General features: G+C 39.4%; 1 protein-coding gene across 1 annotated transcript; it reads right to left on the reverse strand.

Annotated features, from left to right (window-relative positions):
- Window positions 1-29452: 29452 nt before the first annotated feature.
- On the reverse strand, window positions 29453-162154 carry Pect (phosphoethanolamine cytidylyltransferase). Its single transcript, XM_067136991.2, has 8 exons — window positions 161965-162154; window positions 151939-152076; window positions 143807-143919; window positions 119904-119970; window positions 94557-94782; window positions 64245-64445; window positions 53603-53823; window positions 29453-30442 (listed from the first exon to the last, which is right to left on the reverse strand). The coding sequence occupies exons 1-8, from the start codon at window positions 162006-162008 to the stop codon at window positions 30349-30351; spliced, it is 1104 nt and encodes a 367-aa protein (XP_066993092.1). The 5' UTR covers window positions 162009-162154; the 3' UTR covers window positions 29453-30348.
- Window positions 162155-288358: the final 126204 nt, after the last annotated feature.

Consider the following 288358-nt stretch of genomic DNA (forward strand, 5'->3'; position numbering starts at 1 on the left):
TTGGCTATAGCCCATTTCATAATTTGTCCACTAGCCACCATTAATTTACAAGCATTGAGTTGACATAACAAAAATAATGAACTAGAAGAATTTAATATTTTCATAACCAGACTTGCTCTACACTCATTGTACATTATATGCATCTGTCTTATTCAATATGTTAATTTTGAATTCATTATTAGTTGGCTAATTAGAGTTCAATTATTTTTGTTTTTTAACTTCATTACTTGGAAATATTTGGACAATAATATTGACAAGTAACTGTTTTGTTAACCACATTGGTAGGTGATGGTATGGGGAAGTATCTGGATACTCCTTGGTGACATCAGAAGGTTCAAGTGAATCTTGATGATTTTATGGTTGTGATTGTTCCATACTATTGTACATATTATTGTTTCAACATCTGTTACTCTATCTATTAAAGCTAACCACAAGGGATAGGTAACAGGTGTAGGATCCAAAGTAGCATATTAAGTATATTTACTTTTAGTAACATCCATAGTAACAATGTCTTCAACTTTAATATATTAACTAAATATTATAGCTATTTACATCCAAAAATGGAATTTATGGCAGTATTATTTGGTCTAAATGATTAATAACATTTAAGATTCATTAATTTTTTGTTAGAAACATGAAAAGGAATATCTAATAGGATAAACACAAAACATATCCAAATGGGTAGAGTGTGTAGCAGAAAGAAGAGACAAGGGGAGTCTCCAAGGTTAGGTGAAGGTTGCAAAATTGGGGAGAATTTAAATGTAATTAAATACTTGTCTACATTATTACCAAATTACTACAGAGAAATGTTATAAACAATTAAATATTTATAGCATTGTTTTAAGACAGTTCCTCAATGAGTTATGCATGCCTTCCTGATGAAGCTGGGAAGCAAGAACAAACTTGCTGGGGGTGAGAAAATAATGTATGTAGAAGAACTGGGATTTATGAGGAATAGAATCGATCTCTTTCAAAATAGCTTGTATATGGAAATGTCCTTGTCCTTTTGTGTTTTCACGTTAGCCCTAGTCTCCTCTTTCTGTTACTCCCTCTTCCCATACTGACCTGTTATTGTGTTTATCTCATGTGTTCCTATCTTTTGATATAGGACTTTACATTAAAAAAACTATTTTGGCTTTTGGCCATGTTCAGCCCTGGAACCAGCTTCAATTTTTTTTTTAATACTTGTTAATGAAAGTCATTTTTCATTTTTCACTTACCCATACATAATTTTCTTTTAATTGTGAAATGACAGGATGAAATGAACTTATACATTTGGGTCGAACATAAATACCGAGTTCCTCGGTCAGAAGAATTAACTACGAGCTGTTAAAATTCCTGACCTGGCCAGGAATCAAAACCAAGTTACAAAATCAAGTTACAAAGCCCATATGTAGTTTCATTTCATGATGTCCAATTCATTTTAAAAAACATTTTTTGAAATTCATGAAAATGTCTACCCTTAGGGTGAAACTGAAAAATATAAACAGTTTTTCTGTAGCAAAATAGTTGCATATCAGTGTTACTGGTTGTCAGATTTAAAATTAGAAACAAGATAGGTGATTCCTTTATGCAGTTCCTGTCTGACCAGCTAGCTTTATTCACATTACCATATCCACGAATATTGATTTTAAGACATCCAAAACTTAGTAATACTCACACTTCATAACTCCCATTCTCATATTGTGTAAGCAGTGCTTCTTCACATTGGTATGAATATATATGACAAACTGAATTAATTGAGTAGTATTGTTCCTTACTCAAGAAATTTATGTTCCTAAATTAAAGTAAACCTGCTGGTATGTTAGAAACATTCCCAAACATTTCACTAATAGAAAATAAATAAGTCGAATATTTAACAACATGTAAAATATTTCACAAATATACCGTTTTCTATAATACTGAAATTAAAATAGCAATAAATGAAGCCAAATTATGTCACCTAGAAGGCAGAGTCCCTAACAATTGTTTACCTAGTATTTTCTAAAATGATTTCAAAGAACTTGGTAATTTAACAAATGACTAGATGACCTCCTGCGTAATTCACAGACAAGATGGGAATGTGCGTATGAAGAATGCAGCTCCCAGACATGCACCGAGTATGTGAAGTGTCGAGTAGGACTCTGTGTGCAATGTTCTATCAAGTTCCATGTTCACAAGCAGCAGTGCTCACTGCCTAATTGTGGGTATTTCAGAATGATGTCTCCATTCCTTGTAATATATTAGTATGTTAGAATAGAATTGGTAAGTTTCAACATAAGATTGATTTTGTGTGTTTTGAAAACAATTATTTGTTTGTAGTAAATTTATTCAATTTATTATAACTCAAGATAATAATAATAATAATAATAATAATAATAATAATAATAATAATAAATACCACACTTTCTACTTATAAATACACTCATGTTCATAAAAACCAGAATAGCTTGAAAGACTAGAGATAGGAAGTTCATATTCACAGGATATGTGCATTAGTATGTTCTGAAGAAATGTTTAGCATTTGAACCAAGTCGGCCCTTAGGTTCAAGGTCCACATCGATATCTCGGCACACAACCACTGACTGGTAAAATGTGCCTGCAGCTGTCGTTGTCATTATAAACCAAAGGTAATAGATCAGTGTGACTTGAGCAGACATGCGGGATTCCTCGCAGATGTATGCGAGAACTGTACTGCCAAATGAGTGAGTTTGAAAGAGGGTGCATTACTGGCATGAGAGAACATGGTGCATCCATCCGGGGAGCTGCTGCTTGTGTGGGACGAAGTGTGTCATCAGTGTGTACTGAACGGTTCAATGCCATCACGCATGGAACAAATTATCAGTGCCCATGGAGGATCCAGTGCCTACTAGACAACAGAACACATGCTTACCTAGGTGACTGAAATGCTAATTGCCTGCAGAACATACTAATGAACATGTCCTGTAAATATGAACTTCCTATCTGTAATCTTTCACGGGGTTCTGCTTTTTATGAACATGAGTGTATAATGCACTAAGTCAGGGATGGCGAACCTATGCCATGCGTGTCACTAGATGACATGCAAACACGATTTTGGTGGCACACCGCATGCACACATTAATATTTTTATATACATCTTGTATTATAGACTATACATATCTCATGCATCGTACAGTCATAGTGTTTCAGGTTTAAGAAATATCAAAAATCTAAATTCTAGTTCCATTCGGAAGTGCATTATGGCATTATGTGCTTGCCCACATCAGTCAATTAGTGAACTTTGGCTTGTGTGTGGTTTCCAGCAGCAGTAATTATTCTTAGTAAGTAACTATTCATTGTTTTGAATTTTGTAAGACAAATAGTTGCCCAGAGTTTATTCCAATTTCGAGATTTGGAGAAACTATCGTACTTTATTTCAAAACCTCATATTGCACAAATGAGTGATATTAAGGTCAATTTTTTTTATGCGTAGCTAGAAATTGACAGTTCACCAATGAAGCTGACTTAATATAAAGAAAGCAGTATATAGGTGAACAAATTTGTACATTGGTTAAAATCGAGTAATGGTGTATACTCTGTCCAGAAGCCGGAGAACTCAATATTTGAACAGTGGAACAGCCTGCTACAAAAATGTTTTCAGCCATGAAGAAACTTGCTACAGCGCTACTTACTTTGTTTGGGTCATCGTACGCCTGCGAGCAGATCTTTTCCACAATGAACATTGTGAAGTTAACAGTTAGAAACCGTCTTGGTTCAGACCTAAGTGCTTCTTGTGTGTTATTGAAGACAAGAAGTTATGAACCTAACATAAATGACATGGCTACTAAGATTCAGCAACAAGTTTCACATTAAAGTTGAGAACGATATTCCACTTAAAGCCCTTTTGCAATATTACTATTTTTGATTTCTATATCTATTAATACTTAATGATGAAGGGTATTACAATGGACGCTTTTAAAAAAAAAAAGTTGGGTATTCTTAAAACTTACATATTTAAAAATATATTTTTGTGGATTGGCAAAATACGACCACGGAACTTGCAATTAAATGTATTATTTTACTTTATATATATAATGACGTATTATGTAGCATAATTCGGAAATAAGGATAGAAGTCGGGGATGGGCAGACGGGAGGATGGGGGTTTGCAACCATTCCAAAGAAAATAACAAGTGGCACAGTAGACAGTTGAGAATAATAAACCACACTTAAAAAATGGCACACTAGTTGGAAAAGGTTCATCATCCCTGCACTAAGTAAATGCCAGCTAAGTTCTTCCAATACTGCAACAGCTGAAGGAGCATCTGATATAGATGTTGATTTCCATAGGGAACCTGAAATATTATTACAGGAGCACCCATCGGTGCCGTATTGCACCTGCCTGTTTCTCGCAAATAGGGGTGCCGTGCGATGCAAAATTGAAAATTTAATTTTTAGGTATAAACATAAACACAAGAAATAACTTTGCAGAAGAAAAAAATTCAGGCATTCAAAGGTTAAGGTGTAAAAATGGGAAACCATGTAAAACAATCTTCAGGGCTGGCAACAGAGGGTTCAACCCACTATCTCTTAAGTGATAACTGATAGCTACATGACTCAATCCATGCAGCCACTTGCTTGGTAGTTACAGTATTTTGTACATGGCACAGTATTCAAATTTTGTTAAAACAGTATCTTTGTTAATCATAAGTGAATATTTTTAAAGTCTGAATCATATTGGTTTAGATTGGATTCAATGTCGCATATTTAAGAATATTTAAGGAATTATCATAGAGTAATGTCCAAAATGAAGAGGAAAAAATTAATAAACATTAGACGGAAATATATAAAGCAGTATAACACAAGCAGCAATCACAAATGCTTGTAGCAAGTTATTGAAATCAAATTTACAAGTTTTACTTATAATAATCTCCTGCTCACACCCTGTTCATTTGTATGTACTGGCAGCAGTAAAGGCCTAAAAGACCATTAAGGTCTTGATTACAGATCTCAATGATATATATTCATTATGAATTTAGCCAGCCTGAACTGGAAATATGTTACAAAAAAGAAACCAACAATATATTTGAATTTCTAGGAATTAAACTAAGGACCTTTTACTTTGTATCATGGTGTGTTACTATAAGTGGAAAATGCTCTAATGTATAACATTTGCAGTTCAATATTTTATGTCTGTATGGTATCTAAAGTATGTTTTTGTTCTTAAAACTGAGAATAAAGTGTAGGCACCTGTTTGTAGTGTCAACAAAATGTCACATAGAAACTACAAAGGTATTCTCATTCTAGAACAAACTGTTTTTGAATTACTATACACAAATACTGTAAGATGTACTGCACAATAAATTATTATTTTCTACTAATATTTGTACTTTCTTTACAACAACATTGGGAAAACTATTTGATTAATATTACAATATGCTCACTTTATGGCAAGTTTCACAAATGCTAAGGACAAAGAAAGCTGACACGATTTAAATGTTTGGAGGAAAATTAGAGACAAGGTGATAACTAAAGCCATGCTGAAATTCTTCACATCCAAGATCTTCCCCAACCAGCTGTTTTTCTTCATTTCAATGGTCCATTTCAGTTGACTGATTACTGTGTTTATTGGATTCTTGTTTCTCTTCATGTCCTCACCAACTTTCTGTTTCCAGATATCTATTTGTATATTTTTGTAATCTCCTTCCATTATCTTGTCCTCATACACTTTGTCTTGTCTTTTACCATCTGCATTAACCTTTTAACTTTTTCTTATTTCTTGTCTTATTTCTAACCTCTCATGAAGACTTACAATTTCACTCAAGAACAGACACCTCAATAACTGTTGATTCCCATTCCCCTGATGAAGCTGAGCAGGAATGATCTTCTCAGAAACAGAGAAGTAAATCAAGATTCCCTGAGACAAAGAATTTTTTTTTTTACTATTTGCTTTACGTCGCACTGGAACGGTTAGGTCTTATTGCGACGATGGGGTAGAAAAGTGCTAGGAGTGGGAAGGAAGCAACCGTGGCCTTAATTAAGGTATAGCCTGAACATTTGCCTGGTGTAAAAATAGAAAACCACGGAAAACCATTTTCAAGGCTATCGACAGTGGGGTTCAAGCCCATCATTTTACACATGCAAGGTGAAAGCTAAGTGATCCATACCGAACAGCCACTCGCTTGGTATGATTCCAGTCTTATATATTGTATATATAGGGTGTATCCGTGATGATGTTACAAAATTTCAGGGATGATGGAGGATGGCAAATGGATATATTTAAGATAAGGAACTGTAGTCCAGGAACGTTTGAGTCAAAAGTTATTAATAATCCAAGTTGCTTGACGTCCATCTGTTCTTAACAGGTGCCGTGGTGCTTCTTACCGCCATGTTCACCTGATCTCACCCCATTTGATTTCTTCTTCTGGGGCCATGTGAAAAGCCTTGTGTATGAGATCCCTGTTGAGACTGAAGAGGATCTCTTGGCAAGAATTCTCGCTGCCTGTAATGCTTGTTCAAACAATACCGCGAATATTCAAACGGGTATGACAGAACTTTGTGTGATAATGCCATGCCTGCATTAATGCAGGGGGACGCCATTTCGAACATTTGTTGTAAATGGAACAGCTTGTGACACTTGTGCAGGTAAACAAACTTAAATGAGTAGGATTTTGCTTAACTTTTGATCTGATCGTTTCCGGAATATGGTTCCTTATCTCAAATTAATCCATTTTCCGTCCTCCACCATCCCCGATAGTTTGTAACATCATCACGGATACACTCTGCATATACATGGCAGAGCTGAGAAAAGAATCTGGAGGTCCCTAGGCCCCAACAATGGACTACTGGAAATGCTTGAACCAATCTATGCAAGAACTACCCGGTTAACATCACAATTAGTGCAGAACTGTTCACCTCTTTAGACAGTTTCATAACAGCAAAAGGAATAAGTAAGTACTGATTGGGCTTCACCTAAGAGTGGGACAGTAAATGATCTGACCAGTTTGGTTAAAGCATATAAGCACTACATGTCATTTTACACACTGCTGCATTCACCATGAGTCAATAGCTACCAGAGAAATGTTTGTTTGAAGATGACATTTCTGTGGTAAGCTATATCAAATCTTGTCAAATGGATTCCTGAATTTTTAAAATTTTGTGTGTAGAAATGGATTCAACACAAATGACTACCTTTGCACACACAAATTAGACTGTTGTCATGGGGACAAGTCTAATTTTGCTCAAAAAGTTGCTAGAATTAACTGTTAGTAAATAATAATAATAATGTTTTATTTTATATTTGATAGCCTACATTGTACCACTCTAGTCAATTATACAAAGGATTTCTTGATTTCCTATCAGCCCAATATTTTTTCATTATGAGAGATGCTGCCTTCCTTTGTTCTGTTGAAAATACCCTCCCATTAGACCTTTTATTGATCTTGGTCTGTAGCCTGATATGTGTGTTGAAGTATTTTAATTTTTTCTGTTTTGTTTTTGAGATCGTCTATTGTTTTTGTAGTTCTTTAATATCCTCCTTAATTTCTGTGGATCTTGGTCTTGCTATTCCATAATTTTTCAATTATTCTTCTGCTAATTCTGGTGTCAGATGTTCAGATAAGATGTCCAAAGAATGATGTACATTTTTCCTAATCATGTTCAATACTGGTTCAATTTCCTTATAAACTGTTTTATTTTATGCTATTCTCCATTGTCCATTAACTTGGATACTGTTTATTTATGCATGTTCTAATTATTCTTCTTTCTGTCTCAAGTATTTTGTCTGTTTCAGCTGTATGAGTGGTTTTAAAAATAGTTTCACTAGCATAAATTATGTTAAATAATTGATTACAGGTATAATAATCAACATGTAGGGCTACACCATGCCTAATAAAAATGCTAAATGAACATTAAATTAATGAAATGGCATATGGCTTTTAGTGCCGGGAGTGTCCGAGGACATGTTCAGCTCGCCACGTGCAGGTCTTTTGGTTTGATTCCCGTAGGTGACCTGCGTGTCGTGATGAGGATGAAATGATGATCAAGACGGCACATACACCCAGCCCTCGTGCCACCGAAATTAACCAATGATAGCTAAAATTCCCCACCCTGCCAGGAATCGAACCTGGGATCCCTGTGACCAAAGGCCAGGCAATTTAGCCATGGAGCTGGACATTAAATTAATAAACTATCCCTAAATAAGGAATAACGAGTGATAGGATTACTGTATTAAACCAACATTAAAAATGATAATAAACCAGATTTAATTAATTTTGAAGATAATAAGACATTTCCAATTAATTCACATGGATTAAACATTAAAAACTGAATTCTAATGAGATTATACATGTAAATAGCAGACTGATGTACATAAATATTGAATAGAATGAAATGTGGAATATCTTTGAATCACATGGTCAGTCAGTGAATTAAGCAATTTAAGAGATAGTCAATTATTCTCAGTATTTTAATTAACGTTTAACCAGAAATGAGAAGATTTTAAGGTCATTTAAACTCCACAAAGTAGATATTTAAGTCAATTTAACTTTTTTAATGGCTTTTGTGTCACGATAGGACAGATTTAATTTTGTTGTGAGATTATTTCCAATATTGAAATTAATGAGTTATTTGTGGTTAACCACAAAAGAAGAAACCCATGGTTTATATTAAAATGAGCTGATTATTTTGCAAAAAGGTCACAGAAGTGAAATTTATAATTTTGTAGTGAATTCAAGCCAGACAGAACTGCAAGAAGAAAGATGTTTTGTTATTGATTTTTTCAATAAAAGTCCACCATTGTTTTGTAATTTTTATATGATTTTGCCACAAGCCTACCCAGTCACAATATCCTTTATTATAAATTTTAATTAAATGCCTCAATAAAGTAGTCAGCCACACGAACGTTCCACGCTGCGGTACCTTGTGTTCACTGGCTGAGCAGCCCCGGAAAAGGGGGCAGTAAAACACATGAACTGTTGATGTGCAGTTTTCCTTCACCTTCTTCTGATAACTAGGCATTCGCTCAACTATGCCCAGAAATACACTATGAGAAAATGTATGATTTAACACCTTTCATCTTGTCGTAGGTAAAGGAAAAATGAATATGTGGCAGCTTCTGAGAGACAATATTATTATCCTAATGTGACATTAAACCAAATGGGACTGAGCAAGTACACTGAGGGTTCCAATTCTGGGCCGTTTCTTCCTGATTAATGTTGGTCTCTTCTGGCATCTCCGATGAGCTTCAGGTTGTTGGCCATCATAAGTTTGCGAGTTGCATGAAGAGTTGTTGTCAAGTCTGGTAATTTTAACACTTTTATATTTGAGGCTTGTTTTGGTTTTGAAAGCAATGAACTCATCAACTCTGATCAGCTGGCTTGCTAGGCCTAACACTGTAGAGGATTTTCTGTCAGGGTTATCTCCCTTAGCAAGGCAGCAGCATTTTGGTGAGTTTGAGTGTCATTTCCTACATAAAGGCTTCGTCAAGCCTTCTAAGAAAGAACTCCTCTGCCCTTAACTATTGGTTCTCCCTTAGCTTGTCGGATTCGGTACTGGCCGCCCAACCCTTGGCCAGACAGTGCAGGTTGTACTGTCTACTGTCACACATGATAGCAGGTGTTCCTGACCTGAAATTGGAAGTCAGCAAGAGGAATGTCAAGTGGAAGGACAGAGGAACAGAAACTATACTTTGGCAGGAAGAAGTGGCAAGTGCTTGTAAACAACACCCAGAAAATGGTATCTGGAAAATGATGATGATGATGATGGGACTGAGCGTGCTGGCTGTTAGACTATGGAATGTCCAATGTGTCATACCTTCAGAATAATCCCATGTCCACGATTTATGTTGTGTAAAATAACACATTCATATGCCGAAGTACCTAATTATGACGTGAATACTCCATAATATTGTACGGAATTATTTCCATTATCACCATAATGTCAGTAAACACAAACACTGGTCAAAGGGATATTGAATGTGGGGTCTGATGAATTATGGGTGATTACAGTGTATACTACAGCAGGCCTAGCCATCTGTTTCTGTACTTCTACTCATTCATATACTTACTACTGCATACAATGCCAGAATGCGTATCCTTTATAATTATGTTATAACTACTGCATCAATAATAAACATCAGTAGAAATAAATGGCCTAGTCGCTTGCCGACACATTTATGGAAGGGAGAAGGCATGTGTTTAACTATTTGCATACTTGGCACAAACAACACTCAGCTCTGCTCACCTGTAGGTCTACGATACATTACTTGCTGCACAATGCAGGATATAAAGCTCTCGAGATGTCTCAACATTTCTGGTGAGAAACAGGTGCTTACGCTAGTCCCGAGAAATTGAGAGACCCCGTTTCAGACTGCCTAGCATTATCGCAAAGCAAGCATTCTGAAATATTTTTTTTTCGCTATTTGCTTTACGTCGCACCGACACAGATAGGTCTTATAGCGACGATGGGATAGGACAGGGCTAGGAGTGGGAAGGAAGCGTCCGTGGCCTTAATTAAGGTACAGCCCCATCATTTGCCTGGTGTGAAAATGGGAAACCACGGAAAACCATCTTCAAGGCTGCCGACAGTGGGGTTCGAACCCACTATCTCCCGAATACTGGATACTGGCCGCACTTAAGCGACTGCAGCTATCGAGCATTCTGAAAAGTAATCCCTGTTATATCAATATACAATGTCCCTCACTCTGTACATTATGAGTTCAAAATACAACTGCAATTGGCCGTGTCAGGAGTTACTATTTGTTTACGTTCAGTTCTCTGTCACCAGGAACACAAGCGACTTAAATGTATGACTGCTCAGATACTCAGTCCTTGGTGATACAGTGGTTTCTGTCATGCTAAAATTGCTAGCCCTGGATTGTTTAACACACATTCCATCCTGAATTTGTTGTATTCTTTTTGTATTTGTAGCACTCACAGATTCTTCTCTAAAACTATTCTGCACTGGCACAGATAGGCCATCTGGCGACGATGGGACAGGAAAGGGCTAGGAGTGGGAATGAATTGACCGTGGCTTTACGGTACAGCCCCAGCATTTACCTCGTTTGAAAATTGGAAACCATGGAAAGCCATCTTCAGGGCTGCCAACAATGATGTTCGAACCTGCTATCTCCCAAATGCAAGATGACAGCTATTTCTCTTAAATTCAACTTGTCCTGTCAGTAACACAAGAATCGTGATGACTGTACTCGTATCCACTGATGTGCCTGCTGTCATCAAACAACTGTGATAAACAGAACATTAGCTCTACCTTGCCAACATGCAATCACATTTTGAATGTGTAATAAATGGATAATGATGGCATATGCAAGATCTGTTGTGTTTTACTCTGCTGAAACCTGGACGCTCAATACGACATCAAGAGGCTGTAAGCTTTCAAGATGTGGTGTTTGCACCAAATTCAGAAGTTGGACAAGAATGATCACCAATGCTGAGGTGCTGTACAATGTACAAGAGAAGAGCCAGCTGCCGAGTCAGATTAGGATGCGACACCTCATGTGGCAAGGCCATAGGCTTTGGCGTAGCAGTTTGATGACTGGAGTGATTGGAAGTAAAATATCATTGAAACTGCCCTCAAGGAAGAACAAAAACAAGCCCTTCATGAAGACATTCCTTAAGAATACAGGACTCCAAAGCTACAAAGAGGCAAAATGTGCTGTTCTAGACTAAGTCAAATAGAAAAATACACTATGTGATCAAAAGTATCTGGACACCCCCAAAACCATATGTTTTTCATCTCAGGTGCATTGTGCTGCCACCTACTGCCAGGTACTCCATAGCAGCGACCTCAGTAGTCATTAGACATCGTGAGAGAGCAGAATAGGGCACTCCGCAGAACTCACGGACTTTGAACGTGGTCAGGTGATTGGGTGTCACTTGTGTCAAAAGTCTGTACGCAAGATTTCCACACTCCTAAACATCCCTAGGTCCACTGTTTATGATGTGATAGTGAAGTGGACACGTGAAGGGACACATACAGCATGAAAGCGTACAGGCCAACCTCATCTATTGACTGACAGAGAATGCCGACAGTTGAAGAGGGTCGTAAAGTGTAATACGCAGGCATCTATCCAGACCATCACACAGGAATTTCAAACTGCATCAGGATCCACTTCAAGTACTATGACAGTTCGGTGGGAGGTGAGAAAACTTGGACTTCATGGTCGAACGGCTGCCCATAAGCCACACATCACGCAGGTCAGTGCAAAACGACGCCTCTCTTGGTGTAAGGAGCATAAACATTGGACGATTGAACAGTGGAAAAACGTTGTGTGGAGTGATGAATCACAGTACACAATGTGGCGATCTGATGGCAGGGTGTGGGTATGGTGAATGCCTGGTGAACGTCATCTGCCAGTGTGTGTAGTGCCAACAGTAAAATTCGGAGGCGGTGGTGTTATGGTGTGGTTGTGCTTTTCATGGATGGGGCTTGCACCCCTTGTTGTTTTGCATGGCACTATCACAGCACAGGCCTACATTGATGTTTTAAGCACCTTCTTGCTTCCCACTGTTGAAGAGAACTTCAGGGATGGCAATTGCATCTTTCAACACGATCGAACACATGTTCGTAATGCACGGCCTGTGGCAGAGTGGTAATACGACAATAACATCCCTGTCATGGACTGGCCTGCACAGAGTTCCGACCTGAATACTACTGAACACCTTTAGGATGTTTTGGAACGCCGACTTTGTGCCAGGCCTCACCGACCGACATCGCTACCTCTCCTCAGTGCAGCGCTCCATGAAGAATGGGCTGCCATTCCCCAAGAAACCTTTCAGCACCTGATTGAACGTATGCCTGCGAGAGTAGAAGCTGTCATCAAGGCTAAGGGTGGGCCAACACCATATTGAATTCCAGCATTACCGATGGAGGGCACCACAAACTTGTACGTCATGTTCAGCCAGGTGTCCGGATACTTTTGATCACACAGTGTACTTACAAGGGCAAACCAGTTGCATGACTGAATACCCCACGATGACTGTGGTTGTGATTGTCATCTGGTAAAGGTATGGCAATAAGGGAGAATTGTGATAGAAATGAGTTTTATAATTTCATTACTTTGGAACTTTACTCAGACATGTTTGGTGTGCTTTCAAAAAGCGAGAATATTAAGCTAATTCCATAAAATCTTATTATTCGTAAGACAAACGTACCAGTGTTATATCCTACTCAAATACATTAAATTAAAGAAAATGACAGCTGTATAAACCAAGGGTTGTATAGGTATACAAAATCTGCTAGTGATGAAAGTTAGGTGAATGGTCTTTTTATAATACTGTATTTTGACCATGCTAGTTAACCTGCATCAGAATGAAAGCTAAACATTTTAAATCATGTCAGTAAAAATCTAAAAGGCTGTTCCAATTAGATGGTTAGGCAAAGTAAAAAATCAATCCATATGTGATTAAGTACAACCAGTAGGTATGTACGGAGTCTGATACAATTAAGAAATTAACTTCACTGTGATTTTCAAATACCGACATCCAGAAATATTTGGCCTATTAAAAAAATTAAATTATGAAAATATTCCATGTATTACTATGATATATTACAGAGACTTTCACACTTCTTTCTTTTAGCATGCTAAGTATGCTAACTTGCATAGAAAATCTCTACATAACATCTCACATCGCCTTGGTCTCTTCTGCGCCTCTTGGGAAGCTTGACTTTAACATATAAACATAGAGAGAACAACCCTGATATAAATGGCACAAGGGACCTTAAAGCAGAGAGAGATGACTGGTTGAATCAACTTGGCATTGAAGCGACTGACCTAATCATCAAGAGTCGCGCTCAATTTATTAGGAAGGTTTGTCCTGAATTGCAAGAATGTGAATCTATGCACTGGAGTAAATTGCCTCATAAGGGTAAGGATGCCATGCTATTTAAGGAACACACACCAACTAATAAGTGGATATCTGATCACCATGGTATGTCATGTTCAGAATGGCGGGAAACAATCAAAATGACAGCTAACATTGTTGCAGTTCACTCCCTACCGGGCAGGTCTCAAGACAGCTCCCCCTGTCGGCGTTGCCACAGACAGCACAAAAATGCCCATGTCCAGGGTGCTTGTCCGTTCAGAGATTTTTTAAGGAATACTAGACGCGACAAGATTTGACACATGATGGCCAGCGCCTTCAAGGGATGAGGCTATAATTGTCTACAAGGAAGTGTCTGGATTGGCAGCAAATGGAAGCACCATATGAATAAGTATCATAGCCTTTAAACTAGAAAGCAATAACAGAATGACCATTGACCCAACTATGTGATTTGAACCGCATTCTGGTCAACCGGAAGAAGTGGATATACAGAAGAAAAGTATTTATGACCATACAGTTTCATTTTATAGAGAAAAATGTGGATTGCAAAATATATCAGTTATAGGGTTAATGGTGGGAACCCAGGGGACAATTCCTAAATTCTTATCGCAATTTTGGACTTCATTAGGTATAGAAAAACACGCTGACAAACATAGTGGTAGCTGCCATCTGCAGTTCAATATTAATTTTGAGAAACCATTTGTACAGTCAATAGCATCATGTACCTTTTTTTACTGTAGGTGAAAGACCTTGCATATTCCATGCTAATACGAATAATTTATTACATAGGTATGCTTTGTCCTAGCGGCAACCCTATAATTAGGGAAGTTATAAAATAAAATATGGATATCTTGCCTGTAAGTCACAATGTAAAGCAAGTGTTCAAAGATTTTCAGTTAATCTTCAATCAAATATCTCCACTTATCAAGGAGTTGGATACATGCATTCAAGGTTGTCTCTGAAGTGAAGAAACTGTTCATATCCCAGACTAGAAAATTAAATTATATATCAATCAACAAAATAGCCATATTTATTAAAAATCTTTTAAATTATACAGATTATTTTATGTTCTTCACAAAACATTTACATCTGACAACAAATGGATCTTTTTGTGAATAGCAAAAATAAGATCTTATACAGGAAACAATATGTATATGTATAACAAATAATAAAAACATTTTTCCAGCATTTAAAATATCTTGAATAATTGAGTAGTACATACTATAATTTGACTAGCCACAGTATCTTTATAAGAGTAATTTAATCAAAGTTTAATATTCTCTAAGACCAGTAGTAATGGTCATATTCCCTGTCATTGGTAATAAAGTGTGTTCAATATCCCTATCAAAGTGAGCTTTTTTTTAACATTGACTATTATGCTCTCCAAATGAGAGACTCTAAATAAGGTTTCTCACAATTAATTTGAACACATTCTTTTTCACTGGCATGAATAAGAATAAAAGATAAGAATAAAAGAGATTACACTAATCTATTCCCACCAAACGTGCATCATGTTAATGTCTAATGAGACTAGAACATTCAAATAATATTTAAACAATTTTTTGTAACTCAAAAATTGTTTACAAGTTAAAAAAAAATAGATATTCTATTCTTTGCCAAGAAAATAAGAAAGTCTACCTTCCTTAATTTAGGAACAGCGATCTGTTTTTAACTCCTGAGATAATCTTTAAAACCCATTGTTTATGCAATTTATTTTAGGATTATAATCACAGTTTTCTATATTTTCCATTCCTTTTGATCAATGTGATCATATAAAATCTTATTATTCATAAGACAAACATACCAGTGTTATATCCTACTAAAATACATTATATACATTCCATAGTTTTTAAAATAGCAATCATAGAGACTTATGATAAGGGATTATTTTTAATGTTAAACATATACTGGAATGTTACAGTATAAAACCAGGAACACTGTTATAGGTTTGCAGAGGAATTACTTATTTCCAGATCATGAAAGTCAAGATGAAGAATGGCTTAACATTAAATCTTATCTGCTTGGAAGTTAAAAGTTGATGAAAACTGATAACTTTATTATCCAAATGTCTGCAAAAACTGAGGGCTACCTCCCAGTGTAAGTCAAAATAAGATGAACGAAATACAAATTGTGATAGCTATGGAGAACATGTAATTAAATCACCACTTGATACAGAAGTTTAAAAAGTTCTGTTCCAATGAAATTTACTATAGGCCTACATGGTTTTTAGTAGACTATTAAAGAATACATAAGAGAGCTAACCAATATTGATTAATATGGAATTTTTAAAACCCAGGAAAGTCATCAGTAGGAAAAGAGAATATCATACAGAAGGGTGAAATATAATTCATCACAATCTCGCATTAGGTTCGAAATCTGAAATTCTCCACCTACTAATATTTTTTACTTAGCATACTCTTAATGTGACAGATTTTCACTAAAGATGAGATCCAAAATATATTGCTAGGAATGAAGTGTATATATTTCTCTGTCTACCTTTAAATCTTTCAAAGAGCCATATACCATAACTGCCCAGCCTAATGCAATAAAGTTAAGCCATCAAACTCAAAAAGACACACTTTGGTCACATAATTATACTGATGTGCACTGCTCTGTTGGATCAAAAACATGGTGAAGTTAATTGATTTAGGAACGGGGGACAATACAGTTCTCAAACGTGTGTGTTTTATTAAGGTGATTCTATCAAAGCATTTAATGATACTGAGACTAAGAACTACACTGAATTCAAGCATTTTCATTCAGTGAGTGTGAAGTATGTTAAGTACAAGGATTAGGATTGCAAGCCATCAAATAATACAAGTTAGTCACACTTACAATTTAAGCAACACCAGCAGGCCACATAACAATGTATTATTTATAGTTAATATTCCTCTGGAGAAAAACAAAGCCTAGCAAATTATTTACCACTACTTAGTTTATAGTCTACTGACATCAAGATCATCATTCCTATGGACTTGAAATTTTATACCTGATACTGGAAAAGATTCCCCATCTACAGAAATAATGTTCTACCCTAGTATTTGTATTGAAAGTGGGAAGGGCATTTATCATGAGAATCCTTTTCTTTTGGGCAGGATGCAGTGTCACAGAAATTCTGAAACATGAAGTTTCCTGGACCAACTAGTAGGAAGCAGCAAGTGAAGTATAAAATACTTTAATGGTGAGAGTTTCTTTGTTGGTCTTACTTTTACCAAGGCATTTGCTATAATATTTAACTGTATTAGACACATTCTTCACTCTCCTGTAGCCAGTTGGCATTGAATTTTCTTAACTGACTGCAAGCCAGCTATCTTGACAATTTTTTTTTTTTTTTGCTAGCTAGTACGTTCAAATTTGAATTTTGTGCATTAGTGAAACTCATAATTAATGAAAAGTCTCCATATTCTCGAAACATGAAAAATATATGTTTCTTTCTCATAAGTACTGTATAGGCATGCATACTAGTAATTAACCAGAAGTATACTCAATTCTGCCTGGCATTACAAAACTTTTTCTCCCGAACTACAAAATTAATTTAACATAAGAAACTTCATCTTGATTTATCCGTATTGAACTGAGATTATAAATACTTATAAAATTTTACAGGTTCCACCTTTTTCAATATAAAAACAATGTTGTCCGATGTTTTACAACATATCTTTACTAGTTTCGGCACTAATTACGGCGCCATCGTCAGCTGCGTGACAGTAAAGAGAAACTTGGCAATACACATAAAATATACATGTTCAAGCAAATAACTCCTTAATATCTTGTAGTAACCTGGGGTAATTTTTAAGTTAACAACTTGTAGTAACCTGCCAAGTTCCTCTTTACTGTCACGCAGCTGATGATGGCGCCGTAATTAGCACCAAAACTAGTACTGAAATTGAAGATATGTTGTAAAACATCTGACAACATTGTTTTTTGTATTGAAAAAGGTGGAACCTGTAAGATTTTATAAGTATTTGTACAAAATTATTATTAAAATAATCCATACTAGGATTTTTCCAACGGTTCTTATTTATGTTGTCTATTATGATGGTTCTCAGGGTTTAGTTTAGAAACAAAAGGAAAGTAACTGCAATTTGAGAACGGCATTTACAGGAAACAAAGAAATTAAAATTAATAAACTGATAATGACTTTCTTGAAGAAATACATAACTGATTACAAAATTTGTGCTCACCAGAGAGAGTTTTCAGTGCATACATGTTCTGGAGAACAGACAGAACAAATCTTCATAAAATGTCATCTAGCTTATTTCATAATGTTGATACAGAATTAAGTACATTAATTAAGGAGCATGAAGGATCCTTTCCAAATCAAAGCAGTCAAAATTTTCTAGTGATTACGACCACCTCAGCATTCAATCTGAATACACATCATTCCATAATGACTAATTTAACAAAACATAAATAGGAGAGACAGATTCATCTCTCAAATACACAAGAGGAATTAACATTAATGAATCTGGTGTTCTACAACACAAACAATAGCAAGTAACACTTAAACATCAGTTGCACTATTTTTCTATATTTTTGTTAAAGGGATTGTCTGACTTGTCACTTTCCATTCCAAAGTGACATTATTATTATATAAAAATTAAGAAATCAAGCAAGTTGGTCATGCAGTTAGTGTTGCGTAGCTGTGAGCTTGCATTTGGGAGAGAGCAGGTTCAAATCCCACTGTTAGCAGCCCTGAAAATGGTTTTCCATTTTCACAGCAGGCAAATGGTGGGGCTGCACCTTAATTACGGCCACGGCGCTTCCTTCCCAATCTAGCCTTTCCCCATCCTTGCGTCGCCAAAAATCTTCGATGTGTCAGTGCAAAGTTAAACCACTAGCAAAGAAAATAAAATAAAAGATAAACGTGTGGTTTCATTTTCATTTTGCCATGACACAAGTTTGTAAATAGTATTTTAAAATTTTCTCATGAGCAATTTTCGTGTAAAAGCAACTGTAAAAGGGATGCATCAAGTTTTATGTATTAGGCCCCATCTCCTATACAGAATAAAAACCAATATCAGGTTAATATTCACATAGGCATACGATTTATACAAAACTGATCTGTATATCCAATTCATTCCTCCAACGATCATATCAGATAAAATATGTTAAAAAAGAAAATTAGACAATTGAAGTGCTACATATCTTAATCTCAGTTTTTCAAGTGATTGCATATGTTTCTTCTTTTGAAAGTGGTTTAAGATCTAACACATAAAAGGTTTTTGTTGACACAAGGAGGGAAATGCCTAGGATTGGGAATGTAGCAGCTGAGGCCTTAAGGTACAACCCCAGTCTCAAATGTTTAATGAGCTCTAACTAGTATTTCTTTCATTACTGAACCCAGGTAACAAGTAGAACATTTGTTTCATAATGGCCACAATATTTTAAAATATTTTATACTACAGGTCACCGATTTAAATATTTGTTCCAAATATGGAAGAAATCTACATTACAATTAAACTCATAATAAACCCTCCTCCAGTGGAAAATATGAATAATTCCTTGGTGACCATCATGTTTCTGTTCACCTTAATCTATGCATGTTCATTAAAGACACATGCCTATTCCAAAAAAATAGTCCACACAGGAACCTCTCTCAGAACAAACCATGTTGATAGCTATAAGATGTAAGAAATGCTCTCAATGCTGTGCTGGAACCATAAGATAACTTAATTAATTTATAAGGATTCTCTATAAATTCTGACCTTTCAGAAACATTATTCCTGATAAATTCAGTCCAGTCTGTCAAATCACAAAGATATATTATTCTTCATGTTCTCAGATTCCACACACAAGATCTATTTTGCTTCTCTGTAAAGCTTTACAAGGGATTCCTTACACACCAAATTGTTCACACATACACACACATTCCAAATTGGTCAATATACTGTATTAATATAACTAAATTTCATTAAAAAATGCATTATTTGTATATCCAATTATGCTTCCTAAATCACATCAGAAAAATGAATTAAAAAACTAGAAAATTAAAGAGCTGAATATAAAATTCCATGAACTACTTGGGTGAACGGATGACTGATAAAAAGTGTGCAAATTTCAATAGGAGAGTAGTTTGGTCTGACCAACCTGTTTGGTGGGGGTATACAGGAGTTAACTGTAAACTGTTATTTTGCAGCTAGGATCACATGCTCCATGAAAAATGATCTTTCTAGCTTGCAAATGATCTGAAGAACGCATGTTGTCCTAACAATGTTTATCAAATCCATTATTAACACAAATAATCTGAATAGCCCTTTTTCCTTTAAAATATAACAAAAATGTGGGATATGGAGGTTACTCCAGACAAGTTCGATGATGCAGTACCTTGAGGTCAGTCTTAGATCTGACAGTAATCTCCTTCCATATGCATATATCATACTTCTCCCTGTACTTTCAAGGACATAAAATCATCAGCAACTAGCAACAGGAGAACATTACTAACCATTTTTATGTTTTTAAAAAATCCCTTTATCCTATATAAAGTGCAGGTTCATGTTTCATCTCACCTGGAAATTATTTCTGCAAACACACTATCGTTTCTGCAACAGTGAATTTACAAAAAGCGCAATTTCTATGTCAATATATTTCACTATATTAAGCTCAAATTAGTATGAAAAACATGTGTTCATATTCATTCTTCATTTACATTACTCTTGTACTATTTCTAAGCAATCTATTTCTAATTTGCTTTTCCTTATATTTCACGTTCATTGAAAATAATAATAATAGTTCTGTATGGCTATTTCTAGCCTGGTGCAGCCCTTGTAATGCAGACCCTCCAATAAAAGGGGGCGGCAACTGCTGTGAATGGTAAATAGTGTGTTAGTGTGGTGGAGTAATAGTGTTGTGTTAGTTGCAGGAATCCTGGGGACGGCACAAACACCCGTCCCAAAGTCAAGGAAATTAACCATTAAAGGTTAGTATCCTTTGATCCAGTCATGAATCAAACCCAGGGTGTCGAGGATCAAAGGCCACGACACTGACCACTCAGATATGCAGCTGGATTCCATTCAAAATAGTAAGAACTTAATGGATGTCAAATTACGACTTTTATTCATATTGGAAAATATAATTTTAGATAGGCTGTTATACGAGTATACTGAGTTGAAAGCTGATCACTGATTATATTTATTTCTAGTAAGGGTGTAGTGGTATTATGAGTAGACTGTGTGGGCAACAAGCTCTCTTCAAATATTGTGGCTTTCCCAACCCATCATTACATTAGCATAATTTGTTTAATGTGTAATTAATGCATTTTCTAATGCTATCTTTGAGAAGTAGTTCTATTAATAAAGATGCACAGCATATACTGAATACAATAATGACACACACGCAGAGGGGATAAAGCTACTCAGGGGTTAACACCTCCCTTCCCCTCAAAAAAAAAAAAAATCAAATTATGTTCAAATAATAATGTTTAAGAACACACAACAAAACCCTTTCAAGTTGTTCTGCTAAAACAGTCTAACTGAAAGAGCCGTCCACCATATGGAACATCATTTTCTGCTTCCGATGTGTTCCACTCCTTGAGATCTCTAGAAGTTACTCAAGTAGCTTATAACAATGTTCTCCTGGTTACTCAGACAGCATTTGTATTAATGTTTTATGTTCAGTAAATCAACTTACAGTATCCATGTATAACATTTTTGGTATACCAGTACTTCATGTACCATTTATTGATTAATATTTTTCACAAAGTAATAAAAGTTCTAGGGTAAAATTATTATCAAAACTTCAGGTTGGTTTACAAAACTCCTTTTAAAAATTACTGAGCCTAGGAACCAGTCATGAACCTGAAAGTAAACAGCAATAGAAACAGTTGCAGTGGAACTAGCCTATAGTTTATTGAGTAATAACTAATAACAAGGAAAGTATTTCCAACATGAGCGAACAAAGTTAATTATTAAATGAAGTCAGAGACCAATACAATCCATACAGTACCACTAATTTTGCTGATGAGCAAACAAATAGCAAGCAAAAATATCTTTAAAAGTTCTTTGTCACCACCAGAAAACTTTACTTATCCATCATGACTAACACCACTGGTGCATAGCAAACAATGCTTGGTGTCTATAGTATTGATTCTACAATGCCAAATATGGACAAAAACTTTTTTGCAGTTTGTACCACCTTAAAATGTTGCTGTTGCACTTATCGACTGTCCTCATTGAATCAATAATGTTCAACATGGCTTCTGCACAATATCAAAACAGTGGATTTCTACAACGGATAAGAATCACCCCCTCGTGTGCCCAAACTTAGCTCACAGGTCACCAGGAGAAATATCTGTCGAAGTTGTATTAGGATATCAGTAGATTGATAGAATTAATTCAAAATCTACCATTAGAAAACAACACCAACACATTGTTCAGGGCTTTTGAAATAAATCTGAGGAACCTAAACAACATCAAGTGGCAAATTTAACAGTATACAGGCCCATGTACATACAGTCCTTTTTGCAAATACTTTCATCAATATTACTTAACTTTATCTCTAACTTGTTCTTGTAAAGATTCTTAAATTAAAAACTGTTTGCAAAATTATGACATTTTTTACATTTCGATGGGACAGTTATAATGAAGTATGTTTGGAAGTAGAAATTAATTATATCTACAAAAGAATAAGTAGAAGCTGCATAGCAGATGAACTGTGAATTAAAAAATGCAGACAGTTAGGGACCTATATGTTACACCAATTTTTTATATTGGCTGCAGCAACAAAGAAATACTGATTTCAGAAAAGGCATGTGATATTCTGAAGATACAGTGGTACAGAAAGGTCACTGAAAATATTAACTTAAGAGTTCATTCAATTTTTAAGCACTAGAACCAAACCTGAAAAATTTGATTTACTAATGAACAGATTAAAAGTTTACAAGACTTCTTTTTGAAATTAATGGACCTAGGAATCAGTCGTAAACCTGAAGGTAAGTAGCAAACCTATAGTTTATTGGGTAACAAATTATCACAAGGAAAGTATTTCTAAAGAGAGTGAAAAACTGAAGAACAACGAACTGGAAAATAAGATAACTACAAGCACAGCTGAAGTTTTGACACAGAGCCATTGCCAGACCGATAGATGACTACTTACAAAGTATGCATTAAGAAAGAGCTCTAACAAAATTATGAAGAAATAATGTTACAAAATATTACAAAACTGCAATACTGATTAGCAGTAATACTTGTGCCTACTGTTGAAAATGAAAAGTCTTTATCCAGATTGCGTAAGTCACAGACAAAACAGTTTTAACAAAGTATACATATGAGACGAGGTTGCGAGGGTTGCGGCATAAGTCATGGCAACTACTTTTTTCCTCATATTAGCACAATGCTACCACACAATGGTCATATGTCCTGCAAAATACCATACTCATACTACATGGACATAGCACAAGATGGTAGTGTGTTGGACGGGACCAGACACAGGGCGATGGACTGCAGTAGTGAGTCAGGCTCCGTGCAGAATGGATGTAACGAGGTATGAATAGGGTGCGTACATCAAACGGGCCATCTACTGGGGTCGCGATATATATATGTATGAATAATAATAATAATAATAATAATAATAATAATAATAATAATAATAATAATAATAATAATAATAATAATAATAATTCATACATTCCACAGCATCTTAAGCCCCCACTCCCATCTGTATATTTCCATCTGTCTGATAGACCCCACACTTGTGCCATGACTTATGCCCCCACCACTTCATAGCTGACTCCACTTTATAGAAAGAAAACACCAACAAATATATATTATTGTAGCTTGAAATGAGATGGTATAAACCAGTATGTTTTTAAAATTTAGTAAGCATATGCATATTATAAAACTGGAACTTGTGCTATAATTGTAGGCAAAGCTCATATCTGATCATAAAGGTAATAGATAACCAGTAAGTACAAGAGAGATGATACTGAAAATTTCATTTTCGTATTTTCATGTAATATTAGGAGAGTTAGGAAATACCGTTACCTGCATCCTCCAGAAAAAAGTCTAGCTAATAAGGGAGGAGGAAGGAAAAACAATATTGTGTATTTTGTTCCAAAGTTCTCAAACCATCCTTCCTACAAGATCTCTGTAATGTGGAGAAAACAAATATATACAATAGATAATAAAACAGATGGGTAAAAAGAAGTCTTCTGGCATAGATGGTTGTTCAAACTACCTTATTAAATGGGGTGCTGTTACCACTACATAATTAAGCCTCTCTGTTATTTGATAAATTTGTCACTAACCACTGGTAAATTTCCAGACAAATTTAAGGTAACCAAAGTTGTTCCGATACATAAAAAGGGTAGTGAAGAAGATGTTGGTAACTATAGACCTGTCTGCCTCTCATCTGTATTCTCTGAAACACCAGAAAGAATTATGTACGATAGACTATTACCATTCTTAGAGAAGCATAATATATTAGCTGGTTGCCAAAATGGCTATCGTAAAAAATAAATCAACTACCACAGCATTCATCAAATTCATTGAACTGATATATAAGCCACTAGATGGGAAGGGTACATGTTTAGGTATTTTCTTACACTTAACAAAAGCTTCTGATATACAGTAATTGACCACAGCTTACTTTTAGAAAAGTTGTACATGTATGGAGTTACATGTAACTATTCTCATGAATTTGCTATAATTTGCATACAAATTTGTATTTTTTTTTTCTATTCCACCTTTTCAATACAATTGAAGGTAGAATAGAAAAAAATGATTCAATACTATTGAAAAGGTGGAATAGAAAAATGAAAAATACAAATTTGTATGCAAAAAACATGTATGGAGTTTGGGGAATGGCCTATAATCATTTATAGGAGATAGAAAACAGATTGTTGAAATATCATATACCGGTACTGATTTGAGCAGAAATTAAATTAAGAATGTGTATTCCTGTGCCAGAAACATAGATCATGGTGTTCCACAGCAGTCAGTTTAAGGACCATAATTATTTTTAGTATTTATCAATGATATAGTCCAAATTGTCAATGATATGCAAGGAGTGCAATTAACTTTGTTTGCAGAATCATTTACTGGGGGAATTCACGATATAGAGAAGTCATCTTTAAGTTACAAAATAAAATAATTAGAGGAATGGCCAGTGTCAGCAGGAGGACAAGCTGCAAGAAATATTTTAACCTTTAATTACTCGCGCAGGGTCTTTGAGGCCCCACTCCCTTTTTAAATTGTCATATTTTCCCGAAGTGACTACGTGTGACCTTGACACATGCAATAGCTTCATGTAGTGGGAAGGGGAGCTCAGTTCAGTAGTTGGCTCATTGTTGCCAAGTAAGTTACTCAGTGGAGAGCACTGCCCAGGCCTGGAAGACCCCACGCGAGTAATTACGTATGAAAATAAAATAAGGTAACTCTTTTCATATTCTTGCATATATTGCATATAACTAATTGTTTATTTAGTTTTGATGATGTGAACGTGTCATACACATATTTTGGCCGGCATCTGAACCTCTTGTGATGTCTGGGAATTGTTTACATACAAAGGTAAGCCTATAACCTATAAGGCGCTTCTACTTTGACATGAGATACAGTGCAGCAAATAGAGCAATTTTATCTCATATTTCCAGGTTACTTCTATTTGTATTTCGCTTTCAGATGAATACGGCTGGAAGGCACATTCGTCAAGTACAGGATACTGAACAGTGGCTTTTAGAAGAAGAAGAAGAAGAAGAAGAAGAAGAAGAAGAAGAAGAAGAAGAAGAAGAAGAAGAAGAAGCTGATGTTGACGATGACGATGATGTCCCAGTTGCTTCTGATTCAGACTGTGAAATATTCAGCAATCATAAAGCGGTAATACTGATCTCCAGCATGCATCATGATAGCTATTGAAGAGGCTGAGAAGAAGAAATCGGAAATAGTTCTGTTTTATAACAGCACAAAAGGTGGTGTAGACACAAATGACAAGTTATGCCAAACTTACAATGCAGCACGACGAACCAACAGATGGACACTCGTCTTCTATAATATCTTCAATGTGGTTGGTATCAACGCTTTCGTTGTATGGAAATTCAATTCCAGCCATGAGAAAAACATGCCAAGGAGAGTATTTTTGAAAGAGCTGGCGAAAGAACTCGTGAAACCATGGTTGTTGGCGCGTGCTGCTATACCTAGCCAGCCTAGAAATCTCAAGAAAAGACTACGTACAGATAATGGTGACGGAAGATATAGAGGAGCCAGACAATTCAAGAAAGAGATGCGTGATTTGCCCTAGGTCAAAGGACAGGAAAATAAAAACTAGATGTGAAAAATGCAAAGGAACATGTCTGTGGAGAGCACATGAAGAAAATATGTGAGAATTGTGTGTAATGTGAAAAGAAAGAACACTGTCATGAACTTAATGATACTTAATGTGTACTGATTTCTTGTAAACATACTTTTTAATGTGGTGCAGTGTTTGCAGTAAAATAAGGTGCAATTGTATTGTAATTAGGGTATTTTTTCAATGCATACTGTCCTGGAGGCCTTAAAGACCCCACGCGAGTAATAAAGGGGGAAAACTGAGCGCGAGTATCTAAAGGTTAACTTTGTTTTATTTTACCATCGCCTAGCCTTTATATCTTCCAAACACTTGTATATATGAAAGAGAATGTAATCAGTTTCACCATAAACTCAGATGTACATAGGTATAATACTAGAAATAGACACAGTCTGCACATAGAACCACACAAAACTAAGCTTTATGAATCAAGTTTGAGTTATGCAGGAGTAATTTGTTTAATAAATTGCCAGAAAGAGTTATTCCAATTTGTTTCTAACTATTGTTTTTATTCTACTGAAGAACACTTAGCTCTTGAAAATTAACTTATGTATTGTCTTTTTTTTTCTTTTTCATCTGTGATTCTTTACTACATTTTATATTTCTCTTTATTTCTCATGGCATGTATATTACTGTTTTATCCTTTGTTACTGTAAATATACTTATTGATGTGTCCCATATCACTGTATGATCAGTTGGATGAAATACAATACAATACAATACAATACAATACAATAATTTAAGGGTACTGGCTGCTATGGTCGGCGTCTACTCAAGTCCTAAGTGGCTCCTTTGATGTTATACCGGTAATCAACTGAGAAATTGGGGAAAATCATCTTCTGTGTGTGAACACTTCCCCTCTTGCGCCCTCCCAATCTTGGTTCTCATTCTGAACCTGGCAGGTAATGTAAGTGGTGTTTATAACATATTTCACATCAAAGGAACCGCCTAGGACTTGAGTTGACTCCGGGTAGAGATCAAAACATTCAACATATACCATATGACACAAGCAATTGCAAACATTCTTGAAATTAAGATCAGCTAATCCAACTGTGATCTTTTTCAATTTGTGAATATCAATTTGAAGAATTACAATACCTGGTTTTACTCCTGAAAAGAACACACATACATGTTATATTACTCCTATATATAATTTTAAAAATTCAACACTTTAAAAAGGCATATCTGTGGTAGAAACAACCACTTACAAAATATTCTAATTTCTACAACTACTGATCTTTGGTTTAGCATTGGTATAAACATAATCTTGGTTTCTACAACCCCAGCTCCATAAGCAGTAACTCATCTATGGAGAGACATAATGAAAAGCTTTATTACAAGCATGTCAGATACACTAAAAAGGAAGCAAATATTTTGGAAAGGCCTTGAATTATTGATTAACTGCAATCAATTTAAAGCTCTAAAGCCAAAAACTTATCCTTTTAAATAAAAGAATAAATAAGACATTATTTAACCAGTAAATTTGAGAATTAAATACATACCTGAGTAATGGGTTTACAAAGATGGGCCAACAACATAACAATATGTAAGTAATGCATGCTACAGACAACAAGCATAATTCCAAAGTAAATAAAGTAAATTAAGAAACTACTTCATAAAAGTACATAATTAATTTTCAGTACGAGACTATTCATTATCTGTTGTGACTGGCTCACCTATTACAGAATAATATAAATGCATTTAAAAAAGCACAGTCACTCAAAAGAAGAATGAGGGAATGGTTCTGTACATTCCTCACATTTAATATTTTATCAGACTTAATTTTAATCATTATCAGAATATAATTCACCTTCCATGTAGACACAAACTCTATGGGTACCCACAATAATAAATTGTTTCTGAGAAATGTGTACCTGTGAAGAACTTTTACAATAACATGCACTCAATCTTTCTGAGTGACTGTACATTTTGGGAAAGTCAGATGAAACAAAATGCATAGCATGAAACCTTTATGCTATATTGGTCATTCTGGTGTATGGTAAAGTGAACCCTATGAAGTGGTGTGAATGTGAGGTGGCATTTGCCATGTCTGTTTGTCTTAATTTTCGTTGTCTTATTTATCAGAGCACTTCTTGCTGTGCTTGTAAAGTTATTGCCATGGTAACCACAAACTGTCTTTGACAATTATTGAGTTTACTACAAAAACCCTGTAACCCTGGTTAGGGGATTTTTCAGTTTCCTTGATCATTGATTTCATCTGATCCCCTACAATTTGTGTACAAAATCATTATAGCAGCTGATCATTTAGGGGGTTATTGCATGCAGCTGGTTAGAATCAGTGGCTAGTGAGACAAGAGCATGTTTACAGTACGAGTCTGTTCATAAAATATTATCCGAAGTAGATTGGAACCATTTTATTTAATATCTTTTAAATGTATTAAAAATAAATTTGTTAGTAAAATATTAGCTGAAGTAGCTTGGAACTATTTTATTTAATTTCTTTTAAATATCAAAATAATTGTTGAATCCGAGAAGTCATGGGAAGATTTTGGTAATAAGTTGGAAAGGAAGCAAACCTGTCTGGAGAGTAATAATCTTAGAAAGGGATGGGATTTTTTCCTAGTGGTTTAACATCACGCTGACACATTGAAAGTATGGAACGAAATAAGGCTACAGAGCTAGGTATAAATATAGGATTGTGGAGGCTTTTAATAAATTTACAGAGGCTTGCAGACTGAATGCTGAAAGACATACCAGTCTATAATGAGATGTATGCATGTATAAGCATGTAGATATTAGAGTTTGTAAAATATTAATTGAATTAGTATGGAACATTTATTCCATTTCTTTAAGCATTAAATGTAAGAAATATTTTTATTACATCTTTTAATTAACTTCTACGTCCAGTAAACCTAAAATGAAAAAAATATGGAATGATTAATTGAATTACACAGATGTCTATGCAAGAACCCCTAACTCTTCCACCATAATTCTGTTGGTGTCTTTTAGAACTACAAATGTAATTTTCTACTCTGTTACTTTGTTTATGTTTGTTACTACCTCTTAATACTGTAACTTACTTTTGTATCTGAAAACTCAACCATCAATATCTCTATTTCATGTTTTTGGGGTTAGAGGGTTATTGCAGAGAATCCCTCTATTACAGATCAATGAGTTTGAGTTACACACCAGATTTAGAAAGTTTTCAACCTTGATGACATAACCATTCATGATCAGGAAGTCAGAGAGACCCCAATATTTCATCACAGATGTGACTACTTTCCAATCTTGTTTCATCTCTCTCTTTGTTTTTTTTTTTTTTTTTATTTTTTTTCCCTGCCAACTGAAAGGGAAAACACTACATGGTAAATAATCTATTTTTAAAGCTTCAGGCACCTTTGAAAGTATATTTGATTTAGAAGCAAGAGTTAAACATTCATTTTAGAAAATACTTTAATTTTTCAATCAAATACTTCACAAAGTTCTTTCTTTGGTTATTTTATGGTGAGCAAGAGAGTCAGCCATACATAATAATTTTTAAAAGTGAGGCCTATATTTACAGCTGCATATTTGCTGTAATTGTGATCAAAGAAAACTGCTCTCCAAGAATAAATGTATATAAAAATGCAGCAACATCCAGTATTCTTACACAAAGTCAACACTTCTTGACATAATTCATTAGATTTCATAAATACTGTGAACTATATATTACCAAAAAATAAGTGATATTGAGACAAAATGACTAAAAGAGTTTAAAAACACAGACCAGATTATTTAGAGACTAATAAAAGAAAATTAAATAACAGATATAAACTATTAACATAAAAACTTCAATGTATGATTCCTGTTCAAGTTTGTGAAGAAAAATTCATCAACATAAACAAACAAGTTCTTTTACACACACTTAAAATATAACATTATCTGTGAAAGAGTTACATTAATAAGAAATGTATAATAGCTGAGTCAATAAAATGGACATATTTTTCCATTCAAATTAAAATATAACATGTGACCATTTTAACATACCAGGGCAAGAGTGAGGTACATGTACATTTTATGCATCATATTAAAATGATGTGAATACCATGACACTTTTTGATAATTCAGTAGTTATTAGAGGCAGAGATGTTTTAAAAAGCTGTAGGTGGTATGTTCAACAGTAATATACTGTACTTTCACTGGTTCTGACCAGCTGTTTCCAGTATTTAACACAACTGCTCAGTGAATAATATTCACACCAAATTAAAATAAAAATCAACAATAAAATATTATTTTAACAATGGTTTTCATTGTTCCCATTTGAAGTTACTTCTTAGCACATCTTTGTACGGCTACATCATTTCTTCTCCTTTGGCTTTGGTGTATGCTTCATAGGCAGCCAACTCCTTCTTTTCTTTCTTCAGATTACGGGCTTCATACTCCCACCTAAGAGAGTAAAAGGCAAGGAGTTAATATAGCAATTATATTTTCTTTTGAGGTTGTAGCTTATGCCATACCCGGTCTAGCACTTTTTTTAAAAATTTTTTAATTTTATTTTATAGAATTTCAGCTGTGAGGCTTTCGATGTCACAGCCGCCGCCGCCTCCACCATCACTGCTATCACTTTTAGCTGTAGTAGGCACTTTGCACATTCCCAAATATATACCTACATCAGGGGAAGAAGTCCCACCAACTAATGAACTATATTTATTTGCATATCACCTACAATTACAAGAGATGTTTTCAGAGGATTTTTTCCCTCTTTGAAAAATACAGGGAGTTTTTAAGCTTCCATATATTAATTTGAAACATTTTAATCATAATTATGAAAGATGACAAATTTCTCTTTACAGGCAACAGAAAAGGAGACTACAGTTGAAGCTCCCATAGTTGGTAAAATTACTATTATGTTCACAGTCCGAGTTGGACGGCGTCGTTCTATGTACATTATGTATAGGTTGTGAGATGTTTCTAAAGCATTACAGTATTTTTTTTTTTTGCTATTTGTTTTACGTCGCACCGACACAGATAGGTCTTATGGCGATGAACAGAATTCTTTATCAAGGCATGTTACATACCTCTACTACATCTGAGGGAAGACTACCTAGGCAGCTACAATCAATATCAGTTGTCCTGATACAGAATACTGTCATGTAGTCAAGATGTTGGCAACCTATAAATAATGTATGAACATCAAAAGGAACACATAATAGGATAAACACAATAACAGGATAGTGTGGGAAAAGGGAGAAACAGATGGAAAATTCTTAAGGACAAGGACACATTGCACATCTTCGTACATTGTCATCTTCAAATAGACTGGCTCTCTCCTTATCAATTCCGGTTCTTTTACATCTACTTGAAGAAGGCAATGTATAAAGATGAGGAGATTGGAGATTGTCCTTGTCCTTTCACATTTTATTTCTATTTCTCTCTCTTCATGCTTCATGGTATTGTGTGTTCCTTTTGTTGTTTGCATCTTTCTAAATGTGACTTAATTTGTGCTTGTTTGTTTCTATTACTTATACACTGACTGAGCAAATGCCACGGGATAGCGGAGCATTGATGTGCAGGTGTGTTGTCTGCGCAGCACACACCCCCTGTGCCAGTGGCAGTTGTATAGGAGACCTTGTGAGCAGTGGCTGTGCATGTGACAGGTATAAAGTGGAACGTTGTCGTGAGCTGACACCGTTCGAACGGGGTATGGTGGTCGGTGCCCGACGGATGGGAAGTGCGATTTCGGGAAGTGGTGCGGGAATTTGGCTTCACACGATCAACCATGTCCAGGGTGTATCGTGAATGGCTGAAAGCGAGTGTCACCGTCCACAACAGACGAACGACCGGCCGTCCAGCCACCCTCGATGACCATGACCGCGACATCTGAGATCAATTGTCAATAGTGACAGATGGGCAACCGTGCAACAAATCACGGCTCAATTCAACACAGGCCATGCTAGACACGGCTCCCAGTGGACAATCCGTAGGAACATGGGTTCTATGGGGTATGGGAGCCGGCACCACACATGGGTACCACTGTTAACCCAACGTCATCAGGCACAATGACGCGCATTTGTCGCCAATCACCAGGAATGGACACTGGAACAATGGCGTAATGTGATATGGTCGTACAAATCACGATTTTAACTGCACCATGCCGATGGGAGGCACCGTGTATGGCGCAGACCACATGAAGCGATGGATCTTGCCTGCCTCGAAGGTGTGGTCCAGGGCACTGGTGTCTCTGTTATGGTCTGGGGTGCATTTGGTAAGGAATGTGCCCCCTAGTTGTTCTGGAAGAAGAGACTTTGAATGGTACGTGGACGTTGAGCAGCTCGGAGACCATCTCCACCCATTTTCGGCCTTCCAGCGCCCAGACGGTTCTGCGGTGTTTCAAGATGATAACGTGCCACCACATCGCTCCCACATCACCCGGAAATGGTTCCAGGAACATGCAGCGGAGGTCCAACGACTGCCATGGCCACCCAGGAGCCCAGATATGAACCCTATCGAGAATATCTGGGATGTCCTGGAACGCAGGCTCCGTGCCATGGATCCTGCACCCACGAACAGACCAGCATTGGCGGCTGCTCTGCAAACAATTTGGTGTCAGCTGCATCCAGATGACTACCAGGGACTTGTCGACTCAATTCCATGGCGTCTCACTGCAGTTAGCAGAGCCAGAGGAGACCCCACATGCTATTAGGTGACTATTCCATGACATTTGCTAAGTCAGTGTACATAACGTACATAGAACGATGAAATGGTCCAACCCGGATGAAGAACGAAACAGTAAAAAGGAGACTATTGGAACAATGACAGCATACAAATCAGACTAGCTTTAAAGAATGTTGAGCTTATTCTATTTCCTTACACAAGGACATAAACATTACTGCCAGTGAGCTAGCATCAGCTTTTCACACTATAAAACACAGCATTAGTTTTAGAACAGGAATTCTCAAACTTTTTAAAAACTGTACTCCTAAGTCATGAATAGTTTTCTATTGTACCCCCACCATAGTTTTTTCCAAATTAGGGTTGAAAGTTAGTGACATAAATAATAATAATATTACAAATGTGACAAAGTATTTATGTTTAAATAATTTAAATGTTGCAGTTTAACATAATGTGTTTTAGTATCGTTAAGATCAATTAAAAAAAAGTTTTATCATTTAAGTTTTAGAGTCCACTAGACTAGGTGAGACTTTCAAGCGGAGGTCTGGCTCTATACTTAGCCTATTGTGGTACTTATTTTCAGGTACACCATGGATGAAAAGGCACTCTCACGTATGTATGTTGTTGAGAAAGGCATCATTAAGATAACAGCATAGCAAGCGGTTAGGAAATTCAACTTGTCTCTGCAACCAGAAGTTTGTCAAAGATGTTTTCCTGAAACTGCACTTGATTGTTTCATCGTAAGACAGTTCAATGATTTCTTCCTTTTCTTTTCTTAAAAAGTAATCTGGTAGCCTGAAGTCTCTCACTGCGGAAAAAGGGTCACAGATCCTGAACTTGCTGTCTATATTTTCAGGAAAGTATTCGTCAAAATTTTTAATCAAACCCGAACAATGTTCTTTTACGTTGCTCACAACGGAATCATGAAGCTCAATTTCATTTTCATCTACAAAATTTTCTAAGAATGGAAAGAATGAAAGTTTTCTATTCACAACTTCTTTAAAGGCAAACTGAAGTTTCTTCTTTTCAGAGCTTTTATTTTGTGCTGAACCACGAAGACTGTTGTGTATTTACCCTGGAGTCCTATATTCAACCCAATGAGCTACTGGAAGATATCAGCTAAGAAAGCTAGTCTGCATAGCCACTGTTCATGTGTAAGCTTATCACTAAACTCACACTTACTACCAAGAAGAAAAACTTGGACTTCTTGTCTTCATTCAAACAAACGTGCAAGAGAGTTCCCTTGGAAAGCCACCTTATCTTAGTACAGAAGAAAATATGCTTATGTTCACTACCCATTTCTTCACATAAGATTGCAAATAATCTGGAAATGGCTGTTTATTATTTTATGAAATGAACTATTTTCACTGCTTCTGTCAATACTATTTTCATTCGATTTGGACACTTCTTTGCAACCAGAGCCTCTCTGTGAAGACTACAGTGAACGAATTTGCCAGAGGAGCAACCTTCTTACCAGGCGAGTTGGCCGTGCGCGTAGAGGCGCGCGGCTGTGAGCTTGCATCCAGGAGATAGTAGGTTCGAATCCCACTATCGGCAGCCCTGAAGATGGTTTTCCGTGGTTTCCCATTTTCACACCAGGCAAATGCTGGGGCTGTACCTTAATTAAGGCCACGGCTGCTTCCTTCCAACTCCTAGCCCTATCCTATCCCATCCCATCGTCGCCATAAGACCTATCTGTGTCGGTGCGACGTAAAGCCCCTAGCAAAAAAAAAAAAAAAAAAAAAAAAAAAAGCAACCTTCTTGATCTGGGAAATCATACCAGTAAGTTTCCTAGTCATTGCTCTTGCACACAAATACACTTTTCCCAGTCAACACCATACTGCCTTAGAAAACCATCAAGAGTGTCAAATAAGTTTTGTGTTATTGTGTTATTGTTCGTTCTGAAAGCTCCTTGCAGAAAAGCATATCTTCTGCCATTGCAGGAGTAGAATCAATGTATCTAACAAATGCTATCAATTGCACCATATTTGTGCAATCTGTACACACATCCAGCTGTATAGCAAAGTATTTTGTGGACTTGAGGTTTGTTACAATATGATCTTTAAAAAAAATTAGCCATATTTGAGATACTGAAAGAAACAGTGTCCTTGGACAAGGGAATAACACCCAGCTGATTTGCCTGTTTTTCACCAATAACACTAGACACCATGCCTTTAGCTGCGGGTAGTAAATATGACTCGTTATCAGTATGTGGTCTTCCGGCCCTACCTATTCTTCTGAATGATGATTCAAGACCCTTCAAATAAAGATGGCTTCATTGAATTGTTGCAAAGGGTCTCCGGGCAAACAACACAAAGGGGTTGTGGTTTCAACTCACTTCGTCCATGAGTAAATCCTTACGACAAGTACGCGGGATCATACCTTCTGACCTTATGTCAAGATTTCTGTTCAGAATACAAAGCCTTGTGAGAAAAGGATTCAGCTTCCGCTGGCTCTGCAACTTTTTCACAATCTTAATCAAAAGTAGCCTGACTTTCTGTTTTGAGTCTTTGTTTTTTAACAGGTTGTGCCATTAACCGTTTCTTCATCTTGGTTAATGTGAGAAACATACGCAAACAAATACACAAAGTATAATTCTAAACTCACAGCTATATTTTCAACCACTCGATTAACAAACTATGGCTAGACTGCTTCGATTTGTGAGTGAGGAAATAAAATAATGTCATATATTACACTATTTAAAATTAAGAATTTCATTCTTCAGGTTCCGTATTGAATCAAGATTCACAACAGAGAAATGGGAAAATTAATATCCACCTTTTCAATACAATATATTACGTGAAGGTTTACATTTAAAACATCACGTTTATTTACATTTGGTACCGGTTTCGACAATGTTTATATTCAATACTATTAATGTAATATTACTGTAAGAGTCACGATTAATGTAATATATCTTTGTGTAGTTGTCCTGGCTGATGATGACATCAAACATTGTTGAAACCGGTACCAAATGTAAATAAACATGATGTTTTAAATGTAAACCTTCACGTAATATATTGTACTGAAAAGGTGGATATTCATTTTCCCATTTCTCTATTGTATATATTACACTGTTGTGTTCTTACAAACATTAGACAGGAAATATTAAAAATAATAAATCTATTACCTATTTAAAATGGATTGAAGCAGTTGGAAAGCAACTGGAAATGAATTTCATTTTGGTTCCGTATTGACGAATTCTGTTATATAAATTAAGAAATTAGTATAGTTGTTCCACCTAGTCAATACATTCAAATTTATTCACAATTCAAGATTGCAAAAACATCAGATTAAAAGTAACAGTACATGTTTCGGCCTCAATAGGCCATCTTCAGCTACATAGAAATACTGTAACATTGGCTTAGAATTTAATGTATTGAAGTTACAAAACATGAATAGAATTTACATTCACAAGATATACTTTAAGAATAATAGATGCTTGCTAAAACATCATTAGCTGTGTGTGTCGCCCAATGTGGTTTAATGTGGCATAATGAAGAATGAATGGGTCTGAAAATGATCAGTTATAGGTGATGTATGACAATGTTATTATAATTTTAAAAAATTCTTGCTCCTTAAAATTTTCTTCCAGGTAAAGTGTTGACAGATTAAAATCTAATTAATTAGAATTGTAGTTCCACTTAATGTGAAAACATCTAGAATGTTTGAATTTACATATGTAGAGAAGTTAAAAGTAATGCCAGGCAGACAGTAGTGTGGAAAATGAACTTCTATCAAGTTGTCCTGGGAGATGTGAAATCTAGAAGGAAACGATAAAACTAAAATGTATATTACGATGAGGGAAGAAAGATGCAGGGAAAAGACCCATTCATACTTCATTATACCACATCTGATAACTCTCTCATCTAATGGTGTTTTAGCACTCATCTATTTTATCTCGAAGTATATCTTATGAACGTAAATTCTATTCATATCGTGTAATTTCAATACATTAAATTCTAAGTCGATGTTATTTCTATGCAGCTGAAGATGGCCTAATGAGGCTGAAACATGTACTGTTACTTTTAATCTGATATTTTTGCAATCTTGAATTTGAATATTGAACATACTGACTAGGCAGAACAATTATACTAGTTCTTAAAATGTATATAATTCTTAGCAAATGTATATTTTGTTGCATTTATATCCAGCAAAATTAAAATTGTAATTAGTATTCATTGATACTGAAAAGATTAATAAGGAAAGAAATAATATGTTAAGTTGAACAAGAATGAATGTCGCAAAATTAACAGTCGCATATGGATTATGGTTGGTTTCTTGAACTCAGAAATAATCGTAATCTTTCATCGTTTAGAATGACTTGCATAGTCATGTTTTAAGGCAAAAATGCATAATCCCCCAATGCAACAAAGTTGATGGTAAACCTGTAGCAGTGTGGTAGAAATACAGTACTACTGTAGTGCTGCATCAGATAATCAGATATTAGTATGTTCCTCAGATGATCAAAGAACGAGGTTCATATTGTATACCTTGAATACCGATCGCGACGTTTGGTTCTTTAGTCATTTTGTCAATTTCTCAATAATAATCGTTACCATACTCCTGGAAAATGTGTGCGCTTTAGAAGCTTGTACTGTACCAATAAATTATCAAGGGACATTATCTATGACTCAAATATGGCCAAGTAGATTTTATGTAGTTGAAAAAATGCAGAAGCAATTGTCAAAAGTGTTCAGTCTCCAAGAAAAGTCAGGACTTTTAATGATGTTTTATCCTTCAGAACCAGCAACTCTTTATCATTTACAACTGAAGTCTCAAACCATAAAAACTGGAAGCTTGAAAGTTTGAGAATCCTAGTTGGTGCGCTAAATGAACCACCTGGTCGAACCATGGTTCCATCTGGTGGGATATCGGTTACAAGAACTTGTTTAACATACTTCAAGAACACACTTTCCAGCTCGGGAAACTGACCTTGACACACAAGTTTTCTTTTGCCACTTGCTCTTCCTTCACAAGCACATCCAATTTCTTTCCTTTTGTTTAGCAGTGTGGATGAACAAATATTCAATTTCTATGCAATATCCATATGCTTCACGTGAGGATTGTGATCTGCTTCTTGATGAACGTCAGCTTTTCATAATTAGTTATGAACTTTACTTGTAATAATAATGTTATTTGCTTTACATCCCACTAACTACTTTTTACAGTCTTCGGAGATGCCGAGGTGCCGGAATTTAGTCCCGCAGGAATTCTTTTATGTGCCAGTAAATCTACCGACACGAGGCTGTCGTATTTGAACACCTTCAAATACCACCGGACTGAGCCAGGATCGAACCTGCCAAGTTGGGGTTAGAAGGCCAGCGCCTTAACCGTCTAAGCCACTCAGCCCGGCAACTTTAGTTGTGAACTTTGGATGCTGAATGAACTAGCAAACACAACACGTGTCAAGTGAAACAATGAAACAATCTCAAGCTGCTCTCTGTAGGAGGAAGAGAGAATGATAGAAAGAGAAGGAATTACTTTAATTTCTTGATCAAGGACAGAGCCCATACGCTGTAAAAAAAAACAATGGAAGAATTTTACACCATAGAAGATGCAACTAAATTTTTAACTTTGTCATAAAAAATGTGGAAAATAACTTTTAGTCAAACAGCGCTTTTAAAATTTGAGTGTCTTAACCCCTCAGCGCCGACCTCTATACGTGGTATAGACCCTCTTTTCTTCCGTAGCCGCCGACCTCTATACGTGGTATAGACCCATACATGGTTTCGCATTTACGGCTATAGCGCCAAGAGTTTTGGTGTTATGGATACGCAAATTGTTTTGTTTCCAAGAAGACATTTTCGGGTTTATCAGTGTTCTAAATAAGAATTGAAAATCGTTAAAGTGTAGTTGCTTTTGCAAGGATAATTATTTGTCAATTATGTCTGAGCACCAATCCCTGCTTTTTTTAATAGTCCGTTTGCTTCATTCTTTCCCACAGAATAAAATAAAGAAATGACGATCTGAGAAGTCTTTTCGTGTGATGTTCTTTGCTCTAATTTTGTATTAAGTGTGCGGTTTATTTATTATATTTTTCTTTATTTCTCAGCTTGTAGTCTTTTCGTAACTCTCCACGAGTGCTCTGTGTAGGCATCAGTTAGTGCTGCTTTCTGTCATACGACACGAGAAGCAGTTGTGCATGGTATATATCTCGTTGGAAAGACGATGTATTGACCTTTTAATATGAAATATGTATCGAGATGGTTTGATTCGTCATAAATGTTATTCCCCTCATTCAGTTTCGTCCTGCCGCTTTCGGTCCCGCTGCAGCTTCATCAGCTTGTGTGACGCACCGCGCTCAATGGCTAGCTCCTGCTGAGAGTAACGTGCTTGAAATATTGTATAATTCAAATGAAAGTTTAGTCGGAAGTAGTAGTGGCAGTATTAGCAGTAGTGATAATGAAATAGATGATGTGGCTGTGACCGATGCAGTGGTAAATGATGAGAGTGACGATGAGGAGGAACCAGTACTTGGAAATTTCGTGCAGGAGAATATAGATAAGCATACAGGTCAAAGGGAAGTTTTCACGAGTGAATTACGATTCCTAGATTCTACAATAATATTTAGACAAGTCACAGGGACAAACATTGAGCAGTTATCTTATCAGTTTCAGCTAATGGAAGGTTTGTTTACGAAGTACAAAATTCGCTTCTCGGGCGGGAAACGAAATATTCAAGGCCGGCGCGCATCAGATAATACAGTTCCAAGGTTTCAGGAAATATGTTTTATCAGGAAATTAGCACCCAAGAGTGAGAAATTCAAACCTCAGGGACGTTGTATCGCGTGTTCAAAACACGGTGAAAAGAAGACATCGGTGTACTGCTGCCAGGAGTGTGCCTTGGGTCTCTGTCTCGAAGAGTGCTTCGAACTCTATCACACGGAACTAAATTACTAAGGAAATGTGAAACAATTATGTAATTATCTTCATGTACATAGTTCTACTATAAGGAATTCCAAATTTCGTGAATATCGGGCTACTCTTATACTAGTAGTAACGCTTTAAGTGAATCAATGCATTTCAGTCGCGCGTAGTTGAAATCTCATCCGGCCGCGGGGTAGGAAGCTCTTTAAACGGCTGCGACGCTGAGGGGTTAAGCATCAGAAAGGGAAAAATGTGTTAACTGATATTTAATAGCATTACAACTGGGATTGCTGAAAATCGGTGTATTAAAGTGGGAAAACGTGCTAATGGAGAAGGTACTAACCAGATTTCACTATATATATATATATATACATACATACAGATGTTTGGATACCTTGTATACTACAAGAGGACAAAGAAAGCAATGCTAACTGATTCAAATCCAATCAATGGTGATGTTTTGCAAAGCTATTGTGCTTTGCTCTGAATTTTTCCACACTTACTCCAGGAAAGTGGTCATATAATTCTTTTCTTTACTGCATCATCATTTTAAATTCAGTCAATTTACCTGAATTCATGACAAGTATCTTTTCCAAATTTTCCTTTTGAAAGATGTGACTCATTTTAAAATTGTAGACTAAGACATACTGTTAAACTTAGTTATGGTTAATGTTTATATGTTGTACTATCTAACCACAGATTACTGATAACAATAGTCATAGAAACAGCTGAAAACTGTAGCCAATTGAAATATGGTAAAAAAAACAGTCTAATGAATTAGTTTAAACTCTCAGTTTGGTTACCATACCAGAACTGAAAAGGTAGCAGGAGTAACAAGGCATTTACTGTGTTACCATTCAGAGCTATGGAATCACTCCATCATTATCACTGTACAGTTCAGTTTCCTGGGTACTCTTAATGAGCCTCTTCCACTTCTTCCTGTCCATATACAACTTGTCATAGAGAACATCATCGACTATCCATCCTCTGGTAACTAGATCAACCTTGATCATATCCATCCATCAGGTTTCAGGTCTTCCTGCAGGTCTTTTCCCCTCCACCTGTCTTTCCAAATTTATTCTGGCTGTTCTTGTAGGCTCCATCCTCATCACATGCCTGTACCACCATAGTCTGAATGTACCGGTTCAGTCTAATAGGGATGGCTTTATTCCGGCTTCTTTCCTCACCTCCTCATTTCTTAACTTGTCCATCGTGGTCTTCTGGATGGTGGATCTAAAAAATTTCATCTCTGATGCTTGCAGTCTTGATGAAACTCTTTTTGTGAGGGTGCACGCTTCAATACTATAGGTCAATATTGGCACAAAATAGCTGTTAAACATCATCAGTTTGGCTGGTTTTGGAATTATGTCATCCCATAAAAGTGTTCTTACTTGTTGGTAGAATTCTGATCCCTTTTGCACTCTGTAATTTCCTTTCTGACCAAATTATCACTGAAGATTACACTTCTAAGGTATGGAAAACTATCCATACACTCTAGCTGGTGGTCTCATAGTTTTACACTTGCTGGATGCCCATCCCTGTTGACTGCCATCAACATTGTTTTGGTCTCGCTGATGTTGAGGTTATATTCGTGGAACTGGGATTTCCATACGTTGAATCTGGTCAGGCACTCCCAGATCTTACCTTTTATAACAATATCACAGGCCTTTCCAATATCCAGGAATACAATGACCAGGTTCTTGTCTTTTTCCCAATACTTTTCCATCAGCATGCAGGTGCTAAAAATTAGATCCATTGTTGACCTGTTACTTCTGAATCCATATTGCTCCTCCTCTAACTGTGGTTCAATGGTGGTTTTCAATCTCCTTTCTATGATCTCTAGAATTTTTAGTGCATGAGATAGCAGGGTTATTCCTCTATAGTTGGTGGGTTTCCATCTGCTGCCTTTCTTAAACAGAGGAATTATAATGCCCTTGCTGCAATCTGCAGGTATTCCGTTGTCTGTCCATATGGCATTTAGTACTCTGTGCAGCCACTGTATGCTCTGGATGCCTGCTGCCTTTATCATGTCTGCATTCACTTCATCTGCACCTGAAGATTTTCCTTTAAGCATAGATTTTAAGGTTGTCTCAGTTTCTGTCCAGGTGATGGGAGGTTCCTCATTGTAGGCTTGCATTTCCAGTTCTGTATTTTGTTCTTGAACTGGTCTATTCAGTAGGTGGTCAAAATGGTTCTTCAGGACTTCTGACATGTCACTTTCTGTCCTATCACTCCTTGAGAAATTTGGTATAATAAAATCTGATTAAAAAATCTGTGGTCTTGATTTTGCTGAAAGACATGGTTCTATGACTGCAGTTACTAACTAGTTCACTTTCCTCTTTCACCTTGCCTGATCAACCTTTCTTGGTTAACATCTGCTCTCTTCCAAGGAGACCTAGACCTTTTATTCCCTTTTCCAATACCCTCCTCCTTCAAGCGATCAGAATGCTTCCTCTTTTTCCTAAGTGGGATGTTAATTTATTTATTGAAAAAATTGCGCACAATGTGCATCAGTGTTTACCATAAGTACACAATGATTTTTTTCTCTTTTTGCAAAACTGCAAGTGATATCTGTGACAACTTTCAGCACACAGTTCGCATACACGTGAGTCACAAGGGTCATGGAATCTCTTATTAGTGCAGACTACATGATGGAAACCATGACAAGCATACCAGGTCACCACATGTCTTAACTCGTAGTTACACTGTGTCAGCGCCTTGTCCGTCATGGCATCAGTGGCATAAAACTCGCACCAAATGTCAGTTCGTTTTTGTTCTCGCTTTCTTAATGCATTCTGGAGGGCAATCGTTAATGGTAGTTGCATAGTATTTCTGATTTCTTGAATTACACTAGATAGTCTTCTTTCGTTAGGACATATACAAGTCTCGATTGAGTGAATTGTGAAACACCAAGTGTTCTCTTAAGAAATGAAGCCTTCACTTTTTCTATAGTTTCCAGATCACGTACTTTTAAATGGTTCCATATAATTTCTATTCCATATGTCAAAATTGGAATTATTTTTGCTTGAAAAAGTTTCACTGCTATGGGCAGAGACAATTTTTCTGGGTTTGGAATGTCTCTCTTGGCTCTAATCACTGCTGTTGCTTTTTCTTAAACATGTAAAGAGAAGGTGGTCCAAGTCGTCTGGAGACAAATGCCCAGGTATTTGAATTGGTTCAGAATTGGTAATTTGTTTCCTTCTAGGTACAGTTGCTCTTTTATTGCATTCTTTCCTCCTTTCCGAAGAGTCATTTGAACTGTCTTCTTAGTATTAATTGAGAATTTATTTTCAATTACCCATTCCGAGAGTCTATTGAGTGTATCTTGGACATTTTGTAAAATTGGCCCTCCTATGACAATGTCATCGGCATACACGTACATCACGACGTCCTTATCCATCCCATGGGTGATTCTTGTTACATCAGATGTTACGATATTGAATAAGATGGGACTCATGGGGTCCCCTTAAGTACACCATTTATTTGCTTTATGGTACTGGATGTAGCAACGCCATCATCTATTATCACTTTTGTGTCAGATAGAATATTTCTGATTATTACGGTGAGGTAGTTTTCCCATCCTAAGTCTAAGTTGCATAATTTATCATTCACAGCTATGAGATAGACAGTCTTCATATAGAAGTAAAACTTCAAATATGTGCCGTCTGTATGCTGCCATTTTGAAATTTTAACAGCTATTAAGAGATTTAACATAGAGCTGATGTCATGTTAATTTAACACAAATCTTAACAGTTTGTTAAATTTTGTTAAATTATGTGATAAGTCTACTTAACAGAAGTGTTAACACTTAACATTCATTGAAGAAACGGGCATTACTGCGTCTGGAGCGTGGCGAGGTGCACGTGACATGCTGGCAGCAAGGTACATATAGGGAAGACCTACAGGCTTGCTGTTAGTTCTGTCTCTGGCATCAGTATGGGAAAAGCAAGCCATTTCTTGAGTTTGATGGCACAGCATCTTGGTACCAGCATATCTGGAGCGGTGCAGCTTGTTCGCTGTTTTCATGCCACTGTTGTGAACATGTATTGAAAGTGGTACAAAAATGGGTAAATGACATATCGTCTAGCCATGAGTCCATAGCGTCCCAGAGGTACAACGATGGTGACCAGGACTATGTTTTGCAACACACGTTTCTGTGAAAACTGCTGTGCATGGGACTGCAGAGGTGAAGACCCAGCCTTACTCCAAGTCTGACTACACTCCACTGACAGCAGCGTGTGAGGTGGGCACAATATCACTGACACTGGACTGTGGATGAAAGTGTAAGGCCACTTGGTCCGATGAAACCAGATTGCTGGTTCATCACATCAGTGGATGAGTGCTTGAACACCATTTACTATTGGAGGGTATGACACCTAGTTGCACCATTGGGTGGAGAGAGTCCGGTAGCGAAGGTGTGATAGTTTGGGCAATGTTTTCATGGGATACACTGGGTCCAATAATTCTGGTACACTAATCCCTGACAAGTGGTGGTGGTTATTGTTTTAAGAGGAAGTACAACTAGGCAATCATCCTTTATTAACACTAAACAGAGAGAGAAAAAGCTGAAGGGGTCCGACACTTCGAAAATGAAGGCATTGACCGAAGAAAGACTAGTGCCATGAAGGGCATGAAAATGAAAAACTCCTATGCCTCGCATGCTGTAAAACCATCGGGGTCAGAAAAGAACAAGAGTTGACCAAGGGAAGTCAGATAGGATAGATGAAAGTGAGGAGCCTGGCACGAGTAAGTGGAAGCATTGCCAGGCCTCAGCTAAGGTCCCTGTGGTCGCCAACCCACACTCCGAAGTTAAGAGTCCTGGGACTCCTTTTAGTCACCTCTTAAGACAGGCATGGGATACTGTGGGTGTTATTCTACTGTCCCCACCCACAGGGCCAATAATAATCCCTGACAGCTGTCCAGAACTTGGGCATTATTGGGAACAAGTTTATTAGTTCATGTCAACAGTGTTCCCTGCTTGTGTTGCCTATTCTACAAGTCAGGATGGTGAAGGCTGGTCTGATAGTCCTGATATGAACCCAAATTACTGTTTATTGTTCAACTTCGAGAAGCGGGTTCATACTACATAACCACTGCCCCATGGTATACATCAGCTGGAAGATACGCTGCTGAGCTTGTGGTATGACATACCCCACGACACATTACGCCACCTTATTGAATTGATGTCTCACCGAGTGGTCATGGTTCTATTGGCTAAAGGTGGTCCTACACAGTATTAGGTACGGGATAATAATATAATGGCTCATCAGTGTAAAGATTATTGCATAATTCTGGCTCACGTTTAACAATAACTATGGTGAACATAATGATTCACTACCAGTCGGAAAAATACTTCAACGGTAGTCAAAAATCTTACTGTGTTTACACTGCTCCATTTACGTGGGGACTGAAAATCAATATAAGTACACTTACTGTACTGAATACAATCCCCGTTTACATGTACAGTAGAACCTCGATGCAACGTTCCCAGAACTATCGTTTTCCCGTATCCATCATTCAATATATTCAGTCCCAAAAATGTTCCATATACACCAATGTTAAATTCCTCCGCATCTATCGTTCCTTGAACAATCGTTTTATCGCATCGATCGCCAAAAAAATTAGTCCTCCACCACAATTTTTCCGCATGGATCGATCGTATGTAAGAAAAATATACGCAAAAGTTTTTTGAATTTAAAGAGACAGCTGAATACTCCAGCATATAATAGCGGCAACCTGTTACGCGAGAATGTACAAGCGATTACGAGTTTCTAGTCTTGAGCAAGGATCTCATGGCTGGAGTGCTGTGCGCAGGTTATTCATGCGCAACATCACTACGGGCCTCCTGGCGCCAACGTTTCTCCTCAACCCACTAACCGGCCCCTAGAAGTATTCTTATTTACAAGAATTAAAGCGGAGGCACTATAAAACTCAAATTTGCCACCATTTTCTGTGTTGCTACTGGCTGGCTAGGGCTACCAGCTTTGTTGAAAATGAGGAAATCGTGCAGTTTAAAATAGTCATGCCATGTGCCAGGTATGTTTTAATTAGTCACAGGGTTATTAATCGTGCCGTACCTTCTGATGTGTGTGAGATGCTAGAGGTCTGTCGACCACTTTGTTGCCCACTGCCCAGTTGTTTTGCTACAAGCCGGACCAATAATCTTTCCACTAGCCTGATCTTGAAACTAGTTTGAAAGTTGGCAGCATTAATTAGCCCGCTGTGACATTGTCCGCGGCACGCTATGTTGAATTTCTAACCTCTGTGACATCGTCCGAGTCGCGCCATGTGGGGTCTCTAACCTATTATTCGCGAAGGGTCTACGGAATCTTCATCAAGAGAACTGACCTTGAAGGTTTTCCAATTACTATGAGATATAAGGAAAAGTGAAATGAAACGGCGTAAATGTAGCACTTTTTATTTTCATCGCGTATATCACGATTGCAATATTTTGATACCGTTATGTACAGTATGAGCATGGCTAAATGATTAGCACGTGTTGGCCTTCAGTTCAAGGGGTCACGATCGGGTCGGGGATTTTAACTTTAGTTGGTTAATCCCGACAGTTTGGTGGACGTGTGTGTGCGCCGACTTACGCATTAGGATTCATCTTAGGTAAGAGCCACATTTGGTAAGCATGTAGATCGCCTATCACGCAACAACTCGAAAGATCTGCACCCGGCTTCGGAGGCCACATGCCATTATTATTATATTTACATGACAAAAAATGCCCAAATACAGTATCCGTATTTTATTATTTTGCTTTCCCCCTATTTTATGTAACTTGCATTTATAGTTTTCCAGCATCCATCGTCATTTTCTCCATTGCCCTTCTGGTGTGTTGTGAAAAATAAATGTTCATTAAAATATGGCACAACAATTTTAAATAGTCCAATTGTTGTGAGTCTAGATGCCAAATACGCACTGCATTATTACAAAATATTATTACAAATTGTAGTGCAACGATTATAAAATCCACTTGTGAGTCATCATCATCATCATCGGTTTGCCCTTCCAGCGAGCCGGGTAGGGTGTTTGAAAACGAGCGTCTTCCAAAGTTGCCTATTCAAAAAGATTTCGTTGTCCAAGACAGATTCCTAATTCCATCCTCTTCTCTCCACGTCTTCTCTCAGTTGGTCCATCCATCTTCTTCTTGGTCTTCCAGCTGGTCTTCTACCTGTTATTCTCTTTTCCAAATAAGCACATGGTAACCTTGTGCTATTCATTCGCTTAACATGTCCAAACCATTTGAGTCTAGATGACCTAAGTCTTTCCTCCATTGATTCATTTAGACCTAGGTTAGATCGGATCTCATCATTTTTCACATGATCAAGTCGGGTCTTTTGGAGGGCAGTTCTAAGAAATTTCATTTCACAGGCTTGAATCCTACTACAATCCTTTGATGTTAGTGTGCAGGTTTCCAGAGAATATGTAAGGATGGGAAAGAAATATGACTTGTACAGGGTCATTTTTGTTCTTCGTGGGACCTTCTCATCCCATAGTAGGTGTCTAACGATACTGTAAAAGTTAGAGCCTTTGGTTACTCTGTTTGTTATTTCTATCTCAGCTCTGTTATTACTGGCCATTACGCTTCCTAAATAACTGAATTGGTGTATTACTTCAACTTGGTGGTCGTGTATTTTTATGTTGCATTCTGTATTGTGTCTGCTGATTTTCAATGCTACTGTTTTTGATGGGTTCAATTTCATTCCATAATCATCAAACTTCTTACACCATGCATTCCGATTATTTTGCACTCCCTCCTCTATTTCATCCCATATTGCCACATTGTCTGCAAACACCAGAGCCTGAAGATCTTTATTACCTTTTCCTTTTAGTTCCTTTAAAATGGTATACATAACTGCTATGAATATAAGAGGTGATAAGGCACTTCCCTGTTGTACTCCTTTGGTTGTATGGAACCATTCAGAGTGACCATCTCCAATTTTGACACAGCTTTTACAATTACTATATAGCATTTGGATCTTCCTAATAAGGTACTCCGGTACACCAAGTTTTCTAAGACTTTTCCAAATAGTTAGTCTAGGAACATTATCATACGCCTTTTCAAGGTCCATAAACACAATAATTAGGTCTTTTCCTCTTTTCCAGTGTTTCTCTGCCAACATCCTGAAAGAAAATATCAGATCGGTTGTGCTTCTTCCAGTCCTAAAGCCATGTTCCTCTTCTAAGGTAGGCTCTAGTATATCCCTTACTCTGGCTTCAATGATCTTCTCCATAATCTTAAGGCCGTGTGATAAGAGGGTAATGCCTCTGTAATTTTCACTTTTCCTTCTACTCCCTTTCTTAAAGATAGGAACTATCACCCCTTTTGTCCAATCTTCAGGTATTTTGTTATATTTCCATATTGTTTTGAGAACTCTATACAGCCACTGTATTCCTGGCAGACCAGCAGCTTTAATCATGTCAGCTGTAATTTCATCAGCTCCTGCTGACTTACCACTTCTCATCCTATGGAGAGCTTGCTCTACTTCTGTCCATGTAATTGGGATATCTTCCTCTATTGTTTTCTGTCCTACATCCTCAACAGAGATCTCTTTAGGGCCATATAGGAGCTTGTCAAAATACTGCCCCATTGTATCCGTGATATCTTTCATATTGCGAATTATATTCCCATCTGCTGTCTCCAGGGCTGTAATTGCTTCTTTATCTGATCTTTTACTTTTCCATATATCATTTTCATATTCCCTTTACTGTCTTCTTCCAGTTTAGTTGTAAATTCTTTCCAACTTTTCTCTTTTTCTTCCCGTACAATTCTCTTGACTTCCAACTTTCTGTATCTATATTCCTTTGCCATCTCTTCCAATTTATTGTTGTCTATTTGGTTACTGTTGATTCTTCTGTCAGACTTAGCCACATCAAGAAGTTTTTTTGCTTTATTCCTTTTCAATATAGCTTCTTTCACTTTATCATTCCACCAAGATGTTCTTTTCTCTCTCACTCTTCTGCTTGTTCTTCCACATATTTTATCTGCACTACCAACCAGACTTGCCTTAAAATCATTCCATTCTTCATTACCTTTCTTTGTGTCTGTTATTGGTATTTTAGCTCTGATTTCCTCTTGAAACTGCTGTTTGACTTCCACATCTTTCAATTTCCAGTCCTTAATTGGTGGTTTTTTCTTCTTGTTTACTTTAATAATAGGTTTGGTGACTTTTAGGTCTGCAATGAGGAGTCTATGGTCACTATCAAGGCTCTCACTAGGTACCACTTTTACATCATGCACCTTTTCTCCACTTGACCTATCTGTGATGATAAGGTCTATCACTGATCTACATTGACCATCCCAGCTGCAGCTCGTTATCTTGTGGCTATCCCGTTTCTGAAACCACGAGTTCTTCATCAGAAGTTGGTTTTGTGTACATAGATCAAGTAGAAGTTCACCCTCCTCTTTTGTATTACCAAATCCATATGGACCAATAATGCCTTCATAACCTGACCTATCAGTTCCTACCTGGGCATTAAAATTCCCAATTATCATTATGTTCTCTTCATCAATGATGTCCTCTAGTTTTTCTAGGAAGCTTGCTTTTTGGTCATCGCTACAACCCTGCTGGGGAGCATAAACTTGGATTACAGTTTGAGTTTCTCCATTTAGGCATATTTTAGCTTTGATTAATCTCTCATTGATGAAGGAGACATCTGTTACACTATCAATGTCTTTATGGAGTATAAGACCAACTCCATTCCTCGCCACTGCAGGATTACCACTCCAATATCATTTATATCCGTCCTCCAACATTCTTGTGTTGCAACCTTCCCATTTGGTTTCACTTAGCCCTAAGGATGTGAATATGTCTACGGTTCATTAAATCCGTGATTTCATTGCATTTTCCTGTTGGAGTCATAACGTTTAAGGTTCCAATCCGAAGCTTGTTTCTATGATTGGTTCTTGTCGTGCATCTTGAATGAACATCGGACATGACGTCATTAGTTCCAAGAGTACTTGAAGTATTGTCGACATTCAGAATATGTTTCTTTCCGAGGCTCGTTTTTGTTTTGAAAGCAACTGCATTGTACTCCTGTACTGACTTGCTAGGCCTAACGTACTAGAGGATTTTCTTTCAGGGTGGTCTCTCTTAGCCTTTGGCAGTCCCCTGCCTCACTGCATGGCAGCAGCTGATGAATTTATGTATTATTTCCCACACAAAGGTCTCATCTTATCCAACTTTCTAAGGGAAAACTCCTCTGCTCGCAGCTAATGGTTTTCCCTTAGTTTGCCTGTTGTTACATATGTAGAAATAAAATCATCTTGTTACATTCTTAATATCATGTTAAAAGAAATTATTGTTTTGTTGATGATATAGACCGATATGTGAGTTAATTATGGGAATTCCTCGTTTCATCTGTAGTGGACTTATATTTAACACAGAATGGAGCTTATATAGTAGTGTGTCAAATACGGAAAAATCGTCAATTCAGACTGACTCGTTTTTATTGTCTGTAGGAGTCTTAATTTAAAAGAAAGAAAACATTTCATAAATTAATGCGAAAACAGAGGGTAAACAGGGTAAACAGGAAATAACAAAAATTAGTACTTACTCCCCGTCCTTCAGTCCCTCTAAGCGGGCTCCGTCCTGTATGCACTATCACATCGTGTTGACGCTGGACTGATCGCTTACAGGCAAAGAGGGTGGGCTGCTGTTATTTAGAGGAGGGGAAGGGAGGCTAGTGGGAGAAGGTAGATGTGAAGGTGAAAGAACAGCAATCAGTTGCCCATGAGGTGTAATGGATGTTTTGTTTGTTCTAGAATTTGACGTGAAGTTGATGCAAGTGTAATAGACTGATATAACTTGAAAACAATGTTCTTTAACCCATAGGTAAATAACGCAAGTATTGAGCTCGAATCATTATTATTATTATTATTATTATTATTATTATTATTAATATTATTATTATTATTATTATTATTATTATTATGACTTGTGAGGTATGGCTATGAAGTATTTACATCCATTTATTAGTATTATTATTTACGTAGTTAGGTACGATCATATTATTTGTGAGGTTATGACATGAAACATGTGCTCTATATATATTAATATGAGTTTAGTAATGTAAGAATCCGTAATTAAATAGTACATAATTTATTATATATATGATGTACCACTACAATATTGTGCAACACACCGTAATATCTGAATGTACAACGAGAACCATGTAGAACCTTCCTTACATTGTAACTATGCTATTGAACACTCTAGAATTTACGAGATGATAGGTTGTGACATATCCTTCTGGAAGCCTGGCCAGGCAACATATACATGGTGGTGGTCTTGATGGTGGAGTTGTTTTTGTGAGCTCGTGGTGTGATTCTGACAGTAACAGTCAAATGTTTTTCAAGATGGCAGTCACATCCTTCTTATTATCCGCAGTTTGGTTTTGTTTATGATGGCAGTTGATTAGGTTATGTGTGTATAATGTGAAATAAGTTGTAAATAAATAAGTGTACACAACTGACAGCATTTTGTGTGAGTCTTTGTGGATACATCAAAGTTCATGAATTCATTGATGAGGACATTGATCCTTTCTGAAATTTCACTTGATATTGAATTTGACTGAACCTTTGATCAAACTGTATGTAGATATTGAAACGGGAATGTCACAGCGACATTCATTATTAAAGTATTTCTGGTGCATGCGAGCGAAACTCGTAACAACAGCTGTACGAGAGGTTTGAAAAGACCACTGTGCGCACAGGTGACTGATATAGCAGCTATGCACACATCCTGCTCGCTGATGGATAGCCAGCCAAGGACACATGATATAGCCATCGAACATTCAATTCCTTCCATCTCATGATTTCCAGAACCGAATGTGATACAAAAATTTCAATTACATCATCGTGTAGCCAATAACAACAGAAGAATATCAAATTTCATTAAAATCGGCGGTGGGATAACCGAGAAATTGAAGATAGAAGATTGATGAATCAGAAGCCACAATGCCCGTACTATGGGTATAGAAGGAGCTTGTTGAGTTAGCTTAAATCAGTATCTGTGTGTATTCCCAACTGCCACGGTGTGTGGGCCAGATGTGGAAGATATCGGTCAGAGATCGTTACTTTTTTCGGCAGATTGCCAATGGTAGTTGTGTTTACGGAAAGTACAAGTGTTCACGTCTCTGGACATACACATTTCTAAGTGTTGACGGTGGAAACTTTGAACTCTATTTTTATGCGAGATAGGAAGTGATATAATATTTTGAGTCATCAACAGCTGATAGACTTGTGTATTAAAACTTGTACAGTTTGAGTAATTAACATTCTTGAGAATGGAACTAAATTCTCCGAGCGAATAATCATAAATTATTATCAAATTGCATAAAATGGGCGGACTCGCCACATAATAGTTTACTGTTAATAAACTTAACCATGATAGGTTAATATTGTGTCTGGTCCGTATTGACTAGCCTGAATGTATAATATAACTATTTAAAACAGTTTATTTGAATCCGCCTTGATCAATACACTCATTAAATGAAAGAAAAACTATTTATTAGACCAAACAGTGTTCAGATAAATGGTTGAGACTTCCTGAAACATGTTTGGTTTAATAAATAGTTTTTCTTTCATTTAATGAGTGTATTGATCAAGGCGGATTCAAATAAACTATTTTAAATAGTTATATTATACATAATAGTTTATCGTAGTGTTATTGTACATATTCAAGGAAGTGATAGTTCAGTTACAAACGAGACCATTTGACTCGTGTCAGTCTTTCGCAACGAACTGTATCATATTATTTTCATGAGACTGTGCCTTAGTGACAGAATAGACCAGATTTTTGAACTGTGTTTGCTAAGTAGGCTTGGTGCACTAGAACAGTGCACTAAACGACAATCATTTCATTTGTGTTGAACTGTGTAAATCTTCTTCTTTCATTATGAACTGTGCGTGATATTCTATTAACTTGAGTTACGTCGACAAGTGGATTGAATGACAATCATTTCATTTATGTTGAACTGTGTTAATCTTCTTATTTCGTTTTGAACTGTGGAACTTGTAAATTTTACAATCTGTGTTGAGTAGTAATATTCAGTGAAGGTACTAATTTGCAAAATGTGCAGTGCAGTAAAGAAATGTCATACCAGATCTCACAGACATTCTGTGCGATGCCTATACACTTCTTTACTCCCTTCAATAATCCCACAATGCACGTAATCGATCATTAGGTGTCAGACTTTCGGGTTCGATTCCGATCCTCATCGGACCTTCAAGACCTATCAACCGCCGTGGGATAATGTGGTGGCATGGTGCTGAGAGATCCATGGTGAGGGGGAAGGAGTCCAGCAATGCAGGATATCGCCGGCACCAAGAGACAGCGTCACTTCCAACCACTCTTTGGACTTTCTCAAAGCCATCCTTTACATCTGTAAAAGGTGATATATTTCTTGTGTAACTTGAATAAACAAAGACTTAAATTTCAAAAGAACTTATTTGAATACCCTTCTCTCTGTGGTTCCTAGCATGGACCGTACATGCCGATAAAGCTAAAGTAAGGGCGTTCCTGTTACAATATTCATATATATTAAGCAACATGCCCTTGTCAGCTGTCTGTAAAATTTTTAAATACTGCTTTATGGATGTAAAAGAGTGATTGAAATCATTCATCTATTGTGTTTTGCAGCATTTACATGTTCTTTGTATTGAGTTAAAAAACCTCAAGATGTTTATGGTTGCAATCTTCGTCGCTAGTTGTCCACTTTTCACAGTTCCCTCAGGACAGGAACACCAGGAACTATGTGTTGCTCTTGGGGGGTGCCCTAACCGTTTCTGAGGCTTCGACTCACTCTCAATCATTTTATATGCTATTAGTACAATGGGCTCGCCACGCCCAAAGGCTACCATGCGAATAAATATGAATGATAAATTATTAAAACAATCTCCATTTCCATATTCCGTTCATGGAAATGACAATATGTTACCAAATAATACAGTACACAGTTCTACTTGAACACTGGAGAATTTCTCTCTCTTTCACTAACGCTATGGAAATGAGTATACTTACACCCGATGCCTCCAAAAAAATGAATGTAGTCTCACCTGTGCACTATTATTCTCTCCACTAACTTCTCAGTTGTCATGGTGTTAAAGGAATCTAAGAGCTTGAACTTGCCCAGTCTTTTGGGTTCTGCGTAAGGGTCAATTACACCCTCAACTGGATGTACAGGTGTCTGGCCATGACACACAATATCTACTTTGAAGTGGTCCATCAGTTCTTTGGTTACAGGTAAAGGAGCACCAATCACTACTTCAGAAACATACTGTGAACAATACAGGAAGTCTTTATTACAATATAAGATTTCCACCAACACAAGCAAATTAGAATATCACATCCCTATATTTCATATCTAAAAATATCCGTACTGAAAAATCTGTACTTAAATTACAAATTATTTAAAGCAATCTTTTCCGTCAATAGATAGTTACGTTTCACTAATCTAGACAAGAGAAATGACAGAAAACCATGGCATGGGAAAAGATGTTGGCCAAACTGAGGGATTATGCGATCAGGGATACAGAATGTTATCACAGTAAAGACATTTATGAGTATGCTGACTATCGGGTTGCAGTCAGAATTGGTGATAAATGAGTTCTTGGTTTAAAGTAGATTCAGAGATGAGACAAGGATGTAACCTTTCACCTTTGTTGTTTATAGTCCATTGTTCTGTTACTGAAAGATATGTGGCAGAGAGTGATTCAGCTGGGTGGAAATATAATCTTTCTTTATTCGAATCAGAAGTACAATTATAAGTTAAAAACTTCATTTTCCCGTATTGAACTGAGATTCACAATTAGAATTAAAGGAAGGTTCAACCTTTTCAATACAAAATGTGTTGTACAGGTGTTCACAACATATTATTTATTATATTATTAGTACCGGTTTCGACGGTTATTGCGTCATCATCGGCTAACAAATCACAAGTGGGCAAAGTACATATCACAAAAGTTGTATAAATAATTCTTGCATGGCAAACTACAAATGATAGACTGCTTTTCTCCTTCAAGGATAAAAGAAAAATGAGTAAAATATGATGATATAATGTGACACATAAAAGCGTTATAGTCTAATGAAATAGGCGAGTATTGTGCAATAAAATTGGTCTGATGATTGAACATAAAAATCTGAATGTGATAATAAAACAATGTAGAAAATTGTCCACTCTTCTGTTGTTGTTCAATGGAGACACATAAGTCCGGGTCCGATGTTATGTGAGGTTGGCAAGACCATCAAAAGGTTTTTTTGTCTAAGGCTGGGACACCTGATGTTAAGCGATTGAATAAGGTTGATCTTTAAAGTTGTCTCAGCTCAACAAGGGTGGTGAATCTTAAAAGAAAGGAAAGAAAAACTAAGTTAGTGAAATGGAAATCTAAAATAGGATCGCGGCCAAGGATGATAGAATATGAGACTCACCTTGTTCAGCGTGCTGTGTGTGTAGTGTGAGAAGAGTTGTGGACAAGTGAGATGGGTGTAACCAAGTTGAATGAGTGCGAAGGTAGAGTGAGACTTCACGCAGGCCCTAAAACACGTGATACATAAGAACTATTTCGCATTTGACAAATGTATTTACCAACAAGATGGACTGGCTATGGGGTCGCCAGCCTCAGGAATTTTGGCTGAGATATACATAGATTTCCTCGAAGACACTGCAATTAATACCAATAACATTTTCTCAAATATACTCTTCTGGTCTGGATATGTCGATGACACTCTGGTTATTCTAGATGACAGAATGGTTAATGCAGCTACCACCCTTAACAACTTAAACAAGATAGATTCTAATATAAAATTCATATTAGAATCAGAGTCCAATAACTCAATTAACTTTTTAGACCTTACAATTAAGAGACTTCCTTCTTCTTTAGAATACAATATCTACAGAAAACCAACCCAAACAGCGACTACTATCAGAAGAGACTCAACACACCCACACGCACATAAATGCGCCACTTACTATAGTATGGTAGACCGTGCACTAAAAATACCGTTATCCAAGGAAAACCTAAAGAAGGAAATGAACACCATTCGTGCCATCGCTAAATACAACGGTTATAACACCTCATTCATAGAACGCATTATCAACAAATGTAAACATAGACTAAAGACAACATTAACCTAAGAAAGACCTAACTCTGCCCTATTCGCCACCTTTACCTTTAACGAAAACATCCACAGTGTAACTAACGTCTTCAAGAAACATAATATTAAAATTTCGTACAGAACCAGCAATAGAAACATAGATATGATTCACAATTCCAAGTCAATAAACAGATCCGACATTCACGCAAAGTCAGGTGTTTACCGTTTTCAATGAAATAACTGTTTTTCCTCATACATCGGACAGACCGGGCGAAGCTTCAAAGTTAGATACTTAGAACACGTCAACGCCATCAGATATAATAGATTTTCTGCAATAGGCCAACACATACATGACTTAAAGCATAATTTTACTACTATAGAACAAGACCTAGAAATTCCCAAAAACATAAACAAAGGCCCTTTACTCGACGTTACGGAGAACTGTTTCATTCACCTAGACCAATTTTTTAATCCTAATCTAAACCTTAACGAAATTTCAGAAAAATCCTATATCCTTTTCGACTTCCTAATCAAAGTCTTTAGAGGTATCAAAATCACGGGAGGAGAATCGATCTTTCACGCTCTCCACAGCACTCTTCTACGTCCCACACCACTACCACTCCGCCCTCCTGACCCGCCTTGAACTCCGCCTCCCTACCCTTTCCTCTCCCCTACCTCCCCCCACCTTTCCACCCCCTCTCACTCTACCTTCGCACTCATTCAACTTAGTCACACCCATCTCACTTGTCCACAACTCTTCTCACACTACACACACAGCACGCTGAACAAGGTGAGTCTCATATTCTATCATCCTTGGCCGCGATCCTATTTTAGATTTCCATTTCACTAACTTGCCGGCCCCGCGGTGTAGGGGTAGCGTGCCTGCCTCTCACCCGGAGGCCCCGGGTTCGATTCCCGGCCAGGTCAGGGATTTTTACCTGGACCTGAGGGCTGGTTCGAGGTCCACTCAGCCTACGTGATTAGAATTGAGGAGCTATCTGACGGTGAGATGGCGGCCCCGGTCTAGAAAGCCAAGAATAACGGCCGAGAGGAAGCGTCGTGCTGACCACACGACACCTCGTAATCTGCAGGCCTTCGGGCTGAGCAGCGGTCGCTTGGTAGGCCAAGGCCCTCCAAGGGCTGTAGTGCCATGGGGTTTGGTTTGGTTTGGTTTGGTATTTCACTAACTTAGTTTTTCTTTCCTTTCTTTTAAGATTCACCACCCTTGTTGAGCTGAGACAACTTTAAAGATCAACCTTATTCAATCGCTTAACATCAGGTGTCCCAGCCTTAGACAAAAAACCTTTTGATGGTCTTGCCAACCTCACATAACATCGGACCCGGACTTATGTGTCTCCACTGAACAACAACAGAAGAGTGGACAATTTTACTACATCGTTTTATTATCACATTCAGATTTTTATGTTCAATCATCAGACCAATTTTATTGCACAATACTCACCTATTTCATTAGATTATAACGCTTTTATGTGTCACATTATATCATCATATTTTACTCATTTTTCTTTTATCCTTTAAGGAGAAAAGCAGTCTATCATTTGTAGTTTGCCATGCAAGAATTATTTATACAACTTTTGTGATACGTACTTTGGCCACTTGTGATTTGTTAGCTGATGATGACGCAATAACCGTAGAAACCGGTACTAATAATATAATAAATAATATGTTGTGAACACCCTGTACAACACATTTTGTATTGAAAAGGTAGAACCTTCCTTTAATTCTAATTGTGAATCAGAAGTACAATACAATAATACTACATTTAAAAGAAACAAACTATATACACAGATATATACAAGTAAAAGGTCTTCAACAATATATGCCATACAGATGTCACACCGATTCGGCCCAAAATTTGGCCACTTCAAGTTGGATTGGCCAGCACCAAGTCTTCCACTGTGCAATTTGATGAACACAGGGGGCAGCATAGCAGGTGTTCGGTTGTCTGAAGTTCTCCACAGTCACAAAAAATGTATCAATGGGGAAGTTCCATTTTTGTTTGGCTTAATACTGATGACTTGGTCTCAATGGTAGGCTGTACAGAAAGCTTGCAACCTAATATCTTGGAGTTTGAAAAGAAGTGTAGGATGATATGAAAATGACCTTTACCAAATATAAAGTGATGTCATATGGGAAGAGGACTGAATATCAGGAAGGGAATAGAAACTGGAACAGGTTCCTCAGACCCTTGAAGAAATAGGACGCCAGAGTATGAAAGATGAAAACTGAAAACAAACTACATCCTACGCCTTGACCCAATATCCTTGAGGTCAGAAAACATACAAATCGTTCAGGAATATCACGTTGGCCAAACCGAGCGATTATGTGATCAGGGATAGAGAAATCAGTATATACAGCTCGTTGGAGTCAAATGTGCCCTTTAAAACATACACAAACATGGAATTATACTGGCACAAAATGAAATCTCAACACCAAGATGACATTAGTTTAGAGAAATGCAATTTAGGTTAAACAATTGTTTAAGTAACACATTTATCTGATTAAAGTTTACAGGTCACGGGTTCAAATATGCACGAGAAGACGTGGCATGGTAGTAATTAATACCCGCTGTAGTCACCACAAGTTTGAATGCAAGCATGCATGTACTGTGTCATACAGGTACCGTATGTTATTTTGTGGAATGGAGTTCCACGCCTGTTGCACTTGGTCAGTCAAATCAGCGACGGTTAATGCTAGTACTGGATGACCCTGCTGAATTTGTAATCCCCATAATTTCCCACATGTGCTGAATGGATGAAAGATCTTGTGATCTCGCAGGCCAAGGCAACTGGTCTACACACTGTAGAGCACATTGGGTGACAGCAGTGGTATGAGGATGAGCGTTATCCTGTGGAAAACACCCCCTTGAATACTGTGAATGAATGGCAGCACAACCGGTTCACTCACCAGTCTGATGTACAAATCCGCTGCCAACCCCTCAGCGCCGACCTTTATACGTCATATAGACCCATACATGGCTTCGCATTTCTGGTTGTAGCGTGAAGAGTTTTGGAGTTATTGAAATGCAAATGGTTTTGATTTCAAGAAGAAATGTTGGGGCTTATCAGTGTTGTAAAATAAGAATTGTAATTCATTAAAATATAGTTTCTGTGCAAGGATAAAAAATGTCAAGCAAGTCTGAGGAATAATCTCTCGTTTTTTAAAAGTTTGTTTGTTTCATTCTTTCCCACAGAATAAAATAAAGAAATTTTGATCTGAGAAGTTTGTCTTTTCACATGATGTTCTTTGCTCTATTTGTACATTGAGAGTGTGTTTTATTTATTGTGTTTATCTATTTTCCTTGGGGCTTGAATGTTTTCGTAACTCTCCACAGGCGCTCTGTGTAGGTTATCAGTTAGTGCTGCTTTCTGTCATATGATATGAGAACCAGTTGTGTATGGTATACATATCGTTTGAAAGACGATGTCCCAACTTTTTATCTGAAATATATATCAATTTGGTTTGTTTTGTCATATTCCCCTCATTGAGTTTCGTACTGCTGCTTGTGGTTGTGTTGCAACTGCATCAGTCAGTGTGACACGCCGCACATAATAGCAAGCTCCAGCCATGATTTGACTGACAGTAACATGTTTGAAATATTGTATAATTCAGGCAAAAGTTTAGCTGGAAGTACAGTAGTAGTGATAGTATTAGCAGCAGTAATAATGAAATAGATGAAGTGGCTGTGGCAGATGCAGTGATAAATTATCAGAGTGCCAATGAGGAGGAACAAGCACTTGGAAATTTTGTGTGGGAGACAGGTCAAAGGGAAGTTTTCAACAGTGAATTCGGACCAAGAGGTGGTGCAGAAAATATCAGTTAAATAGTTGAATGTTTTGAAAAGTTTTTTGATAGTAGCGTAGTGAAGTTGATTGTGGAAGAAACAAATAAGTATGTGGAGCAATATGAAAATGCTTGGGGAAATCTGTTTTTGTTTTGGTCACTCATTCGATTCTGGACACCTGTCACAGTAAATGAAATTTATACTATGTTAGGTTTATTTCTGCTGATGGGTACTGTACAAAAGCCAACAGCCCGATCGTATTTTTCGAAGAGCAGGGTTATATCAACATCTGGGTTTTTAGATGTCATTAGTAGGGACAGGTTTGAAATGATTTGCAGGTTTTTGCATTTTATAGAAAATACCATCTTGCATATATATTAAAGGCCTCCAAAACTGATCAAAATATATCTTGTTCTGTGTTATTTGAATATCAAATTTCAGTCCCTGTATTTACCACAGCAAAATATTGCTACTGATGAAAGTTTGACGTTGCGGAAAGGGCGCCTCTCATTTCAGCAATACTTGCCACTAAAGGCCTCAAAATTTGGTATAAAAATATTCGAGTTGTCTGAGTCAAGAGCTGGTTATTTGTGGTGTTTTCTTTTGTACACAAGGAAAGGAACTGTCATTGAATCAACTCTTATCAACCCAGAAACCCCCAAAACTGCAGCAATTGTCTTAAAATTGTTAGAACCTTGCTTAGGCCAAATACTTTAATACACCAATACCGGACAGCTGTATCTCAACAGCATTGAGTGGAGTGCGAACAGCAATGGTGGTGACATCTAGCATGTTGGTGTGAACTGCATACTTGTCTGTGCTACAGCTGAGAGGAATGCACTACACTCATTGGAAATATTTTTGTTAAAATAATTGAATAACCATAGTAATTAAGAATGAAATTTTAAAATATGAAATTCCTCCTCCATAAACCTCTAAACGAGCATTATGTTAGCCGTGCCTTTCGCTATGTCTTAAAAATTATAAAGCAGAATTTGTCTGAGGATCCACCCAGCCTCTGGGGAAATATTTAATAACTACACTCTCCTCTTCTTTCTAATCTTTTCTCAATTACCTAGCGCAGGATTTTGTATGGACTTAGCCTAGTTTTCCGGCCGGATGCCTTTCATAACAGCAATCATATTTGGAGGGATATATACCGTACTCACTAGTGTTTTTGTGGTTGTTTTTTGCATGATGTGTTGTATATACTTGAAGATGCGTATGAATACGAACACAAACCCGTAGCCCTCGATCTACAGGAATTAACAGACGCGATTAAAATCTCCAACTTAGCCGGGAATCGTACCAGGGCCCTCTGAACCGAAGGTCATTACGCTGACCATTCCGTGGTGGTGATTATTTTAAAAGGAAGTACAACTGGCCAGCCATCCCCTATTAACACTAATCAAAAGGGAAATGGGCCGGCCCCGTGGTGTAGGGGTAGCGTGTCTGCCTCTTACGCGCAGGCCCCGGGTTCGATTCCCGGCCAGGTCAGGGATTTTTACCTGGACCCGAGGGCTGGTTCGAGGTCCACTCAGCCTACGTGATTAGAACTGAGGAGCTATCTGACGGTGAGATAGTGGCCCCGGTCTAGAAAGCCAAGAATAACGGCCGAGAGGATTCGTCGTGCTGACCACACGACACCTCGTAATCTGCAGGCTTTCGGGCTGAGCAACGGTCGCTTGGTAGGCCAAGGCCCTTCAAGGGCTGTAGTGCCAAGGGGCTTGGTTTTAGAAGGGTAATGGAAGAAGAAGTCCAACACTCCATCCATGATTTATTAAGATTTTGGGAAAGAAAAGAAGCTGTAATTAAGAAACAGTAGTTTGGTCCATTATGTTGACTTCTTCTTCTTCTTCTTCTTCTCGGTACGGCCGATCTTCCCGAACTCTACAGAGCAACTCAACCTCACGCTGCTATCTCGCTTTTGCCGTTCTTTGAATTTTCTGTTTTACCTCTGAAGACAAAGATACATAATATATAACACATATTGGGGTTACGTGAGTGAACTACGATGTTCCTGACAAAGATGAAGGTTCCAGAATTTCCTAAAGTCTCTTTCACAAATTAATGCATGAAGAATTACCATATACATGTATTAAATTAATTGGACTGGTGCTCAAGCCTATGCCAATAATGCACTGAAATAATTTTCTTACGCCGGGCTGAGTGGCTCAGACGGTTGATGCGATGGCCTTCTGATCCAATTTGGTAGGTTCGATCCTGGCTCAGTCCGGTGGTATTTGAAGGTGCTCAAATACGTCAGCCTCGTGTAGGTAGATTTACTGGCATGTAAAACAATTCCTGCGGGATTATATTCCGGCACCTCGGCGTCTCCGAAAACCGTAAAAGTACATAGTGGGACGTAAAGAAAATTATTATTATTTTCTTACAGTAAAAGAAAAGGTGACTGGATTCGAAACTCATGGGTTTGAATTTTCAATTTCAAGACTACCCGATAACCATTACGCTACAGACCCACAAGTTTTCGATTGTGAAATTTATGGCACTGTTTAACAATATGGACCCTCAAGCTTGAGTATACTAGATTTGCATATTTGTTAATATTATTGGTTTTACGTCCTACTAACATTTCAGTAGGGTATTTGATTGAATTTCTTAATATAAGGAGCATAGAATGTAACCTCAACACAGATGCGAGGTCATTACTTTTTGTAATACTTGCGGTCCTTATCATTTCTCACGCCCATTATCTTGCTGGGTAATTTTTTCAGCGCATAACACTTTTCTTGGAATATAACTGCAATGTAAGATTATTTAGTGACAAACACTGATACATTATAAACAACACGGCAGTGCGCCAAGAATCATGCAGATGTCAATATGTTTTTGAAGAGTTGATCACACCAAGCCATGTAGGTAGCAGCACTATCGGCTTTCTCGCTGAAAACAGCAAGCTGTCCGGTATTATCGTGTTAAAGTATTTGCTTAGGCCACACGGATACACATTGATGGACAATTATTTCAACAGTCCAGAGTTAGCGGGGATTCTAAAACAGATTGTGTTGGGACACAGAAACTGAACAGAAAAAACGTTCCTAATGAAGTAAAAGAAAAAAACTTAAGAAGGGGGAAATAATAGCTAGGCATTCTGGTCCAGTCACTGTGCTAAAATGGTGTGACAAAAAAAAAAAGTTACATTCATGTCTACATATCACAATGCAGAAACAAAAAGTGTTACTAAGAGGGGAAAATAATGGTAAAGCCTTTGTGTGCGATAGATTACAACCATAGCATGGGGAGCATTGATCTCAAGGACTACATGTTTTTAGTCAAAAAAACCCCGACTAAATGGTATATAAAGCTGCTCAAAAGACTCTTGAATGCAACTGTCCTAAATTCTCTAACAATATTTAGACAAGCAACAGGGACAAACATTGAGTAGTTATCTTATTGGGTTGAGCTGGTGGAAGGTTTGTTTGAAAAATACGCTCCCTTGGGCATAGAACGAAGTATTCAAGGCTGGCACACATCAGATAATACAGTTTCAAGGTTGCAGGCAAAACATTTTATAAGGAAATTAGCATCCAAAACTGAGAAATCTGAACCTCAGAGACATTGTATCATGTGTTTGAACCACAGGAAAGGAAAGACATCGGTATACTGCTGCCAGGAATGTGATGTGGGTCTCTGTCTTGAGGAGTGCTTCAAACTCTATCACACCAAACTAAATTACTATGGTAATGTGAGACAATTATGTAATTATCTGCATGTACATAGTTTTATCATAAGGAATTCTAAATTTCATGAATATCAGGCTACTCTTATACTTGTTGTAATGTTTGAAGTGAATCAATGTATTTCAGTCACATGTAGTTGAAATCTCCTCTAGCCGCAGAGTAGGAAGTAAATGGCTGCGATGCTGAGAGGTTAAGGTACTTGGGATAGCAACGAGATTGCTCCCCACACCATAACTCCTGATGTAGGTCCAGCGCGTCAATGCTGCAGACAGCTCGATTCCAAGCGCTAACCTGGCTCTTATCTGAGGACACAATAGATTTCCACTCCAACCTCCATTGAGCTTTAGCTTGACATCACTGAAGTTGCAGATGGTAGTGATTCAGAATTAGTGGCATGAAAGCTACCAGGCATCTGGCTCAGGGCTGTCCCTCAAGTATTCGATTTGTTACAGTTTGCTATGTCACTCTGGTGTTAACTGAAGCTCTAATGGTAGCTGCAGATGCAGTACGATCCACCACAGCCATACGGCGAATATGGTGGTCTTCACTCTCCGTAGTGGCTTGTGTGCAGCTGGACCCCGGTATTTTTGAGACAGTGCCTTCCAGTGACGATTGGTGCCAACACCGATGCACTGTGGATACATCCCTGCCAAGTGTTTCTGCAATATCATGGAAAGAACAACCATCTTCTCATAGCCCTTTTATATGGGCTCCTTCAAACTCAGTTATTAGCTGATACTGTTTTCATAGTCTCCTTAAGGACATGTTTGACTCACACCTACTCCACGTCAATACTGGACAATGACTAATGCTCATGAAGTGTACAGCACGTATTTAAAGAGAACTTGCTTTGCAAGGTCATAGTGGCACTACTACCACCGCTCTTCATCAACTAGTACACAAATCTGAATAGGCATCATATTTCAGGTGTGCAAACATGCCTCCAGAATTTCATTTATCTAGTACAACTCCTTCTTGGTGTTGGGATTTCATTTTCTGCCAGTGTATATTTACTTATTGGAATAAATATGGAGCACCCTATGTAATCTGGGGTGAAGAATGTGATTATGTCAAATAAAAGTTATTATATTTGCTCACCTTACAAGCTAAAACACTAAGCACTCTTTCATGAAGATTCATTATTGGGTAGTTACTACCCCTATATTGATTCACGACAGGGTCTGTGTGAAGACCAACAATTAAGTAGTCACCCTCAGCTCTGGCTTGCTCCAGAAAATCCAAATGTCCCACATGGAAAAGGTCAAAGGCTCCCGCCACATATACGATTTTATCTCCAGGCTGAAAATAAAAACAAAACATTGATATATCTCAAAACTATGAATAGATGGCAAATTTACAACGGAAAAAATATACAACAATCAAAGACTTTTACATCAGAAACAACATGTGCATCCAAGCTTTGTCCAGTTTCTCTTTGAGGGTCGAGCATGAAGCGAGATGAATATTTGTAGTGAGTTTTATGACTGGATACCCTTTCTGATGTCAACCACATCAGAGGAGTTAATGAGATGAAATTAATGATGTGATTTATGACAGAAGGATGGGAGAGTGAAACTCATTGCTGGCATATAGCCTATTCCATCTGAATAAAAACAAGGGGTCTGTTCAAGATTTAATGTCCCCATCCAACAGACAAATCGTGATGATGATGATGATGATGCTTGTTGTTTAAAGGGGCCCTAACATCTAAGTCATTGGCCCCTAATGAGATGAAATATAATGACAATTTAAAAGTCCAAAATTCATCCACTGACCAGAATTCAAAACATGATGAAGAATGAATGGATGAATATAAATTTAAAATAATCAACGGATCCAACTCACAATATTGAAAGTTAAAAATAATTCCAAACTCATTATACTGACTAGAATTCAAAAAGATGAACAATGATTATGACTTAAACAGTGGATCTGACCCGCAATGCCTCGCCTTCCCAGAAACTATCTTAAAACAATAGTATATGCTGACCAAGGGGCTGCTTCCAAAGCACAATCCTGAATCAATGATGCTTCTTGTCTAAAGGGGTCCAAAATCCAGGTCAACGGCCCCTCATAATGGTACTTATCTCTAGTAAAGTAGAACCATGGTATTTCCCAAGCAGCGGTACTAATCACAAGTAACGCAGACTCACGGTGTTCCACACATCATGGTACTACTCACAAGTACTGTACGTTGCACAGGCAATGCAGACCTATAGTGTTATTCACATAATGATGCCACTCACAGGCAACGCAAACCCATGGTGTTCCTCACACAGGTGCACTAATCACAGGGACCCATACTATCCCGTGGTGTTCCTCACATAGTGGGTACTAATTATAGACAACGCAGACCCATGGTGTCACTCATATAGAGGTACTAATCATAGGCAACACCCAGACCTGTGTCGTTTACGTCCCCCACACACAGGGGGTAGAGAGAGAGAAAAAAGAAATCTAGTGATTAGAAATTGTATACCATCACCTCTCCTACTCTGCTACCCAACATTCTAATGGTGAAAATATTTTCGAACAAGTGGACTCAAATTGGCTAACTGTAGTGTCAGACCATACAGATTTGATGCCTTAATGAACATGGCGACCAGGTGGGCATTTAAATAAATTAAAAACAAACACACACAGCATAAACATGATAATCTCTTGGGATATTGGAATAGTTGCAGTTGCTTCTGACAAAATTGTCTTGAAAACAAATGCCAAATTTTTCTAACACTTTATTTTATATTGATGGTTATGAATTTCATGTTTTTGGTCCATATTGAACTGAGAATAATATATAAGTAATAATAATAACAACGTAAACGTTTCCACCTTTTCAATACTACAATATATTAACAAAATTACAAATTACACGGTACTAGTTTCGACCCATCTAGGGGTCATCATCAGCCGTATTGGAGCAAAGATCATTTGTGGCGAAATCCTAAGAAAATGTTATTTTAAAGAATAACAAGTGAAATGAGATGTTATGGTAATAGTTAATAATACAAAGAATATACATACTAAGAGGTTTTTAACAAAGAATAAAGTATAAATGGGGTGTTGTAAAAATTATAATCATGGAAATCATATTTCATTTCAATACAAGAACTTACTGATTTCCATGATTATAATTTTTACAACACCCCATTTATACTTTATTCTTTGTTAAAAACCTCTTAGTATGTATATTCCTTGTATTATTAACTATTACCATAACATCTCATTTCACTTGTTATTCTTTAAAATAACATTTTCTTAGGATTTCGCCACAAATGATCTTTGCTCCAATAGGCTGATGATGACCCCTAGATGGGTCGAAACTAGTACCGTGTAATTTGTAATTTTGTTAATATATTGTAGTATTGAAAAGGTGGAAACGTTTACGTTGTTATTATTATTACTTATATATTGTTTTATATTGCATGGCATAATTCAAAAGACTACCATGTTTAGTATTTTGAGCCAAGAGATCATAACCAAATGAACAAACAATATTATTTAAGTTCTGTAATATCTTCACCAAAATACATTTACCTAATTACTGACAATCGTAAAGACAACCATTATAATAAAGATATATACGCTATGATCTCTAGATGTAACCTCCCCCAGAATGATTAACTCCCTCTCACATCTATAATCTTTCATTTCATATTTTCACCCTACAATGTTATAGATATTTTCCAAGTACAGTATAAAATGATGTCAGTGGGGAGAGCAGCCTTATGAATTTCAGTAAAACCAATGGAAGATATGTGAAGATACACAAAGGCACAAACAGGTTCCAAGGACATTCCAGGGATCATTAATGAACTAGGGCATTGTATATTTGGGGACTTATAGACGGCAGAAGTATTTAGTCAGCAGTATGTAAATATTGTTGGACATAATGCCACTATTATTTTTCCTATGTATATGTGTTTGTGTATTTGCTATTCTTATGAATATTTTTCTTTTTTTCTCTGCTAATTTGTTTTATCTTCTTTAACTTTAATATTTTATATGTTTGTATGTTTTATTGAAAATGTGTTTAAATTATTCTTAATTTAGTCATGGCAATCTTGGTTTTTAAATTGTTATATATTATTTTGTACATATAGGTACCATTTATATATTGAATGTATTTTGTACCATCCATTGTAATTGGGGATATACCATGTTATGGATGTATTAATAAATAAATAAATAAATAAATAAATTAATTAATAAAATAAATTAAAATAAGGAGGTGCTGACTGAGATTCCACAGCCTGTTTCTAGTCATTTAACCGGATCAGGAATGGAATGAATGAAGCCCCCATCTAGCGGCTGCTGAAGCCTGTCGCACTCCTCTGGGGCAATGATTAATGACTAACAGATGAAATGAAATGATATTGGAGAGTTTTGCTGGAATGAAAGATGACAGGAAAAATCGGAGTACCCGGAGAAAAATCTGTGCCACCTCTGCTTTGTCCAGCACAAATCTCACATGAAGTGACTGGGATTTGAACCATGGAATCCAGCGGTGAGAGGCTGATGCACTGCCGCCTGAACCACGGAGTCTTACGGCTGACTAATAATAGGAAAGTACTGAAATTTACCTATGATAATAAAGATACAAAAAAGACACAAAAGAGTGATTGAATGGGTGGCTAAATTTCTAGAAATCGAGCTCAATAGCTGCAGTCACTTAAGTGCGGCCAGTATCCAGTATTTGGGAGATAGTGGGTTCGAACCCCACTGTCGGGGGCCCTGAAGATGGTTTTCCATGGTTTCCCATTTTCACACCAGGCAAATGCTGGGGCTGTACCTTAATTAAGGCCACGGTCACTTCCTTCCAACTCATAGCCACTTCCTGTCCCATCGTTGCCATAAAACCTATCTGTGTCGGTGCAATGTAGAGCAAATAAAAAAGTAAAAAAACTAGAAAATAGAACTCAAAGAATTAGAGTATGTGAGACATTATCTGATCCTGCAATGATAAAGATGGGGTTATGCAAGGCAGTATTATTGAACCTTTATATTTTCTTACCTATATACAAAAATGGCATATCAATAAATGATCCGAGTAAAGAACTCAAATCACGGATAAGGCTTTTTGTGGATGATGTTATATTGTTTAGAGTAATAAATAAGTTACAGGATTCTGAGCGACTAGAAAAAGATGAGAAGTTGTGAGATGGACAGCAGATATGGTATGATAGTACATGGGGTGAAAAGTCAGGTTTTTACTTTCCTCAAGAGGAAAAGTCCTTTCAGTTTTGACTCAAGTTAGGTTATGTGTGTATAAATGAAAACAATTTTTCATGTTATCAATGATGTTCTCTTTTTCAGGTAGTTTCTACATTTATTTATTCATAAATTAGTTCTGACAGACTGAAAAACCTAACAGTTATAAAGTCAGCGTCAGCTGGCTTCAATGCAAGCCAGTTAACTGTCTCTTGCTCAGTTAATGGAAACACGTCTTCACTGTCACCATCTTCACCTCCAGTCACAAAATCGCACTTTCTGAAGCCGTTCTGAATGGTTGATGTGGTTACACATCTCCAAGTTTCAGCCACAAAGTGGAGAATTGATAGAACATTTTGTTTGATTTTAGATGCATCATCAAGCAGTCCACTATTAAACATTACCACAGTCTTTCTGATCAGCTGCTTGCAATAGTGGTATCTGAAAGCAAGACTGATGCTCAGATCCAATGGCTGCAAGTGATGTGTACAGTTTGAAGGGAAAAGCACAACATTCACGTTTCTCAGAGAAGGAGTCTTCTTGGGTTCAGCTGAGCGCTGGTCAATAAATAGAAGAATATTTCTGTTTTCGGAGTCCATTTGCCAATCCAGCTTAAGAAGATACTCCTCGAACATATTGGACATCATTCAGGCTTATGAATTGGCTCAGTACTTCGTTGGCAGCTTTCTTATATTTTTGAAGCACCGAGGCTTGTTAAATTTTCTTATAAAAAGTGAAATGAGCTTTTCATCACTTCCGTCAACCTTACAGACCAGAAGAACTGGTTGGATTTTATACCACCATGACAGAGGTCACCTTTGAAGGCTAGGGTCTTACTGGGTTGAAGGTTATAATAGAAAAGTCTGTTTCATCAGCACTAGAAAAGTCTTTCACTTTATAGCCTTCAATTAACAACACAAGCTGATCTTTCCAGTTGCTGACTATAGCAGGATTAACAGCGGCACTCCCAGAAACAGTATTCTAAACAAGATCGTCTTTTCTTGAATCGGTCGATTCAATTACTTGATACTCTGAAGCTGTATATCCCGAGCTGTGCAGCGATATGTAGTACCTTTTCCTTCAGGTGAGATCCATCAGTGTTTGCAATGGTAGCCCGAGCTTGCTTGAACCAAATTGTAAGTATGGATTCCAACTCCTCCAATGGCAATACCTTCACTGATTTGCGATCTTTACAGAAGGAAGGATTGCAACATACAAAGCTGTTTTCAATTTCCACTGCTTTGTTCACTATTGTGTTTAAAGTTTATGGCAACGATGGAATAGGAAAGGCCGAGGAGTGGGAAGGAAGTGGCCTGCCTTAATTAAGGTACAGCCCCAGCATTTGCCTGGTGTGAAAATGGGAAACCATGGAAAACCATCTTCAGGGCTGCCAACAGTGGGGTTCGAACCTACTATCTCCCGGATGCAAGCTCACAGCTGCGCGACCCTAACGCACGGCCAACTCACCCAGTGTGTTTAAAGTAGAAATATGCAGACCAAATCTTGCAGCTGAATCCATATGCATCCTTATGTGGATATCAACTTGCTCCAAAATTTTAATTTTCTCATCCAGAGAAAAGGCATTCCAATTCTTCTCCACGAGTAGGTGTTACACAATGCTTTACAACTTGAAAAAGTTATTAAAACAACATAATTCACTAAATTAAGAAGCATAAAATGCTGACTGTTTTGTTTAACGTTGATTCCTCAGTGCTCTGACTTATCAAACAAACGCTACGGGCTACAATTCTCATTCTCGCTAAGTGACCTATGTATGAATTAAAGCCGTCGTACTCCACAACCGTCAGTAGGAATGCACGCGATGTTGCAAACATTTTGAGACATTCTACTCACCAATAGGGAAGCATCTAATACATTCCAGCCTATAACTCATAGGATCGAGATTGTTCTTTACCACGGATTTCAAAATCCTAGCATATGTTTGACAATATAGTAAAATCAGAAAATGTAAGCTCAAGGAAACTTTTTACATTCATTCTATGTACTTTCAATATAAACATACATTTTATGATAAAAGGCCAGGGGACGCATAAAATCAGAGATCATAAATTAGAAGTTTTGCTGTAATACTTTTCAGTTAAGAACAATAACCATATTATAATAAATTGTCATTAAACATACATGACTGTATGTACATGACCCTGGCAAAACAAACTGGTAAACTAATCTTGATAATGATGATGATGATGATAACTAACAGGAAAAGAAAATGGAAGTCAATTGCGAAGGTAGTTCTAAATGTAAGTTGATTCCAGATGGCAGATGCATACCCTATATAATATCTGAAGGGATGTTCTTATGCCAGTTCAACCTGACAGAAACACAGAAAAACATTAGTCTATTACAGCCAGAAATCTTAATCATGTATTGAATAATAGAGACTGAACAATATTATGACTGTGAAAAGACAGGTACATGATACTTTTAATGAAACTTAAGTCACACTTGTATCACTGAAGGCCTAACTGAACAAAAGATTACAATCCAAACATTCTTTAAAAGATCTTGTTTCCCTAGGAAAAAATGATCGAAAGTACAGATGTGTTTATGTTATGCCTTTACAGTGTGTGATCCTTAGGTGGACAGCTGGCATCACTAGACTGCATCATATTTCAAACGACGATATTAGGAAACGCTTTGGCGTTGAGCCGATCCAGAAGAAAATGCAGGAAAACCGTCTGTGTTGGTTTGGGCATGTGTTGCGCGCAGAAGACAATACATTGGCAAAGTCAGCGTATACATTGGAAGTCGCTGGAAAGAGGCCCGAGGGACAACCAAGACAGCGTTGGACCGATACAGTGCACAACGACCTGAAAGCTGTAAGACTACATCCAGACATGGCCCGAGACCGAATTAAATGGAGACAACAAATCCACACAGCGGACCCTGCCACCAGGCGGGACAAACGCTAAAGAAGAAGAAGAAGAAGAAGAAGTGTGTGATGCCACATCAAACCATTGACATGTAAATGTAATTGTCAAAGTGACTCGTGCTTTTGCTTCACATATAATTGTGAAGGGTGTTAGTTAGGATTTTATATTATGACTAGCTGCAGTACCCGTCATTGACGGGACAATCACACAGAATGCGCAAAGTTATCCAACTCCCCAGCTACTTTCCGCCAATATTCAGGCGGGCTGTTTTACTTGGGACGCAGCAGTAATCCTTTCTATTAGAGATGACAGGCAGCTGAAGAGACAAATCACAACAATGTTCAATGCAATGTTATTGTTGATCAATTTTATGAGCTTTCGATAAGGTAGACCTTCACATTTAGTTTTCTTCAGACTCGGAGATATTAGAGCATCTAATTTAAAGACAGTCCTTCCTTCTTTCAGGACTCCCTCTTGTCTTATTCTTCAAGCGATCTTTCCTTTACGATTTTTTTCACATTTTAAAAATCATCTTCACATTTTCCCTTGTCGATACGGACCAATTACCATGCGGTTTTACACCTTAAGACATTCATGACAAAAACCATCGCCAGTTAACACGATTAAACTATTTCCATGTTAACAACACTTGGCATTGACATGGACTCGGTAACAAAAGTCTAAATTCATTCTACTAACAGCACGGTAGAACTGTATACAACATAAATGATTGGAACTTGTATTCTATATAAATTTTGTTATGGTGTGTAATACTTTTCGATAGGACCAATAACATAGGTGTTTAAAAAAAATTAAATTTTAGGCACTTTCCCCTAAACTACCATTTCATGCAGCGTGAATAAAAATTATTTATATCCTATACTGTAGCACCTTATTCCCAGACTTTACACACCAATTTTCATTACATTCTGTTCTTTTCTTTTCCCGTAGTTCGGTGTTGATATGGAGCAGTTATCATAGCCGGTACGGTAAAAATGTATAGGACATACATGATCGGAAATTTAATTCTATATAACTTCAGTTATGTAGTATTTATCAATAGGATCATTAATAACATAAATATTTGGGAATTAAATTTTAGGCCTTCCCCTAGACTACCATTTCACTCAGAGTGAATAAAATTATTTGTAGGCTAGATTGTAGTGCATCATTCTCCGACTTTAAATACTGAATTTCATTAAATTCTCTTCAGCCATTTTCTTGTGATGCCCGTACATACAGACAGAAAATTAAATGGTGCATTTCCTTGTAACTGTGGACACGGCCGATACAGAAATACAATTCTTTTTAAACTGTGAGCATTGTACAGACAAAACTCTTAATCTATATATATAGATGTAAGCAGAGCCAAATTTAATTACTATATCTCTGGGCCTGGAGAATTTTGGCTGCCCCCACCTCAAACTTTATAAGCCAATTTTGCAATTACTATTAATTTTATATAAGGTAATGAATAAAATAATACAGTAGAATGCCTCTGGGGTAGAATGTCAAATAAAATACTAAATACTAATAATATTAATAATAAAACCATTATACAGCTGACAAAACTAAATTACTCAATTAACAATAATACAAATGAAGAATTAATTGGCAGGATAGTGGCTTAGGTCTTGCTTTTAAATTAGCATATTGTCTATATCATCTTAATAGTCTAACATTACAGTTAAATCACTATCAATGGCAAGAACTGCAAGATGCAGCAAGCATTTCTGGGTTTGGATGAACGTAAATAGTTTTGAACTCTCACAAGTGCTGAGAAGCACATTTCAGCTGAACAGTTAGTAGCAGGAGTAGGTAAGTATATCCAAGCAGATTTAAGTCCTTGAGGGTTTTTGGTATCTAAAGTTTGTTTAGACACGGCAATGACAGGTTATTTTTTCCTTCTTCTAAGAGAAAGGATTTCAAATGGGTTCCAAATGCTTCTTAGAAATCTTACGGGTAAGTCTGTTGTAGTTTGTCAGCTGGTTTCTGAATTTCATCACGATCATTTTTTGTGAGGTTTAATAAGAATGAGAATTTTTCCAGAAAATTCACTGTATACAGACATTCTGGTTTTTATTTATGTGACAGTTCTTTCAATCTCTCTAATATAACTGCTGTGCAGGATACAATTTATGTCACAGTAATTTTCATTTCCTGGTTCAGTTTCAGATTCAGACTCTTCATCGAAGAATCTCGTGCGCTTCTTAATTCGTTTGGGTCTACTTTCCTGTGTTCCTACCACTTGTTGAATGTTTTGAATATTCTTCTCACCAATACTTCTATAGATATTAAATGACAATTACAGGTCAGTCAGAAAGCAATTCGAGAGTTCTACATGTTTCCCACTGTACCATCCATTTCCTCAGACTATAATTTTGCACTAACAGCATTGATTCTTTCTGGAATAACTTCCCACATTGCAGCCATAAAAGTCATTTCAGGAAAGTTCAGTTTTTCAAAATTCCTTCTGCTTCTTCTTTAATGACTTCATCTTCTTTTATCTTTAAAAAAATACATTTTAGAGATTTAATAATGGCTTCAAAATTACTTGCATAATTTCGAGCAGACCACGTTGTTTCAGAGAGTTTTGAGAAAAAGGTTTCCCGATGTGAAAAAGGACTCTTAAAACATTCCAGGGATGGGCAGATGCTGAGAAAAATATAATTATACAATTTTTGCAGTAATTTAAAGAATTATATAGCCAATCTGCATCAAGTTGCAGCACTTGTATGCATGTTCAGTCCGTCAGCGCTTCCGCTGGTGGGATCCTCAACAGCTCTGCCATCAGCTGTCATAGATGGCCTAGGCATCACTGAAGAGGCGTACTAGGGAAATGAGGAGTGAGGTAGTTTCCCGTTGCTTTCCTCACCGAGCCCGAGTTGTTATCACATATCAGTCTGCCAAGCCCACTGAAATGCATCAACCGACCTTATGAGCAACATTTTCACACCATTCTTAGCAGGGACTGGCTGCATAAAGAATTGGCATTACTAGCATCGCTCATACCTCAGTCACTTTCATATTGTCAAAGCCAAGGATAAGACAGAGACAGATCTATGAAAGTAACAAAATTGCTCTACCCTATACCAGAAGACATAGTGCACTGTAAACACTAGATCCTGCCAGCAAAGGCCTTGCAGCACTTGATCCCACTAAATTAAGGGAGTGAGCTGAACATAGTATGAAAAATGCTAATTAATTGGCCTCTTTGATACTTGCTTGCAAATGGAACACACGTCAAACATATTGGCAGCATTTTCATAGGTTTGGTCCATACAATTGCTTACATCTTAGAATGGGATGAGAGGAAAGTAATTATAGCATTAGCCAGCTCTGTTCTGGTATGTCCAGGACTTTTCATAAAGTTTCCTTAACTTCTCTTACTATTTCAGTGATTACAGTTTCTTGCCATCATCTGATTGAGTTTGTCAAAGGTCACAAATGATAAATACCGAGTCTTCCCTTTGAAAAATGTGTCAATTTCAGTTATAAGTTCTAGACACATTAGAAAGTTTACATTCCTAACAAAATGATATAATCTTCACCCCAGAATGCTAATCCAGGAGAGGAGAGTTTCTTGACTACAGCATTACTCTCTGGAGTACACATCTCCAATATTTTTCTTCTTCTACTTCATAACTGAGAGAGCTGGAGGCTGTCAACTCTGCACAATTCTCTCTGTCCTGTAAACATTGTAACCGTCCAGGCTTATCCAGCCCTACTAATTTAATATAATATCATTTTACATGATATCATTCGATATCAAGTTTATCCGGCATCGGCAATTATTTGTAATAACATATTTATTCCACGTCAAGCATTTGTAAATAAGGCTTTTGCAATCATATTGTATATATTATAACATCATTTATTATTTATTATTATATTATGAAAGATAGGAATTTATTATGTATTGGCTTTGATTAATATGTTGAAATATAGTTGTTGTCATTTCATCTCATATTTGTGTATACGGAAACGGTTATTCTTGAGCGTGGAAAATTACATGACTCATGGGTTTAACTCATGAGTCAAGGCTAGTAAACAGCGACCCGCGCGCGATGCTTGCAAGCTGGTCAGCTACATCATCGCCACGCCTACTGGACTGGTCAAGAAAGAAGAGAAGGGGAGTTGATAATTCGATCTACGAATCAGATACTTCGTTGTATATGAGTTTTGAGATTGAACTGTTACCAAGAGAGGGGGTGAGCCCGGATATATAGGGATTCTCACCACGAGAACGAGACCTAACATCCTAACTACAACTTCTGCTGTGAACCTATCTACTATTAGAACATCTACTGTGAACGACGTTATTGATTTTTGAAACAGCGTGTGGTCGCTCCGGGACATAGTTATTTTTGTACAATGTGTTATCACTTCGATACAGTACTTAGTTGCGGTTATGTTATCGGATCTGGGTGAGACGAAACAAGTTTACGGCTTGTGTTATATTCAGTAAACCTTCTGGACGAAGAACTATGTTTAGTTCAAGTCTACGGAATTTGGTACAAGTCTGTACCGTATAAATAGTATAGCTCAGTTGGATTGAGATTTCTACTAACATGGAAAAATTCATATCTCTGAATTTTCTCCTCATACGATCAACGCTGATCAGTTTTTACAAGTATAGGGCCAATGTCTAATTTAAAGACTAGGCAATTAGGGAGTGCTAGTCCAGGTAGCCCGTACCACATCAGAGAAGGAAGGATGTCCATGGAGCCAATTTTACATCGAGAAGAAGAGAACGAGTAACCACGGAAACCAGATGACTTCAACAGAAGCTGCAATTGGCGAGCTTCAATTAGATAAAGCAAGCAATAGTAATTTCAGTAACGTAAATTCTAAATCCCTCCACGCTTTAAGGAACTTTTCTGATTCATCTCATTATTTTTGTATAATAAATTCATTTGTATTTTATATTGCGTTAATTTTCTTACTCAAGCGATACTTAATGGTTAATTATTTAAAATCCTACCCCTGTGATTTAAGTATAAGTCTCTATGCTAGTAAATATAAATTTTGGTTTAGAGTTTTGTTTAAAACTGTAACCCAGGCGCCCAAACATCACATAGAGAAATGGGAAACCATGGAATGTTAATTGTTTCTATTTGTGTGGCAATTTGTGGGCAAGCCACAAATAGTTTATTTGATATTCATGTGTCCCAAGGTAATAACTTTCATCTCCCCAAGTGTCTTGATGAGGAGAACGAACAGTTACATTTGTCGCACCAATGTGGAGCTCGAAAACCATTAAGTATTCGTGGAAAGAAGGCAGCAAAGTAGAGTCTGTGTTTGTGGGGGTTAAGTGAGTGTCCATATAATTTGTATGTGTGATTTTGGGGGAATCATGGCTGCACAAGGTGAAAAGAACATGAAATTACATAGCGGAAACTCAGTAAAGGGAGGCGAGACGCTGAATTCTAGGAATGTTGTAGATGAAAGCATTGAGGTAGATAAAACGGTAGAGAGTGGTGGGAGCATGGAAAATAGCACAGAATCTGATGTAGCTAGGATGGAGGGCAAGAAAGAAAGTAATACGAATAGTGATCTGAATATTCAACAACTGTTTGTGATGATGCAAGGTATATTACAGCAAACGAATGAAATTAGGAAAGGGATAGATGAAATTAGAAAGGAAACGAAAGGGATAAATGAAATTAAGAAGGATGTAGAGAAAACACAGACAGAGATTAAAGAAAATAGAAAGGAGATAGAACAGACTAAAACCGAAATTAGCAGAGATGTTAATACTAAGATGGATGCTTTAAATTGTAGTAGTACACGAGAGCACACAAACTATCAAACACCACCCAGAAGACAAGAACACAGTGGTCAGTTTCAACCGAGACAACAACCTATAGGTCACACCAGCAAAATAGGAATGTTCAGAGGGAACGTAATGTTGAAAAAGGCACTAGCCGAAATCAGGATACAAGGAGACAAAGTAGTTTAAACTGATAGTAGACGGTAATGAGAGATCAGATTATCAGTCTTCAGTACATGTTGCGAGAAATTGTGAATCTGTTGACGTGCGATACGGACCATGAAACTGATTTTATGTAAATTGTGTAATGACACACATGGATTATGATCTCGATGTTAGAAATGAGTTATTAAGGGAGGAGGAAGTGAATCAAGTCGAAGTTGGTAGTAAAAGTAAGAACCCCGTTGTTACGATCGTTGTATGGAGGGCGCAGTATCAGGCTTTATTGGATTCAGGCAGTCAAAGATCATGTGTAAGTTCGAAGTAGTATGAGGACAAAAAAAAGAAGAATATTGAGATTGAAGAAATGCCTGTTAGGTCCACATATATCGTCACAGCTGTAGGTAAACGATCCAAGCAAATATGTAAACAAGTTGCCATACCTATTTGTATTAACAGGAAGTAGAAAATTCAGATCTGTCTTGTTATTCCGAATCTTATATTTGATGTTATCTTGGAATCTGACTGGCTAAGTTTATACTCAGCTCGGTTAGATTACAATGAGGCGATAGTATATTTAAGGTGGGATTTTAATTTAATTTCGTGTGGCTATTTCTAGCCGAGTGCAGCCCTTGTAAGGCAGACCCTCCGATGAGGGTGGGCGGCATCTGCCGTGTGTAGGTAACTGCTTGTTATTGTGGTGGAGGATAGTGTTATTTGTGGTGTGTGAGTTGCAGGGATGTTGGGGACAGCACAAACACCCAGCCCCCGGGCCATTGGAATTAACCAATGAAGGTTAAATTCCCCGACCCGGCCGGGAATCGAACCTGGGACCCTCTGAACCGAAGGCCAGTACGCTGACCATTCAGCCAACGAGTCGGACTAAGGTGGGATAATGAAGATATTAAAGTCACGTGGGATGCCGAAGTTCAGACGAAAGTGGAGGTTTGTAACATGTGGTGTGTTAATGAGGTTTCAAAAGATGAAGAAGTGAGAGCGGATTTTAAGTTGTGTGAAGTGTGGTTAGAGGAGAACCACGATGATGCTTTAAGAGAAGCGGTAGATAGTAGCAATTTGGAAGAAGGTCAGAGGGACCGATTTTTGTATGTGTTGAGAGAACACAAGGAAGTATTTTCATCGAATCCTGGCAAAACACATGTGTATGAACACTCATTTTCAGTGCTGGATCAAAGTATATTCGCTGGACCGAGATATCCGATACCACATAAGTATGCTAAAGCAGTAAGATGTACAATATTATAGGTTAGGATCCACCTTTCAATACTCCGTAATAAGATGGTAAAAAGTAGTTACAACCTGTTTAATGGGACCGGTTTCAACACATTTTAAGTGTCATCATCAGCCAATTTGCGAAGATCTTAAAACAACTAGCACATTGAATACAGGCAAAAAATTAACATTGTATCATAACGTAGCAATTCAGTAAATGTTCAAAACACAATAATCACAGTCAAGAGAGTAAACAGAACATCACTATCTTGCGCCGAAAACAAATATAGCTGAAGTTCATAAGCAGGTCAAATATTCGCTTATGTAAAGTCGTTGCTAGGCAGGTCTTGTAGGCATTTGTTTCTCCGGCCGAAGAGCAAAAGGTGACGTGAATGAAGTCCTAGGAAAACAGTGTAGGATTTAATTTCGTCAAATTTCAAAGTGGATATATAGGTTTTATAAAATAATTTAAAACGTTAAAAAAGAATAAAGCCAAATAAAAAATATATTTAAAAAATAGGAAGAAATAATGAAAGAAATACGAGGTTCAACTCGAAACAACTTGCCGTAGTAATTGATAAAGAAATGATAAATAGAGAAAGGGGGGGACGTTAATTAGAGGGTGGTGATGGTGGTGGTGGTGGTGGTGGTGGTTATTGTTATTAGAGGAAATACAATTGGGCAACAATCCTTAATATAATATTAATTCGAAGAAAAAAAAGAAAAAGAACAGACACTTCAAAAAATGAAGATATCGGTTAAAGGAAGACAAGGGCCACGAAGGGCGTGAAAATGAAAGACTCCCTAGCCCTCGCAAACCTAATAGCATCGGGGTCGGAAAAGAACAAGAATTGACCAAGGGAGGTCGGACAGGATAGATGAAAGTGAGGAGCCTGGCACAAGTAAGTGGAAGCAATGCCAGGACTCAGCTAAGGGCCCCGTGGTCGCCAACCCACGCTCTGAAGTTCAGAGCCCCTGGGGGATGGAGGATGGGAAGGAAAGAAAAAATGGAAGGGATCCGATACTTCGAAAAATGAAGATATCAGCCAAAGGAAGACAAGGGCCACGAAGGGCGTGAAAATGAAAGACTCCCTAGCCCTCGGAAAACTAATAGCGTCGGGGTCGGAAAGGAACAAGAGTTGACCAAGGGAGGTCGGACAGGATAGATGAAAGTGAGGAGCCTGGCACAAGTAAGTGGAAGCAATGCCAGGACTCAGCTAAGGGCCCCCGTGGTCGTCAACCTACGTTCCGAAGTTCAGAGCCCCTGGGGGATGGAGGGTGGGAAGGAAAGAAAAAATGGAAGGGATCCGATACTTCGAAAAATGAAGATATCAGCCAAAAGAAGACAAGGGCCAACGAAGGGCGTGAAAATGAAAGACTCCCTAGCCCTTCGGAAACCTAAAAGCGTCGGGGTCGGAAAGGAACAAGAGTTGACCAAGGGAGGTCGGACAGGATAGATGAAAGTGAGGAGCCTGGCACAAGTAAGTAGAAGCAATGCCAGGACTCAGCTAAGGACCCCCGTGGTCGCCAACCCACGTTCCGAAGTTCAGAACCTCTGGGGGATGGAGGGTGGGAAGGAAAGAAAAATGGAAGGGATCCGATACTTCGAAAAAATGAAGATATCAGCCAAAAGAAGACAAGGGCCACGAAGGGCGTGAAAATGAAAAACTCCCTAGCCCTCGGAAACCTAAAAGCGTCGGGGTCGGAAAGGAACAAGAGTTGACCAAGGGAGGTCGGACAGGATAGATGAAAGTGAGGAATTATATTAAGGATTGTTGCCCAATTGTATTTCCTCTAATAACAATAACCACCACCACCACCACCACCACCACCACCACCACCATCACCACCCTCTAATTAACGTCCCCCCCTTTCTCTATTTATCATTTCTTTATCAATTACTACGGCAAGTTGTTTCGAGTTGAACCTCGTATTTCTTTCATTATTTCTTCCTATTTTTTAATTTTATTTTTTATTTGGCTTTATTCTTTTTTAACGTTTTGAATTATTTTATAAAACCTATATATCCACTTTGAAATTTGACGAAATTAAATCCTACACTGTTTTCCTAGGACTTCATTCACGTCACCTTTTGCTCTTCGGCCGGAGAAACAAATGCCTACAAGACCTGCCTAGCAACGACTTTACATAAGCGAATATTTGACCTGCTTATGAACTTCAGCTATATTTGTTTTCGGCGCAAGATAGTGATGTTCTGTTTACTCTCTTGACTGTGATTATTGTGTTTTGAACATTTACTGAATTGCTACGTTATGATACAATGTTAATTTTTTGCCTGTATTCAATGTGCTAGTTGTTTTAAGATCTTCGCAAATTGGCTGATGATGACACTTAAAATGTGTTGAAACCGGTCCCATTAAACAGGTTGTAACTACTTTTTACCATCTTATTACGGAGTATTGAAAGGTGGATCCTAACCTATAATATTGTACATCTTATTTCTCTATTCAATACGGAACAATAATGAAGTTTTTAACTTTAAATGCTAAAGCAGTAGACAATCAAACAGAAGCCATGTTAGAGGATGGTATTATAGAAGTTTCGAGTAGTGAGTGTGTCAATCTTTTATTGGTCGTGGCTAAAGTGACAGGTCTTAGTTGCAGTAAGATTATTAGTGACAAGTATGTTCAGGAATTAGGTACGCCTAGTAGGTTATTATCTGATAGTGGATCTCAATTTACCTCGAAGAAGTGGAAGGCTGTGATGACAGAGTTAGGTATCACACATGTTTTTTCCTCAATTAGGAATCCGCAAGGGAATATGTGTGAACGCACGATGAAGGAATTAGGTAGGATGTTTAGATCTTTAGTTCATGATAAGCACACTGCGTGGGTTGGTTCTTTAGCGTTGATTGAGAAATGGATTAACATGGTTCAGCATGTTAGTACGAAATTCACTCCATTAGAGGTTCATTTTGGCAGCAATCCGAGGAATGAGCTGACAAAAGTACTAGGTATTACACAGGAACCTCAGCGGGACTCTCAGATATATGTCAGATTAACGAGAGAGAATTTGATTAAACCGGCTGAGAAGCGTAGCAGACAGCAGAAACGTCAGGTGTTAGACGAATTTCAGGTAGGAGATTCTGTTCTGTTATGTGTTCCCATGCTCTTGTCCAGTGAAGAGAAGGTGACGAAGAAATTCTTTTTGTTGTATCAGCATCCATTCCAGATTCATTGTCGGGTTGGTCCTTGTGCATACAGATCGAAAGATGGTAATCGTGTCATGTTGGGCACTTATAATATTCGCTCTCTGAGACGATATATTTCTGCGAATTAAGTGTAATGTCTCCCAGGTGTTGTTTTGATAACATTAAATGTACTTGAGTTGGAAAACTTGAATTCATGTATAGGCTGTGAACCTAGACCTGACACCATTGTAGAAGCCATGAGTAACTTGGGATTTTGTTTTGAAATTGCAGAAGGAAATTAATGCAATAATTTTCTAAGTATATATATTTTTTTGCAATGAAAACAAGAAACTGCTTGCGGCTATCTAAGAGAGGTAAGCCACATGTGATTACGTATGTGTGCAGTGTATATATTATGATAACCTGGAACTGCCGAACACTTTGATGGTGAAGTGCAAAGATAGAGATATTTACCTGTTGTTATGTTGTAAATATTATGAGTGTTGCTGACAAACTTTCGGAAGAAAATCGGCAGGAATTATTACTAATGTTATCTGGTATCGTTGAAACAGACACTCTACAGTGAGATACAAGATTTGATCATGTATGTTTTTATTAAGTGTTTGTCAGATGTAATGATGTATATATCAGCCGTTTTGTTGTAGTGTGTTATTTTCATATATGTTATATCTGTAAATAACAGGAGGGCGTATGTAACTGTCCAGGCTTCTCCAGCCCTACTAATTTAATATAATATCATTTTACGCGATATCATTCGATATCAAGTTTATCCGGCATCAGCAATTATTCGTAATAACATATTTATTTCACGTCAAGCATTTGTAAATAAGGCTTTTGCAATCATATTGTATATATTATAACATCATTTATTATTTATTATTATATTATGAAAGATAGGAATTTATTATGTATTGGATTTGGTTAATATGTTGAAATATAGTTGTTGTCATTTCATCTCATATTTGTGTATACGGAAACGGTTATTCTTGAGCGTGGAAAATTACACGACTCATGGGTTTAACTCATGAGCCAAGGCTAGTAAACAGCGACACGCGCGCGATGCTTGCAAGCTGGTCAGCTACATCATCGCCACGCCTACTGGACTGGTCAAGAAAGAAGAGAAGGGGAGTTGATAATTCGATCTACGAACCAGATACTTCGTTGTATATGAGTTTTGAGATTGAACTGTTACCAAGAGAGGGGGTAAGCCCGGATATATAGGGATTCTCACCACGAGAACGAGACCTAACATCCTAACTACAACTTCTGCTGTGAACCTATCTACTATTACAACATCTACTGTGAACGACGTTATTGATTTTTGAAACAGTGTGTGGTCCCTCCGTGACATAGTTATTTTTGTACAATGTGTTATCGCTTCGATACAGTACTTAGTTGCGGTTATGTTATCGGATCGGCGTGAGACGAAACAAGTTTACGGCTTGTGTTATATTCAGTAAACCTTCTGGACGAAGAACTATGTTTAGTTCAAGTCTACGGAATTTGGTACCAAGTCTGTACCGTATAAATAGTATAGCTCAGTTGGATTGAGATTTCTACTAACATGGAAAAATTCATATCTCTGAATTTTCTCCTCATACGATCAACGCTGATCAGTTTTTACAAGTATAGGGCCAATGTCTAATTTAAAGTCTAGGCAATTAGGGAGTGCTAGTCGAGATAGCCCATACCACATCAGAGAAGGAAGGATGTCCATGGAGCCAATTTTACATTGGGAAGAAGAGAACGAGTAACCACGGAAACCAGATGACTTCAACGGAAGCTGCAATTGGCGAGCTTCAATTAGATAAAGCAAGCAATAGTAATTTCAGTAACGTAAATTCTAAATCCCTCCACGCTTTAAGGAACTTTTCTGATTCATCTCATTATTTTTGTATAATAAATTCATTTGTATTTTATATTGCATTCATTTTCATTCTCGAGCGATACTTAATGGTTAATTATTTAAAATCCTACCCCTGTGATTTAAGTATAAGTCTCTATGCTAGTAAATATAAATTTTGGTTTAGAGTTTTGTTTAAAACTGTAACCCAGGCGCCCAAACATCACATAGAGAAATAGGAAACCATGGAATGTTAATTGTTTCTATTTGCGTGGCAATTTGCGGGCAAGCCACAAATAGTTTATTTGATATTCATGTGTCCCAAGGTAATAACTTTCATCTCCCCAAGTGTCTTGATGAGGAGAACGAACAGTTACAACATTAGCACACAATCACGACAATGAGAATGGGAATTCTCATGTTTATGTCAGCCGCTGATTTTCATACTTCCAATCGTTGAAGCAAGTTGTTGCAAATTGGGATGTCCCTCCAAAAAGGAGCACAAAAACAAATCCTTGGTTGCAGGAATAAATTAGATATTCACATTTCATGATGTGGTAGTGGTGGTGATTATTGTTTTAAGAGGAAGTACAGCAAGGGAACCATCCGCTATTAACATTAGTCAGAGGAGAAAAAAATGGAAGGGGTCCGACACTTCAAAAAATGAAGGTATCAGCCAAAGAAAAGGGCCCCGAAGGGCATGAAAATGAAAGACCCCCTAGGATTTGCAAACCTAATACAGTCAGGGTCAGAAAAGAACAAGAGTTGACCACAGGAGGTCAGACAGGATAAATGAAAGTGAGGAACCTGGCACAAGTAAGTGGAAGCAATGCCAGGACTCAGCTAAGGGCCCTGTGGTTGCCAACCCATGCTCCCAATGGTTGAAAATTGGGATGTCCCTCCGAAAAGGAGCACAAAAACCAATCCTTGGTTGGAGGAATAAACTAGATATTCACATTTCATGATGGGGCCCCTTTCAGTCACCTCTTACGACAGGCAGGGGCTACCGTGGGTGTTAATTCCACCACCCCCAACCATAGGGGGAACTTTTGTCTGGATACATACACATATAATTACAATCAATCAATCAATCAATCAATCAATCAATCAATCAATCAATCAATCAATGATATGCATTTAGGGCAGTCATCCAAGTAGCAGATAACCTATCTATTGTTTACCTAGTCTTTTCTTAATAACTGCAAAGAATTGAGAAATTTTTCCAATTCCTATAAATTAATATTTGCCCCAATTTGTCCTCTCGAATTCCAACTTTATCTTCACATTGTGATCTTTCCTACTTTTAAAAACACTACTTAAACTTATTCGTCTCCTAATGTCATTCCACACCATCTCTTCACCGACAGCACAGAACATATCACTTAGTCGAGCAGCTCATCTCCTTTCTCCCAAGTCTTCCCAGTCCAAACTTCGCAAAATTTTCATTAATGCTACTGTTTTGTCGGAAATCACCCAAAACAAATCAAGCTGCTTTTCTTTGGATTTTTTCCAGTGCTCAAATCAAGTAATCCTAGTAATACTGGTGAGGGTCCCATACACTGGAACCATACTCTAGTTGGAGTCTTACCGGAGACTTTCATGCCCTCTCCTTTGCATCCTTACTACAACCCCTAAATACCCTCATAACCATGTACAGAGATCTGTACCCTTTATTCACAATCCCATTTATGTAATTACCCCAATGAAGCTCTTTCCTTACATTAACACCGAAGTACTTACAATGATCCCCAAAAGGAACTTTCACCCCATCAGTGCAGTAATTAAAACTGAGAGGACTTTTCCTTTTGTGAAACTCACAACCTGACTTTTAACCCTGTTTATCAATATACCAATAGTTCTTTGTTCTAACTGATCTCCTCTTTTCCTCCTCTGAAATCTGAATCGGTTTTCTTGTGTTGATCTTAACTTCGAATCTCTTAGTTTTTTCTTTGGTCACGGTCTTGGCTGTACCATTCTTTAACATGAGTTTGGTAATCTTAAGATCACTCAGATCCTTTTTCACTTCCTTAAACCAATTTTTTTAAAAGAAGTCAAAGATCTTGTTAGTTAATCTGTCCAGATTCGTTCAGAATATGTGTACATTGAAATCAATCCTCCTCTTCCTCATGGTATCCGAGAGTCTCTCCGACTTTACGTAGAGGGCTTTGTTTCTATAAAAAACTTGTTTGTTATATTGGAATTTGGGACCCATGATCTTCCTCAAAATTTTCCTCTCCTTGGTTTCAAATTTCTCCATTTGCCCTTCCCTCCCCAGTGTATCTGCTGCATAGAGTGCTTCCAGCTTAATCTATATAAAATAGCTTGTCCTGACTGACTGACTGACTGACTGACTGACTGACTGACAGATTCATCATCGCCGAGCCAAAACTACTGGACATAATGAAATGAAATTTTGGGGATACATTCATATTAAGATGTAGGTGCTCGCTAAGAGAGGATTTTTGGATATTCCGTTGCTAAGGGGGTGAAAAGAGGGGGTGAATTTTTAAAATGAGTGCACCTATATCTCAAAACTTTAAAAGTTTACAAATGTAAAAATTGGTATTTAGAATCTTCTTTGAAAATAAGGAAACACGTATTTTTTTGTTTTCAGAAAATCCCAATAGGACGGGTGAAAAAGGGTGAAAATGGGTTGAATGCCTTTAATCAGGAAACCGGTACTTATATCTCAGAAACTGAAGATATTACAGACTTGTAAATTGGTACTTTTGATCTCTTTTAAAAATAAAGACACGTATTTCTTTGGTTTTGGAAAATCCAATTAATGGGAGGGGGAAAAGGGGGGTGAATTTTTAAAATGAGTGTATTTATATCTCAAAAATTTGAAAGTTTACAGATGTAAAACTTGGTATTTAGAATCTTCATTAAAAATAAAGAAACATGTATTTTTTTGTTTTCGGAAAATCCCAATAGGAGTGGTGGAAAGGGGTCAAAAATGGTTGAACGCATTTAATGAGGATACTTATATCTCAGAAACTGAAAATATTACAGACCTGAAAATTGGTGTTTTGGATCTCCTTTTAAAAATAAAGAAACATATATTTTTTGTTTTAGGAAAATCCAATTAATGGGAGGGGGAAAAGGGGGGTGAATTTTTAAAATGAGTGTATCTATATCTCAAAACTTTAAAAGTTTGCACATGTAAAAATTGATATTTAGAATCTCCTTTAAAAATAAAGGATCACGTATTTTTTTTGTTTTCTGTAAATCCGAATAGGAGGGGTGTAAAAGGGTGAATAATGGGTTGAATGCCTTTAATGAGGATACATATATCTCAGAAACTGAAGAGATTACAGAACTGAAAATTTGTATATGGGATCTCCTTTAAAAATAAAGAAACGCGTATTTGTTTGTTTTTGGAAATTCCAATTAATGGCGGTTAAACAGGAGTGACATATTGGGGTGAATTTTTTGAAAGACTCTATCTACAGAATATCTGAGAAACGTAGAATGTTACAGACGTAAAAAGCAGTATTTGCAATCTCCTGTAAATGTAAAGAAACATAGGTGATTTGTTTTTGGAAACTCCTCTTAAGAGGAACTACAAAGTGGGTGCGATTTTAAAATGAGAATTTATACAGCATATCCCAAAAAACTAAACAAAAAAAAGTGAAAAATGGTATTTTTTTATCTCTATTAAAAATAAAGAAACGTGTATTTTTAGTTTTTGGAAATACCACTTGGGTGGAGGGGGGGGGAGGGGTAAAAGTGACTGAAAATGGTGTTGTATTCTTTTAATTAGGCTACAGTTATCTCAAAAATGAAGATGTTACAGACGTGAAATTTAATATTTGGAATCTGCTTTAAAAGTAAAGAAACACGTATTCTCGGGAAATCCAATGAAGGAGGGGTGGGGAGGAGGGGAAGAATTGAGAAATTAATTGACTTAATTGTATGAGAATATTTACATCTATTAACAATTAAAGTTGTTAGGGCGTACAGATGTGAAAATTGGTATTTGGATCTCCTTTAAAAACAAAGAACTACGTGTTTTGGGGGGCAAATCATCTTGGGGGGCAGGAGTGAAAAGGAGTTGAATTCCTTTCATGAGGACACATAAATAAAAAACTGAAGAAGTTACAGAGTTGCAGTCGTGATGATTGGTATTTAGAAGATTCTTTACTATTAAAGGAACAGGTATTTTTTGCCGGAAAATTCACTTGAGGGGGGGGGGAAGAGTGTGAAAGTGAAAAAAGTGAATTATTTTAATCTCAAAACTGAAGGTAATAGACATAAACAATGGTGTTCGGGATCTCCTTTAAACATAAAGAATCACGCCTTCTTTTAGTTTTTTTTTTTTTTTTGGGGGGGGGAGTTATATAAACTTTACGGCGGTGGGGTGTAAAAGGAAGTGGGACAATTGATTTTACTGTTCATAATGTATTTATAAGGAGCCTTCGTTGCTCAGGCGGCAGCACGCCAGCCTCTCACAGCTGGGTTCCGTGGTTCAATTCCCGGTCTCTCCATGTGACATTCGTGCTGGACAAAACAGAGGTGGGACAGGTTTTTCTCCGGATACTCCGGTTTTCCCTGTCATCATTCATTCCAGCAACACTGTCCAATATCATTTCATTTCATTTGTCATCCACTAATCATTGCTGCAGAGGAGTGCGACAGGTTTCGGCTGCCGGCACAATTCCTATTGTCGCCGCTAGATGGGGGCTTTATTCATTCTATTCCTGATCCTGTCGAATGACTGGAAACAGGCTGTAGATTTTCGATGTACTTATTCTGATCATAAACCGATCATTTTTAACCTTTCCTGGGTGCGTTTTCAAGAGCCATCTTTTCCTTCGGAGAACGTTCTTAGATTACAGTAGATTCTCCTGGCATATAAGTAAAAATTTAAACACTTTTGAAATAAACCATAGAAATGAGATTGACTGTCCAATTTTTCGCTTCCATAATAAGGTCAATAATGCACGAAAGTATGTCATTCATATGGCCAGAAATCCCGCACACTTGCTTCCGCGCGACAATGGTGCTGGTAATACCAATATAAATGGTCCGTTATTGGACATTATAAATTTTCCAGCTAACTCATTCTTGGTTGCCAGCGTTTCACCCTCGTGTGCTAGGATGGGCTCATCAGTTGGTACCTAGCACACCTACCAATACGCTGGCTAGTGCATACCGTGGAGACCACTGCGTAGGCTAACTGGAGCCACCGGCAGTGCCAATGCACTAAGAGACTGTCTCATTATCAAAAATTGATGCCTGCTTGGCCATCAGAGATATTGATTCCCATGACGGAATTTAGTCCCTAGTTCTTGTAAGTGCAGTAAATCTACTGACATGAGGCTGATGCATTTGAGCACCTTCAAATACCACCAGACTGAGCCAGGATCGAACCTGCCAAGTTGGGGTCAGAAGACCAGTACCTCAACAGTCTGAGCCACTCAGCCCGGCATTATTTTCTAATTCCGAGGCAACGTGAACGTGGATGTTCAATTTCATTCTGAATAATTGAAGTAATATGACTCCAGTGGTTTCCGTGGCAAACTTTAAGGTTTTCTTATTCCAAAAGAGTCACCTAACCTAACTTAACCTCATATGTATCATGAAAACATTTTTCAATTACCAGTAGAGTCATAATAACCTTTCCTGTATAAATTACTCGGGAATAGCCTTTCGGAAATTTAACCAGACGCAAGAACATACAGTGTAACCTCATAGAGCGCATTCCTCATTAGGGCGATTTCTCGCTGAGCACGTCGTAAATACGAAGTCCTGATTCACGTCTGATTAAATCTACAGTAAAACCTCGTTAAGACGTTCCTGCAGGGGACAAAAAAATGAATGTGTTAAGTGAGAAAACGTACTACTGAATATACGAATGAAAACTAACAGGAATATGGAAACCTTAGATACAATTTTTTCCGACATGACGGCATTTTACATCATGTATCCGCAGGAACACTGAAAACTACATCTACAATTTCTCAAGATAAGAGGAAAGTATTAAAAGGTGTGAAGAACATGAGAGAACAAATATGAAAACTTTTCCTGCTGGGGCTTATGAAATAACAAGTGGCCGATGAGAGTGATCTGTGGTCAGGTAGATGCAGAGTGGGTCTCGGCCCATAAGTGGCCTTGGCTGGTCCGTGGTCCAACAGCTCTGCACTCTAACCGGCCAACCGAACAGAGGAGGGGTGGCCACAGCTTTACCGTGGCTCTACACCTCTGCATTCGGGAGATGGGACGGGGCTGGACCTCATGCATGGCCCCAACCGTCGGCTGTCCTGAGAACGTTTTACTGTGTTTTTCCCATTCTCTTGCACTAAGGTGAATGCCGGGACAGTTTCTAGTATAGGTCACGGTCGCCAACCCCCTCGCATTCTCTGAGCATCTCCTTCACCGAAACAAATCTCCCGGCCTGAGAGATGGCGTCACCATCTAAGAGGCCCCACTGCATATATTTTTTGTCAGGTTTTTATACATTTTTTAATGCACTGTTTTTATTTAATAAGCCCCGGTGGAAAAGGTTGTCTCAAATTTGTTTTCTCATCTTTTTCACGCCCTTTAATGCACCCATCACAATCTTTAGAAACGGTAGATATCCTATATCTTTCACTGTAACCATACGTACACGACGTAAAATGCACGCACGTCAGAAATAAACATATCGAGTGTTTATATATTCATGTAGGACAGTTTTCTTTCGTGTATTAAATAGTACAATTTCTCGCCACATTATCTTTCCTTGTAACCTGCAGAAACACCTAACGAGGTTTTACTGAATAAAATAACCTTCAAAATCAGTCATCCACTCTGCACCGTATCTTGATGTGTATCACATTCTTGCTTAATTTCAGTACATAGTTTTAAAATTAAGCAATCGTTTACTTCAGCCTTTATTTCTAACCAGTTAACTACTGCTGCTGGCCACATTATTTATACATTTATTACGAAAAAGTGTTCTCTTTCATTTCGAACTGTGCTTATAGAACACCAGACGATGAGTATTACTAATCGATTCCGATATCACTTTTTTTTTTGCGTCGCACCGACACAGATAGGTCTTACGGCGAAGATGGGACAGGAAAGGGCTAGGAGTGGGAAGGAAGCGGCCGTGGCCTTAATTAAGGTACAGCCCCAGCATTTGCTTGGTGTGAAAATGGGAAACCACGGAAAACCATTTCAGGGCTGCCGACAGTGGAGTTCGAACCTACTATCTCCCGAATACTGGATACTGGCCGCACTTAAGCGACTAAAGCTATCGAGCTTGGTGATATCGCCTTTGAGTTAAAATGTCAACAAGAGAGCTCGCTAGAGCACATAGCGAAAAATCTATACCGAAGATGAGCGATCACATTCAATATAATCGCCGGAGTGCATAAATATTGATAATAGAGAAAATTACACACACTTAATCACTCTTAATAACGGATGCATTAGTGATAGGGTTTTCGCTGTTACCGAAGGATAATGTACAGGAAAAATCTGTCATTATAACGGAGTTCTTGTTATATGCCGTACTCGCTATAACGGACTTCTATTGTATTATTTAACCCTAAACCGGGTGCGCTGGTGAATTTCGTTCACCAACCTGCGTTTCATCTGTAGTTTTTAGTTTCTAAGAGCTACAGCCGTCGTGCTGCTAGTACCTTCCGGCAAAGTCTTATCGATACTCTCAGTGTAGTGGTATCTGTCCAGGTAATTGTACGTGTCACGCTATTTGACCTTGACTCGTATGTGCCATCATTTGGTGAACTTTCTTCACCACGCACCCGGAAAAGTAAGTAAAATTGTACCTTAAACATTCTTGGAGTTTGATTATTTAAAAATTTAGACTATAGAGGAAACAAAAGTAACTACAGTAGAAGTCCGTTATAATGAGAATTCACAACGTTGGAAAATTTACTCGCTATAGCGGATTGTCGTTATATCCGCTTTTTTATAAAAGTCGGAAAACCACCCATGCATATTAACATTGGTATGAAACAGCAATCAGTTTGTTCAAAACTTGCGTTTCCGCAGATGTTATCCACACTACGGCTTACTTGTTTGTTATTTTTCGAAATCCGATACTACGTGAAAGCGTATGTTTAATTTCATTCTGAAAAAAAAATAGAGTACCGTATTTCTCCGAATCCAAGATGAACCCCACTTTTTCCTTCAAAAAATTTAAATCAGTCTCAAAAAGTACTTTGTAAAATCATATGAATGCCTTTGTTGTACAATAGGCCTACGCATTTTTAGACGCCGAGCATTGACTTTCGTCATGCCTATTTTTTTGGGCTGCGCAATTATTCTTTATTTCCGTGGGTTTAAGGGCCATTAACTTAAAATTGGCATCATAATACCAAAGAGAACCCGTTGAAAAGTTGGCGGCAGTACCTATTCCATGCGTCTGTACATTACGACGATCCATCAGGAAATTATTCATGCTGTCTATGAAACTGTTACTTTTACTCAGCGTCAGATGTAACCGGCTACCGCTACACGCACGTCTCGCTTGCCGGGTTCGGCTAACTCAGCGGCTAGCGATGTATAGGCCTAATCGTGGACGTCGAAAGTCAACGAACGAGTTAACTGAGCCACGGTATGGCCATTCCGCTCTTTGTCTTCACGCTAACGCCAAATATTGACTTTCGTTAGGCCAATGCCGAAGATATTCCTGCTGTCTATAAAACTTAATTTTGTTAAGCGTGAGGTACAATAGACGCGTTATAACTCTGCCACTGAGTAGCCATGGCCTTTCTAAGAATTCGAAGGCTCGCATGTTTTGATGTCATTCTGCAGATTTGAGAAACGTTTTTGTAAAGGCTAATAGAACGCCATACTCTCTTCACTATTTCCTGTGATCCTGTGTGTAACTTCACTGGTGATGTAGGCTATACTAAGGAGGCGGTCGTTTATTGTCAACGAGTTTTGTGCGCGTGTGAAAAGAAGTAGCGTGGTTACCGCAGTAGTTGTCAGTGGTATCCATTAACTTACTGTTAGACCGCGAATGCAAGACAACCCTTGAGTTTTCTCATGAGATTCTGAGGAAAAAAGTCTTGGATTCGGAGAAATACGGTATCACTCCAGAGGTTTCTGTGGCAAACACTTCACTTCTCTTCTTCAAACGGCATCACCTAACCTAACCGTATATGTACCATGAAAACATATTTCAAACGCAGGTAGAGAAATGACAACCTCCTCACGAAAAATTTACATTTAAATAGCCTTTCCGAAATTTAACTAGACGCGAGCAGATATGAAATATCCTCTGAAATCAGTGATGTACTCTGCCATATCTTGAGGTGTATTACATTCTTCCTTAATTTCCGTATATAACATTAAAATTAAGATATCGTTTAATTCAGTCTTTATTTTTAACGAGTTAACAACTGCTATCGGCCATTTTATTTACGCATTTATTACGAAACGCGTTATTCTCTTTAATTTCGAATTTAATTTAGAAAACTGCAGTCGACGGGTATTAGGTACTAATCAACTCCAACATCGCCTTTGAATGTCAACGAGAGAACTCGCAAATGCACGAAGTGAGAAAACTATACCGTACGGTACTGAAGAAGATCGATCGCATTTATTCGCAAACGTTTCAGTTTTCTTATTCAAACGGCGTCACCTATCCTAACTTAACCATACTATACGTATGATGAAAACACACTTCAAGCGCCAGTGGAGAAATGATAACCTTCTCGATATACATTTTCATAATAGCCGTTCCGTAATTTAACCAGACGCGAGAAAATATAAACTAACCTCTGAAATCCAAATTAAACACTCTGCCATATCTCGAGGTGTATCCCTTTCTTACTCAATTGATTATTTAGTCTCAAAATTAAGCGGTCATTTAATCCGTCTTAATTTTTAACGAGTTAACAACCGTTTATTTACCGGTACTCATTTATTACGAAAATATGTTCTCTTTCATTTCAAATTTTCTTTACGGAACAGCAGTCGATGGGTATTACTATTCGACTACGACATCGCCTTCGAATGTCGACGAGAGATCTCTCTAGTGCACATAGCGAGGAAACGATGCCGAAGATAATCGATCGTATGCAATATTATCGCTGGGGTCCATAAATATCACTTATGGAAAAAATCGCACGTGCTTAATCGCTCGTAATAATGGATGCGTCAGTGATAACGCTCTCGCTGTAACCGAAGGACGATACACAGTTTAATATAGGAATTTTGAAGGGACAGAAGAAGGTCGTCGCTATATCGGAGTTCTCGTTATATACCGTACTCGCTATAGCGGACTTCTACTGTACCTATTTTTATTGTAGGGCGAAGTTTGTGAAGGTTGAAGACATACAAACGCTGTTACACGAATTATCTGATGAGGAAGGATCTGAGGGAGGTGAAGTTTGTGATTTTTCTGATGGTGAAGATGTAGTGGTAAATTATTCCGACATTGATCATGACAGTGAGAGTGAACAAGAAGTTGATGTATGCATAGCTGGTAGCATGAACACGACGAACTAGGGTTTTTGTTCTTGGGAAAGATGAAACAATGTGGTGCACCACTAGCTTTTCAAGGGCTACCCCTAGGATTGAAAATCTTTTGTTTCAACTCATGAATAAGTGGTTGGTTGAACGAGCTAAGATAGGAACACTGCCTCTGGATATCCAGGCAGAGTTATCCCCATACCATCAGGAAGAAACATTAGAAGAAACAAATTGCCATCAAAGAGAGAACGATGCATTCACTGTGAGTGGAAACAAAATCAAGTGACCACAATGAAGTGTAATCAGTGTCATAACTTTGTGTGTAAAGCATTAGATGTGTAAGCTGTGAGGATAATGATTAATGAAGATTGTTAGAAATGTTTCATTTTAAGTTCTCATGAGTTAAGTATTCATCTGTTTCAATTTTATTTTCAGTCTTCTACCCATGAACATTTTTACCTTTTATTATTATATGTATGTGCTGTCACTTGTAATTTGTGTTGTAATTATTATGTCTCAAGTATTATAAAGCACATAAGGAGTAACAATATCAGTCATGTAAGAGTTAGTACTTGTTAACCAGTTGCTAAGACTAAGAAAAATGAATGGTGATCGAAATTCACCACGCGCCTGGCAATGTAACATTTATAGGTGCGCCCGCTTTAGGGATAATAATATTCACTATACACTCACTTACTTTAGGAGACTTGCCATCACTAAAATTGATTATCTTCTGCGTAGTTGGGAGGAACTGTGAACACCCTGTCCATGGGCTACGAGCAGCAGAATCTTGCCCCATCGAGGACGAACTTTCACGTCTTACTTCATACTCCTGAGCGCCCCGCTGAAAATGCTGACGTGTCAACAGCAACATGCGACCAACCAAGTCAGTTGTTGAGACACCCTGAGTGCGTTGAACTTCTCTACAAAACAATGCACAATATTAACCATAATTAGAGGAATTGAACAAAATAAAGACATTGCATTTCAATGAACTACAATAAGAAGTGATCATTATGAATCTAGAAAAGAAAAAATAAATATAAATTCATGTAATAATAATAATAATAATAATAATAATAATAATAATAATAATAATACCCGTGTGGGGATTTACCGGTTACCTCCATCGGGCGCATCCCATTGGAATTGGGGAAGCTCGCTGGCTCTGCCGCCAGCAGAGTCAGAGGGTAGTAGGGAAATAAAATACCACCGTGAAAAAAACTGGTCCCTTGCCAGGGTTACGGCGAAGACTGGTAAATGACCAGAAGCCAGAAAACATCTTGAGGCAACCTCTAGGGCTAACAACCCTAGTTGTAAAAGGACGGGTACCCGTCCAAAGCAAAGTCAAGTCAAAAAGCATGATGGCACAAGATTTCAAGAAACATACCCCAGGGAGTAAATCTTCGGATAAATCCCTCGTCGTGAACGCCACGGTGCACGAGTCTCGTTCGGATTCTGGGGGAGACTCCACATCATGCAAGAGACGAATCGGAGCGTCTCGGTGTACCCCGAAGAGTCAAAAACTCAGGCCAAAATCTAAAACCTTTCTAGCAACTTTCAACATAAATTCACTTACACAAACTGGCAAGCTGAAAACCCTCACCAAAGCTCTTCACGAAAATAAGATATCCATAATGGCCCTACAGGAAACAAGGTACCCAGATGAAGAGATTTTTGAATCCGAAGGCTACCGATTTTTCAAGAGCAAAGCGCAAAAAGGAATCCTCAATGGAGCTGTGTTGCTTGGAACCGCGTTTGCTGTTAGAACCAAGATCCTTAAATCGGTTGCAAATTTCGAACCTGTGAATCACAGATTGTCCATACTCACAATTAAATGCGCGAACAAAACCTACGCCCTAGTTAACGCACATGCTCCTACAAACGATAAGAACAAGTCTGATCCAGACGAAGTTGATAATTTCTGGGACCAACTGGATGAAAAATTAAACAAAATCCCCAAACACCATGTCAAGCTTCTTTTGGGTGACTTCAATGCCCAACTAGGTCGTGAACAGAAGTACAAGAAAGTTATAGGAAATTACCCTGCTCACAAAACAACCAATCCCAACGGCAAAAGACTGGTGTCCATTTGCGAAAATCACAACCTGCAGGTCATGTCGACCCACTTTCGCCATCTACCCAGAAAACAAATGACTTGGCGTTCTCCCGTCCAAGCTCTCGGAGAGTTCCAAATTGATCATGTTGCAATCTCCAGGAGAAACAGCCCTGAGATTATGAATGTCAAGGTAAAGAAAGGCATCAATGTGGCCTCAGATCATTATATGTCTCTTATCAAATTCAAACCAATTCCCGCAAACACAAGGAAGACAACCAAACAAATAACACGCTTCGACAATGATAAACTTCGGCAAAGGGTCGAGAAGGTCCAGGAGAAGGCTAGACCAAATGACTGTGACTTTAACAACGCCAAAACTCTCCTCGTTGAGGCCGCCAAAGACGTTGCAGAAATCAAGAGAAGCAAAAAGCAACCCTGGTGGAATGGTGCCTGCGAATCAGTCCTCCAAGAAAGACTCAATGCGTGGAAACAGTACTACTCTACGAAATCAGAAAATGATTGGGAAACCTACAAAACCCAGCGTGCCCAAGCAGCTAGGGTGTTCAGAACTGAGAAACGTAAATACGAAAAATCTCTCATTGAAAAGACAGAACAAAACTTTAGGAAGAATGAACGCAGAGAGTACTACAGAGCCTTCAAACGCAAACTCACTGGCTATAAACCACCATCTCTATGCTTTGAGCGAAAGGACGGCTCACTGGCGACGTCAAAAGAAGAAAATTGCAGCATTCTGGCAGATTACTTCAAGAATTTACTTAATTGCTCTAAACCGCAAAGCCCCATTGAAACCAAGGGACCCTTACTCAGGTACCCAGATTCCAGACCACCCGACAGAGATGAAATCAAGCGCCACATTGCCCGTCTCAAAAATAACAAAGCGCCGGGGGAAGACTCAGTAGTAGCAGAACTATGGAAATATGCCCCAGAGGAAACACTTGATATCTTGCAAAGGCAAATAGAAGAAATTTGGAACAAGGAGACCCTACCCGAAGATTGGAAAATAGCTTGGATCCATCCATTACACAAAAAAGGCAGCATGAAGAACATCAACAACTACAGAGGAATATCGTTGCTACCCGCGACTTACAAAATTCTATCACTTGCCATCCTGGAGCGTTTGGAAGCACAAGTCGAACATCAAATAGGTGAATACCAAGGAGGGTTCAGAAAAGGTCGCTCAACAGCTGAACAGAGCCAAAATCTCAAAATGATCATCAGATATTGTACACTAAGGTCCAAGCAGCATGTGTCTCTCTTTGTGGACTTTAAGAAAGCGTACGACTCCATTGACCGGGAAGTCCTGCTAAACATCTTAAATGAATTTGGAGTTGATTTGAAACTGCTGGCATTAATTAGAGCCACCCTGACCGATACAAAATCCAAGGTGAAGTTCCACGGATGTCTCTCGCATTCCTTTGACATCAAAACAGGAGTCCGACAAGGTGATGGGCTATCCCCGATACTCTTCAACTGTGTTCTTGAAAAGATCATCAGAACCTGGCGGGTGAGATTACAGGAAACCAACTACAGTCCATTGAGAATAGGAACCAAATCTAAGGGGATCACAACAGACTGCTTGGCATTTGCCGATGATATTGCTGTTCTCTCAAACGACATAGAAACCGCTAAAGCTCAAGTTGAAAGTTTAAAGGAAATTGCCGAACAAACTGGTTTGCAGATATCGTTTGAGAAAACAGAAGTATTGACTAACATCAAAGAGGCTCCACCAAAACTCCATACAAAATACGGGGACATCACCCAAGTACACAAATTCAAATACCTGGGTGAGATCATCATGAAAAATGGACTGGACAAAGAAGCACTTCAGGAGCGAGTACGCAAACTAGAAATCGCCTACCAAACATCCCGCACAATCTACAACAAAAAACACCAAGATACGTCACTATGAAACAGTTCTGAAGCCAGTAGTTCTATATGCAGCCGAAACCCTGTCTCTAAATGCCAACAAAGGACTCCTTGAAGAACTGGAGAAAAGAGAACGCAAAATTGTGAGAGGAATCTTGGGATCAAAGTACAGAAATGGAGTCCATCAAAAGAGATCCAACAAGGAAGTCTACAGCAAAATAGAGAAAATTACCGACACAATCAGAAAAAGACGGGCACGATTTTACGGTCATCTGAAAAGAATGGACGGAAGAAAGTTAACTAAAGAAATATTTCACTTTTTTGATTCAAACCCCAAAACCACAATTCCCTGGTTTAGAAATACCAAAGAAGACCTTCAAATGCTACACATCTCAGCTGAAGACGCCCTTAACAGAGATCTCTTCCGCAAGAAAATATTGACGAACCGGCTAAACCGAGATGAGCAACCGAAGAGAAGACACGGTGCCCCTTGGACAGAGGAGCGTAAGCAGGCCCACTCACAAAGAATGAGGGAAATTTGGGCTCTAAAGAAGGCCAAGTTCAGTGTCAAATGCAACAAGACTTAACGTGGTCCTTGATGGCCCCAGCGAATTATATATAATAATAATAATAATAATAATAATAATAATAATAATAATAATAATAATAATAATAATAATCATAATAATAATAATCATAATAATAATAATCATAATAATAATAATCATAATAATAATAATCATAATAATCATAATCATAATAATAATAATAATAATAATAATAATGGGAGATATGACTGCACAGTTACTAAAAAATTAATCAGTACACTATTGATACCTGATCTGGTCAGGTAGGTTTACACATGAACCTAAGTCAGGGATTATAAATATATACGAGTTTAGTCTATTCATTCCTTTGAGTTTTGGTATTGGGCTACAAAACTGAACACTGAAGAAAGTAAAAATGTGCCCTGAGACTTAACTTCAGTTTTTACAAATAAAAACAAATCAAAATACATCATAAAGAAATGAAGTGAGTCAGGGAGCTGCGTGTTAGCTGTACGGGTAGAGGCATTGGGTTGAACTGACAGGGTGGTATCTGGAAGCTGGTGTAAGTTCAAATCCTCCATGCGAGTTTCCCGTTCTTTTTTATTTTTCTAATTTCATTATACTGATTCCGTGTTGCTAGAAGAGATGTGGACCTTACTAACCCAAGACAATTTATATATTTATTATTTTCAACCTGTATTAAAGAACATTGATATTTGTGTCACTTTAACCTTGTGTAGACTAAGGTGGTCCTTATATGGGTGATAACACAAAAAAGTAAAGTAATCTCAATGTACACCCCCCCCTCCCCCCGGATTTTTTTTTTTTGGGCATGCTTTGATAATGTGCCAAATTTCATTACATTAATTAATGTTAACCCTTGCAGCACTGGATCCAAATATCTAAATAAGATTAAAGTACTGAAACAATGTGTGTATTCTCCTGTTTTAAACTGAAATCAACATATAGACTTTTGCAAATATACTTAAATTTACTACAATAATGTATTACTATATAATAATACCAAATGTGTTAACACACCATAAATAAACACCAATTTTAGCACAATTTTCTTTTAAATGTTTTTCTACAATCAGGGTATTGCCTCTGGTGATCTTGCACACATTACAAAATGAATTATCTTTGTTCTTCATCGGCTGTTAAGATTCCTTTGAAATTTTGCATTAACTTCACTTCTGCTGTATCATTTACCACCTTAAGATTTTTCCTAGTCTCTTTGGCATTAATGTAGGCAATATTTTCATGCCAAGAAGCAGGATCAATATTTAAGAAATGTGAATACATGCTTAATTTCTTCAACAAGTCCAAACTCTCGACTGAAATGAACTTACATGTTACAAATCTTATGACTGGTCCATATTGAAATGTACATTAATTCAACAATGATACAAAAGTTTATTGAGATCCCCCTATTCCACACACATTGGGTTCATAAAAATTAAAATTTATACCTTGTCATACTAAACGAGACATGTTTCGCCCATTGTATGGGCATCATCAGCCGTAATCTCGTGCCTAAAAGATAAAGATCAAGATCCTGATTACTCTAGTCAAAATGTCACATAAAGTAACATGTGTTATAAAGATGAGGAAACTTGTTGTGAGTTCCTAAATGACAATTTACACAATTAAAACACGTTTAAAAATATGTAGAAGGAAAATGATTAATGTTGGTGCAATCTTACATTGAAATCTTTAGAACATTTTTAAAATAGCCAAACTGTCCTTATTTACATGAACATATTTATAAATACTTCAAATACAAATACAAATATTTCAGATTCTCTATGGGAATCTACATCCATGTCATTCACATGATCAACCGTGTCCAGGGTGTATCGTGAATGGTTGAATGAGGGTGTCACCGTCCACAACAGATGAACGACCGGCCGTCCAGCCACCCTCGATGACCGTGACCGGCGACATCTGAGATGGATTTTCAATAGTGACAGATAGGCAACCGTGCAACAAATCACGGCTCAATTCAACACAGGCCGTGCTAGACACCTCTCCCAGTGGACAATTCGTAGGAACATGGGTTCTATGGAGTATGGGAGCCGGCGCTGCACATGGGTGCCACTGTTAACCCAACGTCATCAGGCACAACGACGTGCATTTGTCGCCAGTCACCAGGGATGGACACTGGAACAATGGCGTAACGTGATATGGTCGGACGAATCACGATTTCAACTGTACCACGCCGATGGGAGGCCTGTGTATGGCGCAGACCACATGATGCGATGGTTCCCGCCTACCTCGAAGGTGTGGTCCAGGGCGCTGGTGTCTCTGTTAAGGTCTGGGGTGCATTTTGCTGGTATGGAATGGGCCCCCTAGCTGTTCTGGAAGAGACTTTGAATGGTACCCTGTATGTTGAGCTGCTCCGAGACCATCTCCACCCATTTTTGGCCTTCCAGCGCCCAGACAGTTCTGCGGTGTTTCAAGATGATAATGCGCCACCACATCACTCCCACATCGCCCGGGAATGGTTCCAGGAATGTTCAGCGGAGGTCCAACGACTGCCATGGCCACCCAGGAGCCCCGATATGAACCCTATCGAGCATATCTGGGATATCCTGGAACGCAGGCTCCGTGCCATAGATCCTGCACCCACGAACAGACCAGCATTGGCGGCCGCTCTGCAAACTATTTGCTGTCAGCAGCGTCCAGAGGACTACCAGGGACTTGTCAACTCACTTCCACGGCGTCTCACTGTAGTTCGCAGGGCCAGAGGAGACCGCACACGCTATTAGGTGACTCTCCCATGACATTTGCTAAGTCAGTGTATATCTCGAGAATGATAGCGTTTATCTTTCATATTTCATAGTGGTGTTCTTTCACAAACTGCACTTATCAACTTTTCACTATCTACATCCATGAAAAATGTAGTAATGATAAAAATAATGTTGCATATGACGACGACAGAAAGCCTCCATGGCTCAGACGGCAGCGCGTCGGCCTCTCACTGCTGGATACTGTGGTTCAAATCCCGGTCACTCCATGTGAGATTTGTGCTGGACAAAGCGGAGGTGGGACAGGTTTTTCTCCGGGTACTCCGGTTTTCCCTGTCATCTTTCATTCCAGCAACACTCTCCATTATCATTTCATAGCATCTATCATTCACTAATAATCACTTTGGGAGTGGCGACTCCATCGTACTAACAGCCTATATCTGCTTCATTCATTACATCCCTGACCCAGTCAATGACTGGAAAACAGGTTGTAGGTTTTTCATTTTCATGATGACAGACAACCAGATGCTTGCAGGAACCATGGAGTACAGGCGACTACACGTGGCAAATCCCATTCAAGTGTGATCTGTCGCTTGTTGCCGCCTATAATCGCTGCTCGAGGTCGCTTGCAGTGGATGCGGTTCCGGGAAATCATGGAAAACCATTTTCAGGGCTACCGACAGTGGGGTTCAAACCCACTGTCTCCCAAATGAAGGCTCACAGCTGCGCGACCCTAACCACACGCCCAACTTTCTCGGTGAAAGCTTGAAAAATAAGGACCACCCTAGTATAAAGAGTACTAGCAACTGATCTAATATTTTTATTATGGTTCTACAAGAACTGCTTCGTTACTTAAAGGCTGCCTAAGTAGGGCATTGGACCTCAACTTCAAGCCCATGCATGTCCAGTTGGACTTTCCCCTTCCCCTGGCCTGCTTGCCACTTGTTTGCAGTGAGTGAGAAGAGATTTCAGTTTGTACAAAGACGGCAGAAGATGTAGACTTGGTGAACTTGTGCTTGGTAAAAGCAGTAAGTTAGGTCTACCATGTGTGTGTGTACAATAAGGACTGGATCTTTGATCCAGGTTAAATGGATTACTAACCAATTCATCATTTTCTAGCTATGGAAACCCTTTTTTTTCTTTTTTTTTTTCTTCTGATATTAAGTTATTAGCATGCATTACTATGTGCTGAAGTGAGTCTCTTCTAATCTGTAAAAACTAGATTGTGAGTCCTGCAGAACATTTCATCAGTAACTTACAACTTAAATTTTCTTATTGTGATATGATTTTGGGGTAATCTTAGTGTAACTGCATAAGGAAGTCTTGGCTTGCTTGACTTATTTCCTTTAATTCCTAGATGTTCTATCTGCCACCAATGCTTTAACCTCTCTCCATGTCTTGATGACTCCAGCTATCTCCCTGTCTATGGTTCTCATATAGGCAATCCTTGGCCTGCCTTGTCTGCGACTACCTTATGGATTCCAGCTCAATGCCTGCATTGTGATACTTTCTTGTGGTCTTCTCAGGGTGTGCCCAATCCATCTCCATTTTCTTCTCATTATCTGTTGTTGTATGGGATTTTGACCTGTGGCCTCCCAAAAGTCTTTGTTTGAAATGGTCTTTGGCCACCATGTTCTCATAATATACCTCAAGTAACGATTTATGAAAGTCTGTAACCTTGTGTTAATGCCTTTGGTTACTCTCCAGGTCTCACTTCCCTACAGTAATACACATTTAACATTTGAGTTGAATGTCCTTAGCTTTATTTTTATGTGAATGTGAGGGGATCTCTATATTGGTTGTAACAGTGCAAATGCTCCTTTGGCTTTACATACCTGCCAACTTTACAAAGCCGAATATCAGGAGATTTAGATATGAAAATCAGGAAAAATCAGGAGAAATCAGGAGATACAATTGGTCAAAAATGCTTATTCTACATGTCTTGCACAATACAGGAGTACCATAGTATATTATACCACTTACTGTTTCAAAATCCGACTGTTGCTATACGAGGCTACAAGGCTAAAAATTACACATCTCGAATCCTTCACAGGAAGTACGTGAGTGAGATGTTCGATATCTGATAAGCTTCCCGAAAATAGTATGAACTCATGCTCCACATGTGTGAATCGGTCATGCACTTAGATGCCATTACCTAGCAAATGCATACATTAATATATTGCATCATGCACCCGCGCATTTATGCGAAGCGCAATGCTATTTTTATCAAGTAATAAATTAAAATTCACCAGAATTGACTCCAAATGGCTCCTAAAATTTCTAGAAAAGTCACTAGTCGCTATCTTTGAAATTATGTCACTAACTTACTAAAAAAGACTCCAAATCTAGTGACTAGTTTCTAGAATCGACTAAACTGATGTGAACGAACATGAGTATAGCACGACCGAGCAAGCTGGCCAAGCGGTTAGGAGCGTGCAGCTGTGAGCTTGCTTCCGGGAAAGTCAGTTCGAACCCCACTGTTGGCAGCCCTGAAGATGGTTTTCCGTGGTTTCCCATTTTCACACCAGACAAATGCTGGGGCTGTACCTTAATTAAGGTCACGGCTGCTTCCTTCCCATTCCTAGGCCTTTCCTATCCCATCGTCGCCATAAGACCTATCTGTGTCGGTGCGACATAAGGCAACTAGCGCAAAAAAAGAAAAAAAAAAGCACGCGAGAAGGAGAGATTAAAAATCTATATACGCATCTCGTGATATACAGGTTTCAATAAACATCGCACATTCGCGCACATTAATCAGTCTATATTTCATTTGAATGTGGCCAATGAGCGAAGGACTTCCGGGTACTTGCGACAAAGCTGAAATGGCAGGATTTGAAAACAAATTTTTTGAAGTTAATCAAAATTAAGTTAAACGTGGGAGAAATAATAGAATAATCAGGAGGCGGGAAGAACTGTTGAAAATCGGGAGTCTCCCGCCTAAATTGAGAAAGTTGGCAGGTATGGCTTTATTTGTACGACTCACCACATCTCTAAAATCACTTCCATCCTGGCTGACCATACTTCCTAAGCAGTAAAATCCCTTTACCCTTTCTATATCTATTTCATCTAGAGTTACAATGGTTTATGTGCATTTAGCGTAAGGAATTATTTTACCTTAATTTAAATTCCTGTTCAATTTAATTATTTTTACAAGGTATATTTTCTTATGATTATGATTATCATCATTATTAATTCCTATTTTACTCCTGATTTGGGCAACAAGCCCTCACTTATGATTTCTGATACACAAGAACCTTGTTTACCCGGATTAAGTGGGACCGGAATGGATCCGGATTATCGAAAATCCAGATGATCTGGAAAAGATAGGAAAACAAATACAGTATATGTTATATTATTTATTAACATAAGTTGTACAGTAATACCTTTTTTTCAATTGTACAAAAAAATAAGAACACTTTTCTTACGTTTATGACTGTTTTATGCACTAAAGTAATATGTAAGTTTTCTCTGTTTTACATTTGTATAGCATTTGTGTGCAGCACAATCACAAAGACGTTTTATTAACAACAGTTCTGCCAGTGTGGTTTCAGTCTAGGATTCTAAATAGCCCATCAGTTCATCCAGCTGCATTGCTGCCTCTCCAAGAGTCATTGTTTCTTCTGATGGAGCGCCAGTTTCATTTTCAAATTCACCATCAATGAATTAGTAGTGCGTGGGTTTGAATCCCACCTCGGCCGACCTTGGAACGGTCTCCCATTCTCAATTTCAGGCGAATGCCGGGTCGGTACCTTTGATCGACCGTGGCCGAATAACTTCCAATTCCTGTCCTTAACTATACTTGGTGGAAAATACATTCAAGAAAAGTCGACACCGTAAAAGAAATATTGTACAAGTAACAATAAATTTCATTATTTTCGATCCAGATAAACCAGAGATCCGGATTAATGAGGACCGGATAAACTAGGTTCTTGTGTAATTAGAATAGGGTATTGTTTTTCCTCCTTGTTTTTGGATATTAAACTTAGTATTTCAATCATTCTACACCTCACATGATGCATCCTAATTTATTATTATCCTAGCTGGTGTACCCATGCTTTATACAGAATTCTAGGTTAGGTAGTGTACACGTGAGCAAGATTGTATTAAATTGCATAGATCTTAATGTTATCCTAGAAACGCAACGGGAAAGTCACCAAACATCTTCTCTCATTTGAAGACTGGGTTAGGGAATTTTCACTGTAAGGGTAAGCCCGCTTGCCTACCATCAGTCACAATCAGGTTGGGGAGTTTTCATTATAATGGCAGACACACTCTCTCTCTCACTCACCTTTCTACATCCTCAGAAAGACTGTTTTAGTGGTTTTCCCAACTGAAATGAACATAGGTCATTACAATGACGTAAGTAGAAATGGTGTGATTAAAAGCAATGCTTTCATATGAAATACTCAACCAAATGGAAAACCACACATTTTCTCACTTTTAACGAACAGTACTAGGCTGCCGATCTAACAGTCGAAATTTCCAGAGCTGGAATGACCAAGTCACAGACAGCCGCGATCCGTGAACACTCTTTTTCTATTTTTGGCGGATGTGTGTGTGTCTAATAGTGGAGAGTCCCAGGGCAAAAACTATGCCCTTTTACTAATCTGAATTTATCTCTGAAGACTACATTTTCCCCTGTGAAGTTCAGCATTCCCGTGGCACATGTGAGGCAATCAATTATTTTCGTCCTCAGTCAACGGACTTTCTAACAGCGAAGCAATTCAGAGTCTCGCATCCTTAATTCAATTATATGCTGTCTGCACCACACTAGGAAAGAAAGACAACGCCCTCTGAGAAAGCTGAGACGAAGGGGTTCTCCTATAGTGCTGTGAGGAGGACCTCATCTTGCTCTCTAGTAGAGATGCATGGGCAGCCTGTAGAATATGCCTCTTTGCTTCTTGTGTATGTTCCTGATAAAGCTTGGCTCATCGCCTAGCGGTAGATGCAGGAACACCTTTCCTACTGCAGGCTTCTGTTGCCGAAAAACCAGCCTTCACTAGCGTCAACATGACTGACCTACAGTTGACGAGCTCCGCCGCTACAGGAATGATGGTTCTAAACACAGTATGGGAGCCATACACTGGCATGCAAGGATATCAGACTGTAAGTAGTAAAATGTATCACGATAATTCCTTGGATACTGCAAGAATGGAAAAGAAATCCATATGCCTATTATTTCCTATGCTTCGGCTGACTATATCAACTGGCACTGATATAGCGTGACCTGCTGTGCATCATACTACTAAACTTAGATGGTAAGGTAAGGTAAGGGTTATTCTGCCCGAAGGCAGGTCTGAACCACCGCAGAGGTGTTCCTGAGCTGGAGTTTACGTGCGGTAGGGTGGCCAGTTCCTTTCCGCTCCTCCATTCCCTTACCCCCCACCAACAGCGCGTGGCAACCCATCCAACTCCTGACCACGCCCAATGTTGCTTAACTTCGGAGATCTCACGGGATGCGGTGTTTCAACACGGCTATGGCCGTTGGCAAACTTAGATGGGTAAACCTAATTTACAAGCAACAGTCATATTTCTTAATTTACCAGATTAATAAGAGTTATTTGTGAACTTGAATTCCTTTCATTTCATCATTCCATTGCCCAGAATAATCAAATAATATTAGCCATACAAATAAACTGTTTTCGGGAGCGCACAAACTGTACTTGATCCCAGATGTGCAGGTGTGCCTGTGAGGAACTTATATATTTTTCATTACATTATTAGGTTTGGAAGACTTAGGGAGTGAACTCTGCTCAGTTTTATGACTGGATGCCCTTCCTGGAGCGAACCCTATATGGGGAGATATATAGAATAATTAATGTTTCTGTGGTGGTCAGCAGTGTGGTTGTGTGTGTAATTCCTGGCCTGGCCGAGAACTGAAACTGGGACCCTACGAATTTCTTCTTTTTCTTCAACTGCTTTTTCCACCCCTGTGGAGTCACAGGTGTGAATTGTGGCGCACAAGTGGATTTGGCCCTGTTTATGCCTGGATGTCCTTCCTGATACCAACCCTATATGTAGAGCCCTGCACGGATATACAAAATATTATCCACATCATCTCCGCACGTCCTTCATCCACACCCGCATTCAAAAATGGTTATCCACGGATATTGTAAATATTTAACTACAGTATATTACACCACCCAAGGTATTGAAACGGATAGATCTGTTAACATAATACAACAGGCCTGATACCTGGCACCAGAATCCCTACAATCACAGGTTCACGAGGAATTTCTCTTGCGACAACTACGGACATGCTAACTTTTGATCCTTCCTTCCATTAATTGCGGGCAGGAGCCAGTTAAGCTTAGGTCAGATTTACGGCTTTATGGTCTCAAGGCTATTTTATATCATCATTCTCCCATACCAATGTCAAGGGTCGCCTAACCACAAGCAAAAATAAGAGTATAACTGAGTTAACAAACACCTGGTCCCCAAGCCAGAGGAATTAACCTGACGCAATTAAAATCCTTGGCCCAGCAGGGAACCAAACCCGGACCCTCTGCACCGAAAACCTCAATGCTAACTAGCCAAAGATTTGGACTTGGACCCTACAAACTCAATACAGTAACAATAATAATACTGACCTTACATTCCACTAAGTACTTTTACAGTTTAAGGCACACCAAGGTGCCAGAATTTTGTCCTGCAGGACTTCCTCTTGCATCTTGACGCAGGACTTCCTCTTGCATCCTGACTTGAGGCTGGCATATCTGAGGTCCTTCAAATACCACTAAACTGAGCTGAGGTCGAACCTGAAAACTGTGGCTCAGAAGGCAGTGTTCTACCGTCAGAGCTTCTCGTCTGAGCTACACAGCCCGGCACACAACTAAAGGCCAAGTAACTGGACAACCATCAACTGTCAATCTCTACATAACTAGGGGCTGTGTCCTAAATCTACTATAATCTGTTTTGTGATATTCACGTCTTTGTATTTCTCTTCTATTGTTAATTGCTCCTTACATGCTCTATCAATGTGATGCATGCCGAATCACATGACTTAATTCTAGTGAATTTCATTATATTGGTTTTAGTTCAATTTATTTATTTTCACCTCAATCTCCTTCTGGAAGACTCTGTTTCCATCACAGAGCAGCTTCTCCAGATCCTCTCTGTGGTAGATTCATATAATTGAGAGAGAGAGAGAGAGAGAGAGAGAGAGAGAGAGAGTCATTTCACCCCAGTTCACTGTGGGCCAGGAATCATATCTAGCTGAACAAAAGTCGTTTAGGGAAGTTATTTCAACAATATTTTACCCTATGCATTTTGTTTCCCACTGTCGGAACTACACTAGCCTGAGTTTGTTTGACTCTCACTATCATAAATCAAGATTAAAATGAACACTGAAGTTGTGATTCATCAGCCGCTTCTGATAGCACACCTCTCGATGCGTTAGTTGACGAGGAACTCTCTTTGTGGTAAAACGCTGAAGGAGAAACGCATTAGTTTAATCTTGGTATTAGGTTGTCACAATGGGTGAACACTTACATTTTTTTATGTTTATAATAACTATCGGAATTATATTCGTTGAGTTATACAGAGTCAATTGTGACCATTGAAAAAGTAATGATCACTTTCAAATTCATTAAATTCCCATAGACTTTAAATTCCCATAGACTTATAAAGAAAACTTGTAAGAATTCAGCCTTATTCAAGAGCACAACATATAGCCTGTAGTGTGTTCTTCAATTTCCATCCTTAAAATGTGCATATTCGTGCCTTTTTGATAGATATAATATTGTTTACAGAACTAACTCCGCAGGTGCGGCAGTGTGCTGTGAAAAGATGGGAACTCGTCGAGGAGGTATTGTGTATTAAGGCTTCTACTGAAGCATTATATGATTTTGTAGTGCACAAATATGACCTTGATAACTCTTCTAAGGACATTTTAAGGACTATTAAAATATCTAAGTGCTTTTAAGCGTAATTTTGGGATAAAATGGAAGCAGTGTGGTAGAAAAAAAAAAAGATTGCTTTCTTACCAAATGCAGTGCATGGCTAGATGGAGAAGAATAATTATTTAATAAAGACGAGGGACTTGCAACGGAGAAACCTGGTCCTTCAAGAATGGGAAGACCAAGGAAGCTTTTTACTGAAAGTGGAGATAAAACAAAATGCAGACATATACAGCGTTTAGTAGAAGAGAAATCTCATGAAGAATTTTTACTGGCTGCAGAGGTACCACTTAGATCCACTGGTAAAAGAGATACTGCAGGGATTCTTCAGAATATTGTGGAATCATCACCACAAAGGGCTACGAGGCATAAGAGAGCTTTCAGATCACCATCAGTGCGTCCCATGCTTTACAGTACAGAAGAAGCTTTAGGTTTTGATAGGTAATGAGTTTTCAAAGAGATAGTATGTCAACATAAGAGTTGGGGGAAAAGCAAAAGAACAGTAACATTTATCCAACCTATAATGTTGTGAGAGAAACAAAACTGAAGTGCTACCCTCCTAAGGCAGCTCTCAAGGTGACAGAGATCTCTGCTGAAGTAACACTGCAGGCTCTTGTCGACCACACAATTCATTGACTTGTAAGTGTGCAAGCTGATGTTATAAAACAATGTATTAAAGAAAATGATATGGTAAAAGCAGTATTCAAGTGGGGCTGTGATGGTGGTAGTAATGAAAGTGTTTACAAACAAAAATTCCAGTCAGAAAATACAGAGTTAAGTGACTCAGATATATATTTTATTTCTTTGGTGCCTTTGCAGTTACTTTCCGTTTCAAATGGGACAAAAGTAATAGGGTACTGTCCTTCCTTTCCAAGATTTTGTCGTCCAAAAGTTCCCATACGAAAAGGAGACATTAAACATGTGTAAGAGAGACGTTCGTCAGAGGGGTCTCTTCCCGCATTGCGCTCACTTGTTTCTCTCCCTGTTCGCCTTCTGCGTGACGTCATGTGATATGAGACAGCGGTCACCCGTCCTGCTGACACGTATTACCACTACAGTCTAAAATGGTCATAACTTCTGAACCATTCATGCAAATAATATCCTGACAAGGTTATTGTAATCCTTATAAAATACTGGAGGAGGTCAAACAATTTATTTTGATGAGGAACTCGAGGATAATATCAAAATATTTATTTAATTTTAAGGAGTTATATTTTTTACCGCGGACTGTAGCATAAAATCGCTTCTAGAGGGCAGCCGGTTGGAAATAGGTATGTGCCATCGCGGACTTTTTTGTAGAGGATTCTATGCTCTACATTTCGTATGCTTACACTTGGGGTCTATCGTTGATGGTTCACGCAGCGTAAGCCAAGAAAGCAAGTGACCGACCGACATTTTTGTCTCTTTCTACGTATTTACTGTATATCGGATCACGGATACATAATAATTTTACAGTGGTTCACTACGTGAACAGTGTTCGTGTTGTCAGTATCTGAAGTAGAACCACTGTACTGGTTAAAATGCAGTCAACATATTATGGAAACGTGTGTGGCGCTATAAATTGTCGGCACGAAAAAGAACTCCCGTGGGACAAAATTACGGCACCTCGAGTCTCAGAAAACCGTAAATGTTAGTGAGACGTAACACAAATAACATTATTATTATTTCGCATATTATAAAGATAATAACGACAACAACCATCATAGCCAGTTAGTTTGCTACTGTGATGGCATAACAATACTTCCTCGTCAGCAATGCTTGGCTGGAAAGCTCTGACGTCACGTGGTATGAACGATAGCGAGTAAGGTACACAGTCGCAGTACAGCAAGCCTGTGAGTTCTCATACCTGTGAAACATCTTCTCAATCTTTCATCAAATAATAGTCTGGTTTAGTCCGATTCGATAAGTTATTTTTTTAGCCAATATTACGAGTGTATAAAATCATAGACATTAAGGAACTGAAGACCACTCATATACCAAATGAGGAATTTTATATTTTGACTTGCAAGAGTTTCCTAGTCACACATTATAGTTTTAATCTAGTATAATAAGATGTTAATATTTAATTATAACAACATTCTATTGTCTGTATATATGGAGTTAAGTATGACAATATGCTGTTCATTGTTTTGATCGCCAAGTTTCTACACACTTTCCATGCAGCTGATGATGGTGTTAAAAATTGTACACCGAAACACGTTCTGTAATCTGTAATAAATAATGTTGTAAATATCATATAACAACATTGCATATGTATTGAAAAGGTGGAACCCACTATATGCTAATTTAATTGTGTCCTAATCTCTTTGTTAGAACTTTCAGTATCACAGATAGTCGATCCACGGTACAGTATATAAAGTTATTTACCACCTCCAGTTCCCTTAATTGACCTGCCAGCTGTATCTGTGCCACTCTGTCAATCGCCACTAGTTTGGACTTGCTCAGGTTGAACTCTAGTCCATATTCTAAACGTGCATCTTTTACCCTTGCTAGTGATTCTGCAAGTTCATCTTCACTGCTGGCAATGAAAGTGGTGTCATTAGCAAAGCGCAGGTTAATGATTTTTCGTTCCCCAATTGATATGCCTCCAGTACAGTCACTGAGACCTTTCATCACATACTCAGCATAGATATTATATAGAATAGGTGATAATATGCACCCCTGTCGGACACCCTTCAAAATACTGAAAAATTCTGAAATGTTGCCATCTGCCTTTACATTGCAGTGTTGTTTCCATACAAACTTTTCAGTAAGGATATTAGATGTTGTGGAATGCCAAATTCACCAAGAACCTGCCATAGTTTATTCCAGACAACAGAATCAAAAGCTTTCTTGTCAAGGAAGCATAACAGCACTGGAACACAGAACTCACAAGATGTTTCGCTTATTTGCCTCATATTAAAAATCTGTTCCCATGTTCCTTTTCTTACAACAAATCCTGCTTGCTCAATGGATATGTGAGGCATTATGCAAGACTTGAGGCGCTGGTTTATGATGTACAATAAAATCTTACTTAAATGAGATATCCTAGCAATTGAACGATAGTTGGAACACTTCCTGACTGACCATTTCTTATGCAAGGGGATTAAGATAGAGCTTGTCCAAGCTTTTGGCCATTCTCTCGTCATCCATATTCTATTACACAATGAATGCATGTACAAGCCTTCTTCACCCATTTCTTTAAGCATCTCTCAAGAAATACCATCCAGTCTGGGGGATTTGTTTTTATTTCAAATGGTGAATGGTGTTCTTGATTTTGCTTTGTAGAATGGAATGTTTCAATGCAGAAGGCCCTCCTCCTGGTTACTGAACTGCTACATCATTATTTCCTCCAGAGTATAGCTTTTCACAGTATTGCTTCCACCTCTCTGGCGCTTATTTTCTATCTCCAATTAGGCGTCCATTCTCGTCTTCTATAACCCATGTGTATGGTTTAAATTGATAAGTAATGCTACTGATTTTGTTGAAGAGAGCCTCTGTTTAATTTTGGTTCTGGTTTTGTTCTATTTCCTCGCAAACACTGTGGATGAATTGTGAATTATCCTTCCTACAATTATGCTGTATCTCCCTACACAGGATCCTGTACCTATTTTCATTCAGAATGGATTGGATACCATGTTTCTTCAGACTACTACTTTCTTCAATCAGTTGCAAAGTCTTATTTGATATCCAGGGATGTTTTGCACTCGGTGTCCTCCTAGCTGTCTGTGGGAGAGATGAGGAGACAATCTCTCTCATTCTGTCCCACATATGACAAGGTGATTCTTCTTCATTTAGTAGCAAATCTGGGAGCTTTGACCATACAAGTTGCCCAAAGCATGCAAGAGATTCCTGGTTAGTGAGTAAACTGTCTTGCTTTAATCTTCTTGATGACTTTCTGTTTTAGCCGTATTTTCATGATACCAATATAAATGGTCCGTTATTGGACATTATAAATTTTCCAGCTAGCTCATTCTTGGTTGCCAGCGTTTCGCCCTCGTGTGCTAGGGTGGGCTCATCAGTTGGTACCTAGCACACCTACCAATACGCTGGCTAGTGCATACCGTGGAGGCCACTGCGTAGGCTAACTGGAGCCACCGGCAGTGCCAATGCACTAAGAGACTTTGTCTCATCACTAAAAATTGATGCCTGCTTGGCCATCAGATGATGGGAATCAACATCTATATCATCGTATTTTCATGGCCAATAGATTGTGGTCACTGCCACATTTCGCTCCAGGAAAGGTCTTACAATCTAGAACAGATGTCTTCCAACGTAGTCTCACCAAAATGAAATCAATCTGATTCCTGACTAACACCAGGAGATATCCAAGTGTACAGACACCTTGGGTGATGCTTGGAAGAGAGTGTTGTAAACTACCATGTCATGGCCAACACAAAACTCCAGTAGCTGCTTTCCTCGTTCATTCCTTTTGCCTAGGCCAGGGATGGCAAACCTTTAGCGACTAGCGTGTCAATTAAGGTCTTGTTTATTACTTTTTACTGTCTAGTGTGTCATTGGTTATTTCCTTTTAAGATCATCACAAAACCCTTCATTTGACTTTTTTTTTTTTTTTTGTTATTTACTTTACGTTGGATTGACACAGATAGGTCTTATGGCGACGATGGGGCAGGAAGGGGCTAGGAGTGGGAAGCAAACGGCCGTGGCCTTAATTAAAGTACAGCCCCAGCATTTGCCTGGTGTGAAAATTGGAAACCATGGAAAACCATCTTCAGGGCTCCCGAATACTGGATACTGGCCACACTTAAGCGACTGCAGCTATCGAGCTCAGTCATTTGACTTCATTCAGGTGTTAGATTGCATTATAAAAATTAATTAGATTGAATTTTTCATGATTTTAATTCACAAACATGACTGTAAATAACTTTTTTTTAAACTGGTAAATTTTAAGAATAAGGTATATTTTTGCTTTAACCTAATACAACAGTTTTGTCCGTACATTGCTCAGAATTTAAAAAAGGATAGTATTTCTGTATGAGTTGTGTCCACAGTAACAAGGAAATGCACTTTTTAATTTTCCGTAATTTCTGTCTGTCTGTATGTATGTACATGCATCACGAGAAAATGGCTGGAGAGAATTTAACGAAAATCAGTTTGCAAAGTCGGGGAATAAGTTGCTACAATCTACACCATAAATAATTTTATTCATGCTGAATGAAATGGTAGTTTAGGGGAAGGCCTAACATTTAATTCCCAAATATTTACATTATTAGTGGTTGTATCTTAATGAAAATTGGTATGCAAAGTCAGAGAATAAGTCTTTATAATACAGGCCATAAGTAATTGCATTCACGCTGAGTGAAATTGTAGTTTAAGGGAAGGCCTAAAATTTAATTCTCCAAAATTTATGTCATTAGTGGTCGTATCTTAATGAAAATCGGTAGGCAAAGTCGGGAATAAGTCACTACAGTCTAGACAGTAAATAATTGTACTCACAATGAGAAAAATGGTAGTTTAGGAGGAAAGCCTAAAATTTAATTCTTAAATATTTGTTATTAGTGGTCCTCTCTTAATGAAAATCGGTATGCAAAGTCAGGGAATAAGTCACTATAACCTAGGCCATAAATAATTTATTCACACTGAGTGAAATGGTAGTTTAGGGGAAGGCCTACAATTTAATTCTCAGATATTTATGTTATTAGTGGTTGTATCGATGAATACTACATAACTTTCATGAATTTGGATTTTTGTTACTAAGTCCCATCAGCAGCAAGTCACGAGAAAGTAGGTAAACAGAATTTAATGAAAATCGGTATGTAAAGTCGGAGAATACGGAACTACAGTCTGCGCTATCAATAATTTTATAAGATGCCCTAATAATGCAGAGTCCAAAGAAAACTAAATGTGAAGGGCTACAATATAGAAAGCTCATAAAATTGATCAACAATAACATTACATTGACCATTGTTTGCTGTGATGTGCTTTTTGTCTTCTTTTGCCTCTCATCTCCAATAGATAGGATTATTGCTGCGTACAGAGTATATGTTTTAAAAATTTGCTTTACGTCGCACCAAACCAAATAGTTCTTATGGCGACGATGGGATGGGAAAGGGCTAGGAGTGTGAAGGAAGCACCCTTGGCCTTAATTATGGTACAGCCCCAGCATTTGCCTGATGTGAAAATGGGAAACCACAGAATACCATCTTCAGGGCTGCCGACAGTGGGGTTCGAATCCACTGTCTCCCGGATGCAAGCTCACAGCTGCATGCCCTTAACCACATGGTCAACTCGCCCGGTCGTAGTGAGTGCAATAGCCTGCCTGAATATTGGCGGGAAGTAGCTAATAATAATGTTATTTGCTTTACGTCCCACTAACTACTTTTTAAGGTCTTCGGAGACGCCGAGGTGCCGGAATTTAGTCCCGCAGGAGTTCTTTAACGTGCCAGTAAATCTACCGACACGGGGCTGTCACATTTGAGCACCTTCAAATACCACCGGACTGAGCCAGGATCGAACCTGCCAGGGAAGTAGCTAGGGATTTAGATAACTTTCTTCTTTAGCATGCCATTCCTCCGGTTCATAAATTTCATGATACTACAGGTACGTAACACACAGGTTCGTCATAGCATTCGAACTATTCAATCCCTACTGATTTGAATGAGCAGTGTGCATATTTAACGGAACAATGGCAGAGGAGTGTTCACGGCTGTTTGCGGCCTGGTCATTCCAGCTCAGGAACTTTGGACTATTAGATCGGCACCGTTGTAGCCTACTGTTCGTTAAAAGTGAGAAAATGTGCAGTTTTTCATTTGATCGAATATTTTGTATAACATTGCTTTTAATTCCTACATTCCGGCTGACTTTTCTGTAGTGGCCTATGTTGACTTCAGTTAGGAAAACCAAAAAGTCAGTCTTTCTGAGAATTCTGTAGTGAAGTATGGGTACATCAGCTAGTTTGTAATAAATATGGCCATAGGATTAACTGAAACATACTTCTTTATTAAAGCATAATGTTAAAATATGCTATGTTGCTAGATTTTTGACCTATTTATTACATGTTAAAAAAACATTCAAATATGTTGTCTGATGTGCCACGGAGTCGTGTTTGTGTGCACGTGTGGCATAGGTTCACCATCCCTGGCCTAAGCCATAACGGCCAATCACAGATCTGATGTCCATGTCTCCAGTAGTGTCCCCAATCTTAGCACTGAAGTCACCTTGGATTATTACCATTTCCCTATTTGCAAACAGATTGATAGTATGTTCTAACAGTTTATAGAACTCTCTATTTCAGCATCTGATGCTGCAGCTGTGGGAGCATAGACCTGAATAATATTAATTCTGCAAGGGGAAGCATTCAGTTTGATGGTAATGATTCTATCACTGATGGGTTCACAGCTTAGGACAGTGTTGTTCAGTTTTTCAGGAACAACAATCGCAACACCATTTCGACTCATATCATCAATTCCCAAAAAATATACAGTATTCCTTCCATGAGTTACAAAATGTCCATATACTTTCCAATGAGTCTCACTAAGGCCAAGGATATCCACATCATGTGAACTGATTTCTATTATTGCAAGTTTCCCTGGCTGTAAGGAACCATGGATGTTCCACGCTGCAATCCTTCTAATGACTCATAGAGAATTTACTTTGGTGGGTTAAAATAGGGGCTTCTCTTAATGCTGTCTTCCCCGGAGATCCAACAGGGAGACCTCTCCAGAACATTTGGAATTAAGCAAAGCCATCATGTGGTTGTCGACGGAAAAGTACAGTGGTGGTTTCCCATTGCCTTCCACTGCCCCCAAATCCATTGGCTTACCGACCCAGTTTCCCGCTGGTGTTTGTTACCCAGCCTTCCACTGGGTTGCTTGTCTTAACAGGGGCACAGCAAGTAGGTTGGAAATTGGAGGACTGAGGTGAGAGAGGCTAAGAGAACTCTCTCGTTGAGTTCTTATATTCGCATCACACCCCCATTTTGCCAGAGTCTCAATATGATCATAGAGACTCTCCCTAGGTTACTTCCCAGGAAGTATAATTGAATTGGCCAACCTACTAATAGGTATACGGAGTGAAGAAGCACAGGAGGCAAGACATAAGCACATAAGTGATACACCCCTGTGGGTGGGGGACGCAGATGAAGAATAAACCCACGGTATCCCCTGCCTGTTGTAAGAGGCCACTAAAAGGGACCCAAGAGGCTCTCAAATTGGGAGCATGGGGTGGCGACCACGGGGCCCTTAGCTGAGTCCTGGCATTGCTTCCACTTACTTGTGCCAGGCTCCTCACATTAATCTATCCTGTCCGACCTCCCTTGGTCAACTCTTGTTCTTTTCCGACACCAACGGCATTAGAGCATTCGAGATCTAGGGAGTCTTTCATTTTCATGCCCATCGTAGCCCTTGCCCTTCTTCGTCCGTTACTTCATTTTTCAAAGTGACGGATCCCTTCTTTTTTTCTCTCTCTCTACCCCCGGTGGGTGGTGGATGCAGAAAAATACACTCACGGTATCCCCTGGCTGTCATGAGAGGCGACTAAAACGGGCGACCAAGGGATGATTGTATTAGAACCATGAAACTACTTTTGATTAGTACCATCACACAGGGAACACCATGGGTCGCCTTTACTTGCGTGTTGTACCACTATATTAGGTACACAATAGGTCTGTGATTAGTTGCAGCAGAGAGTGGTTCACTGTGGGTTTCCAGTATCTGTGATTAGTACCACTATATGGGCGACACCATGGCTCTGCGTTGCCTGTGATTAGTACCCACTATATGAGGAACACCACGGGAATACCAGCGCCCGTGATTAGTACACCTAGGTGAGGAACCCCATCGGTTTGCGTAGCCTATGAGTGGCAAAGTTATAAGAAACACCATAGGTCTGCGTTACCTGTACGACGTACAATACTTGCATTACCATCATGTGTGAAATACCGTGAGTCTACGCTACTTTTGATTAGTGCCCCACCATGACAAATACCATGGTTCTACTCCACTAGCGACAAGTACCATTATGAGGGGTCGTTGACCTGGATTTTGGACCCCTTTAGACAACAAGCATCCTTGATTCAGGATTGTGCTTTAGAAGTGGTCCCTTGGTCAGTAACACTATTTTTTATGATAGTTTTTGGGTTGGATCCACTGACTGTTTTAAATTCATATCCATCCATTCATTCATGATATTTTTTATTTTGGTTAGTGGGTGATTTTGAACTTTTGTCATTCCATTTCGTACCATTAGGGGCTGATGACCTAGATGTTAGGCCCCTTTAAACAACAAGCATCAACATCATCATTATTACAACATTTAAGATGTGTTTAACAGGATTTTGCGAAGTTCTGATCTGCTAATAACAAGTGCTTCTCCTTTCTTGCATAAGAAGAACACACCTTTGCCATTTGAAGTGCGGCAGTTGCTACGGGAACAGACAATTTTTGGCGGAACACAAACTCTGCGTACTGCGGACGAAGAGAATGACGACAACGAGAGTGCCAATGATGACTACGAGGATGATTTCTAGGAGCAGTGAGTAAAGACAAAATCATATTGTGTTACTATACTGTAAAAGCAAAACTATTTTCGAATCAAAGGAGTTTTTTTTTTTTTTTGCTAGTGGATTTACGTCGCTCCAACAGATATGGGTCTAATGGCAACGATGGGATAGGACAGGCCTAGGAGTTGGAAGGAATCAGCCGTGGCCTTAATTAAGGTACAGCCCCAGCATTTGCCTGGTGTGAAAATGGGAAACCACGAAAAACCATCTTCAGGGCTGCCGATAGTGGGATTTGAACCCACTATCTCCCACATGCAAGCTCACAGCCACGTGCCCCTAACTGCACAGCCAACTCACCCGGTAAAGGAGTATTTACAATATATATGTATATAGTATAGGGCTAGTATATATAATAGTACCAGCACATGTCTAACAATAAAATGTCAAACATAAAGCATTCCAGATAAAATCGACTTTTGTCCAGCTACACATGATTCCTGGCCCACTGTGCAGTTGTGCCATTTGAGTTTGTCAGTTGGACTGGCACATCTTTCCAAGACATTACTTAGCAGTGGCTGATCATCTAACAATCTTTCTGAGTTAGCAAATAAGGATTGTTAACCTGCTCCTTTAGCCAAAATGATTCTCTGTATTACAAACCATAACCCTCACCTTTGCTCCGTATTGAAAACAGCTATCTCAATAAATTTACAAACGGAGTATAATCAAAAACTTGTCTTCCCCATTGAGATAGACACATGCAGCCTAATAAGCCAGTTCATTGCTGTTTTTTTTTTTTTGTTTTTTTTAAATCTATGGCTGTGAAAGTGTTAATTGGCAAAATAATTTGTCTATTCTGTCTGTAAGTGTTATGGCTCCCTGGTTTAAGTAGATTCAAACATGGTTGCCAAATATTAACAGTTTACAACATCTATGTAGTTGAATCTAAACATGCAACATACGCTCCTAGTACTAAGTTCATAAAATCGATAGATAGTGTAGAAATTCATTTCAATACAATAACATCGAGATATATCAACTGTTTCTACATGATTGATTAGTGGATGATGAGCTGCAATATACAGTGGTTTTCAGTGCAAAATTTGTCAAAATTGCAAGAAAAATGGTAAAATACATAATGCAAAAAATAGTGAATTATGTAAGAATTTGTGAAAGTAATGGTAAAATGACTAAAATTCCAGATGTTGTGACTGTAAAATTTTTGCAAATCATGCAATAGCCATGAAAAACACTTGCCATATATTACAGCTTTCTTATAATTTGTAAGAATTTGTAAAAAACTGCTTTACAAAAATAAGGGGCCCCTAACCATACAGCATCCCTGATGCAGGAAGTGTAAAATAAGGATAGCTACTCCATCATGGTCACCAACCTTCTGCGAAGAGAAGGCTCAAAAAAGAGAAAATTAGAAGCTGAAATTAAAAAAAATCTGATAAACTCACTTGTATCGTCCAGCTGCCTTTACAAGATGGTATGTATCAATACCATCTGCTGTCATAGTGATATCATCTGAAATGAAGGACACATTCTTGTGATTACAGTAATAAGGAACAGCAAGAATGAAAGAACAAGAAACTTTAAAACTTGAATACCTGGTTAAGAGTAAGACCAAAGGAATATTCCAAACCTGACAAAGCTTCAAATTACCTACTTCTAATCTCATCGACATAATTATAGAGGCTTAAAAATTTCTTCTCACACATGACTAGTGATAACTAATGAGAGTAAAGATTACTTTTTCAACTATATTATCAATATGCTGAAGATACCTGTGCTATGTAAATTAGCACTGTAATTTAAAAATATGAATTTTTAAAAGGTTGGTATTTAAGTTTTGTGTTCTTAACTTTCAGAAGTATGAAGTAGTAGTCTCAAAATTATTTAGATACTAGCTGTTAATACCCCCTGTTGATGCAAAAATCACTTCAGGTGCAGGAAGAAGTACAACTGAACTGTAAACAGATGGAGCAAAAATTTCCAGCTCTGCTCAGCAAAATTAGTACAGATAACAGCCAAAAGGAATGGGGCAGTATACACACTGAATTCAATAAGCAATAATATCTAGTAAAGCAAAAATAAAACCTTCAGCATGTTTGCACAGCTGGATGCAACTGTATGTCATAAACTCAGCGATCCAAATACCCTGTGCAGGAAGTCGGAACAACAGGAAGGTGTATCTGCCAACCCTCATTCTCCTGCCCCACCCCTTCCCAGTATGGTTCATCCAGCACTAAGACACGTTTTGTTATGTCATATGCAAAAAATATACAGGAGACAGAAGATGGAAAATAATGTTTCCTACACCCTTAGTACCAGTAATACAAATTATTTCAGTGAGACTAATACACTACTCAACAAATTTGAACTTTTTTCCCATAACATTAATAAAACAGGCTGATCCTAACTAATTTGCATGCCCTGAACATGAAAATGACAGTGAAAAGTTCATAACATGTAACTTTTTGTGTTATAGAATTTACTTGATACATTGAATAAATCAGGATTTTTGATCTATTCAAAATTACTTTGTTCTCATTTTTGTATGGACATTTTCAACGATAGCTTAGATATGATAGAACTCATTAATAATTGACCAGCTATTAAGACTTATAAAAACTACTCTTCATGCAATAAAATAGAGAAAAATTCCTTTCTTTTATGTGAACTGGAATCTTTCCTTTGTAGAAACCAGCAATAATCACCCATCATCGGAAGATCCCATCTTCCTTGATACCGTTGCTCCATTGTAGCAATGTCTTGGTGAAATCACTGTCCCTGCACATCACTTACAGCCCCCAAGTGATCAGGAAAGAAGTCCAAATGTGAATGTACCTAAGAATTGGATCTTCAGTGACATATAGCAGCCCATTTCTTAGTAACGTCTCTATTAATTGGTGATAATTTTCTTCCTTGTGATTCCCTAAACATCCTTTGACAACAGATGCCAAAGATTTCCTGCTCGTAATTCCTTAGGGTTAAGTTTTTTCTCAAAAATGCTGTCCTTCAAAACTTTCGTAATTTGTGGACTGACAAATATGCCTTCTTTTAGTTTAGCAACACTGATTTTAGGGAACAGAGTCTTCAAGTATGTGAAAGGCTTCTCCACTCTTATCTAGAGCTTTCACAAATTTTTTTTTTATTTTTTTATTATTTTTTTTTTTTTGCTAGTTGCTTTACGTCCCACCGACACAGATATGTCTTATGGTGACAATGGGACAGGAAAGGCCTAGGAATGGGAAGGAATCAGTCATGGCCTTAATTAAGGTACAGCCCCAGCATTTGCCTGGTGTGAAAATGGGAAACCACGGAAAACTATTTTCAGGGCTGCCGACAGTGGGGTTAGAACCCACTATCTCCCAGATGTGAGCTCACAGCTGCGTGCTCCTAACCGCATGGGCAACTCGCCCGGAAACACAAAATGTTTACTTAGCCCTAGTTTTATATGCAGAGGCGGAAGAAGTACTTTTTCACGTTGCAATGGAGAAGGATATTTAATATCATGTTCACCAGGAATATAACCTTTTCTGATAGGGCAGTCCTTCACCACATAATGCTGTGCTGTTTCTCAACTGCCCCACAAACATAAAAAACAACAAAACTTAGTAAACCCTCCTTGTAATACAAGCAACAAAGCTATTACTTTCAAATCGCCACAAATTGCCCAGCGATGTTCATTATAATTTACTGCATTCAAAATTATCGACTTCATAAGTTTCTTTCATAGCAACTGAATGAGCCACTGGAATGGAAGGTTTTGAATTTCCATCGTGCAATAAAAATGCTTTTAATTTTAGTTTTGATGAATCGATGAACAGTCTCCATTCTTCTGGATTGTATTTAATATCTAATTTATCCATCAGCCTGATCACATTTTGCACACACAAACATCATTTTCTATTGCAAAATAAGTAGTCAGCTTATCATTTCATTTTCTGAACACTGAAATATTGGTATCTCTTCAAAATAAGTTCCATTCTTGTATTCTAGAACCCAATAGTTCAGCATGTTGCTTGGAAAGACCTAAATCGCTAACTAGATCATTAAGTTCTGCCTGTCGTATCAGATGAGGTGTTTTTTATGATGTTTAGAAATGTAGGTAGGATCAACGGGAGGGATAGTCTGAGGATTCTTATTGTTCGTGTTCTTCTGGAATGACATAATCTTCCCCACTGGGGGGGAAGGATAGGGACGGGAAGCTCTGGACAATGTGGCATGGGTTTTGTGGCCGATGGCAGATTAGAATACACAATGTTACCTTTAGTTTTCCTTGAAAATCCCTCTATTTTGGTTATACAGAAGTAAGAATTTTCCAGATGAAAGGTAGGTTGTTGCCAAATCATTGGAACAGCAAAAGACATTGTTATCATTCCCCCGCAACCACTCTGTTAACTTCACGTAACACATTACACAACATACGTGTGGTGCCCAATTTTTATCTTGGATCACCTACTTTACAGCAAGATAAAATATGTTTAAAAAAATTACATTTTCTGTAATTGATCGACGTTATTTCTAAGTTAATTCCCCACAAACATAGCAGAAACTATTTGGAGAATTTTTAAATGAACGACGATTGCGAAGCATTTAACAATATTGCAGAATAACTAGTACTGCTCACAACACTTCCACAATCAAAACTAAACATTTCTTGTCTCACAATACAACAGGAAGCAACCGTACTTTCACAATACAACGGCAAGCAACCATTTTTTCTTTCCATTAGTCAGTTATAGCCGGACTTGCCTACCCTCTGTGCAGAAACATAATAGGGTAATAAAACAATAAACCACTGCGAAGGGTAACACTCATTCAAAGCACAAAAGAGAAAGTATGTTCCAAATGGTACTTTAAAAGAATGGAAATTATACGTATTTGCGTAAAAAATCTATGTTAAAGAACATAACCTCTTTCAATGTGGGTAGGTTTTAACATATTTTTATATGATTCGCTAACAAAAAATTTTTTTAAAAGCTTTTTGCTTTACGTCGCACCGACACAGATAGGTATTATGATGATGATGGGTCAGGAAAGGCCTAGGAACGGGAAGGAAGCGGCCGTAGCCTTAAGGGGAGTTTGAAAGGCTTATCCTGCCAATGTTAAATAAGCCAAGATTATGTTCCTATAGTTTTGGAACAAATGAAGATACGACTAATTTTTTACAGCTGACATTTCTATATTATTTATGTGGACTGAATCAGAATTAAAATACAGAAACCAAAAGGACGAGATATATTAATTTTTTTAAAAGGTGCCATTTTTTTTACACAAAATATTTGTAGATGGACACCCCTTACTTCATGTCTAAGTAAACCTGTGCTACGATTCTGCTCCAGTAAGGACAGTAAGATATAATAAAGCGTCTCACAAAGTTTCATGTATGTATCAAAATAGTTTTTCAGATACAGGAACATTAATTGTAAAAAAAAGTCATTTTCAGAAAATCAGGTTTAAAACTTGAAATTATAAGAACTCACTCAGATTTTTAAATTAAGGCTCAAAAGCACCCTGCAGCACTGTCAGTATCCTCTTCCTGCTACCCCTCCTTCTCTAAAAACCTTTTCCATGGCGATGACCTTGCTGCTTTGGTGTTGAACTCTGCTGCATGCTGTTCCTTGGCAATTCTTAATTTGTTTAAATGTTGCAGTCCATTCATAGTATGACAGCCAGGGTTGATGTTGAGATGCAATAACACTCTTACTCTTCCCATGTTTCCACCATTAAATGTTAAATACAGCATCAGTGACTCCCCATTTCAAAGTTCTTAACCCCACAAATTAATACATTTTTGGGCACTCTAGTGCAGATAATATTGCTGAAAGACTCATTGGGATTCTGAGTGCGCCCATATAGACACTTTCTGAGAAGGTCTGAATGAGCTAGGTCTCTGTAGATTGGCTTGATAGCTTCCATAACTGCTTCAGGTATAGAATTATTGGCTCAAAATACTCTCCTGAAACTTCAGCCTTCCAGATCCCAGTTCTTCAAAATATTTATCTATTTTAGATTCACTTGCACTGGTAGGGGGCATGTCTGTCTTTTTGTTTGGTGTAACATTTTGACAATCTGTTTCTACACTGTTGCTAGATCCTACCTCATGTGAACCCATGGTTTTGTGTTTTTAGTATGCTGGTTCCCAAAAAGCCAGCCCCGTGGTGTAGGGATAGCGTGCCTGCCTCTCGCCCGGAGGCTCCGGGTTCGATTCCTGGCCAGTTCAGGAATTTTTCTCTCGACCTGAGGGCTGGTTTGAGGTCCACTCAGCCTATGTGATTAGAGTTGAGGAGCTATCTGATGGTGAGATGGAGTCCCCGGTCTCGAAAGCCCAGAATAATGGCCGAGAGGATGTGTCATGTTGACCACACAACCCCCCGTAATCTGCAGCCTTCGGGCTGAGCAGCGGTCGCTGGGCAGGCCAAGGGGTTTGGTTTTTGGTTTTTTTTTTTTTTTTGCCAAAAAACTTATGTTTCCCAAATAAACTAGCACTTCTAGGCATATTTATACTTTATTTACCAAAATAAATGCAATCAAACTACACATAAGCACTTCCAGACACACTAATTCACACAAAATTCAACATTCTTTACACAAAAACAAGCATAGCGGCAGTCATATTTGAAACAGACGAGTAACAAAAATTGAGCGCCGAGTATTCTCTATAGATAGATGCAAACCACAGCCTTCTATGTGCAGTAGTTTCAGAGATATTCGTAAATAAAGAGATGCATGTCCAAAATCAACCAGCCTGATGGATATGCAAGCAATGTTATAAAATTAAAAATAAAATACTTCTAGCAGTTACACAGAGATAAATTATATAACATTTTATTCATGAAACATTAAATAATATTGTAGGACTTATCTTGAAAAATGTCAAAAAATTCACATTTTTGCCTTTCAAACTCCCCTTAATTAAGGTACAGCCCCAGCATTTGCCTGTTGTGAAAATGGGAAACCACGGAAAACCATCTCCAGGCCTGCCGACAGTGGGATTCAAACCCACTATCTCCTGGATGAAAGCTCACAGCTGCGTGGTCCTAACTGCATGGCCAACTTGCCCGGTACTACAAACCATGAGTTTATAAAAAAAGTGACGTGTAGGCAATTTTTCAATGCCATATTCATAATCAGGACATACAAATTACCTAAAAATTGTTTTTCTTGTCCATGTTATGAAAAACTTGTTGAGTAGTGATATTAAAGGAGATATTGGTGATTTTTTCATTCTCTTGAAATTCAGATTCTTCTCTCAAGCCCCCTTTCATTTGACAAAAATTGCAAAATGAGTAGCTATGATCTTAATCGCCCTCACCCACAATTAATGTACCAAGTTTCATGAAATTCCACATAACATGATGCTGTAACAGACAAACATTAAATTAAACCAGATATTGTCCATTTGCCCAATCTGATATACAAAATTCTGTCTGTTAGGTCACCATCCAAGAGGCTGGTAGGATCCTCAAGTAGCAATGCCAAAGGTTATGTAGTTATAAGGCAATTTCATAAACCCATGGCAATACCAAAATGAAGCATACTAGACAAGATGAGGAGTATCATGTAGAATTTCAAAAAATACTGACGAACAATTTTGTATGTACTGTATATTACAAAAAGTCACTTGTAGGGTTATTACAAGAACAATATGGCTTTTGAAATGGAAAGTCAACACTAAACCCCATCTTCATTATGGAGAAACATTGGGAATACAGAAGAGATATGATGACAATATTTCTTTGTTTAGAAAAGTGTACACAGAGCAAAGATACAGAAAGTAATGCAACAGAAAAAATTTGGAAAATAAATGATACAATATGCGCAAGTAATGTAAAAAAATTGTTGCAGCGGTGTCCAGACACCTGTTGGGGAAAACCGAATGGTTTTTGAATTAAAATGGACTACAACAAGGAAGGGTGTTGTCACCACTGTTATTCATAATGGTTATGGATGAAAATGTGGAGTAGACAAAGATAAAGTATGGGTACAAGGAACTGAAGGCAATTCTGTTTGCAGATGATGTGGTGTGAGGAGCAAACAAACAGGAGTACAAGGGCAACTCGACATGTCAAGTGAGATTATTGAAAATTATGGACTGAAAATCAGCATGAAAAAAAGTAAGGCAATGGTGATGACTAGAGGAGAAAGGGAAGGGGAAGAAATTATAAAAATAAGGGGACAAAATCTTGAAATTGTGGAAAGTTTCAAGTACTTGGGAAGTGAACTGATGCAGAATGCGGGCTAGACATGGAGATAAATAAAAGGATTTAACATGAAAAGCATTCTACCAGAGTGTGAAAAACCTGGAATGGAGAAAGGAAGTACCAATGAAGTGTAAAGAGATGATGTATAAGATATACTACAGCCAAATACTGACATATATAGTGAAGACCTGGAAAATGAAAAAAGACAGGAGAATAAAATCTAGGCCAGTGAAATTGAACTTTTTGGAAGTAGGATAGCAAAGGCAAGAAATGACAGAGTAAAAAATGAGCATATCAGGAAGGAAATCAGTGTGCAAAAACTTTACAATAGAATGAAGAGGGATGAACCTAGATGGTTTGGACATGTTAAAGGGATGGAAGAGGAAAGGAGGCTAAGGGAAGGGTGCTGAAGTGGATGATGGAGATCCAAACAGGAGAAGAGACTAAGGCGGTTGAAAGCAATCAAGAGATTATTATTATTATTATTATTATTATTATTATTATTATTATTATTATTATCATTACTACTACTACTACTACTACTACTACTACTACTACAAGTAGTCACTAGAGTATTCACACTTTGAATTTGTACTTCAAAGAATTGGTTGTTGCTTAGATTTCCAAGTGTTTAACTGTAAAATTTATGCACATCTTATTTACAACTCTTATTTACAAAGAGTAAATTTTGAAACTTGCATGATAGGAAAAAAAAAAAAAAAGACTTCTTACCATGTATCCAATAATGAAATATGTGTGGGGTGTAAGAAACATTGATATTGTACAAACACTGCATAAGAGTACTAATTGCAAAATGCATATAAGTAAAATTTAGAGAATAATCACATCGCTAGTGATTCTGCTGTATTCAATATTATTAGCACAATCATAGGAAAGGTTGATCTTATCATATCTATTGTGTGGGTGTGTTTTCTGATCTGTCAGGAAATAGAGTAACATAAAATGTTTACTCTTGCAAGAGAGGGGCCTGATACACAGAAGTGTAAATTTCACAAGTAATGCATACTACGGGGAAGAAGTATGGGTACAACAAAACGTTTAGCTGTTATAGACCATAATAAGAGGGTATAGTGGCTTATAAAGTTACAATAGAAATGCAATGAATATGAAGGAAAAACATGGAATTTTATCAAATCAATTTATTACTTGGAAAGGGTAATCCATACTAAGGCATGAAACTGAGTAAGTCATGTGATGATGATACTTCACTTACCAGATTAGAGGACTCCTGCCAGAAAAATTGCTCAACAATGAATGCATGGTTTATATCTCAGTGTGCATATTTAATAAGGACAGATAAGTTACAAATTTTCTTCAAAGTACCTTTAATTACCCACCACTGACACAACACACAAAGGGAATATAAAATGAGTCAGGCTGATGTCTAATGTAACAATATTAAAGAAAGCAAACTATATCAAATCGGCACCACCACCATTCCTCTCCTTCTTGCACCAATGCAGCTGAAATACCTCTGGGATTATATCAGTTTGAATGTATAAACCTGTAACCCACAACTTTAATCACAAGATATGTTTAATTTAAGTGGGTCTTCAAGGGTATATTAGGATACATTTCTGTTTCTAGTTTGTTTTTGTTTTTTCTGCAAACTGTAATAACTTACGTTTAATTTTCAAGTAATCTCATGATAAATTTTGGTGCTGACAAATATCTGATATTATATTAAGACAAAATACTACTCATGTCTCTAATAATTGATGCAATGCCTTACTTCAAAAGCTTCCATACACTGAGCAAGAGAAGTTCTTTAGAAAATAAACTAGTATCCAATTCATGACCAAATTTAGGGATTGACTTGGGGCCCCTATATTTGGTATTTTTCTGTTAATGTCCAACGTATTTCATTACACAGATGATATTGTAGAAAATTTCAAAGTTCTCTAAACTTAAATCACAACACACTGAGATAGTGTGTTTTACTATCAACTAAATTTACTGAACTACTCATCATCATTTCCATCTCCCCTTGTCCAGCTCCTGCCAGGTCGGAGTGTTGATTGTACTTCGCCACCATTGTCTCTCCTTCTACCACTCCTCTTCAGTAATTGTATTTCAGTCCAGTCATCTTTTTCTTATACTTGACAGAGTCCATCCATCATGCTCTGGGCCTCCCTCTTTCCTTCTATATTAGCCTCCAACATTTGTTTTGGTATCCTTTCCTCCTCCATCCTTATAACATGTCCAAACCATCTCAATTTATTCTACATATAACTTACATCAAATATTAATTTGTATTGAATAGGTGGATCTTCCTTTAATTCTTATAATTGTTTTTTAGCGTTGTTTGTATCTTTTTTTCTTTGCTACTTGTTTTACATAGCACCAACACAGATAGATCTTATGGCAACGATGGGATAGGAAAGGGCTTGGAGTGGGAAGGAAGCGGCCATGGCTAACTAAATTTTTTTTTTTTTTTTTTTAGCTATTTGCGCACCGACACAGACAGGTCTTATGGCGACGATGGGACAGGAAAGGCCTAGGAATGGGAAGGAAGCGGCCGTGGCCTTAATTAAGGTACAGCCCCAGCATTTGCCCGGTGTGAAATGGGAAACCATGGAAAACCATCTTCAGGGCTGCTGACAGTGGGGTTCAAACCCACCATCTCCTGGATGCAAGCTCACAGTTGCGCGCCCCTAACTGCACGGCCAATGTTTGTATCTTGGGCATCAGTGCACCCTTCGGCAATACAACCTGAAGGGACGTATCATGCCCAATATGATCCATATTGACAAATAACTAGTCCATTATTGAAACATTTTGGATCTAAGATCTCCTGTTCTACAAGGTCCCTTCAGCCAAAATATTTGTCACCATCTTAAGCACATTAATAATGTAAACATCTGTTGAAGGCCATGCCATAGGTCATACCTGACATAAGCCTTATAAGATAAATATTGTTGCCAACTCCAATAGACTTTCATCGGCTAAATCTGTCAAAAGCAGATCAGATGTAACCAGCGTTTCGTCTGTCAAGATTACATTTTATCTCTGGATGAAAAATTATTAGTTCATGGATCCAATTTTTAAACAATGTTAAGTTTATATGTGTGTTTTTAACATAGGCCTGATTGATCTTAAGATTATTTATTGCAAAAACAGCTATGTCAAAATTAACATGAACTTAAAAAGTGGACATTAGAATCAACAAATTCTGGTAGATAAGACTGAATAAATCACATATTTATTCTGTAACTTTATAATATGGTCCATTATTTTTTTTAAAGTGTTAATTTTAAACATACAGGTTAAATTCCTACTATGTACGTTAGGTATTCAGCCCGAAGGCTGGTTTGATCCTCCACAGCACCGCCAACAGCTGTCATAGATAGCCTAAGCATCAATGAAGACGCGTACTAGGGAAACAAGGAGTGAGGTAGTTTCCCGTTGCTTTCCTCACCGAGCCGGATGTTGCTACTACATATCAGCCTGCCAAGCTCACTGAAATGCATGCACCAACCAACCCTATGAGCGATATTTTCATACCATTCATAACAGGGACTGGCTGCATAAGGAATGGTATTACTAGCATCCCTCATACCTCGGTCACTTTCGCTTTGTCAAAGTCAAGGATGAGACTGAGACAGATCAATGAAAGTAACAAATTTATTCTAGCCCATACCAGAAGACATACTGCACTGTAAACACTACATCTCGCCAGCAAAGACTAGAAAACCTGGAATGGAGAAAGGAACTACCAATGAAGTGTAGAGAGATGATGTACGAGGGCAGATCAAAAAAAAAGTACACTTCCCAGTTATGGCCATTTATTACACCACCTATGCAACAGTAACACAACTATAACGACATACACTGTAACGTCACTTTTTCACATAGTTTCCAAGACACTCCAAACATTTCTGCGAACGCACAACCAACTTGTCGATGCCAGATGCATATAAATTTCCTCCAGTGTTCTGCAACCACTTGGAGACAGCGGCCTTCACCTCCTCATCGGTCTGGAAACATCGACCACCGAGCTCCGTTTTGAGCTTATCGAAGAGATGAAAGTCACATGGCGCTAGGTCGGGAATGTAGGGTGGATGTTGCCAGACCTCCCACTTGAAACGCTGCAGCAGTTCTCTCGCTTGGTGGGCCTTGTGAGGTGTTGCGTTATTGTGCAACAAAATCACACCAGCGCTCAATTTCCCCCGGCGCTTCTCTTTAATAGCTTTATGCAACCGGTGCAACGTTTGACAATACGACACCGCATTCATCGTCGTTCCTTTCGGCATGAATTCCACGTGCAGCAAACCCTCCATGTCAAAAAACACTGCCGCCATAACCTTACTGGCTGAAGGTTGAACCTTGGCCTTCTTTCGTTGTGGTGATGAGGGGTGCACCCATTCCATTGATGTTCTCTTCGTTTCGGGGGTGAAGTGGTGGACCCACGTTTCGTCACCTGTGATGATTCGCCGCAGAAACCCGTTGCCGTCTGCGGCATAGCGTTGCAAAAATGCCAGGGAGGATTGGAAACGTTGTCCCTTGTACTCATCGGTGAGAAGACATGGGACCCATCTTTGACACAGCTTACAATATCCAAGGTTCTCGTGAACAATGGCGAACACACTGCCATATGACATGTTCAGCTGCATTGCGATTTCTCTCAGTTTAATGTGCCGGTTCTGTCTAATGATCGTATTCACGCTGTTGACCTTTGCGCGGGTCCTGGACATTGCGAGCCTGCCTTCGTGATGGTTGTCCGTGACATCCATGCATCCGGCTTTGAATTGCTGACACCACTTTACGATACCTTGCCGGGAAATGGCCCGCAACCCATACACAGCACTAATTTCACGATGAATGTCCGTGCAATTTTTCCTTTTGGCCCATAGGAATTGGATTGTCGCACGCACCTCATATTTGGAGTGAACGTCCATTTGACGCGCCATTGCATTTGGCCACTATTCACACAATACCAGATGAGACACCACAGCGACCTGCCTAACAGACGTGTGGGCTGTGCCCACGTTTGCGACACACAGCGTGCTGCTGCGGCGTGTTAGTGCAACTAACTTTCTGATCCACCTACGTATAAGATATACTACTGCCAAATACTGTCATATATAGTGAAGACCTGGAAAATGAAAAAAGACAGGAGAATAGAATGGAGAAAGATGAACCTAGATGGTTTGGACATTTTAAAAGGATGGAAGAGGGAAGGATGCTGAGGTAAGGGTGCCGAAGTGGATGATGGAGATCCAAGCAGGAGAAGAGACTAAGGCGGTTGAAAGCAATCAAGAATAGTACAATTAGAAGAAACCTGCATTGGAACACAGTTGAGGAGGATCAATGGTGGATGGATAGTGGAAGATGAAAAGGTGAACATATCAACCCGGCAGGAGCTGGACGGAGGAAATAGATGATGAACTGGCATGTAAAAAAAACTCCTGCGAGACAAAATTCCAGTACCTCCACGTCTCTGAAAACCGTCAAAAAAGTATTTTTATAAAAATGCTATTTATTCGGGGCATCGACCTACGAAGATCTTTTGCCCCTAAAAAAAGTAGTAAGTGGGATGTAAAAACAATACATTATTTAACAATTTGCCAGTGCTATTGTTTTCCTCACTTCTGGCCCGTTCACACTGCTGTTGCTCTGCCCGTATTGGAGTCTCCTGCCAGCATTATTGCCATGAACTGGCTGTCCTGCATTTGACCTTTGTCACAATATATATGTAAATCAATGACTAAAGATAAATAATAATGTTACTGATTTTATGTCTGATCAATTATGTTTGCAGTTTATGGGAATTTTGTCCCATGGGGACCATACGTTGTTTCCAATGTAAAGTGTGATTTGGGGAGTTGTGATGATAACAGCAGGCTCTTTAGCCTACTGCCATTCACAATCGAGTTCGGAAGTTTACATTATAATGGCAGGCCCCAATGCCTAATGTGGAGCCACAATCGATTTGGAAATTTTCGAAGTTCAGACTTTTAATTCAAAACTGCCTTTACATGTTAAAAATAATAGCATTTTATAGAGTAATTTAAATTCAAAATTTATCCGCATGATGATAGAACACGTCTTCCGGAACGTGCAGGGATAGATTTCCACACTCTCAAAATTACGAGAAAACATGTTGTGTCATATTCTTCTAGAAGCCTGGCCAGGCAATGTACAGTATATAAAGAGGCAGTCTTGAGGGTTGAGTGGAGTTGTTTTAGCGAGAGTTATGAGTGCAAGTCGTTAACAGTGTATGTCAATTTGTTGCGTTAGGCAGGCCAGAGTAAAGCGTAGCTTCCACCGAAGTCCCAGTCAACATCCATGGCTGTGACAATATGGAAGTTGCTGGGGTATGGGTAGTGCTGAGTAATGACATTCGGAGCATGACTAGTGCATCTGAGTGTTATGAAAGGTGCTGCTCATAGGGTCAGTCGTGCTGCAATAGTACTTTCTGACCCAGTGAGGAAAGCAATGGTAAACTACCTCACTCCTCATCTTGCCTAGTACGCCTCATTTTGGTGCTGCCATTGGTTTTTGGGGTTTCCTTATAACCGCATAACCTTTGGTGGTGCTATTTGAGGATCCAACCAGCCTCTGGGCTGATGACCTAACAGACAGACAGTAGTTGGTTGACATGCAAGTGTTGCCGTCTCTTCTGCTTCTTCTTCTTCTTCTTCTTCTTCTTCGTAGCAGTCGAGTGTTCAAAATGGTAGTTTATTGATGTGTGTGTAATGTGTAAATAATTTGTAAATAAAACAGTGTACACAAGTGACAGCATTTTGTGTGTGTGTCTTTGTAGATACATCATTACGAATTATCCATATTTCAAATGAAACAATTTAAATAGCATGCAAAACTGTACCTCATGTTTTCGGGAACAAGACCTTCTTTGAATTAGGCAGGATTTTGAATTAACCGATTTCTAATTATTGAGGTTCTATTGCATATGATCATACAGTTTATTTCAAGATCTATCCAATGTTTTGCCTTGAAAGTGTTCTTGGTGGCGATTAATATTCCACCTGACGCTTTGATCTGCCATGTGTTGGTCTGACCTGGTGAAATATTTGAAAATCTTCAACAAAACATATTTCTGGGCCTTGAAAGTGTTCTTGGTGGCGATTAATATTCCACCTGACGCTTTGATCTGCCATGTGTTGGTCTGACCTGGTGAAATATTTGAAATCTTCAACAAAACATATTTCTGGGCTCAATAAGGTGTTGCTCAACCATGGTTCAAGAGAACATCAATGAATCAAAGTTATTTAGCTCCAGTCCAAACGTATAAATGTCGAGTACCTTATTGTTTTAAGCTTTGTACATTCTGGTAATGGATGTTCAGCAACTCAGGTTTAAATGTATATTATCAGCTAGTAGGAGAAGTGTAAGAAGTAAAGAAGTGGTGAAGACATGTTCATTAGCTCACTTAGCAGCCAGACTGGAGAAGGGATTCATTGATCAAACACAAGTTTCAATCACAGGAAACACTAAATCACATTTTGCAAAGCACCACTTGCTCGCACTGACAACTGATGTAAACAATTTTCACTCATATGAATAGCTAAAATCCGAATTAAAACGATCACAGAAAACAACACTAACATTGGGAAGAGACAAGAAAGTAATGAAGCAGCACAAACGTGTGGCTGCTTACCGGCTACCATCTTTATTTATTAATAATGTATGTATTTTCTCTGAAAGATCTGTAATAATGGAGATATTAATGAATTGATATTTTTATTGCTGAGTTAATTTCTTTCCAAGGCTCTTTCTAATATCCAAGGACCTTAACAAACTTCAATCTTGTGAGATGGAATTTCTTAGAACTGTCCTACAAAAGACACATCTTGATCATATAAACAGAAAAGAGCCAAATAAACCTGGGACTAGCTAAACCTATGGAGGCAAGACTAAAGACATCCAGACTTAAATGGTTTGGCCATGTTGAAAGAATGACAAGCACAAGAGTACCACATGCTTATATGGAAAGAAGACTAAAAGGCAGGAGACCAGTAGGAAGACAGACAAGGTGGAAGGACCAACTGAGGGGAGATATGGAGAGCAGAGGATGGAATTGGAAATGAAACCTACTTGGACAGGCAACATTGGAGAGAACATGTTTACAACCACCCTACCTGGCATGCCAGAAGGGCTCAATTATGATGATGATGATGATGATGATGATGATGATGATGATGATGACAATGACTGATAAAGTTCATCTACGCTGAACATCACAACATGGAAACTGTTTTTTTAGTCATCATGGGATATTAACTACCTGGCAACGATTATGGTTGTTGTCGTGATTATTTTTATATGCTGCAAAATTGTATGGTAATTAGCTCCTACAGAACTGGAGGATAACAATGGCTATCAAAATGAGAAGAAAAATATGAAGGAACAAATACCTGAAAAATGAAGGACAAGAGGAAGGAATCATAAAGGGGGAGGGTATCACGGGCTCAAGGTGATACAGCACGCTATCTAGCGGTTGTTGTAACGTATATGTATGTGTTTATATAGAGTCTGGGGATTGTTAATAAAAGGACTAGCTTGTAATAACACGGTGTTGTTACTCCACAATTTTGGTGCTGAAACCCGGGAGAATTTTGAGAGTTTACACGAACACTATCGGCTTCCGAAACATAATTGGTCATTTCTGTGAGGAGAAAACAGTGATATGATGTTCACTTCTGACGGATTATTGAAAAGGTAAATCACTAGCCTCACGTCATCACGTTTATCCTCAACACGACGGATAAGTACAAGCTTCACCCTCTTTCTTAGTGAAATATAATATTTACTGGCATTCACGTAGGGCTTGGCTCCATATTTTTTCCCTTCAGTACTATAATGATTGGTAACGGTACGTGTTTAGTTGTATGAATGTCTGAACGCATCATTTAATTTTGAAGGCGCCATTTTGTGACAGAGAAGACTTGATACCACAAACCCACGCTGCCCATCTTGACTAGTGCTGCCATCTGTCACTTCTCTAGGAATTAAATGTAATACGACTAAGGGAAGATCCGTCATTTCTACTCCAAAATACGAACTAGTGAGAATCCAGCATCAACATGACTGAAATTGCAGGGCATCTTTCAAAATTAAAACGTAAACGGATAATTCATCGACCAAATGTCACATGCTTCATAAATCAAATAGGTTCGATCATTCCACACCTGAATGAAAATCTAGCAGGTTCCACCTTTTCAATACAAAATACAATGTTGTTGGATGGTATTTACAACATTATTTTATTACTGAACATGTTTCGGTGTTTCATTTTGACACCATCATCAGTTGTATAGTAAGTGAAAAAAACTTGGCGATATAAACAATGAACAACATATTGCTGAATTTGACTCCTTAAAAACTAACTTATGCTAGGTTTGAAAACTCTAATTTACAGCAAGAAAAATCTTGTGATGTCGTAAATATAAAGAATCTCATCTGGGTGATGAGTTGTCTTCAAATTTCGTAATGGCTATAATTCTGTACACTCGTAATGTCGGATTCAAATATGATCCTAAAATTGAGGAGTTAAAGTTGAATACAGTCCTTTAATGTTAAAATGTTCATTTCCTATATACACTGTTAGCCATTTGTAGATAAAAACTCGTTGTGTACAGTAAAATTGTTAAACTGCGCCGTCTTCTTAGCTTTGTTAATGTGTAGAAACGTAGTTTACTGTACACAACGAGTAAATTAGAGTTTTCAAACCTAGCATAAGTTAGTTTCTAAGGAGTCAAGTTCAGCAATATGTTGTTGTTCACTGTTTATATCGCCAAGTTTTTTCACTTACTATACAGCTGATGATGGTGTCAAAATGAAACACCGAAACATGTTCAGTAATAAAATAATGTTGTAAATACCATCCAACAACATTGTATTTTGTATTGAAAAGGTGGAACCTGCTAGATTTTAATTCAATTGTGATCTCAGTTCAATACGAATAAGAAATATGAAGTTCCTTACGTTTAATCATTCCACACCTGTTGAAGAAATACAGCATTTCAGTGAACGCTACGCGAAGCTTTGGACAACTTATTCGCCTTAGATGACTCTATTCAAGATCTGCTCGACGATGTAGAATACAATGCAGATACAATAGCATGTGAAGACTACACAGACAAAAGCAAACGAGCTATTAGAAGGGCAAAACATCATCTGGAGCAGAGTCAAGTTGGAAATAGCACAAATGTCGCCACCCAACCTTCTACAAATCCAACAGCTCACATTGTCCCAGAAGTCAGGTTACCAACGATAAAAATGCAATCTTTCACGGGAAAAATTGAAGAATGGTCCCTTTTTTGGGAACAGTCTAAGGCATCCGTAGACAGAAATCCATCAGTCTCTGCTATAAATAAACACATCTTCCTGCGCGGATACTTGGAAGGGAAATCAAAGCGGCTAGTCGATGGGATAGCCGTTACAAGCGACACATATGAACAAACTAAGCAGATTCTGATATCACGCTATGGGGATAAAAATAGAATTATCCAATCACATCTAGACTTCTTAGAAAATCTTGAGGTTGCAGCTTCAGAGAGCCCGCAAGTACTAAACAATATGTACATCGAATGCCACAGGCGAATTCAAGAGAGGACGTGGACTTATACGGAGGGATAGTCGCTCCCAAGCTACTGCGTGCCTTTCTAGAAGACATCTGCCGCTGTTGGCTCATTCACGCCAAAAGGCACAACACGCAAGAAGGGAACCTCTCAAGCGTAATGGAATTCCTTAATGAAGAGGTCGAAGGGGCTGTCAACGCACAAAAAATGCGAGGAGATTTTTCTCCTGCAGCACCTCACAACTTACAGCTACCACTTTTCAGGTGAACACAAAAGCAAACAATACTGCGAGAAGAAGCAAGCGAGAAATGGCACTGTTTTATATATATTGTGAAAATGAAGGGCACTGGGGCCAAGGTTAGAACTGATAAACTCAAGACGGCAAAATGTTGTTTCCTGTGTCTCAGGAAAGGTCACAATAAGGATAGGTGTTTCAAACAAGGAAAGGCATCCTGCAACCAGTGTAAAGGTCTCCATCACATATCTATCTACAGTAAGGCAGACACCCTCTTTTCTTCCATTGGCAAAATAGAAGTCACCGCTTCGAACTTCACATACCTGCAGACTATTCGCACATGGATCAAAGGACCAACTGGAAAACTGAAATTTACCCGTTGTGTCCTGGACACCGGTAGTCAGTCTAGTTTTATTCATCATTCTCTGATAGATTCATTGGAACTCAACATTAATCATAGCCAGACATTGGAGTTAACCACATTCGAATCACCTTCTAGGATTTTAACTTTAAGAAGGAACGTCTCATTTAAAATGATGGGATTTTCTACTAATACTCGTATTTCAGTTTTTGAAAGTCACAACACCTATATGCCACAACAGACGTCATCGCACGATATAAGGATCCTCACTTCACTCAACAAACTCAAACTAGCAGATCCTCAAGACAAAATAGAACTTCCGATAGAAGTTCTCATGGGTGCAGACCACTACTGGAGGATTGTGACTATGAAACAGCCAATGAGAGTATCTCATTCTCTTGTTCTATTGCCTACCATATTTGGATACGTCGTCAGCGGAAACAGAACCAGCGTTACAGTCAACCAGATAATGGTCCATCATATTTAATTTGCTGTAGATGAAATCTCCTATGACAGTGTAAGTCAGTTTTGGGATTTTGAAACCATCGGCATTAAGGAACATCAAGGGCGAGCACTATCACCCAAGCATCACACCATTCTCTAAGATTTCCATAACACCTACTATAAGGAAGATGGAAAGAGAGTTATCTCGCTCCCTAGGAAAGAAGGTGTTCTCTTTTCCTCCAACTTCACCACAGCAGAAAGGCAATTCTCGTCATAAGAAAATAGACTACAAAGGAATGATGAGCTGAAGTCCATTTACCACAAACACATGTCAGATTATATACGGAGAGATCAAGTAGAGACTGTTCCTCACAACAACTGTTCCGGGGATGTGTTTTACCTACCCCACCACACTGTGAAGAAATCCAACGCGAGTAGCACAAAATACAGAGTCATCTTCGATGCATCCTCCCACGAAATAGACTCTCCATCACTGAATGAGGTGCTGGAATTGGGCCATAACCTGTTACCGGAAATTCTAGTGATATTGTTAAGATTTAGAAAACACTTCAAGGCAGTTGTATGTGATGGCCAACGAGCATTCCTACAATTAACACTCAACAAGGATCATAGAGATCTTACGAGATTTCTATGGTATCGTGTCGAGCGGAGGGAGGACGGAACCTATGACATATCAAACAAGCTGATATCCTGTCGCTTTAAATGCTTGCCCTTTGGACTGACATCTAGTCCATTCCTCCTGTCGGCCACTATAAGGGAAACGGCCACACTGAGTCAGGACAGATATAGAGTTGCATCAGAGCTAGTTGACAAATCTATGTTTATGGATGATTTCACTGCAAGTGTTAATGATGACTCAAAGGTAATCACTATATATCAGGAACTCACCGCACTCTTGCAACACATTAAACTCTCACTCTCCATGTGGGCGACCAACTTGAAACCGTTAAAGATGTTATGGCGTAAGGAAAAGCTGGAGGAAAGAAGTGTGACAACCATTCTGGAAGTAGACTTGAATACTGTTAAAGACTGTCTCTTCACCAAGAAGAAGATTGCTAGCGATCTCAAGCACAAACCAGGAGCCAAGAGAAATATTCTTTGTGGCACAGCCCAGTTCTAAGATTCTCTTGAACTTTTCACACCAGTAGGAATTGTTGCTAAATTAATCTTTCAGGACACCTGGCTCAGATATTTAACTTGGGAGGAGTTACTACCTCCTGATATAGCAAAGAATTGGCATTCATGGATTAGCAAACTTCACTTCCTGTCATCTATAAACATCCCCAGATGGATCGGGATGGGACAGACAAATCACAAATCACATGTGCACGTATTCTGTGATGCCTCTGAGAAGGTATACGGAGCAGTTATTTATGTGAAGTCAACATGGGACTATACCACCCCCGCTCGCATATTTTGCACCAAAAACAGACCAGCACCAGTGAAGAAGGTGACGGTTCCAAGATTACAGTTGCTCGCCGCACTTATAGACACACGTCTCCTGCACTATTTTTGTGAGGAAATAATCAATCAATCAATCAATCAATCAATCAATCAATCAATCAATCAATCAATCAATCAATCAATACTGGTCTGCATTTAGGCCAGTTGCCCAGGTGGCAGATTCCCTATCTGTTGTTTTCCTAGCCTTTCCTTAAATCATTTCAATGACATTGGAAATTTATTGAACATCTCCCTTGGTAAGTTATTACAATCCCTAACTCCCCTTCCTATAAATGAATATTTGCCCCAATTTGTCCTCTTGTATTCCAACTTTATCTTCATATTGTGATCTTTCCTACTTTTAAAGACGCCACCCAAACTTATTCGTCTACTAATGTCATTCCACGCCATTTCTCCGCTGACAGCTCGGAACATACTACTCAATGGAAAATTCTAAGTTCCCATGGAGGGAATTACATTTTTTTTCACCAACAGAGCCTGTCAAAAACAGATCAGATCTGTTTCTGACATACTACTCAGTCGAGCAGCTCGTCTCCTTTCTCCCAGTTCTTCCCAGCCCAAACTTTGCAACATTTTTGTAACGCTGCTCTTTTGTCGGAAATCACCCAGAACAAATCGAGCTGCTTTTCTTTGGATTTTTTCTAGTTCTTGAATCAAGTAATCCTGGTGAGGGTCCCATACACTGGAACCATACTGTAGTTGGGGTCTTACCAGAGACTTATAAGCCCTCTCCTTTACATCCTTACTACAACCCCTAAACACCCTCATAACCATGTGCAGAGATCTGTATCCTTTATTTACAATCCCATTTATGTGATTACCCCAATGAAGATCTTTCCTTATATTAACACCCAGATACTTACAACGATCCCCAAAAGAAACTTTCACCCCATCAGCACAGTAATTAAAACTCAGAGGACTTTTCCCATTTGTAAAACTCACAATCTGACTTTTAACCCCGTTTATCATCATACCATTGCCTACTGTCCATCTCACAACATCTCACATTTTGCAGTTGCTCACAATCTTGTAACTTATTTATTACTCTATAGAGGATTTCGACCTCAACAGGGCCACTCTGTGGAGTGACTCTACAGTGACGTTGGGATGGATAAAAAAACGACCCAAACAAATGGAGGGCCTTCGTTGCCAATTGTGTAACAGAGACAATTAGCCACACAACTCCCAGTCAGTGGCGACACTGTCTCGGAGACCAAAACCCTGCAGGTTATCTCATGCTAGGGATAGACGCAGACCAGCTGCTATCCTTAGAGATGTGGTGGTGTGGTCCCTGCTGGCTTACTCACACCAACATTTGGCTACCTAACATAACAATGGAACACTTGCCACTAACAGAGATCAAAAAGCTGCCAAATGTGTTCATGATCACCACTACTGAACCCATCCTAGATGTATTATAGTTTAGCGCCTACTGGAAACTACTACATGTCGCAGCGTGGGTATTTCGATTTATCCAAGCTCTCAAAGATAAAACAGCCCATTCTAACGCATTGACAGCTGCAGAATTGCAAACAGCCCGTACATATTGGATCAAAAACATCCAGCGAGAAAAATTTCCTGCCGAGGTAAGCGCACTGCAGCGAGGTGTACAGCTACCCAATACACCTAAGCTTGCACGCTTCAACACTTTCATAGACCAAGGTGTAATCCGACTAGGTGGAAGACTCCAATGTGCGGAGTTGACCAACGAGCAGAAACACCCTTATACTGCATGGTGAACACCACTTCACTTGCTAATTAGACACATCCATATACGACTGCACCACTTAGGAGTATGCATCGTATTAGGAGATCTATGACAAGAATACTGGATTCTCCAAGCTAGGCGAACAATTAAGTACTCCATTCAAGCCTACCATGCAAGATAGCTCGAAACACTCACTCCCCTACCACTTGATTGTGTACGACCTACAGAGCCATTTTCTGTAACAGGTGTGGATTTCGCAGGCCCCTTTATGTTAAATGGGGCAGAGAAGTTAGTGAAGTACATAGTTCTGTTCACTTGTGCCTCCACTCGCACACTCCACCTAGAACTATCCACCGATATGTCAACAAAAAAATTTCTGATGGCTTTGCAAAGATTCATCAGCCGATGGGGTATACCCCACACTATATACTTGGACAACGCGCGCACTTTCACTGCAGTGAATAAGGAACTCGTGGCCCTCAAAGACGTCTTGGTAGACCCCAGTATGCATCACTACTGTGCTCGCGAAGGAGTCCAATGGAAATTCATTGCGGTACAGGCGGCTTGGTGGGAAGGATTCTGGGAGAGGATGGTCGGTTCTACCAAACGATGCCTGCGGAAGGTTCTAGGACGCTTGCAGCAGGACGAGGAAGGCTTTTACACAACACTTGTCAGCACAGAAGCCGCCTTTAACAGCAGACCGATCACCAAGGACACAAATACTGGCAATGTTCTGACCCCATCTCACTTTCTAGTCAAAAAAAGGTTAACAGCCACCCTGTTTGGAGTAGAACCCACTATAGGGAAAAATTTGACATCAGAATTTAAAATGAGGTAGTGAGTCTTCAAGATTTCTGGAAACGTTGGAAAGCAGAGGATCTTCTCCAGCTGCGAAGCTACCACAAAGTGAAAAGACCACACAGACAACAGGGTTCGCCAAGGATCGGAGACATTGTCCTCCTCCAGGAGGACTCTAGGCCATGACACGTATGGAAATGAGCGAGAATAGATGAGCTTCTCCCAGGGAGAGATGGAAAGATCCGAACAATCATCCTACACCAGCCAGACAGCTCCAGAATCAGTCGACCGGTGCAGCTGGTCGTTCCTCTGAAAATTGACCAGGGTGGGGACTCAAGGCGATACCGCACGCTATCCAGTGGTTGCTGTAACGTATATGTATATGTAGAATCCAGGGATTGTTAATAAAAGGACTAGCTTGTAATAAACACGGTGTTGTTACTCCACAGAGGGGGAGGTTAGTGCCTAGGGCTCGAATGCCCTAATATTGCTGAGCTGCGAGAAAACAAAATATGATGGTTTACCAATGTCCTAAGCCTCTAAAAATTTACCAACATTGACTATTGTTTGTTGAGACATGCTCTGTCTCTTCTACTGCCACTCATCTCCACCACATGGGATTACTACTGCATTAACAAAAACTAACCAACTGATGAGCTCAACTTAGCACACCCGGGCAAAACGGTGGCAACCAGGAATGAGTTAGCTGGAAAATTTATAATGTCCAGTAACGGACCATTTATATTGGTATTATAAATTTACTTATTCAGGACAAATATTTCAGGTTCCCTATGGGAATCAACATCTATATCAAAAACTAACCTGTCAACATCTGGTACACACCAGTTAGTTGAAAATAAAGCATTAAAATAAAAGCCCAAAGCAGATTTATAGTGACGAATACCAATACCAGTAGGTCTATCATTGAATAAGCAATGTTATATTCGATTTACCCTGATATGTTAATGTCTCCATTCACATTTATGAAAAAAAAAAAATGATGGATTATATTACCTTTCTCCTTTGTCAGTGACCAGATCTCAACCACATATATCACTATGGATGTATGTAATGTTCCTTGTAAAATATTTCTGTAGCCTTCTTTGGTACAACTTTAATTCAGAAAGAGAGAAAAATAAATGAAAGGAAAGAGAAACATTATTCACTGGGAGACATTTCAGAAGTAAAAGTGACTAGTTCTCTGTAATACTACTTCTGGTATGATATTACACTTGATACTGGGAAAATTACATTATTCTACATATATTACAATTATTCTTTGTTACAAATAACCTAAATAGATTTTTAACTCAGACTTTCAGACTAAGGCTGAAAGTTAGGCTTATGCCCAAGTTCACAGCTTACATTTCATACTAATAAATTTATTGCACTTCAAACTTCCACTAGTTTTTTATATATACAGATAATGTCATACGTTTTTATAAATAATACCATGCTTCATTTTCCTGTTACATCAACTTAGAAGACATGTGTGGCATAGTGGTCACACATGCTTTTATGATGTTTATAAATATATAATTCACATCTACTAACCTCCATGCACACAGAAGTCACAATTATACTTGTCTAGAGTTTCCAGAGTAGTGACATAAGGAGCTCCTTCTACCACTTCATCCACCCACTTGATACCACGGACCATTTTATACCTACAAATAAAATCCGGAATGTTTATGAGAACATACTTGGAGGAGAAGGATGGGGAAATAGAAATAAGGAGGGGAAAAAGCTACTGGATTTGTGCAAAAGAAATGGGATGAAGGTTGGGAACTCATGGTGCAAGAAGAGAAAAACCACAAGATAACCTGGTAGCAGTGACTGGTCTAGGAAATCCATTGTGGATTACATGACCTACGACTGTGAAATGAAGAGGAATATTACAGATGTAAGGGTAATACCATCAGAGGCCCAAGATAGTGACCACAGACTACTGGTAATGAAACTGAGGAAAATGAAGGAAAGAAAGAGGACAGAGAAGCAAGAAAGATGTATCAAAATATGGAAACTGAAGGAGAAGAAAAGCAAGGAAGAATACCGGGAAAAAATAACACTGAACTTACCAACAGAGAATACAAAAGGAGGAGAGGAAGAATGAGAAAGTTTTAAAAAGAGATTAGTAAAAGCTGCAGAGAGAGTTTATGGGAGAACTACAGGAAAAGATGCAAGGAGACCCCATGGTGGAACGACAGAGTCAAAGTGGCAGTTGGGAAGAAGAATAAAGCTTTTTAGAGTGTGGTTTCAACAGAGGGCAACGGCGACAAGAATATAAAACCAAACAGGAAGGGGCTAAAGAGGTTGTATCAGAGGAGAACAAAAAATGGATGGAAAAGTGGACAAACATAATGGAAGATGATAGCAAAGGAAATAAAAAAGTACTGTATAGGATGTTCAAGAGTAAGAGGAAAGGCATGAGGGAAGATGTTATAATGATAGATAAGAATGGAAATGAAGTGCAGGAAAAAAAGAGATATTCAAAGGAATGTGGAAGGAGTATTTTGAAGATTTACTAAACCCAGAAGGTTGCATTGAGGAGGAAAGTATAAGCATGGAAGAAGGAAGAAACATGGAAAAAGAAAAAGACTTAACATGGGGAGAAGTGGAGGTAACACTGGACAAGATGAAAGGAGGGAAATCCCTCCCGAGGTTTAGATGAAGTGAGTATTGAGATGGTGAAGACAGAAGAAGAGGTAGGGAAACAGTGGCTTTATTCTGTGTTGAAAGTAGTATGGAAGGAGAGGAAGACCCCTAAAGACTGGAAGAAGGGGATAATCATACCCATTTTCAAGAAGGGGAATAGAAAAGATATAAAAAATATGGGAGTCACATTGATATGTCACTGTGCAAATGGGTTTGAGAAGATTCTTGGAGAATAGAATCAGAAAGCTGTTGGAAAAAAAGTTAAGAGGAGAGCAGTATTGCTTCAGATCTATATGATGGCCTTCTTGGACTGAGAAAGCATATGATTGTGTGTGCAGAAACAGGTATGGGAAGCCTTACAAAAACAGGTGTCGAGAAGCAGACAATAGAAAGAGGGAGATGTACCATGGGAGTGTCAGTTGTGTGAAAGTAGGAGGAGAAAGAACCAGACTGGTTTGAGCAAAAGCAGTGGATTAAGACATGGAAGTGCTCAGTCAACTTTGCTCTTCATTGTAGTAATGGACAAGCTAATGTCATAAGTGGCAAGGAAAACTGGGGAAGGAAAAATGAAAGTGATGATGTTTGCTGATGATTTGTTAGTCAGGGGAGAAAAGAAAGAGGATATCCAGGAACAGTTCAATGCACGGGAAGATGAAGGGGAACAATATGGAATGAAATTTAATACTAAAAAGAGTGAGATAGTGATCACAACTAGAAAGAAGGAGAGACCTATGAGAGGGATAATGCTTGGAGGGGAACAGCTTAAGAAGGTAGAGAGTTTTCAGTACCTCGCAAGTATCCTAGAGGAAAGTGGAAGAAATGATGAGGAAATAATCGAGTGTGGAAGACAAGCAAGAGTGTTCCAGAAAAGTGTCAGAAGCCTGGTTTGGAACAGGATGTTCCTCAGAGAAGCAAAATGATATACAGGATGTACTATGTACCTATTCCGACGTATGCAGCAGAAACTTGGGTAATGAGACAAAGCTGTGTCTAGGATACAGGCAAGTGAAATGAAATTTCTGAGAAGCAGGATAGGATTGACAGGAATGGATAGGATGAGAAATGAGAAGATTAGAGATATAGTAAAAGAAGAGCCACTACAGAATAGGATAGAGGTATCTCGACTTAGATGGTATGGACACATTAAGAGAATGACTGAGGAAAGGATACTAAGGAGGATGCACAAAATGGAGATAACAGGAAAATGACCACGAGGGAGACCAAGAGACAGGTGGATAAAAGGAGTGGAAGAGGGTGTACAGAGAAGATAAGACTGGGCAAGAGTGAAGGGGGAGAAGTGGTCGGAAGACAAGAGGAGATGGAGTGGCTTATGTTCCAAGCAGACCTGGTGAACAGCTGGAAACTGCATATGATGATTATGAATGTTTAACTGAAATGACCAAACAAATTTTATATGAACACACTGAACGTTTGTCAGATTTTTTTTTTTTTTTACGTCACACCGACACAGATAGGTCTTATGGCAACGATGTGACAGGAAAGGGCTAGGAGTGGGAAGGAAGCAGCCATAGCCTTAATTGAGGTACAGCCCCAGCATTTGCCTGGTGTGAAAATGGGAATCCACGGAAAACCATCTTCAGGGCTGCTGACAGTGGGGTTTGAACCAATTTTGAATTTGGGGGTCCAGTGTTGTAATTCAAACAGAAAAGTATCTAATAAGCAAAAGAAAATATACACTGCAAAAGAAGTTTGGAATATCAAGGATGTAATGCAATAATGAAGTTACAGAAGTTTACTGTATCACAGACACACAACCTGAAAATGTAAACTTGTACAAACTCAAACATTTTTCTTCCAATATCTAATACAAATAAATAAAGTAGAGTGGCTGCACATGTTAACATGCTACAGCTATGGAGCCAAGCTCTGTATTCGGGAGACGAGTGGGTTCGAACCCTACCATCAGCTGTCCTGCTGAAAACACCGAGCGAATTTAGTAAGTCAACAGAAACTGCCCAGAGGAATCCAAAAAGCGGTCAAAGACAGTACCAATATTGAACATAACAATTATGACATCACAAAAGACTCCAATGAACAAGCAGATATGTCAAAATTTGATAGTAGATTCAGTAGGGAATTCAGTAACTGGAAAGCAAAATTCACAACGGATATGAATGATGATGTCTTTGATACATTAGTAAGTAATTTTCTGTCATTCCTCACCAAAGCAATACATCTTCTTCCTGGTCCTAAACGTCCTGCTTAGGAATATTACAAAACCAGAAAAAGAAAACGTGATGTAGTTGGTCAGCGATCATATAAAACTACTTCCAATCCTAAGCGAGCTACCACAAGAGACAAAGAAAAATGAAAGGGTACATATTTGTATCACTTAACTCAGGTTCCATTAGGCTACTACAATCAACGTAGAAAGGCTATTCACACAGTATTCAGATGTGAACCACCTTTATGCACTCTAGGCAGAAACTGCTTACATACATACTTTTCCAACCTTTTTTCAAAGGTGAGACCTGAATACCCTTCAGAAGTTGACGAAGCTGAACTTTTCGAGTAAAACAACATTTTTATTTCCAAAGAAGAGGTAAATGCTGCTTTCCAAAGAAGAGGTAAATGCTGCAATAAAGAGAATTTCAGTAGAGACAGCCAGCGGTCCCGATCACATCACTGTACAGACAATTAGAATGGAATTGCCTATGAAACTATTTCGTTGAATGGTATTAGAATGCTGCAAACCAGCTTTGTACTGTCCACTCGAAAAGAGCCAGGACAGTTCTCACTCACAAAGGAGGAGAGACTGATTGCCCAACTGTCATCCAATAACCACCCGTAGTATAATTCGGAGGGTAATTTGAAGAGTGCTAGACCAAAGGTTTTGTCAATATATTAGTTTCAATCAAAGCCAGAGGGGATTCAATAACTCCCCAGGTACACATCTAAAAACATCACTATCAGAGGCAGCTAAAGTAAACAAACACGATGCCTGCATAGTGTTTTTAGATATCAGAAACGTTTTTTGACAATGTGGGGCACCACCATCTAAGACTCTTGATTTAACAGGTATTCCCGATAAATTGATGTATCTTATTATGAATTTACAAGAAGATAAACAGTATGAAGACCAAAATACGAAACCAGCAAACTGATCTCATCCAATTTAAATGTGGTATACTGTAAGGTTTTCCACTCCCTCCTGCTCTGTATAATTTACACTCCCTCCTGCTCTGTATAATTTAGCAACAGATCACATTCTTGCAGAATTATCTGAAGAATCCACAGCTAGTCAATATGGTTTCCCTCTAACCAAAGAAGAATAAAGACTGATCATCATGAGTTTCACAGATGACAAGGTAATCATTGGTAAGTGTGGAAGCAGCAGCTGGACTGATAAAAGGTGCCCTACAACGGTTTCATGAAATAGGCGTCGACATAAATGTTTCAAAATCTGTAGCTGTATGCGTAACGAAAGAGAAATATTTGGACAAAAATCTCAGTATAAATCAACAAGAAATAAGAATGCAAGCCCGTAGTGAACCAATTCGTTATCTAGGCATAAACTTCTCCGATGAACTGATATTTGATCCTCAAACCGTTCTGTAAAACCTAACAGATCCTATAGAAATTCTTGTTAACTTACCTTTGCTGCAAGCAGACCAGATTGTTCGATCTCTCCAACACTTATATCTCCATTCCAGGCAACACCTTTGCATACCACAAACGTTTCTATCCGATGCAAACAAGATAACAAAAAGCACTCAAATAGGTCCTTCAAATGCCAACCGATATCCCAGACCATGTGCTATAAACCAGAAAGTAAGAACAGAATGATCATTGACCCAACTACGTGATTTGAATCACATTCTGGTCAACCGGAAGAAGTAGATTAGAGAAGAAGTGTATTTATGACCAAACAGTCTCATATTATAAAGAAAAATATGGACTGCAAAATATATCATGTCACATGGTTAATGGAGGAAACTCGGGGAACAATTCCTAAATTCTTATCCCAGTTTTGGACTTCATTAGGCATAGAAAAATCATCTGCTGACAAACATACCGGTAGCTGCCATCGGCAGTTCAGTATTAATTTTCAGAAATCATTTATACTGTCAATAGTATCATATGTTTCAAACTCTTTGTTTCTTTGTTCCTTAGTTTTTTGTATTATATGTGAAAGATTTTTTCATATTCCATGCTAATATGATTTATCAGATAGTATTTTTTATTACCGTACCTGTTAAACTGTGATAGTAAATTGTGTATTGGAAAATGAAGTATACTTTGTCCTAGTGGCAACTCCAGAATTAGGGAAGTTATAAACAAAAATAAAATGATAATGAAATTATCCATGCTTCACTGCATGCCTGCCACCTACTAGTGATATCCAGGTTTCCCAATTTATTTTACATCTTAACAAAATTGGTGGTATTGATTACGAAGATAAACTCTGCTTTGACCGTAACGCACATACTCTTTATTACTAGTAGAAAAAAAACAAAATTATAACTTGAATTTTACCTTTTGCGTCCATGTAACATTATCAGTCTTTTTATTTTTACGACAATTTCTGTATTTCATTGCATACTAAATTAATTTGAAAGTTTCTTCATATGTGTAGACTTCAATCCTTTCTTGGCTGGAACTTCCACATTACAGTCGAATAACAGTCTAATACTGGACTCTTGTAATACAATTTCAAAAGAAAAGGTGCTAAACAAATAAAACACCTTGGAACGGGTATACCACTATGCTAAATTTCAATACATTTTCAGTAACATTATTGCCAATGCAATAAAACTGTAACTACATCTTCCGCATAATAACACCATAGTTGGTAGCACGCAAGTAAATATTTACCTTCCAGATTGCAAAACTGCAGCCTACGTATCTGAATGTTTATCTGAGAGTAGTAACACAGGGTCTAAAAGAAAAATAATCTGTTTAGGAAGTTCATTGTTTAGAGATATAATAAGAGGAAGGTTAATATGCAGTATAAACTTTCTTTACCTTATCCCAATTATTTTTGGGGTCGCTGGAGCCCTCCAGGCTCATTCTGTTTTGGCCGGGGGTTTAAAGCCGGATGCCCTTCCTGATGCTACGTAATTTTTGAGATTAAAATCTTGATCCAGAATCGACCGGGATTCAAACCTAAGCCTTCCAGGTTGAAAGCCAGCAGCTAAGCCACTGAGCTAATCATGCGCCCTTAACAACATGCAATAGGACCAGCTGATTAATATAAATTGCACTTAAAATGTTTCCAGATTGGTTCAGTGCCTAGTTCACCAGTGTGGAAAAAAACTTATATTAGTCAAAGGTCTTAACTAGCAAAACACACAGCTGAAACAGTAAAAATTATGAGGACAATTTGGATTATCTTAGCTATTTAATGATGATATATAAGTAGTAACTGAAACATCTACATCAACTTCTGTGTTCTTAGCTCCAAAGAGAGCAATCTTTTATTATTATATATTTATCAGCAACTGAAAAGATATGTATTTAGGAATAAAATCTCTGAGTGGAAATAGATCATATTCACACTTAGTTACTAAATTCAGTGTTACCTTTTACTTATGCAGTATATCAACACCATGATATGACTAGAAGAAAAGATAGCTTGAATATGTTTTAAATATTTATCTTGAATCAAAATTTCATCTACCCTGTACATTGATAGAAGAATTCAATGCACAGCAAGGTATATGTTAATACTCTCTAATTTAGTCTCTGTTGTTGAATGTAATTATTTTATTAGTTTTCAAAAAATTATGAAGGCTACCACAAGAACAAAGCATAACAAAGAAAAGTACTATTGAGCCTTGGCTCATATGCCCCTTTGGAAATAATTGTTTTTTAAAAAAAGTAAGAAACCTGTTAGGTGGTGTCAAGATAAAGAGGGGTTGTAGTATCTTTCAGGGGCAGAGAAGAGCCACATCTGGTAAATGTGGCAGGTATCACCCATGATATGATCAAAAAATAAATTAATACAGTATGTATTCATTTATATTTAATATAAAGTGTAACTTATTCTTGTACTTAATAATATTTCTGTTTTCTCATCCTCCCATCTCCTTCTTGAAGTAGGTTCACTGGCAACAAACCCAGTTTTAATTTAGAGCTATAGAAAGAACATTTTTAAAATTTATTCTCCAAGAGAAATATCAGCTTGCAAATATACAAAAAATATTTCACGCTCTGAGTTTGTTTGTTCAGTAATTATTTCCTGATTCATGGTAATGTGTTTGCACACAATTGATTCTTACTATCAAACATTCCAAAACTACAAGACATCAACTAAGATTCAGATTAATGGATCATTTCTTTCCCATCTGCATTTCAAGGCTTGTATTCAGCTGGTACCAGAAGCAAACGTACATGCTTTGAAAGGAATCAACATAGGGCATCTGAAGTGAACCAGGAGAAGAAGTCCATTTACAAATCCCATTTACCATACCTCTCTGATCACTACCATGTTCCAATTAAAAACTAGTCTATTTGGCAGTAGGAGTGCTGTGCCCCTTTTGACTTAGAAAACATATGAAAAGCCTAGGATTTTATTTAACTTGTCTAAATGGTGGTGGTGGTGGTGATTGTTTGAAGAGGAAGTAAAACTATGCAACCATCTTCTGACATCGCCTTAAACATTATTAAGGATTCACTTAAAATTCTCCATCACCTTTCTATTTCATGTGATAGCGACTCAATTCTAACAATAAACTATGCACAGTGATACCCAACAATGCAAGTAATTGTGTTCATGTTTCAGAACACTGTGGTCACTTGTTATTTGCAAGCTGATATTTCTCTTGGAGAATAAATTTTAAAAATGTTCTTTCTATAGCTCTAAATTAAAACTGCGTTTGGTGCCAGTGAACCTACTTCAAGAAGGAGATGGGAGGATGAGAAAACAGAACAACATATGAATATGGCAAATACATGCTCTAATGCTGTTCACAATAAGCTAGTCATAAAATACAGAAGACAAAATGCTTCATGAATCTCACTCAAAGTTTACACCATGTTTGACTTAATAATATAACACAACTTTTTACCTTTCTTCCTCTGTAAAAACAGGAGGACCTTTATGCTTTGTTATCTCTTCATCTGTATGGACACCAACAATAAGGTAGTCTCCAAGAGCTTTTGCTTGTCGGAGAGAGTTTGCATGCCCAAAATGCACCATGTCATAACTAAAATCAAGATAGAAAATATATCAAGCAATTATTTTATATAACTTAATAACCATTAGTAGAAAATACCAATAATTCAATAAATTACATACAAATACTAAAGCATATACCTAGCTCAAAAATCTGTACACTAAGGTAAAGAGCACTATGTTAATTTCTTATGAAATTGTGGTTTTGACATACGTATATCGTATGCGAAACAGTATCTCCTATTCGGAATAATAAGGGAGTTAGCCAATGAGAAAGAACACTACTTATAGGCACTACATTGAGATAGGGCTGCTGTCAATAAAGAACTGAAAAAACTGCACTGAGTCAACTCATGTAAAATAGGAAAACATTGGCAGGCTTAAAAAAGAAAATGAACAGGACAATTTACAGAGACAAATCAGAAAAACTGCTCCATTTCCAGAAACTCTAGACAAAAGAATCCAGACTTAATCAAAATAGAGAAAACTTATATTCCTCTCGAAGTTTTTGCTGATGGAATGCCATCCTTTTTACAAAGCTTATGAGACATAAATGTTACAACAGATTTTCCAGTCCCAGGTGATGAAGACTGAAATGTTAATTTTGTGTCATGTCATCAAACATTAACATTGGACATGCCCAGCTCCATGTTTACCATTCTGACCTCCAAGGGGTCACAAGTTTGATTTCCAACCGGGTCAGGTATTTTAACCTTCATTGGTGAATTCCTCTGGCTCAGGCACAGGGTGTTTGTGCCATATCATCATTAGAATTCATGTTAGGTAGGGCCCCATTCTCACAGATGCAGGGGTAACCTGTAAGGTGCCAACTTGAAAGACCTGCACCAAGCCTCTTCGGAGGCCACACGCCATTAATATTACTGTAACATTGGACATAATCTGATGCCAAGAATAATGAAGTTTCATTGTCAGATTATCCACTGACAAAGTATTTTTACAATTTCATTAAAATCTAATAATATTTACATGATTTCAGTCACTTGATAATGCTATATGTATAATTAGCCTATACTTTGAGTAGCCGGTCCCGCGGTCTAGGGGTAGCGTGCCTGCCTCTTACCCGGAGGCCCCGGGTTCGATTCCCGGCCAGGTTAGAGATTTTCACCTGGATCTGAGGGCTGGTTCGAGGTCCATTCAGCCTACATGATTACAATTGAGGAGCCATCTAACGGTGAGATGGCGGCCCCAGTCTAGAAAAACCAAGAATAACAGCTGAGGGAATTCGTCGTGCTGACCACACAACACCTCATAATCTGCAGGCCTTCGGGCTGAGCAGCGGTTGCTTGGTAGGTCATGGCCTTTCGGGGCTGTTGCGCCATGGGGTTTGGTTTGGTATACTTTGAGTAGGCTAGTGTATTTTATGCAGTACCATGTGCATCTGCTATTAGATTTGTTGTTTTAGAGCTGCTCCTGTGGTGTAGGGGTAGCCTGTCTGCCTCTTACCACAAGATGCAAGGTCAGGGATTTTTACTTGGATCTGAGGGTTGGTTTGAGGTGTATTATCCTACATGAATGGAGAGTTGCTATAGTAGCCCCTGTGTATAAAGGAAAGGGTGATAGACATAAAGCTGAAAATTACAGGGCAGTAAGTTTGACATGCGTTGCATGTAAGCTTTGGGAAGGCATTCTTTATGATTATATGAGGCATATTTGCAAAATTAATAACTGGTTCAATAGAAAGCAGTTCGGATTTAGGAAAGGTTATTCCACTGAAGCTCAACTTGTAGGATTCCAGCAAGATATAGCAGATATCTTGGATTCAGGAGGTCAAATGGACTGTATCGCAATTGACCTGTCTAAAGCTTTGATAGGGTGGATCATGGCAGACTATTGGCAAAAGAGTGCAATTGGACTAGAAAAAAGAGTGACTGAATGGGTTGCTATATTTCTCGAAAATAGATCTCAGAGAATTAGAGTAGGCAAAACTTTATCTGACCCTGTAATACGGTAATTAAGAGGGGAATTCCTCGAAGTAGTATTATGGGACCTTTATGTTTTCTCCGATGTTATGTGAGGTTGGCAAGACCATCAAAAGGTTTTAACCTTTAACATCGGACCTGGACTTACGTGTCTCCATTGAACAACAATAGAAGAGTGGACATTTTTACTACATCGTTTTATTATCACATTCAGACTTTTATGTTCAATCATCAGACCAATTTTAATGCACAATGATCACCTATCTCATTAGTCTATAACGCTTTTAAGTGTCATAATATATCATCATATTTCATTCATTTTTCTTTTAGCCTTTAAGGAGAAAAGCAGTCTATCATTTGTAGTTTGCCATGCAAGAATTATTTATACAACTTTTGTGATACGTACTTTGCCCACTTGTGATTTTTTAGCTGATGATGATGCAATAAGCGTCGAAACCGGTACTAATAATATAATAAATAATATGTTGTGAACACCTTGTACAACACATTTTGTACTGAAAAGGTTGAACCTTCCTTAATTCTAATTGTGGAGTAAATAAGTTATAACATTGTGAGTAACTGCAAAATGACCTCGATAATGTTTTAAGAGGAAGTACAACTACGCAATCATCCTCTGTGTAACACTAATCAGAGAGAAAAAAATGGAAGGGATCCGACACTTCGAAAAATCAAGACATCGGCCATAGGAAGATAAGGGCCACGAAAGGCATGAAAATGGACTCCGTAGGCCTCCATACGTAATACCGTCGGGGTCGAAAAAGAACAAGAGTTGACCAAGGGAGGTCATATGGGATAGATGAAAGTTAGGAGCTTGGCACAAGTGGAAGCAATGCCAGGACTCAGCTAATGGCCCCGTGGTCACCATCCCACGCTCCAAAGTTCAGAGCCCCTGGGGCCCCTTTTAGTCACCTCTTACGACAGGCAGGGAATACCATGGGTGTTATTCTACCGCCCCCACCTACAGGGGGATGTGAGATGGACATTGTGGTATGATGATAAATGGGTTTAAAAGTCAGGTTGTGAGTTTCACAAATAGGAAAAATCCTCTCATTTTTAATTACTGTGTTGATGGGGTAGCAGTTCATTTTGGGGATCATTGTAAGTATCTAGGTGTTAATATAAGGAAAGATCTTCATTGGGGTAATCACATAAATGGGATTGTAAATAAAGGGTACAGATCTCTGCACATGGTTATGAGGGTGTTTCGGGGTTGTAGTAAGGATGTAAAGGAGGGAGCATATAAGTCTCAGGTAAGACCCCAACTAGAGTATGGTTCCAGTGTATGGGGCCCTCACCAGGATTACTTGATTCAAGAACTGGAAAAAATACAAAGAAAAGCAGCTCGATTTGTTTTGGGGGATTTCTGACAAAAGAGTAGTGTTACAAAAATTTTGCAAAGTATGGGTGGGAAGACTTGAGAGAATGAAGATCAGCTGCTCGACTATGTGGTATGTTGTAGATGTTGATTCCCATAGGGAACCTAAAATATTTGTCCTGAATGAGTAAATTTATAATACCAATATAATGGTCCGTTATTGGACATTATAAATTTTCCAGCTAACTCATTCCTGGTTGCCTGCGTTTCGCCCTCGTGTGCTAAGTTAGGCTCGTCAGTTGGGACTTAGCACACCACCCAAGACGCAAGGCTTGTGCATACCGTGGAGGCCACCGCATACGCTATTTGAAGCCACCAGCAGTGCCAATGCACTATGAGAGCTATGTCTCATTTCCAAAAATAGATGCCTGCCTGGCCATCAAATGATGGCGTCTTGGGTGGTGTGCTAAGTCCCAACTGACGAGCCTAACTTAGCACACGAGGGTGAAACGCAGGCAACCAGGAATGAGTTAGCTGGAAAATTTATAATGTCCAATAACGGACCATTATATTGGTATTACGTGGTACGTTCCGAGCTGTCAGCGGAGAGATGGCGAGGAATTACATTAGTAAACGAATAAGTTTGAGTGGTGTCTAGGAAAGATCACAATATGAAAATAATGTTGAAATTCAAGAGGACAAATTGGGGCAAATATTCATTTATAGGAAGGGGAGTTAGGGACTGGAATAATTTATCAAGGGAGATGTTCAATAAAATTCCACTGAAATCATTTAAGAAAAGGTTAGGAAAACAACAGATAGGGAATCTGCCACCTGGGTGACTGTCCTAAATGCAGATCAATATTGATTCACTGATTGATATACATGCTTACACTTGAGGAGCTATCCGATGGTCAAGATACTGGCCGCAGTCTAGAAAGCCAAGAATAACGGCCAAGAGATTTCATCGTGCCAACCACAAGACACTTCGTTAATTGCAGGCCTTCAAGCTGAGCAACAGTCCTTTGGGGCTGTTGCACCATTGGTTTTATTTTACTTTTTGTTTTAGAAGATTCCTCCGTGGTGTAGTGGTTAGTGTGATTAACTGCCTCCCCTGGAGGCCCGGGTTCAATTCCCGGCTCTGCCACGAAATTTTAAAAGTGGTACGAGGGCTTGTAGTCGTAATTTTATTGATTACTTTTTGAAAATGTAATTAGGCCCCTAGTTATTGTAATTGAGTCAATTTTTTCTCAGATAACTGTAATTGAGCCCTATTACTTTTATTTTATACTTTTTCCATCACTGGTAACATTGTGCTTTTTACCTCTATGGCACATAGAGCTGCTCCTTATAATCAAGTCTTCAATTATTAGTAAGTGAAAGCATTTGGATAAAAAGTCAATTTTGGTTTTTCATTTCTTCTTTTGGATGCCTCTATTACATACCATAAATGATACAATAGTCAACGATTCATCTAATTAATGTAATAAAGAAGTAACTACACAGTATGATACCTAGTTTAATTTTGGTTTCATGGCTGCTGTAGGCCTATATAATCTAAAAGTAGCCTATAAAATAATAAAACCTTGGCTATTTAATGCTCTTGTCTTATCAATGATACTGTATGTATCAGAAACATGAGCAGTTAGGGACATCAATTATAAGAAACTCAACAGCTTTGAAAAGAGTGGTTAACATAGGCTAACACATTTCATGGACAGCTAAGCATATGCATCCATCCGGCTTATAACAACTGAGAATTAGAAATGAATGCATTACAACTAACTACAGACATTTTCATTTCGTACTCTGAAGGGGCACAGCAGGCCTCGTAAGAGGGTTAACCTTCTGACCCCAACGTGGCAGGTTCAATCCTGGCTCAGTCCGGTGGTATTTGAAGGTGCTCAAATACGTCAGCCTCGTGTCGGTAGATTTACTGGCACGTAAAAGAACTCCTGCGGGACTAAATTCCGGCACCTCGGCGTCTCCGAAAACCGTAAAAGAGTAGTTAGTGGGACGTAAAACAAATAACATTATTATTATTAAGAGGGTTAATACCCTCTCTCTGGCCTGAGAGATTTGGAGCAGTGAATGCGATATATGGAGAAGGTGAGGGGGGTTGGCGACTGTGCCCTATACAAGGAACTGTCCTGGCATTTGCCATAGTGCAGGAGAATGGAAAACCACGGAAAACCGTTCTCAAGACAGCCGACAGCGAGGACCAGCCCCTCTCAATCTCCCGAATACAGAGGCGTAGAGCCACAGCAGAGCTCTGACCACTGCTCCTCTGCTCAGTAGGTCAGTTGAAATGCAGAGGTGCCACACCACGACCAGCCGTGGCCGCTTATAAGTGGAAACATACTCTGATCCGCTGAAGCATTACATCAAGAAGAGTTCATTGTAAGAAGAAACAAAATCCAATTCCTAGAGGTGAAAATACCTTAAATAGTTCAAGAAACACTGACTGGATCCCTCACAAACTCATCTAAGATCTATGGAATGACTAGCAATAATTTCTGTCAAGCAGTTCATGGTTCATGGTGTGGATTACTGTAGTCACGTCCTAGTTCGTGAACCAAGGACAACGGCTGAGTGGCCTAGTAAGTGGTCCTGAGAGTCGGGATACCAGATGCTATGGAATGGGAGTGGGCATCTCGGACATATTCCGAGTCATGGCCCTCCTTGTGCTCAGGCGGCTAGGACTATACAATTCACCGGTAGTCCATAATCTGTTAGAAGAGAGATCCTCACTTGGACTATGTGTAAGTAGGGCAGTATCCTGCTTCATGAATTTACTGAGCTCAGAACATTTTAAGCAAGCCTCGGACCTATGGGAGTAACGGAGTCCCACTCCCATTTGACAGGCGAGGGATTCCTTGGAAACAACTTGGCAAACGAATTGGAATTCGATGGGGCTTATGGCAGAAAGAAAGTAGAACTGGCTGAGTCAGCAAAGAGGATGCATCTGGATGTGCTAGGAGTAAGTGATATTCGGGTAAGGGGAGATAACGAGGAAGAGATAGGAGGTTATAAAGTGTACTTGACGGGTGTTAGAAAGGGAAGGGCAGAGTCTGGAGAAGGGTTCTTTATCAGGAATACCATTGCACGCAACATAGTTTCTGTTAGGCACGTTAACTGAGCGAATGATGTGGGTAGATTTGTCAGTTGGAGGAATTAGGACTAGAATTGTCTCCGTGTATTCACCATGTGAGGGTGCAGATGAGGATGAATTTGACAAGTTTTATGAAGCATTGAGTGACATCGTGGTCAGGGTCAACAGCAAGGATAGAATAGTGCTAATGGGCGATTTCAATGCGAGATTTGGGAATAGAACTGAAGGATACAAAAGGGCGATTGGTAAATGTGGGGAAGATATGGAAGCTAATGGGAATGGGAAGCGTTTGCTGGATTTCTGTGCTAGTATGGGTTTAGCAGTTACGAGTATATTCTTCAAGCATAAGGCTATTCACCGCTATACATGGGAGGCTAGAGGTACCAGATCCATAATAGACTATATCTTAACAGACTTCGAATTCATGAAATATGTTAGGAATGTAGGAGTTTTCTGGGGATTTTTCAATGATACAGACCAATATCTGATCTGTAGTGAACTAAGTATCTCTAGGCCTAGGGTAGAGAAAGTGAAATCTGTCTGCAAACGAATAAGGGTAGAAAATCTCCAGGACGAGGAAATTACACAGAAGTACATGGATATGATTAGTGAGAAATTTCGAACAGTTGACAGTAAGCAGGTTCAGGATATATAAAGTGAATGGGTGGCATACAGGGATGCAGTAGTAGAAACAGCAAGGGAATGCCTAGGAACAACTGTGTGTAAAGATGGGAAAAGGTGAACATCTTGGTGGAATTATGAAGTAAGAGCAGCTTGTAAATGTAAAAAGAAGGCTTATCAGAAATGGCTCCAAACAAGGGCCGAGGCAGACAGGGATTTGTACGTAGATGAAAGAAACAAAGCGAAACAAATAGTTGTTGAATCCAAAAATAAGTCATGGGAAGATTTTGGTAATAACCTGAAAAGGCTAGGTCAAGCAGCAGGGAAACCTTTCTGGACAGTAATAATGAATCTTAGGAAGGTAGGGGAAAAAGGAAATGAACAGTATTTTGAGTAATTCAGGTAAACTCATACTAGATCCCAGGGAATCACTGGAGAAGTGGAGGGAATATTTTGAACATCTTCTCAATGTAAAAGGAAATCATCCTGGTGGTGTTGCGAATAGCCAAGCACATGGGGAGGAGGAAAATGATGTTGGTGAAATTACGCTTGAGGAAGTGGAAAGGATGGTAAATAAACTCCAATGTCATAAAGCACCAGGAATAGATGAAATTAGACCTGAAATAGTGAAGTATAGTGGGAAGGCAGGGATGAAATGGCTTCATAGAGTAGTAAAATTAGCATGGAGTGTTGGGAAGGTACCTTCAGATTGGACAAAAGCAGTAATTGCACCTATCTATAAGCAAGGGAACAGGAAGGATTGCGACAACTATTGAGGTATCTCATTGATTAGTATACCAGGCTAAGTATTCACTGGCATCTTGGAAGGGAGGGTGCGATAAGTCGTTGAGAGGAAGTTGGATGAAAACCAGTGTGGTTTCAGACCACAGAGAGGCTGTCAGGATCAGATTTTCAGTATGCACCAGGTAACTGAAAAATGCTACGAGAGGAATAGGCAATTGTGTTTATGTTTCGTAGATCTAGAGAAAGCATATGACAGGGTACCGAGGGAAAAGATGTTCGCTATATTGGGGGACTATAGAATTAAAGGTAGGTTATCAAAATCAATCAAAGGCATTTATGTTGACAATTGGGCTTCAGTGAGAATTGATGGTAGAATGAGTTCTTGGTTCAGGGTACTTACAGGGGTTAGACAAGGCTGCAATCTTTCACCTCTGCTGTTCGTAGTTTACATGGATCATCTGCTGAAAGATATAAAATGGCAGGGAATGATTCAGTTAGATGGAAATGTAGTAAGCAGTCTAGCCTATGCTGACGACTTGGTCTTAATGGCAGATTGTGCCAAAAACCTGCAGTCTAATATCTTGGAACTTGAAAATAGGTGCTATGAGTATGGTATGAAAATTAGCCTCTCGAAGACTAAATTGATGTCAGTAGGTAAGAAATTCAACAGAATTGAATGTCAGATTGGTGATACAAAGCTAAACAGGTCGATAATTTCAAGTATTTAGGTTGTGTGTTCTCCCAGGATGGTATTATAGTAAGTGAGATTGAATCAAGGTGTCATAAAGCTAATGCAGTGAGCTCGCAGTTGTGATCAACAACTTTGCTTTACGGGAGCGAAAGTTGGGTGGACTCACAATATCTTATTCACAAGTTAGAAGTAACAGACATGAAAGTAGCAAGAATGATTGCTGGTACAAACAGGTGGGAACAATGGCAGGAGGGTACTCAGAATGAGGAGATAAAGGCTAATTTAGGAATGAACTCGATGGATGAAGCTGTACGCATAAACCGGCTTTTGTGGTGGAGTCGTGAGGTGAATGGAGGAGGATAGGTTACCTATGAGAATAATGGACTCTGTTGTGGAGGGTAAGAGAAGTAGAGGTAGACCAAGACGACGATGGTTAGACTCGGTTTCTAACGATTTAAAGATAAGAGGTATAGAACTAAATGAGGCCACAACACTAGTTGCAAATCGAGGATTGTGGCGACGTTTCGTAAATTCACAGAGGCTTGCAGACTGAACGCTGAAAGGCATAACAGTCTATAATGATTATGTATGAATGTATGTATGTATGTAAGCAGTTCTTGTAGTAAAAGACTGGAAAATTTGGAGAAGGATGGTCTGCAGGCAATCATCCCACCCCCCTAATAATGGAGAGAGTGGAGTCAGCCAAATGTTCTTTTTGGTAGTAAATTACACACAATTTCTTCTATTGGTTATAATCTACATTTTCCAATTATCGAGGAATAAGATTACTTGAAACTCAAATGAAGATATCAAATTCAAAATGAATTTGTAGTAATAACAAAATAGGCCCTACTCATCAGGTCATTGCTGGTTGCTGTTACTGAAAACAAGAATGCAATCCACTAAATATCCAGTTAAAAGCGAAGAAAAGGGAGATGAATAGTTATTTTGTGTACACAATGGTAATTAAAAGGTGCTTATAAACGGCAATGGTATAAATGCAATGGTCTGGTTACAAACAAGACCGGTATTCAAAACCAAACAACTGAAAAGATAAAACGTCATCTGAGCGAGTTGTCGCAACGCTTCGTGGCTACACCGTAAAACTTAAGTGGTAAGGGGGCGTGGTGCTTTGCTACAGTCATACGCGTACACAATATACTACCGGCAACAACAATTAACTTCGTGTAAGGTGAAAAACAAGTTCTGTGACCCAGTTTACCTTGAGAATAACCTTAAAATTAGTCTCGTGGGAGCAAACCCTTGCGAAATGATTCATGAAAACTACCGAGTGGAAAATCCCATGACACTATTTTGGTTAATAGTCAAATATAACCCCACGACATGTTTTAAGGAAAGAGAAACATGTACTGCACATTCATTTAGCGAACAGAGGTCTTCAAATGACTCCAAACGTCTTTAGTTAATAGTGTATAACGAAGATGACAGCAAAATTTCAAACTACACCAACGTACCATCCATCGCACCAAACACGAATTTGTTTCTTGTTCTCCGTCATTCTCTTTTACTTTCAAGAACACGACAACTCAGCAGAATATTTATAACTGAATGACACAGATATGCTTATCACACTGCCAGCTAGATTAGCACGTGGGATAAAAAACGTCATGAGTAGCATGACAACAGCAACATTAATTTCATTAATAATTGCCGAGCGTGTTAGTACTGTCTTCTATGTATCAACATTTCTCGATATAGTTCGAGTATTCTCGTCATCATGTCGTCACGAATTCTGAAGTAAATATTGCACTAAGTTTGCTGCTCCTTGATAAGAGTACGCACAATAGGACCTGAATAGGACTATTAATGTAATTATGACGTATTTTCTACCCAGTGTGCAGCTGTAGATAAAATATCAAACCTCGGGTTTACACGAGAGGTTTATTATTGAAGAAACCATACTTGTAATACGTGTGACACCAATGAGTCGATCAGTTCCTTGTATTGTAAACCTTATTGTGGATACTAGAATATCCTTCAGACAGTTCGACAACAGAAGAGTTCGGATTTTTCAGTGGAATGTCTTGATCACGGGCGTAGCTAGTTGGGGGTGAGATTACTGGGGTTTAGAATATCCCATGGAATTTTTTACAAAAATAAAATAAACAGAAACTGGCAGTAAGCAATAAAATAAATAAACATGCAGAAACATAATTGTTGAACCAACAGATCTGTAATTCACTTGTATCAATGTCGTTAAAATGACAAGTCATGCATGCACCTTCATTGTGTTCTACCATCATTTTGTAACTACAAACCACAGCCCCGCCCCCTCCCAATTGACCGATGCTGGCTACGCTAATGGTCTTGATAAAATAACTGCCCTGGGGTTTGGAGGTGACATTGTTTTAGGGTACTATATATATTTACAACTAGCTTTACGTCGTGCCGACACAGATAGGTCTTATGGCGACAATGGGAGAGGAAAGGGCTAGGAGTGGAAAGGAATCGACCGTGACCTTAATTAAGATACAGCCCCAGCATTTTTCTGGTGTGAAAAATGGGAATCCACAGAAAACCATCTTGCGGGCTGCCAACAGTGGTGTTCGAACCACTATCTCCCGAATACTGCATATAGGCCGCATTTAAGTGACTGCAAATATCGAGCTCGGTGACATTGTTATAGTAGTCAAAAATTCAGCAGGCAGCAACTGAACTAACTCAAACGGCCATATGATATTTTTTCTGAGAATGGTTTGCAGTTAAATTCAGAGAAACATCAAGCAATAGTTATCAGCGAGGGGGGGGGGCGATGACCTTCGATGTTAGGCCCCTTAAAACAACAAGCATCATCATCATCATCATCAGCGATGGAACACTATTATTATTAAATATTTATTGAACACATGTGTGTGTAAATATCACAGATCATTCAAAATTTCTATCGCCTACATAGTACGCCAAGGAATTAGTTCTAGCAAATACACTGTAGACAATACTGGACACTTCCGTATTCTCCTGCACTAAGCCAAGAGACAAGTTGGTAGTGGCGCAGATGGTGGCCAGGATTTATAAAACAGGCGGCAGATTTGAAACTACGTGTTGCATGTTAATGTTGACAGAAATAATGGTAATGATAATGATGATCACAATATTGAATTTTCACGACCACTTTGTAAACAAAATTAATTTTCAACCTTTTTGTAGGTCGGATTCCGAATATATAGCACATATTAAAGAGATGTTAAGTACCGTAACATGAAATATCGGTTCGGAAACATATCATCTCAATCTGTTGGCATAGGTAGCTCATACGGAAAGTGAAATTAAACAGAACGCCTAGTGCTATAAGAAATACATTGGTTACATTTAAGCCCTTAGCAGTCGAACAAATTATCAGATAAACATGTAACTTGAAATTTCGGTTCGGAAATATACCATTTGAATCTGTTGGCATGGGTAATAAGCATGTAGTTCATGAGGAAAGTGAAAGTAGACAGAATGCCTAGTGCTATACTACAGGAATGGAGGGCTGCATGCAAAGTTAATAGGGATGTATAGAACTAGCACCGATAGAGCGCACTGCTGTTGTACTGGGTAAGCGCAATGCGTTCTTCATTTGTCTTCCGTGTATTCATGCCGCTATCCATGAATTTAAGTTGCTTAAATTGTTATTTTTGTGACTATGCCGAGCTATTGCAGTGTTCCTCTTTGAAAAAATCAGAGAAGCTCATTTTCGTTTCACCAGTTTCCACAAAATAAAGAAATGAGGAAGAAATGGTTACATGCTATTAGAAGGAAAAATTTCGGTGAGAAGAATCTGACCGAAAATATTGAAGTGTGTTCCCATTATTTTCAACCCGGTGACTTCACGAAAACTGTTGGGTAAGTGCGATTTACGAAGGGAAATAATTCCTATTTTCTACCTACAAACTGATTAGGCATTTTGATAACCACCGAATTTATGCGTTTGTATTTAAAGGTGAGAGATCAAGATTAAAACCGGGCGCTGTTCCATCGCTTTTTCCGTGGACCACGAAGAGAACAAAAACAAGGAAGAGGCCAAACACCAGAAAATTGCCGGATTACCACGATAAGCCTACAATATCGGAATATGCAGAAATCAACTTCTTTGAAGTACGGGAAGAAATCGTGAATATACCGGAAGAAGAGAATGTTACATTTTTGTGGCTCTCATTTTCAAAGACATCAGCACTCAAAAACTACTACAGGTAATTTGGTTGTTCAGCAAACAATGCGTAATCCTGATGCCATATTGCTTTATACAGGATTTGTAGACGTCCAACATTGTAATTTGGTGTTTGCTGTTCTGGGAGAAAACAGATACAATTTACAGATATTCCCTCTTGAACCCAGACTGTGTTTCTTCTTGACAGTTATGAAGCTAAGGACCAACAAAACCGACAAAGAACTAGGCCTTAACTTCAGAATCCATAAAACTACTGTTGGGAGAATATTTAATGTTTGGATCAATTTCATGTACTGCCAATTTAAAGAATTGAACATTTGGCCTGATAGAGAAAATGCCCTTGAAAACAGCCCCCTTGTTTTCAGACAGAAATACCCCTCGACTAGAGTTATAACTGGTACAAATGAGATTATAATAGCAAAACTTGTTCCAAAGACAAACATTCCACTTTCTTAGGGCTAACTGGCCTCAACCGTTTGGTAGGAGGATGCTGAAAAGTTTATAAATTTTGGCTGCATGTTTTTGAACACTGAATAATACCAGTCTTGGGGAAGTGCTCTAATGCGTAGCTTACAGCAGCAATGTGCTTATAACATGCCTTGGGGCCTGCTCCAGCAAAACGTTCACATTCCCTCCTATAATGTCACCAGGTACTCCTAAAATAAGCTTCACAATATAGGTCTTATGTTTTGTATACTCGGATTTCACAGCACTGCATTTTAGAATTTCACACGACTGAAATTAACCTTTTAAAAACAAAATAAACTTTTCACTGAAAAGTCTGTATCCAGCATAACACAATGATTTGTAGTTGGAAACAGGTACTCCATCTTTCCGATTTTCTAAATACGAAATAACTTAATCCAACAGATGGAAATTTGTGATAGTGATCTTCACCTTATGGCTGATGGTCAAATATTCAAAGGAACCGGCACTGGGAAACTCAAGAATATTCACATGCTTTTGGTGGTGGACAAAGGCTGTATCTGCAGTTTCATGTAAGCCATCAACCTTAAAAAAAATACATGAATCGAAGTTTATAAGCAAGGGGAGCAAGTGCGTGTTTAAATATCTATTTATGATTTAAGTCTTGTGGATGTACATATATTTATCAATGCGCAGTACTCAACGGCATGCTAACTCCTATTCATTATTTGGATAATAAAGCGCGTTAGAATTTTCTAATTACCGCTGTACTAATTCTTCCTTCCTCCCGCTAGTTTTAGCGTTTCTGGTCCGTAGCTCATATTGCAGCTGTTTAAGGCCTAAACGCTGAAAATCGTCCGTAATATACTAGGGGATATACCTATACAATTAATTAATATAGCCTTGGAGTAAAATCAGAGAAGATACAATCGGCTTTAGCTCAGGAAACTCGGTCACATTCTATACATTACTCGCAGCCGACAGGGAGAAACATAAGACGATCGCCTTGCGCTTACCCAGTAGTACACGAGCGCTATCTGAGGCGAACTTTCTCTGCCTACATCCCTATTGGCCTGCACAGTGTTAGTAATGAAAAGCTGAAACAATCTCTACAGTGGTGTTAGATATTCTGCAACAAAATGGAATTTCAGAGAAGTGCCTTGCTTTTGGAGGAGATAACTGCAATACGAATGTTGGTGGCCTGAAAAGAAGAAGAGATAATTATGTATTATCTAACCTCAAATCTCAGCTTAATGAAACCTTGATTGGAGTAGGCTGCCCAGCACACGTGTTGCATAATTGTGTTCAACATGGAGTTGATTTATTGTCGATTGACGTTGAAAGCATTGTGTTAAAAGTGTTCAACTACTTTTCTATATTCACCATAAGGAATAAAGAGCTAAAACGTTTTGTGAATTTGTTGATGTGATGTGAATTACAAATCCCTATTGAAGCATAAAAAGACTCGTTGCTTGTAACTTTTTCCAGCTGTTCAAATGGTGCTTGAACTGTATCCAGCACTTCGGTCTTATTTTCTATCTTTGGATAACCCGCCAACAATTTTGAACACGTTTTTCACCAATAAGTTAAGTGAAATGTATTTAATATTTTGCCAGTCTTTAATGTCAGTCTTTCAAGAGAACATTCTTTATGTTGAAAAGGAGAAAAATTCAATTATTGGTGAAACAGGCACTTGAAGAAACTGTTGGCATTTTACAAGCTCGTTTTTTTCAAATAATTCTGTTCCTATGAAAGTGAAAGAAATGAAAACTTTGAAGGAGGAAGGGTTGCAGGAAGACCGTGATTCCTTCATGAAATAAGTCCATGATGTATATAATGCATGCCTGGAATACCTTGGAAAATGGTTTCAACCACTTGAAGAATTCAGTACTTTTAAATGGATGACCTTAACTTCAGATATCAACAGGACTGACCTTGAAGATACTGTTAAATATCTTAGTGCTATAGGTATACACATTGATGATGTTAGATTATTTGACCAATTTGTAAATCTTCAAAAGTATGTTGAAGTGCAAAATCAGAATGAAAATTTCTTGAAGGAACCAGTCCATAAAAAATGGGCTGGTTTTCTAAATAGTGTCAATATTACATGTTCTTCCGAGCTACTGAAATTGGCAGAAGTGTATTTTGCAATTCCTGCACATAATGCTAACGTAGAAATAAAGAAATGCACAGTGGACCAAAGAAAGAAATATGTTAAATGTTGATTCTGTGAAATGGTTGGTGTCAGTGAAATTTAACATGAAAGACTTCACTTGTAACCAGTTTTATGACTATTTGAAGACAATAAGGAGTTGCTCAATAAAATAAGTAGCTCTGATAAGTACAATCAACATGAATAAGGTTTCAGTGACATTCCTGCTTTCGTGACTTCACTTGTGGCCAAGCAATATGAATAAGGTACGCTAAATAAATGGTTTTAACAAAAACTTTTTAGTAATTTTAATACTGTCTTGGTTTTGTCCCGCTTTTTGAACTCAAAAGTCCTACTTTCGAGCCGTTGTCATCTGGTAACCCTAAGTGTAATTATTTTATCATTTAGTTTCTTGCTTGCTTTATTGTCGTGAAATCTTTTTGTAGTGTAATGATTTTTATATAATGATACATATATATTTATACATATAGAATAAACTATTTATTTCTGTTTATATATCCATATTATTTCATATTTCTGTGAAGAAGATAACAGAATGACTGAGGGAAGCAGGTGTGGGGACTATGGAAGTGAACTGGCATTAATGAGTATGAAAGAAGAGATAGAGAGTTTGAGGGCGATAATTAGGCTTTCAGCGGAGGATAGGATTTAGGTTATGTCTTCCCGAGTCAATGTACAGGATACCATAGGTAGGTAAGAGGGAGGGCTTAGGGAGGGGTAATCCTGTAGAAGACATGTAGGCTAATGTTTTAAGGGGAAGGGAAATGAAGGCTAAGGTTGTCATCAGCGAGTCAGTTCAGGAGATGTATCAGCGAGGTTACCTCTACAAGTCACGTAACCTAAGCAGGATGCGTAACATTTCTTAGTCTTCTGGTCAGCACCAGATTCCGCTCAGCAGTTAGCACTACTGGTAGGAGCTATTATTATTACGCTTACTAGTTTAAAATCCTTATTGTCTCATGAGTAGCCTCGCGATTCCTGGCAATCATAGTGCATCTGGTAATATCTAGATTCCTACGCGCGGTGATCGTTACGGGGTGGGCCCACTATTATTGTCGCGAGTAGCCTCGTGACAACAGGTTCCATCGGGCAGTGACCACTGCGTGGGGGGGAACACTATACTTGTCATATCTTGTGCATTACTAACAACTGTAGATTAGATTTATTCACAGGGCTAACGGCTCTCCGGAAGTGAGTTGACCGTGGGCCATTTGTTTCCAATTACTAACCGAATTATTATTTTGTCATTGTGCTTAATCAGGGGAGTTTATACATTCTGCACTTGCTTAGGCTGTTATGGATTTGATCACTGTATTGGGCGAAGGCCTGTAAGGTTCAGTAAATCCTGCATATATCAGCGAGGAGCTGGTATAAGTCAAGGCAGGTAAAACAGCAGGGAGAAAATGGGGAACAGGGAAGTGTTACATAGGAAGGGTGAGGCAAGAAGATATGGACAGGTAGGAAAGAGAAACGCACAGTAGAATGTAGGAAGAGGAAATTGGAACAAGGTCGTGCGAGGGGGAGAAGGGAGGAGGAAGTAAATTCTGCAGCCATTAGGGAAGCTTAGAGAGACCGGGAGAGGAGGGGATCTGATGAGGTGAATGGGGATTAGGGTCTGGCCAAGGGCGACTCTACTGTAAGACATTTGGGGAATGTGTGCTTGAAAGAGAACGAGCTAGAAAGTTATCCGGGAATTCGGTTAAGGCAGAAGTTAAGGAAAATAGAAGGAAAGGAAAAGAGAAAGGAGAAGGGGCTAATTTTCCACGTTAGTATCAACAACATCAAGCAAACAGGATAGATGCTAACATAGTTAGGAATAACTTATGTAGAATCTGGTTATGACAAAGCGGGAGAATTAGAATGGAGCAGAGATTATCAGTGATATACTATTATTATTAAGCGTATGGAATTTACAGAATGGACAAGTATATACAATATTATACAAAAGAAAAACCTGCAAAGAATACAAGGTAAATAGGGAACAATTACACATGAATATCTAAATTGTTTATCCACTGCACTAGGGATACTGAGACATCAGCAAAGTCTTTTCGGTCTCCACCATAAGCACGCAGAGGGCATTCGTCCATTATATGATGCATGGTCTGTACTAAAGCACCACAATCACACGCTGGAGAGTCCCTGAAGCCCCACTGGTGAAGGGAGAATGCAGATCTTCCACAATTTGTGCTGAACCTGTTTAGTGATGCCCACGTTCTTCTTGGCAAGCTGAAACCAGCTGGGGCGTGGTTTGGATTAAAGAGGCTTGGCCACTCCGGAGCTGTACGAATCCATTGCTCTTTCCATTCCTCTTTTAAATTGAAACCAGCATCCATTAGATTCTTAGCTGTTTTCATCGGTGGCTTACGGGATTTCGGCCTTTGTCTCCAGAGATCTGCAACATCTCTATGGATAGGTAGAGTTGGATTGGACATGATCTTATTATATTCTTGAACAAGGGCTCTTGAACGTCGCAGGCTTGGTGGAGCAATGTGAGACAGGACTGGCAGCCAGTGCGTTGCAGTAGGCTTCAGAGTACCAGAGATGATACGCATGGTGGTGTTAAGTTGTACATCGACTTTCTTCACGTGGCAACTGTTAAGCCATACTGAAGAGCAGTATTCAACTGCAGAATACACGAGGCCAAGCGCAGTACGTCGTAATGTGTCCGCTGAAGCACCCCATGAAGTTCCACACAATTTAAACAGAATATTATTACGTGATCTCAACTTAGATACTGACTGAAGGCTAACCGAGGATTTAAATGAGATTATGGAGTGGGTACGTGGGAAATTGGGATTCGTTTTTTCAATTTGCTTTACGTCGCACGAACACAGGTAGGTCTTATAGCGACGATGGGATAAGAAAGGCCTAGGAGTGGGAAGAAAATGGCCGTGGCCTTAATTGAGGTACAGCCTGATGTGAAAATGAGAAACCACAGAAAACCATCCTCAGGGCTGCCGGCAGTGGGGTTCGACCCACTATCTCCCGAATGCAAGCTCATAGCTGCCCGCCCCTAAGCGCACGGCCAACTCATCCGGTGGAAATCGGGATTGAGGTTTGTAGATTCTAATGGGTGGGTATGAGATAGGGATCTACGCAAGGATGGCCTTGCTTGAACAGCAATGGTACGTATGAGTTAGAGGATTTTTAGAATACTTATTGGAAGATACATTCAGGATAAAATGAAGACTAGGGAAAGGTCATGAGAGTATACGGAGCTGGAAGTCCAGTGAGTAGTATGACAATGTTGTTGGTGTTTAACTGCAGAAGTGTTGTACAGAAAGGAATAGAATTAAGTAATTTAATATTTATGTTTACCAAATATTGTAATGGGACTTGAATCACGTCTGAGAAGTAATATTATGGATGCAGAACTTTTCTCACGGAACTGGAGTGTTTATCGTAGAATCAGGATAGGAACGGTAGGAGGGGGAGTATTCATACTGTTTAAGGGATGAAAACGAATTTCATTGTTACCGCCAGAAGAAGGACTATTGCTATGTTGACAATTCGTACACCTAAAGAAATACACAGCAGTTAAAATATCGATATTGGTACTAGCATCCTACAAATAAATAATTCTATCTACGAACATACCGCCCACCAAACGCCATCTGTCTTTTAGAAGAAGATGTAAAGGAATAAACAAATGCAATTTGAAATCAACATACCGGTACATAAGTCACATGATAACATGAATTTGTTTTTGTCAGTCCACAGAACAGTAATAAATTCAATATAAGAAAATTGATGATTTTTTGAATTGTTGTCTCTTGAAAATCAAACACTAGTTCACTCGAGTTATTCTTCTACTGTGCGAATACATAGTTAATTAATTTGGTCTTTTCAACACACTAGGATTGGATCGTACTATTACTAGACGTACTCGGTTGTCGTTGACAGGATGAACTGCTTCAACGGTTTCAACCACTCTATATTTTCCAGTGAATTCGTGGCAAGAACCGTAGTCCCAGGGCATATATTCGGAGGACTTATGGTCCATTTGTTACGCTGTTGCAAGGAGTTTGGGTACACCTTCGTCTATCTCTGCCAGAAATGTTGCTTGACCTGTTGTATGGATTGGCATCTGGGAATTATATTACTCGATTTTGATTCTGTATCAAATTCAGGCAGTGATATGAGGTGTTCTCCGTTCAAGAAATGAGCAGGCGTGAGATATGGATGGTCAAATTAATCATCATTAATCTTGATTAGGAGTCTCGAATTAAGACATGCTTTGATTTCAGTAACTAAAATGTTCAGCTCGTCAAATGTAAGTGGACTTGTTCCTTACCTGTCTGAGGTGATATTTCATGGATTTAACGGCAGCTTCCCATAAGCCTCTGAAGTGGGGCGAGATGGTGGAATGAAGTGCTTGCTATGTCAGTCCCATTGAAGCGGTAGCGTTCACTAATTCTTGAACGTGATCATTTTTGATGAGGAGTCCTTGAATTTCTTTATTAGCTCCAACGAAGTTAGTCTCTGTTGTTCCTGGAGCGATATCCTCAGCAAAATGTGAAACGATGTAGTGCTACCAAGAAGGCACTCGTGGTATGATCAGTTATTATTTCATGGTGTAGAGCCTTTGTTGCTAAACAATCAATGATATATATGATATGGAGTAAGTCTTGCTTCACTTAATGCCGGTTTTTAGTAGGAAACTAGCTGATGTACCCGTGCTTCGTTACGGAATTCTGCATTGTATACAGAATTCTAAGTTAGGTAGTGCACATGTTGTGAGTAAGATTGTACGGTATTAAATTGCATAGTTCTTAACGTCATCCGAGAAACGCCACGGCGAATTCACCAAACGTCTTTTCTCATGTGAAGACTGGGTTAGAGAATTTTCATTTAGTCAAATCAAGTTGGGGAGTTTTTATTATAATGGCATACACTCACTCTCCAGCCGCCTGTTTACATCCTCTGAAAGACTGCCTTTGTGGTTTTCCCAACTGAAGTCATAATAGGTCATTACAATGACGCCAGTAGGAATGTCGCGATTAAAATTATGATAACATATGAAATACTCGATCAAATGGAAAACCACACATTTTCTCACTTTTAAAGAACAGTAATACGCTGCCTATCTAACAGTCCAAAGTTCTAGAGCTGGAATGACCACGCCGCAGACAGCCGTGGGCACTTTTTTTGTTGAGTGCGAATAGTGGAGAATCCCAGGGTGAAAACGATGCCTTTTTACTTATCTCTTTCCAAGGAGTACTCGATAAGTCGGAAAACCTCAATTCACTACACTGGTGGGGGGAAAACTATCTGACATGAAGGCACATTTTTCCTCCAAACCAGAGGAGAGATCCGCTCTTCGCTGCTAATTTGGAATAAAATTAATGTAGAATTTAATAAAAGTGAAGAGGAAGAAGCTTTTCTTAAGAAACGGCTCTTTTCGGGGTTGAATTTTGTGTTATTTAGTGAATTCAGGTGCTATAGTTGGAATAGGCCAAAATTGTAATTCTGGACCAAGTCATGAGTGAGTCTCTGTCATGATTCCGTTAAGAGAGCACACTGCTCATTCCAATTAGTGCGTCAGAGTAGGGAGCGAATAGCTGGAAAACTATGATGAACCAGTGTGTTACGTACCAGTAGTATCAGAAAATATATGAACCAGATGAATAGTATGCCAAAGAAGAGAGTTATCTAACTTCTACTATTTCCCGCCAATATTTAGGCAGACAGTTATACTCGGTACTACCGTGACTCTATATGTAGAGTCACTGTACTCGTTACGTAGCAGTAATCCCATCTGTCGGCGATGAGTGGCAGTATAAGAGACGAAGAACATCACAACAAAAATGGTAAATGTAATATTATTGTTGATCAATTGTATGAGCTTTCGACATTGTAGGCCTTCACATTTAGTTATCTTCCGACACTAAAATACCACTCTTATCATAGTCCATACGGTAAATGTGAATAAAATATAAATGATCGGAAGTTGTATTCTCTGAAACTTTAGTTATGTAACTTATTACTTTTCGATAGGATCAATGGCATGGGTATTTAAAAATTGCATTTTAGACTTCTGCCCCTAAACTATAATTTCATTCAGGGTGAATAAAATTATTTATAGCTTAGATTGTAGTTTCTTATTTTCTGACTCTGCATACTGACGCTCATTATATTCTGTTTACATATTTTCTCGTGCCTCGGCGTTGATATGGATTTAGTGAGAAAAATATAGATTCATGAATATCTCAGTTATCATAGCTGGTACGGTAAAAATGTATATGATATAAATGATCGGAAATTTAGATCTATATAATTTTAGTTATGTAGTATTACTAGATGAGCTAAGTATGTTCTAAAACAATGGGTGCTGAGTCAGCATTTTCCCACGAGGTCATTGAGCCCTAATTGAGTAGTAAGGCAATGTACATTCCAGCGCGAGACCATTGAACTCTTAGTTGAATAGTAACCTTGCGTACGAAAGTAAGCCTAACCTCACAGACACCATTGGAAGGGCCCAATTTGATCAGGGAATAATCTGGGGTGCTCTTGATGCCCCTACGTCTGGTTATGATGTCATACGCACACGTACGATGGCAATGCTAACCTCACTGGCCAACTTGGAGTGTTTTTGAACGCTAGGTAAGGTTATGACGTCATACCCTAACGTACGAGGGCAATGTTAAATTAACGGGCCACTTTGGAAGCCGAATCGGACAAGACCCCTTGGAGAAGCCGAGTCGGAAAGGTCACGGACCCCTTTGAAATTGCGGCATCGATCGGGCGCCCATGGAGGAGCCACAAATCGGTTAGGTGACCTGAATATTAGGTTAAGATGACATCATGACGCATCAAACTAACCTTGCGCACGACGCTAACCTAACCTCACACACACACACACACACACACACACATGCTCCTCATGGAGGAGTTTAATCGGTTAGGTAACTGGTAGTTGAGGTTATAACGTGTTAACCTTACCTCGCTACGAGGAACGCTAACCTAACCTCAGACGGGTTCCCCTTGGAGGAGCTGAACTAGTGAGGTGACTTGTAGGTGTGGTTAACACGTGTGTTAACCTAACCTTGGCCACGAATGTAACCTAACCTCACACAGGCACTTTCCCGTCTCCCCCACGGAGTAGTGACGGGGCTATGGCGTAAGAAGCGCGGGTGACTTCAAAATGCATGCTTATCTTTATACAACGGAACGCGCAGGTCTTCCCCTGACAGAGCTGTGCCGTCAGAGCGTGAGTGATTTGAAGTGCGGACTGTTGGCTAAGGGCGCATGACGTTATAACCTAACCTGCGTCCATTCCTTGTCCCGTTTCTCTACGGTGTTGGGTTTGTTGTGGTGAGATGAATCTGTTAAGATGGACTTTTATAACCGCCTTCCCTTCCTGACGTCAACCTCATCAGAGAAGATAATAATATGAAATGAATGACAAGATATATGTTAGTAAAAAGGGAGAGGGTAAAACCCAGCAGTGGCACATAGCCTTCTCCTGTCGAATAGCATCGAGAGGTCTGCTCAAGGCTTTACGTCTTCATCCGACGGACAAATAAGTATCAACAGCGTTATATGCCCTCACTCCATATGAGCACTGCGGAGAGAATTGGAATTTAGTCAAGGCTATTTTGGGGCACACAATCTAGTAATTATAAATTGTATACCACCACCTACCTTACCCTGCCAGGCTGAATGGCTCAGACGGTTGAGACGCTGGCCTTCCGTCACAAACTTTTGCAAGTTCACATCACATCATACAGGACACTGTAGAGAAACAGGACAAGGGTTGGACCTGTCAAGATCGATTTTTATAACCGGATATACTTCCTGACTTCAACCTCATCAGGGAAGATAGTAGTATAAAATAAATGGTATGATACATGATAGTAAGAAAGGCGAGGGTAAAACCCGGTAGTGGCACATAGCCTTTTCCTGTCGAATAGCATCGAGCGGTCTGCTCAAGGCTTTACATTTCTATCCGACGGACACATAACCACCAACAATCCTTCTCATCCTCCTCGTCCTAAAACGCGTCTCTACTTAGTTGAGCACCTGTGCCAGAGATGACTCCGTTCGTGGCCTTGTACCACTTTTCAAATTTCGTAACGGAGCTGCGAATCAAACATATTGTGCATACATTATGTGTAGTTGTATAATAGTGGGACTGAGCATATGCCATACTAAAGTCACACTGTTGTAATATGCAGCGATCAAGTCGACATGGTTATGCATGATTATACTTGTTCGTTATCAAGGTCATTCTCTAGTAATCTCAAGCCTTTATATATTATGCTATAAGTGAGAATATTTTCTTGAGTCTCTAAGATACTGTGATAGTGAGTAGAGCGCTTTATTCCATCATGACAAGAACATTAATAGTTGATGTATAAGGCTTTAAAGTGAACAAATTTGTGTTCAAGGAGGTGGCTGTCGGATTAAACTGTGTTGTGGGCGCAAAAACTCGTCAGTTTAGTATTTAGCCCACCTTTTCCTTACTGTTTGCAAACAGATGAAGACTAAAAGCAAACACAATGGATAGAGAAATATAGGTCTGCAGCGGGAAGAAAAAGGAATATCTTATCACTTTCTACCTATGATAATGAACGCTCATTTGTCAAGAGCAGACCTTGTTTGTTTAAAGGGTTGTGAAAAGAAGGAATGGTTGCGTGAGTATCTACCATCAAGATGTAAAATTATAGACATGTGCATGAATCAGGATGTCCATCACTCAAAACTCTTCTCAAGGAGCACAGTGGAGAAACAATTAAAAAGCCTTCACGCCATGTGTGCATGCTCTTTAATTGGTTGTGTCGCAGTGCATGCCGGAATGTGAACAACATATCTAAATTTCAGTGTCAAAATGACGACAGGGTGAAAGAAACATTTGTAGCGTAAAGATATCATGTCGTTTCTATCTGATACTAAGTGTAACGCAGTTGAAAAGGCAATCGTAAAATTTTATGCTAGCAAAAAAGAAACTAAACACTTTTACTGAAGAAGAGTTGAATGCATTACCACAGGTATTTTTGGTCAATGTAGCTGCGACTGCTGTAAAGAAAAACCGGGATGAGGTGCCTCGTGATTGGATTTCAGATGCTGATTTTTCAGAGCTTCAAACCTGTAGTTTACATGAACAATTGAGTTTAGCTAGGAGACCTTCAGTGAGACTCATAAAACTGTATCATGGACCTAAAACTAATGAGTTGTCTTCGCTTATAACCACTTATGATGACTGCGAAAGGAGTAAGCAAGCTCTCGCAGAAAAAGGTGAAGAAACCTGCTGGGAGAAATGTGACTATGTGAGGAAGTATGCCGGGCATGGATACATCAATAAGGTGATTGACCTTCTTCCTTTTGAGCTTCGACTTCCTAGTTACCAGTACTGTGGCGTTGGAACTCGACTTGACGTCCGCTTGGCACGTGGTGATCCTCGTATTAATATGTTAGATGCTGCCTGCAAAGAGTATGACATTGCTTATCGTCAAAACAAACCTGAACTAAGATGTGTAGTTGATGAAAGTCTGCTTCGTAAAGCTATACGTGTGTGACGTCACCTAATGCTACAGTTGCTGAGAAGATAGTAGCACTGGTCGTTGCCAGTGCAATGAAAGGAAAACTGTTACTGGCTGGTGGCATTAAACAGCGAAGACAGTGGAAATAATCTACGTAAGAAAGGACAGAACTTATTTACTTGAAGAAAGAAAAATATATATACTAAAATAAATACGATTTGTGAAACATAATGCAGGCGTTGTTTGATTTTTGAATACTAATCCTACATCATGTCCTAAATTAACTAGTAGTAATAATGTTGACTTGCAAGTTTGTATTTGTCTTATTCAGTAGAAGAAAGGAGAGGTAGAGGTTCTAGAATAAAAATTCAACTTTTAAAATACTTCCTCTTTATTAATCTATGAATGGAAGTTGTCATTAAAATCAAGCCATTTGACATACAGTTTATTTCTACAAAGACGAATAACACGTTCGATTAAATAGTGATCAGGGTATTATGTTTTCTGCAGTTCTGCGATGTAGAATCCTTCTTCAATAGGCTGTCCTGAAATATATCTAAGTAAATACGTAACATGATTAGTAATCTAAACATTCCTGATTATAAAAAAATATGTGTTCAAGTTAGGTTAAGAGCTTAAACGTATTCAAGCAGACACTGCTTTATTTTTGAAAACGCAACTAGGTACACCACTGAAAGAAATGTTTAATTCTCTTCATTGCACAAGTCTACTACAAGTTCTGTTTCTTAGCAATCATCCCATGATAAAGGGAAGCAAGAACAAGAAAAACCTGAAGACAAGAAGAAGAAAAGCAGGATGAGGAAGAGGAGACGCAGGATGGGGATGAAGAAGAGGATGAGGAAGATCTTAACTATACTTCACCATCTCAGCGACTTAAATTTTTAACTGCAGATGTTATTGCTGAAACATCTACTACATCAATACAAGATCTACCTTCTTTGTCTGAGGTAAACCAGCACGTCGCACCTACTGTCGCAGACGCGTTATTACACGCGGAAGAGATGATTTCTGGCAAGCAGACTTATTAGAAATAATTCCATATGCCTCTGGCAATAAGGGGTATAAGTATCTATTTACTGTCATCAATGTGTACTCTAAGTTTGCTTTTGCACAACCTGTGCGTTCTAAAACAGCAGCTCAAGTCAAAGACGCATTTAAACATATTGATGAACAATCAAAACGCTGCCCAAGGCTTCTTCAAACCGACCAAGATAAGGAGTTTTATAACAAGGATTTTTCTTTTTACCTCAAGTTGCTTTGCATTCATCACTACTCTACGTTCAGCAATCTTAAGGCAAGTGTTGTAGAACGCTTTAATCGTACACTAAAAACAATGATGTGGCGATAATTTACAGCAGAAGGTTCATATCGTTGGATTGATCTGCTACCTAGGCTCGTGTCTACCTACAACGATACACCACACCGCACTATCGGGACAAAGCCACGTCTTGTTACAAGGAATACACCACGCCAAGATGCTATTCACCTTGTAATCAAAACGGCTGATCGGCACCACCATCGCTTTAAAAAAGGTGATTTCGTTCGCATCAGCAAACACAAGTATATGTTTGCAAAAAGATACACACGTAACTGGAGCACAGAATTTTTTCAAATCAGAAGTGTAAAAGCTTACTAATCAAGTAACGTATTTACTTTAGCGATCTTTCAGGTCAGCCTATTGAAGGAGGATGCTACATCGAAGAACTGCAGAAAACAAAGTATCCTGACCACTATCTAATCGAATGTGTTATTCGGCGTTGTGGAAATAATCTGTATGTCACATTACTTGGTGTTACTAACAACTTCAATTCATGGATTAATAAAGAGGATGTACTTTAAAACTTGAATTTTTTATTCTAGAACCTCTACCTCTCCTTTCTTCTACTGAATAAAACATGTTTAAACTTGCAAGTCAACATTACTACTAGATAATTTAGGACATGGTGTAGGATTAGTATTAAAAATCAAACAACGCCTGCATTATGTTTCACAAATCGTATTTATTTCAGTATATATACTTTTTTCTTTCTTCAAGTAAATCGGTTCTGTGTATTCTTACATAGATTATTTTTACTGTCTTCGCTGTTTCATGTCACCATACAATATCAGTTTTCCCTTCATTGCACCGGCAACGACAAGTGCTACTATTTTCTCAGCAACTGTAGCATTAGGTGGCGTCACACGCTGCATAGCTTTATGATGCAGATTTTCAACAACTGCACGTCTTAGTTCAGGTTCGTTTTGACGATAAGCAATGTCATGCTCGTTGCAGGCAGCATCTAACATATTAATACGAGGATCACCACGTGCCAAGCGGACGTCAAGTCGAGTTCCAAGGCCACAGTACTGGTAACTAGGAAGATGAAGCTCAAAACGTAGAAGATCAATCACCTTACTGATGTGTCCATGCCCAGCATGCTTCCTCACATAGTCACATTTCTCCCAGCAGGTTTCCTCACCTTTTTCTGCGACAGCTTGCTTACTTCTTTCTCAGTCTTGATAAGTGTTTGTAAACGAAGACAACTAGTTAGCTTTAGGTCCGTGATACAGTTTTATGGGTTTCACTGAAGGTCTCCTATCTAAACTCACATGTTCCTGATGTAAATTACAGGTTTGAATCTCTGAAGAAACAGCATCTTGAGTCCACCCACGAGGCACCTCATCCCAGATCTTCTTTACAGCATTCGCAGCTACATCGACCAAAAATGCCTTTGGTAATGCATTCAAATCTTCTTCAGTAAAAGTGCTTTTTTATTTTTGCAAGCCTAAAACTTTACGATTGCCTTTTCAACTGCGTTACACTTAGTATCAGATAGAAATGACTCTACGATTGTTTCTTTCACCCTGTCGTCATTTCGACACTGTAATTTGCATATGATGCTCACCTCGCGGCATGCACTGCGACTCAACCAATCAAAGAGCATGCAGACATGGCGTGAAGACTATTTAATTGTTCCTCCACTGTGCTCCTTGAAAAGAGTTTAAAATGATGGACATTCTAATTCATGCATGTCGATAATTTCACATGTTTATGGTAGATACTCATGCAACCATTCCTTCTTTTCACAACCCTTTAAAAAACAAGATCTGCTCTTAACAAACGAGCGTTAATGATCATAGAAAGAAAGCAATAAGGTATTCCTTTTTCTTCCCACTGCAGCCCCTCATTTTTTCTATCCATTGTACGTGCTTTTTCTCTTCATCTCTTTGCAAACAGTAAGGAAAGATTGACTAAACACTAAACTGACGACTTTTGGCCCCCACACAACACAGTGCAATCCAACACAGCCACGTCCCTGAACAAAAATGTGTTCACTTTAAAGCCTTGTACATCAACTATTAATGTTCTTGTCATGATGGAATAAAGCGCTCTACTCAGTATCACAGTATCCTAGAGAATAAAGAAAATATTCTCACTTATAGCATATATAAAAGCTTGAATTTACTAGAGAGTAACCTTGATAACGAACAAGTCTACACATGCATAACCATGTCGACATAATCGCTGCATGTTAGAACATTGTACCTTGGTATGGCACATGCTCAGTCCCGCTGTTATAGAACTACATATATAATATGTGCAAAGTGTTTGATTCTCAGCTCTGTTAAGAAGTTTGAGAAGTGCTACAAGGCCAGAAACGGAGTCAACTCTGGCACAGGTGCTCAACTAAGTAGAGGCGCGTTTTAGGAGGAGGAGGATGAGGATTGTTGGTAGTTATTTGTCCGTCTGATAGAGACGTAAAGCCTTGAGCAGACCTCTCGATGCTATTCGACAGGAAAGGCTATGTGCCACTACCGGGTTTTACCCCCTCCCTTCCTACTATCATACACTGACTGACAGAGCAAATGCAACACCAAGAAGGAGTGGTTCGAAAGGGATGAAAGTTGGGGAAAAAACAGAGACGGCACGGGCGAATAATTGATGTTTATTTCAAACCGATATGCAGGTTACACAATGCGCACGGCATCGACTCAGTAGGATGTAGGACCACCGCGAGCGGCGATGCACGCAGAAACACGTCGAGGTACAGAGTCAATAAGAGTGCGGATGGTGTCCTGAGGGATGGTTCTACATTCTCTGTCAACCATTTGCCACAGTTGGTCGTCCGTACGAGGCTGGGGCAGAGTTTGCAAACGGCGTCCAATGAGATCCCACACGTGTTCGATTGGTGAGAGATCCGGAGAGTACGCTGGCCACGGAAGCATCTGTACACCTCGTAGAGCCTGTTGGGAGATGCGAGCAGTTGTGGGCGGGCATTATCCTGCTGAAACAGAGCATTGGGCAGCCCCTGAAGGTACGGGAGTGCCACCGGCCGCAGCACATGCTGCACGTAGCGGTGGGCATTTAACGTGCCTTGAATACGCACTAGAGGTGACGTGGAATCATACGCAATAGCGCCCCAAACCACGATGCCGCGTTGTCTAGCGGTAGGGCGCTCCACAGTTACTGCCGGATTTGACCTTTCACCACGCCGACGCCACACTCGTCTGCGGTGACTATCACTGACAGAACAGAAGCGTGACTCATCGGAGAACACGACGTTCCGCCGTTCCCTCATCCAAGTCGCTCTAGCCCGGCACCATGCCAGGCGTGCACGTCTATGCTGTGGAGTCAATGGTAGTCTTCTGAGCGGACGCCGGGAGTGCAGGCCTCCTTCAACCAATCGACGGGAAATTGTTCTGGTCGATATTGAAACAGCCAGGGTGTCTTGCACATGCTGAAGATTGGCAGTTGACGTGGCGTGCGGGGCTGCCACCGCTTGGCGGCGGATGCGCCGATCCTCGCGTGCTGACGTCACTCGGGCTGCGCCTGGACCCCTCGCACGTGCCACATGTCCCTGCGCCAACCATCTTCGCCACAGGCGCTGCACCGTGGACATATCCCTATGGGTATCGGCTGCGATTTGACGAAGCGACCAACCTGCCCTTCTCAGCCCGATCACCATACCCCTCGTAAAGTCGTCTGTCTGCTGGAAATGCCTCCGTTGACGGCGGCCTGGCATTCTTAGCTATACACGTGTCCTGTGGCACACGACAATACGTTCTACAATGACTGTCGGCTGAGAAATCACGGTACGAAGTGGGCCATTCGCCAACGCCGTGTCCCATTTATCGTTCGCTACAGCGGCGCATTTCACATCATGAGCATACCTCAGTGACGTCAGTCTACCCTGCAATTGGCATAAAGTTCTGACCACTCCTTCTTGGTGTTGCATTTGCTCTATCAGTCAGTGTATATCATGTCACTTACTTTATCTTATTATCTTCCCTGATGAGATTGACGTCAGGAAGGGCAAGCGGTTTTTAAAAAATCCATATTAACAGATTCATCTCACCACAAACCCAGCACCGTAGAGAAACGGGACAAGGAATGGATACACGTTAGGTTATAATGTCATGCACCCTTAGCCAGCAGTCCGCATTTCAAATCACACACGCTGTGACATCACAGCTCGGTCAGGAGAAGGCCTGGGCGTTCGGTTGTATAAAGATAAGCATGCATTTTTAAATCGCCCGATAACTGACAAAGTCAACGCGAGAGTGCACTGATATATCTGTAGTGGGATCTGATAGTCATTTGTCACGCTGTAATGTCACAGCTCTGTCAGGAGAAGGCCTGCGCGTTCGGTTATGCAAAGATAGGAATGCATTTTTCTATCGCCCGCGCTTATTACGTCAAAGCTCCGTCATTACTTCAAGGGGAAGACGACAAAGTGCGTGTGTGAGGTTAGGTTACCGTTCGTGGCCAAGGTTAAGTTAACATAGTGTTAACCACACCTACAAGTCACCTCACTATTTCGGCTCCTCCAAGGGAACCCGTCTGAGGTTAGGTTGGCTTTCTTCGTAGCGAGGTTAGATTAACACATCATAACCTCTTTTACCAGTCACCTAACAGAATTGGACTCCTCCAAGGGGAGCCTGTGTGTGAGGTTATGTTAGCATTCGTGCGCAAGGTTAGGTTAACAAGTCAGTATGCTGTCTTAACCTCATATGCAGGTCACCTAACAGATTTGTGGCTCCTCCATGGGCGCCCGATCGATTCCGCTCCTCCAAAGGTTTCCGTAACCTTTCTGACTCGGCTCCTCTAAGGGAGCCCGTCCGATTCGGCTCCTCCAATTGGGCCGTGAGGTTTTCATTGCCCTCGTACGTAAGGGTATGGCGTCATCTACCGGTCAAAAAACACACCAGGTTAAACAGGGAGGTTAGTATTGCCTTCGTACGTATGTGCATGACGTCATAACCTCATTTAGGGGATCAAACTCACCCCCAGATCTTTGCCCTGACCAATGGGGTCTGCGAGGTTAGGCTTGCTCTCGTATGCAAGGTTATTACGTTATTCAGCGTTCAATGGTTTAGAACGTATATTGTCTTACTGCTCAATTAGGGGTCAATGACCTTGCGTTAGAATGTATATTGTCTTACTACTCAAATAGGGGTCAATGCCCTCTTGGGAAAATGTTGTTATTATATTGTTTTTAATCTAGTATTTTGTTTGGATAGGAAATAATTTTAAATAAGGACTTTAAGAAGCATGTTATTTTTATCTATAAGCTGAAGAAGAGAATTTTAATTCTCGAAACATTTACGTATCATGATCAAGCTAATACATAATATTCCCCTGTCAAACTTATTTGTTTGAAAGTGTATGTTTCGTGGATTCAGAATAACATCCCTTGCGTTTTCGGCAGTAAAAACTACGCGCTGAAAGTTTTCCAGATGAACATCCAAATGAATTACTACAGGTTACTTTTCATGAATAGGGAATGTGAGAATCCACCAAACACCTTCGAAAGTGCTGATATACCTGCTGGTCTGGTATTTCAGAAATTCATCATGATCACTGACGTTATTTACATACTTTATCTGATTGATTTCACACTGCTGCAATATTCAACATTGATGTGGATTTTAGAGGTTCTAGATTAAACGGGCGAATAAGGCACGAAACACCTAATGTCCGTTTCAGTGAACTGTCAATTTAAGGCAACGTAAGTGGTGAAGCCTAAACTGGACCCTTGGATAGGGGAATTCAAAATATGTAGGGGCCTAGTTTGTTTGACATATGTCCAGTAATACCAATATAAATGGTCCGTTCATGGACATTATAAATTTTACAGCTAACTCATTCCTGGTTGCCTGCGTTTCGCCCCCGTGTGCTAGGGGATTCCCTATGGGAATCAACATCTATATCGTATGATGGCCAAGCAGGCATCAATTTTTGGTAATAAGACAAAGTGCATTGGCACTGCCGGTGGCTCCAAGTAGCCTACGCAGTGGCCTCCACTGTATGCACTAGCCATGCGTATTGGTGGGTATGCTAGGTACCAACTGATGAGTCCAATCCATTCCGGGATTTTCAAAAGGTGTAGACCCTACGATCTACCTTTGGATACGTGGATACTAAACATGCAGTTTAGTTATATTGCGTCCAGAAGTTTTCAATCTATAAGAAATCAGCCGTACATTCCCTTATTCCTCTTATCGAAAAAGTTCATGAAATAGCTTTAGAAGTTCGATATTAAGTTTGATCATGGATATTTCGTAGAGAGTGAAATCACTGTCTCGGTCTTCCTTGCTTGTGCTTGTTGTTTAAAGGGGCCTAACATCGACGGTCATCGGCCCTCTCGGTCTTCCTATAAACTCGCAATCCATTCAGGGATTTTGAAATGGTATGACCATGAAACCAACTTTGGGATAGGTAGATTCTAAATATAAAGTTTGGTTAAAATAAATTCAGTAGATTTCTCCGGTTATAAGAAATACGCGCACCAGCTTTTGGGCGATGTCCGCTGTAAAACATTCTGTCAATAATACCTCCCTTATTCATCCTCTTATCGAAAAAATGTACGCGAGGAAATTATCTTAGAAATACATTTCCCTTTAAGGTTGGTTGATTTCCATTAAGGTTGGTCATGGATATTTTGTGGGAGAGTAAAATAACTTTTAGGCAATCCTATAAACTCCTTGTCCACTTAGGAATTTTGAAATGGTATGGATCCTAAAAGGGGCTGCCTGGACGAGGCGGTAAAGGCGTGCTCGGTTCACGCGGAAGGACGTGGGTTCGATTCCCCGTCAGGAGGGTAACAAATTTAAGAAATGAGATTTCCACTTCCGGAGGTGCACATGGCCCTGAGGTTCACTCATCCTACGCCAAAAGTGAGTACCGGGTTAATTCCTGGGGGCAAGGGCGGACGGGCGTAGAGCTATCCCACCAAGTGCCGAGGTTACGGACAGTGGAAGCCTTTACCTTCCACCCCTCCCAGAGCTTTTATGGCCTGTATGTAGATGACTATGGATCCCAAATCCTACCTTTAGATAGCTGGATTCAAAATATGAAGTTTGGTTCAAATGTGTCTAGTAGTTATAAGAAATCGGCTCTACGCGCACCCGCTTCTGGGGTACGAGTAGGCCTACCTCCACTGTAATACATTCCATCAGTGGCGGCTGGTGGTATTTGAAGCTGGGTGTTGCACCAACATTTTCAATGTCACACTTTTATAGCTTATAAGAAATAACAAGAAACTCTATTATCGTTAAATAATGAACTACATTCCTACTAAAACTGTAATATATCTGGCAATTACAACCCAGGAAATGAGAGGCTAATTATATACTGTAACTACAGTTACTCTTAATAACGTTATTGGCTTTACGTCTCACTAACGACTTTTTTACGGTTTACAGAGACACCGAACCGCCGGAGTTCTTTTACATACCAGTCAGTCTACTGACACGAGGCTGACGTGTTTGACCACCTTCAAATACTACCGGACTGAGCCAGGATCGAACCTGCCACGTTAAGGTCAGAAAGCCAGCGCCTCAACCGTCTGAGCCACTCGCCCTGGTACAGTTACTCTTACCTCACTTGAATTGAAAATTTGCCGTTCTGTTTTTCATTGAAGCAAGATGTTGCTAATATTGTGGGTTGTCTGGTATGGCGCGGAAAAGAAATTACTCAGCAAGTTGGCCGTGCGGTTAGGGTCGCGTAGCTGTGAGCTTGCATTCGGGGTATAGTGGGTTCGAACACCACTGACGGAAGCCCTAAAGATGTTTCTCCGTAGTTTCCCATTTTTACACCAGGCAAATACTGTGGCTGTGCCTTAATTAAAGTCACGGTCGCTTACTTCAAACTCCTAGCCCTTTCCTATTCCATCGCCGCCGTAAGACCTATCTGCGTCGGTGCAACGCAAATGAAACTTATAAATTTATAAAATGGAAATGAATTACCTTTGCGAGAGGAGAGAAAGTAGGAATGAAGTAATATCCGCAGAGTGGCGCAATCTAAAGGGGATATTTGGAACTGTTTCTTGGTAGGGGACTTGCTAGTCTCGTGCAACTCCCTGAGATCTATATTGGCGAGCATGCTACCTGATGCAATGCAGGATTAGGCTCGTCCCTGCTAGGCTCGTCCCTGCTGAGGCACACTGCGCCGCGCTGTCCGCTAGGGAGTTGCCGTAGGAAAACAAACCCCCTGAGGTTGATTCGAAGCCAGCAGCGTTTGTTGGTCCGTTACGAAGCATTAGTACAGCGAGCGACAGAAGATGGTTGATTTTAACCTTCGAATACAAGGACGACAAATGAAGTGCAAAATTATTGGGAGTTGTGCAACCCTGCAACAATACCAAGCACCGCCCTGCATTCCATTAATAATGTCTCCCTTATTAAACCTATAAGACCTATCTGTGTCGGTGCGACGTAAAGAAAAAAAAAAAAAAAAAAAAAAAAAAAAAGAACTCCTATCGAAAAAGTGTACATGAGGAAAAAGTTTTCCGTTAAGGTTGGTAGATTTCCACTAAGGTAGGTCACGTTTATTTTGTGGGAGAGTAAAGTCACTGTTTCGATCTTCCTATAAACGTCCAGTCCATATATGGTTCTCGAAATTCTATTGACCCTAAAACCTACCCATGGATAGGTGGATTCTAAATATGAACTTTGGTTGAAATATATCCAGTAGTTTCTCAGTTATAATAACTCAAACAAACAGACAGGCAGACACCACATATAAAAAAAAATATGTAGATGGTCATTATTACACCTGAAACGGAAAACTATAAGAACATTTAGCCAAAATAATCAATGTACAGACACACGGTCGTACAACTTTATTTATATAGATACACACAAAGGATACGTAACTTCTTCGTTGTTGGCATACTGAATTTTAGTTGCTTTTTTTTTTTTGCTAGGGGCTTTACGTCGCACTGACACAGATAGGTCTTATGGCGACGATGGGATAGGAAAGGCCTAGGAGTTGGAAGGAAGCGGCCGTGGCCTTAATTAAGGTACAGCCCCAGCATTTGCCTGGTGTGAAAATGGGAAACCACGGAAAACCATTTTCAGGGCTGCCGATAGTGGGATTCGAACCTACTATCTCCCGGATGCAAGCTCACAGCCGCGCGCCTCTACGCGCACGGCCAACTCGCCCGGTTTAGTTGCTTTCGTGTGAGGCCGATTCTATATTAGAGATACGCAGAAGAAATTAAAATAACACCAGAATTGATCCTCAACAGAAAGAAGTTCAGAACTCGAGTAGATGACCACAAATTTCATGAAGAGCAGCGGAAGAACAGGCCCAAATTTGTAATACCTGAGGAGCAGAGAAAAATAAGGAGTGAACGAATGAAGAAGTTCTGGGAAGAGAAAAGAAGAAGACTGGCCAGAAAGCATTCAGTTTCACGCGGTCCACAGTTGGCCAAATTCGGAAACAAGAAGAAGAGATACTTGAAGCCCGTCATTTTATCTCATGCTTCTTTGCAAACCATATTCGTCGTTCTGTTAGCGTGTGTGCATACGAATAGTTTTTTAATGCTACTAACACGGGAGTACACTGGCCCCACGGTGTAGGGGTAACGTGCCTGCCTCTTACACGGCAGCCCCCGGTTCGATTCCCGGGCAGGTCAAGGATATTTACCTGGATCTGAGGGCTGGTTCGATGTCCACTCAACCTACGTGATTACAATTGAGGAGCTGTCTGATGGTGAGATGGCGGACCCAGTCTAGAAAGCCAAGAATAACGGCCGAGAAGATTCTTCGCGCTGACCACACGACACCTTGTAATCTGCAGGCCTTCGGACTGAGCAGCGGTCGCTTCGTAGGCCATGGCACTTCGGAGCTGTTTCGTCATGGGTTTTGGTTTGTTTTGAACACGGGTGTGAGAAGCAGCTCGATCTGAGGTCGTGTCCTGCAGCCCTCAGAGTCTGACCCTGTGACTAGTTGGTAGCCTTTAGCTCAAGGCTAAGCACGGACTGACGGGTAACTGCAAACGGAAACTCTTAAGCATCCTATGTTATTGTCGCATGTGTGGAAGTGTATGCTCAATGCTGCTGTTATTGAGTGTAGGAAAAGGATAGGTGCTTTGGTACTCGAAATGAGGTAGTACCTGAGAATTTTCCCGTAATATGTGGAGAACCACACGGAATTACCACACTGATAACGGATGGTGTAAGTCTCCAGATTTGAACCCAGACCTTCCAGCAGTACGGTGAATAAAGACCTTAACCGAAAAAAAAAACAAAAACAACAACAATGCCATAAATCAGCACTACGTGCAGCCACTGCTGATCTATGTCTGCTAGGACTTAGACTGCAAATCATTCTCTTAATATCTCCCTTTTAGTCTAGTTTTATAGTTATACGAAATCAGCACTACGCGCACCTACTGCTCGGCTATGTCCGCTGTGACTTAGACTAGCTGGTAGACTTCTATTAAGGTTGGTCTGGGATGCTTCTTGGGAGAGTAAAATTACTGTTTCAGCTCTCCTCTAAATCTCCATTGCATTCGGGGATCTTGGAATGGTTTGCACCCTAAAACATACCTTTGGATAGGTGGATTCTTAATATGAAGTTTGGTTCAAATATGTTATAAAAATCAGCTCTATCCACGTCCGCTTTTACGCTATGTCTGCCCGGACTTACTGTAGACAGTAAAACACTACATTACTAACATCTCCCTTATTAATACTCTTACGAAAAAGTGTACACAAGTAAAATAAAACCTTTCAGATTTCCATTAAGTTTGGAATTTTGAAGTGGTATGGAATCTAAAACCTACCTTTGGATAAGTGGATTCAAAATATGAAGTTTGGTTAAAATGTTTCTAGTAGTTTTCTATTTGTAAGAGATCTGCTCTACGTGCATACGCTTTAGGGCAATGATCGTTAGGAGTTTATTACATTCAGTTAATGATATCCACCTTATTAATCCTCCTCCATAGTAAATACACTCAAGATAGAAAGGCCCTGTTGAAAATGTAGTTCACACAATATCTCCAGACTCATGGAGTGTCAATTGCCATTTAGAGGTATTCATTCATCTTTGTTTTGGTCTGAAGACGATCCTAGTTGCAGGTTTGAAAGGCATCAGCGTACAATAATAATATTACATCATTTAATGGTTGTGAAAGTCTACGTTTTAACATTTTCAATTTTTTGAATAAATGTATGTTACCTTTTGTCTTCATTTAATTTTGTTCGGAGGGGATGATCACCTAGTTGTACCTCCTCTTAAAACATAAATCAGTACCACCAGCACATCGGGTGGGGCAGGGCCGGGCCGTACCTGTCATCGAGTACGGATCTGAGGGATTCTGCATCGAAGTACTGTACATAATGAATATAAAAAGGTTCATTACTTCAACACTGCTGAAATGTGAGTTAGGGGAACAGCACCGGGTTTTTGATGCTCTAATGTCCGAAAGAATATTCCACGTTCTTGTGCTGGTATTAACGTTTGACGAAAAATCAAGAGTACCAATGACGAAGACTGAAAACTAGTTCTGAATTTGAAAGGAATACTGTCTACACTCTTACAATAAACAAACTCCATGGTATTACAGCCCTTAAGCGGTTTGTCCTCTCAAGCGACTGCTACTCAGACCAAAGGTTTGCAGATTACGATCTGATACGTGATCAGCGCGACGAATCCTCTCGGTCATGGTTGTTGGCTTTCTAGTCTCCTCAATAAATTGTTCTCACGAAGGCTGAGGGGATCTCGAAACAGCCCTCAGATCCATGTAAAAATCAGATCCGAGGCTGCCGGGTAAAAAGCAAGTTCGCTACCCCTAGACCGCGCTGCCGGCATACTTGTAAATTTTGTGGAGAAAATGTGATATTATCCTAGGAAATCTTTTGAGAACTTTCGGATAGCGTGTACTTTGTAAATGAGTTATGCTGAAGAACCGAAAAGATCAACTACTTAGAGAATTACTTTAGTGCATTTTTGAAGAATGAAAATATAGAAATACTAGGTGAATTGGATCTTTTAGAAAAAAACCTATGTTAAATAAAATCTATATGCGTGACCGTTTCCAGGTTTACGGTGTCTAGATGATAACTAATAATAATAATTTAATGTGGCTATTTCTTTGCCAGTGGCTTTTCGTCGCACCGACACAGATAGTTCTTATGGAGAAGATGGGATAAGAAAGGCCTAGGAGTTGGAAGGAAGCGGCCGTGGCCTTAATTAAGGTACAGCTCCAGCATTTGCCTGGTGTGAAAATGGGAAACCACGGAAAACCATCTTCAGGGCTGCCGACAGTGGGATTCGAACCCACTATCTCCCGGATGTGGCTATTTCTAGCCGGATGCAGACCTTGTAAGGCAGACCCTCCGATGAGGGTGGGCGGCATCTGTCATGTGTAGGTAATTGCATAGTGCATTTGAGTGTGCGTGAGTTGCAGTTGGTGTGTGAGTTGCAGGGATATTGGGGACAGCACAATTACCCAGTCCCCGAGCCAAGGGAATTAACCATTTAAGGTTAAAATCTCCGACCCGGCCGGGAATCGAACCCGGGACCCTCTTGACCAAAGGCCAGCACGCTAATCATTTAGCCATGGAGCCGGACTAGATGATAACTGTGGTGGTGATTATTGTTAGGGTGTGTTTACACCAGTCCACCTGTCGGTACCTCTACTTGTAATAATAATAATAATAATAATAATAATAATAATAATAATAATAATAATAATAATAATAATAATAATAATAATGTTATTTGCTTTACGTCCCACTAACTACTTTTTAAGGTCTTCGTAGACACCGAGGTGCCGGAATTTAGTCCGCAGGAGTTCTTTTACGTGCCAGTAAATCTACCGACACGGGGTTGTCGTATTTGAGCACCTTCAAATACCACCGGACTGAGCCAGGATCGAACCTGCCAAGTTGGGGTAAGAAGGCCAGCGCCTTAACCGTCTGAGCCACTCAGCCCGGCACCTCTACTTGTACAACACGAAAACTCGGTGTTTTGTCTCCCTCCACTTGCTTAATGCAGGAACATGCTTGTTTCCTTTCACTCCTCAATCACTCACCACTGATCTGCATTTAGGGCAGTCACCCAGGTGACAGATTCCCTATCTGTTCTTTACCTAGTCTTTTCTTAAATTAGATAGACGCATGCACCCTCTCACGACGAACCCATCTTTCTTCTAGGTCCAAATGCAGTTATAATAGTTTTTTGAAACTTTGATTCGATACTAGACAATCAAACTTTCACCAAAGGAACAATTACACATGCAATATAATTAAATAGAAACACGGCGGTGCGGGCTACTAACTAACAGAGTATTCTTAACCTCTCATGACCTTACGCTGGCTACGTGTTGAGACTTAATCTTAGACTTTCTTGTCCAGGCTTAACCGTACAGACCTCGGGTTCGACCCCAGACCTAAGGGCCTATTTAATTTAATTTTATAAGCCTTTCACGGCATAAAGTAGACAGGCTTCGCAGCTAACCCTGCTAACTCACGTGATACGAGCTCGATATATACGATCCATCTACAACTACTCGTATATGACAAACTGTCAAATGATATGGTAAGATGTGATGATAAATGAAAATGACCTCCGAGAATAATAACTTGATAAGGATGAGTTATAGTGGGCTGCCACGACGCAAGGAGATTTCAAATTAACTTACATAAAAAACGGTGAATTGATTAGACACAAATGACTTCCATTAAGCGGTAGCGTGCACACTTTTCTATCACAGGACACGTTATGAATGTGTCTTCAGTGGCGGCGGTTGGGAATTAGAAGCAGAGGAACACAAAAAGTTATAGACAAAAAATGTACTGGTGGGTCCGGGTGATAAGGGGGGAGGGGTATCAGACAACACAATTAAAACAATGCTCTCTGAGCGAATTTCGACAAAGAAATAAAGGTTGGCAGTTTACCAAAGTTTTTTTTTTTTTTTTTTTTTTGCAAGTTGCTTTACTTCGCATCGACACAGACAGGTTTTATGGCGACGATGGGACAGGAAAGGGCTAGGAGTGTGAAGGAAGCGGCCGTGGCCTTAATTATGGTACACCTCAGCATTTGCCTGGTGTGAAAATGGGAAACCACGGAAAACCATCTTCAAAGTTGCCGACAGTGGGGTTCGAACCCACTATCTCCCGAATACTGGATACTGGCCGCACTTACGCGATTGCAGCTATCGAGCTCGGTGTTTACCATAGTAACTGTGATTATAATAGTTTAAAAAAAATTAATTCAGTACTAGACAGTAAAAGTTTCACCAAAGGAACAATTAAACCTGCAATATAATTAAATAAAAGCACGGCGTAATTTTACAATAACAAAAGTCATTTAATATTACTCGCAATTTGCTTAACGTGCCACCGACACAGATAGGTCTTATGGCGACAATGGGATAAGAAAGGGCTAGAAGTAGGAAATAAGCGGCCGTGGCCTTAATTAAGGTACAGCCCCAGCATTTACCTGGTGTGGGTAGTAAGTTTTTTGGGGTTCTGGGGCATCCGGAATCCGGTGGCCCCTGGACGAGGCCGATCCGGTGAGTGACGTCACAGCCCGGTGCGGGCTCCTAGCTAACAGAGTGTTTTTAACCTCCCATGACCTTACGCTGGCTACGTGTTGAGACTTAACCTTACAGACTTTCTTGTCCAGGCTTAACCGTACAGACCTCGGGTTCGACCCCAGACCTAAGGGCCTAAGACCCTAGTTCGAAGCACGCATCCAGGCTTAACCTCGCAGATCCAGGGTTCGACTCCTGGCCTAAGGGCCTAAGACCCTAGTTCGAAGCCTAAGAGTACAAGCTTTAACCTAAGAGACTCAAAGTTCAACACACGGGCTAACCGCATAACAGTAGAAGCTTAACCTAACAGACTTCAAGTTCGATATCAGGGCTAACTGCAGGCCTAACGTTATGCTGACCACGCGTCAACCTAACTTAACCTCTGAAGACTTGGAATTGAACTTGGAACAAGATGGCGGCTATAAGGCGGCCTTAGGTCTTGGAACTGAGCGACCACGCAAGGTATCTGCCAAAGAAAGACAAGGCTACGAAAGGCGTGAACACTAAAAGCTCCCTAGCCCTCGTAAACCTAATAGCGTTGGGGTCGGAAAAGAACAAGACCTAAGGCCACCTTTCAGCGTTACGCTCTATGAATAAAGCATATGTATTAAGTTTTGCACCATCTCCCCAGTACCATATCAAGTCCTGGGAGGTTAACGCGGGGTCAGCGTAACGTTAGGCCCTTAGTCCTGGAGTCGAATCCGGGATCTGCGAGGTTAAGTCTAGACACGTCATGCCTGTTAGGTTAAGCTCCTCCCTCTTAACCATAATCACATTAGCTGTTAGGGTAGGCTTGCACCTTAATATAGATGTACCTGCAATTGTTTAGAAGTTAACATTTTGGTACTTTGAAGGCTAATAGCCTTTAGATTTGAGATTTGAGTCTCTTAGGTTAAACCTTTTACCGTTACGCTTCGAAGTAAAATACCAGTCAAATTTTGCTGATTTAGTTTAGGTTAGGCTTTTTAAGTTAAGAACAAATAGTCCCAGTGTACTTTTGTGAAAACTGGGGGAAACTGTAAGTACCTACATTGTTTAAATTCTGATATAAAGTTATGATGGTGTCGTCATGCAGTAGAAATGAATTTGGAAATATGTGCGAGTGTGTGTTGAAAATATTCTTGAAAGACCTTTCTCAGGTATACCTTTCCATGAAAAATGCAGCCTTATAAAATGGTAATGTTGACTTTACAGAGTGGAGTGGGGGCTACGATTGCTTATATTTAAAACCCATTTTTGCAGCTGGTGTAACGAATGTGTTCACCGCACGTCACTGCCGACAATACCTCCAATATAACTACAAATACGGCAAATTAATAGGTCAGTATCAATTTATAACTCCATTGAAACAATATGGCAGCACTCACATGACTGGAACGGAAATGGGTGATTGGTTGTTGCGGAGATTGTCCCACTTGATTTAAACAGTTGGCGAAGATTGTCCTGTTTGAAAGCAACGTTATACTTCCATGCTCTGAAACGATGGGATGATGCACATTTTTGCAATAAATAAATAAATAAATAAATAAATAAATAAATAAATAAATAAATAAATAAATAAATAAATAAATAAATAAATAAATAAATAAATAAATAAATAAATAAAAATAAATAAATAAATAAATAAATAAATAAATAAATAAATAAATAAAATAAACAAAAAAAACAAAACAGCAATGAAATACTTTAGTACAGCGGTAGTAGTAAAATACAATGGTGTCAGTAAATCAATTTTGACGAAAATTGGAAATTGCTCCTTTTGATACCAATAGCCTCATTTAGTCTACTTAGACCTTACTTTGGAAATAATTGCGTTAAGATTTCAATCATATTATACTGTGAAAATACCACCAATCAGTACCTCACCTTGGCTGAGGTTTTATTGAAATGTTAACTGAAGAAAATATTGAATGGTGACGTTTTCTTACTCAGATCACATATTCACGAAAGAGAAAAATCCTAAGTGGTAGAAGCAATACCTGAAGCTTCGGAGAACAGAGATCCTTCGTTTATGCTTGCCAGTGCCCCATCAACCATCACCAAGAAGTATTCTTACTTATATAGAAGAATTAAAACTGAGACTATGCAAATCTGCGAAATGCGACAATTTTCTACTTTTCTACTGGCCGGCTGTGGTGAAGACAACTTTCCAAATTATTGTCTCGATATGCGCATTATGTCTGGCCACAGGACTACCTCGTTCCATTGAAATAAGGAAACTGCCAAGTTTGAAATTGTCATGGCGTGTGCCGGATACGACTGCTCTATCCTTGACGCGATTCGTTTGGTATGTGTCCTGTAAACAGACCAATGGTCTTATCATTCACGGGACCTAACCAGAGCAGAGCGATTGTCTTAATTCGAGATCTACCGAGCTCGATAGCTGCAGTCGCTTAAGTGCGGCAAGTATCCAGTATTCGGGAGGTAGTGGTTTCGTACCCCACTGTCAGCAGCCCTGAAGATGGTTTTCAGTGGTTTCCCATTTTCACACCTGGCTAATGCTGGGGCTGTACCCTAATTAAGGCCATGGCCGCTTCCTAGCTCTTTCTTGTCCCATCGTCACCACAAGACTTATCTGTGTCGGTGCGACGTAAACCAACTTGCAAAAAAAAAAAAAAAAAAAAAAAAAAATCGAGATCTTTCTTGCGAAGAGAGAGGTTGTGCTTACGTTTGTGGTTCCCATATTATGTGTGTGCGAGCGCTTGGACTGCTGTTTGGTGTGGATCGGAGTGGATTTGGTGTGTATGAGTTTCCCCGATACGTCTGCTGAGTGATTGGTTGTGTGGATGATGTCTGTGTCCCACCTGGTGATAGGGACCCGCTAAATACAACGGCTATCCAGCAGACCAGTAAGATGACGACCAAGTACCCTGGTCAACTGCCAAGAAAGTAAAAGGAAAGTCTAGGGCTAGGTTTGTCCTCAAAATGGATCAATTTCAAATATTCGAATTTTCGACAAAGAAATAAACAATACTATTTTTCTCCACTCTTGGAAGTACCCACCAGTGGCAGCACTGGGCCAGAGGCACTAGTGCCTGCTTGGTCTCCCCCGCCCCCCAAAGAGACTGAAGTCGCCCCCCTCGACGAGTGCATCCCAGATCCAGGTAAAAATCCCTGACCCGGCCGAGAATTGAACGCGGGGCCTCTGAGTAAGAGGGACGCTAACTCGTACACCGCCGGGCCTAAATTTCAAAATTGTTGTTTTTCACATGACTTCCACGTATCTTAGTTTTTAATTATCAAGTGTACTTCTACCTGTCAGCCCCGTTTCGTGATAGGGGTCGGGGATGAGGTAAGATGAAATTGTATGGCATGTTTCTACGACCGGATGCCCTTTCTGACGCTAACCTCAGTTGAAGAGATAATGAAGATGAAATGAATGATGGTGAATGAAATTGGTTAAGGAGGTGGAAAGAATCGGCTGTGACCTATGAATAGGAACTGTCCCGGCATTTTCCTGGAAGTGAAAATGGGAAAGTGCAGACAACCATTCTCAGGACAGCCGACGGTGGGTTGGAGTCCACTTTTAATTATCAAGTGTAATATTTCTCTATGTAATTATTGTTACTACTCCTAGCACTAATCTTACACCTTAATCTCTTTCACACAATATATATTACATTTGTTGAGCGCCAGTTGCTGTAAAAACAACAAAATTCGGAGAGCATGCCTCTTATCTCAATTATTCTGAAGGCGTGAGGTGATAAACTCACACATCTGGCAATATACAGGAATATGGATCAGGATAATAGAAGATTACGGTTGCATTTCCACAATTGAGGATTGTACTTGGAAATAGAATAACTTATTATTATTAAAAGAAAACTGAATTTATGACTATGAACTAGCAATGAACTAGTATTGCCGTACTTCAATTTAACACACAAAAATATACCCTGTGAGATTTGCTGTTACAGACACAGAAAATTTAATCTAAATAAAAAAAGCTATTGGCATGAACTTGAAGTGATATATGATATCGCCGCTGATTACATTCTTCTTCATGTTATTAAAGTATAACATGTCGGATGCTGTAATTACCTGATGTCTGCACACACCACTGTTGAACTTGAAATTCCTGGAAAAACCATTGAGTTGAAGTCAGATGCCGTCTGCTGTAATCTTATCTTCTTATGTAACCTGGAGTTGACCTACATTTCCTTTCCGAGAGTAGTGACCTCCAATGCGATTACGTCCACTCAATATTTATAAGTAGAAATTTGAAAACTTTATTGGAACACCTGTAATATCCAGGCATACTATCTAGTTTCACACGTCCTGATTTCTAATGTAGAGATTGTTGAAATAAATACAACAGTTCTATGCGGTATTAGATTCATCTACGTTAAATTCCATTCTCGAACAAAGTCTGCAAATTGTATAATAAAATTCAATAAAAAATTCGAAGTACCATGACGACAATTAACTGCATATATCGGTAAAATTCGATATATCCTATACTTCTGCAAATTACGGCACTAAATCTCTGATGAATTTATTTAAATAGACTTACATTGCGAAGTCCCTCCTCACAAGTAGATGATGTTTCACTATCAGCCCAGTACCAGTCTCTACTCAGATCAAACCACCACTCGTAGACCGCTTCGACGATTCTTAGAACTCTTCAAACACCTCTTACCTCTGACCACCTTTTAGCACTGACCACTACTCTTAGACGGGCCAACTATTCTTACCTCTACTTTTATAAGCTCGTAATTATCACTACTCTCCCTACTATATCGTCATCCCTTCCACATACACACACGGTAGCTAGCGAATACAGACATTCGGTCGAAACCACATGACCACGCACTGATGTCATCAGTCATGTGTCTTAAAGCTTGACCACCAACGATGACTATATGGCATGTGTCAGCGGAAAATTTACTTGCCTCATACAGTCTCAGTTAAACATAGGTTCGATTGCAAAATAATATGCCAGCTCATTTGGCCACTGTTACAAGTTACAGTATGACTATCTTAAACCAACAAATCTCACTTATTAATATACAGAATAATTACAAATAAAATTCCCTTATCCAATGATTACATAATATAATATGTGTGATACCTAATTATTATAGTCTAAATGATGAAAAACAGAATATAAAATCTAATGAACCGGGTCAGTTAATTATAATAATAAATGATGAATGAAATCTGTAACCCTGTTGTACACTTACACTACTGTATCTTGACTTTAGAATGAAGTAATTTTCAAGGAATTAGGTAGGGAGAACGTATTTCAAAAGTAACATGTGGATTAAATTCTTCAGGTACAACTTGATCACAATACATTCAAGTTTTCGATTTATTTTTAAATATCCCTAAGGTGAAGTTTGTACAATAGAAGCTTTAGCGTGTTCTAAGGAACATATACAAAAATAATTTTCTACAGCTAAAGTTAAAATTCCACAAACTGTTGGAGTTAAAACATACATACGGGACATTCCACGTCAAATTGGACAGAAAAATCCTGCAAAAAATGAACTTTATTTGTTTTAAATACGAAAGTTTAAAATAGATTTAGAAGTTAAGGTTATGTAAATAATGTTTTGTAACTGTTCCTGGGCATAAGGAGAAGTAATACCGGATAATATTATTTTTCGCGAACCTCGAACTCCATATATAAGTTACCCTTAGATATAGAAAATCGAATGAGTTATATTTTCACACATATAATACGGGCTTTTCAGTGGGTTGTTCACGATATTGCTGAGATGATCTTTAAGATGTTAATTTTATTTTTATTCCGCAATGGAAAGAAATATCTGAATACATCAATGGTTTCAGTTTCATCAGTTGAATAAATCTGCGCTATCAAATTTATGGAGCCGTGAACGATATACAGTATAAATCTTTTCTATTCGTACGTGCTGTTTGTCTCGGTACCTTAACGCACTTCGGAAAATAATAAACTGAAAAGGATTTTATTCACTGAACATGTATTCAACAAAGCTTCAGAAAACATGTATCTACTATACCTATTTGCAACCATGTTCACAAAACATACAGATTCTAATAAAGAAAAGCGCGCCTATAATCTTGTATCTTTCCTATTCGTACACGCAAATTGGACACCTGAAGTAAACAAAAAATGAAGGGTTCCTGGATCATGCTAGTATCTAGTGAAATGTCCCCTAGCCTTTATAACTGCCTGACATCGTCACCGCAAAGAATACACTCATTTATTGCCCACGTCCAGGCTGATTTTCTACCATTCCTGAAGAATCGCACTCTTAAGTTCCTCCTTCGTAAGCGCACGTTGCCTGCGGATATTCCTCTTCAATGTAGCCCGAAGATGTTCGATGGGATTAAAATCCGGAGACTGAGGAGGTGTTCTAAGCTGCTTAGGAATGTTCCAGATCAATCATGTCTTATTGTCAGCAGTGTGTTTTTGGTTATTGTCGTGTTGGAAAATATAAACAGGTGGCATCCCCATATTTTCGGTACTCTGCTTCGCGTTTGCCCTCAGGATTGCATTATAACCCTCCTTGTTCATAATTCCGTCAATGAAATGTACGTTACACACACCACTGGCTGACATACAGCCCCAAAGCATTACAGACCAGTAGAAGGGCAAAGTATATTCTAAAACAATGGGTGCTGAGTCAGAATATTCCCACGAGGTCATTGACCCCTAGTTGAGTAGTAAGGCTATGTAGATTCTAGAACAAGGACATTGACCCCTAGTTGAGCAGTAAGGCTATGTAGGTTGCAGACCATTGAGGTTAAGACGCGGAATAACGCCATAACCTTGCGTACGAGAGCAAACCTAACTTCACAGACTTCATTAGAGGGTCCTAATTGGTCAGAGAATGATCTGGGTGCTTTTGACCACTTGGTGAGGTTATGACGTCATACACATACGTACGAGGGCAAGTCGGAAAAGTCACAGACCGCTTTGAAAGTGCGGAATCGATCGGGCGCCCATGGAGGAGCCACAAATCGGTTAGGTGCCCTGCAGATGAGGTTAACACGTCATATGACTTCATAATCCAACCTTGCGCACGAACGCTAACCTAACCTCACACACAGGCTCCCCATGGACGAGTCTAACCGGGTATGTGCCTAAGTAGTTGAGGTTATGACATGTTAACCTAACCTCGCTACGAGGAACGCCAACCTAACCCCAGACAGGCTATTTATGAGCTCCCCTTGGAGGAGCCGAACTTGTGAGGTGACTTGTAGGTGTGGTTAACACGTATGTTAACCTAACCTTGGACACGAACGGTAACCTAACCTCACACAGCGGCTCTTTGCCCGCCTCCCCTTGGAGCAGTGACGGAGGTGTAACGTAATAACAGCGGGCGACTTAAAATGCATGCATAGGCCTTCTCCTGACAGAGCTGTGACGTCCCGGCGTGGGTGATTTGAAATGCGGACTGCTGGCTAAGGATGCATGACGTTATAAGCTAACGGCTGTCCATTCCTTGTCCCATTTCTCTACGGTGTCGGGTTTGTGGTGAGATGAATGTGTCAAGATCTATTTTTATAATCGGATGCTTTTCCTGAGGTCAACCTCATTAGGGAAGATAGTAATATGAAATAAATGACATGATATATGATAGTAGGAATGGAGAGGGTAAAAACCCGGTAGTAGCACATAGCCTTCTCCTGTCGACGGCTCAGACGGTTGGAGCGCTGGCGTTCTGACCCCGACTTGGCAGGTTCGATCGTGGCTCAATCCGGAGGAATTTCAAGGTGCTCAAGTACGTCCGCCTCGTATCGGTAGATTTACTGGCACGTAAAATAACTCCTGCGGGACTAAGTTCCGGCACCTTGGCGTCTCAGAAAACCGTAAAAACAGTTAGTGGGATGTAAAGCAAATAACATCGTCATCTTGACTGAGATTTTCTTCATCCTTTGCTATTATTATTATTATTATTATTATTATTTAAGCTAAAATGATGTACCCTACTTCATTTTGCAAAATTTTATAAGTACTCAAATACATGATCATATAAAGATATTAAATTTATTTTCATGAGCACTTTTTCATCACACACATAAATATGTTTTATTACATTTCAACTTCTTCCTTTACTTTCATTCGTATTAATCATAATACTGAGTTTCGAAAATTGAAATTATTTCATTAGGAATATTCTTTGCTGCCACCCCCGGAGGCCCGGGTTTGATTCCCGGCTCTGCCACGAAATTTGAAAAGTGGTACGAGGGCTGGAACGGGATCCACTCAGCCTCGGGAGGTCAACTGAGTAGAGGTGGGTTCAATTCCCACCTCAGCCATCCTGGAAGTTGTTTTTACGTGGTTTCCTACTTCTCCCCCAGGCAAATGCCGCGATGGTACCTAACGTAAGGCCACGGCCACTTCCTTCCCTCTTCCTTGTCTATCCCTTCAAATCTACCCATCCCCCACAAGGCCCCAGTTCAGCATAACAGGTGAGGGCGACTGGGTGAGGTACTGGTCCTCTTCCTCTCTTGTATCCCCCGACCCAAAAACTGAAGCTCCAGGACACTGTCGTTGAGGCGGTAGAGGTGGGATCCCTCGCTGAGTCCGAGGGAAAAACCAACCCTGGAGAGTAAGCAGATTAAGAAAAAGAAGAAGGAATATTCTTTATTTAATTTTCAAAATACAGTATGTAACAAAATACGGGGAAAGAATCTAATAGATTCATCATATAGTGGACACGAAATAATACATATCAATATGAGCCCGGAAATGCTTAGTCTCTAAGCTAACAGGTTGTCTGGCATGAACTTTTTTCAGCTGGAAATGAGTGCGAGACAATTATGTATTATAATGTGAATCTTATCTTGGCTGAATTGAACAAGGCTGGGAGTCAACTGTGAAGCCTATCAGAGAATACGAAATCCTTGAGGAATGTCGAGGCATTTTCAGAAGTCTATAAGGCTAGAGGATATACACTATGTACCTATTCTATTCGTACGGGCTGTTTCCTTTAGTACTTCAACGCACTGCCAGAAAATAATGAACTGAAAAGGATTTTATTCACTGAACATATATTGAACAAAGCCTTCAGAAAACATATATCTACTGTATCTGTTTTCAATCATGTTAACAAAACATACAGTTTCTAATAAAGAAAAGCGCGCCCATAATCTTGTATCTTTCCTATTCGTACAAACAAATTGAATACTTGAAATAAACAAAAAATACATGGTTTCTGGAACATGTTAGTATCTAGTGGAATGTTCCCTAGCATTTATAACTGCCTGACATCATCGCCGCATAGAATACACTAATTTCTTGCACATGTCCGGGCTGATTTTCTGCCATTCTTGAAGAATCACATTTTTAAGTACCTCCTTCGTGCGCATACGTTGCCTACGGAGATTCCTCTTCAATGTAGCTTAAATATGTTCGATGGGATTTAAAACCGGGGACTGGGGAGGTGTTCTAAGCTGCTTAGGAATGTTCCAGATCATCCTTGTCTTATTAATATCAGCAGTGTGTTTTGGGTCATTATCATGCTGGAACATATAAACAGGTGGCATCCCCATTTTTTCGGCACTCTGCTTCACGTTTTCTCTCAGGATTGCATTACAGCCCTCCTTGTTCATTATTCCGTCAATGAAATGTATGTTACCCACACCTCTGGCCGACATACAGCCCCAAAGCATTACAGACCCAACATCGTATTTTACAGTTGGGAGCGTATTCGCCACATCATTGTCCGTACTAATTTTTATCCATATTCTGTGGATGCCATCTGACCCAAATAGGTTTATTTTTGTCCCATCAGACCAGATAATATCATTCCAGAGTTCGTTATCCTTACTTACATGCTCCTTAGCGAATGTCAGTCTAAGCCTTCTGTTTTTTCCTACTTACATATGGCGTTTTCCGAGGGATTCTTCCATAGTACCCATGCCGATACAGGTTCCGATGGATGGTGGAGTTGCTGATCTTCTTTCCAGTTCGTTCCTCCGTGAATTGTCTCAATAATGGTGCACTTAATTTGGAATCTGACTTCATCAGCCGAACAGCAAACCGTTCTTCCCTTTCAGTTAACCACTTTCTTCTCGGTTTCCTTGGCGTGTTCTTAACAGTGCCTTTGTATTTAAGTTTACCAACCACATATTGCACCCTAGAATGTGTTCTATTAACCAGCTGTCCAATCTTTCGTAATGAAAATCCTTTAAGTGCCGGTTTATGTACAGTGTTCTTAAGTTCCGTACTCAACTCTGCACTCGTACCCATGTCCACCACAGATACACTAGGAAGGAAAGTAACGCACTTGACCAGTCGTATGCCATCACTGAGACTTTTCCGTGCATCGCAAACAAACAGTGGGCATCATCTTGTCCATGTGTACGAATACAACTGGTACACGCATTTGTCGATGCCGGCACATTCATATCAAATATTCTTGCCTGTATGGAAATACGTATGGTTTCAACATTGACAAACCACGTTTTTAGCCGTAAAGTACGTTTTATTTCAATGTTTCAATCGTTAATGTGAATATACGAGATTTCATAAGAAATTGAAGCCTGTACGAATACAGAGCCACATACTGTATATTTTAATATTAGACTTAAAGAATGGCAACGAAGCGTATAATAATTCCAGAAAATAACCAAAATTTAGATAACTCAGAAAATAGGCATTTCCGGACCAAAGTTGATATTAGCTATTTTTTTGCTAGTTGCTTTACGTCGCACCGACACAGATAGGTCTTATGGCGACGATTGAACTGGAAAGGGCTAGGAGTGGGAAGGAAGCGGCCGTGGCCTTAATTAAAGTACAGCCCCAGCATTTGCCTGGTGTGAAATGGGAAACCACGGAAAACCATTCTTCAGGGCTGCCGACAGTGGGGTTCAAACCTACTATCTCCCGAATACTCGATACTGGCCGCACTTAAGCGACTTCAGCTATCGAGCTCGGCATAAGCTATTTTTATTCTCTACATAAAAAGTATCTATTTTTAAATTTTGCTTTGTATTTTTGTTGCAGCTTGTATACGATCACCTTTGTTGTAAACCGCCGGCAGCGTTCATGCATGAGTAGTAATAAATAAATAAACAAAAATAAATATGTAAATTCATAAATGAATGAATGAATGAGTAAACTCACTATATTAATTTTAGAATTTCAAGAATGCAACTTAAAATCCACTGGACGCGAAGGTTTCTTGTATCGGAGGATGAGGCCGTGTGAGGTACGAATTTGTTCGTCTACTCGATCAGAGGAAAGCGATCTATAAGCCATAAATAATATTCCTCAGCAGTTACATGGAATTCTTTTCCGGTTTCGGGTATTCTTCTCGCTCCGCTCAGAGACAAACATTGTTTGCGGCTCTAATTGGCCACGTACGATTACTAGTTGACAGAGTGAAAATCCACAGCCTGTTTCCGATCATTCGACTTGGCCACGAATGTAATGAATGAAACCCTCATCTAGCGACGAAGACAGGAATTGTTGATGATGATGTTTATTGTTTAAAGGGGCCTAACCATCTAGGCCCCTATTGTCAACACACAATCAGGCTCAACTTGCATCAGTATAACTCTCCCTCCTAATCAAGAAATCTATTATAATGTGGCATCACCACAACACTGTTTTATGTACAATATGCACATAATTTTATTTGCATAGCCACTTACGGTGTTTTATAATTGACAATTCGTTGTTTTGAACAACAGTTTTAACATATGATTTTAATTGGACTTCATGCTTCATATCATGTTCACACTGCACCATTTTAACATTGAAGATTGACAAGACGCTATCACGCCGCATCACAGTATACAAAGACTTTGCATTTACTTATTTTAATGTGTCCTCGCCTTATTTTTAATGTTATTTATTTGTATTTGTGACTGAAGATGTCCTATAAGAGGACGAAACATCTTTCACGAGTGTAATTTAATGTAGTCTTTGTAATAAAGACAATTACAGTATTGTAAAGGTGGAATTATAAAATCTAAATTTTCACAAGTTGATACTTTGACAATACGGGCTCTAATATGTAATTTATAACGTGCAATTATCATGGAAAGGAATTCAAACTGCCCTTTTCGAAGGAAACTACTGACAATAAACGAATCTTATGGCGCAGTGCTTTAGTAGCTTGCGACTTGCACTTTTTTTTTCTGCTACGGGCTTTACGTCGCACCGACACAGATAGGTCTTATGGCGACGATGGGATAGGAAAGGCCTAGGAGTTGGAAGGAAGCGGCCGTGGCCTTAATTAAGGTATAGCCCCAGCATTTGCCTGGTGTGAAAATGGGAAACCACGGAAAACCATTTTCAGGGCTGCCGATAGTGGGATTCGAACCTACTATCTCCCGGATGCAAGCTCACAGCCGCGCGCCTCTACGCGCACGGCCAACTCGCCCGGTACTTGCAACATTAGTGAACTGTATTCACCGAGCGAGTGGCTGTGCGGTTTGAGCCATGTAGCTGTCAACTTGCATTAGGGAGATAGTGGGTTCGAACCCCACTGTCGGCAGCCCTGAAGATGGTTTTCCGTGGTTTCCCATTTTCATACCAGGCAAGTGCAAATGCTGGGATATACCTTAATTAAGGCCACGGCCGCTTCCCTCCCACTTCTAGCCCTTTCCTATCCCATCGTCGCTATAAGTCCTATCTGTGTCGGTGCGACGTAAAGCAACGAGACCTCAAATTCTAGACTTCACATCTGCCCTTTATTTTATTTTGATTTGTGTAACAAACCTACTTTGGATTCGTATGGAGCTTGTTATTGCATTAACAAAAGTGCTATATACCCTGCGAAACACGATTCTTCCTAACCTGTGTGACTGCTCTGACTAGCTTCTCACCAAGTAGGCCGATGTTCGAATCCCGGCTAGCGGATCTGGGATTTTTTAAACGGAATATCACATCCCTTCGTTCGGATTCCACGTAAAACTGGATCACGACATCAACAGTCATATGAGACTACAAGCTTATTTCTATTTTTGATTTTAACATCAACCAACAAACATGTACGGTACCTACCAACTGCGTTACCTTGGTCTAACTTACTACTTAGGGCAGGAATCGTCACTCACCTGAAACACGGCAATACTGGCTGTCTTTAACATATTCTACTTACAGCTATGGTACATTGTGATTTGTAATGCTTCTCGGTGTTTAGTCTACAACCTTCTGCAGCGAGCCACTCTACAATTATTTATTTGCAACTAGCTCAGTGGCGTCGATTAATTACACACCTCGTAACAGAAATCATTAAAAACCCTCCTAATTAACATCGTCTCCTCTATTCCCTTCACATGACCTCACCACCGAAGCCGATGTATATTCATCGATTTCGTTCCTAACTTAACCTTCATCTCCGCAATGCGAGTACCTTCCTGCCATTGTTACAACCTATTTCCATTAACAGTCATTCTCGCTTCTTACATGTCTAACATGTTTTATGGAAAAATACATGATTTAGTCTGTGCGATAGAGAAGTGTGGAATAAACTTGAATGATTGGTATCGTGCACGTATTTCAGGCTTTTACTGACTTCCCGGTTAAGGACGGTTTCGGTATATTGGTCTTTTGAATTTTATTCAAAGAAGTCAACAATGAATCAATTAATACTTGGGTTGAGGCGGGTCTGATGAAATTCATCTGAATGTTTTCTGGAGCAAGAGTACTCTCTTCAGAACTGACATTATACTTGACATTACTCTCGTGTATGTCACCTCTTTGTGTCTAAGCTTTGCACCAATTTACAGTACACTCTATGATCGTGACGTATCGAGTTCGACAATGGTTGAATGGAGACTGGAACGATGATGTACTCAATGGCGAACTTCATATTGGCATTGTTCTTCACCTTTCAATGTTTCTGAAATGGCACTTTTTCTTCTGTTCAGGAGCCACGTTCGCGAGCCTTTGACGGTGCATTCTATGATTTGTGATATTCGTGTGTATTTTTGTGCAAACGGCAGGTTTCATTTCTATTACAGCATAGTAGGACAAAGTAGTACTAATATTAATCTGTATACGTGTTTAACTTTGTTGGTAATCTTTGAGTACCTACCGGTAGTTCTTGCGAATATCTAAATTTAGGCCTAATTGGAATTTTCATTTCTATTTGTGCTTAGTAAGAAGCTAGGATACGTCTGAACGTAGTTTTAACATTATTGTAGTGTAGTATAGTTATTAGAAATTAGAGTGCCTATTCTATAATTTTGAGTAGTTTTGCGAATTTCGAACTTTAATGGTAATTTTCTTTTATGTTTTTGCTTGGTAATAACCTGTTGTATTTAGAATACGTCTGAACGTAGTTTAAAGTTATTGTAGTGTATTGTAGTATCTGTACTTAATCTTAACGTAGTTTAAAATTATTGTAGTGTATTATAGCATCTTATTAGAAAGTAGTGTGTTTATTCTATTACTGTGAAATATTTATGTGGTATCTGTAGTAACTCTCTTACTAAAATTCTGTTGTTGTAATTAGGGTAGACTTAAGGGCACGTGTCTGTGAAGACCAAAATAAAATAGTGCAAAATCACTATATTTGCCATCATAATTTGAACAGATACACTTGTTCTAGGTGGACAAATATTATCATGTGCAATGAATGAATATTGTAGATTGTTGTTATATCATTAATTGTTGGTTAAAGTTTATTGTTAATTTTTTATGAGAGTTTATTTCTTGTGATGTTTTCTAAGATTGCAAAATCACTCCAAGCTGTCGCAAGGGTACACTCGGAAACTACTTGTGTGGTATGAATGATATTTTTACAGATGCTACCCACAGCATGTAGCTACAAAGTAGACTACAATCATGATATGCAGTAAAATGGTTCTTTTGTGGGAAAAGTTCGAAAATTGTTATTAAAATATTCATAAATTTTGTTGAATATTTTATGGTCTATTTTTCATAAATAAAGAGCTACGTTCATGATTATAGTCTACTTTTCAGACAATAGCACACTAAAACTGTGTGCCGAATTTCAGTGTTCTATCATTAACGGTTACTGAGATAGTAAAATAAATATTCTTAAAAAATACAATTTTTCAGGAGAGCCAATCAAAGTAAAAATTTAAGTTTGTGACCAACCCTTACAGTTTCGATGCATTCCAGCTCCATATTCCTCATGATCTAGGACACTCTCATCATCCTGCTGTGTTTTCCTATTTCTACTATTTGTTCTGGCTTCTCTAGAGCTTTCAAATACAGCCCTCTCAGCGTCAATTACCCTTCGACGATCAATTGCAGCTAATGCTGAGGCCATATTTTCCCCTGGAGATATTCCTGAAGACTCCAGTACCTTACATCTGGATGCAGCACCTGCATTGAAGTAGATAACTTCATCCAATACAGCCATTTTTAGGGTAGGAAGACCTACAAATATGCTTTTTGGAACAGGTTCTCAAATGCAGTGATGGAAACTCTAATTAGGGCTCTGTGTTCATCCATGAAAACATTTTTCCAAGAGATTTTTGGCACTAAATAGGTTTTATGGCTTCAATAACAACATAAGGGTATGAATGTTTATGACAATAATCTTTTACCCTCTCTCTTTGCTATCTGGTACCCACACCAGAAGTCTGGACCTGGAGGACATAACACGTGTTGTGGGTGGTCATCAGTTGTTGCTTTGTGAATTAAACTAGCCCACACAGATTTTCTCATAGCTTCCAAATTACCCTGGTTTCTCCTTATAGCTAAGCCATAGTACAGTTTTAATAAGCCCTGAAGGAGGTTTTCTGTGGCTTCCCATTTTCACTCCAGGCAAATGCTGGATGTTTACAAATAGAGAATTTCATGCATGCTACTATACAATACAATACTGGCTTCTGTTTACAACCTAGCACGTTGCGGCTGGCAGGTCTAAGAGCAATCAATTTTTACGCAAGGCAGCTTTCGATAAAATACTACTTACCGCTTTCCGATATCTTTACCGGTGGAAAAGTTATGACACTTTCAAATGTTTGATATTTAAAGGGGCTTGGCTACTTAGCGCAGACATTCTTAAAAACAACGTTTAGGACAAAATATGCTTGCTAACATATGTAAACTATATATATTCTAAAAGAGAGAACTCCAAAGAATAATAATATATGAAAATAAAAAATTCAATTTTTTGAAAATTATTCACGTACACGTGCCCCTGCAGTTAAGAATTGTGTAATCCCTGTGTATTATTCACTGTTTACAGTAATTAACAGCAATTTTCATCTTGTTAGCGTGTTGTAGGAATAAAAAACTAGTACAATTACGTAGTATTGTAGTGTAGTAGTAGCCTATATTAATTAACTTACTGTCGTGTGATCTTTGTGAACTAACCTAGACAATATTTCTTTCCTTTCATTTTTATTTTGCACAGAATAAGTTATCTTATTTTTCATTTTCTTTTTATTATTTAGTAAAAAATGGCTAAGCAGTGCGAGGAACTGCGGTTGTGACCAGGCATTAAGGAGTATGAGGGAGGAGTTGGAGAGCTTGAGGGAGATAATTAGGATTCTCTCAGAGGACAGGAAGGAAAGTAGGACTCCAAACAATGTACAGGATACAGTAGGTGTAATAGAGGGATGGGAAGGAAAGGGGGGAATTGTGGAAGACAGGTGGTCTAATGTTTTAAGGGGAAGGAGATTGCAGGCTAAGGGCTCCATTCAGGATCAAAATTCAGGACAGGTATCGGTGAGAAATCGGTACGAGTCACTGCAGGTAGAACACAACCGAGGGAAGATGAGGAACAGGGAACTGTTGCCGATAAGTGTGGAAGTAGGAGAAAGGGAAATGTGGAGTAGTGGATAGGAAAAGATAGGTGGAACAGGGTCGTGGGATGGGGAAAAAGGAGCAGGAAGTGGTTTCTGCAGCTGTCAGGAAAGATAGGACTGACCAGGAGGGGAGGGGAGGGTAGGGTAGGGTTGAGGCTCTGGTCATGGGGGATTCTATCGTTAGACATGTCGGGAAAGTGTGTGGAGGAAAGGGTACCAGGGTTGAGTGTTATCCAGGAATCAGGTTAAGGCAGGTGTTGAGGAAAGTAGAAGAGAAGGAGGAGGGAAAGGAGAAGGTGGTAGTGTTTCACATTGGTACTAACAACGTAAGACGGGATCTGGTAAATGCAGCACGGGTGGAGTTTAAGTAAGCGGAGATTGTTATCAGTGGAATACTGTGTAGGAGGGATACTGATTGGAAAGTGATTAGGGATTTAAATGAGAATATGGAGTGGGTATGTGGGAAACTGGGAGTGAACTTTCTAGATCCTAATGGGTGGGTAGGATATAAGGATCTGCGCTCAGATGGCCTTCACTTAAACCGCAGTGGTACATGTAAGTTAGGAAATTTGTTTAGAAGGGTTATAGGGAGGTACATTCAGGGAAACAGGGTGGCCTAGGGAGAGGTGTTAAGGGAACCGGGAACTGTAAATCAAGTAGGGATGACATAAAACTGTTAGTACTCAACTGTAGTAGTATTGTAAAGAAAGGAATAGAACTAAGTAATTTAATAGATATATACTTACCAGATATTGTAATAGGAGTTGAATCATGGCTGAGAAATTATATAATGGATGCAGAAATTTTCTCACGGAACTGGAGGGTGTATCGTAGAAATAGGATAGGAATGGTAGGAGGGCGAGTATTCATTCTCGTGAATGAAGAATTTGTAAACTACAGAAAAGTTAAAGATGACAAACACGAAATTCTAGGGGTAAGGCTCATCTCTAAAAATAATAGGCAACTTGATGTCTTTGGAGTGTACAGACCAGGAAAGGGTAGCGCAGATGCTGATTCAGAATTATTTGATAAGATAATCAGCTATGTGGGAAACGATAAGGAAAGGAACGTGATTGTAGCGGGTGATCTCAATTTAACAACGAAGTCTTTCTTTTCCTTGAATGAACTATAATGTACTTTGAAGACGTTTGTCGCCTTGTCGCATTTCCTCTCTACAACTGAAACTGCAGCGGGGATTTTTCCTTTCATCTTCGGCGGTATTTTGCACGTCAGTAGGTAAGGCAGGATAGTTCCATTGGTTGCTCCACCCCAATATTTCCTCCAAATAAGCTGGTATTGTATGATGTCCGAGAACACTGGCTCAGTTTGATTTTCAAACCAAAGCTGATACACTGTTCTCACTGATACGTCCACTACGTTCGCTACGCCGATAATCCTCACCACACTTCCGGTGGGATTGAGAGTTATGTTATCGTAATGTGCACTTAGAAGATAGAACGTTCCACCACTCGTGTACAGATTCTGCCAATGAACGTTATTGTAGTCCACGTCAAGGACGTTCGGGAACATAGCACACGCGTTTTTCTTGAAGTAAAGGGGCTTACCTTTCTTTTCTTTCCAGAATTCATAAGGAACATTTAGATTATGTGGCTCATCATTCGTTGATTCAGTACTGACTTCAGTGTACTCCGCGAGATTTCGGTTGGGAATGTTTCCAGAATCCATCATATTGAATATCATCAGCGTTGTTGTGACCATCGCCAGAAAGAACCCGGAGAGCAGCCAACGATTATATGTTTTCATGTTTGGCACCACCTGAAACAGAGGGAAAATATGTTACTTGAACTATGACGTCATCGAGCAAATGGCTGCGAGGTTCGAGTCACGTAGCTATTAGCTTGAATTCGGGAGATAGTGGGATCGAACCCCACTGTCGGCAGCCCCGAAAAAGGTTCCCGTGATTTCTCATTTTTACATCAGACAAATAATCGGGATGTACCTTAATTAAGGCCACGGTCGATTTTTCGGCAGCTAGCCCTTTCCTATCCAATCGTAGCCAAAAGACCGATCTGTATCGGTGAGACGTAAAATAAATTGTAAAGAAAAGCAATGAAGTCATTTCCCTTTGTTTTTTCAAATTGTGGTTTAACGTATATTAACCCAGATAGGTTTTCGGCGACGATGAGACAGAAAAGGGCAAGGACTTGGAAGGAATCATCCGTGGCGTTAATTAAAATACAACATGGTATGGATATTTAAAAACGACGAAAAATCGTCAGGGCTGCCTAAGGTTTTTTAATCAAAACAAAATAATTTACAAATTGCACGGCAATTAAATAAATACAAGTAAACAACAGGAAAAGAGCAAACACTCCTTGTATATTGTTACCATATAATAGGATTTATTTTTTAAGTCTTTATCGTCCTGTCTAATTACAATATTTCACTAAGAAACATTCATTCACACCTGTAACACTGAGAGCATCTGTGCTGACTGTTTATTAACGAAGGAGCTCTAAAACGTTTGCAGATGTGTGATCCTGTAAGTTATGAACATAAATGTTAAAGTGGATTGCTCCAGCTGTGAGCGACAGAATTGAGTACCTGAGTTGATACTTCCTTGACTTCAAAATATTGGAGGCATTTACTGTCTTCATTGTCTTTCCCAACGTCACTAATCTGACCAATTGCATTTAGTGTCCATCTCCATATCGCTACTGCATTGCGACACGTTGTTATTTGATGCTCCAGAGTGTCCAGTTGACCGCAGGAATGGCAGGCAACATCCACACTCTGACCGTACCTTTTCAGATTTTCGGCTGTGAGCACAATAATACGTATACACTCATATGTCGCTCACCCACAAGAAAAGTGATATAACTCATAAATACTACATTTTTCAGAAAAAGCATAAAACAGCATAAAACTATAGTACTTGGCTCTCAATGCAGCTCTAGAAACGTACTTAAAAGCATAAGACCCTTAAGAATCAAGACTATCGAGCTCGGTAGCTGCAGTCGCTTAAGTGCGGCCAGTATCCAGTATATTCGGGAGATAGTAGGTTCGAACCACACTGTCGACAGCTCTGATGATGGTTTTCCGTGGTTTCCCATTTTTACACCAGGCAAATGCTGGGGCTATACCTTAAATAAAGCCACGGACGATTCCTTCCCGGTCCTAGCCCTTTCCTGTCCCATCGTCAACATAATACATATCTGTATTGGAGCGACGTAAAGCCAATAGCACAAAAAGAAAAAAGAAAAAAAAGAAAAAATTAAGACCTAGAAGAAGATGGGGAGGATTCATTAAATTTAACTCCCTGCTCCCATAAATTTAACCCAATTTTGAGTTGTGACATTTTTCTTGTGGCACAGTTTATCAAATTTCAGATTCCTCTCAAAATAGTGCGTGGATAAATGTGGATTTAGCTCGATCATATTCATTTACCTTTAGCTCTTGATAAACCATTAACAAAAATATTAATTTGCATCAAAATAAGAACCCATCACAGATTCATAGCAGGGTTTGTAGGAATTTAAAATGTAAACAGAGACATTTTTCCGAAACCATTTCATACTTAACCACATTAGAAAGAATGTTTAATCTTAAGATTGCATTTCAACGAAAGAACATTGCAATTTTTGCTTCAAAACATTAACGCACAAAAACTGGTTATATTACTGATAAATTACGAGCGTCCTAAGATATAATTGCATCACAATGTTGTTGGTTCGTTCGTTCGTTCGTAATCTGTTTATCCTCCAGGCTCGGCTTTTCCCTCGGACTCAGCGAGGGATCCCACCTCTACCGCCTCAAGGGCAGTGTCCTGGAGCTTCAGACTCTGGGTCGGGGGATACAACTGGGGAGGATGACCAGTATCTCGCCCAGGCGACCTCACCTACTATGCTGAACAGGGGCATTGCGGGGGGATGGGAAGATAGGAAGGGACAGGCAAGAAAGAGAGAAGGAAGCGGCCGTGGCCTTAAGTTAGGTACCATCCCGGAATTTGCCTGGAGTAGAAGTGGGAAACCACGGAAAACCACTTCCAGGATGGCTGAGGTGGGAATCGAACCCACCTCTACACAGTTGACCTCTCGAGGCTGAGTTGACCCGTTCCAGCCCTCATACCACTTTTCAAATTTCGTGGCAGAGCCGGGAATCTAACCCGGGCTTCCGGGGGTGGCAGGTAATCACACTAACCACTACACCACAGAGGCGGTCTGCAATTATTTTGTTTAGTAATAACTTGGAAATCACACTGTCTAGTGTTCTCAAACTGTGGTGACTTCTTTTGGTAAATTGCTCTAAACCATTCAGCGTACCGTACTGTTAAAATGTTTTAATATACTTGGATATGATCATCTGTGATAGTACATATATCACACCCCCGAATTATATGTAGAAGTTAGAAATATTATTGTCAGTATTCGATTTATTATTATTATTATTATTATTATTATTATTATTATCAGTATTTCATTTGCATATTTTGCCATTTATATTTATAAGCTGGAAGATATCCACATATGTAGGTATGAGTAATTTGTTTTGCACGAGTGGGAAAACATTGCTTTAATAACTCTAGTAATTTGGATGAGTCATGTGGCTACCCCAGTGTTTGTTGTGATGTACTTGTGTCGGGAAACTCCATGAGTCGTGTATATATCCCAGCGAGCTTGTTGTTGTATTATTGAAGTTCGTTGACTCATCTAATAAACCCCAGAGTTTGTTTATCTCTTGGGAGATAGGAGAAGTTCAGGGCTTGGTCTTGACTAGAGTTCACTCATGATTGGCTGGCAAGCACCAATCCAGACGTATCATCTGAGAGGAGGGGGATGTTGATGTCTAAAAAGGTTGATCATACGGCGGCAACAAGGAGATTTTAAAGGAACGAGAAGGAAGACAACTACTACAACTACAAGCAGTAACACTGTATGAAGGAACGACAACTGACACACTGTAGGGAAGGAAGTGGTGCTGATATACGGTCTTTGAGTGACGCGGCTGCAATGGACTGGACTTCAAACGTTCATGGAACGTAGTCTTGTTATGTTCGTGGAAAGTGGATAATCAACAAATTGTGGAGGGCGTATGCATTAAGTATTGTAGTACTTGTGGAGGTCTGGCATATGTTGGTGAAAGCTATCTCAGACTTTCCATGATTTATGTTGAGGATCGACAGACGTGTGTATATATCTTTACAACGAGTGTTAAAATATATGAACACAGTATTACAAGGTACAGTATCTGTGTGATATGATAACTGCCGATTATGAGAATCGCCAAGTCGAATTGATATAGAGACAGTGAAGGGTATTTATCTTCATACATGTACATTGTTCACCGGACTATCTACAAATGGTAGTTAGTTCTCGCTTTCGTTTTCCCATTGTTTTCATTATTGTTGTTGTTGTCAATATGGAGTCTTCCAGCAATGTTTTGTGTGTGTATTATATGTATAATTTTGTGTGTTGATGAGGTGCTCATGCACGGATTTGGTTAAGAATATAGTTAGCTATTTTAGAATCAGTGGAGTTTTTGATGAACCTAGGTGCAGTTCCTACCTATTTAGTCGTTTTCAGGAGGTTAGGTAAGGCCTGCAGCAGATGTACCAGTACGCAAGCATTATGTACACGCCCTGGGATATAAAGTTTATCATGCTCTATCAAAATTCGAGGGATCCATTCTGGTGAACTCTGGCGTCCATACTACGGACAGTTCGGTTAATTTTTTTTATTAAAGTAATTCATTTAAAGTATTCTATGAAGTTTTTGAGTAATGTTATTTATTTATTTATACATTTTATTCATGATTTTATTTTATTATTATTATTGATTTCGTAGTCATCAAAAAAGATTACACATCATCATCAGCGTACTGTTCTTAGTTATGGTTACTTTATTTGGCAATGTCTGTAAAATCATACGGTATAGTGTTCTTAATTTGTGGTGATTTTATTTGGTAATACAGGACGTTATAAAAAATTCAGTGTAGCATCTTTAATTTGTGGTGATATTTTCGGTAATATGTTACAAATCATACTGTGCAGAATTTCTACGTTGTATAAAGTCCTCGATCTCAAGAACCAGTGGATAGATTTTGAAGCGGGTTTCATAATTCCATTAAACATTTCTCGGAAAAGATTTTTATAGAAACATTAATCTATGACCAAAGTAAGCCAAGCAGTAACGATTTCAGAGGAAGCCGAACAAAAAATGACCGTCCTTGGGCCGTTTCTTTTTGAGTTTACGTTGCCTAAAACGTCAAAGGTAGTATGAGGGTAAGAAATGTTCAGCATAAAACGTTCTACAAAAATTCCGTGACAGAATATATTTATCTTTGGCACATAGCCCACTATAAGTGTTTTTTATGTTACAGCAAGCCGTTAAATATATATTTATACTATAAGAGTACTCATTGTTCAGCAAAAGTCCGTGACAACATGCATCTGCAACCCACTTTAATTTGGTTACAGTTTGCGTTAAAAAGTACAATTTAGGAACAAATTTCTAAATTAAACAGTTACTCTTATAGAAATAAATTGTTTATTACCCTAAAGTAACTAATACAGATTAAAATGTCGGCGGGTTGAGTGGCTCAGGCGGTTGAGGTGCTGTCCTTCTGACCCCAACTTGGGTGGTTCGATTCCGGCTTAGTTCGGTGGTATTTGAAGGGGCTCAAATACGTCAGTCTTGTGGCGGTATATTTACTGACACGTTAAAGAACTCCTGCGAGACTAAATTCCGGCAACTCGGCGTCTTCGAAAACCGTAAAATTAGTTAGTGTGACTTAAAAACAATAACATTATTATTATTATTCTTGATTAAAATGTAATCTACAGAATGTGATTTTCATCCATAATTTTGGAGATATCGTCGTTTCCACCTTTTCACGCAATCTTCACTTTGGAAATGTAAATAACCAGCTTCAGATTCAGTGAAAAGATTGCGAGTCAGCGGGAGAGGCTCTCATCCAAGCTACGTATCAACGGCTTCGACCAGCAGCTAACACTCTTAACAGTCAAATTAAGACTTCATAAAAACACGACAAGTCTGTTTTTAATGAAATGATTTCTTTTTCAGGTATAATCTCATAATATTGTTTTCTGTTTTCAGGTACGGTATATTCAACTTTTATTTATCGTGAATTAGTTTCGACAGACTGTAAAACCCTACAGTTATAGATTAATGTTCTCACAAATATTATTACACATATTCCGACAGATTTCACGTAGACGTGGTACGTGCTATCAGGTTGCGGTCTCGAGTTATACAAATTTTATCAAAGGTCCGAGCTCCGATTTCACCACAAAATGGTGGATGGCTACGCTGCTCACGATTGCACGTCAAACCTTGAAAGCTGTTTGAGTAGACTCTTTGGACCTTTCTCTTTTCAAATCACTTATTATATTTTTTTTCAAGCTTTTATACTTTAGAAATTATTGAAGGAGGTCTGGTATACATTTTTATGGGAGACACGGATTTTTACCGAGAGACTCACGAGGGAACACATACATGTGTTTCACTCGGATTCGGTTGAAATTTGGTAGGAATATTCGTGGGAGGCAGTAGAATGCTAAGGTGAAAACCGCATGTCCCCAGCGCAAGTTTAAACGCCAAAATAGAACAAATAAATAGTCGTAAAATTAGAAGTGCCGCCGGAGTATCTGGCTGTGGCAGAGAGGGAGGGAGGAGCGACGCAGCGGACGTGAGCAGCGTATAGTCGGGCTGCTCGCTCGAGTCGAATGAATGACCACCCACCCCCACCCTCCCGGCCACTCTTCTTTACTATAGCGCACTTCGCACATACCTCGTATCTTCCCGATTAAAAACGTCAAAGCAGATCAAGAGGTGCACATTGATTAGTCGTCCGATGAGACAACGTTCTTACAATGACAGGTAAAATCTGACGTTCTTATAGTCATTTTTATGAATGGTGACTGTATATTTACTTTAACCATGTATGGTAATAATTGATTTTTTAACACCTAGATACAAAAAAAACGCCCACTACAGAAGTCATTCAATCCGTGGAATGTAGTAGTGTGCCTTCAGAATTGTTTTGCAGAGTGTGACAAAAAAGACACCCCATTTTCTGAAGATGAAAGGAATTGGGATTGGAATTATATCGTAAGTAGATCAATGTATTTATATATATTTACTTTTGCGAGAAAAACAAGCGTTCACAGGAATTGCGTTCTTGTCTCCGTTTTACAGGTCTAATTGCCGACAGGGTTTTGGATACCGATATGACAGTGGAACTGGATGGCACATTGGATATGTCAGATGATAACTTTGATTTCGAGGAAGACAATATTGAAACACCGTTATTTGACCTCGTCTCCAAAAACTGTCGCTCCTAACCCTGCATCCACAACAACGGCTGAACGATGCCTAATCCCAATAACTTATAAGAAGGAGGTCGTCGAATATTGGCGAAACAAAGGTGGGAAACAGAGGAGCTTCGCATCAGTGAAACACAGGTTTTGTAAATTAAAGTTCCGGCAAGAGCTTTACAGGTGGGAGTAACAAATGGAAAACGGTGGCACAATGGAGAAAAAATAAATTTGTTACGAAGAAGACTTATCAAAAGTTCAAAGAAAGTAGACAACGAAACAAAATTGTTCACGATATAAATATTAAAAAATGGGCCTTAAAGTACGCTCGTCTAGTTAACTACGACACGTTTCGAGCGTCTCATTCCTGGGTAATGAGTTTTAAAAAGAAATTCAAAATTGGATCAAGAAAAATTTGCAAATTCGTATCTAAAAAGTACCAATTTGAACAAGAAGATACTAATTTTAACGCGACACTGTTTGTTGAAGAAGTGTCGCAAGTAATAGAAAGTCACGGCCCAGAGTGCGTGTTTAATACTGATCAGTCTGGTTTTCATGAAGAGTTCCATTCTGGCAGGACCCATAATGAACGAGGAGAAAAAGTCGTATTAGCGGAAGCACAATCTATGAATTCACTAACTCATAGCTACACAATACAGCCAATAATTTCTGCAGATGGACAACTCCTGCCGAAGTTGCTAGTGGTGTTGAAAGAAAAATATGGCAAATTTGATCCTAATATAGAAAAAAACTATTTACCGCACCAAATGTGTACACTTTGCCTTCAAAGTCTGGAAAACTGACAAAAGAACTTGTACAGAAATGGTTACGGGATGTTTATTGTGAGCTAGTACCAGAGTACAGTGTTTTAGTTCTCGATTCCTGGACCGGACAGAAAGAAGAAAATATTTTAAATGCTAAAATTGGGAGTAAGAAAATCATTAATGTTCAAACAATTCCGAAAGGAGCCACTGGACTTATCCAGCCGTTAGATGTTTTGGGCTTCCGCATTTGGAAGCAATTTATACGTATTTTGTACGATTTAATTTTGTTAAACTCGTTAGACATCAAGGTACATTGCAATCTTTGATGCACAACCAGTTCTCCTCTCCGCGTTTTCGTTGCATGTGGGAGTACAGTTGGTACAAATGTGGCTATGTTAACAAGAAACCTTCACAACTTGTTAATCCAGTCAATTATTGTTTCAAAGAAGAGCCTTCCTATAATCAATGTAATACTTGTGAAAGCGACAGCGCTGTAAGATGTGCATGGTGCACACAGTATCTGTGCCTTGTACACTTTTTTTGTAAACAATCACTATTGCACTAATTACAACGAGTAACAAGAACTCGGGTGTAAATTCTTCAAACCTTATTGGCATCGTTGTTCAAACATCGTCCTTTGTACATTTGTTTCATGTGCTCTTTTCATATTTACGTTTTGTACATCTAATCGGGAAGTTAAGGGGAACGCGCTAACTATACGCTGCCTGGCTGCTGGCGCAGCTCGACACAGCCCGGTTGGCTCACGTCCACTGCTTCGCTCCTCCCTACCTCTCCGCCGAACCCCGATACTCCCGCGGCACTTCTAATTTTACGATTATTTGTTTGTTCTATTTTGGCGTTTAAACTTGCGCTGGGGACATGCAGTTTTCACCTTAGCATTCTACTGCCTCCCACGAATATTCCTACCAAATTACAACCGAATCCGAGTGAAACACATATATATGTTCCCTCGTCAGTACATTGTGTCACCTGCCCCAATCAAATCGGGATGAAAATTGTGAGTTAAGAGGGTTGGTCTCCATCCGCATTTTAATTGTCCTCATACACATACACTTTATCAGGGCTTGTGATAATTTAACAGGATTTTTCTTACACTCTGTTGATGTTCTCGATTGCCATACCCGTGAACTTGCTGTCAATGGAATTAATAAGGTGTCATAGTTATTGTAATATTTCTCGTGGGGGACATAATATTTTTATATATTACAGCAGATGAAAATGGCGTTGCTCGCAGTTAATTTACCAAGTTCATCTCCTTTATTACTTCCCTTGGTCAAAACTTGTTCTCTTCTGACGCTACCAGTATAAGGTTTACGGGATCTAGGGAAGCCTTTTACCACTATGATCCAGAGTTTAGGAAAGTAGATCTGCAGTCCGGCTAACCACTGTACAATTACTAGCGTTCCCTTAAATTCAGATTGGTTTCAGAGGTAGAAACGGTGTGTACACAACAGAGATGAAGCATGAGTTGAATTCCCACAGAGAGAGAGAGAGTTGCCTGCGCGGTTCTGCCACGTAACTGTGAGCCTACATTCGGCAGATGGGGGACTGAACCCCACTGTCAACGGCTTTCCGTGCATTCCATTTTCATACCAAGGACTGATGATGTATCAGGCCACGGTCACTTCCTTTCCCTGTTATATCCCATCATCTCCGAAAACCTATCTGAGTTAGTAAGACGTTAAAACCATATTTGAGTTTCTCAATTTGTTACCATGTTAGTTATGATGTAGTATGTCAACAGATATCAGTATTTGTGCACTATCATATAGGTAACACTGTAACCGTCCAGGCTTCTCCAGTCATACTAATTTATTGTACCGAGCTCGACAGCTGCAGTCGCTTAAGTGCGGTCAGTATCCAGTATTCGGGAGATAGTAGGTTCGAACCCCACTGTCGGAAGCCCTGTAAATGGTTTTCCGTGGTTTCCCATTTTCACACCAGGCAAATGCTGGGGTTGTACCTTCATTAAGGCCACGGCCGCTTCCTTCCCACTCCTAGCCCTTTCCTGTCCCATCGTCGCCATAAGACATATCTGTGTCGGTGCGACGTAAAGCAACTAGCAAAAAAGAAAAAGAAAAAAATATTGTACTGTCCTATTACGTGATATCACTCGATATCAAAATTATTCGTCATCTTATATTATTGATTAAGACATGTTTATTTAACTTCAATCTATTGTAAATAAGAAGGCTTTTGGAATCATATTACATATATATTACAACATAATTTATTATTATATTATAGATAGGAATTCATTATGTACTGTAAATATGGTAAAAATGTTGAGACAGAGTTTGTGTCATTTCATACTTGTGTATACGGAAAAGTTATTCTTGAAACGCGGAATTTATGATGAGTCATTGGGTTTAACTCATGAATACTGTATTATACAGCGACCCGCCTGCAAGGCTAGCACAAACTACCGACTAATTCGTCGCCACGCCTACTGGTTACGGGTGAAGAATGAAGAGAGGGAAGATATGATATGAAATCTACGAATCAGATGCTTCGTTGTAAAAAGATTTGGTATGGAGCAGTTACCAAGGGTGGGGAGAGCCCGGGTATATTATCTTGCGCGGAGCAATCCTCAACACTCAACTACTTTATATTATTTTGAGACAGTGAGTGGTCGCTTCGACACATGACTGCTTCAATTATTTTTTTTTGGAACAGTGAGTGGTCGCTTGGAGACACATTTATTTTCGGGACAGTAAGTTGTCGCTTCAAGACACAGTACGTAGCTGCTGTGATGTTGTCGGATCAGGGTGAGACGAAACAAGCATACGGCTTGTGATATATTCTAGAATTATTCTGGACGAAGAACTACGTTAGTTCAAGTCCACGGTACTTGGTACAAGTCTGTACTGTATCAGGAGAATAGCTAAGTTGATTTTAGAATTCTGATACCATGGAAAAATTCACAAAACTGAATTTTCTCCTCATACGATCAACGGTGATCAATTTTCACAAGCACAGGGCCAATGTCTAATTTAAAGACTAGGCAATTAGGGAGTGCTAGTCCAGATAGCCCAAACCATATCGCAGAAGGAAAGAAGGGTGTCCATGGAGCCAGTCTGCAACGAGAACAGGGGAACGAGTAACCACGGAATACAGATGACCTCAACGGAAGCTACAATTGGTGAGCCACAATTAGACAATGCAAGCAACAGTAAATTACAGTAACGTTAAATTCTTAATTCCCTCCAAGCTAAAATGTACTTTTCCGACTCATCTCATTTTTTGTTTAATAAATTCATTTGACCAGATATTGCGTTAATTTTCTTTCTAAAAGCAATACTTAATGGTTAATTATTTAAAATCCTACCCCTGTGATTTAAGCATAAGTCCCTATGCTATTAAATATAAATTTTGCTGTACAGTTTTGCTTAAAACTGTATCGCTGGCGCCCACACAATACCGTACATAGAGAAATGGGAAACCATGGAGTGATAATTGATTCTGTTTGCGTCGCAATTTGCGGGCAAGCCATATATAGTTTATATTTATATTCATGTGTCCCCAGCTATTAACTTTCGTCTCCCCAAGTGTGAAACTGAGAAGAGCGAATAGTTACAACACGGGCATGACCTTCAAGCCGTGTATGGCTGTAGGTGGGGGAGGGGGGATGAAGAACTTGATAACAGTGGCGTACTGCCAGGCAGTGAGCTACTGAATTGTTATCGTAATTTCGAAAGGGAATTAAAACTATGGTTTATTTTAAAAGATATGATATAAGAAATTATCTTTCAATTTGGGACAGGAATCATAATATGTGATGCGTAAACTGAAAAGGGACCATTTATCGGAAAACAGCATTTAGTACCAAATTGTTAGGAATTTTATGCTTTATAAGAATATTACAAAAAGTTAATTTCAAAAAAGGATCGACAAATGGTCCCTTTTCATATTCTGCAATACATATTCTATTATTATTAAAGTAGTTTAGAACGAAATAGCTCTTTTTGTTTAAAAGTAATTGTGAACATGATAACGCCTATCTTCTCCGTGGCGTAATATTAAAAAAAAACTATTTATGGTCAGAAGTAAGTTTGGGTAAACTATTCTCGAGTTCAATATATAAATGAAATTAGTATTGACCGGGCGAGTTGGCCGTGCTGTTAGGGGTGCTCGGCTGTGAGCTTGAATTCGGGAGATAGTGGGTTCGAATCCCACTGTCGGCAGCCCTGAAGATGGTTTTCCGTGGTTCCCATTTTCACACCAGGAAAATGCTGGGGTTGTACCTTAATTAAGGCCACGGCTGCTTCCTTCCAACTCCTAGGCCTTTGCTATCACATCGTCGCCATAAGACCTATCTGTGTCGGTGTGACGTAAAGCCACTAGCAAAAATTAGTATTGATACATTTTGTACGTAAGATGGTACAAAACAAAATTCATTCTTCTCGTTGATAAACGTAGAATCATAGCCTTTTATTCCCCAACAGCAAACTACATTTTTGTTTTAAAATGAATAATACTAATAAGGGTTCGATTTCCGGCCAGCCAAGGTAATTTGCTTCTGGACTGCAGTTCGCTCAGCCTCGTTAAAACCAACTGAGCAGCTGTTTCATACGAGAAGCAGTGCAACCGGTCAAAAAGTCAAATAATACGACTGAGGATGTTGTCATGCTGACCACATGGAACTCCAGTATCCGCAGGCCAGCTGACTATATAGAAGTCGCATTGTCATGCCAAGGATCTAAGTGAGCTGTCGTGTATCGGATTGCATTTGTATTTTTCTCCTTTAATAATAATAATAATAATAATAATAATAATATGCATATATATGTTTATAACGTTCTACTCACTGCCGTCAGTCATAAGTCGTAAATACAGTTTACCTAGTCGCACAGCCTAATTCTTAGCTTACCAACTCAGAATGAATAGACTCCGCCTCCATCCGCATGTGTAATGACAGTACAAACATTGCTGTCAGCCGTTAACACAATGCACAAAACTAGACTACAGGTCACTTGATGACGTCTGCCCTGTCTTTGGAGGAACACTAATTAGGGATGGACGACTTCTGTGTTACAGCCACCTACCCTCCGTACTCCTGTTCCCAAGACATCGAGTTCATTCCTGGCTGAGCTCATTAGCGGTGTTTAAGTTCATTTCCGTCGGAGACAGGATCTTCGGAAATCATAACGTGTGTTGCTTCTGCTTCAGAGGAACCTTTATCTTGGCATGCCAATGAAATGTCATAAATGCATTTTCTGGACTTGGTTTCTGGTAAGTCACATGTGTACAAATTGAGGAGAATAGGAGATAACATAGACCCTTGCAGAAACCCACCGTTTAGTACGTTTCCTCAGTGAAGACCTGGAAATATCTGCTGCTCAATATGTTACTGATAAGTAGGGATGAGAATTTGCCTATTTGCCTGTTTTATTCCGGTGTACAGAAACATAGGTTTTTAAGACATAAATCCGTTCTAGGCTCTTTTTAACAATACTCCATCGGTTTTATTGTGATAATAAATTACTAACTGGACTATAATTGCCTATTTAATGCCTTTTGACATTTTTCTTTTCCAATGCATTTTATTCTAGCAAGTGTGGTTGAAATAATTGACGAGTGGGTGGGTAACGTGCGTTAACTCCACATATGGCTGAAAATGAGTTCTCAAGTACGCCTTGACGATTCTCAAACTCAAATATAATCTATATATATAAAATAAGAGTTTTGTCTATACATTGCTCAGAATTTTAAAAGAATGGCATTTCAGTACCGGTGATGTCCACAGTAACAAGGAAATGCACTTTTTACTTTTCCGTGATTTCTGTCTGTCTGTCTGTCTGTCTGTCTGTCTGTCTGTCTGTCTGTATGTATGTATGTATGTATGTATGTATGTATGTATGTACACGCATCACTAGAAAACGGCTAAAGAGAATTTAATGAAAATCGGTATGCAAAGTCAGGGAATACACTGAAGAAAATGAAAATTGCAACACCCAGAAGGAGTGGTGCTACATTGCTGCAATTGAACATGCGGGACGAGTGTTCGGTTGTGCTTTGATGATTGCACTTTCAGGTCCCTCTGACTGAAAGTTTGGACAACAATCAATACAGGATGTGCCCAACACGAGCTGCAATACATTGATGAATTCGTCGAGGCACGGAGTCAATAAGGCCCTGGATCGCTTCCTGAGGAATTGTGGCCCATGCTTGCTGCACTGCACGGGTCAGTTGTTCCAGAATTGGGGGTGGCTGAGGACGGTTGGCCAGTTGTCGACCCATCATGTCCCACACATGCTCAATAGGACTGAGGTCCGGGGATCTGGCGGGCCATTCTAAGGTTGTGATGTCGTGGAGAGCTTCTCTGGAAATGCGTGCATTGGGAACCCGGGCATTGTCCTGCTGAAACATCCCATTAGCAATGTTTGCCATCATAGGGACAACCACTGGATTGAGTACCCTATCAACGTACTGACGAGCAGTCATAGTGCCCTCAACAAGCACTAATTGTGATTTCACATTAAAGCCAATAGCTCCCCAGACCATAATGCTTGGTGTTGGCCTTGTGTGCCTCTCGACAATAAGATCTGGGCGGCCCCTCTCCCCGGTACGTCGGCGCACACGATTCCGGCGATCACTGCGGGCAAGACAGAAGCGCGATTCATCATTAAAGACGACCCTATGCCATTCGTCGACCCACGTCGATCTTTTTCGACACCAGGCCAGCCTTACACGTCGCTGTTTTGGGGTCAATGGAACACCTTCTGCAGGGACACGGGCTCTTAAGCCAGCTGCACTCAGGCGATTACTAGCTGTTTGTTGTGTAACGTGGGGTGCCACAGCTGCTGGAATTTGCGCTGCTGTTGCATGGGGTTCCATCCGGGCCACCCGAATGATGCGGCGATCCTCTCTCACAGTTGTCTGTTGCGCTGGGCCTGTGCCAGGTCTACGAGTGTGGGTACCTTCATTTGACCTCTGCTGCCATACACGTTGTACCGTAGATGCCTGTCGGTCAACACGTGCAGCGACAGTCCTTAGCGATAATCCAGCCTCACACAGCCCAATTACCCCAGCCCTCTCAAACGGCGACAGTTGTTGATAGCGTGCTCTTCTCTGTCGTCGTGGCATGTTTGACGGGGAACACTTCACTGCAAAGACTGCAAGTCAACTACGCTACACCAGAGTCCGTGTACTGGAGTTGATTCCTCCGCGACCAATCACGTGGGGAGACCTGTAGCAAGAATCCAATGGGTCCTAAACTTTGATCGTTTACATACCTACATAGCATCGTTCCCTATCTTGAAAATCAACACAAACGACCAATGCCTTCATGGTGTTGCAATTTCCATTTTGTTAGGTGTAAATCGCTACAATCTAAGCCATAAATAATTTTATTTACGCTCATAGAAATGGTAGTTCAGGGGAAGGCCTAAAATTTAATTCTTAAAAATTTACGTCATTAGTGGTCCTATCTCATTGAAAACTGGTATACAAAGTCGGAGAATGAGCCACTATAGCCTCTATAATCTAGGCTATACATTATTTTATTCACGCTGAATGAAATGGTAGTTTAGGGGAAGGCCTAAATTTGAATTCTGCCGGGCTGACTGGCTCAGACGGTTAAGGCGCTGGCCTTCTAACCCCAACTTGGCAGCTTCGATCCTGGCTCAGTCCGGTGGTATTTGAAGGTGCTCAAATACGACAGCCTCGTTTCGGTAGATGGCACGTAAAAGAACTCCCGCGGGTGTAAATTCCGGCACCTCGGCGTCTCCGAAGACCGTAAAAGTAGTAAGTGGGACGTAAAGCAGATAACATTAAATTTTAATTCTCAAATATTTATATTATTAGTGATTGTATCGATAAATATAACAACCAAAGTTTTATATAATTAAATTTTCGACCATTTATGTCTTATACATTTTTACCGTACCGGCTATGATAACACAGATATTCATGAATTTGTATTTTTGTTGCTAAGTCCATAACGACGCCCAGCCACGAGAAAATGGGTTGACAGAATTTAATGAAAGTCAGTATATAGAGTCGGGGAACAAGAAACTACAGCCTAAGCTATAAACAATTTTATTCACCCAGGACGAAGTTGTAGTTTAGGGGAAAATGCCTAAATTTTAATTTTTAAATACCTATATTTTTGGTCCTGTCGAAAAGTGCTAGATAACAAATGTTACAGAGAATACAATTTCCGATGAAATGTCGTATGGCTTTTAGTGCCGGGATATCACAGGACGGGTTCGGCTCGCCAAGTGCAGGTATTTCTATTTGACGCCCGTAGGCCACCTGCGCGTCGTGATGAGGATGAAATGATGATGAAGACAACACATACACCCAGCCCCCGTGCCGGTGGAATTAACCAATGAAGGTTAAAATCTCCGACCCGGCCGGGAATCGAACCCGGGACCCTCTGACCCGAAGGCCAGTACGCTGACCGTTCAGCCAACGAGTCGGACACAATTTCCGATCATTTATGTTTTATTTAGTTTTACTATACCGACTATGATGAGTGGTATTTCAGAGTCGGAAGAAAACTAAACGTGAAGGACTACAATATCGAAGGCGCATTACATTGATCAACAATATCATTACATTGACCATTGTTTTTTGTGATGTTATTTGTCCCTTATGCTGCTTCTCAACTCGGGTAGATGGGATTACTGCTGCGTACCGAGAACAAAAACCTGACTGAATATTGGCGGGAAATAGCCGGGGAGTTATAAAACTTTCTTCTTTAGCATGCCATTCCTCTGGTTCATACATTTTCTGATACAGCTGGTACGTAACAAACTGTTTCCTCATGGTACGGTATTCCAGTTATTCGTTCCCTACTCTGACACGCTGTTTTGAATGAGCAGTGTGCATACTTAAGGCAGAGGCTGACTTAGTAGTAGTAGTAGTAGTAGTAGTAGTAGTATGACCTGGTCTAGAATAACAATTTAGACCTATTCCAAATTATAGCACCACAATTCACTTAACCCTCAAGCACACGCGCCAAATTTTAGGACGCAGACACACGCGTGGGGGTGCTTTCCACCCCGCATATCATTGTATTGTAAAATATGAATTACTGTACTATTTGGAGATTTTAAGATAGATTATATAAGAATAACTCTTTCTGCGGGGATCCAGCCAGAAAGATATAAGAGCGGGCAGAGCACAGGAGAGTTATTTGTACATTTCACTAGGAAATAAAATGACCTGGGGTGGATTCCACCCCATACGCGAGTGTTTGAGGGTTAATAACTCAAAATTCAACCGTGAAAAGATCCGTTTCTTAAGAAAAGCTTCTTCCTCTTCACTTTTATTAAATTCTACATTCATTTTATTCCAAATTATCCTCTGGCTTGGAGGAAAAATTGGCCTCGAAGAGTCAGATAGATTTTTCCGCCGCCAGTGTAGTGAATTAATATTTTCCGACTCATCGGGTACTCCTAGAAAACAAATTAGTAAAAGGGCATAGATTTGCCCTGGGAGTCTCCACTATTCGACTCTCTCCCCGCCGAAAAATGACGAAGAGTGTTCACGAATCACGGCTGTCTGCGGCTTGGTCATTCCAGCTCTGGAACTGTGGACTGTTAGATCGGCAGTGTACTCCTGTTCGTTAAAAGTGAGAAAATGTGTGGTTTTCATTTGATCGAGTATTTCATATGAAAGCATTGCATTGCGCCATTCCTACTTACGTCATTGTAATGTATGTTCATTTCAGTTGGGAAAACCACTAAGACAGTCTTTCTGAGGATGTAAAAAGGCAGGTGGAGAGCGAGTGTCTACAATTATAATGAAAACTCTCCAACCTGATTGTGACTGATGGTAGACAAGCGGGTCTACCATTACAATGAAAATTCCCTAACTCAGTCTTCAAATGAGAAAAGATGTTTGGTGAATTCCCCGTCGCGTTTCTAGGGTAACGTTAAGAGCTATGCAATTTAAAACAATCTTGCTCACAACGTGTACACTAGAATTCCGTATGCAATGCAGAATTCCGTAGCGAAGCACTGGTACATCAGGTAGTCGAAAATAAGACAGGTTTTCTGTGCTGATTCGCTAAAATAATGTTTGTGGGTGTGTAAAGAACGTTATGCCCAGCATGTTGTGATTACAACTATGTTCACCACTGTAAAGGGTATTTTATGCGGGATTATAGAGCGTTATATCCCTCTCCATAATAGTTTCTGTGTGTATCGCTAAAGAAACAATACCGCGTATCTGACAATGCTCTTCCTATAATTTAAAATATGATAAACATTTTAATAATAAATTACAGTATATTAATAAAATCCACTTTTTCAATAATTTTACATAACCATCTAACAGTAGGCCCATCGGTTCGATCAGATTTGACGTTTCTAAAGGCAAACTTCAGCAAGCTGCCTGGAGAACTTCTGCGGGACAATATTCTGGCACCTCGCTGTATCCGAAATTGTAAAATTAGTTAGTTGGACGGAGTTGGAGAAGAGAACAGTAGCATGCCTCTTTTGTAGTCTATTAGGACTGTAGAATAAGTTAGGAGAAGTCTTCAACAAACATCGAAGGTAACCGCAGTCACGTAAATAGGGTCCTGAAACGAAATTCTGGGTGGAAAGGGAAAGGAAATGCAGTCAATGTGCTATGAGGTGATGTAGGTGGAGCAAGATGAAGCTAATGAAATCAGACGAACCGGCTTCATTGAAGTTTTGTTCCATCATTTCATGTGATGTTGAGAAACCAGATTTATATAAACACTAGCAAATGTACCCGTGCTTCGCTACGGTATTCTACATTGTATTCGAATATCGAAGTAAATACTGTACATGCAGTAAATAAGATTGTTTTAAAATGGCATGTCTCCTAGCGTTATCCTAGAAACAGTACGGGGAGGTTCCCAATACGGTGTTTCCAATGTAAAGTGCTTGTTACCGATTTGTGATGATAACGGCAGGTTCACTTGCCTACTGCCATTCACAATCGAGTTGGGAAGTTTTCATTATAATTGCAGGCCCCATCGCCTACTGCGCGGTCACAATCGATTTGGGGAGTTTTTGTTACAATGTCAGGCCCCCTTTCCTACTTCCAGACAGATTACTGTTGGGGAGTTTTCATTAGAATGGTAGGCAACTTCCCTACTACCAGCCGAAATTGAGTTGAGCAGCTTTCATTATAATGACAGGCCCCTTTTCCTACACCCAGCCAGCTTACTACCAGTCACATCAAATTGGTGAGTTTCCATCAAAATAGCAGGCCACTGTGCCTAATGCCAGTCACATTTTAGATGGACACATTTGTTTATAAGGGCGGGCACCCTTGCCTACTGCCAAACACAATCGGGTAGGGTAGTTTTAAACAGCACTGCATGCTCCCCTGCCTTCTGCAAGTCAAATCGAGAAGTGAATTATTCATTACAATCGTAGGCCTTCCTTACTAATGCCAGTTACACAGGTGTTGGAGAAGGACCCCATTCCTACTGCAAGTCAAAGTCGGTGTGGGGAGTACTGATTACAATAGCAGACACACCCTTTCTCGATCGCTACAAAACGACATCAATGAATATATATAGATCGACATACGAAAAGTATATGCATGCTTACAATATTGCAGACCTTCATTTACAGATGAACTGCTGCTAAACGGTACGTCATATCGACAAAGTATTGTACAATAAGACGCCGGATTTAGCGGCCTAAATGGCTGGTCCTATGATATCTCATCTATTCATGGGCCAGACTGAGTTAGAAACGTTGAATAGGGTAAATTTTTTGTAAGATTATCTCACATTGCACTACTTTCCGGATAATTAAGTGACAGCCACATACATAGCATTTGGCTCACATATGGCTACTGGGTAGGCTAATTTTCGTGTAGAGTTTGATGATTCTATCTTTCTTATAAGTGATTGAAAGTATGAATTATGCATGTGAAAAGTCCATATTTACTTAACATTGAGAAATAGACAAAAATCATACGTAAAAGGGATACAGATACGACAAAAAGCCATACGACCAAGGTTGTAGATCACTCCAAATTGAACGGAGATTGTGCCATCCGTTATGTGATAGGACTTCCCGAAGTTCTGCACCATCATTAAAATTGCCTCCATGTTTCGAAATTCTTCGGGGATAAAAAGTGAAAAATTTAAAGGTATTGGAAATGTTCTGTTCGTTTCAGCCTAAAACGTATAATTTTGCCAAATTTCAGTTTTCTTGTTCGTCGGTCAGATTATGCCGCAATGTGGATTTTGGGCGAGGAGGGTTAAAATTAGACTTTCAGGAAACTAAACCAAACAATATTCAGATGGTCATTATTGCCCCTTAAATGCGTACATGTACGTAAATTTCACCAAAATAGTCAATGTACAGGTACACAGTCGTTACTATTTTATTTATTTAGATAGATAAGGGATCTGCTCCACCTACAACACCTTTTGGTCTATGTCTGCTGGACTTAACCTGCAAAACCGACCATTCATGATATCTCCCTTATTAATCTTCCTGTCGAAAAAATGCACATGAAATAAAGTTTTAGAAATGGATTTCCAACAAATTTGATCGATTTCCAGTCAGGTTGGTCTTGTACTGTATATATTGTAAAAGAGTAAATTCACCATGTCGGTTCCCTATAAACCGACAGTCCATTCCGGGAACAGGAAATGTTATTGGCCTCTAAAATCTACCTTTGGAAAGGTGGATGCTAAATATAAAATTTGATTCAAATATCTTGAATAATTTTCAATTTGTAAGAAATACGCTCAATACGCACCCGTTCTTAAGTCCGGTGGGACTTGTACCGAAAAACGGTCTGTTAATGATATCTCCCTTATAAATCCTCTTATCGAAATGATGCACATGAGAAAAAAGGTTTAGAAATGAATTTACATTAAGGCAGGTAGATTTCTATTAAGTTTGGTTGTGTATATTTTGTGGGAGTGCAAAATCACGGCTTCGGTTTCGTATAAACCCTCAATCAGTTCATGAATTTAGAAACAATATTTGCCTTAAATCCTACCCAAGGACAGGTGGATTCTAAATATGAAGTTTGGTGGAAATATAGCCAATAGTTTCCAAGTTATAGACAAACAGACAAACAGACACCAAAGCTAAAAATATGCAGATGGTCATTATTACACCTGAAACGGATAACTGTACGGAAATGTCGCCAAAATCGTCAATGTACAGACACACTCTAGAAGTGCAGACCTTTATTTCGAGAGTTACTGCTTTGAAACTCTGCGACATATCTACAAACGGACTCCACACTCAGACGCCTCGTTCAGTGTTCTACCTAGTTGGTCCCATGACATCTTCTCGTATCTCCTATATTTATGGGTTAGATTGAGTTAGAATTATTGAATGGTGTGAAATTTTGTACAGTTTTCGATACTACTTTATATTTGTGATACTCATGTGACAGCTAGAATCATAAAATTTGGCTATCACATGGCCACTGGTCATGTCAATGTGCGTGCCGAATGTCGTGATTCTATCTTTCTTGTAAGTGTGCCAAATGTTAACATATACGTGTGAAAGTACAAAATTAATTTGAAATCGAGAAATACAGCTCTATTTAACGTATAAGGGATAGAAATACGACAAAAGGTCATAGGACCAAAGTTGTAGATCTCTCCAAAATGAAATACGTCTGTGCTTTCTGATTTGTGATACGGCTTACCGATTAGCCACCATTTATCCCGAAACGAAGGTCTGCACCGTCGTTAAAATTGCATCCATATTTCGATATTTTCTGGGGCCAAAAGTTATACATTTGCATAGCTTAGAATATTTCCTCAAAAGAAAGAGTGTCAAGCTTTCGGGATTAGCACTCGTATACATACGGAGTAATTAAGGAAGAAAATAATTCAATAAAGAAAGTTGAAATTAATAGAAAATGGATTAAAACTGAGGACAGCCGTAAGACGACAAATATGTAAATACCATGTGAATGTATTGGAAAATGTCCTTCAATAAATGATGCTGGTGTGAGTTATGGATATAAGAAAGAGGTAACAGAGGAATAATTTAGGCGCAGGCATTCTTAGGTCAACAGTTAAGAAGATGACTAATGGCTTTATTACATAAGCTATTCGAGGACGGTTATAAACTCCAACGATATTCCGCCAATATCCCGCAGAATGGCCGATTGACGCCCTCTTGCCTTCTACCCAAGGAACAACCACGAATTTAAAGGAATGATGAGGAAAATGACAACCGTTATGGCTTTCCTATAAAACCCCCGTCTATTCAAAGATTTTAAAATGATATGCATATCGAAACCTTCTCTGTGATTCGTATATTCTAAATATGAAGTTTGGTTGAGATCTATCCAGCATTTTCGACGTGATGGTGGAACAGACAAACAAACAGACAGACAAGCAGACACGAAAAGTAAAAAACAACGATTCGGTCTTGAGTTGACCTAAAACGGATAAATATCTGAAAGTTTGGCAAAACAAAAGGAATTATAGACAGCGGACCCCATACAACTTTATATAAATTCTTCATAAAACTGGGCCAGTGCTTATTGGTCCAGAGCTATTCCACGGAAAGATACTGAGTTAACGCGTAATAGCAGAATTTTTCATATATATTTCTCTGATGATTTGATAGTTAAATCAGATAATTTCACATTGAATAGGGAAAAACTGGATATCTCTCGTGTGAGATGCAAATTACGTAAAAGAGCAGTGCCTCACATATTCCCTAATTTGCCGAAATATCTTTCAACTGAGATTAAGTTCCGAAGAAATCCCAACAGGAAAAATAACCTAGACGTCATCAGGAAAAGAAAGAAGATTGAAGACGGGAGTGCAGCAGCGAATGGGTAATTAAAAAGTCAGTCTAATGATGATCAAAAGTTGGGTCATTTTAGCATGACGAATATAAGGAGATGCAATAAATATCGAAGACTGGGAAATTTCTGTACCTGAATTTTATGTTGTCGTCCTGATTGCGAACAGTCCAGATTGCGAACAAGTGAGAAATGCCAAGTTTCCCAACCCGCTTGACTAGACATGTTAACTTGGATATGAGCAAAATTAACGGCCCGCAGAAAAATAACCCTCAATTGGTACACCAAGTTCTGGTACACACAATTGGAATACTGGGTAATACACACACACACACCAAAAAAGTTTAACGCATGTAAGGAAAAAACCCACTTATTTCCAAATAAACTGACTATTTCATTTCTTATGTATTATTTTGAATAATAATAATAATAATAATAATAATAATAATAATAATAATAATAATAATAATCAATATTCTAAAGGCTAATGTCTTGTTGATGCAAGCACTCACTTCCTTCATTGGCATAATAATAACACCGGGCGAGATGGCCGTGCGGTTAGGGGCGCGCGGCTGTGAGCTTGCATCTGGGAGATAGTGGGTTCGAATCCCACTGTCGGCAGCCTTGAAGATGGTTTTCCGTGGTTTCCCGCTTTCACACCAGGCAAATGCTGGGGCAGTACCTTAATTAAGGCGACGACCGCTTCATTCCAACTCCTAGGCCTTTCCTATCCCATCGTCGCCATCAGACCTATCTGTGTCGTGTTGATGCTTTTAGTATTTCTTCGCGAGCCTGCAACTTGCTAGCGACTTGGCAGCATGTTGACCAATCAGCCCACACACGAGTGAACTTGGTGTAGCATGTTGGCCAACAAGTTCGCTCGTAAGTGGCCTACTTAAGGCCGAGTACAGTGATCCGTGCGGACCCATGGCGTCCGTAGCTTTTTCAACCACTTGCTGTGTACGCTCTGTATGATGCTACACGACAGACGTGTCGATTACAAGAGAGCACGCAGTTCGAACTGGCACTAACATTGGGTCTCTTCGCACTATTCAAGATCAGCTTGACATCCTAAGTTTATTGCTTGACTTTCGTGACCAGGTTCACTGACTCTCATATCAATTATCTCCTCAGTTGGTCTCACAAGGCTGAATGAATTCCGCTCCAGCCTTGTCTAGAATTAACATCTTTCGACTGGTTGGGAAAGGAACCCACAGCCTGCGGGAAAGAAGCAGCCGCACCACAGGACTTGTTAATAATAATAATAATAATAATAATAATAATAATAATAATAATAACAATAATAACAATAATAATCATAATAATACTTGTTACGGGCTACCCGTGGAATTCAGAGGTGAAAAAAGGTGCGGGATGGAATGGGTCTAACTACAAAGTTGAGATATTGATTAAAATTACATTAAAGGTTATATTTTTGAAAATAGCAAAACTTAACAATTCTCCCATAAAACTTCAGACTTTAACAAATAACAACAAGTCAAATCAGGTACAAGACCAGGAAAGCCAAGATTTAGAGACAATTTAACAATCTGGACCACAAGCCCTAATTTTTACAATTCCTGAGCTCACAGCTCACAAACACCTATTACCAAAGGTCAGAAATTCCCCAATTCAAGGAGCCTTTGCTCCGAAAACTATATCAGGCTTCCTAGAAGCATTTTTACCACATATAAAAGAGCTGACCCACTCTCAATTTTCTGAGCCTATCAAAGGCCACAACAGACTTTACCATTAACTGCTCTCAAGGCACACTTACAAAGAAACAGGGGTATCTTGTACCCAACCTACCGCGCCTAAGTAGAAAAATAATAAGTTAAGTTAATGGCCCAAAATACCAAATGAATGGAAGCGAGTGCTCGCGCTCCTAAATACACATTTTAAAACCTAAAAGGCACTAGGCGGATGAAACAGGGGCTATTCCCAAGCTATGGAGGTGACTCGTATACAGAATAAATTTAACATATTTTAACTGTTACGAAAACGTAGTCACCTCAAATCCAAAATGAAGGGGAGCTCGAGAGGGTAAAGCACTCTCTATTCCCGATTTACACTTAAGGATATATGATGTTTTTACAAAAGCGACGGCAAATTACATGGTTGAAGATAGGTTACATAGTAAAGGCTTCGGACCTTCCCCGCGGGTTAAACTGCTGAGCTAGCAAGAAATAAAGATGTTAGGCGGCCATTACCTTATTGAAGAACTGCTGCCTGAAGAAAGAGGCGCTTCCCGCCTCCCGCTATACGCCCATACAGTAAGTTAGATGTTGATGATGTGGCCGAGAGACAAGAAAATCAGCAGTTTTTATACCCTCGAGGAAAATTCGAGACCTTTCATGAATAAAACAGCCACACGCCCAGGCTTTTATTGGCTGGCTAAAAGTTACACATCAAAATAGAAGAAGAAAGACACGACTGGTCAAAAATTAATTACAGAAATAATTGATTGGCTTAATTCAAAACTGGCGGAAAGAAAAGATAGATATTGCCAACCCACAAATGAAAGAACGAACTTTAGTAATAAGAAAACTTATGAATACAAAATTTCTTCAAAAATTTCTTCCACTTCACAGCAGGGTGCATGGTCATAGGTTTTTTAGTAGAGACATGTATAAGAGAATGTCCACACTTCTTGATCAATGGAAAACAAAACAAGTTGAACTCCACACAGTATTGACAACTTCGTAATAACAAAATTTACTATAGTGACATCTTCTGAGGTAATGAATGGATCCAGTTTTTAAAGTTCAGGGTTTCTCCTGTAGAGGATTTATTGGCGCAAGATTTAAAATTGCGGCATAAGGGTGTATCGCCCGGTACAGCCCTCCCCCCCAAATGTCCTTCCAAGGGGTGACACAGTAGAATGCTGAAGAAAGTTATTTTCCAAAAAAAAAAAAAATCCAAGTTTTTTGTGGTTGATAATTTGAAGTTAGTTGAATTCCTGCTTCCTTGAAAATAGATTTGTGGAAGAGGATGGAAGAGACATAAAGAATTTCCCAAGTCTTTTAACGCTGATTTGTAGAAGAATTTTGCAGAATGTCGAAACAAGTTACCAAGTATTGTTTTGAAGTAGATAGTTAGGAGAGAGTTGAACTCCGGCTGGAGAGTGTCTTAGTCTCCGTATACATTTGGAATACATGATGTTCATTTTGGCGGCAAGTCCTGCCGTCGCTGCCGGTATCCAGTCGAGGTCGCCCGGATCCCTCATGTACCCTGAGATACCTCTCTCCCGCACTATGAGAGGGGTAGTCGTGGTGAAGGACGCCGCAGATGCGAAGTTTGTTTACAGTCCCCAGATAAGCTTGCGGTTGGTGCGCCGCACTTATACAGCCTGTGCCGTACACAGAAGTACATCACGGGAGTGGAGTGGGCCCTTACCCCACCACGGTGGCGGTAAGGCGACGAACGGCTGAGGGGCACTGAAACAAGAATATCTCGGCGACAGAAAGGTGTTGGGGACTTTTATTTTAGGGTACGATCTTGTTGGAGAGGCAGACGGGCCAGCGGCGTGACAAATTATAGCCACTGGTATGGTTTAGCAGGAGGCGGGAGCTTGGTAATGGCCGCAAGGTCAAGGCACAGCAGAACAACCAGAGGGGAAGATCGTACAATTACCACATAGACACAAGGTACTTAATCCAAGGGCAGAAGGCCTTAAAATAAAACAAAAATATAACCTTCGAATTTCTTACAAAATGTTAAAGACTAAGATAGCAAGGATATTACACAGGTTTCACCTGCGATAGGTGAACCCTAAAGGTCGTCTCGGTGGCTGGATTGCTCACTAATAATATAACCGGAGTTACGGCCCATGAAATCTGGGGGCAAGCTTGCCCGCGGGAACAAAGATTTTTACCATTACTTGATCTCCTACCTTTAAATTGGTCGGCCTCCGTCCACGATCATATCTTTTCCTAACCTTTTCAGAGAGATTTTAAGATTGACCTTAGCCTTCTTCCAAAGATCTCTAATGTTATCTGGATCTATTGTCTCTGGTAGTATATCACTAACAGACCAAAGGTTAGAGAGCGGCGTGTTGGGTACGAACTTAAACATCAACGAAGCTGGAGTGAACTTATGAGATTCATGAACCGCCGAATTTAACGCGAAGGCCAACCAATGCAGGAATGTATCCCACCTGGAGTGATCATCATGATGATAGGCAATTAGAGCCGACCTCAGGTTACGATTGACCCGTTCAGCCAGAGATGGTTGAGGATAGTAAGCTGATGTTGTTACATGTGAGATGGATAGATCAAAACAGAATTTACGGAAGAAATTGGAGGTAAAGGCTTTAGCATTATCAGAAACAATATATTGACACGGACCAAAGGAAGCAAAGATGGAATTTAAACAAGAGATGATGGACTGAGCGGTAGCCAGCTTAGTCGGAAATAGCCAGGAAAATCTTGTGAAACCATCTACACACACAATAATGAATTTGTTGGTATTCCCCTTTGATTGGGGGAACGGTCCTACGTAGTCGATATAGAGTCGTTCCATGGGGCGCGACGCTTGATGAGAAGACAATAGCCCTTGCTTAGTGGACATGGTAGGTTTACTAAGCCATCAAGATTTACAGGCTTTTACCAATTCACGAATTTCACCGTCCATACCTTTCCAAATGAACATTTCTCGGATCTTTTCCCGGGTTTTGAAGATGCCTAAATGCCCCCCTAATGGGGTCTCATGGCAGTACTTGAAGATCATAGGTACAAGAACGGCTGGAACCACAACTTTCATTTTCTTATCATGCCCCGAGGGGCAACATAAAACACCATTCCTCAACATATAAGGGACGACATGTTCCCCAGAAGAAAGGGTTTCCATAATAGGGGCCAGCGTCGGATCTTCACGTTGATATTTTTCAATATCCCTAAATAGCATGGGAGCATCAGTTAGAATGGCATTTACACCCCGAGGTATGGACTCGGGAAGAGAAGAACCGTCGTCCTGTTCAGAGGTCTCTACTTCATTAGAAATCATACGGCTTAGTCCGTCCGCCACAATATTTTCAGACCCTCTTATATGCCTAACATCAAACTGGAAGGCAGAAATCCTGATGGCCCAGCGGGCTATGCGACCAGTACGACGCGGCCTAGCTAAGACCCAACTTAAGGCTTGGTTATCCGTTTTCAAGTCGAACTTGACGTGTTCCAGATAGAGGCGGAACTTCTCTAGCGCAAATAAGACAGCCAAACCCTCAAGTTCATAGATGGAATACTTGGCTTCTTGAGCAGATAATGTCCTAGATGCATAGGCGATGGGTCGCCTCCCTACTTCAGTCTCTTGAAGAAGGACTGCAGTCACCGCCGACGACGACGCGTCGGTTTGGACGATGAATTTCTTCGATAAATCAGGCATAGCCAGGACAGGGGCGTTACAAAGAGCTAATTTGAGGTCTTCGAAAGCGGCTCGTTGAGAAGGCGCCCACTCGAATTTGACGCCTTTCCAACGGAGTAAGTTCAAGGGCGCCGCTCGGTTAGCGAAGTAAGGAATACATTTCCTGAATAAATTCACCATGCCAATGAATCTGACATTACCTTTGATGTCCTTGGGAGTTTTGAAACCACGGATGGCCTGTGTTATAGAATGATCCACTGCGACACCATCGGGCGACACGATATGCCCTAGAAATTACATGGAAGGCTTAGCGAAAGCGACCTTAGATAGCTTCACAGTTAACCCTACCTTACGAAGGTGATTAAGGACCTCTCTCAGATGATCTAGATGTTCTTCAAAGGTCTCAGAAAATACGACGACATCATCAAGATAATGGTATAAGTACTCGGATTTGATGTCGGAGAAGACCCTGTCTAGCAGTCTCGTAAGTACAGCTGCTCCCGTGGGGAGCACGAAAGGCACGCGGTTGTACTCATACAAGTTCCAATCCGTGGCAAAAGCTGTAAGATGTTTGGATTCTTCAGCTAGAGGGATCTGGTTATACGCCTGATTAAGGTCTAAGATGGTGAAGGACTTAGCTTGTCGAAACCATGAAAAACAAGAGTGAAGGTCGGGAAGGGGCACAGATTGTAACACCACCTTCCGATTTAAAGCGTATATTCAATCACAGGCCTGAAGCCACCTTGGGGTTTCGGGACTAAGAAAATAGGCGACGAATATGCCGACTTAGAGGGCCGAATTATACCATCCTTAAGCATCTGATCTATGATCTCCTTCAGAGCCTTCATTTTAGGTGGAGATAACCTATAAGGTGGAAATCGGACTGGAATCGAATCCGTAACTTCAATCTTGTATTCGATAAGGTCAGTAACACCAAGAGTATCAGAGAAAACATCTGGAAACGACTGACACAGCTTACGAATACTCTCAGCCTGCTCCTCAGGTAGATGTCTAAGGTCTAACAACATCTCATCCTGGGTAGGCGAAACAGATGAACATGACACAGCATTACATTTCAATAACGGGATTTTGAAATTACTAGCAAATTTGAAAGTGCACGTCTTGCTCTGAATGTCGAGCACAAGACCGGTGTGAGACATGAAGTCTGCTCCTAATATACAATGGGGCAAGACAAGTGCTTAGCCAAAAACAGTTAAATTTTCCAAGTGAATTTCAAAATGCGAATTTTGGCATACAAGGAACCTAAAATTTCTAATGGAGATGAGTTAACCGAAATACATTGAACCGAAGACGAACAAAAATCAGAAAATGTACAGACGGCCCTTAATTTGGAATACCACTCAGCCGAAATAATGGAACACACGCTCCCAGAATCTAATAGAGCAGTAATCGGTTCGTTATTCACCTCAATTTTAAGAAATGGTACGGGTGCGGGGGTAACCGCCGCGATCCTAAGACACTCTTTAGGGCCCTCGGAGGTGGGATTGGAAGACTTTCTACCATGTTCCAAGCCTGAGATTTCGGATGGTTTACTTGGGGCTGAGCCTTGAAATGATGAATTTGCCGACTCAGCCGAAGCCACTGGTCACTTTTGATTATTTGCGATGGTGGAAGTTGCCCCAGAAGTTGAGCAGGGGGGGGGGGTGCTATTAGTATTAGGACAATATTCTTGGCAATGTGATTAAATGAGCCGCACTTGAAACATCCTTGTGATGACCCTGCTCCATTCTTTGTCCCGTTAGATCTAACCAAAGGACACTTGTTCCGGAGATGATCTGCAGACCCACAAGCATAATATTTGCGGTTTGTGGAAGTTCGGCGAGGTGGAGGCCGAAACTTATTTGAAGACGGAGGGGGCTCCTTCGCGACCCGTAATGTGTCAGCATATCTAACTCCTTCGGCTGAAACCGCCACAGCCTCTAATTCAGCGAAGGTTTGAGGAAGCGACGCAAAACACAAGTATGATCTATAGGGTGGTGAAATGCCTTCCACAATTGCCTGTACAATTTGATCTTCAGGGAAATGAAGAGCAAATACCCTGGTGTAGAATTTAATGTCTTGGATGAAGTCAGCGAGATTTTCATCCAGTCGCTGCACTCGATAATAGTACTTTTGAATTAGAGATGACCTACCCGAGCGGGAATGAAGTTTGCCAGAAGGTGTGCATGAAAATCTTCAATAGTGGATTGTTCAGCAATTGCTCTAACTATTTTGTCTGAGAGGACACCAATGGAATAAGGGTAAATAATCTGAAGGATTTGACACGGGGAAAGCAAAAACACAAGAGCGTGATCCTGAAACTCGACCAAAAATCTTAGAAATGAAATTACATCACTTGTAGAGTTAACGGAAAACTTAGAAATACACTTAAGCAACATCGCTAGAGCATGAGGCAAACTACTGAACGCGGGTGACATAGTAGGTAACGGCCTAGGGGGTGGAGAAGCTGTTTCAGAGAGCGCATTATTCAAAACAAATGGAGGAATGGATGTACGACGACCGGACTCAGTTTCTAATGGGTCAGATGTTTGTTGGACTCCTACAGATCTTCTACTTTCTTCCCCCTTGGAAGAATCCTCCTCATTAGCTATGTTTGCAACTGTGGCTCGATCGGTGTTGGAGATAACTGTCCCAGTTAACAACTGACTAACTATATTGGACATTTTGGAAAGGTGTTCCACCAGATTACTAGCCTCCTTACCCTGAAGTTCATTTAACTTAAGAGACAATAGATCGCTCACCCTATTATAAAAATGGTACAGTTTAGCCTGTACTCTCTTAAGTTGATTTGGAGATGGATCACCTACTTCAAAAAGACTAACTACAGATGCTAGCTCAGTAGTATTGTTAGTGATAGTGGAGAGAGCCTCATCAATATCTTTCTCTCCCAAAGTTGGGATACTAATAGGCAAATCAAGGGAATCCTTACGTTTGGTTGTATCGGCCGCAACCGTGCCTCCAGATTGAACATTTCTATTGGTTAATTCATAAATTAATTCCTCCTTGCGCAAATAGCCGGGATGGAGGACTTCGCGAGGGCCGGACATGATGGCAAAAGATAGACAAATTTATAACTTTGGAAGGAAAATTCCAGCGACAGAAAAAATTGTTAGAGTTCAAATTAAAGATTATGTTAGCCGTCAGAAGGAGCTAAATTAAGACTCATTCAACCACGCTCTGCTACCACTTGTTACGGGGCTACCCGTGGAATGCAGAGGTGAAAGAAGGTGCGGGATGGAATGGAACTAACTACAAAGTTTAGATATTGATTAAAATTACATTAAAGGTTATATTTTTGAAAATAGCAAAACTTAACAATTCTCTCATAAAACTTCAGACTTTAACAAATAACAACAAGTCAAATCAGGTACAAGACCAGGAAAGCGAAGATTTAGAGACAATTTAACAATCTGGGCCACAAGCCCTATATTTTACAATTCCTGAGCTCACAGCTCACAAACACCTATTACCAAAGGTCAGAAATCCCCTAATTCAAGGAGCCTTTGCTCCAAAAAATACATCAGGCCTCCTAGAGGCATTTTTCCCACATATAAAAGAGCTGACCCGCTCTCAATTTTCTGAGCCTATCAAAGGCCACAACAGACTTTACCATTAACTGCTCTCAAGGCACACTTACAAAGAAACAGGGGTATCTTGAACCCAAACTACTGGGCCTAAGTAGAAAAATAATAGATTAACTTAATGGCCCAAAATACCAAATGAATGGAGGCGAGTGCTCGCTCTCCTAAATACACATTTTAAAACCGAAAAGGCACTAGGCCGATGAAACAGGGGCTATTCCCAAGCTATGGAGGTGACTCGTATACAGAATAAATTTAACATATTTTAACTGTTACGAAAACGTAGTCACCTCAAATCCAAAATGAAGGGGAGCTCGAGAGGGTAAAGCACTCTCTATTCCCGATTTACACTTAAGGATATATGAAGTTGTTTTTACAAAAGCGACGGCAAATTGCACGGTTGAAGATAGGTTACATAGTAAAGGCTTCAGACCTTCCCCGCGGGTTAAACTGCTGAGCTAACAAGAAATAAAGATGTTAGGCGGCCATTACCTTATTGAAGAACTGCTGCCTGAAGAAAGAGGCGCTTCCCGCCTCCCGCTATACGTCCTTACACTAAGTTAGATGTTGATGATGTGGCCGAGAGACAAGAAAATCAGCAGTTTCTATACCCTCGACGAAAATTCGAGACCTTTCATGAATAAAACTGCCACACCCCCAGGCTTTTATAGGCTGGCTAAAAGTTAATCATCAAAATAGAAGAAGAAAGACACGATTGGTCAAAAATTAGTTACAGAAATAATTGATTGGCTTAATTCAAAACTGGCGGAAAGAAAAGATAGATATTGCCAACCCACAAATGAAAGAACGAACTTTTGTAATAAGAAAACTTATGAATACAAAATTTCTTCAAAACGTTCTTCCACTTCGCACCAGGGTGCATGGTCATAGGTTTTTTTAGTAGAGACATCTATAAGAGAATGTCCACACTTCTTGATCAATGGAAAACAAAACAAGTTGAACTCCACACAGTACTGACAACTTCGTAATAACAAAATTTACTATAGTGACATCTTCTGAGGTAATGAATGGATCCAGTTTTTAAAGTTCAGGGTTTCTCCTGTAGAGGATTCATTGGCACAATATTTAAAATTGCGGCATAAGGGTGTACCACCCTGTACAATAATAATAATAATAATAATAATAATAATAATAATAATAATAATAATAATAATAATAATAATAATAATAATAATAATAATAATAATAATAATAATAGTACTGGGTGGTACACCCCAACGCCGCAATTTTAAATCTTGCTCCAGTAAATTCTCCTCTACAGGAGAAACTCTGAACTTTAAAAATTGAATTAATTCCACAGTTTCTCAGAAGAGGTCACTGTGTATTTCGATTTGTTTTTGTTTCTCGATAATCAAGAAGTGTGGACGTTCTCTTCTAGATGTCACAAAAAAAAAAAAAAACTATTTTCATGCAACCTAGTGCGAAGTGATGGAACTTTTGTTGAAGAAATTTTGTGTTGAAAGGGTCTTGTCTTTACTAAATTTTGTTCTTTCATTTGTGGGTTGGCAGTATTAATCCTTTCTTTCCGCCAGTTTTGAATTTAGCCAATCCTGAATTTCTGTAATAAAATTTTCACCAATCATATGTTTCTTTTTGGATTTGTGTGTAACTTTTGCTGTTAGCCAATAAACGTCTGTGGGTGTGTCTTTATTATTCATGAAAGGTCTCGAATCTTCCACGAGGGTTAAAAACTGCTGATTTTCATGGCTCTTGGCCACTCGAACAACATCTAGCTTAGTGGATGTATATGTAGCAGGGGGCGGGAAGCGCCTCGTTCTTAATGCAGCAGCTCTTCAACAAGGTAATGGCCGTTTAACATCTTTATTTTGCTAGCTCAGCAGTTTAACACTCGGGGAATGTCCGAAACCTTTTCAATGTAACCTCCCTGTCTGAAAATGTAAATTAGTGCCGGCTCATGTAAAATTACTTTAACTGTAAATCGGGGATAGAGAGTGCCTTACTCTCTCGAGCTCCCCTTCCTTTTGTTTTGAGGTGACTACGTTTGTAACTGTTTTCCTTCTTTCTGTAATGTCTTAAATTTTTCTTGTACGAGTAACCTCCATAGTATGGGAATATCCCCTGTGTAAATGGCCTAGCGCCACTTAGGTTTTAACAAGTTTCATGTAAGAGTGCAAGTTCTCGCCTCCATTCCTTTTGCATTTAGGGCCGTTTAAATTAACCTATTATTTTTCATTTAAGGCCCAATAGAATGGATACAAGGTACCCCTGTTTATTTGTATGTGTGCCTTGAGAGGCAGTTCATGCGAAAGTTGTTGTGGCCTTTGATAGGCGTGAGAAATTGAGAGCGGGTCAGCTCTTTCTGATGTGATAATGCGCCTCTAGGAGGGCGATAAGGTTTTTGGAGCTTACGCTCCTAGTATGAAGGGGTTTTCTGCCCTTGGAACTATATTGTAACTTGGTAGTGTTGAGCTAAAAGCTGAAAGATTGTGAAATTTGGGGCTCAAGCCCAGAACTTGTAAAGGTCCCGAAACTTGTGCTTTCGTTTGTAAAATTGTATCTTGTACCTGAGTATTGGATTGTTGTTGATGGTACTTGTTAAATTTTTTGAATTCTAGGAGAAAATTGTTAAGTTTTGAAAATATAACATTTTTTGAAATTTTAATTCATCTTTCGGCCTTGTAGTTACACCCATTCCAGCCCGCACCTTCTTCCACCTCTGCTGTTCCAGAGATACCTCGGAATAATAATAATAATAATAATAATAATAATAATAATAATAATAATAATAATAATAATAATAATAATAATAATGTGACGTGTTGGCGGGGTAAATAAATGAGTACAGCACCTGGTAGCGTCCTATTTCTAAGATTTATTAACTAAGCACTACAATTACACATTTACACACACACAGACGATAGCCGAGCTTACAACCTACACAAGTACACGGTTGCACACTTATACGGTTCGCGCGCTCTCTCTCTTAGTTTCTCTTATGTTCCATCTACAATGACACACACACACACACACACACACACACACACACACACACACACACACACACACACACACACACACACACACACACACACACACACACAGAGTCATCGATTATATACATTACACTCTCTCAGCCACTCAGTCACACTCGTTAGCGCTGTCACGGTCCATAGCCTACACGTCATTTTCGCAGGTCGGGATAGTATCCGCTGTTCACTCAATCCGTCGAACCCCGTTCGCAGTCTATACACGTCATTACCCAGTGTACCCTTCTTCGCCACTCCAGAAGACCCAAGGTTCTTCTCCAGCAACCGGCTACAAGGGACTCACACACACTCACACACACACACGACGTCAGGGGAACAGGAACGAGTCCTCGGCTCCAACAGACAGATACTCTATCGGCTGACATCTCAGACCAGGCTATCACTGACTGCGCTCTTCCCTAACTCACGCCAGCGAAGTCAATCTCACTCCTCACACACTCACTATGTCTAACTCTCACTGACTGTCACTCCAAGTTACTCCTCTCCTTATATACCTGCTCTGCGCCTTCCAGAACAGTCCGGATGCTAGATGTATCCAGGAACCTCGCGAGATAGAAGACTCCAGATTAATAGTCCAGTCGTTTCCGTAGTCCTCTGCTGCGGGACCGCGGGCGGAGGCGAGAGTGGCTGGCCTAGCACTAAAGTGCTGCACGTGATTGGCGCGGTTGAAGTAAGGGGGTGGGCCGATTACGGTGACGATGCGGGCCCGTAGCAAGTTGGCATGGAGAGCACTATAACCATTACATTGCCCCCTCCTTAGGGCTGCTCGTCCCGAGCTGCTCCACGATACGCTGCAGTACAGTTTGTTCGTGACCACCACCTTCCCATGGGGGATCCGCCGTGTCCGGTCGATGGTGCACTCTTTCCCGTTGATAACGATCGTTAAGTCTTCGCGTGGCGGTCAGAGCTTCGGTGGTTTTCCTTTCCTCCACACCCGCGTCTACTTTCAGGGCTCGAGCGCCTTCGTAGTCCTCTGGCGCGATGCCCGGGACTGGTTTGCTCGCCCCAGATTTAGCCCTGCTGAACTTCCTTTTCTTCCGGGGTGTGGAGTTTGATGTTCGTACTGGTGCGCAGCTTCGTGCCGGAACAATTATCCTGGTCAGGTGCCATCCTCGTTCGTTGTTCATCGGTTCGTCTTCCATTGCTGCTCCGTCTCCTAGTAGGGATCCCTCCAGCCGTGCCGTTGCAGTCGCTGCCTCTGTCTCATGGGCCATCGTCAGAGCCTCTTCGTAGTTCAGTTTATTGCCTATAGTCCTCCCTGGACGGATCTCAACGCCACGTAGTTTATCACAGGCGTCAGCCGCCTCGAGCTTGGTGTCTCCTCGGGGTAACTCTTCCACAATGACGTCGCCTAGTCGCTCGATCTCGGCTTCGATTATCCGCGGCGTTATATCGGTGCGCTGAGTCCTCTCTTCCAGCTGGTAGGTGGCTCTCGGTTGCTGGACACCGCAGCGCACTTCGAGCACTCCCACAACCTCCTCGTAGGTCGAACTTGGCTGGGGACTGCGTTGAACTATCATCTTCTGTACACGTAGTCCGGCGATCGGGTATTCGGCACTCTTCTTGGACGTCGATCCGGTCTTGAACTGGGTCCGGCATGTTCTCTTGGAAGTAATCCCGTCGTCCCGTAGGGTTTCCAACTGCACGATGGTGGAGTCACCATCGCTGCTAGCAGGATTCACTCGTGTCTCCACAGCCGTCGTTTCCTCACGCAGGGCGCTTACTTCCACCGCTGGGCCTCGAACTCCGGACTCCACAACCGTGAGCATCTCGTCGGACCGCTTCTCGTCCAGTTCGTTGTCGTCCCGCACTTCGTCATTGTCGACCTCCGTTTCGAGAGGGCGCTCTTCATTTTCCGACTTTAACTGCTCACTCTTCCGTTCACTTAAGTCGGTTTTCAGCTGGTCCGGGTTTGACGTCCGCTCAGATCTCAGTTCACTAATGAGTTCGCCATAACCAGATAACATTTTATTTTCAAGTTCACTCATTTTGCTTAGAAAAATCTGAAGCTGTTCGGAATTCATTTCACTCGAAGAAATTACTGCCGACTACAAAATTCGCTACCAGGTACTCGATTCTGACAGCATTTTTACGTAAGAATTTATCCACTAGTTTATCACACTTGTCCATTCCACTTCTGACGCCAGTTGTAGCGTGTTGGTGGGGTAAATAAATGAGTACAGCACCTGGTAGCGTCCTATTTCTAAGATTTATTAACTAAGCACTACAATTACACATTTACACACACACAGACGATAGCCGAGCTTACAACTTACACAAGTACATGGTTACACACTTATACGGTTCGCGCGCTCTCTCTCTTAGTTTCTCTTATGTTCCATCTACAATGACACACACACACGAGTCATCGATTATTTACATTACACTCTCTCAGCCACTCTGTCACACTCGTTAGCGCTGTCACGGTCCACAGCCTACACGTCAGTTTCGCAGGTCGGGATAGTATCCGTTGTTCACTCAATCCGTCGAACCCCGTTCGCAGTCTACACACGTCGTTACCCAGTGTACCCTTCTTCGCCGCTCCAGAACACCCAAGGTTCTTCTCTAGCAGCCGGCCACAAGGGACTCTCTCTCTCTCTCTCTCACACACACACACACACACACACACCCGACGTCAGTGGAACAGGAACGAGTCCTCGGCTCCAACAGGCAGATACTCTATCGGCTGACATCTCAGACCAGGCTATCACTGACTGCGCTCTTCCCTAACTCACGTCAGCGAAGTCAATCTCACTCCTCATACACTCACTCCTCATACACTCACTCCGTCTAACTCTCACTGACTGTCACTCCAAGTTACTCCTCTCCTTATATACCTGCTCTGCGCCTTCCAGAACAGTCCGGATGCTAGATGTATCCAGGAACCTCGCGAGATAGAAGACTCCAGGTTAACAGTCCAGTCATTTCCGTAGTCCTCTGCTGCGGGACCGCGGGCGGAGGCGAGAGTGGCTGGCCTAGCACTAAAGTGCTGCACGTGATTGGCGCGGCTGAAGTAGGGGTGTGGGCCGATTACGGTGACGAGGCGGGCCCGTAGCAAGTTGGCATGGCGGACACTATAACCATTACAATAATAATAATAATAATAATAATAATAATAATAATAATAATAATAATAATAATAATAATAATCAAAGGGGAACGCTAGCCGACCCGCCCATTTGAAAGGACGAGGATTACATTTCTTGTCAGGGAGACGGAATATTTAGGAAAATCCACTTCTGGTGAGCACATGACCCTCAGCGTATACTGAAAATGAGTACAAGATTAAGTCCTGCGTCGCATGCGGCCGGCATGGAGATAACCACTTAATCCTACTAAGTGCCGAGGTTACGAATAACGGAAGCCTTTACCTTCCCCTCCTCCAGTGTCCTTTGAGGTCTGTGAAAGAAGGCTTTACTTTTTTCCTTATAATAATGATAAAATTAGGTTTTAAAGTCACTTCATACTTAACTTTTAAAAATGCAAATGTCGGTAAAACGCGTTTTACCGGACACGTCTTTATTCCACATTTGCAATTCGAAGTGTACACACACAATATTAGAGACAATTTCCTCTGAAATTGAATGCCATAATTTAGTTCAAAGAAGCCAATAAACTACGACATTAAGAATAATCACGGGAGTTAGAATTATTACATAAATATTAATGTATACGAATCATTACATACGCGCCGACATTAGTCTTTCTTGGTTCAAAGATCCCTCGATGTTAAAGCTGATGTATTCTTTTCACAGCAGTTTTTATTACAAGATCCTGCACTATACACATCAATACAGAAGAAAATACACGAATGAGAGATTTCTCTTAAATTACTAATAAGGATTGCCAATGCAATATCTTCAGCAATGGTACTTCTTCACCTCATTCTTATTGTTCCTTTTCCTCCTTAGTCGTTCCGCCGTCTCTCTCCTACCATTACATCCAGAACACCGCAATCTCATCGCATAGTTTTAGCTAATTCTATTGCCCATTGTTGACTGAGTTGTGTACGCATAGCTTCACTGTGGAAAGGAATGGTAAAGACCCACTATATTATAACAGGGAAGTAAAGAGACTAAGAAGGAGGTGCAGGTTGGAAAGAAATAGAGTTAGAAATAGCTGTGGAAGTAAGGAGAAATTGAAGGAACTTACTAGGAAATTGAATCTAGCAAAGAAGTCAGCTAAGGATAACATGATGGCAAGCATAATTGGTGGCCATACTAATTTTGGTGAAAAATGGAAGAGTATGTCTGGGTACTTTAAGGCAGAAACAGGTTCCAAGAAGGACATTCCAGGAATCATTAATGAACAACGGGAGTGTGTATGTGAGGATCTTCAAAAGGCAGAAGTATTCAGTCAGCAGTATGTAAAGATTGTTGGTTACAAGGATAATGTCCAGATAGAGGAGGTGACTAATACTAAAAAACTATTAAAATTTACCTATGACAGCAATACAGTAAGATACAAAAGTTGAAAACTAGAAACGCAGCTGGAATTGATACGGTTTCGGGGGATATACTAAAGACAGTGGGTTGGGATTTACTACCATATCTGAAGTACAAGTATGAAGGACGAGTTCTCCACCTAATCAATACTTTATTTTACATAGTGTCAATATTATTTACATAAAAACAGTACCGGTTTCGACCCGTAAATAGGTCATCTTCGGCTGCTAGAGAACCTACTTAATAGCGACTGTACAGAATAAATTCCGTACTACTAAAATTAAAATTAAACAAGAATGCCATTAAATAAACATGATACCACTATTCTAAAATTACTTAATGTTAAGATATATACATATGGTACAGTTTTGGGGTTAAGGGGGTTATTTTCAAATATTACATTTACTGAGACTGGAATCAGATACACTTCTTAATCACTGATATTCAGATGTCAAGTTATCTGTGTTAAATGCCACTATTATGTCCAACGGCATACTACAGCATGATTTACACAGCTTTCAACATACCTCTCTCTCAAGAAGAATTGAAAAAAGAACTGAACATAATTCACGAAATAGCTTAGCATAATGGATACCTCAGAAACATGATAAACAAAATCATTCACAAAATAAAACATCAACCGAAATCTAAATTAAGCAGAAACAGTGAAACTAAGAAAGACTACGCACTTTTTACATTTAACAACACCCACATCCACCCCATAACCAACATTTTCAAAAAACACAATCTAAGAATAGCTTATAGAACCTCACTAACAATGCTTCTATCTTACACAACACTAAATCGGTCAATGAAGAAAACAAACAAATACAGCCACTCAGGAGTATACCGCATAAAATGCAACGACACATTGGGTGCGCAGGCAGATGTTTTTCTATCCGATACAATGAACACATCAACGCCCCTAAATATAATCACTTTTCATCCATAGGGCAACATGTTGAGGAACACAAGCATAAATTCACCAATATCGAGAATGACATGGAAATTTTAATTATAAACCCCTCAGGCCCATTGCTCAATATAATGGAAGATTTATACATCAACATGGACCAATACGCTAATCCCAACTTAAACGAAGTCGCAGATAAAACAAACATCCTTTTCAACACAGCCATACCCTTTCTAAAAGACACATATTTAAAAATAATCAGCAAACAAGGGCCCATACACGCCCCATAATACACGCCTCACTCCACACCACCCCCTCCATAAGCCGCTCCCCCTCCCACCAACTCTCTTTCTCAACGCTACGATAGCCACACGACGTACACGCAACAATGTGCAGCACGCTCCTAACCATGCTCAAGGACATGTCCAGCTCACACGTAAGTAACACACACACATACCGTATGTACAACCTATTTAACAGGCACTCTCTATCAGTTATTTTAATACCTACCTCCCTTTTCTTCTTTCTCAGATTTTTTAAAAATTACATGAGGGAACGCAAGTATGAAGAGAGGAGCACCCACAATTAGCTTCCACTGATTTCAATATGTCACGCACAGCAACGTAAACCTCAATAAGGAAGTCTAATATAAACTAGCCTGTTTTTTATCATTGATATAGACTGAGTAAGAGCTATGTAACTGTAAACAGGTTATTAAAACTCTTATTCTAATGAACACGTCGTCCCCGCATATTTGCGGCCCAACAATGCACCTTGAATAACCGTTGGACATGGTACTGGCATTTAACATTGGATATCTGAGCCTGACACCAGTATGTCAATGATTCTCCATAAACCCTAAGAATTGTGTCTAATTTCAACCTTAGCAAACGGAACTTTTGTAATATGTGGTAATCATGGGGAAAGTGTAAAACCCTTCAACCTTATAACTGTACCATATGTATATATCTTAATATTAAGTATTTTTTAGAATAGTGGCACTTACTAACATATTTTTCAGCAGTGATATAGACTGAGTATAAGCTGTGTGTCCATGAACTGGTTGCTGAACCTCTTACTCTAAGGAACAAGACACTCCCGTAATATTTTCGGCACAACAATCCACTTCAAAGATCTCATAAACAGTTGGACATAATAGTGGCATTTAACACAGATAACTTGACATCTGAATATCAGTGATTAACTCTAAGAACTGTATCCGATTCCAGTCTCAGTAAATGTAATGTTTGAAAATAACCCCCTTAACCCCAAAACTGTACCATGTGTATATATCTTAACATTAAGTAATTTTAGAATAGTGGGAGAACTCATCCTTCATACTTGTACTTGAACTATCAATACGGACCATAAAAATAATAGATTATAATATCTGAAGTACTTATTTTATTATTGTTTGCATGAAGGAACTTTACCAAAGAATGGAGAGTTGGTATAGTAGCCCCTGTATATAAAGCAATGGGTGGTAGACATAAAGTTGAAAATTACAGGCCATTCAGTTTGACATGCATTGTATGTAAGCTTTGGGAAAGCATTCTTTCTGGTTATATTAGACATGTTTGCAAAATTAACAACTGGCTTGATAGAAGACAGTTTGGGTTTAGGAAAGGTTATTCCACTGAAGCCCAACTTGTAGGATTCCAGCAAGATATAGCAGATATCCCGGATTCAGTAGGTCAATTGGACTGTATCGCGATTGACCTGTCTAAGGCATTTGATAGGGTAGATCATGGGCGACTACTGGCAAAAATGAGTGCAGTTGGACTAGACAAAAGAGTGACTGAATGGGTGGCTTCTGTTTCTAGAAAATAGGAGAGAATTAGAGTAGGTGAAGCTTTATCTGTCCCTGTAAAAATTAAGAGGAGAATTCCTCAAGGCAGTGTTATTGGACCTTTATGTTTTCTTATATATATCAATGATATGTGTAAAGAAGTTGAATCAGAGATAAGATTTTTCGCAGATGATGTTATTCTGTACAGAGTAATAAATAAGTTACAAGATTGTGAGCAACTGCAAAATGACCTCGATAATGTTGTGAGATGGACAGTAGTCAATGGTATGATGATAAACGGGGATAAAAGTCAGGTTGTGAGTTTCACAAATAGGAAAAGTCCTCTCAGTTTTAATTACTGCGTTGATGGGGTGAAAGTTCCCTTTGGGGATCATTGTAAATACCTAGGTCTTAATATAAGGAGAGATCTTCATTGGGGTAATCACATAAATGGAATTGTAAATAAAGGGTACATATCTCTGCAGATGGTTATGAGAGTATTTAGGGGTTGTAGTAAGGGTGTAAAGAAGAGAGCATATTTGTCTCTGGTGAAACCCCAACAACAGTATGGTTCCAGTGTATGGGACCCTTACCACGATTACTTGATCAGGAACTGGAAAAAATTCAAAGAAAAGCAGCTCGATTTGTTCTGGGCGATATCCGGAAAAAGAGTAGCGTTACAAAAATGTTGCAAGGTTTGGGCTGGGAAGACTTGGGAGAAAAGAGACGAGCTGCTCGACTAAGTGGTATGTTCCGTGCTGTCAGTGGAGAGATGGCGTGGGAGGACATCAGTAGACGAATAAGTTTGGATGGTGTCTTTAAAAGTAGGAAAGATCACAATAGGAAGATAAAGTTGGAATTCAAGAGGACAAATTGGGGCAAATATTCGTTTATAGGAAGGGGAGTTAGGGATTGGAATAACTTACCAAGGGAGATGTTCAATCAATTTCCAATTTGTTTGCAATAATTTAAGAAAAGGCTAGGAAAAAAACAGATAGGGAATCTGCCACCTGGACGACTGCCCTAAATACAGATCAGTAGTGACAGAGTTAGGATGAAAACTGCAAACTTTACTTTTATTTCTCTATTGTTCATGTTTCCCGTTGGCAGATGATCCGACGAGCGATTCTATAGCTTCTTACTGACAGAAATCAAACTATTACTTCCATGCAAGCCATGGTACGGCCAACATCGACAGCCGAGTTTACTGTATGCCATCATGGTCAGTGATGAGACCCTACGCAGTATCGAACATTTTCCTTCCCTTGACAGCCTCCTGTCGACAAATACTAAGAAAGACGCTGAAATTCAGTACCACGTCAAATATGCTAGTGCAAGGTTCGGTTGCCTCCTAAAAAGGGTCTTCAACCACTACGATGCCAGTTTCTAGAACAAGCTATATATTTATGATGCCATAGTAGTACTAACATTAGTTATTGACGAGAGTTAGGGAAAACGTAAGGAAGAAAATTTAAAAATGTCTGGAAAATTACCATTGAAAGAATTCATAGAGAAAAATAGCAGGATCTCTAACGAACACCGGTGTCTTAGGAAACGGCAATGTTACGAGCATTGAGACAATAATTATTAAATATCAACTTCTATGGTCGATAATGTCACCTGCATGTCTTACTTACACCTAAAGCAAATGGAGGATTCTAAATTGAAGGATGGATAACGTTAAAAGGGAGGACAACGAGAAATATTCAAGGACGTTCTCGATCATAATACTGAGAAGTGCCAAATTAACATGGAACGTACAGCATCTGGTCGGCCGATGTGGCGGTGTATTGTCCACGACATTTTGAACAACAGCGATGAAGGCACGAGTTCATTAAAACAGATCGCAGAGAAGAACGAGAAGAACAAAGGAGATCTTCCTTTGGTTGGGATCTCCGTCAGAATTTTTGGTTACTAATTATATAACACCCTTAAAAGTTAGGGGCTATCTTAATACATACTTGTTTTATTCAAGTCTTTCTTGTTTCGAGAATATTCTGTTCATTACTGACCCCGATTTATTCCCTGTATTTGCCGATGCAGACAGGTAATTGCACGTAGTTGAAAGAAACGGAGCGAAACAAATAGTTGTTGAATCCAAAAGGAAGTCATGGGAAGATTTTGGTAATAACCTGGAAAGGCTAGGTCAGGCAGCAGGGAAACCTTTCTGGACAGTAATAAAGAATCTTAGGAAGGGAGGAAAAAACGAAATGAACAGTGTTTTAGGTAATTCAGGTGAACTCATAATAGATCCCAGGGAATCACTGGAGAGGTGGAATATTTTGGAAATCTTCTCAACGTAAAAGGAAATCTTCCCGGTGGTGCCGAGAACAACCAAGCTCATGGGGAGGAAGAAAATGATGTTGGTGAAATTACGCTTTAGGAAGTAGAAAGGATGGTAAATAAACTCAATTTTCATAAAACAGCAGGAATAGATGAAATTAGAGCTGAAATGGTGAAGTATAGTGGGAAGGCAGGGATGAAATGGCTTCATAGAGTAGTAGGATTAGCGTGGAGTGTTGGTAATGTACCTTCAGACTGGACAAAATCAGTAATTGCATCCCTCTATAAAAGCAAGGGAACAGGAAGGATTGCAACAACTATCGAGGTAGGAATACCGGTATCTCATTGATTAGTATACCAGGCAAAGTATTCACTGGCATCTTGGAAGGGAGGTTGCGATCAGTGGTTGAGAGGAAGTTTGATGAAAACCAGTGTGGTTTCAGACCACAGAGGAGCTGTAAGGATCAGATTTTTAGTATGCGCCAGGTAACTGAAACATGTTACGAGAGGAATAGGCAGTTGTGTTTATGTTTCTTAGATCTAGAGAAAGCATATGACAGAGTACCGAGGGAAAGTATGTTCGCCATACTGGGGGTTTATGGAATTGGGCTGCAGTGAGACTTGATGGTAGAATGAGTTCTTGGTTCACGGTACTTACAGGGGTTAGACACGGCTGTAATCTTTCACCTTTGCTGTTCGTATATTTCATGGATCATCTGCTGAAAGGTATAAAGTGGCAGGGAGGGATTCAGTTAGGTAGAAATGTAGTAAGCAGTTTGACCTATGCTGACGAATTTATCTTAATGGCAGATTGTGCCGAAAGCCTTCAGTCTAATATCTTGGAACTTGAAAATAGCTGCAATGAGTATGGTATGAAAATTAGCCTCTCGAAGACTAAATTTATGTTAGTAGGTAAGAAATTCAACACAATTCAATGTTAGATTGCTGATACAAATCCTGAACAGGTAGATAGTATTTACTGTAAGTTGTGTGTTCTCCCAGGATGGTAATATAGTAATAATAATAGTTTCGTGTGGCTATTTCTAGCCAAGTGCAGCCCTTGTAAGGCAGACCCTCCGATGAGGGTGGGCGGTATCTGCCATGTGTAGGTAACTGCGTGTTATTGTGGTGGAGGATAGTGTTATGTGTGGTTTGTGAGTTGCAGGAATGTTGGGGATAGCACAAACACCCAGTCCCCGGGCCATTGGAATTAACAAATGAAGGTTAAAATCCCCGACCCGGCCGGCAATCGAACCCGGGACTTCCGAACCGAAGGCCAGTACGCTGACCATTCAACCAACGAGTCGGACGGTAAATAAGTGAGATTGTATCAAGGTGTAGTAAAGCAAATGCAGTGGCTCGCAGTTGCGATCAAGTGTTCTGTAAGAAGGAAGTCAGCTCCCAGACGAAGCTATCTTTACATCGGTCTATTTTTCAGACCAACTTTGCTTTACGGGAGCGAAAGCTGGGTGGACTCAGGATATCTTATTCATAAGTTAGAAGTGACTGGCATGAAAGTAGCGAGAATGATTGCTGGTACAAACAGGTGGGAACAATGTCAGGAGGGTAGTCGGAATGAGGAGATAAGGGCTAAGTTAAGAATTAACTCAATGGATGAAGCTGTATGCATAAACCGGCTTCGGTGGTGGGGTCATGTGAGACGAATGGAGGAGGATAGGTTACCTAGGAGAATAATGGACTCTCTTGTGGAGGGTAAAAGGAGTAGAGGTAGACCAAGACGACGATGGTTAGACTCAGTTTCTAACGATTTAAGGATAAGAGATATAGAACAAAATGAGGCCACAGCACTAGTTGCAAATAGAGGATTGTGGCGACGTTTACTAAATTCACAGTGGCTTGCAGACTGAACGCTGAAAGGCATAACGGTCTATATTCATATTGTATGTATGTATGTATGTATGTATGTATGTATGTATGTATGCAAGTATGTATGTATGTATGTATGTATGTATGTATGTATGTATGTATGTATGTATGTATGTATGTATGTTGATTTGTTTCAGAAAAGCGAACCAGCCAGGGAAGGAGACCGACGCATCTTACTAGAATGAAGAAATTTGTTTTTTATACTTCTCGGTACTAATTTCTTTCACTACGAACAGCTGCAGCGATGGTGATCGAGTTCAAGCGCGCTCCCGCAGAGCGGCGCTAGTGGAGCCTAACACCAACGCTACGCGGTCAGCTAATTTAATGGAAGTTACACTGATACGCAAATAATCAAATACAACACATGGGTAATACTGTTAGAGAGTTATAAATAATATTATCAGTCCCTACGAAGAAATATCTTTGAACTCTAATAAGAGAACACGCAAAATAAAATGAAACATTACGAAAAGCGAAAGAAATATTGCGCTTTACATACTTAAAGAATACTTTTTAAACAGAGCACATTAAACGTACACCAGATTGTAAATAACACTGACGCTTTTCTCAAATATATTAACTGTAGTAAATTACTCACCAAAACTAGTTTGAGGCCATTTTCGATAGTTTACGAATAGACTTAGCAGACTGTCGAGTTTGCAATCCTCTGCGGGTCAGTGACCTCAATAGGTATTCTATTCGTCATGCTGTATATATAGAGTCACTGTAGAGGAGCCGTAGCACAGAATGATTATTGCGAGCCAATGGCAATGAGCTTCCTTCTTTTCTACCCTCGCCATAGCCCAGAAGACAGCGCAACTGCGGTGAGAAGTTTGAATCGTTGTGGTACGTTAGAGAATATGTAAATGGAAATGGGTAGACTAGATATAGTTGGTATAAATGAAGTACGTTGGCAGGAAGGGCAGAATTTTTGGTCAGGGATCTACAGAATTATCAACACAAAACAGGAGAAATGCAGGAGTTGGTTTAATAATGAATAACAAAATAGGGCAGCTGGTAAGCTACTACGATCAGCAAAGTGAACGGATTATTGTTGTCAAGATGGACAAGATAGACACATCCACCACAATTAGGCAGAGTTTCAGAAACCAGGTGTTGGATTTCAAGACCTTCCCAGCAGCAGACGTGGACTCTAACGACAACTTGGTTGTCATGAAATGTTGAAGAAATTGGAGAGAGAAAGAAAGAAAGAAAGGAAGGAAGGAAGGAAGGAAGGAAGGAAGGAAGGAAGGAACGAACGAACGAACGAAGGAAGGAGATGTAATAGAGGTAAGTTGAAGGAAAAGAGTTGTTTCAAAGAACATATTGCACAGGGACTAAACTAAAAGGCTGAAAGAAATACAATAGGCAAAATGTGGACAGTCATGAAGTATGAGATCAGTAGGGCTGGTGAAGACAAGGTAAGAAGAAAGGTAAGACCAAGTAAGGATCAGTGGATAACTCGGGAGATACTAGACCTGATTGATGAACGGCGAAAATACAAGAATGCACAAAATGAGGACAGAAAAGGAAATACAGTTAAAGAATGAAGTGCAGGACAGCTAAGGAAGAATGGTTGAAAGAGAAGTGCAAAGATGCTAAGATTGTATGGTTGTATGATAGGCAGATGCTGCATACAGGAAAATCAAGGAGATCATTGGAGAAAGGAAACGTAGGTGTATGAATATTAAGATCTCAGATGGAAGACCACTTCTAGGAAGGAAGACAATGCAGAAAAATGGCAGAATCATATTATACAATTATTGTATCAAGGGAAAGAAGTAGATGTTAAGGTTCAGGAGCAAGACGAGGCTGTTGATGCTGATGAAATGGGAGACGCAATTTTTTGAGGTCAAAATTAGTTTGAGCTTTAGAGACGTAAATAGGAACAAGGCACCTGGAAGTGTTGACATGCCCTAAGTCTTAGGGGAAACTAGCACCGGGCGAGTTGGCCGTGCGGTTAGGGGCCCGCAGCCGTGATCTTGCATCCGGGAGATAGAGGGTTCGAACCCTACTGTCGGCAGCCCTGAAGATGGTTTTCCGTAGTTTCCCATTTTCATATCAGGCAAATGCTGCGACTGTACCTTAATTAAGGCCGCGGCTGCTTCCTTCCTACTCTTAGGCCTTTCCTATCCCATCGTCGCCGTAAGACCTATCTGTGTCGGTGCGACTTAAATTGTAATAAAAAGGAGAGAAACTAGCATGGCGAGGTTATTCCATTTAGTGTGTAAGATGTATGATACAGGAGAAGTGCCATCCGATTTTCGGCAGAATGTTATTCAAGAAAGCAGGTGCTGACTGGTGTGTAAACTACCGTACCATTTGTGTAGCATCTGATGCTTGCAAAATTTTAACTTTTATCATTTACACACGAATGGAAAGACAAGTTGAAGCTGATTTGGGAAAATACCACTCAGGCTTCAGAAGAAATGTAAGAATACGTGAAGCAATCCTGACTTTAAGTCTGATTTTGGAGGATCGAATTAAGGGAAAAAAAGCTCACTTACATGGCAAAATGTAGATCTAGAAATGGAATTCGATAATGTTGACTGGAACAAGCAACCTGAGATTCTGAAGCATATCGGAATGAGATACCGAGAAAGAAAAATTATCTACAATCTGTACAAAAATCAATCTGCAGTGATAATAATCGAAGGGCTACGAAAAAGAAGCAGCAGTCCAGGAAGGTGTGAGGCAAGGCTGCAGTTTGTCCCCCTCCTTTTCAATGTTTGTATACAGTAGAACAGGCGGTCCAATCAGAGGGGAATTTAAGAAAGGAATCACAATCCAAGGAGAGTAAATCAAAACTCTGACAATTGCCGATGATATTGTTATTTTGTCTGAGACTGCAGAAGATCGGAGAAATTACTGAATGGCATGGACACATTCTTGGAGAGTGAACACAAGATGAAAATAAACAAATCGAAAACAAAAGTAATGGAGTCCACTCGAACGAATTCAGGTAATGCAGGAAATACTACAGTAGATGAGGAAGTGAGTCTTGAAGGAAACAGGTGAATATTTTTACTTGGGTAGTGGAATAACCAATGGTGATAGAAGTAAGAAGGACATAAAACGCAGACTAAGTCAAGCATGGAAGGAGTTTGTTAAGAAAATAAATTTGCTCATTTCGAACACTAATATAGGAATTAGATGCTTCTGAAGACACTCGTCTGGAGAGTGGCATTGTATGTAGGTGAAACGTGGACGATAACTAGCTCACAAAGATAGAAGCATTTAGAAATGTGGTGTTACAGTAGAATGCTGAAGGAGATGGATATATAGGATTACGAATGAGAAGCTACTGAACTGAATTGGGGAGAAGAGAACAATTTGGCGAAATTTTACCAGAAGAAGAGTTATAATGATAGGAGACACACATCATAAGATACCCGGGACGTGTTCAGTTTTTTTTCGACGGAAGTGAAGGCATTAAAAACGACAGGGGTTGACTAAGGTATGAACATGACAAAAAGATTAGAGTAGGCTATATGTAGGATGTACTAGATACGTAGATTTGAAAATGCCAGCACAGGAATAGGATAGAATAGAGTTCTGCATCCAACCAGTCTATGTTCTGATGACCCATACGACAACAACAACAACAACTACACTTTCGTGGAATACCATTGAAGATATCAACATTATTGTTAAAATTCTGCAGACTTTTTTTTTCAGTGACCAATTCCTCTATCTTGGTACCTTCGCTTCTCCTTTCTCCTCTCATTTACTTTATCGGCCTCCCTCAGCGAACGTTCACTGTCTTCCGACTACGCGATATTATGTTATAGGCACATTGCTTCCAAAACTGCTGCATCACTGAACTTGGAATTATTTGATTATGTTTATACATTGTTGTGTGTTGATCTGAATAACAATTTAATTATACTTTTCACAGAACTAGAGAAAATAAAATACAATTTTATTTGATTATGACATTTAAAAGACATTGAAGGGAAACTTGGATTGTAGTGTATGCATACTTCTCTGCGCGTGCCTAATTTGAAATTTCCTACTTTAATAGTTAGCTCATAAATGCACCATTTTTAAGGTTCACGCTTAGTAATTCGTACATTTATTATGGTAACAGGGAGAGAGGTTTGCTTTCAGGATTTTAATCTCTGTATCTCGTAAAGGGAGCTTAGTTACTTTTGTCCAAACAAATTTTATTACAACTGAGTCAGTCGTCCTGATGGTAGAAGCATAATACAGTTAAACTTCATGTATTCGAAGTACCGAGCGAGTTGGGCGTGTCGTTAGGGTCCGTAGTTGTGAGCTTGCATTCGGAAGATGGCGGGTTCGAATTCTACCGTCGGCAGCCCTGAAGAAGGCTGTCCTTGGATTACCATTTTGACATCAGACAAATGCTACGGCTGTACCTTAACTAAGGCCACGGCCGCTGCCTTTTCATTCCTAGCCGTTTCCCATGCTTGCGTCACCGAAAACCTTCGACGTGTTAGTGTGCCTTTAAACACTAGAAAAAAAAAATCGAAGTTGAAGGGACCAAAAAAGCAGAAGATTTCGAATTAGAAAAATATTAAAAAAGTGCTAGTTAATACGAGAGTAAAATCAATGCAATTATTTTTAGTGAATTATATAACTCATTCTGAGAGATTCTGAAGACTCTTGCTATCTCACACTTTTTTCTTAACCTGTATACCATCTTACGGATAGCTGCCGCTTTCTCAGCAAAGGTTAATATTTAATATTTCACTCGAGTTGGTCTGGACAGAGACATGGTCAACACAATTCTGCAATAAACAAACGCTGATGCCCGCGATGAGCGGTACACACTGTATAAAAACGCGCAATTATAAAAGAAAACTGCTACGGTATCTCCATCTGTGACCGACTGCGGGGACTTAAGTACAGTACACAATGAAAACATGAGCCTGGGACGACAAAGGAGAGGAAGGTCTTGGAATTAAACAAACAAGCTTGACGAACCTCCATTCCGTTCGTATCCTTCCAAATTCCAATGCACTGGCTTGCAGTATCCCAGTATCGTGGAGTGAATTTCATAATTTCGCCACTCAATTTCGTTCAGTGTTACTTCGAATTATCCAAAAAATAACCGAATTACAGTAGAAATTGTAACACTACGTTGTCAAAGGACAGTGCAAAAATTTCGAATTATTCACGGCTTCGAACTGAAAATGTTGGAACATGAACAGTTTCATATGGAGGTGAGTCAGAAGTTTAGGTTAATGACCTACGCTGTAAAATACTGTATTGTAATTATGGAAGCAGTACGTGCAGGAGTGAGGTGGGTGATTATGTTCAGGTGAAGGTGAGGAGTTTTATCTTGTCTCCGCCGGAACTCTGAATATTGGGAGGTCCCCATCAACAGCCTCCTTGCACTCGCCCCGAGCGTATATGTTCAACTGATACGGTGGACTCAACTACTTCCATGACTGTGCGAGAGGAACCTGTACAACTTTGAGGTCGGGAAAGCCCACTGCTGATGATATCAGTGAATGTGTTACAGAACGTTTATATCGCTTCGACTATACCAGCTGCTAAATGGAAAACCTTGTCCACAGGAGAACTATGCCAAGCTTAACTCAGGGTGGCGAGAAAAGCATCTGCCTTTGAACAGAACATTGGAGTTAAAGGGGCCATCATCAAATTCGCACCATGAACAGAGAATGAAGAACGAGTCATTGCACTGATCACAAGATGTATTCTTCGCGCTCCCTTCACCTTCTCGGCATTGTGCCTTTCAAACATCTCTGGTACTCATTTCTATTCGTGTCATTTGCCTTACTTCGTTTCGGTCTTTTCCTCGGTACTTGGCACTTTCACAGGCCATCTGATCCGACTCAATCCATGGATGGCCCTTTCTCCTGGTTCCCTCACGTCTAGCCTGAAACAATCGCGTATCTCTTTCTTCGGCACCTATTGTATATTGACCAAGTGGTCAGACCATTTCAGTGACCATTTATAGATGTCACCCACTGCAGATGTCATCCCAAACACTCCTCATAGTTTATTCCGTATTCTATTTCTCGTAGGCTTGTTAGCAACTCGACGTAGGTATTTCCTCCCCTGCGAACCATGTGACCTTGCCGCGGTGGGAAGGCTTGCGTGTCTCAATGAAGAAGATAGCCGAGCCGCAGTTGCAACCATATCGGATGGGTATCTGTTGAGAGACCAGACTAACGAATGGTTCATCGAAAGGCGGGTAGCAGCTCTTCGGAAGTTGCAAGGGCGGCAGTCTGGATGATTGACTGATATGGCCTTGTAATAAAAGTCAACATGGCTTAGCTGTGTTGATACTGCTACACGGCTGAAAGCAACGGGAAACTACAGCCGTAACTAACTCCCGAGGACATGCAGCTCTCTCTGTATGAATGATGTACTGATGATGGCTTCCTCCCGGGTAAAATATTCCGGAGGTAAATTAGTCCCTCATTCGGATCTCCGGGTGGGGACTACACGAGAGGGGGCGATCATCAGGAAGATGGATACTGACATTCTGCGAGTCGGAGCGTGGAATGTTAGAAGTTTGAATCGTTGTGGTAGATTAGAGAATCTGAAAAGGGAGATGGATAGACTAAAGTTAGATGTAGTTGGTATAAGTGAAGTACGTTGGCAGGAAGAACAGGATTTCTGGTCAGGCGACTACCGAATTATCAACACAAAATCAAACAGAGGAAATGCAGGAGTTGGTTTAATACTAATAATAGTGAAAGAATTATGTCGTCAAGATAGACACCAAACCAATGCCCACCACAATAGTGGAGATCTATATGCCCACTAGCTCAGTGGATGATGAGGAAATCGAAAGAACACATGAAAAGATAGAAGATTTAATACAATATGTAAAAGGTGAAGAGAATCTAATTGTGATGGGAGACTGGAATGCAGTGGTAGGCCAATGAAGAGAAGTTAATACTGTAGGAGAATTCGGATTGGGACAAAGGAACGAAAGAGGAAGTCGCTTGGTTGAATTCTGCACTGATCATAATTTAGTCCTTGCCAATACTTGGTTCAAACACCACAAACGACGGCTTTATACGTGGACGAGACCTGGAAACAATGGAAGGTATCAAATAGACTTCATTATGATTAGGCAGAGATTCAGAAAGCAGGTGTTGGATTGCAAAACTATCCCAGGAGCAGTCGTGGACACTGACCACAACTTGTTGGTCATGAAATGCCATCTGAAGCTGAAGAAATTGAAGAAAGGAAAGAATGCAAAAAGATGGGATCTAGACAAGTTGAAAGAAAAGAGTTTGAGGGATTGTTTCAAGGAATATGTTGCAAAAGGACTAAATGAAAAGGCTGAAGGAAACACAATAGAGGAAGAGTGGACAGTCATGAAAAATGAAATCAGCAGGGCTGCTGAAGAAATATTAGGAAGGAAGAAAAGATCAACTAAGAACCATTGGATAACTCAGGAGATACTACACCTGATTGATGAACGACGAAAATACAAGAATGCTAGAAGTGAAGAGGGCGGAAAAGAATACAGGCGATTAAAGAATGAAGTGGATAGAAAGTGCAAGGTACAGTAGCTAAGGAAGACTGGCTAAGGAGAAATGCAAGAATGTCGAAGGTTGTATGGGCCTAGGAAAGGTAGATGCTGCATACAGGAAAATCAAGGAAACCTTTGAGAAAGGAAATCTAGGTGTATGAATATTAAGAGCTCAGACGGAAAGCCACTTCAAGGGAAAGAAGACAAAGCAGAAATATGGCAGGAACATATCCAACAGTTGTATCAAGGTGAAGATGTAGATAATTTTGTTCTGGAACAAGAAGAGGCTGTCGATGCTGATGAAATGGGAGACCCAATTTTGAGGTCAGAGTTTGACAGAGTTGTGAGCGACCTAAATAGGAACAAGGCACCTGGAATTGATGACATTCCCTCTGAATTACTGACTGCCTTAGGAGAAACCTGCATGGCAAGGTTATTCCATTTAGTGTGTAAAATGTATGAGACAGGAGAAGTCCCATCCGATTTTCGGCAGAATGTTGTTATACCTATTCCCAAGAAAGCCGGTGCTAACAGGTGTGAAAACTATCGCATATCGCAATATTGCGTCCGTAACACAGAGGTTATTTTAGTGGAATTGAATGATGATATATTTTAAATATGGAGGAATATATATATATATAAAGGAAATGAAGTGTTAATGTGGCATGTTATAAGTAGAATGAGGAGATATGTTTCTGTTCGTTATTTAAGAATGGCATAGATAACTGAAATGCGAATTCCTGTGTTACATATTATATTTAGATTTTGGTTAGCACTGCAAGTAAAGAATATAGGCCATGTTGAGTTGAATGCATGTCTCGAGCCAAGCTGTATGTGTTTCGTTGTAACTTTCGGAGGAGGATATGGAGAGGTTACGTGTTTGATATGCATTACGTTATATATATTTGGGAATAGAAAGGAATCTCGCACATTTACGTATTTGAAGGTCAGCACGTTAGCGCTTATACGGAGTACGGTTTGCTTTATCGAAATTATGGCACAGCGAAGAAATATTTGGGAGTATGTAAATATTTTGGCACATGAATAGGACTGGATGGCACGATTTTCGCAGATTAGAATGACGTACCGTCAAATCTATGGCACTCGGTACTAGATTTATTTGGTTTGTGTTGTACATATGGTGATGTACTGATTTAAATTTATTCATTTGGGTTATGATAGGAATATTGGTAACTGTATGGGTGTTTTGAACCCATATTTAAACATGCTAATGCTTATCTCGTAACGTGGTGAGTCACAAACAAGAATCCAAACATGAATCTAAACATGTGTCCAAGTATATTTTGGTCAAATACACCGAAAACCAAAATGAAACTTAACTTATGCCCCAAAGAAAATCCCAAACAACATTAAAAGAAAGATATTCCACTCCTCCTTGGTTTAATAAAGTTCTGATCCCTATTTTTCCCCTTATATGAATTTAATCATGGAAGATATGGTATAATTTGATATTTAACAAATATGTAAGCAAATATGTTGAAGATTTAAAGTTCTTTCAAAGATGTTTATCCCGGAAACCAAGCATTTTGAGAATGATACTTATAATTCTATGATTTTCCTTTCGTTATTGCCAATGAATATATATTATTCAATTTTATTATACATTAGCATGCTAATAAATTAGATATAGATTTGATTTTGCATTTCTATTCTTTAAGTAGGTAGTAGTAGAATAGTATACGGAATTATTGAGTTAGCTTACGCTGAATTTTAGGTGAGGTTCGGATAAATTCTTTTGACATAAGGATATGGTATGAATGTTTTAACGGTCGGCGACTCTTCAACGGAATCCGCGATTTATTTAATGCGTATGGGAACAACGAAGTGAATTTTTACCCTGAGAAATGATTATATGCCATATGTTGGAACTTATGTTCATAAATATTATTCCAGTTTGGAATCTTTGTATGACTTGTGACCCGATGCTTAGAATTTTGTGGCCGGAGCAATATTTAAATATGTGAATACTCAGTTAATACTCCAATAACATAAGACAGAGATGCCGGTAAAGGTCGCAAATCAAATAAAATCATCAGGCATACTACTGGGTGGACCAATTTTCGTGTAGAGTTTGATGATTCTATCTTTCCTATAAGTGATGGAAGGTATGAATTATGTATGTGAAAAGTCCAAATTTACTTAAAATCGAGAAATGGAGAAAAATCAAACGTAAAAGGGATAGAAATACGACAAAAAGTCGTAAGACCAAGGTTGTAAATCACTCCAAATTGAACGGGGATTGAGCCATCCGTTATGTGATAATACTTCCCGAAGGTCTGCACCATCATTAAAATTGTCTCCATATTTCGATATTCTTCGGAATAAAAAGGGAAAAATTTTAAGATCTTGGAAGTTTTCCGTCCGTTACAGGATAAAACGTATAATTTTGCCAAATATCAATTTCCTGCTTCGACTGGCAGATTATGCCGCAATCTGGGTTTTCGGTGAGGAGTGTAAAAATTAGGACTTTCAAGAAACTAAACCAAAAAATATGCAGATGGTCATTATTACCCCTTCAACGTGTTGCTGTACGAAAATTTCACCAAAATAGTCAATGTACAGGCACACAGTCGTTACGATTTTATTTACATAAATATATAAGGAACCTGCTCCACGTACAACACCTTTTTGGCTATATCCGCTGGACTTAACCTGAAAAACGGACCGTTTATGATATCTCCCTTATTAATCCTCCTGTCGAAAAAATGTACATGAAAAAAGTTTTAGAGATGGAATTCCATCACGTTTGGTCGATTTCCAGTCAGGTTGATCTTGTACTGTATATATTGTGTAAGAGTAAAATCACCATTTCGGTTCCCTATAAACCGCCAGTCCATTCCGGGAACATGAAATGTTATTGACGATTACCACCGACCGTTGGACACGTGGATGTTAATGTAAAGTTTGACTCAAATATCTCCAGTAGTTTTCAAGTTGTAAAAAATACGCTTTACACGCACCCGCTCTTGAGTAAAGTCCGGTGGGACTTGCACCGGAAAACGGTCCGTTAATGATATCTCCCTTATTAATCCTCGTATTGAAATGATGCGCATGAGGAAAAAGGCTTAGAAATTCATTTCCATTAAGGCAGGTAAATTTACATTAAATTTGGTTGTGTACATTTTGTGGGAATGCAAAATCACGGTTTCGGTTTCGTATAATCCCCCAGTCAATTCAGGGATTTAGAAACAATATTTGCCCTAAAACCTACCAAAATACAGGTGGATTCTAAATATCAAGTTTGGTGGAAATATATCCGGTTTCCAAGTTATAGACAAACAGACAGACAGACAAACAAACAAACAAACAAACAAACAAACAAACAAACAAACAAACAAACAAACAAACAAACAAACAAACAAACACCAAAACTGAATATATGCAGATGATCATTATTACACCTGAAACGGATAACTGTACGGAAATTTCGCCAAAATTGTCAATGTACAGACACACTCTAGAAGTGCAGACCTTTATTTCGATAGTTACTGCTTTGAAACGGTACGACGTATCTACAAACGGACTTCACCATCAGACGCCCCTTTCAGTGCTCTACATGGTTGGTCCTATGACATCTTCTCGTACCTTCTATATTTATGGGTTAGATTGAGTTAGAATCATTGAATGGGGTGAAATTTTGTACAGTTTTCACATACTACTTTATATCTTTGATACTCATGTGACAGCTAGAATCATAAAATTTGACTATAACATGGCCAATGGTCATGTCAATGTGCGTGCCGAATGTCATGATTCTACCTTTCCTATAAGTGTGAGAAATTATAACATATACGTGTGAAAGTACAAAATCAACTTGAAATCGATAAATACAGCTGTATTTAACGTATTAGGGATAGAAATACGACGAAAAGTCATAGGACAAAAGTTGTAGATCTCTCCAAAGTGAAACGCCATTTGCTTTCTGACTTGTGATACGACTTACTGATTAGCCACCAATTACCCCGAAACAAAGGTCTGCACCGTCGTTAAAATTGCATCCATATTTCGGAATTTTCCTGGGCCAAAAGTTATACATTTGCATAGCTTAGAATATTTCCTCAAAGAAAAGAGTGCCCAGCGTTCTGGATTAGCACTCGCATACATACGTGGTAATTAAGGAAGAAAATAATACAGTTTAGTAAGTTGAAATTAATAGAAAATTGTAAATAGTAGAATTCTGTTCTATATTTCCTGGAAGGATCCAGAGAGTTACATAAATTGTTGAACAGGGTGTGTTGTTTTGTGGGTAATGTATTCTAGAAAATATTTCTGATTGTTCTGGAAATACAACGTTCGCGATCAGGCGTATTCTAGAATGTTTGTCAAAGTTCGCGATTGAAAGTAGGGTTGGGATTGGTGAGTCTAGGTGGCGATAGGGAACTCATGCACGCTGATTGGTTACTCCAAGGCCGGAGTTTACCTATATATATATAGAGAGGCAGTGTTCATGATAATTCGGTATTCTGAATTCTGTCGGTCTTGGTCTATCTGTCTGTGAGCAGTCTATCTGGTTGACGTCGCCTCGGTTCCGGGATGGCACACCTTCGGGTAAGCACTCTTGAATTCCGTTCCTGCTAACATTTCCGTAATGTTCCGATTTGCTTTTCATACAGGAGTCTGCCCTAACCTCGCCTAGATTCGCCAAATTAGTTACTTATGACGCCTTAGTTTTTCAGCTGAGCTTACCTGTTCGTTTCCGAGACATTTCCATTTCTTGTTTCACTAAAATATGTAGATTGTAGTTTAATGTTATTTCCCTTGGGGTTTGCCTCTGGTAGTTCTGTATCACTTGAGGTACGCTAGATTTTGGAGAACCTGTTCACTTCACTGTAAATTGCATTGCACGACTGCATTGGTAACTAGATGTATAGTTGATTTGAAATTTGAATTTACACTGCTACGAAGAACCTCTAAGTTATGTATATTACAGAAATTATAGTTCTTAAGTTGGAATTGTATTTGGAATGTATTTGTAAAATTCTTTGGTAAATAAGATTGTTCAAATCTAAGGATCACGGCGATTTATTTCGGAATCCGCAATCTAAGCCATGTCCATGCCTTTGGTAGGTTCCCAGCCTTTCCACCTTCCCGGTTTGTTGTCCACTAGTTGGCGGTACTGATATTTACGTATAGGTTGTTGTTGGAGATCCGCGTAATGCCAGCTAATGCTTTTCTGAGTGTGTAGTGTTTTCTGATATTGTGTAGTTGCTCTTACCTTCCCCCTTTACTGTGTTTGTGCCTTGTTTTGTGTAATCACTGTTGTAGAGGTTACAATATTCCGCCAATATCCCGCAGAATGGCTGATTGACGACTCTCTTGCTTTCTACCCAAGGAACAACCACGAATTTAAAGGAATGATGAGGGAAATGGCAATACCTTACTTCCCTGCTGGCAAGCAGACAGAGACGTTGCCATGGTAACCCATATATTCGTTGTCGGTCTGTCGGTTACTCAATGCAGAGCATGGTATCGACAGAAAATATTAAATTTCTCCGTCATTTGAAGAGTATATATATATAGGTAAACTCCGGCCTTGGAGTAACCAATCAGCGTGCATGAGTTCCCTATCGCCACCTAGACTCACCAATTATGAACATAACGAAAGTTGTTTATAATGAAGAGACCTTTCACATACGGTCCACGGGGTTTACATAAAATCAATAGTATAAGAGAAAATGGAGGAAAACCGTTGTGGATTCCCCGGGAATATACTCCAAATACACTGACTGACAGAGCAAATGCAACACCAAGAAGGAGTGGTCAGAACTTTATGCCAATTCCAGGGTAGACTGACGTCACTGAGGTATGCTCATGATGTGAAATGCGCCGCTGTGCTGCGCACGTAGCGAACGATAAATGGGACACGGCATTGGCGAATGGCCCACTTCGTACCGTGATTTCTCAGCCGACAGTCATTGTAGAACGTGTTGTCGTGTGCCACAGGACACGTGTATAGCTAAGAATGCCAGGCCGCCGTCAACGGAGGCATTTCCAGCAGACAGACGACTTTACGAGGGGTATGGTGATCGGGCTGAGAAGGGCAGGTTGGTCGCTTCGTCAAATCGCAGCCGATACCCATAGGGATGTGTCCACGGTGCAGCGCCTGTGGCGAAGATTGTTGGCGCAGGGACATGTGGCACGTGCGAGGGGTCCAGGCGCAGCCCGAGTGACGTCAGCACGCGAGGATCGGCGCATCCGCCGCCAAGCGGTGGCAGCCCCGCACGCCACGTCAACCGCCACTCCCGGCGTCCGCTCAGAAGACTACCATTGACTCCACAGCATAGACGTGCACGCCTGGCATGGTGCCGGGCTAGAGCGACTTGGATGAGGGAATGGCGGAACGTCGTGTTCTCCGATGAGTCACGCTTCTGTTCTGTCAGTGATAGTCACCGCAGACGAGTGTGGCGTCGGCGTGGAGAAAGGTCAAATCCGGCAGTAACTGTGGAGCGCCCTACCGCTAGACAACGCGGCATCATGGTTTGGGGCGCTATTGCGTATGATTCCACGTCACCTCTAGTGCGTATTCAAGGCACGTTAAATGCCCACCGCTACGTGCAGCATGTGCTGCGGCCGGTGGCACTCCCGTACCTTCAGGGGCTGCCCAATGCTCTGTTTCAGCAGGATAATGCCCGCCCACACACTGCTCGCATCTCCCAACAGGCTCTACGAGGTGTACAGATGCTTCCGTGGCCAGCGTACTCTCCGGATCTCTCACCAATCGAACACGTGTGGGATTTCATTGGACGCCGTTTGCAAACTCTGCCCCAGCCTCGTACGGACGACCAACTGTGGCAAATGGTTGACAGAGAATGGAGAACCATCCCTCAGGACACCATCCGCACTCTTATTGACTCTGTACCTCGACGTGTTTCTGCGTGCATCGCCGCTCGCGGTGGTCCTACATCCTACTGAGTCGATGCCGTGCGCATTGTGTAACCTGCATATCGGTTTGAAATAAACATCAATTATTCGTCCGTGCCGTCTCTGTTTTTTCCCCAACTTTCATCCCTTTCGAACCACTCCTTCTTGGTGTTGCATTTGCTCTGTCAGTCAGTGTATGAAGTTTGGTTGAAATCTATCCAGCCGTTTTGCCGTTATTGGTGGAACAAACAAACAAACAGACAAACAGACACGAAAAGTAAAAACCACCGATTCGGTCTTGAGTTGACAAAAAACGGATAAATATCTGGAAAATTGGCAAAACAAACGAAATTACAGACAGCGGACCCCCTACAACTTTACTTATGAGGTGTATGATTTTTCTGTGGCCCAAAATTGCACATTTTATTTATTAACTGCCCCGTTGAGATGAAAATAGGCTTCATCAGAGAACCAAGTGTTAAACAGTACTTCATCTTTATCTTGAGTCCATAAGGCGTACTGCAATCTCTTCTGCCTGTGAAGGTCTGTTAGCTTGTGTAGTACAGTCATTTCGTTCGGGTACGATAGAAGGTCACCGTGTAACGTTCTTTGAACTGAACGGTTTGATATTCCACTTTCTCTTGAAGCTCCCCGTGTTGACTTGTGTGGGCTGCGCTGCATGGCGTTCCTCAGTGCAGCGATGTTTCCAGGAGACCGAACTGCTGGTGCATGTGGTCGCTTTTCTACCTTCACACTGCCTTGTTCTTCAATTTTTTTATATAAGCTAAGGATAGTGTTTCTTACTGGTGCCCACACAGTCTGAAATGCAGCTCGAAATTTCCTTTGTGTCGCCGTACCACTTTTTGATTCGCAATGAAATATAACTGTTTTGGCGCGCTGCAGAACGGAGAGTCGGCCGTAGTCGGCCATGGCAGAAAGCTCACTGGAATGCAGGCATTTGGAGACAAAGCAGCAGTGTCAAATCTGCAGTTATTTACATGAAACAGGGAAGGTGTGCGCGAAATTCGAACAACATAGTACATAAGTTGCATTTTATATTTGCTTTTCAAATGTGTCAAATATTCGTGCGCCAACCTGTATCAACACTGTCTCGAAAAATGTAGAGGCCTCATATGAGTCCCTTACAGTTCTCAAAGAATGGATCTATTATTGATTTTAGAAAACATGATTGTATTGTATAATTTTCTTCTTCATTTCGAAATGAAAGAGGGTTCATACTTTTTTTTAACACTCACCAGGTTAATGCGATCATTGAGCTTATGCTGTTTAGAATTTCATTGATGTCCAGATAGAAGTCGCTTGTAGCTACACGCAAGCAGTCCTGCAGGTGTTAATCAGACAATAGTGGTCATAGTGGTCGTCTCGTGCAGGTAAATCATTCTGAAAGAATTACTGTGCAGTATTTGGAACCTGTTAATAACTTCTGCCCTACAAAACGCTAGGAATTTCGTCTTCCAACAAATATTTCAGCGCTAAGAAGGACAAGGGGTCTATCAGTTCAAGTTTCGTATGAACAGTCATATTATTTCAAGTTTCAAATATTTCGGATCGTAGAGTGGTAGGTAAAATTAGGTTACTGGCAGGATAACCAACTTAACAACATTTAATGTTCTTTTCTTTACGTCCCACTAACTACTTTTACGGTTTCCGGAGACGCCGAGGTGCCGGAATTTAGTCCCACAGGAGTTCTTTCACGTGACAATAGATCTACCGACGCGAGGCTGACGTATTTGAGTACCTCCGAACGCCACCGGACTAAGCCAGGATCGAACCTGCCAAGTTGGGGTCAGAAGGCAAGCGCCTCTACCGTCTGAGCCACTCAGCCCGGCTAACGACTTTAACGTCACTATATGCTAAAATACATTCAATAACAGTTTTGTTCGTACAGCTGGAATGTGTATACAAGTTGGCTGTTTTGTGAAATGAATGCATACTCTCTTCACTTTTCTCTAAGGAACATGATAAAGTATGACGTCTCTTTAATACATGAGCTCAAATAATACATATCATCTTCTGAATTTATATGTTCCGTGCCAGATCAGTGGTAGCTCCTTTCGGTACTTCCTGGAAGGGGCTAGCGAGTCAGGTGACCGGGGATCTCCCAGCCGACCGGTGAGGTGGGACCGACATTTCCGTATATTGTTCTCGCGACTGGCTTGCCTGTGAGTTTCTGGGAGATGCAGCGAGAATGTTCCGTCTCTAGCCACGTCCCGAATATTCTGGTACACGTCACTCGAGCTATAAAACTGAATTCTAGACGCGGACAGTTAGTCATTGTCTGACTCCGTGGTGGAGTCAATGTTAGAGTCACTGTGGGACTCCGTGTTGGAGTCAGTGTGAGACTCAGTGTGTTGGGCTTCGGTGACTGGGCTGAAGGCGACAGAGGTGTTCGTTGTCGATACACTCGACAGTAACCCACCGAGTCTGAAAGAGGAGTTGTGCTTGTTGTGTCGGAGTGTCAAGCGAGTAGCTGAACTGCAGACGGCGTACGGGACAGAAGACTGAGTACTGCCTAAACGTCTGTGGACTGAGGACCCCCGTGAGTCAGCAAAGAAGCAGTGTAATTGTCGCTGTTGAATACTGCTGCTGTTTAGTTATTCACTTCATGTGACTGTGTGAATTACTTGTCTCTCTCTGGAATCGAACCAAGGGACAATCATTGTGTGTTGTGTAGTGAGTAGCTCTGTGTTCAAATCTAGCTTTCTGCGCGCAGTTGATGTGTGGGGTGACCGGATTTGGAGAAGTGGAAAGTTAAGGCGAGCAAATGAATACGATTAGAGCTTCCTTCAGGTAGAGACTGTTCGGCTGGAGTTCTGTGAGAGACCCCTAAATAGACAGCAATTATTGGGCGTGGTCTTTCATGGTTGAATAGAATTGTGTGTGTGTGTGTGCATTTATTGGGTCATCCTGAAATAAATTAGCGTAATAACAATATCAACAATATCAGAAAACACAAAAATCCTAACTTGCTTTACAACTTTTCTATTTTTAAGGTATTTTTCTGTCTGCCATTTATGTCATTTCATTCCTGTGTCTGTAATAGTCATATCTGGGTGACTAGGTACGACGAGACGAGAAGTATCAGTCATTACAGTTGATCCTTCAAGAGAAAATAAAAGGCAGACATAGAGGGCAGAAGACGTCCATCCTGGCTAGACAACTCGAAAACTTGGTGTTACTGTACCACCAGTGTTTCATTCGGGACTGCAACATCAAATATTCGGAAGGCTGTGATGATTACCAACCATCTAAGGTAGGATAGCATGTTTATGTCCAACCATTTTCCCGTTCCTCGTATTATTTGTACTATTTACTTTGCGTCGCACCGACACAGTTAGGTTTTATGGCGGCGATGCGAGAGGAAAAGCCTAGGAGAGGGAAGGAAACGGCCGTGGCCTTAATTAAGGTACAGCCCCAGCATTTACCTGGCGTAAAAATGGGAAACCACGGGAAAGTAACTTCAAGGCTGCCGACAGTGGGGTTCGAACCCTCTATCTCCAGGATGCAAGCTAATGGCTGCGCGCCCCTAACCGCACAGCCAACTCACCCGGTAACCGTTCCTCTAAGTCGGGTATGAAGTGAGATTAGTCTTCGTAGCGAGTTTTATAACCGGATGTCCTTCCTAACGTCAACCTCATCCGAGGAGTTAATGAGATGAAATTCGTGATATGATATTTCGAAGGGAAAACATGAAAGCCGGTGCTGGCACATAGCCTACTCTTGTCGAATAGCACCTAGGGGTCTGTTCAAGTCATAATGTCTCCATTCGACGAACGAATCACCATCAACTGCGTCATGTGCCCTCATCATATATGAGCAGTGGGGAGAGGATTTGGAATTTAATCCGGTCTTTTGGCACGTAATCTAGTAATTAGAAATTACTGTATATACAACCACCTCCACTACCCTGTCGATTAAGATGAATAATAAGGATAATATATAGGCAGGAAATGACAAGGACCTGTTTGTTCCCTATCGTTCCGGCAATATTTGGAGTTGAAATGGAAGGCGATAGAAAACAATTTGTGGGTTGGAGGAGAGTGATGTTTCAAACCACCTTTTTGTTTTTTTTGTTTCACCAATGCCGAGTGTATCCATTGTCGACTGGAGCGATCGAAAGACAACATGGCCCGAAACGTCCCAGGCTTTATGTTTAACTACTTGGACGATCTGGTAAACTTTATAAACACCTTCGAGGAACATCTGGAACATATTACGGAAGTTTTAGTACGCCTGAAGAAGGCTGGACTTACTGTCAAGCCATCAAAGGTTGCATTCGCAAAACCAAGCATGTCTTTCCTGGGGCATGTGGTTTCCTCAGATGGCGTTTCCATCGATCAATCTAGAACTCAGGGCATCAGAGACTTCAAAACTCCTACGGACGTTAAAGGTGTCGCCCGCTCCTTCGGTATGGTAAACTTTTCCGGAAGTTTATCCCAAATGTTTCTGAAATTGCTGCTCCCTTGAATTGCCTTGGACGCAGAGATGTAAAGTTCATCTGGGGTAACGCCCAACAAGTAGTGAGCCGTATCCTGTCGGCCCATATGAAATATTTAGAGTATTATTTGACAAAATATATATAAATTTTATTCATACAAGTTACAGTCATAAATGGTAGAGTATTGAATCCCAAGATAGCTGAGCCCGGATGTCTATGGAGACATCATGTCGCTGGACATTGCCTAACATTTCCTGGTGACCGTGAGAACAGCGTAGCGTAACCAAGCGTTGGGAAGGATCGACACGTGTACTGGATGATGACCAAGCATTATATTCAGCCAATAAGAACGTGAGGATTTAGCAAGTATGGAGTCTACATCGCGCCAAGTCTCAATCCCAGGTTGACCAACGTGTACAGTTGCTTGTGTTAATGTCTGTAATTCATCGGATTTCCACATGTCCAGAAACAGAATATAATCAGAAATACAATATTATAATTATAGAAAAAGATTTGCTATCGTTTGAACTGTTCTTCATAAATATATTATAATTAATATTGTGTCATCATACCTAGCAAGCTTTCTGATTGGTGGTTTGTTTAGACAACCGGGAACCCCAGAGTTGAAACGGCGTTACCGAGGTTTCCTCAGTACCCGAGCTCGGGAGAGCGTCATTCTGACTGGATAGCTTGGAGAGTGTGGAAGTGCATTCTGACTGGATAGCTTGGAGAGTGTGGTAGTGCATTCTGACTGGATAGTTTGGAGAGCGTGGAAGTGTATTTTGATCGGGCTGCTTGGACAGCGTAGAAGTGTTATTTGTGATCGTGAATATTGAAATGTTATATTAGTAACAGCATTTTATTCTAAACAACTGTTTCAATTGTGCAGCTGGAAGACATAACTATTCCAGAGTAAATGGAAAATTATATTATTGCAAAGTTTGTTTTTCAACTTATATAAACGGTGTTAACTGACCGCAGTATAGCGAGTGCAAGGGAGACGTGTTATTGTCTCACACTTTCGTGACGGGCGCGTTCGCGAGGAACTATCATATCGTACCGCGTGCTGCTTTTGAAACTGTGTATATATACCCTTAAAGTTGAAGTTTTCATTGTTCAGGTATCAGTGTGTTTGGCTGATCCTGTAAAGAAGGAAGGGTTGTTCGGCTCGTGGCATTGAGCGGCGAAGATATTGTTAACCAAAGCCTTCTGTGTTCCAGTTGAAATAACTTTTCATCAAGAAGATGGCTATACAAGAAGAAGAAGGAAGTGCATTCCCACATGTTGATGCTGTGATCAACATGGTGTAGATCCTATACGCAGCGGGGATGTGAGCTGTTATCTTGTATCCTGAGGGTTGCCAAAAATCAAGTTAAGATGCATGTGTTATTTATGGAATGCTATATGAATTATGTTAAGGTACTGGGGCAGTGTAGATAGGATTTTTAATTTCATATAAAGTAAGCCTGACGGCATGTGTTTGATTCATTTTGTTTTTATGATATATTCGGATATGAGAATAATGCATGTTTATTTCATTTTCATTTTGATTTATGTTTAGATAATTGGGATAACGAGGGATTTGATAGGATTAGTTTGTTGTTCATTTATGCATGTTTAATCTAGTGTAGGATATTCCGAGTTTTCCGTATATATAAATGCTAGGAGGACTAAATTGATTGGTTCATCTAAGTACAACGTTAAATACGTATTACTTCATTTTATTTCGGTTATTTAGAGAGACAGGTATAGCTAATTTGCATGACGCATGATATTTCAGAAGCTGTCTGAAGGAGCTGCATCACGACGTCGTAAGAATAAGATCTTTGAAATTAAGTTGGAATCTGTTTTTGCCTAATGATTTGCACAGGAAACGAACCGGGTCTCATAATGTGGAAGGCCAATGTGATTCATAATATGAGATATAATATTGCTTGCTGAATCATAATGTGTTGGTTCAGGCCGATTGTATGCCTGACATGCGAGAGAATAATGTGCAGTGGATATGTACCTGCCAATGGTCTTCTGAGTGTATATTGTGATCAGAATAGACAGTATTAATTCCAGACTAATGAGTCTGTTGTTGTTAAATGGTAAAAAGCATGCTAAGAAAGAATGATTATACGTGAGTTTCCGTATAGCCGGCGAAAGACGTTATCTCATGGCAAGCTGATTACTGGCCGTGTTCTATTAGAAGGCGCGAATGAGACGATATTTCCTGTGACAGTCTTGGGAGACAGAATCCAAACTTTAGCACAGTGTTGAGTTCAACATTCCTTTCAGCTCGCAATCTACCCGGAAATACATGACGGATGACCGCGCTGTTGAGCGCTCAAATCCATCAGAAGGAGGCAATGTTGCCCATTGCTTTCTTCATGATATTGAGGGTTATTTATATGTTTTTACCTTACAGGATGATATTTTACATTGTTATATGGTGTTTGAATACCTTGCCTCGTTGTGTTAATGGGGAACAGCCCGAGTGCTGAATTATTGATGGTTGATCTAGTTCTGACTAGATTTTTTTGTGGTGCAGATCAGTATTGATTGATTGATTGATTGATGATTCACATAGAATCTGTGTAGTGTTTAAGGTTTTTACTCGTTAACCGATGTATATAGATGTGTTTAGTTTGATTATTTGATTTGTTGTAAATATAGTATAGGAAATGCCCCTAGTATTTTGCATAATTCGCATAACATCCCATCGCGTCTTAATTTTTATTTCTTTTCATCGTAACCTTTCTTCATAATGTAACCTTTCTTTAACCGTAGAGTTTTGGCAACTCTCGTTTCATATTAACTTCGTATCGTTGTGATGCGTTAAAGTGTAACTCCATGCGGAAACAGTACGTATCAGTGTATGCGTACACTTCTTACCATACAATATAAACAATGGACTATAAGAAGAAGCTCAGATCTGAAAGGATATAAGGACTCATTACTGAGCGCGATATTTTATTTCCATTTGGTTACCTTAAACTGTTAACGTTGTAAATGTCCATTTTTTTTTTTTTTTTTGAGTTTTGTTATGATATTTTAACTTTTGTGTTCATCAATTTTCAAGTAGAATGATTTGGGGATATTTATAAATAAATCCATCTTACCCCATATAATTCTTTCTCATTCGTGCTATACCTCCATTTCCTGTCATTTATTTATATTTGAGAGTAGAACTTCGACTTTTATCCTGACCCAACCGACAACCAACCCACTTTCTGCCCAACCCTGAGTTAGTCGGAAGTTCATACAGGAATGTAGGCATTTAGGGTATTTACCCCTGGGTACGGTACAGTAGTATTCGATTCTTTGAAAGTTGCCTTGACTAATGCTCTGGTATTGGCAACTCCTGATTTTAACAAGCGTTTCGTTGTACAAATTGATGTTTCCAGTAAGGCTATTGATGGCGTCCTCTTACAGGAGTATGATGATGGGCGTAGCTGAAAATTACAAGCCAGTCATTTTGACATGCATTGTATGTAAGCTTTGGGAAAGCGTTCCTTCTGTTTATATTAGACACGATTGCAAAATTAATAACTGGTTTGATTGAAGGCAGTTTGGGTTTACGAAACGTTATTCCACTGAAGCCCAACCTGTAGGATTCCAGCAAGATATAGCAGATATCCTGGATACAGGATGTCAATTGGACTGTAACGCGATAGACCTGTCTAAGGCATTTGATAGGGTAGATCATGGGAGACTACTGGCAAAAATGAGTGCAATTGGACCTTTCAAAAGAGTGACTGCATGGGTTGCTCTGTTTCTAGAAAATAGAACTCAGAGAGTTAGACTGGGTGAAGCTTTATCTGTCCCTGTAAAAATTAAGAGGGGAATTCCTCAAAGCAGTATTATCGGACCTTTATGTTTTCTTACATATATCAATGATATGTGTAAAGAAGTTGAATCAGAGATAAGGCTTTTCGTAGATGATGTTATTCTGTACAGAGTAATAAATAAGTTACAAGACTGTGAGCAACTGCAAAATGACCTCGGTAATGTTGTGAGGTGGACAGTAGGCAATGGTATGATGATATACGGGGATAAAAGTCAGGTTGTATGTTTCACAAATAGGATAAGACCTCTCAGTTTTAATTAATGCGTTGATGGGATGAGAGTTCCCTTTGGGGATCATTGTAATTACCTAGGTATTAATATAAGGAAAGATCTTCATTGGGGTAATCACATAAATGGAATTGTAAATAAAGGGTACAGATCTCTGCACATGGTTATGAGAGTATTTAGGGGTTGTAGTATGGATGTAAAGGAGATAGCATATTTTTCTCTAGTGAGACCCCAACTAGAGTATGGTTCCAGTGTATGGGACCCTTACCAGAATTACTTGATTCAGGAACTGGAAAAAATCCGAAGAAAAGCAGCTCGATTTGTTCTGGGCGTTTTCTGACAAAAGAGTAGCGTTAAAAAAATGTTGCGAAGTTTGAGCTGGGAAGACTTGGGAGAAAAAGGACGAGCTGCTCGACCAAGTGGTATGTTCCGAGCTGTCAATGGAGAGATGGCGTGGGAGGACATCATTAGGCGAATAAGTTTGGATGGTGTCTTTAAAAGTAGGAAAGATCACATTATGAAGATAAAGCTGGAATTCAAGAGGGCAAATTGAGGCAAATATTCGTTTATAGGAAGGGGAGTTAGGGATTGGAATAATTTACCAAGGGAGATGTTCAATAAATTTCCAATTTCTTTGCAGTAATTTAAGAAAAAGCTAGGAAAACAACAGATAGGGAATCTGTCACCTGGGCGAATGCCCTAATTGCAGTTCAGTAGTGATTGGTTGATTGATTGATTGATTGATTGATTGATTGATTGATTGATTGATTGATTGACTGATTGATTGATTGATTGATTGATTGATTGATTTGGTGAGTCGTCTCTCCTGTAATTTCCACGTTTTCTTCAAGCAGATCTTAATTAAAGTTGTATTTAACTCATATTCCACTGGAAACTCCTACGTAGACATTGAGTTCTCTGACTTGTTGAGATTCATTATCGTCCGCAATACATCCCACCACACTTGCAACTGATTCAGCAACACACTTAAGTAGTCGCCCACTGCTTCTTATATTTTTGTGTACACCAAATCACTGTTGAAAACTGTGTCAGCAGCGCTTCCCACCAGTGAAGGGAATATTTTCCCTTATATATTAAAGTGGAACTACGGAAACATTGCGCACAGTCGATTGATACAGAAACACCATGTGATGTTTTTCACACATTTTAGTTCATCCTAGGATAGCCCTAATTTTCTTCTAACTTTATCAGTTCTCTTTATAAGTTCTTCTTTATACCTCCATATTGTGCTATCAATTTTTGTATTGTTACGGTATACGCCACAGTCTGTATTCGGTTCCACTACACAGTCCTCTCTGTAGTGCTGCAATTGAGCGTCATGAACGTCAAATGTCATGTCGTTGCAACTTTTAAGACATGATATAGGGAAATGGTTATGTACTGTATGTACCATGTTTGTATTATGGAAGCCTTTGGCCAAATTTGTAGGATTAGAAAAAATCACTGCACGATATACATGTTGTAACATATGAAGATGTTGGGGTATATCATGGAAGAAGCCATGCGAGTGCAGCATGTCGTCAAAGAAATAAACGTTCCTCGCCGTGTAAGATGAACGAGGTACCTTAACGTTCACCGTTTTCTTCATGAGCTCTGCCCACTTTGCTAATTTAACAGGTATAATAACTTCATCGATATCCATTATCACCACATATTTGTACTTATTCATGTTCCTATAGAAACAATCATTGTATGGGATAATTTCATTCAGTCTTTTTTCCAATATCCTGTTCTTTAGGAACATATGTCGAAGAAATGGTTCATTTGGTTGCACTCCAGGTAGAGTTAACGGAAAAACTTCAATTTTTCCGGTAGACCTGTAAAATTGTAGCACTTCTGAAATGCTTGGATGTGTTTGAAACTCGTATAAAACAATTTTATGAGCACCCAGTATCCCTAAGAGTTCAATCCATTCAATCATACGATTTGATAAATCCGTGTGTGGAATGTCTAATCCTTTAACACAAACCACGAAGTCTTTCTTTTCCTTGAATGAACTATAATGTACTTTGAAGACGTTTGTCGCATTGTCGCATTTCCTCTCTACAACTGAAACTGCAGCGGGTATTTTTCCTTTCATCTTCGGCGGTATTTTGCACGTCATTAGGTAAGGCAGGATAGTTCCATTGGTTGCTCCACCCCAATATTCCCTCCAAATAAGCTGGTACTGTATGATGTCCGAGAACACTGGCTCAGTTTGATTTTCAAACCAAAGCTGACACACTGTTTTTACTGATACGTCCACTACGTTCGCTACGCCGATAATCCTCACCACACTTCCAGTGGGATTGAGAGTTCTGTTATCGTAATGTGCACTTAGAAGATGGAACGTTCCACCACTCGTGTACAGATTCTGCCAATGAACGTTATTGTAGTCCACGTCAAGGACGTTCGGGAACATAGCACACGCCTCTCTCTTGAAGTAAAGAGGCGTATCTTTGTTTTCTTTCCAGAATTCATAAGGAACATTTAGATTATGTGGCTCATCATTCGTTGATTCAGTACTGACTTCAGTGTACTCCGCGAGATTTCGGTTGGGAATGTTTCCAGAATCCATCATATTGAATATCATCAGCGTTGTTGTGACCATCGCCAGAAAGAACCCGGAGAGCAGCCAACGTTCATACGTTTTCATGTTTGGGACCACCTGAAACAGAGGGAATATATGTTACTTGAACAATGACGTCATCGAGCAAGTGGCTGCGAGGTTCGAGTCACGTAGCTATTAGCTTGAATTCGGGAGATAGTGGGATCGAAACCCACTGTCGGCAGCCCCGAAAAAGGTTCCCGTGATTTCTCATTTTTACATCAGACAAATAATCGGGATGTACCTTAATTAAGGCCACGGTCGATTTTTCGGCAGCTAGCCCTTTCATATCCAATCGTAGCCAAAAGACCGATCTGTATCGGTGAGACGTAAAACAAATTGTAAAAGAAAAAAGCAATGAAGTCATTTCCTTTTGTTTTTTTTCAAATTGTGGTTTAACATATATTAACCCAGATAGGTTTTCGGCGACGATGAGACAGTAAAGGGAGAGTACTTGGAAGGAAGCATCCGTGGCGTTAATTAAGATAAACTTGGTATGAATATTTAAAAACTCCGAAAAATCGTCAAGGCTGTCGATGGTTTTTTAATAAAAACAAAATAATTCACAAATTACAGGACAATTAAATAATTACAAGTAAACAACGGGAAAATAACAAACATCACTGCTTAAAGCCTATATTGTTACCATACAATAGGATTTTTTATGTCTTTATTGTCCTGTTTAATTACAATATTTCACTAAGAAACATTTATTCACATGAGAAAAACAATTAGAAAACGAGAGAAGCACACATAAATAAAAAAACTTTGTGGTTTAAATCAATACACTTTATTCTTTTCTAACATTGTATTTATTTCTCCCTGTGTTTCTATTAATTCCTCTGTAGTAACAAAAGCTTTTTTTGCTAGGGGCTTTACGTCGCACCGACACAGATAGGTCTTATGGCGACGATTGGATAGGAAAGGCCTAGGAGTGGGAATGAAGCGGCCGTGGCCTTAATTAAGGTACAGCCCCAGCATTTGCCTGGTGTGAAAATGGGAAACCACGGAAAACCATCTTCAGGGCTGCCGATAGTGGGATTCGAACCTACTACCTCCCGGATGCAAGCTCACAGCCGCACGCCTCTACGCGCACGGCCAACTCGCCCGGTAAAGTAACAAAAGCAGTAGAAGAAATCGCACGAGTCACCTGTAACACAAAGAACATCTGTGCTAACACTTTATTAACGAAGAAGCTCTAAAACATTTGCAGATGTGTGATCCTGTGAGTTATGAAAATTGGGCCATCGCTAGTGCACGGAAAGATACTGAGTTAACGCGTAATAGCAGATTTTGCCATATACATTTCTCTGAGGATTTGATAGTAAAATCAGATAATTTCACATTAAATAGTGAAAAACTGGATATCTCTCGTGTGAGATGCAAATTACGTAAAAGAGCAGTACCACACATTTTCCCTAATTTGCCGAAATACCTTTCAACTGAGATTAAGTTCCGTGGAAATCCCAACAGAAAAAATAACCTAGACGTCATCAGGAAAAGAAAGAAGATTGAAGACGGGAGTGCAGCAGCGAATGGGTAATTAAAAAGTCAGTCTAATGATGATCAAAAGTTGGGTCATTCTAGCATGACGAATATAAGGAGATGCAATAAATATCGAAGACTTGGAAATTTCTGTACCTGAATTTTATGTTGTCGTCCTGATTGCGAACAGTCCAGATTGCGAACAAGTGGGAAATGCCAAGTTTCCCAACCCGCTTGACTAGACATGTTGACTTGGATATGAACAAGATTATAATTTGACGGGCTGCAGAAAAATTAACCCTCAGTTGGTACACCAAGTTCTGGTACACTCAATTGGAATATTGGGTAATACAGAAAAAAAGTTTAACGCACTTGTTTCCAAATAAACCGACTATTTCACATCTTATGTATTATTGTAAATAATAATAATAATAATAATAATAATAATAATAATAATAATAATAATAATAATAATAATAATAATAATAATAATAATAATAATTGTACCGAGAGGTACACCCCTATGCCGGACTTTTAAATCTTGCGCCAATAAAACCTCCTCTATAGGAGAAACACTGAACTTAGAACTAAACCTCCTTAAACTTTTCCTTAGAAGATGTCACTACCGTAGTTTTGTGATTATGACGTTGCCAGTACTGTGTGAATTTCTGTTTGTTTTGTTCTTCATTGATCAAGAAGTGTGGACATTCAGCAACAGATGTCACTACAAAAACTATGATCGTGCACACTGGTGCGAAGAGAAGGAAATTTATTTGAAGAAATTTTGTATTCATACGTTTGTTCTTTACTAAATTTTGTTCATTCATTCTTGGGTTGGCAATATTTATCCTTTCTTTCCGCCTGTTTTGAATTTAACCAATCATGAATTTCTGTAATTAATTTCCAACCAATCACAGGCTTCTCCTTCGTTTTGGTGTGTAACTTATTGCTAACCAATAAAAGTAAGATGGTGTGGCTTAATTATTCATGAAAGGTCTCGAAGCTTCCCCGAGTGTTTATAAACTGCGGATTTTCACGTCTCTTGGCCACTTGATTAACATCTAACTAAGTGTGTGAATGTAAAGCAGGAGGCGGGAGGTGCCTCTTTCATCAGGCAGCAGCTCTTCAGCAAGGTAATGGCTGTTTAACATCTTTATTTCTTGCTAGCTCAGCAGTTTAACCTGCGGGAAAGGTCCGAAACCTTTACAACGTAACCTACTTTTCTAAACATGTAATTTTCTGCCGTTTATGTAAAAACGTCGTAAAATCTGTAAGTGTAATTCGTGGATAGAGAGTGATTTTCCCTCTTGAGCTACCCTTCATTTTGGTTTAAGGTGACTACGTTTTGGTAACTGATTTTCTTCTCTTCCTTAATGTTTTAAATTTCTTTCTTATACGGGTCACCTCCATAGTTTGGGAATAGCCCCTGTTTCATCGGCCTAGTGCCCGTTAAGTTTTAAGAAGCTACATAGAGGAGTGCAAGTATTCGCCTCCTTTCATTCTTTTGTTCGGGCCATTTATTTAACTGTTATTTCTTTTACACAAAGGCCCTGTAGGTTGGGTACGAGATGCCCCTGTTTCATTTTGTGAGTTGTGCCTTGATGGCAAGTAATTGTATCGTCTGATATTGCCTTGAACAGGCTTGAAAAACTGAGAGCGTGTCAGCTCTTTTCAAGTATTGTTGATACCACCAATCTTGTCTTAACTAGACTAGTCTTTTGCTACTGGTACCTGTGATTTTGTAACTTCTTGTAATTTTTTAAAAAAGGAAAAAATATAACCTTTGTTAAAATTTTAAATTAACTTTGACTCTGTAGTTAGACCCATTCATCCCGGCACCTTCTTTCACCCCTGCTGATCCACCAACCACGGTAATAATAATAATAATAATAATAATAATAATAATAATAATAATAATAATAATAATAATAATAATAATAATAATCAATATTCTAAAGGCTAATGCCTCGTTGATGCAACCACTCACTACTTTCATTGGCATAATAATAACACCGGGCGAGTTGGCCGTGCGGTTAGGGGCGCGCGGCTGTGAGCTTGCATCTGGGAGACAGTGGGTTAGAATCCCACTGTCGGCAGCCCTGAAGATGGTTTTCTGTGGTTTCCCACTTTCACACCAGGCAAATACTGGGGCAGTACCTTAATTAAGACCACGATCGCTTCCTTCCAACGCCTAGGCCTTTCCTATCCCATCGTCGCCATAAGACCTATCTGTGTCGTGTTGATGATTTTAGTATTTCTTCGCGAGCCTGCAACTTGCTAGCAACTTGGCAGCATGTTGACCAACCAGCCCACACACGAGTGAACTTGGTGTAGCATGTTGGCCAACAAGTTCGCTCGTGAGTGGCCTACTTAAGGCCGAGTACAGTGATCCGTGCGGACCCATGGCGTCCGTAGCTTTTTCAGCCACTTGCTGCGTACGCTCTGTATGATGCTACAAGACAGATGTGTCTATTACAATAGAGCACGCAGTTCGAACTGGCACTAACATTGGGTCTCTTCGCACTATTCAAGAAACACGGGGTCAGCTTGACATCCTAAGTTTATTGCTTGACTTTCGTGACCAGGTTCACTGACTCTCATATGAATCATCTCATCAGTTGGTCTCACAGGGTTGAATGAACTCCGCTCCAACCTTGTCTAAAGTTAACATCTTTCGACTGGTTGTGAAAGGAAGCCAGAGCCTGCGGGAAAGAAGCAGCCCCACCACAGGACTCGTTAATAATAATAATAATAATAATAATAATAATAATAATAATAATAATAATAATAATAATAAAAGGGGAACGCTATCCGACCCGCCCATTTGAAAGGACGAGGATTACATTTCTTGTCAGGGAGACGGAATATTTAGAAAAATCCACTTCTGGTGAGCACATGGCCCTCAGCGTACACTGAAAATGAGTACAAGATTAAGTCCTGCGTCGCATGCGGCCGGCATGGAGGTAACCACTTAATCCTACTATATAAGTGCCGAGGTTACGAATAACTGGAGCCTTTACCTTCCCCTCCTCCAGTGTCCTTTGAGATCTGTGAAAGAAGGCTTTGCTTTCTTCCTTATGAAAATGATAAAGTAAGGTTTTACAGTCACTTCATACTTAACTTTTAAAAATTCAAATGTCGATAAAACGCGTTTTACCGGACAGGTCTTTATTCCACATTTGCAATTCGAAGTGTACACACACAACATTAGAGACAATTTCCTCTGAAATTGAATGCCATAATTTAGTTCAAACGAGCGAATAAACTACGCCATGAAATGTCGTATGACTTTCAGTGCCGGGATATCCCAGAACGGGTTCGGCTCGCCAAGTGCAGGTCTTTCTATTTGACACCCGTAGGTGACCTGCGCGTCGTGATGAGGATGAAATGATGATAAAGACAACACATACACCCAGCCCCCGTGCCATTGGATTTAACCAATTTAGGTTAAAATCCCCGACCCGGCCGGGAATCGAACCCGGGACCCTCTGAACCGAAGGCCAGTACGCTGACCGTTCAGCCAACGAGTCGGACAACTGCGCCATTAAGCATAAACACGGGAGTTAGAATTATTACATAAAATTAATATTAATGTATAAGAATCATTACATACGTGCCGGCATTTGTCTTTCTTGGTTCAAAGCTCCCTCGATGTTAAAGCTGATGTATTCTTTTCACAGGAGTTTTAATTACAAGATCCTGCACTATAGCCATCAATACAGGAGAAATTTACACGAATGAGAGATTTCTCTTAAATTACTAATAAGGATTGCCAATGCAATATCTTCAGCATTGGTACTTCTTCACCTCATTCTTATTGTTCCTTTTCCTCCTTAGTCGTTCCGCCGTCTCTCTCCTACCATTACATCCAGAGCACCGCAATCTCATCGCATAGTTTTAGCTAATTCTATTGCCCATTGTTGACTGAGTTGTGTACGCATAGCGTCACCGTGTTTGGATGGAAACTGCAAAACTTTACTTTTATTTCTCTATTGTTCAAGTTTCCTGTTGGCACATGATCCCACGAGCGATTCTATAGCTTCTTAATGACAGAAATCAAACTATTATTTCCATGTAAACCATGGTACGTCCAACATCGACAGTCGAGTTTACTGTATGCCATCATGGTCAGTGATGTGACCCTACGCAGTATCGAACATTTTCCATTCCTTACAGCCTCCTGTCGACAAATGCTAAGAAAGACGCTGAAATTCAGTACCGCGTCAAATGTGCCAGTGCAATGTTCGGTTGCCTCCTAAAAAGGGTGTTCAACCACTACGATGCCAGTTTCTAGAACAAGCTATATATTTATGATGCCATAGTAGTACTAACAATAGTTATTGACGAGAGACTTGGAAAACTTAAGGAAGAAAATTTAATAATGTCTGGAAAATTACCATTGAAAGAATTCTTAGAGCAAAATAGCAGGATCTCGAACGAAAACCAGTGTCTTAGGAAAGGGCAATGTTACGAGCATTGAGAAAATAATTATTAAATATCCACTTCAATCAATCAATATTGATCTGCATTTAGGGCAGTCGCCCAGGTGGCAGATTCCCTATCTGTTGCTTTCCTAGCCTTTTCCTAAATGATTTCAAAGAAATTGGAAATTTATTAAACATCTCCCTTGGTAAGTTATTCCAGTCCCTAACTCCCCTTCCTATAAATGAATATTTGCCCCAGTTTGTCCTCTTGAATTCCAACTTTATCTTCATATTGTGATCTTTCCTATTTTTATAAACGCCATTCAAACCTATTCGTCTACTAATGTCATTCCACGCCATCTCTCCGCTGACAGCTCGGAACATACCACTTAGTCGAGCAGCTCTTCTTCTTTCTCTCAATTCTTCCCAACCCAAACATTGCAACATTTTTGTAACGCTACTCTTTTGTCGGAAATCACCCAGAACAAATCGAGCTGCTTTTCTTTGGATTTTTTCCAGTTCTTGAATCAGGTAATCCTGGTGAGGGTCCCATACACTGGAACCATACTCTAGTTGGGGTCTTAC

This window comes from Anabrus simplex, chromosome 1 (assembly GCF_040414725.1).
Source record: "Anabrus simplex isolate iqAnaSimp1 chromosome 1, ASM4041472v1, whole genome shotgun sequence".
NCBI lineage: Eukaryota > Metazoa > Arthropoda > Insecta > Orthoptera > Tettigoniidae > Anabrus > Anabrus simplex.

Excerpts from the sequence above, each read along its gene's own strand:
- Pect (XM_067136991.2), bottom strand. The coding sequence starts at position 162,008 with ATGACGGAGAACAAGAAACAAATTCGTGTTTGGTGCGATGGATG. Across the intron at positions 152,077-161,964 it reads CGTGTTTGGTGCGATGGATG|TTATGACATGGTGCATTTTG; the intron begins GTACGTTGGTGT and ends TCTTGATTTTAG. Across the intron at positions 94,783-119,903 it reads AAGGCAGCTGGACGATACAA|AGAAGTTCAACGCACTCAGG; the intron begins GTGAGTTTATCA and ends ATTGTTTTGTAG.